At 40.7% G+C, this 288358-nt stretch overlaps 2 protein-coding genes and 2 pseudogenes across 7 annotated transcripts; 2 read left to right on the top strand and 2 right to left on the bottom strand.

Annotated features, from left to right (window-relative positions):
* Nucleotides 1–35488: 35488 nt before the first annotated feature.
* LOC123802688 (THO complex subunit 7 homolog pseudogene) lies at nucleotides 35489–36423 on the bottom strand (annotated as a pseudogene).
* A 64689-nt stretch (nucleotides 36424–101112) lies between these two features.
* STRIT1 (small transmembrane regulator of ion transport 1) lies at nucleotides 101113–104861 on the top strand. Its single transcript, XM_045812185.2, has 3 exons — nucleotides 101113–101272; nucleotides 104531–104629; nucleotides 104729–104861. Exons 1-2 carry the CDS (start codon nucleotides 101260–101262, stop codon nucleotides 104623–104625), a joined length of 108 nt encoding a protein of 35 aa, XP_045668141.1. The 5' UTR covers nucleotides 101113–101259; the 3' UTR covers nucleotides 104626–104629; nucleotides 104729–104861.
* Nucleotides 104862–170647: 65786 nt separating this feature from the next.
* MME (membrane metalloendopeptidase) lies at nucleotides 170648–267163 on the bottom strand. 6 transcript variants are annotated; one of them, XM_045812206.2, is made up of 23 exons: nucleotides 267030–267163; nucleotides 262304–262470; nucleotides 261556–261591; nucleotides 233661–233822; nucleotides 232613–232693; nucleotides 232431–232526; nucleotides 232180–232298; nucleotides 230453–230518; nucleotides 219899–220033; nucleotides 217573–217674; nucleotides 215616–215752; nucleotides 215413–215506; nucleotides 214128–214256; nucleotides 213241–213339; nucleotides 210662–210742; nucleotides 209279–209382; nucleotides 191027–191085; nucleotides 185150–185269; nucleotides 183689–183822; nucleotides 182576–182641; nucleotides 179656–179751; nucleotides 179268–179344; nucleotides 170648–171836 (listed from the first exon to the last, which is right to left on the bottom strand). In XM_045812206.2, exons 2-23 carry the CDS (start codon nucleotides 262458–262460, stop codon nucleotides 171737–171739), a joined length of 2250 nt encoding a protein of 749 aa, XP_045668162.2. In that variant the 5' UTR covers nucleotides 262461–262470; nucleotides 267030–267163; the 3' UTR covers nucleotides 170648–171736. The 6 variants fall into 6 exon arrangements, with proteins under 6 accessions (XP_045668162.2, XP_045668189.2, XP_045668179.2 ...); XM_045812233.2 differs by lacking the exon at nucleotides 267030–267163 and adding an exon at nucleotides 266763–266892; XM_045812223.2 differs by lacking the exon at nucleotides 267030–267163 and adding an exon at nucleotides 266514–266723.
* Nucleotides 204804–205555, top strand: LOC148108425 (divergent paired-related homeobox pseudogene; annotated as a pseudogene).
* Nucleotides 267164–288358: the final 21195 nt, after the last annotated feature.

The following is a 288358-nucleotide window of genomic DNA, read 5'->3' as shown; positions in this document are numbered from 1 at the left end:
AACCAGACTGAAATGATTATATTAAAAAGAAAGGAAGAAACAAACAAACCAACCCTCTAAGTTTCCATGTAGTCAATTTGTAAGTCTGTAAGGATTTTAAGTGTCACTCTTGATTTTAGCATCTGATGAGTTTCTTTCTTCCCCCAGACAATGTACAGCAGTTCAAGTTCATCTGGGGTTTGGGTCCTGTAGAGAGTCTGTATGAAATGACCCTGGGGCTGAGCAGGTGAGAATGGAGGTGAGGGGAAGATAAAGACAATGGGAATTTTTCCACTTGTGCACAGAAGAGAAAATCTAAACAACTGTTTCAAAATCCTTATGTATTAAACGCAAGGATGATTAGTTAGCTCTGGTGATGGAAAGGGCTCAAGGCTATGAATGAGATGACTTGAGATTCAGCCAAATCTTTCCATTAAAGGGATAGGTCATGGACAGGGAATATCAGTTAGGAAGCTCTTAGAGAGATTCTAGAAAAAGATTATAAGCATTGAACCAAGGAATTGCTATACAGCAAGGTCTTTTTTTTTTTTTTTTAAGATTTATTTATTTGAAAGAGAGAGAATGTGCAAGTATGGTGGGGGAGGAACAGTGGGAGAGGGAGAGAGAAACTCAAGCAGACCCCCCGCTGAGTGCAGCGCCTGTCAGAGGGCTTGATCCCACAACCCTGAGATCACAACCTGAGCCAAAATCAAGATTTGGATGCTTAACCTACTGCACCACCCAGGCACCCAGCAGCAAAGGCTCTCTGGTGGCTTTGAGGACTCATGACAGACACTTTGGGTTGGCTACGTAATGGCCATTCCAATGTACTTCCATTAACTGCCTCCCATTGGGGCAGCTGGGAAATGTCAAATGCTGACTTTTCCAGCCTTCCTTGCAGCTACAGTTGTCCATATAACCTGGTTCTGTCCAGCGAGACTAGAGAAAGTCAACTGGGGGTATTATAAGAAGAACTTTACTCTCTGATCAAAAGAGAGACCATCATGATGGTTCTTTTTCATGTCTTTCCTCATGTTTTGCAGCTGTCCACTCCTCCTGGTTTTGGACATGTTCGTGTAGGCCTGTTGCCTGCATCTGTGATGACCATCTCATGATCAAATGAGGAAACTCATGAAAAGTGCAGAGACGCTGACTCACCTCCTGACCCTGTGTTGCTTCTGAGCCAGTTTTGGAATATCCATTTCCAGATTTAATTTTTTTATAGTTTAAGATACTCTTAGTTTTATTGTTGTGGTTGTTATTTATAGCCAAAAATCATTCTCAATTGGTACAGAACATAATATAGTTTTCACTGGTCTAGGGAAGCAATGTGAACTGATGAGGAAAAGCCTGGGTTTTATTTGGAATCAGACAGACCTTGCTCCATCATTTATTAGCTATGTGAACTTGAGCAAGGTAATATATACCACGTGTTAAATGAGAGAATTGGAAAAATGGATGCTAAGATCCATGAGAAAAAAAAAATAGTGCCGTAATATGATAATGGTAAAAGAAACTGGGGGGCGGGGGGAGGGGCAGGTACAGAATGATAGCAGGGACAACCAAAGGAGATAGATAGTCTCAGCGTTCCATAGATTGGGTTCAGTTGCCCCAGATATGACCTAGCATTGTGCACTTTTAAAGGGCAAACAAGGATTCTTTTTTTTTTTTAATGTTTTTTTATTACATTATGTTAGTCACCATACAGTACATCCCTGGTTTCTGATGCAAGGTTCGACGATTCATTAGTTGCGTGTAACACCCAGTGCACCATGCAATACGTGCCCTCCTTACTACCCATCACCAGTCTATCCCATTCCCCCACCCCCCTCCCCTCTGAAGCCCTCAGTTCAAACAAGGATTCTATCTATGATAGCTCTGTTCTTACTAAGAGCTTACCTCAGAACCTGACACCATCTGCAGCATATCAGGGGAGGGGTTTCTTGCTGCCTTAATATATAATTAGCAACTGCATCTTACTGCTGCTGTCAGCTCTGAAGACCTGGTCTCTGTGGAGCCTCTGCAGCATCTAAAGTTTGGGCTGGATGCGTGCCATGTTGCCATGGCAACAGCTACACTCCTAGCATCAGGAATGTGCTTGTTTTTCTAAGAGCCAGGCATTGGCCTTCCACTTGGGGGGTGGGGGGGTGGGAATGCTTTCTCCTTCCAGAATTCTGTCACGGAAGTCTCTGGCTTCCCTTTTAGCCAGTGGTTATCCCACAACAAGACTTCCTTCACTTGGCTGGCCCAGAAATGCTGTGGTTTTAGGTTACATGTAGGGTAGAACTTTCTCGGTTGGAACTTGTCGAAGTAGACACTCATTTGGGGAGAATGCCCTGGATCTAGCAAAGTGCTACTTCTGAAGGGAAAGAAAAGAATTTGATGGTATATGTCCCATTCTTTAAAAAGCAGATTTCTTGAGAGGCTACTGGCCAAATTCTCATCTGTCTTTTCTAGGAGACCAAATCAGCTCTGCCAAGAAATAAGAATTCTAAGTAAAATGCTGGATTCAGGGGGATGCTTACTGCTTGAGTGTGCTTCGAAACTTGAAAGTATGTATTCAACTTTTTTCCCAGAGAGGTTTAACCACAGCCTGACCACAGTAGTGGCTCACTGTGTCCAGACCTGACTCCATCAGTCCATCTATCATCCTTCCCTCTGCAGGCCAGGCTGGCAGGGCTGACAGAAGCAAGAAAATGGATGAAAGCCAAGGCCAGAACCCACATTCACATAAATTCTTGAACAACAAGAGTGTCTTGAGTTTTCTCTCTTATCAAAGAGGGGGATCTGGAAGGTGTGCATTTTTTCTTTCAGTGAAGGATTTAATTATAATAGTATCTTCAATTTAAAGAAATGACAGCCATGTTCTCTTTAATTGTTTATATCTAAACAATGTTCTCAGGTGAGAGAGGAGTAGAGATACTGGTTTGAGTCTAAATTGAGTTTGTTTCTGGGATTTGGAACTTTCTGGGCCAGTCTAGGATGCAGGATGAGGGATGCGGGGCAGGAGCACCAGGAATCTATTTGCATGTGGAAATAAGAAACCTACTGGAGGAGAACTCCTGAGGGATAAAGAATCAGGACAAACTTTGTCCAAATTTATGGTCTCAGTCATTAAAGTGGAAGGGTGGCTTTGAGAATAGAATGGTGCCTGAATCTCATTTATTCTCTGGACACCGAACCTTTGGTACAGAGCTGTAAGTGAAAAACAAAGTAAAACAGAAAGAACTGTTTTCACACAAAAATCTCTGACAGGAACAAGATACTCAGTCTGCTTTGTCACAGTGTGGATTCAGCCATCCTCGAGGAAGGGCATGGAGGGTTCAACGGTACCAGCAGGCTCAGCAGCAGCAATAAGTGATAGAAAGAAAAGCAGTCCAACAGGGGCCACTGTCTGGAAATGGAGACTGGAAGTAATCTCTAGCAGAACCTCAGTATCTGGTGTAGACGGAGCGACTGATAAATGAATGTGAAAATTCTCACAAGGACTCCCACGAATGCAGGAGGTGATTTCAAGGGTGCAGGAGATCTAGCCATAGTGGGTCAGCACCAGAAAACCACAGCGCCTTTAGTTAGTGATCCTGGGCTGACATGCCCTGAGGCAAAGCACTCGTGCAAGTATCCGATTCTAATATACCATGATGAGTGCATGATGGAAGTAATACCAAGACACTGGGACACACCAGAGACACACTCAAATCAGATTGTGCAGGTTAAGGGAAGCTTCTGAAAACATGTGATTCCAACTTGGAAGGGCAAATAAGAACTAGTTAAATAAAAAGGGTCAGGAAGGGCATTCTGGGCAGAAGGAAGAATGTGTGTCAGGGCGGAGAGGCATGATGTGAGCTGGGATTGTAAGTGGCTTGGGAAGGGCGGGACATGGGCTGCCTGCAGGAGGACAGTGCGGTGGGAGGTATAAGGCGCGTTGACCATGGAGGCAGATGACATATTGGGAAGGGCCCTCGTGGTATGTCAAAGAGTTTGGGCTTAATCTTGAAGGCGGAGATGAGACTTGTTAGTTGGGGGAGCAACATGATTAAATTTCCTTTTCAGAGAACTACTATCAGACATACATGGCAAACAAGGTAGAGAGTCAGACTTGTCAAGAGGTTCTTATAGCAGGTGTAGCAAAAGTTGTGAAAGCCTGAATGAAGAAGCTGTTGTATTGCAGGTGTCTCTCCAGAGAAGGTCAGACTGTAAGGATGTAATGCAGTTTCCACAAGTGTCAGTGGTGTTGTGATATTCTGAGAATAAAGAAGTTTTCCTTGGAAGCAGACAGCCGTGGATTCAAATCCCATAGCGTCCGTTGACTGACCGCAGATGCATATGGCAGCTATCGGAGTCTACATTTTGTTCATTTATAAAATGAGGATAATGCCACCAACCTCAAGATGGTGTGTTGGTTGAATGAAACATGAGGTATGTAAATAGTCACTCATAAGTAGATTAAGACATATGACATATGACTTCCTGCTCTTCTCATGGGGTACATACAAAAACTTGCCATGTTGTGGTTACCTAAATCCAAGCACTAATTATTGTTTTTATACCAAATCCCTACCCCATTTAAACATTACTGTGGAGACATGACTCTCCCAAGAAGCGCGGGAAAGAGGTTGAAGCAATAAGTAGTTGTCATAACCCCTTGTGATTAATGCCTACATGAATACAAATTTGATAAAACAAAGAGAAGTCCCTCTAAAATGTGCTTTTTAGTGATGCTTTTCCAGGCCTTATCATCGCCATAATTTTAAAGAAGATAAAAATATGAAAAAAAATTTCCTTTGAAACAAAAGGATGTATCTTAAAATTCTTGGGAAGAGAGTATATTAACTGACTTTTTGGTTATATTTAACTAGGTACAACAATTTAACACAGGTTATTATCAGCAGTCTTTTTTTGTATTCATGAAAATGGGGAATGGAGATCCTGCTGATAATGGAATGAGGGTCGCTTTCAGTTCTGAGCAGTCCAAAGCTGAATTCTCATAAAAAACGATGTCCACGGTATTCCTGATGGAGGAATAGAAAAGAATAAAAACTGTACCTTGAGCAGCGAAGCAAGCATCAGCATCCCCTGGAGGGCTTGTTAAAACGCAGACTGCTGGGGCCCAGCCCTGAAGTTTCTAATTCAGTAGGTCTGGGGTGGGGCCCAGGGGTTTGCATTTCCAACAAGCCCTGAGGTAAGCCTATATATTAATTGGCTTGGGCTGCCATACAAAATACCATAGCCTGGGTAGCTTAAACATCAGGAATTTATTTTCTCACAGTTCTTGAGGCTGGGAAGTCTAATAAGAATCAAGGAGCTGGCTGATAGAGTTGTTGGTGAGGACTCTGTGGCTTGTAGATAGCTTCCTTCCTGCTGTGTCCTCCACGGAGGAGAGATGGAGTACAGATTAGCAAACTCTTTGGTATCTCTTCTTGTAAGGGCACTAATCCCATTACGAGAGCCTGTCCTTACAACCTCATTTAGCCCCCATTACCTCCCTTCAAAGGTCTTCTCTCCAAAAATCATCACCTTCGGGGATACTGCTTCAACATATGAATTTTGGGAGGGACACACATTCAGTCCATAATGTTCCATCTCTGGCTCCCCAAAACTCATGCACTTCTCACAAGCAATATATATTGCTCACATCCCAATAGCCCCCAAAAGTTTTAACTCATTCCAGCATCAACTCTAAAGTCCAAGATCCAAAGTTTTATTTAAATATCATCTAAACAGAGGCCTTCAGAGGGGAGAGGAGTGGGGGAATGGGATAGGCCGGTGATGGGTATTAAGGAGGGCACTTATTGCATGGTGCACTGGGTGTTATACGCAAGTAATGAATCATGGAACTTTACATCAAAAACTAGGGATGTACTGTGTAGTGACTAACATAATAAAAAAATATTATTATAAAAAATATATTAAAAAATATCATCTAAATCAGGTGAGATTTAAGGTATGATTTAACCTGAAGCAAAATTCCTCTCTAACTGTGAACCTGTGAAACCAGACAAGCTGTGTGTTTCCCAAATGCAATGGTGGGACAGACATAGGACAGACATGCTCCTTCCAAAAAGGGAGAAATCTGAAGGAAAGAGGGAATGATGGGTTCCAGGCCAAGTCCAAATGTTGGCAAGACAAATTCCATGAGATCTTAGGGCTTGAGAATAATCCTTTTTGGTTTGATGCTCTGCCTCCAGGCACACTTGGGTGGCAGTGTCAGCCGCATGGTTTGGCAGGGTGGGTGCCCCTTCTGCTCCACAGAGCACCACCGTGACAGCTCTCCGAGAGGACTCCACCCTCCAAACTTAAGGAGGAAGCAGCCTCGAGCCTGTGAGAGTGGTAGCCTGGATGATGTCTGAATTTCTTCCCTTCTCTTTCCCTTCCTTGAAGAATAAAGCATGTTTGCAGCTGGATAGCTGTGTTCATTCCTACTGTTTGGTCCGGTAGAATCCCAGAAGTCTGACAGTCTTCTTTCATTCTATCCCGTTTTTTTTTTTTTTTTTCTGTCTTCTTTATTCTCAGCTGATAGTGTTTTTGCTGGTATAATCCTATCTATGATCCTGACTTCCGGGGAGAGGAGTGGTTAAATCCATCAGTCACACCATAATCTCTTTATCAAATGATTGGTGGGCCACACCCTTAGTGTCCTCTCTGTTCCCAATCCCCAAGTTCTGGTTCCTTTTTGCTCGCAATTCCTTCCTTAATTCATGTCTCCCCTTACCTTTTACTAAAAGCGGGCTGGAGATATCTAAGCCACTTCTTTAACATTCTGCTGAGAAATCTCCTCGGCTAAATACCCAAGTGCACCCTTCACAAGTTCTGCCTTCTGCAAAAACCTAGAGCACGGTTCATCGAAGCCAAGTTGTTTCCCACTTCATAGCGAGGATCACATTTCCTCCACATTCCAATCATCTGTTCTTCATGTCTGTCTGCGATCTCATCAGAATGGCCCTTTAACCATCCATAGTTCTACCAACCATTCTGTTCACAGCAATTTAACAGATGAATTTTGGAGAGACACAAACATTTAGTCCACAACAATGCTGCTGGTCTGCAGATCACACTGAGAGCCAGAGAACTTAGGTCAACTGTTGCACTTTATCTTCCTAGGAGACAAACTAGTTTTATGACTCAAAGTATATTATCATAAAGCCACAGCCTGCCCATGCCTCTGAATCTGTATCACTCTTAGACTTGACCATGTTGAGTCCTGCTCTGTGTCCCTTGGTTTAAATGGCCCCATTCTGGCCTCTCTGTAGCCTCACCCCTCCCCATGGGTAAAGTGTCCATGAAGTCAAGTGATTCGCCACCGTGGAGCCGGTCTCTTCCTTCTGGACCATTCCTCTGGGTTCCTGGAGCACTGGAATTCTCTGTCCAAAAGGCCTTGAGCCCATACTTTTCCCAGGGTGTGGGGAGTAGGAAGATAAAGGGGCAGGTCTGTCCAGGGGCAGACATGGAATTCTGAGAATTGTACCCTTGAACCTGGTCTTCCACGTCATCATGAAAGCACATTTGTCAAGATAGAAGACAGAACATTTTTAAACCCCTTTTCTTTCAGCCTGATTTATAACTTTTAAATATTTATACAGATGGTATATGGAAGTCCTGATGTACTATTGCCCTGGGCTCCACAAATGTTATGACAGGCCTGTTTCAACTAATAATAAAATAGCAGGAAGTGTTACCCAGGGTCTCTTAACTTATGAAACATTAATGCATCTTTAGATGCTCCATACTAGTTCTACTCAAACTCTGGTCCCCAGACTGGCAGCATCACCTTCACCTGGGTGATTATTAGCAATGTAAATCCTTGGGACCCACCCCAGACCTACCGATCAGAGAGTCTGGGAGTGCAGCCAAGGCCTGGGTGCTTCTTCAAGTCCTCCAGAGGATTACGATGCCGGCTAAAGTTGGAGAATCCTTGCGCTAGACCACTGCTTCTCAGATTTTAGTGTGTATAAAAAAAAAAGAAATCACCTAGGATTTGGTTAAAACGCAGTTTCTGACTCTAGGTCAGGATTTGAGATTCTGTAATTCTAACAGGCTCCCACGTGATGCCAGTGTTACTGGTTTGTTGTCCTTATTTTAAGTAGCAAGGCTAAAGCCCTCCTGCCTGTCGCTATAATTAGGAAAGATGGTAGCCTTTGCAGTGGGTCAGGCTTATCTGCTGATGTGAACCTGCCCAGTGCAGTGTGTGGTGTAGACTGAGGGTTGTGACCAGAAGCTGGCTGGGAAACTGAGCTGCCCGCTCTATGAGAGACAACATCTGCCACACCCTGTGTAAGCCACAGGCCTTGCTTCTTGGCGGTGGGAAGCGGAGGTGGTGTGATCTCAGAAAAGAGAAACCATGTCAGGGTGCATATAGGCCGAGGGACCATTGCAGCCTCCCAGAAATTCCAACCTGAAGGACCAACATGGACAAAGGATGCCACAAGGCCCAAGGGCCACATGAGGTCCTTGCCTGCCTTCCCCATGCTGTGGCTGTGGTTCAGTTGTACACTGCTTGAGGCGGGGTTTCAGATTCCGAAATTACTTGTAAATTGAGCTATAGAAAAATAAAGTGTTAATATTTCTTGAATGCCTAGGGTTTTGTTTTGTTTTTCTAGTTTTTACTTCTGTTTTTGGATTGAGACTAGTTCCCAACTATATATTTATTTGTCTGCTAGGCCTGCCATAACTAGATGGTTTTAACAACAGAAATTTATTTCTCACAGTTCTGGAGGCTACACGTCCAAGATCAAGGTGTTGCAGGTTTGGTTTCTCCAGTGGCCTCTCTCCTTGGCTTGCAGATGGCTATCTCCTCGCTGTGTCCTTACATGGTCTTAACCCCGTGTGCATGCGTCTCTGATGTCTTATTCTTTTCTTACAAGGACACTTGTCCTATTGGATTACAGCCTCACTGCCATGACTTCATTTAACCTTAATGACTTCTTTAAAGGCTCTATCTCCAACTACAGCCATATTCTAAGCTTCTAGAGGTCAGGACTTCAACATGAATTTTGAGGACACAAGTCCACTCATGAACGACATTGTGTGGTGTGCAGGGAGCCCCTGATCTGGCTGGAGACCAAATCTGGACTCCTGGGATGACTTGGCTGTTTGTGGAACCTATCTCTGGAGCTTTAAATGGCTTGATCACTATCTAAGACCTTATGACTTACTTGTGTTTTTTTTTTTTGACAGATGCTCTGTCTACCCAGAGTGGGGGAGGAGCTGCTCTTCTCCTTCTCACATCCTGAGGTTCCCCGCACACTCTCCTGCAGCCCCCTCTTATTCCCTGCCAGGCAGCCCACTTACTTGTGAGTCAGGCAAATTGCGGGTTTGGCTGACATCGTAGGGTCATTTCAAAGCTTTGCTATCTCGTATGTGCACGGAGTATACCTCCTACTTCAGCTAACTTTTCTAAACCAGTGTTATCTGCCTACCTGCTAAAGAGCAACTTTCAATTTGGGGGGTACTGACTGCTTAGGTACCTCCAGTTAAGAGACAAGGCAGCTAGAGTCAGAAGAAGGGAAAAGGTTTCCTTAAGTCGATTTTCTTTTCCTCTCTTTGGACCGATCAAGTACCCTCACCTTTTAGAAAACAAAGCTTTGGGGCGCCTGGGTAGCGCAGTCGTTAAAGCATCTGCCTTCGGCTAGGGCGTGATCCCGGCGTTGTGGGATCGAGCCCCACATCAGGCTCCTCCGCTATGAGCCTGCTTCTTCCTCTCCCACTCCCCCTGCTGTGTTCCCTCTCTCGCTGGCTGTCTCTCTGTTAAATAAATAAATAAAATCTTAAAAAAAAAAAAAACAAAGCTTATTTTGCTACCATTAAAGAGTGAGCCCTGTAAGTATCTGTGTTTTGAAGAGAAAAAGGCTAAATGAAGTTTTCCTGATATCAGAGTCTCCTAAGTGACATTTGAGACAAGTGACTGAGTGGGGAGGAGTGCTCTGTTTTTAGGGACACACTTTTGCCCTGGTCATCAGAGTTAGGGCCTTGAAGAAGTGCTGGGAGCTACTGCCTTCACCAAGCAAACGGAAAAGACTGATTCTGCTACAGACCGACTCTGGAACGGTGATCTTTACAGTACCCCTGGGAACCAAGGCCTTGAGCTGTTTCTAGAGGGTGAGTTTCCGGTATGATCATCACAGTATCACTGTCTTAAATTGCAGCACGGGTCTGGGCCCTGTTTGGTATGCTGGTCAGATACTCAGGGGATGCTTTATCATCCTTGTTTTAAAATCAAGACACAGACTCGGGAGAGTAACGTGACTTGCCGAAGTCCCACGGCGAACCCGTTGCAGGAGCCGGGCTAGAACTCAGGTGCGGCCACTGGTACCGCATCGGAGGCGGGCAGGAGCGCGAGAGCTGCCCTACCTCACCACGTTGTGACAATGACATCTACAGACTCAATTCTGACATCCACATCATTATTTGAGAAGTGCGACACAGCACCACTTATGAGAAACCTAAATTTCTCCCAGAGATTACATGTACCTCTCGGCTTACAGACGACTCAAATCTCAGCCGTACAGAAGAGGGTAAATTAGCCTCCTCCAGATCTCTGACATTTCTCCCGTCTCTGAACTGATTTGAGTTGCTATGAAATCCTTTCTTTTCCTGACCTAGCAGGGCCTCACTTACAGCCAAAGTCATGCTGAGTATCAGAAATGTTGAAATAAACAAGAATCACCGAACAGGAGAATTTGACAAAGGGCAGGTTTGAAGCTCTCCAAGCGTGTAGCATCGCCCGGTGCAAGGGGCCAAGTTGTGTCTCCGCCCCAAATTCCTAAGTTGAAGTCCTCAACCCCCAGCTGACAGTGTTTCGGGAGGGCCTGTGGGAAGTAATCAGGGTTAGATAAGGTCACGGGAGTGGGGTCTTTATAAAGGGCTTAGTGGCTTTACAAGAAGAGGAAGAGAGACCTTGAGAAGGGACCACCTACAAGCCAGGAAGCAGGCTCCCGCTGAGAACAGGATCAGCCAGCACCTTGACCTTGGACTTCCCAGCCTCCAGAACTGTGAGAGATAAACGTCCTCGGTTTAAGCCGTTCAATCAATAGCAGACGGAGCCGACTAATGTACTTGGTCTTAAACCCAAGGAATTCCCTGGGAAAGTGACCCTCCAGGACCAGTATTTCAGACTCATTTAAAAAGCACAATGAAAGGAGCAGAGCCCAAACGTTAGAATATTTCTCACAATCATAAAGCAACCTCTTACAGTGATAATCTTTATTATATTCAGAAAGGAAAGACTATTCCCGCATTGGATGCCGCGGTGGTGTCTCAGCCTTCCATCAGGAGCGGGAAGGTGGACGTGGTGCAGGAAGACAAGAAAAGACAGGCAGTGCAGCGGGAAGGGTGGGGCTCAGGAGTCAGTCGTGAAGTTGAGTCTGGCCTCGGCCACCGGTTGACTGTGTGAGTTAGACTAAGCCACTCATCTGCACTGATAACAGCACTTGCCTTGTAAGATGGTTCTGTGGGTGGGTGGTTACCTGACAGAAGTTCCTAACTGGCTTCTGTGTCTCCATGGGCCCCACATGGACCAGGCCTCCATCGTCTCTTGGCTGGCCAACAACAGCCACCCGACTGCTCTCCCTGCTTTGCTTTTTTCCCCTCCCGACCATTCTCCACACAGAAGCCAGTAGATCTTCACACACAAATCAGGTCACGTTCCTCCCGCCTAAAACCTTCCAATCCCATGGATATATAATCAAATCCAAACTGCCAACCACAGTTTATCAGGTTCTGCCAAATCCAGAGCATGCCTAGAGTTTTGAAACTTACCATCTTACTGTGTTCTGTTTTGGTTTCTTCTCAGTTCTTCAAACATGCTCAAAACTTTTCTGCATCAGGGCCTTTGCATATTTCATACCCTCTGCCTAGAATGTTCTTACCTCTTCTGTTTCCTTACCTAATTTCCTTCTCATCTTTCAATTCGCAGACAGGCCTTCCTGAATTGTCTTTCTACCTTCTTCATAGCACTTAACACAAGCTGCAATTGTTTTGTTTTCCTTTGTTTTCTAGATCTATTTTCTCTGATAGAATGGAATCTCCATTGAGGATAAGGACCATGTCAATCTTGTTTATCATTGATTCTCAGTGCCCAGCACAGTGCCTGGCAAAAACAGGCATTGTATAAGTACATACAACTTGTATGAGTAAATTTTTTTTTTAAAAAATGAATTTTTTAACACTTAAGTTGCAGATTTAACCCTAAAAAATAGAAATTTATCCCATTGTTTTTGCAACTTTTTCCACTTGGCATTGAATTGAGAGTGCCATTGCCACATGATCGTTCACCTACACATTGCTTTTTGTTTTTCACCTCTAGCCATGAAGGCTAGAAAAAAAATCTTTATACAGTTAAATCCTAAAAACTACACACCTACACATGTATGTGTGTATATACATATAAATATGACACCATTGTTTATTTCTGATACATCATTGTTTAAGGAGGTTGCATATATATACACACACAACATACACATACACATGTGTGTGTCATGTAACCTCTTTAATGGTGTAGTCTAATGCTAGTACATAAAACAGAGGACATCCTCTTTTAAATATAAATAAATGATCCCAACACATAAAGCTTTCGAAACCACAGAGTTCAAATTTATTAAAGGATAACGAGTCTATTATATTCACAATTATTATATTAAAGGCATGAAAATCATTTTGTTATTTATATTGTATAAAAATATTGCTTTTAAAAATATTAAAGACTTAATTCAAACCATATGGAAGCAGGCATTAATGAAGGTAATTGTGTGGAATGCATGTTAATATTCACAGAAAAATGCTTCTGGGATCACATTTTGGGAGAGGCTATTGATAAGGGTTCGTTGATGACATTGAGAATGAAGTTGTAGATTCATAGGGTCTAAGCATTTGCTAAAAACCAAGTCTTAAAGGGTGATAAGGGTCTTTGCCATCTGGGTGTTGGTGGTGGCAGTGGAGGTGATACTGGTGGCGGTGATGGCGGCGGTGATGGTGATGACTGCGTTGATGGATTGAAATGTGATGACAGAACTCATAGTGGTGGAGTTGTTAGGACTAGTGTTGGTGGTGATGCTTGGGCTTATTTAATCAGTGTGTGGAAGTATGAAGAAAAGAGTGTGGTAGAGAACTATAGATTTTCAACATAACTGGTACCAAAGAGCAGGGGTCTTTGGAAAACATGAAGATAAAGAGGAAGGCAGGAGTAGCACAGTGGGCTAAAAAGTTAGTATTTTATCCTATGAGGATACTGTGATCTTAGTAGATCTCTTATTAGAAGCCTTGTTAGGGTTTATTCAGTAGACGGAAAAATGAGATTTGGGTTAGAAAGTTCATTTTAGCAGCAGTGGCATAATGGATTGCTGTGGAAACAGTGCCTTAATTGGTCATAGGGCAATTTCTTCTCAAGTTTGACTTAATCTCAGGCCCTAATTCTTTTTCTTTTGTTTTTCAAACCAGTTTATTGAGGCATGATTGCCATGTTAAGAAGCTACACATATTGAATGTAAACAGCTTGATGAGTTTGGAGATAATATACACTTACGGTGAAACCATTACCACCATCAAGGCCATAGATAGATTCATTACCTTCCAAAGTTTCCTTCCAACCCCTTTTTTTGTTGTTATTGTCATTATTATTATTATTTTTGGTGGCAGGTGCTCTTAACACAAGATCTATCCTTTTAGAAAATTTAAGTATACAATACAATATTGTTAGCTACAGGCAGTCTGTTGTATAGCGGGTCTCCAGAACTTATGTGTCTTAAATAGCTGAAGTTTTGTATTGTTTCACCTTCATCTCCCCATTGCCCCTTTCCCCTCAGCCACTGGCAGTCACCATTATTCTGCTTCTATGACTTTATTTCAGATTCCACATATAAGTGGTAACATACAGTATTTGTCTTTCTGTATTTGTTTTATTTCATTTAGCATAATGTCCTCCAGGTCAGTGTTGTCACAAATGGCAGGATTGCCTCTTTTTCAGGCTAAATAGTATTCTGATGCATGTATCTACCACATCTTCTGTATCCATTAATCTGTCCATGGATATTTAGGTTGTTTTCATATTTTGGTTTTTGTGAATACTGCTGTAATGAATATGGGAGTGCAGGTATCTCTTAAAGATCCTGAACTCAATTCTCTTAGAACTATCCAGCAATGGGATTGCTGGATCATGTGGTAGTCCTATATTTAATTTTTTGAGGAACCTCTGTATTTTTTCCATAGTAGCTTCTCCAATTTACATTCCTGCCAACAGTGTACCAGGGTTCCCTTTCCTTCACATCCTTAGCAGCACTGATATCTTTTGTTTTTGTTTTTAATAATAGCCATCCTAACAGGTAAGGGCAATCTCTTGTGGTTTTGACTTGCATTTCCCTCATGATTAGTGATGTCGCGCACATTTCCATATACCTGTTGGCCATTTGTATGTCTTCTATGGAGAAATGTCTATTCAAGACTTTCACCCAAATTTTAATTGGGTTATTTGGGGTTTTTTGCTACCAAGTTGTTGGAGTTCCTTATGTATTTTGCAAATTAACCCCTTATCACATATATGGTTTACAAATGTTTTCTCCCATTTTGTAGTTTTCCTTTTCATTTTGTTGATGGTTCCCTTTGCTGTGCAGAAGCTGTTTAGTTTGATGTAGTCCTACTTCTTTATTTTTGGTTTTGGTACCTGTGCATTTGGTGTCAAATCCAAAAAATCATTATCAAAACTGATGTCAAGGAGTTTACGCTCTATGTTATCTTCTAGGAGTTTTACAGTTTCAGGTCTTACATTTAAGTCTTTAATCTATTTTTAGTTGGTTTTTGTGTGTGGTGTAAGATAGGGGTCCAATTTCATTCTTTTGTATGTGGCTGTTCAGTTTTCCCAATACCATTTATTAAACAGTTTATCCTTTCTTCATTTGTATTCTTGGCATCCTATCACAGATTAGCAAACTATACATGTGTAGGTTTATTTCTGGGTTCTTTATTCTGTATTGTTGGTCTGTGTTTGGTTTTATGCCAGTACCATACTGTTTGATTACTATAGCTTTGTAATATAATTTGAAATAAGCAAGTATGATGCCTCTAGCTTTGCCTTCTTTCTCAAGATTGCTTGAGCTGCTTGGATCTTTTGTGGCTCCATAGGAATTTTAGGATTATTTGTTCTTTTCTGTGAAAAATGCCATTGGATTTTGATAGGGATTGCACTGAATCTGTAGATCACTTTGGGTAGTACGAATATTTTAACAATATTAATTCTTCTAATCCATGAACATGGGATATCTTTCCATTTATTTGTGTCTTCTTCAATTTCTTTCATTAATGCTTTATAGTTTTTAGTGTACAGATCTTTCACCTCCTTGGGTAAATTTTTTTCTAAGTATTTTATTCTTTTTGATGCTAGTAAAAATGGGATTATTTTTCTTAATTTCTTTTTCAGATAGTTCATTGTTAGTGTATAGAAAGGCAACTGATTTTTTATGCTTATTTTTATATCCTGCAACTTAACTAAATTTGATTATTAGTCCTAATAGGTTTTGGGTGAAGTCTTTTGAGTTTTCTATGTATATGATCATGTCATCTGCAAACAGATAATTTTACTTCTTCCTTTTCATCAGGCAATTTTTATCCTAAGAAAGCATAGGCAAAACAAGTTAATTTAAAATTGGAGGAAACAAAATACATTTCCCAGCTTGGTCAATACTTCCTATTTACTTCTTATCTACTTAGTCCAGGGACATCTATTTTCTGCTGTGTGCCTGGGCTGAACACTGATATTTCTCTTTTTTTTTTTCCCCGTTTTCCCATTCAGAATGTTTCAGGCCTAACAGATATGTCTTTCTGTAACTCCTTAATTCCTTTACTAATGCATCATTGTGTATAGTCATGATATTTGAAAACCATGGATGAGGGTATAATTTTACCCCGGATGATTAATACGTGTCTTCCACTCTCATGTCACCTGATTAAGCTGAAACTTAATCTTGTATCATTCAAAGATGGTCACTGCTGGATTTTCTCAGATAAATTCAAGATGTCTCCCTTTCTCCCTAGGATCTCATCTAAATTCTGAGAGTGTGAATGGTGGGGTGTTTATATGGGGCACTATATAGATGGAAATGGGGTATCGTGCCCTTGACTGGCATCCACTGTTGATGTAAGCCATCTGTTTTCTAATCAGCATTTATCTTCAGCGTTTATCCTCATGTATCTACTAAGAGGGCCAAATCTCTCAAATGGCTTCCAGTCAAAACCAATAGATATATTGTTTAATATGGACATGAGACTCTTGTAGACCTGCCTCCTCTACATAACATAGCGTCACATGGGAAAAAACTGAGCACCAGGTGGGGACATGTAGGAAGTATCCATCTGGTTGACCTAGCCCATTGCCTCTATCCCACATTCATAGACCCGTGTTGCTTCTCCTTGCCATGAAGTTTGTTATAGAGACCCTGAGTGCTTACCCATATCCTGAAAGATATGGAAGAATACAGGCTTCCAGTTAGGAAATGAATAAGTCATAGGAATACAAGGTACAACATAAGAAATATAGTCAGGGACATTGTAATATGGTAACAGATGGTAGCTACACTTGCGGTGAGCATAGTATAATGTACAAACTTGTATCACTATGTTGTACACATGAAACTGTTGTAATATCTGTCAACTATACTCAAATGAAAAAAAAAAGTTAGGACGAAACAATACAAGTAATGGAGGCCCAGGTGTTGTATAATCTTAGGTCCTCCATTAGTAGTATTACTTCTTCCTAACTTTTTTCACTGCCTTCTTCCTGATTATTTTAATATTTAGATTAATTGAGATTTTCCTGTTCTCATGAATTAGCTATTCATGTGCTATTCTAAATAGACCAGAAGAGAGAATTACTATGCCATGTTCACTCTTATCAGCACATGATATGTGGTTAAATAAGAATTAACCAGCTTTTGAAAGTTATAAAGGAATTGTAGGAGTCATGTGAGTGATTTTTAAAGAAAAACACCCACTAGAAGGGAGGAAATTGAAAAATAAAGAAGGAAACCAACACTGTGTCATGCTTTCTGCCTGGTTGGTGTGCTTGGCCTATTCATATGTGGTGACTTTTAATATGTAAAACAGCCTTGTGAGATAGGCATGCTCTTATCCTACTTTTTTAGAGATGAAGTAATTAAGGCTCAGAAAGGCCAAGTAACTTGCCTAAAGTGAACATTTTATAAGTAGCAGAATCAGAATCTAAACCCAAGCCCCACCATCTCCAAAGGCCAAGCTATAAACAACAGGTAACTGAAGAGTCAAATTAGAAAGCTCTTTTGAGGGGCCTGGGTGGCTCAGTCCTTAAGCGTCTGCCTTTGTTTCAGGATCACACCCTGAGCCCCAGATCAGCCTCCTCTGCTGCGAGCCTGCTTCTTTCTCTCCCACTCCCCCTGCCTGTGTTCCCTCTCTCGCTTGCTGGCTGTCTCTCTCTCTCTGTTAAATAAATAAATAAATAAAATCTTAAAAAAAAAAAAAAGAAAGCTCTTTTGAAATCACAGGCACATAAAGAATTGCAGTAGGGTCAAAACCAAATGAGTGATAAGATATACTTTATGTTATCCTGATATCTATAAAGGAAATCATTTAAACTGAGACAATAAACAAATACAAGTTGGCTTTTGGTACTTTAGCCATCATTTCTGGCTAAAAGCCATAATGCTATGCCTGCATCACTGAGGTTTCTTGGAGAATTTATTCTAATCAAATTGCATATTGATTAATATTGGAATAAAGAAAACAAAATCATCCTAGCACATAATGATTTCAACAAATACCTATTGATTTAAGTGAAAGAGTTCTGATAATAAGAGGTTTGGGGAAAAAGACACTAAAATATAGATACAATAGATTTAAAAATATATTTGATAGAAAAATCTTACTTGAATGAAGAATAACCAATAGTAACTAGAATAAAAGTTCTGTAATATATCCAAAAATATTATGTATCTTTAGATCATTTGAAAATAGAGCCAAGTTAGCCCTTAGTATCAGTTTGAGAGTCAACTGTGGAGAGAATGAGCAGAGGAAGAGATGCATGTTACTGTTTTGAATAGGGATTTATTGTAGCGGATTATTTATATTAATAAACAGTCTCAATCCTGCAAACTAATCCTCATAGGATGTTCTCCTTTTACTTTGATTTTATTCAGTGCCTTTTACAGTAAAACAAATGAACAAAATGAATGCTTTTATTCTTTTTTTTTTTTTTTTAAAGATTTCATTTATTTATTTGACAGAGGGAGAGAGTACAAGCAGAGGGAGTGGCAGAGAGAGGGAGAAGCAGACTCCCGCTGAGCGGAGAGCCCGACGTGGGGCTCGATCCCAGGACCCTGGGAATCATGACCTGAGCCAAAGGCAGCCACTTAACCGACTGAGCCACCCAGGTGCCCCTGAATGCTTTTATTCTTAATGCCACTCCAAACTATCGAATTATTGATATAGTATAGAAATCACACTGTTTCCGTGGCACCAACCATTTGGGTCAATGAAAAATGGGACAAGTCTGTTATTGTAATTCAATATTTTATTTTTTTGCAATGTGTATAGAATTTCTGAGCCCATGACTTAGGTTATAGTAATATTCCTTGCCCTATAAATTAATAACAGTTTTCTTTCTTTTTTTTTTAATAGCAGTTTTCTTATTTGGTGAGTTAATAATCCTCAGCGGATAACTTCTGAAAAATACACATGAATTTATGGTACTTAAGTGTCTTCCTATTTTAGAGAAAATAATTCTTATTTATGTAAATGTTCAAGCTGATGAAAGTACCCCAGGAACTGTTAGGATGAATCTTTTCATCTTGCCATCTTAGGTGAGAATTAAAATGCTGTCACCATTGAGATGCTTGTTTTAAGACATGATCCTTCCTCTTTGCCCCTCAACCACTGTCTCGATTCATTACCAAAATTTATAGAAACTAATTTGAAAAAATGACTCCACTTTAGCTTACAAACAAACCATTTGAAACCCCAAACTTTCTCCACATGGAACAAAGCATACTAACTACTGAGTAAGAATATCATTCTGCTAGGTTGACACAAAAATTTAACAGGAGTATAGCTACTATTCTCCGTAAGTCAGCAAAGAATGCTAGCACTCTTACAGTCAAGGTCAGGACTGAGCAGACCAAAGGATACTTTTTCAAGGGCACTAGAGTCACATCAGAAACAGCTACAATCCTCTTGTCTGCCTAATTAGGTTGCCTTTGGACATTCAATTTAGCATATTGAATCCCTATTCTAAGCAAATGGCTGTTTGATGAGTGCCTGCTTTAGCAGGAGAGGGCAATTAGGGTCAACAAAAACTCTTTGGGTTTATAAATACTTTGGGTGTCATCTAGTCCCAAACTCTTGAGGAAGCTGATAACCGCAGGGGTTAACTGACCTCCCTGAAGGTCACACTGCTGCTGCCATGGGTAAAGCTAGGGCTATCACACAAGCCTCCTGAATTTCAGTTTGACTATATTTCCACTTCATCACCTGTCTCCCCAGATGTCTGTTTTTTGCTTACTTTGCATAGTAAGCAGATGGTTTCTCTCCACTTCTCATGTAACTGAATGGCCATAGCATCTTGGACCTTAGCCATGCTGTATTCCTTGCAAGAATGAACTTGCCTCTCTTTGATCTTCCCCTAAATGCTGAAGCATTTTGATCCTCAGCTACCAAGAAGAGTTCATGAGAGCACAATGGCTACACTTCATTGGTCTTAGGCCTTAAGTGTCACTTCCCTCCTGGGCAAGGAGTAGACCCAGGGCATTGGACACAGCTGGTTTCCAGGCACTAAGATGAAGTATGGGAATGGAATGGGTTTGGCTGAGCCCAGGTAGCAAGCAGGGAGCTAAGAGTAAAAAGAGGGTCTGGAACCAAAACCATCTGGATAAAGCAACAAATCCCACAGGGGCTGGGCAGGCACCCAGTGCGGGATCTGGGCCCGTCTGTTCCTTCTCACCCCCTGCCTTCACGGCTTTCCTAGCATCAGAGGGCCTGGCTAGAGTTGTGCCACAGTGGACAGTGCTCCTCTCCCTCCAGCTCTTTGTGGTGAGTAAACAGGGGCTGTCACAGAGTACAGTAGGGCCCCTGCTGGAGGAATTAGAGTTTTAGGGAAAAAAGGCCTCCAAATTTTTCCTGAGAATAAAATAAAACAAAAAAACCCCAAAAGCTAAAAAAGCAACTCTTATGATTGCTTCTTGTATTTCAGTGCCAAAGAAAACCCACCCCAGAAAAAAATGCCAATTCCACAGAGTTCGATAATGAAATTACTACTTGAGTTATGATACCTCTGGCTGAACCCCATACAAATCTAAACATGCCAATGATATATTTTTAGAAATAAGTGTTATTCTCTGATTTGGATGAAAAATATCTCCTAATCCACCAAAACCTTTTCAAAGAGAGCAAAGAAGCAATTCAAAATTAAAGGAATACAACGATCGTTAACTACCATAACAACAATATTCCTCACAAAACATATGCTTAAGAAGTTCTTCCAGGGGCACCTGGGTGGCACAGCGGTTAAGCCTCTGACTTCGGCTCAGGGCGTGATCCCGGCGTTATGGGATCGAGCCCCACATCAGGCTCCTCTGCTATGAGCCTGCTTCTTCCTCTCCCACTCCCCCTGCTTGTGTTCCCTCTCTCGCTGGCTGTCTCTATCTCTGTCGAATAAATAAATAAAATCTTTAAAAAAAAAAAAAAAGAAGAAGTTCTTCCAAGGGGCGCCTGGGTGGCACAGCAGTTAAGCGTCTGCCTTCTGCTCAGGGCATGATCCCGGAGTTATGGGATCGAGCCCCACATCAGGCTCCTCCGCTATGAGCCTGCTTCTTCCTCTCCCACTCCCCCTGCTTGTGTTCCCTCTCTCGCTGGCTGTCACTATCTCTGTCGAATAAATAAATAAAATCTTAAAAAAAAAAAAAGAAGAAGTTCTTCCAAAAGCTCAGCTAGGTGGGAGAGAAACTATTTCCAATGTGCTGGTTCAAGAATGTTCTTCAGATATATGTGTTAGGTTCTAGTTGAAGAAGTGCTAATGGAATAGATTATAGGTGAAAGATGTTTATTGTAGGTTCATGTCAATACATATCCAAAAAGAAACAGTTGGCAAAAGCACTGCTATACGTGCAGAGCTCTTAGAATCTAAAGATGGAAATATTTTTGATATATTTTATATTTAAGAATATAGAAAAAAAGACTGTGATGCACCCTGGGTTTACCTGGTCCCAACTCGGTTTCACTAAAAGGTATGCAATCTCATCTGTAAAGAAGGCTTCAAATGAAAGCTAGAGGTGAAAATGACGACCTTGGCAAACCAGGTACTAAATGGAAACAAACAAACAAACAATAAACCCCAAACAGCTAGAGGGTTGTGATTTGAGTGAGTTTAGTAAGTGAAAACATTCCATACTGAAAATAATTGTATTTATAGATAGCATCGGGATAAAACAATTAAAAAGTTTACCAGTGAGTGACCTCAAATATTGATAGAGGTTGAGCCAAAAATAAGAAAAACTTGCCTTTGGCCCTATCGAAATGGTAAGCCAGATCCTTTCCTTTGTATAATTGAAACCATTCACTACTTTCCTTCTGGTTTATTAATAGAGTAATATAAAGGACAACGTGAGAAACCTTTGTTTTCCTATTCTTTTGTTCTTTTATATACTAGTATATACCAGTTGATAAAGAATGCCAAATGTTCTGGAAAAAGGGAAACAAGGGAGTGAATGCATTAATTTATAATAAGACACTTGTGTCCTTTCATTTTATGAAGATGAATATATTTATAATTGTTCTTTTTTATTCTTTATTGATTAAACAAACTCCAAAAATAATCATGTATAATATATGCTGGCCTGTTCACTTCAGTTTTTTTAAACAAGGTAATTGTGTAAGGTACAATGTCTAATGGAATTTTTCAAAGGTTAAGTTGATTGAGAAAACTCATTCCAAACACTATGTTCTGAAGTTTGCCATATTCTGATTTCCACACTACATTTTAATACAATGTGTTATCCCAAAACAGACTGAAGGGTCTGGGACATTGAGCATGTGGTTCCTGATCAGATGACCATGGGATACAATCTCGGCTCTGAGAATGACATGGAGCTAAGAGGGGGGCAAGGTCAAATATCAGAATAAAGATTGTGAGAACCACCCGAGGAGGTGGAAGATGATTGAGTCTCTGTGTTATGGAGGTGGGGGTGGGAGTAATGGGGATTGGGTGAAAGAGCAACCTGGAACAGAGATGTACGTACCATTACTCGAAGTAGCAGGGGGAGTGCTTTCGTTGAGCTCCACATCTCCCTGAGTGGAGCGTCACCTTCCTAAAGCCACGTGAGGAGGGACAATGGTAGGGCCAGCCCCTTAGCTGGAGGCCGCAGGACATCAAGCATCACAGTCTGGTTGTCAGTAGATGTCGATGAAAGCAGGTGCGGCCTTGAACCCGAGACAAGTTTTCCTCCTTTCCCGGCTCTCCCCTTAAGAGCTGGGTTATCACTGAGGCAACCGTTGAGAAAGAGCAGTGCCTGGGGAGGAAGCACAGGGATTCCTTGAGAAACAGCATGGCTTGATGAGTGTGTTGGGAGGAGGTGTATGAAGTGGGTAATAATTGAGCCTAGACTGACAAAGAGGAGGGCATAATTAAGAAAAAAAAAAAAATCAAAGATGACGAAAACTGGCCTAATGACTCCAGAAAAGGAGTGTTTTAAGAGCAACATTCAGCACAAAGTAACAAAGGGAGGGAACTTTGAAAAATTAAATATGGGTATAAAATAAAGATATTCTTGATCACGCAAGGCCTCAAAAGTATCCACTTTGACAGCACTGTTGAAAGAATTATATATCCTGGAAAAGATAAGTAAACCCAATACTCCAGGAAATACATAATATATAAAATGGATTGCCTAAAAAAGCAATATAATGTCCCTGTATTTATTCACACGGAAAATAATGAACTACACCTTCAGAACTAAAGCAGATGGTATTACATTGCACACACATATTGTACGCACACACACACACACGTATGTACATGCATACAAATGCCTAGTATTCTCTTCATACAGACCCTTTACTGAGCCTGGGCTGGTCTGTGTAACCAGGTGGCAGAAGAGACACTGTGTGACCGTTGGGGCGAGGTCAGAAGAAGCATGGCAGCTTCTGCTTTGGTCTCTTGGCATCCTTACTCTGGTGAAAATGAGCAGCCATGTAAAAAGTTTGAATACCTTGAGAATGCTATGCTGGGACTGTCCAAGCGAGCGACATGGAGAGGCCACATGGAAGCGAGTCCCAGCTATTTCAGTATCTCAGCCGAGGCCCCAGATCTGTGACTAAAGGACCATCTTGCATGTTTGGCCCAGGTGAGGTTTCAGTCCAGTTGTATTTGAATGTAACTGCATTAGAGACCCTTGTAGGTACTGTTTATATAAATCTGGGCATTGTATAGAATCGTAAGTGATCATACTGAGTTGTTGTTGTAAGCCACAACATTTTGGGGTGCTTTGTTTTAAAATAATAGAAAGCTGGAACAATGGAGTGTTAGCTTGATTGCAAAAGTTACCCTGATTATCCCTCCTTCCCTGTGTCTTTGCCCTTTGCAATGTGCATTGGTAGCTTATTGAAGCAAGAAGTGGAGTCTGTTTCCCCATCTTTCGAGTCTGCATTGGCTTTGTGACTTGCTTTGGCCATTAGAATGTGGTAAAAAATGGTAGTGAGCCAGTTCTGAGCCAAAGCTTCGGGATGCTCTGTATCCTTCTGTGTTCTTTCTCTTGCAGCTCTGCTACCACCATGGAAACAAGTCCAGGCTAATGTGTTGGAAGATTATAGAGCATGCCAAGCAGAGATGTCAACTCAGTCATTCCAGACAAGGCCCCAGACATACAAACCGGCCAAGAGATTTAAAGACATTTAACTGACCTGCAGTTGACCTCAAATGCCTGAGTGAACCCTACCAAGCCCAGCTAACCCCTAGACTTGTGAGCAAAACTAAATGTTTATTGTTGTATGCCATTGAGATTTTGTGTTTATTACACAGCATTATTATGATAACAGGTAACTAATACATTTAGAAAGAAAAAAATCCATTACAAATTTATTATAAATTTAGAACTAAAGCTACGATGATGCTAATACACTTCCAAGGTAGTAATAAAGTTGTCACATGGATGTAAAAACATGTTAATGTACTTGTTCAGGATCTTGATCAGACGGGTCCGACAAGATTCATCAAAGATACAGCCGAATGTGCAAATAAACAAAATATGCTGCGAAAAGAGGAAATAATTCCATACAAAAGAGATGTTAAGACAATAAAATTATAAGCTGCTATCACTTTTAATGTAAACATAGAAATCTCACATGAACCAATAATCATTAAAGGAGTTAAAATAAAAATTATCTTCCTCACCAAGAAAAAGTCTTGGTTGCAGCTGACAGAATCCATTCAAGGAAGTTTAAGTAAAAAGGGACTTCAAAAGGGTATAGATTTCTCAGATTATTTTTGGAAAGCCTGATGAAACAGTCTCTAGGCTGAACTTCAGAAAACACTCCCAAAACTTCACTGCAGAATTGAGTCAGCTAGGGACCTGCTTCTCCTGCTGTAGTCAGGAGAAGGCTGAATTAAGGAGCCACCAGTAAGACTGTTAGCTCCTGAATCATGCTGTATTTGCACAATCTAAGCCAGAATTGTCTGCTTCTCTTACCATGTGACTCGGTTCTGAATCGAAATTTAGCGTGCATGCACTAGATTGAAGGAAACTAGGTCGTATCTGGCACTCTAGCAGCAAAGAAATCTTAGAAATACGGTTTTGAACTTTCTAGTCTCTGAATGCTGCTATAAGGCTCAAGCATCTGTTGAGTGGGTAAATCTAGAGTATCTCTCACCCTTGACCTCTTTGAGCAGAATATAAAATATTAATATTAAGAAATTAATAAGAACCCCCCCCAAAGTATAGATCTTAAAAGTTAGGGATAATCAACCAAAGTCCAAACTACCAGAAAAATATATTGATTTATCCAATGGAAGTTGGGAATGAAGGGGAAAAAAACCCAAATATAAGATAAATTAAAAACATGATGATAATGGAAAACAAGAAATAAAATTGCAAAATTTTATTTTGATGTAAAAGTAGTTACAATAAATGTAAATAGACTAAACCAACCAACCACACACACACAAAAAAGACACTGAGATTGGAAGAAATGTGTTTTCTACAAGAGAATATTTAAAATTTTTTAAAAGATTTTATTTATTTATTCGACAGGATAGAGACAGCCAGCTAGAGAGGGAACACAAGCAGGGGGAGTGGGAGAGGAAGAAGCAGGCTCATAGCGGAGGAGCCTGATGTGGGGCTCGATCCCATAACGCTGGGATCACGCCCTGAGCCGAAGGCAGACGCTTAACCGCTGTGCCACCCAGGCGCCCCATACAAGAGAATATTTAAAACAAAACTCTGCTGACAGAAAATTGAAAATTGATGAAAGCTTGATGATAAGGCCAAGATTTGTTGGATGAGCTAAATCACTTTGTGTAGGAAAAGTTATAGCTTTGATCTATATAATAGAAAATATTTTATTTAGGGGCGCCTGGGTGGCTCAGTTGTTAAGTGTCTGCCTTCGGCTCAGGGCGTGATCCCGGCGTTATGGGATCGAGCCCCACATCAGGCTCCTCCACTGGGAGCCCGCTTCTTCCTCTCCCACTCCCCCTGCTTGCGTTCCCTCTCTCGCTGGCTGTCTCTGTCTCTGTCGAATAAATAAATAAAAATCTTTAAAAAAATTTTTTTATTTAACAAGATAGAAGTACACCGAACAAAAACTGAGGAAAAATGAAGAAAAGAAATAATACATATTAGAGCAAAAATATTAAAGAGCGATGAAAAATAGAGAATAACGAATTGAAAACTTCCAGAATAATAGTTTTTAAAATAACTAAGAAGTTAGACAAATCTTTGATTAATTGAGGACAAAAGAGGATACGCAAATAAAACAAAGGGAAAAATTGCAAGTAAAAGAGATTTTTAAATAATAAAATTCTAAGCAACCATCACTCTCAGATTTAGACTTAGAAATTCCAAATGGACCAAAGGCTACTAACAGAATTGAAATGGAAATTATCCTACCTTCAAAGAAAAAGTCTCAACCTCATTATTTTAATGGATGGGTTCTAATAGAATTTCAAGGAACAAATAATTCTCATCTAAGTAAATTGTTCCAGAAAATTGAAAAGATTAAAAATACTACTAGTTATTTTTGAGGGTAGCATAACCTTGATTCTTAAAGCAGTCAGTGAAACAAAAGAAAATTTTAAGACCATTACATTCATGGCAGAGATAGAAAATTCCAGTGTAAAATTTTAGATAATGAGAGCCAATCATGTATTACAGAAATATAATATGATCTAGTAAAATTTATTCCAGGAATACAAAAAACTAACTTAAACGAGAAAATCTATCATTAAAATGAACCACATTAATAGAAAGAACTTGATAAATTTTAATATCTCTTGATTGGAAAAAAATACTTTAAGGTAAATTAAGACATGAAGGAAACTCCTTTGACCTGATTAATATTATGTACAAAAACTCTACAGAAAATCTCTAATAGAGAGGCACCTGGGTGGCTCAGCTGGTTAAGCATCTGCCTTTGGTTCAGGTCATGATCCCAGGGTCCTGGGATTGAGTCCTGCATTGGGCTCCCTGCTCAGGGGGGAGCCTCCTTCTCCCTCTCCTGCTCCCCCTGCTTGTGCTCTTTCTCTCTCTGTCAAATAAGTAAGTAAAATCTTAAAAAGAAAGGAAGAAAGAAAGAAGAAAGAAAGAAAGAAAGAAAGAAAGAAAGAAGAGAAAAAAATAGTAGAGAAACTTATTTATTTGTTTGTTTTTTAACGGAGGAACTTTAAATTCACTCCCTTTTAGATTAGGAATAGCGGAAGGACAGGGCATATCAGCACCGGCTATCATTAACACAATGAAAAGTCCTGGCTAATGCAGAAAGACAAATAGAAATGAGAGAGGGGCGCCTGGGTGGCACAGCGGTTAAGCGTCTGCCTTCGGTTCAGGGCATGATCCCGGCGTTATGGGATCGAGCCCCACATCAGGCTCTTCCGCTATGAGCCTGCTTCTTCCTCTCCCACTCCCCCTGCTTGTGTTCCCTCTCTCGCTGGCTGTCTCTATCTCTGTCAAAGAAATAAATAAAATCTTAAAAAAAAAAAAAAAAGAAAGAAATGAGAGAGACAAAGATTGAAAAGAGCAAACTTGTCATTATTTGCATACAATGTAATCATCTACATAAAAAACACAGCAGGATAAAGAGACAAACTCAGTATAAAAAGAGAGTTCAGAAGCTTGATAGTTCAAGATAAATTTAGGAAAAGTCTACCAAAGCAATAATTTACTCGAAAATGCTATAGCAGAACAGGCATTATAACAACAAAATTAGATACAAAGTAGTTAGGAATCACCTACAAAGAATGCAGAAAATTGTTATAATAAAAAAACATTTAAACCCCGTAGGAGACATAAAATAAGTCCTGAATGATTAGAGAGCTGTAGCATGTTAATGACGGGGTGACGACGCTGTAAAGATATAAACTGTTCTCAAGTTAATACACAAACTCAACACAATTCTAATAAGTCCTTGGGGTGTTAGAGTGGTGGATATTTTCTTAAACAGAATGGGAAAATTGCAAAAATAAGGGAAAAAATAGATTTAATTATATCCAAATTAAGAGTTTCTGTTTAACAAAAAAGACTATAGGCAAATTTAACAGAACGTAGATGACCTTGGAGAAGGTATATACTGTATATTAATAAGGGATTAATATCTAAGATACTCAATGAACAAATTCACAAACAAAAATGCTCAAAAGAAATAAATAAACAATCCACAGAAGGAGAAATCTATATGGGGAACAAGTATGTGAAGAGACGTCCAGTGTCCGTAGCAATCAGAAATGTAAATGAGAACAGTATTGCAACCACTTTACAACCATCCGATTGGCACAAGTGAGAAAGTTGGCAAATAGCAAGTGTGGGCAGACAGGAGTTCTCATGCATCCCTCCTGGGAATGTGAAGGAGCAACCTCTGAGGAGGAATCGGGCTGTAGTACTTCACAATGAGCAGTGGTGCAAATCATGAAATACTACACAGCAGTCAGGGGGAGCGATACTGTACCCATGTGGATGCAGTGATATATATGTGTGTGTGTATATGTATATATATATATATATATATATATATATATATATAACATATAATTAATATTATATTAATGTATGTATATATTTATATTAATAGCATATAATATAAAGAGGAAAGTGAATGACTTACATAATTCAATACTATTTGTATAGATGGAAATCACATTCACATATTTTTCCTAGACACCTGTAGACGCAATGATAGTTAAACACAATGAATGCCTATGGGGCGGGGAAGGGAAGTACGTGTGTGGATGGTGATGGAGGAAAAACACAGAACCACAGAAGGGCTTTGTGTGGATTGGCGATGAGAGCCTGAAACGGAAGAATACTGTAGGCAGCACCACCCATCCTAAGTCCCCAAGGAGAACAACAAAACGAAGTAAGCAGCGGGCAGCACAAGTCTGTGGGGCTGAGTGAGCGGTCCGAGGGCGGTAGAAGGAGCCCTCCAGAGACAGTTGAGTCCCGACGGTGTTGAAGCCGGCGTCCCGCCCCTTCAGCGCCCTGCGCAGGGCGGCGGGTTGAGAGGGAGCTCAGAGGGGCCGAGCCTGTCCCACCTGACATCAGTATACTCAAACCCGGGGTCCAAGTTGCTTTCTGCAAGCCCTGCACCCTAGTGAATTCTTTATGAAATGGGAATAATTTGATACTAAATCTTCGAAGTGCTAGGTTAGCGCCCACTGCCGTGGTGGCCACACGTGGTGTTTCGGTTCAGGGGGCTAGGACAAAGTGCCATAGACTGGGTACTTTGATAAACCACGGAAATGTATTTCTCACAGTTCTAGAAGCTGGAAGTTCAAGGTTGGGGTGCCAGCATGGCCAGGTCCCGGCGAGGCCGCCTTCTGGGTTGGTCGCCGACGGCTGTCTCCTCTTTGCATCCTCACAGGACAGACAGGGGTGCAAGAGCTCTCGTGACTCAGGAGGGCGCTGGTCCCAATCGTGGGGGCTCCACTCTCATGACCTCTTCTAATCCTAATCCTCTCCTGAAGGCCCCACCAACTAATACCTTCACACTGTGGGGGAGGGTTTCACTACGTGAACGCAGGGGAGCACCGTGACGTTGAGTCCGTTCACATGGTACACAGACTCACTAGCAGTGTATCGCCGGCAACGTGCAGAGAGCGCGCTAAGCCTCTCTGTCCACAAAAGGGCTCTTTGAAGAGAAGGCGCAAATGCACACCTCCCTCTAGGACCCTGGCAGTCTTTTATCTGGCCACCCTCTCGTTCGTTCCACCACTTTAGAGGGGTTCCTCTCCACATCAGAGCGGCATGTCCAGACTTTGCATGCAGGAGTAAGGCGGACATCAGCCCTGGCCCGTAGCTTTGCACAGGACTTGGTCTCCAATCATAAATTAGTCCCTAAGGGGCATGAGAACATCCCAGTAATTTGTTCTGACAAAAGCTGGATTAAACATTTCCAGGTCATTTGGTGCTCAGTGTGGCTTAATTAGGCACACCCGAACCCACAGGCATCTGGCTTTTTGTATTTTTGGAGAGCAGACCAGTGTGAGAGAAAGTCACCCGGGCAACTCCATGCTGCTGGGAGACAGGAAGCCATAAACACTAGATTCCTCCCCAGCCCAGCCCTGGGACAGACCCCATTTATGTGCCATTTGATGCAGTCAGCGTATTAGGTTCTCTTAGGTGGGTATATGCATTCTGCAAGAACATGAATGTGCTTTTTTTTTTTTTAATTAGACTTCAAAGTGCCATTATTAATACAAGCCTTTCTATCAAGGATGTCACATCTCATCTTCTTTTAAATTTCAAATCTCAAATTTGTGTTCTCTGCTATTTTATATCCAGAAGTATTGTGTGATTCATCACACAGCATGTGTCACTGGATTCCTTAGGCTTTCATATGTTCTAGCAACTTCTAATGGTTTGCAAAAACATCATACCTGGCTTGCATTAAATAGTTCAGTCATTTTAAATGCGGGGTAGTCTCCACTGCACTTCTATCTTTTAAATTTTTCTTCAAAGCTAGTGGTTTAATTATTTTTCTTTTAAAACTGAATGTATTTAGCATTTAGGACCATTTTCCCCTGCGGTATTAGTCACATTGGTATTTTGTCTTGTATTATTTTCCTGATGAATTTTTGGTCATAGCGTTGGCTGAATAAAGCCAATGAGTTAAATATATGTCCCTACATTTCATCCATTTGAACAGCTTTATATCTGCTTAATTCGCCATACTCTACAAACAGCTGAAATATGTTCCCAATTGTTTTCAGGTTTGATTACCTAAAAAAGTTTTATAAATATTCTTAAAGGGGGATTAATACCAACAACAGTAGTGATCCTTAATCATCGATTTAGGATTCTTGCTGAAAAGTTAACGAGTGGAAAAAAATCAGTCCGGTGTCTGATTTCACATCAAATAATAAAGATCAACTTCTCCTTTGTGGAAACGTTAAAGCTGTTCTCATTGCATTTCCCTTCCTATCTTTTGAACATTTGAATGAATACTACTTCAGGGGCTAGACATAAAGCTCTCTATATAAGGACTCGTGTAATGCTCCAGAGTCGCAAGGAAACTTACTAATTGCTTGTCCAGCTGACCACTGAATAAAGTGTCATAGAACTTTTCCAAAATTAGAGGGTGTCTCTGAAGACACAGTTTGAAGTTATTGATATGCAAGGAGATGGCTATTTTAGGGCTCTAAGTCAAAGGGTTTTGTCATCTCTTTCTCCACTATCAAATGCAGTGCTAAAAAATGTTCTTATATTGTCTATCTGGCTTCCAGCTTTCTGTCAAAAGTGAGATTTAAAGATCTGAGTAGCTCTGGAACTGATGGTGGCAGATAGGATATAGTAGGAAGGTTTTGTTCACCATTCTCAAGTCTTTGGCATAGACTGTTGGTGCACCTGGGTGGCGCAGTCGGTTAAGTATCTGACTCTTGGTTTCTGCTCAGGTTGTGATCTCAGGGTCATGATCTCAGCGTTGTGAGATCAAGCCCCGTGTCCAGCTCTGTGCAGAGTCTGCTTGAGATTCTTTCCCCTTCTCTCCCTACCCCTTTACTCCTCCCCCAGCTCATGCTCCCCCTACCCAAAATAAATAAATAAATAAAATCTAAAAAAAGAAGAAGAAGAAGAAGTGCATTGGCTGTTCTAATATCACAGTAGTAACAGGGAGGTAGCCTGACTGTTTTTCAGACCTTTCTCAGAACAAAAATTTGGGTCCCCTGTGTCTGTCAATAATAATTGTCTTAACTCATCTGGGACAATGGGAAATGAGATTCTTTCTCTCTTCTAGAAGACTTATAGAGAGCAAATCAGCACAATCTTCTAACAAAGAACTTTGAGCAAGGTATTAGGCAGATGTTACATTTTCTCCTCCCTAAGTGTATTTATCTTCTGGAGAACAGTACATAGATCTTCTTGTAACTTGCTTGCAAGTGGTTACAGTCTATTAACTTCCTTTTGTTCCCTGGGGAAGAGAAAATAATTACATAGGTATATTAGATTGTCCTAAGATTTTTGAGGCTCTCTTCTAACATTCTACCCCTTGATTGTATCCGTTGGTAGCCAATGTCTGTGACAATCTTTGGTGCATAAAATATTCCCTTATTTGACCTGTTAAAGTTAAATAAAGATGGGTGGTTGTGATTGCCTGCCTTGATAACATACTCCCAAGTCCAATAAATGTAGGATTTCTATGCAAGAGTATTTTCATCTCAGCTGTCTAGAGATTATCATTACAGATTTCAGATTGGTTACACGTTTGTTCAATATATTTGGCTTGTTGTGACTTTCACTTAATTTTCAACTTTAGGATTGGTTTTCTTGTATCATCCATTCTTATTACAACAAATAAGATTCTTCTAATGAGTCGCATCTAAATCAAGTCTGAAAAGTGAGGCAAGTTCTAAGTTACCGCAGCATATTAGATTTGAAGCTGATGTGATGGTCCTCATAAGTCTTTTTTTTCCTCCCTAGTGAGTCTTAACCTAAACACTATGTATTATTTTTGAGCAGTACTATTTCCTTCTATAAACTGGGTATTACATTAATTATAGTCTCTTCTATGTCATCGTATGTCTTGCATTTTCAAGGCAACGGCTGTAACATTATTCAGCTTATTTAAATTGACACACAGTGCTATAGTTTTTCAGTATTTACCACTTTAATTATCCCGTGATGATTTAGTGCCCAGTTTGGAACCTTGGTCATTTAAAGACAAAATAGTTACTGGAGGGTTAGTCTCCTGTAGCTTCTAGAATCAAGCATTTATTTTTTTATTTTTTTAAAGATTTTTTAATTTATTTACTTGACAGAGAGAGAGACACAGCCAGCGAGAGAGGGAACCCAAGCAGGGGGAGTGGGAGAGGAAGAAGCAGGCTCCCAGTGGAAGAACCCGATGTGGGGCTCGATCCCAGGACTCTGGGATCACGCCCTGAGCCGAAGGCAGACGCTTAACGACTGAGCCACCCAGGCACCCCTAGAATCAAGCATTTAAATCACAGCTGCAATATGTCTTTGAACTTCATATCCCTCCAACTATTAGGGCAATGTAACTTTCTCAAAAGGCCAGGGGAGCCCTGACTTGTATCCCTGAGAAACGATCCTTTTTCTTCTGAACATCTATAGAGACAAGAAGCTCATTATTTCCCCAGGCAGGCATTAAGGGGCTGGATGCCACAAACATGTGGTAAAGTGGGCAGAGGGATTAATGGAATGAGTGTGCCATAAGAACAGAAAATCATGCTTGAAGACTGAGATCTTGGAGTTTAAGCTTGAGCAATTGAATTATTCTTCTCACAGGATTTGAGTCACACACATATGGGTGATTGAAGAGGATGGAGCTTAAGGAGGTAACTGAAGTTCAGAAAGTCCTGGAAATGGGAGGCTCCCTGCTAAATAAGTCTCCCTTATGGATTCAGGTTGTCGAGATGGTGGCAGAAGTCATTAGGGGAGAAAGGTATTGAAAAGAAACCTGGAGGTCAGTAATTGCCATTAAAAAACAAAACAAAACAAAAGGAGAGCACAAGGGTCAGTCAGTCAAGTTGCCACTCTCAGTGCTATTAGGATGATTTCGTATTTCTCAGTCACGTACCTTTCCTAAATCAGGATTACTACCGTGGTTCTATTTCCTGAATGCCTTTCTTCTACATGTACTCTGAGAACAGAAGGCTTTTCCAAGGACAACCAGGTGTAACACGACTAGAAAAAAAGTCACGATGTTCTTTTTCCACATAGACTTGGCGGTAAAACAGCTGCACAGTGAGGGCGATCTGCTCAAGTTCTATGCACTTAGCCCCAGGTAAAAGAGCACAAAAAACACTTCTCCTACAGAGAGACAGATGCTCCCAAAGCGGTGAACATTTTTAAAGACTACGTTATTGGGGGGGAACCCCAAAACTCATGGAATGATGGAAAGGCTCCATGTTTTGTAATGGATATAGTTTGGAACCCCCCCCCTTTTTTGGTCAATTACATGATCTATACCCAATGACAGGCTTATATACATGGTGTCTAATGCACGGTGCTCGATATTCTCCAAATCTTGGGCCAAGACTGACGAGCAGAGTGTTGATTTTGCTGCCATCTTTAAAGTTCCATCTTCTGCAAAAACTGGGGGTTGGTTGGCTTTCTATTAACACTTTATGCATGTACCAGGGTGCTCTTCTTATAAGGCAGTCTTACATGGGTTGTAAACACAGACAAGTAGAAATTCTTAAACTGTGGAAGGTCGAGGCTGGGGTGCCTGCATCTGACTGAGGTTGAATTTCCAACGTATGGGAATCAGCAAAAATTTGACTTTGATGAGAACCGCAATATGCCAAAAGAGGAGAAATTGCTCCCCAAATATTGCATCCTCTCCTACTTTTTCTAGCCTCTTTGCCTCTTGTCACTCTCTCTTGCTCTGCTCCACGCATGCTAGAAACCACGATGGAGGGAACCTGCTTTTCTAAATTACCATGTGAAGGAAAATTTACCTCAGGGAATTGTTTGTCCTCAGGGGACCTTCCTTGAGCAAAGAAATAAATTACTGCCCTGTTAAGCCACTGAGATCTGGAGGTTTGTAATACTTTTTTAGAGTAGCCCAGCTTAACCTGATTAATAAACTGCCCAACCAGAATTCTCTATTATGTGGGAGCTGAAGGCCCAAGAGGAGTATGATTTGGACCTCTTTACGTCTCCTTTAATTTCCGATTTCCTTTTAGTCCAGCCCATCAGAAGATACGCTGGCTACTACAAAATTGTTGTGGAAATTGGATATTTTTGACTTAAATGAAATTTTTGGTTTCTGTATTAGTTTTAGTTATCAATGTGATCTTATTACTCGGAAGCAAAATTGACCATCAGAAAAGTGAGAAATTTAATTTTTGAGGAGGCTACAGAGGAATGGAATAGATAATTAAATTGAGACTACACGACTAAATCATTGCGAAGGCTCGCCTTGCCTGCAAAAATGCCCGTCCGTTTTTATTTTGAGTAGAAAAGCTGGGGCACTGAACAGAGACTCTTGCCCATATTCAATTCTCCTTTTCGTGGTAACAAGGATTTGCTTCAGTTGTCCACATCTTCCCCTAGTGGGATAAGGACCCTGTCGGTTCCCGAGGACTCAGGCCGGACGAAGACATCCCACCCTCACTTGCTGCCCTGACGTCCTCACACTGTCCCGCGTACTCCCTGCACCCATCTGTTTTGCTCTTGCTTGCTTACTCCTCTCCCTAATGGAAGTGAGCTCCTGGAGAGCAAGGCAGTTATTTGGTTGTGCTTGTTGTGTTTCATACACCACTGAGCATAGGGTAGGCACCCCCAAAATACTTCCTGAACCAATGGTGGAATACAATTAGGATGAACCCTGGGTAGGCACCCCCAAAATACTTCCTGAACCAATGGTGGAATACAATTAGGATGAACCCTGGGCTGCTTTTCTTTGTTCTTTCTGGCATCCATGACTTTCTAAAGGAGGGACTATCCCAAAACCTAGAGCCATTTTCTCACCGTTCATTTGCTAACTTAATGACACAGAAACGAAATAGGTCTAAAGTTTGTTTCCTTCAACGCTGACCAGATATTCCATGCACAGTTAGACTGAGTTTGACCACGATCCCGGTGAAGTGAGTCCCGGAGAACAAGTTTTTTTTTTTTTTTTTAAGATTTTATTTATTTATTTGACAGAGATAGACAGCCAGCGAGAGAGGGAACACAAGCAGGGGGAGTGGGAGAGGAAGAAGCAGGCTCCCAGCGGAGGAGCCTGATGTGGGGCTCGATCCCATAACGCCAGGATCACGCCCTGAGCTGAAGGCAGACACTTAACGACTGCGCCACCCAGGCGCCCCCCCCCCAGAACAAGTTTGTTTTTTTGTTTTTTTTTTGGCTTGAAAACATTTTATTAAACATTTTTGGATGTGGCTTCCTACCTTTTAAGTTTAAGAATAAAAAAGACATTTCAATACAAACAAATCTATACTGAAGTTTTTTTCCTTTGTGTAAAGAAATACGAATGAACTGTGCGTTAATATTTAAAAGCAAAGTAGTTTACTGCCAAAACTTTAAATATCTCAAGAGCAGAACAAATTCTAAACGCACTAGGAGCATGTTGTTACTTCCACATTCTTGGCAAGGGTAAACCAGTAGCTTGTCTATGGCTTAGGCTCTGTTTCCATGGTGCTTTCTTGAGTTTCTTCTACCTCTGAGAGCTTTTCATCATTTTCTAGCGTCTGCTGAAGTTCGTGGATGGTACTAAGTAGAACGTGAAACTGTTTCCGTCTCAATTCCAGCTTATCTTCAACACTTTCTTTAATATGTGAAAGATGCTCTAGTTCCTTTCCCAGAGACTCTAGTTCCTTTAATGTCTCATGCCGGTCTGGATGGTGCTGGATCACTTTCGCCAAAGCATCATATTCTTGGCGATTTTTTCGTATTCGCTTTGCTTGAAGAATTTGCTTTTTGCACTCAGCAATTTTTTCATGTGCTCCAGCAATGCTACATTCTATTTCTTTGTAAATTTTTTCATAGTTTTCCATTTCTCTGAGATTCATATCATATACCAGAAAAGTTTTGCCCATTGAAAATTCACATTGGGACAGTGTGCTCAGCATACGTTGGTACTGGCTGTATCCCTCTTCCTGGGACCCGGAGTTGCACCATTTAATGAAACTTTTCATGAGCAGATTGATTCTCCGATCATCTCCAGCGCCGTCTCCATCAATTAGGAGACGCTTCCGTATGACTTCGTCGTCAGTCACGGCTCCCATGGCGTGCGCGGCGGCGGCGGCGGCGCAAGCTGAGGCGGCGGTTGGCGGCGGCGGAGGTCCGAGAACAAGTTTTTAACAGCAACAACTGACGTGTGTGTCTAGTGCTTCTCAGGTGCCAGGCATTGTTCGAAACCCTTTACTTGAACAGTCTTGTTTAATTTCCACGACCTCTTGCTGCTGTCGGTGCTACTGTTTTCTCAATTTCTAGAGTGGGACCTGTGCGTGGAAAAGCAAGTAACTTGCTTAGGGTCACCCAGGATACAAACCTGGGTAGCCAGGCTCTAGAATCTGTCCTTCCACCCAGGAAAGGTCATGGATGGAAGGGGGCTCTCAATTCTTGGAATTGAGATGGTCCTTAAATATCTCTGTAAAAACACCACTGCCCTGGGCACCTGGATGTCTCAGTCGGTTAAGCATCCGACCCTTGGTTTTGGCTCAAGCTGTGATCTCAGGGGTTGTGAAATCGGACACCGTACTCAGGGCAGAGTTGGCTTAAGACTCTCTTTCCCTCTCCCTCTGCCTCTCCACACCCCCCACCCCTGCTCTCTAAAATAAACAAATCTTTAAAAAATAAAAATAAAAACATCACTGCCCAAGCACTTCCTGTTTCTCCTTGAACACTTTCAATGATAACTCACAACCTTGTAAAGTAGAACACCCCATCTTCTGACAGAATTCAAATGTTTGAAGAGATTTTCTTAATATTGAATCAAAGCCTTTATTCTCCACATTCCTATTTGTTCCCTTTGGTGTATGAAACGATTCCAACACTTCCACCTGACAGTCCCTCTGACACAGGACACAATCTTCCAAAAGCCTCCTGAGTTTTTCTCCTCATCGTGTTGTACATCCCCAGCTTCCTGATTGTTGCCCATTGAAGACATGGTTTCGCATGTATTCAGCCTGGCCTCTGTTTGCTGAATGCATTCCACGTTATGCAAGGTTTGTCTTTCAACTTAAAGCTGTTCTTTAATTAAACCTCGTACTTGAACCACATGAATCGTGATCTCCTTTTAAAGTTCTTTTACCTTCGGCTTTGGTAATAATATCTGAATATTTTTTCTTTTATTTGCTAGTACGATGCCTAAGTTAGGCTCCTTTAGGTTTCAAGAAGCAAAGAGAGACTCAAGCTCAGGAGATAGGGATTTGCAGCCAGACTACATGGGGGAAATAAGGGAGCCTACTTCTGGCTTCTATTGTTTCTTCTTCCTGCTCCTTCTGTATATATTTTTTTCAGAGTCTCATCAATAATGAATCATGAAGCACTACATCAAAAACTAATGAAGTACTGTGTGGTGACGAAGATAGCATACAAAAAAAAAAAAAGACATTTAGACTAGAAAACGTGTAGGCTTCTCTCCCCCCTCCTCACCTATCCTGAATTTCAGAGTAAATGCCATTTGAAGTTTTATGATAAATATAAATAAGTCCAGAAAAAGTTCTGATATTTTCCCCCTGTAATGATCATTTTAATGCTATTTGCAAAATAAAACAAGTATCAATTCTTTCCATAATACTTTTTTTGGCACTCTGGTGATTAGATATAAATTCTGTCTGCCTATTCAGTAATCAGAATGTTTTCATTCCCCCTACGAACTGCCAATTCTTTTTTTTTTATTCTGGGTTCTCAAACAGTCTAAGCGATGAGAGCTAATCAGCTCAATTAGGTCACAATTGTGCCTGTTTGGCGGGGTCCCTGAGCCAGGCTGTTCTTCTAGGACCAACCTGCTGTAAGCAGGATTTCAGGGTTTTGTGGGACCAACTAGCCACCTGGGTGGGTGTGGCTGAAATCCTAGAGTTGATGATGAGTCTGGCAGGCACGAGGAGGAGTCTGCAGGGCCATTCGTACAAACAGGTGTCTGTACAAACCACTGGAAGGCTTGCTTACGGTCACACGCTATACCATGATTAATTTCTTCACCTTGAAGTGCGATGAAGTTGTCAGTGAAGTCTAAACTAACTCACGTTGCCAACCTTTCCAGGGGACACTGGTTTTCACAAGCCAGGGCTCCAGTGAGACATGTGGCCTTGGCCAGACCACTCTAGGGTCTGCAGGTGGCAATGGAGAGGGAAAAGCCATCTGGCCCTCCACCTACAGGAGACCCGTATCCTCCCCTTGGCTCAACTTGAGTGCGGGAAACATCCCAGCTGGGAACATTTGGAGGGTGCTGGGGTTTCTTTCTTTCTTTCTTTCTTTCTTTCTTTCTTTCTTTCTTTCTTTCTTTCTTTCTTTCTTTCTTTCCCTTTCTTTCTTTCTTTCTTTCTTTCTTTCTTTCTTTCTTTCTCTTTCTTCTTTCTTTCTTTCTTTCTTTTCTTCTTTTTTCTTTTTTTTTTTTTTAGATTTTATTTATTTATTTGACAGAGAGAGAGAGAGACAGCCAGCAAGAGAGGGAACACAAGCGGGGGAGTGGGAGAGAAATAAGCAGGCTCCCAGCGGGGCAGGGAGCCCGATGAGGGGCTGGATCCCAGGACCCTGGGATCACGCCCTGAGCCGAAGGCAGACGCTTAATGACTGAGCCACCCAGGCACCCCGGTGCTGGGGTTTCTATCACTTTATTAAGGATTTCAGTGGTACCAGTTTAGATGTGTCCATTTTTGCTCTAAACTTATCGTTGTTTTTCCAAGGAGGTGAGATTTGTGTATAGAAATAGCCCGTGAATTCTCCATGTGAAGGCAGCCAGACTCACAGGCAGACCCCAGAGAGCCATCTGCTGGACTCTAATCTACCCTGAAGCTCTCTCAAGCTTATCAGCAGGGTCCCTTTGGTGGCCACAGTTGAACTGTCCTGAAGCCTTCTGCTGGGCCCTGGAGTCTTCCCTTCTCCTTGCAGTGTGCCTGTGACAGCTGATGTTTGTTCCAGAGCAAGCCTGTCAAGTTGCCCAATGGCGGGGAGCTTGTTTCTAGACATGCGAAGAGGCTGGCAGATTGGGGAGAAAATGTGGGTTGTTTTTATTTTCATGCCCAGGAGTAATTGCACAGAAAGGCGAAGCCCTGGGCCTTCCCCCCCTCCCCCCAGCAGCAGATGTCACTGCTTGCAGGGAAGAAGTGCAGCCTCCCCTCCCCTCCCCACTTCCCTTTTCCTGGTAAAGCCCAGGGCAATAAAATTAAATCAAGCATTATTACTTTTTACATTGAAAATGCTCTTGAGTTTGAATTATGGATTCAAATGGTTCTTAAAGAGAGCACCCGAGGGGCTCTGAATGCTGCCAGATGGCAGGGGAGCCATGCAGGGGAGCCAGCGCCGATTGCCTCTGACAGCGAGATCACCGCGGGAGGGTCCTGTCTCTTTCCTATACAGCAACATACCAGCCACACAGATCTCCAATTCAAGGTTTTCCTCGCCTTCCTAAAATTGGGTTTTGTGTTTCGTGAGATGCCTTGCCCAGGATTGACTCAGAAATCTCATTAGGCGTTCTGGACAGCTGGACCCCATTTGTGAGGCATGGACAAGGCTGCTGGTGTCCAGCCAGGTTATTCAGGTCTGTGGCTTGTATCCTGCAATGGCCCCTGGGGCCTTGGAGACACCTGATCTGGCACCTGGGGAAGACTGGAGAAGCTGCTGGTTTATAAAAGCCTGTGGAGAAGACAGGGAGGAAATACACAGAGGGAGAAGAGAGAATCTGCCAGAAATCAAAGGCGGACAGTCTGCTCCTTGGAGTGGCCAAGGCTCTTTGGAGATGGGGATGGGGCTTCGTTCTGTTGCCCATGCCCAGAGGATCTGAACTAAACTGACATCTTGTTCAGGCTCCTCACAGTCTTACAGTTGTTCAGAATGTCTCATTCTCCCCCAGCATCCGCTGGACATCTGTCCGTCCGCTCACCCATGCTCGCATCCACCAAAGACGGATCTTGCCCTCCGGCTAATGCTATGTCCTGTGCTGGAATGCAAAGCTCCACAACACACAGGGGCTTTATGTTGGACGGCGCTCCCTGTGTGGCTGCCCTCAGAACCCCCCAGTGCCTCCTAGAAACTCAGCACCCCTGCTTCCACCCCAGACCTATGGCGTCTCTACCCCGGGTGTGAAGAGGCCTGGGAATCTCGTTTTACAAGCTCTCCCGGTGATTTTGATGTTCACTTGAGTTTGAGAACTCCCTGGCGGTAAGCAGTCACAGCCAGGAGGTGAGAGATAAGCTACTGCCTCAGTTACAAGTGCTAGTTGAACCCCTGCGCAAAGTTCTCTAGAAGCTCACTCCATTCCGGAGGAGTGGGGAAAGGTCAGCAAAGAAGGGGACATGGAGTCGGTGCTTGAAGGATGAGCAGTTTTCCAAGCAAGATATTGGTGCAAGAAGATTCTAGCCACCAGATACAGCACTCACAAAAACATGGAGGTATTCAAAGAATTATGGGGAGTTCAGTGCTGAGGGAGGACAGAGTACCCCTGGGGTACGCACAAGCCTGGCACTGGGGCGCACAAGAAGCAGTGCATGTTTCAGGGGGAAGCCGATGGCTCGAGTTTGGAGTTCCTATAAACGTCCACAGGTGATGTTCAGGAGAAAATGGGAAATGCATTTAAATGCCGGGAAAGCTGTCTGACTGGAGACATAATTTTGGAAACCAAAGCATATGGTGAGATAGGAAGGTGCCAGAGATCTGTGTAGCAACCTCTGGAAGGGGCTGTGAGAGCTGCAGGGTGGGCCCAGGCTCCAGCCGAGACTCTAGAGCTAGTCTGGGAAACCCAGGCCTCTGAAACTCTAGAGGGGACCTGGAAACTTCTTTGGAGATAGTTTTTAGAGGACTCTCATGTCCAGGCAGAGTCCTCTCAAGGCTGACTCTACAGTGGGTATAGGTTGCAGGGTGAAGTGCCTTTTCAGTGCCTCAGCTGCAGGGCCATGAGTGTGCAGAGCCCCCCACCGAGCTCCTCTCCGCAGCCGTTCTTCCACAGACAGCTGGTCGTGGGCTGCAGGATCCGCTCACCCCCTTGACAAACCTGCCCCGAGCATCTGCTGTGTGCCAGGTATTGTGCTTGGGGGATATGAGGTTGAATGAGACACAGCTCCCAAGGTGTGTGTTGACTTCTGCCACTGATTTTATTTTTAAAGCTCTACGTCCCCCTCCTATATTTTTCTTTCTTTCTGAGTGAAAGAGGGTAAATAGGCTGCCACTTCTTACTGAAAAAATATGCCACGGGTTGAATAAACTCGAGTGAACAAAGAAAACCAGAAGAATCCATCTTTGCTTACTCTATTCTTCAACCAGGCGGTTTAATGTTGTGTTTGGTGTATAAGTCATTCCCCAGGAGAGCTCCATTTGAGAAGAATCATTTGAATAAAGTCTCTAGTTCAGAATTATCCTTTGGGATAACAAAAACTTTGGGTGAATAATGATAATGATAGTAATAACAATAATAATAAAAGATGCACTGGAAAAGGCCTTTTGTTAAGAGGGAAAAAAAGCTCAGACATTTTCTTAATGCTATGTCTGGTCTCTATACAAAAACCTGTCAGTGTCACGCTGTTTTTAGTCAATTTCACAGCGGGGGAAGAGAAATGCCGATGGCTTAGGAGAAACAAGTTCAAAGTAGGTAACACAATTGCTGAAAGCATTTCCTCAAAAGGAGAGCTTTATAGCTGTTGCTAAACATATGGAAATAAAAAGCAAATAGAAATCTAGGTGCATATACGGAGAAGGGGTTTTCAGGTGATGGTTGCGGGAAGTGCAGACCCAGGGAGGGTTGTGAGGCTGCTGGTTTGAAAACACGGAACTTCGTGACCCACATTGACGCTAAGTGTGCAGAGTGCCGATGTCGCCATCCTTCTGTTTCAAAGAGTGCCTTCCCCAGAGTCCTCACCTTGGGGTTAAAGGTGGGATGTGTTGAGCCAAAGCACCTGGATCCTCAACGCCAGCTCTGTTTCTTCTTGGTCTCCATGGCACGTCTCAGCGAATGTTAACTGAACAAATACTTTCCATGTATTTTATTTATATGAATGCTAACAAATGCTCAGAGGCGGTGATGGTCCTGGCAGTATGACCATTCTCCCAGAGGTCAGACTACTAGCATAGAACCCAGGAGAACTTAACTGAATTACTCCTCCTCATTTCTGTGTCAAGATGCTTTGAAGGGGAGAGGTGGGGACTATTTAAGTTGGTAAGGTGACCCTTATGACCATTAGGGATGCCTTGGACTTCACCAAAGGAATGTCTCTAAAGGAACGGAGGGAACTTGCCACCACACAATTTGGCCTAAACGCTGGGGTAGGGGTGGCTGTTGGGATTTGACACATTAAGATCTGAGACTGGTGGGGCAGGGCGGTGGCAGTGGAAGATGATCCAATGTCTGTGGGAGAGTCATTTTCCCTGACTCCTGTGCCCTAGAACGGGAAGGAGGCGGGAGATGGTAAAAGTGGGAATAAGTGAAAACAGGACCGTTTCCCGGCCACTGAACATTTGGAACATTTGGAACATTTGGAACATTGCTGCTTCTGGGAGTCCCTTTCTGATCCACACCATAAATATGATGCATGGTGTTTCTGTCAACCAATGCATGCCGCTCTCTGAAGTCTGTTGCACTAACGAACCAAGGGCTTTAGTTTACTGTGTCTTTTCCCAGCTCTTCTCCTTATACGCATGTCCAAAGACAGCTCCCGATCGGTCCGGCTGGCCATTTGGGTCATAGGGGGCCCAGCTGGCACAGCAACTGTCCTGCGTGCCTTCCTTCACGGTTTATTAGGATGCCTCACATTCCCGGTGTTCTTCCCAGAGGCCAAAATGTTTGTGGCCGCCATATGGTACCCACTTTACTTATTTTATGGGATCCTGGCAACCTACCGTCTCCAGCCTTTTCCAGGTCCTGCTTTTATCTGACAAAGCGGTTCATTCACGTACGAAAGTTAGTGTTTTGTCTGGCTAAGTGTGGGGTGAAGTGTAGTAGCTCCTTCTCCGTAGCCTGTGCGTGCGGAACTCTATCAAATCTTCCTATATTTTGATTTATTCCAGGCAATAGCTATTATATTTGATCTGTATGGTTCCGGAAATCAGTCTGTAACATCGTAAATTAGTGCAAATATCTTGTTCTAATCATTTTCCTATTTTTTGATAATTGTATCACCATGCCAAATAATGCTGAGATTAGCATTTGTAATCTACTATCCTTTCTTTTGGATTATTTTTCTTAATTAATTAACCTTAATTTTTAAGGTTAAATCCCATGAATGGGATCATGAATCAAGGAATTTAAATTTGTTTTGGCTTTTATGAAGATAATGGTAGTTGCTTTGACATGTCTATAGCTTCCTGGACTGGGGCAAACCATCATGCTGGATCTCTTGAAATATTTCCATTTTGTCAGATAGGGAATGCTGTTTCCCATGTGTCAGGGCAAAGAGGTGACAACCCTTGACGTGGGTCCTGCTTTGTGGGCCTTTTCAATGAGGTTTTGTGAAAACAGAGGTGAGCATGGAGAATATCGTGTGACAGAGAAATACTGCTCCCTGTGATTTTTCTTAGCACATTTGAGTCTTTACGTGTGATATTTACTATAGTCTCTGTGGACTGGCTGGACGACCTTCCTGCTATTGTTTTAAAGAAATTTGAGGGGAAAAAATTTCTACTTTCCCTCCAGCTATAGTACCGGGTGAAGTAATTTACTTGAACATAATGTGAAATTAACTGGGCAAAGCCCAGGTAGAGAAATCTCCTTGTCAAGTCCCTGAGTGGACAGTGTGAGCTCACCTCAAGTGATGTCAAGTGGGTCCTGTGGGGCCATGGGGAGTCATGGCGGCAGCAGGCGCTCCATAGCCGAGAACAGCAGTGTAGACACTCGGCGTCCGAGAAAACCCTAGAGAAGGAAGTGTTGGCAAAGCTGGGAAGTCATTGCCCAGGAAGCTAGACACCTCCGTAATAGAGCCTCATCTGTGGTGACAGAATCGCCAGTCAGACCCTGCCTTTTGTTTTACTTGGAAAGAAGCTGGTCATGAGAAAGCCCCGAGCAAAAGGCAGTGTCATTCTGGAAGCACTCTACACACTAAGGATTCACCTTCTGCCTCTTTCCCTCTGGCTTTCTGAAACAAGTATAATGAAAGCTAAAACCAAGGCCCATCTAGTTAACAAATTATATTTATTATAAGTATTCAAATAAACATTATAGGCAAATGTCTGAGGTTCAGGCATAAGAATTTTGAAGTTGGGAACATTTTCTTTACACTGAAGAAAGAGCCAACAGATGAGACTTCCCACTTTGATAGTTTATCTTAATCACAAATTGCAAAATCTCTCACTACTTCTCCATCAAATTAATGAGAGAGAAAGCCTCCTGGATTAGTTTGTGAGGACTGCCAGAACAAAGTACCAGAGGCTGGGGAGTTTAAATAACAGAAATTTATTTTCTCATGGTTCTGGAGACTAGAAGTTCAAGGTCAAGGTGTCATCAGGGGTGGTTGCTTTGGAGGCCTCTCTTCTTGGCTTGTAGACTGCTCTCTTCTCGCTGTGTTTACACATGGTGTTTCCGTGTGTGTGTGTGTGTGTGTGTGTGTGTGTGTGTGTGTGTGTGTCTGGGTCCTGATCTCTTCCTCTAAGGACACCAGTCAGGTTGGAGTAGGGCCTGCTTTAATGACCTTTTTCAATCTTAATTACCTCCTTAAAGACCCTATCCCCAGATACAGTTACATTCTGAGGTACTGGGGTTAGCATGGATTTTGTTAGTATGAATTTTGAGGGAACACAATTTAGCCCACCCCTCTTTCTTCATGAGATTTTTGGGGAACATTCTAAAAGTGTGCAGGTTTTCTGTGATTAAAAAGTATATTTTAAACATTTTAAGTTCCTACCACCTATGTGCCCAAAACTTTGTGAGGTCCAATATGGGGCTTCGGGGGAGAAATTGGAGTCCTTTTCAAAGGAAGATAAAAATGAGTTGGCTGATAGAATTAACTTTAGGGGCGCCTGGGTGGCACAGCGGTTAAGCGTCTGCCTTCGGCTCAGGGCGTGATCCCGGTGTTATGGGATCGAGCCCCACATCAGGCTCCTCCGCTGGGAGCCTGCTTCTTCCTCTCCCACTCCCCCTGCTTGTGTTCCCTCTCTCGCTGGCTGTCTCTATCTCTGTCAAATAAATAAATAAAATCTTTAAAAAAAAACTTTAAAAATGTGAAAATTAAAAGGATCATTTATAACAATCTGCTAAAATGAATATTAGTTCTAAAAGAGGAAACAGTCATGGGAGTTGGAATTTTCAGGGCGAGTTTTGTGGAAGGGGTAGATTTTTAGCAAGAACACAGATAATCAGCTGTCTTTCCCTCACCCACCTTCTTTGAGCAGCTCTGCCAGTTGCACACCTGTGTCTCCATGTTCTGATGGCTTCTTTAGAACACAAAGTCGAAGATCTGGAGCTCCTGTTCCTCCAGCAAAATGGGAGGAAAGTTTGGGTCTCCTTTTCCTTCCTCCACTTCCTCTTCTTGTTACTTATATTGTCCTTATTTTCTCTTTCTTTCTATAAAAAAAAATAGCAGGGGCGTCTGGGTGGCTCAGTCAGTTGATCGTCTCCCTTCAGCTCAGGTCATGATCCCAGGGTCCTGGGATGGAGCCCCGCATCAGGCTCCCTGCTCAACAGGGAGTCTGCTTCTCCCTCTCCCTCTGTTCATGCGCTCTCTCTCAAATAAATAAATAAATAAATCTTTTTAAAAAATAGCACAGTACCCACTATCAGAAAACTCTTACACCCAGGATTATATACATGCGTCTCTCTTGGTGGAACTGAAAATTATCCACATACCGAAGTTTATGGAAAGAGGTAGTGCGTCTGTCTTATGTAAAAGTGGTTATTTTTCCCCGTGGGAGAACACTCCGCCTGAACGCCTAACAAGCGAATTTAGGAATCAGTTATAAAGACCATTCACATTTAAGTCAGAAATAATTATTTTCTAAACGTTGGCCTCTAATACTGGCTGTAAAATTGCACTAGGCTTGGGATGACAGTGTGCAAACTATGAAGAGGACTTTGACCCAGAGCCCTTGGTGAGCAAGAGGGGAACATCATGAAGGTCAGGGTGTCGGCAGGCTTTTCTTGTACTGACGTTAAAACACCGTATCTGTGTTTCTAGTAGTTTCCAAGGTCTAAGAAGAGTTTTACAGATCTTCCAGTTTGTCTGGTGAAACCTGATTCGCCTCTACCCAAGAAGCAGTTATCAGTATTAATTTTGGTTACTGGTTTGGTGCTGTTGTCACACACTAGATTCCGTTCCCTGAAATACAGTGATTTTCCTTCCCCCTATCTATCACATTATTCCTACCAACCGGGCCTCTGGCACAGATGGACAAAAGAATGAAAGGACAAAATTCCTGAATGCCACAATGGAAGAATTCTGGAAAAAACACTCCCAGGCAAATATTTGTTGAGCCCCTACTATGCGCTAGGGCATTGTGCTTGGTGATACAGTAAGAAAGATGAAAAATGCATGACTCTTTACTCAGGAAGCTCCCCTTCTGGTGGAAGAGACACTCACACATCTGAATAGTACACAATGTCAGCAGTACTGTACTAGAAATACCTACATGGTGATGTAGAAACTCAGACTAGGGAGGAACTGACCGTGAGGAGCTCCTTACAGAGTAAGTGACTATGCAGAACAGGCGAGGCTCGAGACTTGGGGCTTGAAGAGTAAGTGGGAGTTTACCAGGGGGAGAACAGACGGAAGGCTGTGACAGGCAGGTGACAACATAATGACAACAGAGAGGCATGAAGTGCGTATGATCGCTACACGTTGTCGTTGAGCAAAATGGAAGCAGTTTAAATGCCCCACACCACAGGGGAATGCCTAAGTACATTGCTAAATATTCATACGGTAGACTATTCTGTAACCCTTCTAAATGCTGTTTACAGAGAGATTTTAATGTTGTGGGGGAAGTGCTTATGCTATCACGTTAAGAGAAAAAGAAGGGAATGTAATTGTCTATATGGAATCAGCCCCTCTTTTATGTATATAAAAGTTGAGAAGAAAATGTATATTGCTTTTTGCTACGTTACAGTGTTTGAATTCAGCTTTAATGAGTTTATATTGTTTTAATAGAAAAGTCAGAACATGGAAGAGAGTGGACGGCAGGTTGCAGACTGAAGACTGGAGTAGCTGGCGTGGCGGCCCCAGGGACAGGAGACGAGGCCGGCCGGCCACACTCCCGCGGTCTCTAACTTAGCCTGTAGCTGATGGGGAATTACAGAACCCCAGTTGTGCACCGAACACGAAGAGCCCTGTTGAAACAGAAGATTGAGTCATAAGGGGTAAAAGAGCGAGCTTTCCTCACTTGTAAATGTTTTGCCTTGAGTTGCATGGCATTGCCTGCTGTGGGCTCCGTAAATACTGTGGACCTGGTTTTCTGGGGGGTCCTGTTGCCTCTTGATAAGCCCCACACAGCGGTTTTCCCCACTAGACTTGGAACAGATGACGGCCACTTCCGCTGAACACTAGGAGAGCTACTTGGCTTGTGTTTACACAAACATAGATTCTCTACTGTCTTTTTCTACTTGTGTATAATTAAATTTGTACAAGTTGGGTTTGCATACACCCAGGCTTTTCTGGCAAAGGGCTGTGTGCTAATGGGTAGGTTTTGGAAGAGACGAAAGGGCAAAGGCTTACGATGTTTTTTGCCATTAAGAGTGTTTTTGTAGGACACTCGGGAAATCTGGGGATCAGTGAGGGGAACCTTCAGTGTTGGGACTGGAAGTCCAAGGAGTAAAGGTCGGAGGACCTTCAGCTCACATCCATGTCACCTACTTCTCAGATTTTTCTAGGGTTGGAATGAAAACGGCAACAGAACCATATTGTTATTTGACATCGGTGCATCTAATTGGTGAGATTTTTATTCAAGCCAGTGCAGATCTGTCTATGTATCTATCTCAAGGATGACAAATTCTGATATAGATAAATAAGAGTGTGCCTTCTTTGTCCACACAAAGCGTTTGTTACCCAGGGCCAGGCTTGACACAGTCAGCCTGAGAGGACAGATCCGGCCACAGCGCTTTCTCCCTTCCGCGCAGGGGAAAGCAGGAAAGCGGCCACTGCAGAGACGCTGGACCACATTTCCGCGCTTCTGCCCTCTGTCCTCAGCGTGTGGCATAAACCTCCCTGAGATAAGTGTGCTTGCCGAGCAGACAGAGGGGCCTGAATTGGTGCTGATGGTTTAAGGAGCATGTCAGGGGCTTGAAAAATGAATTTCCCTGGAACCGGTGTGTAGCTACCTAGAAAACGCAATTGCCAGGAGCCGGTTAAGGTCAGGCTCTGCAAAGAGAGATGACCTACCTCTCTATTACCCAATTACATCTGGGAAAGCTGAATCTGCAAAGGGCTTCTGTTATCAGTGAATGAAAAAACCTGGCTCAAAAAGTTCAAGGGAGGGGCGCCTGGGTAGCGCAGTCGTTAAAGCGTCTGCCTTCCGCTCAGGGCGTGATCCCGGCGTTCCGGGATCTAGTCCCACGTCGGGCTCCTCTGCTGGGAGCCTGCTTCTTCCTCTCTCACTCGCCTGCTCTGTACCCTCTCTCGCTGGCTGTCTCTCTGTCACATAAATAAATAAAATCTTAAAAAAAAAAAAAGTTCAAGGGACTTCAGGGAAGAGTCTTAGCTGATCAGTGGCAGAGCTGGGGCTAAAAGCTCATTTCCCCCCAGGCATCCGGACCATACCTGAGAAGCCGGCACATCTCATTTCACTGTGGGTCCATTATTTCTATTGGTAACATGATATTATCCTCACCTTTTCCTCCTTTAATATAATAGTATAAATACAGGTTTGAAATTTTTTCCCGAATTTCGAGTCTAGGAAAGCTGGTGATGCTCTTTCTTTGAGAGATTCTAGCGATCACAACCTAAGCAGGCTGAAGTGGAAATGTGAGCAGTGCCTTTCTTTCCCTGGACAGTTAGATAGATACTGAAGATGGAAATTTCCAAGATCTGAATCCCCAAACCCAGAAACCCAGACTGATCTCCCCTTTGTCCTCGGCATATAGAAATAAACTAGCAAGCTGTAAAACATTGAACCCTAATAAATATTCCTCGTTTTCCTTCTTCCATTCTGGATCCCGCAGAATAACAAAGTGGTTCTCTTTGCATTGGTTCTCACGTATTGTTTATTTAAAAAAATTTTTTTAAAAATTTTTAAAAGATTTTATTCATTCATTTTTTTGACACAGAGAGAGAGCACAACAGGGGGAGGGGCAGAGGGAAAAGGAGAAGCAGGCTCCTCGCTGAGCGGGAAGCCCCATGCGATGCTGGACTCCATCCCAGAACCCTGGGGTCATGACCTAAGCCAAAGGCAGATACTTAACCACCTAAGCCACCCAGGTGCCCTGGCTCTCGTGTTTTAAAGTGTCTGTATGTCTATGAGTGAATGCGAACACCCATGTGCAAGTGTGTATTATGACAGTGTGACAATGAGTGATTGTGCATGTCGCATATGTGAAGGCATGAGTCTGTGTGTATGTGTGTGATTATGAGTGTGTGAGAACATGTAAGTGCATGAGTATGGGTGTGAGTGTGAGAGTATGTGTGCATGTATGTGCACTTAGGTACAAATAGGAGTTGAGATGTTAATTTCTTTTGCTAACCAGTCAAACTCCTGCAGCTCTGGTTATGACATGCACTTGTTTGCAACGCTCTTCGGACAGGAAATTGTATTCATGTTGACAGTACGGTATTCAGAACAGTGGTTCTAATAGGTTGAAGGGACATCAATGATATTTAGAGATGTTTGACAATGTCAGGAAAATATTTGCTTTCGTTTCTTAAGTGCTCCAAGTTTTGATATAAGTACCAAGGCACATATTAAAGACCGAGAGATTCCTTTCAAATATAGCAAAGGCTTTATTTATAGGAAAGATACCCGTTCTAGTCCTGTCTTCCTCCATTTCAAATTTCACACTGCAGCCAAAATGACTTCAAATTCATGATTGGATTTGTCACTCTCTACTTAAATATTCTTAATTGCTTCTGTAGAAAACAAATATTAGTTGCCTACCCAGTTCACTCCCTGCTTCCAGTGAATATTCATTCACTAGAGAGGGACACTGGCCAGTGTGGGTCTCAACAATCCCACCTCCTCAGCAGCTTTCCTGCCCACCAGTCACTGGCTCAAGGCCGGACTGTGCCCTCAGCTGGGAGATTGGGCTGCCTCTCAGGATCCTTTCTTGAAATGCGGGGACAGAGACATACTCTTTTTCAGGATTTAGCTAAGGCAGACACCGCCCTAGGAAATGTCGGCATCTTGAAATCAGGAAGGGAGCCTGTCTTGAGAAGCCTCTTTGCTTTGATGACTTCCTTCTGGATTTCTATTACTTTCCTTACATTGGACACAGAGGTGAATGAAGGCCTGGGGGATGACCTGTGTATGTTTCAGAAAGTCTCACAGAATGTTTCCAGTAGCTCTTTTTAAGGATTTGAGGACATTACCACTAATTGCCCTCAGCACTGGGACTTAAATTCTGAGACAAGAAGAAAAATGGCCATTCGATGTCCTATTATATGTCTCAAGACTAAAGGTATGCATTAAAGACACTAATTGTGAACGTATTTTTAACTGACAAATTATAGATGCACTATGTTTCATAAATGAATAGCAAGTACACCTAAAGGGAACACTTTCAAAAGTACTTTTATTGAGAGAAAAACAGGAGTTGCAAATTCAAGTGGCTTTGGCAAATAATCTGAATGAAGTATAATGGATTGCATGAAAGACGATAGAGAGTAGTGGGGATTGTGGCAAACCAGAGCACAGTGCTGCTCTAAGATCAGCTGCTACTCAATTCCAGAGATTTTGTCTCATGAAGAAACATGGGCCTAAAATTAGATCTTACTATTTCTTAAGAGAAGCTGGAGAAATAATTTTTTTTAAATGTAAAGTGCCCCAAATTTTAAATGATGGCAACTAATTCAATCACAAAACATACTGAATGGACTCAACGAAAGTCTGACAACTAGCCAAATTTGTTATTTAGACCAACAGTTCACCACCTCTGAGAAAGTGCTATGTAAATAAATATTAAATGTTCTGATGCTGGACGGGATAAAAGCTATTCAACATTTTCGAAACAATGCTCTACAATGATAACTGGCATTTCAGGAATTTAAAATATGGCCATCTCATCCCACTGTCCTGAAGCTCAGCATCTCTACCAGCTGGGCTTTGCTGGAAGGCAGACTCTGTGGGTCTGAGGTGGTGACATTTAATTCCCAGAGCAGTTGTCCACGGAGCTCCCAGTGACAGGCCCAGCATCCCCTGCACCAGAGGGAGGCAAGAGTTCAGCTGTTCAATTCACTTGCACATCACCGTCCTTCTACCCAGCTGGTGGGATGGGTTGGGGGGCAGGGGGCAGAAAAGGACACGAAATAAATGACCCAGTATCAAATAGAATCTTACTAAAGAAATGAATGAATTGGGTGTAACACCATGGTTATATTCAAATCCATTTATTTTTATCAAACGATTTTAAAATTCGGTCTGATTCATTCATTCAGTTCAGTGAGCCCCATTCTATGGAAATGATTTTTGTAAACATCTCTCGGGCCAAGAGGCTTTTGTTTAGGCTTCATGAAGAATCAGCGGTGCGATGCTCTGAGAAGGTTTGCCCTCCAAATCAATTTATGTGACAACGCTAGAATAATTGCTTGTGTGACACGCAGAGAAAGACACTGAGGCAGTGGTTCCGGATGAGAGCTCTTTGTCAAACGCAAGCATCCAGCCTGCCGACCAGTGGCAGTTGTTCTACTTCCTGACGTTCTTCCTTGTCATCGTGCAATCCGTCCCACAGGTGGCAGAGGCTGACTTCTCCAGAACGCATTTGCTTTAGTGTCAACTTCTTTAAGTGGCAAAGAGGTGGAAAGCTGACTCTCACTTTACCTCCGCGCTGGTGCTGGAGAGCATCCTCTTGGGTAATGTGGGCAATGGCTTGGGGAAGGGGGGAAAAGGGAAGAAAGGAAAACGCTTTCTTAATAAAAAATGACAATTCTCATCAGGTTTGAAGTTAATCTTTTAGACTCCTTCTATTTTACTTAAAAATACCTTTTCACAAGGAGGAATGCCTTTGGCTGTGTTTCTAACTCTAAAAGAGTCTAGACTGGCTTTTTATACTGGTTGGCTTGTTCACTCATTCAATTAATATTTCCCGATGCTCTTCTGATCATCAGGCACTGCTCGAGTCAGCGGGAACAGAACAATAAAAAAGAACAAAAACACACACTTTTTTGGTGGATGTAGGTGAATTAGAGCAGAGCAGTGTGAGGCTGTCATCGGAGGGCAAATTATCAGTAGGGGTACATAAGGTCAAACAGCCCTGATGAACCATGACTTGCATGTTAAGTGCACAAGCACTTTTCTCTAACTAAGCGTAGTTGCTTATTTAAAAAATAAATCACAATTTTCAAGAATGGGGAAGAACAGAGATGGGTGGGCAAAGGCCGGGACTGCATCCTCACAACTACCATTTACTAGCGTTAGAAGAACTTTGGGCACAGGAAAAATGTTAAGTTTATGTGAGCGAAATCGATTTAAAGCAGGCAACATCCCATCTGGCAGACAGAAAAGAGTTCTGAGGAGCTGTTCAAAATAAAGGACTTTTATAGGGCGAAGGGAGCAGGAACCAGGACGTTATAGCAGGCAACAGAGTGGGTTGATCATTGCGAGGTCATGTTCCTTCAGGGTATGGCAGGGGTCTATCCGGCAAATCGCCTAGGGCCGATCAGATTTCTGATAGCCTGGTTTGGCCTTCCATTTAGGGGAGAGTCAAAACTGTAATTACGTCTCCGCTTGGTGATGTGGCGTTCAGCACATGTGGCTCCATCTGGGGTCTGTTGTCTTGTTTTTCACCAGCCTTGCCACCTTGGGAGGGTCTCCTCTTTCCCCCTCTCAGTACCCTCATTTGTGAAATGGGGTTAATCCCTAATACAAGCTAGAACTGTGGCAGCATTTAGACAACGCGCTCTCAGGCAGAAGCATTCTGTCCAGTGTGCAGTACGACAGACGATATTATTATTAAGTTTGGGAGGAAGTGAGGACAGCTGGGAGGGAGGGGAGGCAGGAGGAGACTAGGACCCAAGGGCAGACAAACGCAACAAAAGAGATGGTCCCGGCAGGGGTCGTGGCAACCCCCGATCTCCCAGCGCCTGGATGAGATTATGGCAGAGAGAGCGTCTCTGGAGGCAAGGTCCTCACTACTCTGTGTCCTAGTGAGTGACCATGGCTAGTGTCAGTTCTGGGCAGACACTTAGGAGAACCGGTCTGTTGTCCAAGCCCATTAACGAGCCACGCAACCCCGTTAAGTCTCTGTTCTCTTCCAGGGCTCCAAGGTCCATGCAGTTCCCTGGGCAACAGCCTCAGGAGCCGGGCTATTGGCCAGTTGGAGGCAGAGGCAGGGGGGCACCCATCTGTCCGGGGAGGAGGCTTCCCTTCTCTCTGGACACTGGCAACCGCCCCACACAAGTCTGCTTTGCCTTTCCTCAGGATTTGAAAGTTTCAGCGTGGTGCCGTTTTATATGCTTTAAAAAGGAAATGAGAACTAGAGAACCTTCATGAAGCTGTCTGTGTCAGATTATAAAGTCAGAGTGGCAAGGGACCCTGGACCCCCTAATCCGAGGTCCACATTTTGTAGGTAAGGAAGCAGGCCGGTACTGATACGTCCACCTGGCCTTCCCCCATAAGGGTGCGCACGGCCTTCACCTTTCTCCACGCCCCTGTGACTGCCTCCATGGCTTATGTTAGGGTGTATCTTTTATCTGTAAAGTTGGCTTCATATCTAAGTCTACTTATCAAACAGGATTATGAGTTTTCTCATGATATTGAAGGTTTGTTGTACTAGTTGCAGGAACTGTTGAGGTCTATGTGCATCAGCTTGGACGTGAGTGTGTGTGAGAGTGTGTGTGAATGTGTGTGCGCGCCCGCCCGCTGCTTGGGGCAGGGGGTGTGGTTATTTATTTATTTATTGAGGTCTGTCCCTACTTGTCTTCCCAAGCCAAGCCCTTCTGGTGCTGTGGGACAGAGAGAAGGAGAGGCCCAGGGCAGAGATGTCACTCCCCACCCCCATCCCGGGCAGGTTATTGCTTCTCTGGCTAATACAGGCTGCCTGGCCTCATGCCCTCCCTGCAGCGGCCTGCCCTCTCCTGGGGCACTGCTGCTGCGGGTCTCCCCCTGCTCCCCCTGCCGGAGCTCCCTGCGCTGCCCTAGGACAGCCAGCTCTGCTGGGCCTCCTCCACCACATCTCAGCCTCTCCGAAGACTACCTACACCACGGGCCCTCTGCTGGGTTCCGCAGCAGGCAGAGACTAGGGTGAGGAATGGGCAAGATATAGCTCAGCTACTGTCTGAAATGACCATCCCATCTGTGGGGAGACCTGGCATCCTGGCCATGGCCATTCCAGGAGTGAGGGCCACAACTGCCGCTGTGCCCTCCCCAGCCCTGATCTCACTCCTCTTGTCCTCTCCTGAGAGCAGATCGGCGAGTCAGAGACTAAGCAGACATGGGTCAGGGAATGAACTGCCCTCCTCTCTTTCTTGCAGACACCACATCTTCATGAGAGACTCTCTTGGGGACCTCCACACTCAACTTCGGAGAGAGTCAGCACTGCCTGTCTCCCCACAAGGAAGGCCTAGCTTCTCTCCATCACTGCACTCCCCCAAATGACAGACTCCCTCCTTCGTGTTTAATCTAAGTGGGGGGTGGGATGTCCTTGGAGGGCTGGTTGGTCCCAGGGAGGAGGGTGAGCCTGCAGGCCCCCACTCCGCACTCCAGCTACAGGCATATGTCAGCTCTCTGAACTAGGAAAGGGCTTTCGTGCCTTTGTTCTTGGCTTTGGGCCTTTGCCACAATTCTGAGACACCAGGAAAAATCCCTCTTGACATTCCGTATCACAGCCAGCATGCTCTGTTCTCTGCCAAAGTGTTCGAATCAAGACCCCTGGTGTTTCAAGGTGAGAAGACCAATTCAGAGTCCCACTGATTGCTAGCATAGTTCAGAGGTAGATTTTAGTTTTTAATGAGCAAATATGTCCAATTTTCTCTAAAGTTTCTACTACTATATAAAGAGCTAAATTTTTATTTAATAACTTGCTTTTGTATTTTTAATCCCAAAGAGGAATTTCTGAAAAATAAGGTTTTCACATAAGTTTAACTAGTTTGTAAGTAGTTGTATGTAGTAAACTGATAATATTTGTTTGATTATTTTACATTATTTTAAAAAGATTTTATTTATCTATTTATTTGACAAGGAGAGAGAGATTGAGAATACAAGCAGGGGGAGCAGCAGAGGGAGAGGGAGAAGCAGGCTCCCCGCTGAACAGGGAGCTCGATGCAGGGCTCGATCCCAGGACCCTGAGATCATGACCTGAGACGAAGGCAGGTGCTTGACTGACTGAGCCACCCAGGGGTCCTTGTTTGATTATTTTAATTAATTACTCAAAAACTCTGTAGCGGGGAAACAGACTTGCCCAAGGTCATCCAGCCGGATTAGTCAGCGGTGGGTGAGGGCCAAGGTCTAAGGCTCCTGACACAGGGACTTCCCACACTGGGCCTCGCAGATCCCCTATTGTACACCCTACAGTCTGGACAAATCATCTTGACCCTCAACACCTGAATTTGATGGTTTAACTGCATGGTAAGTGTACCCCACACCGTGCTTGAGAGTAACAGACCTTCACGTTAAGTGTTAAGTCACAAGGTGGCATTCTTTAAAGTTTATGTAATGGTGGGTTAATTTGAAATAATTAACTGAAATGTGCAAGTGTCCCCCTGGGACACCTAAGCCAATTGTCAAAATACTCCTTTTCCAATGATGCAAAATTCCTATAACAATGCAGGAATGCAGAAATGATGTATCCAGTGGGTTTTAACAGAAAATATGTTTGCTTTTAGTACTGATTAAAAAGCAAAGCTCTGGGGGCGCCTGGGTGGCTCAGTCGTTAAGCGTCTGCCTTCGGCTCAGGACGTGATCCCAGGGTCCTGGGATCGAGCCCCACATCAGGCTCTTCTGCTGGGAGGCTGCTTCTTCCTCTTCCACTCCCCCTGCCTGTGTTCCCTCTCTCGCTGGCTGTCTCTCTCTCCGTCAAATAAATAAATAAAATCTTAAAAAAAAAAAAAAGCAAAGCTCTGGGGCACCTGGGTGGCTCAGTCAGTTAAGTGGCTGCCTTTGGCTCAGGTCATGATCCCAGGTCCTGTTATCGAGCCCTGCACCGGGCTCCCTGCTCAGCGGGAAGCCTGCTTCTCCCTCTGCCTGCTGCTCCCCCTGCTTGTGCTCTCTCTCTGTAAAATAAATAAAATCTTTCATAAAAATAAAATAAAAAATAAAAAGCCAAGCCCTATCACTACTCACAGACACAGAGGAGAGCATTTCCAATCTTCTGCACACAGGGGGCTTAACTACAGCATCCTTTCATATGCGTACATTGTTGGGGAACTTGTAGGGACAAACACCAACTTGTTTATGTAATGGCTGGTTTTTAAAAATGTTTTAATAACAAGTTAATGGTTTTATTAACTTTTAGCAGACATATAAGTAAATTCTTTTTGGATTGCAGGGGAAAAATAGTCAAAAAGATGGATCGGAGGAAACGGTTTTCCTAATTGCATCTTCACGGAGTAGAAGCAATAATTTTGTTAAAGGACTTTTTCCGCAGAAAGAAAAAGATGGAAGGAGTTTATCCATTTATTAGACCTACCAGAGATCTAGAGATGTCTGGTTTCACTGTGGCTATAATTTCCCAAATCTTCAAAGTGAAGCATACAGAGAGCCTCTCGGCCATGGAGGTAAGACAGTTGACCTTGAAATAGGAGCTGTCTGGTCCAGGTCAGCCAGCAAATGGGAGAAGAACAAGAAAGAACCTAGACAGACACTTTGAAGCCAATCATTTAGGGACAGTGTGACTGGCCATCCTGATGTTTCTGAGTTCCAAAACTACTTGAATCCCTGCTTCAATGCCCTGCTTTGTGAGGTCCCTAAATAATTCTTCCTCAGAAAAAGATCTGGAAGGATGAACTGCTTACACTTCCTTTCAGGATATCCTCCTTTGCTTTGCTTCGTGGATACTGAGGAGCATAGTCACACATTCGTCCTTTTACCTAGTGTAGGTCTGTCTGTAGGGGCCGTCTTCCGCAGCCCCCACACTGTGCGTCCTCTACGGGCGGACTGGGGTGCTACTTACCTGGGGGCGGGGACAGGTCCTTCAAGATATCTGTCCTCGTCTTCTCAGCTGCCCCCACAAAATACCACAGATTGGGGTGGCTTAAACAACAGACGTGTATTTTCTCATGGTTCAGGAGGTTAGAAGTCTGCCCCATACTGAATCTTTGTGTCCTCCCTAAATTCATATGTTGAAACCCTAATCCCAGTGTAATGACGTTTGAGGCGGAGACTTTGGAGGTTATTAGGTCATCAGGGTGCAGCCGTGGTGTATGGGATTGGTGGCTTTATAAGAAGACACCAGAGAGCAAGCTAGCTCTCTGCCCACCATGCGAGGATGTCAGGAGCAGTCAGCAGTGTGCAACTGGCCCAGAGAAGGGCCCTCACCCGACCTGGCTGGCACTCTCAGCTCAGACTTCCGGCCTCCGCAGATGAGTTTCGGTTATTTACAAGCCACCTAGCCCGTGGTACTTTGTCCTAACAGGGCAGACTGACTGCGATGAAGTCCAGGATCAAGGTGCCAGCAAATCTCGCTCCCGCTGAGAGCTCTCTTTCTGGCTGCACAGAGATGCCTTCTTGCTGTGTCCCCCTCAGGTAGCCCACCCTCTGTGCGCACAAGCAGGGAGAGCGAGAGAAGAGAGAGCGCGAGCGAGCTCTGGGGTCCCTTTCTCTTTTTACAAGGACAGTGCTTTTACTGGATTAGGGCTCTACCCTTACGGCCTCGTTTAACCTTCATTACTTCCCTAAAAGTCTGATCGCCAAATTCCACCACACTGGGGGTTAGGGCTGCACCATACGAATTTTAGGGATCCACGCTGCAGTCCACAGGAAGACCCGTGTGGAGTGTCCCTGTGAATCGAGCCCTTGCGAGCTCCAGCACGGATGTCTTCATATCTCACCTGGCTTACCCCGCTCTGGCTTCATCTCCTGGACTTTTACAATAGGTTCTACCCACAAACCAACCTCAGCCCCTCCCCTGCGTCCGTCCCACACGCGTTGCTTCAGGCCCCCTCCTCGCTCCTGCCCCTGTGTTAGAGTTGCCTGCCACGGGCGTCCTTGGCAGAAGAAGGGCCATCCATCCGCACCCGTCATTCTGCTGCTACCATGTACAAGGCGGATGATCAGGGTCGATGCCTAAGACTCAGCCTTGGAAGGAACCCCATAGTGAACCCCAGGGCCTGGAAATGAACCTCGCCGTTGGATCGATATCAGTGTGGGAGGTTCTCTGCTAGGACTGAGGAAGACGCAGTCTCTAGTCTCACCGTGGACAGGGACCCTCTATATATATGATGAACTCTCAATTAAACAAGAAAACCCCAGAGTGATTTATTAAAAGGTAGACTTTGACCGCAAAATATTTGTGGACAAATGTCACCCCTTTGGAGATGACAAAGCTGTTTGTGCTTGTGGTGATGCATTTATTCATCCCTATGTTCATTCAGCAGTCACGTGTGTCCATCACAGAGGGACTGTGAGGAGCCATGGAGGGGAGGGGAGGCGAGACTAGACAGGTACCTGGAATTCACATTGCGAAGGCCTCGCATTCTATGCTGAAGGCTTTGTTCTGCAGGTAGTAGGAGAGGCAGAGGGGGCGGGTTCATGTGACTCTGAAGTTGTTGAGCCCAAAGGAACGGACCATGAGGGCAAGGGAGGATTCCAGAATGATCCCCGGCTTCTGGCTGGTGAGCCCGGGGAGGCTTCTTGGAGAAAGGGAATGCAGACGTCAGGGCGGGCTTCCGGTCGGGGGGATGTTTGTGGACCATGGGGGCATCTAGGTGGGGGTTCTGAGAGTCTGTGTTTCCACTGAGCCTGGCTGCTCCGGAAAGAGACCTTTTCTTTTCACTCTCGCTTCTCTGGGACCAGCTTCTGTCTGGAAGCCATTCTTCCGACTGGCTCATTCTCGGGTCATCTCCAAACCCCTTCCCTTGCATGCCTTGGAGGGCTCGTCCCCTGGAGTATCACTTTCATCCACCAGGCCCACGTCTGGCGTTAGCCTCTGACCATGATTATTTTGTCACAACTGCTGTCCTGCCCAAACCCAGCCTGGCCTTCCCTTTCCGTGTGTCTAGGCAGGACTTAGCTAGCCTGTCCCCAGCTGGTTCGTCAGGGTGGACAACTGGCTGCACCTCGTCACTCCCTAATTACCCCTTTACTAAAACGCTGCGTCGTCCTTAGCTCTCCCAGGGACGGACCCTTCGTGGGTACACTGAGAACTCCAGGAAGCAGGCAGACAACACCAGGACATTGCCATCACAGAGCCTTTTTGGACAGCAGACCCAGTAATACAAACAAATGCATAATTAAAAAAAAAAAAAAAAAAACCCAAAACATAGGAGCTCCAGGGCCCTTTCCCTGAGGGGAGACAGTAGGAAACAAGGCCGGGTCTTTGAGGAAGTGCATTTCATCCCTTCCTCATTTTGTCAAACTCAGACCCGAAAACCTCTTATTTCAGGTTCTGATGGAAACGTGTTTCTGAATTGCAAAAATAACAATGATGGTGGTAGTAACGGCTAGTATTTAGGGTGTGATTACTACGTGCCAGGCATGGAGTGCATCGCATGTTATTACCTCATTCAGTCCTCACAGCGATGCCGAGACGTACACTGTTATGGCCCCCCCCTTTTTTTTTTTTTTACAAGACGAAGACATGGAGCTTAAACAGGTTACAGGACTTGTCCATGGGTCTCGCAGCTTGGCTGGGGTGAACCCGAGCTCAAGCCTGGCCGCCCAGCATGGGTGTTGCTGTGTGCACACTGGGCTGAATAGCGTCTCCCCAGAATTCAAGTCCACTACAAGCCTCAGAAGGTGACTTTATTTGGAAACAGGCTCTTTGCAGATATGATTAGTTAAGATGAGGTCAACACTAGATTAGGGTGGGCCCTACACTCCTTCTGAGAAGGCCGTGTGAGGACGAGACATGGAGGAGAAGGCCAGGGGAAGGCTGAGATGGCGACCAGAAGGATGTGTTCTCAAGCCAAGTGACACCAAGGATGGCTGGCGACCACCCGATGCTAGGACAAGATCTGGGGACAGATTCTCCCTCAGAGCCCCAATGAAGGAGCCAACCCTGATGACATGTTGGTTTCAGAGATCTGGCCTCCATGACTGTGAATTCATGCATCTTTGTTGTTTTAAGTCATTCCTTCGTAGTACATTGTTACCTCTAGGAAACGGATACACCGAACTGTGGGAGAATTAATTTTTCAAACCATTTTTTCATAGTCCGAAGGATAATGGTTTTCCAAGTACTCTCCATTTTCTCCATTTCAAATGTCACAAATGTGTGGATTTGCCAAGGCTTATTTTAACCAGATTCATTCCTCCTTTACACACATTTCCTGGTTTATTTATGTATAGGTTTGCCATCTAGTGGCGTGAAGTGAGAAGTGCATGTTATTTTTAGAAACGGCTAACCATGATTTGAGTAGTCTTTTCTAAAAAATAATTTCAATATTTTATTCAGAATTTTAAATCTATATGCTAGATAACTGTATTTTTTGCATATTTTTTCAGGATTAAATATCAAAGTTTTTTTTTTGGGGGTGTCTGACTTTCTTTTTAATTTAAATTCAGTTAATGAACACATAATGTATTACTGGTTTCAGAGATAGAGGTCAGTGATTCATCAGTCTTATATAACACCCAGTGCTCATTACATCACGTGCCCTCCTTAATGCTCATCACCCAATTACCCCATCCCCCAACCCCCTCCCCTCCAGCAACGCTGTTTGTTTCCTATGAGTCTCTTATGGTTTGTCTCCCTCTCTGATATGAGTAGTGTTATCTGCTTGCTCCCTGAAGAATATAAGAAAGAAAATCCTGCAGTAGAATCTTCCCTAAATATCTGTCTGAGTGATATGAGATCATTCGGATAACTTACCAAAATCATATCTAGGTTTTAAAAGACAGGTAAAATAAAACATTAATTTTAAGTCCGACTTAGGGCAAAGCTGAACTTTTTGGGGGCGTTAGCTATACATTTCAGAGATTATGAGGAAGTTATGTTAAAAACACATGAATCTTGTGGGAGTATTTTTTAGTCTTACTGTGAATTGAACTAATTTCAGTAATTTAATCAGCTTTATCTCTATCTCTACAGATCTATCTACTTACCTATATATATGCATGTTTTATAAGATTTTATTTTATTTATTTATTTATTTATTTATTTAAGATTTTATTTATTTATTTGACAGAGAGAGAGACAGCTAGAGAGAGAGGGACCACAAGCTGGGGGAGTAGGAGAGGAAGAAGCAGGCTCCCAGCAGAGGAGCCCAATGCGGGGCTGGATCCTAGAACGCCGGGATCACGCCCTGAGCCGAAGGCAGACGCTTAACGACTGAGCCACCCAGGCGCCCCAGATTTGATGTTATTATAGGGAGATTATTACACAAACAGTATTAACAGATTGAGCTGCATTTAACCTACATAAATAGGATAATTTTGCCATCCAAAAAATAGAATGGAAAGTGGATTATGCTATTTTCAATGCTGCCTTTTTGTCATGATAAATGGAGTAGTTTTCAAAATTATCTGCGGGCTAGTCCCCCTGCCAGCTCCCAGATCACCTCACACCTAGACCGCTGCAATTCTCACTGTGGTCTCCTCTACCTCGTAGAGCACCACTCAATCAAGCCTTGCAAGACTTAGCTTGCTTTCTCCCGCGGCGCCAGTGGATTTTTCTCTATTACTTTTCCAGTTTTCTCAAGGGCGCTGGACTAAGGGGATGATGGTGACACTGTCCCCCCTCACTCATCTTACGCCATTCAAGATAAAGCACCCCTTATCCATCAAAAACACAGGTTACATCTACGTTAAAATGTAGATAGCCCCTTCTGAGAATTTTGGTTTGCAAAACTCTAGGTAAACTTGGCAAAGTTTAATATGTCCCCTTTAGTGGGCCTCTGCTTTTGCTCAAGCCCTACACAAGAACTCAGTTTGCTTCTTAGATCACACACCTTAGCTGCCAAGTTGATTCTCTTCGGTACCTCATTTATAACCCTTCTCCCTCCCTGCTCTTCCTCCCTCAGCCTCACTCTCACCCTGACAATGTTCCTTCTGGTCTTCACGACAAACTTGTGTTGGGCCTTCACCTGAAATGGTACCGCCTCTCTCCCATGAGCAGAAAACCAGCAATTCTCTAACGCCCAGACCAAATCATGCCTCCCCCAAGGGGAGGAACATTGTTTTAACCCCCACCAGGATCAACATGTGTTGATCTTCTTCATAAGAATAGAAAATTTGGAAAAAAACAGGTGGCTTTCCATAACACACTTCAACATCTCTTTTTAAATAATTCATTTTAGACATCTTGTGATCTGAAAGACACAATCATTGGAAATACTGCTTGCCAAAACCCAATAAAAAAAATCAAGAAAGATTTTCTTTTACAACTCTCCCTAGACAATGCTCGGTTTGATAGAGCAGTATTTTTTAGATAGATAGCACTTGGCAGAGCCTTCTGTGGGGAATATTGTTGACTCATGTACAATGAATAATTTTTATATTGAAATTCACTTCTAACTTACCTGATGTTTCTATTTGCTCCTGACGTTAGCAAACATAAAAATGAAAAAATATTGGCATATAACAAGGGAATATTTTTAATCAAGCATTTTACTAGAAACACATTATTGCTTTTTTAAATGGAAAGGCCAATTATTTTACATTCAAACCATAAAGCATCAAAAAAAAACATTTAAAAGAATAAAAATGATTGACACATAGGACTTGGATTGCCCTGACACTCTATATTCTAGTTCAGAATTTTATGATTTTGTAGAAAGGCCATTTTTCTTTCAGCACTTCTTTCCACAGACCTAAGAAGTTTTTGGTGGGGGGAGGGCCGTTCCTTATGCTTAGGAAATTTTGATGTGACATTCCCGCCCTTTGGTTCTTTCTTTATGACTGGATTTTCAATTTCTGCCACAGGCATGTTACGTGATGCCAGGAATTAATCATTGGTTGTGTCTGTGAAAAGGAAAACAAGGAAACAATAACTATAATAAATGCATAATAGATCTGTTATATGTAATAACTAATAAATATACAGTACATAAAAATACAATAAACTATAACAAACACTCTGTCTTGGTGCTTTGTCAGGGTGCAAATGGTAGGCACTGAGCTATTTGGTACTGAAGGTGCCAGTTAACATTGCCATGTGCAACAGAATCTCTAATCTACTGTAGCTTCTGCGGGTCACATGAAATTAGTATGTCCTAGTTCTTTCAAGCTTTGAATCTAGGGACAGAGATTTACCTGAAAGGAGAGCCCACAGCACGGGGGTAATCAGCTACTGGGAAGAGAAGCGCATACACAGCATGGCCACCATAGGCTTTGTTACTAGTATCTTGATCAAATCAAAGCTGTGCTAATTAGACATTCAGAATTAAATATCAGAGTTGTGTTACTGTTAAAATGGGGCATCAGTGGAATACATAACGCATGTTAGAAATGGGCTCTCCTTGGGGCGCCTGGGTGGCTCAGTTGGTTAAGCGTCTGTCTGGGGCTCAGGTCATGATCCCAGTGTCCTGGGATGGAACCCCACATCGGGGCTCCCTGCTCAGAGGGGAGACTGCTTCTCCCTCTCCCTCTGCTACTCCTCCTGCTTGTGCTCTCACTCTCTGTCTAATAAATGGATAAAATGTTTAAAAAAAAAGAAAAGAAAACTTAAAAAAAAAAACCCACAAAAAAATGGGCTCTCCTTTGTAAGCAATGCGAGGTAGTCACCATATAAGGATTGGTTGAACCTATTGCATGAACAAGATGTAAAAACTGGAGGATGCCTGCCGTCTATGTCCTTAGGGGAGGCACCACACTCTCAGTTCCTAACACTCCTGTGTCCCATTGGTGAGAGAGAATTCTGGTTACTTGATGATGCCTCAGGGTCTAACATAACGTTGCCTCTTTCATGCTGTTGTGCCTGCCTCAGGTGAACTGGTCAGGAGACATGGGATCCAGGGAGCTGGACTTCTCGGAGTTTACATGTAGTTCATAAGAGCTGTTTGTGCTGCTTGCTAACGAATGTTCGGTCAACACGTACCTACATGCATGTTACCCTTGCTTTACAACCTGAACAGCAGGAGTGTGGGGCTGCAGCTCCCACTCCCTCATCTACAGGGTGCTCCTTGGGCTACTGCTGTGATCACATCAGCTAAGGTTAATTAGTAACAGTATGTAAACTTGTCCTTGTCAAATGCCTTAGTTGAGGGAATACATGTCAACATCTTATCAATCAATACGGTTTGGCATAACTGAATTCTATTGCATGCTAGACGATGAAAGTCTTATGGCAAAAAAAGAAAAATAGAGCAAGCCAAGAAGAAGCAGTGTGGGGGCAGGGTAGTTGGGTCCTCTGGGGTCTTAGCCATTTTAAGTGCTTTGAGTTTTCCTCTGGGACAAATAGGGAGCAGGGGACTGACAAAATCTGATTTGTATTAGGATCATTCTGATTGTTGGATTGAGAATAGTCTTGGGGAACTGGGTTGGAAGCTGATTTACTAGTTAGGATGCTTTTTTGGGAATCCAGGAGATGACAGTCCCTCTGGAATCAAGGGTACTGAGGAGTGATTACAGCTACATCTAGTTTATAGTTAAGCTTCCTAGATTCACTGATGGGCTGGGTAGAAGATATGTGAGCAGGAAGAGCGAACAATGACTCCTACGGCTTTTGGCCTCAGCATCTGGAAAATGGAATAGCCATTAGCTGAAAAATTGAAGACGGTGGATGGAGTAGGTTTGAAGGAAACAAATAAATACGGGAATGTCTTGTAATCCGTTAACTGCTAAAAAAAAAAAAAAAAAAAGTCAGCCTACAGAATTTGGTGTGTTTATAAAGTCTATATAATTTAACATGTGTTTAGTAAAGAGTGTTGTTTTTGCCCAGCTTATTCTTACATGAATTTCCTGGTTTCTGATGATCACACCACACACCACACAAGAAATCTGCTTTCATTTGCCATCTGAATGCTTCCTGTCTCCCTCGCAGGCTCCCACCCTGTCCTGGTCCAGTAGAGTGCTGAAGCAAAGACGGTTTCAATGGAGGGGATCAGAAAATTTGTACGTTGGTTAGTGAGAAAATTTGCCATCTGCTTGGCTTACAAAATCACTCAAAAAGCAAAACATAGTTTCTGTCCCCAGTATGCCTCCAACAGACATTGGTTACACAAGATGTTTATTGAGTTTGGGGTTCCTTGGGGTTCCTGATCTGTCAGGCTCTGATGCAATTTTTAGATTTCTTTTTCTTGGAGACATCACGGCAAAACCTACTGATGCCAAAAAGATACACAATATGTCACACATTAGCGTAAAGTAGTGAGGTCAGGAGTGCCTTCTGGATCCTAAGGAGGAAAAAATAAAACTTCAAAACACCGTGTTCTTGTTTACTTAAACAAGACCTAACATACTTTCCTTCTAGCCGTGATGATGTAATAGAGGTCTGCCTGAGTTGAAGAGATGGAGATTGGAATTCTGGGGGCTAGGTGCCTAGAGTTTGTGGGACAGAAGACCAAAGAAGAGAGAATTACACAGAGAGTTTCTGAGATTGTCAGATGGGTCCTCTCTAGTCTCTGGCTGAGTTCTGAGCTGCACGTATGTGAGAAGACACTCAGCCAGCAATAGGTCAAACATATCTCAGAGTTCACGCTGGGCTGGAGATAGATCATACCCCCACCAGCCGCAGTGGGGAGGCCTTGTAAGGCCTGGGCAATGAGTAGGGTTAGAAGAAGGGAGTTAGCATGGGACCACCAGTTTCTCCCGACCCATCCTGGTGAACTTAATTTTATTTTTTTTTTAAGATTTTATTTATTATTTATTTGAGAAGAGTGTGAGAGAGAGAGAGCGTGAGCAGGGAGAGGGAGAGGGAGAAGAAGACTCCCCACTAAACAGGGAGCCTCAAATGCAGGGCTCAATCCCAGAACCCTGAGATCATGACCTAAGCTGAAGGCAGATGCTTAACTGACTGAGCCACCAAGGTGCCCCCATCCTGGTGAACTTTAAAGCGAGTTTCAAAATGAAACTGTTTTTAAGTAACTTAACTGCATGCAAAAATAAGGTCCAGTACTCCTTAAAGTGATACACCAAAATCCAGTACCCCCCCACAATGTAAAATTTCCAATATCCAGCATCCAATCCAAATTCCCAGGGTTATCAGTTTCCTGGGGCTGCCATAACAAAGGCACACAAACCAGCTAGTTTAGAACAACAGAAATGGACTCTGTCATAGTTCTGGAAGCCAGATCTATGAAATTAAGGTGTCACTTCCTCTGAGACTCTGGGGGGGATCTCTCCCTGCCTCTTCCTAGCTTCCGGTGGTGGCCATCAGTCCCCCGTGGTCCTTGGCCGTAGCTGTGTCACTCTGGTCTCTGCCTCCGCTATTACGTGGTGCTCTCCTGTGTGTCTCTGTCCTTCCCTCATCTTATAAGGACGCCAGTCATACTGGATGAAGGGTCTACCCTGCTCCAGTGTGACCTTACCTACTGCAACAACTGTAATTCCATCTAATTCCATCCACAACAACCCTATTTCTAAATAAGTTCACATTCTGAGGCAGCAAGGGTGAGGACTTTGACATGTTTTTTGGAGTGACGAAATTCAACTCATGACACCAGGCATGCAAAGAAGCAAGAAAATAAAATCTATAATCAGGCAAAAAAATCAATCAGTAGAAACTGGGGAGAAACTAGTGAGGTCATGGAACTAGCTGCCACAACTATAATACAAATTCTCCATATGCTCCATTTGGGACAGTTTTGTTACTATGTGTTCTTTTGGATTAATTATTTTTATATAATTCCATTTAATCCCTATAATAGCATAGAGATTAATATATATATTATAACTATAATAGTATTGTAACTCATAAAGGAACCCCTAAAAAAACGTCGTGAATGTGAGTCATGGACATTTTCAGAAGTCCTTCCTCACCTCTCAAATGGGACTAATAACACCTCACAGACAAGTTGTGATGATCGAATGACATTTTTACAAATTACCTGGTGTATAATGGACTCTAAAGAAAGAATAGCGAGTATTCTTGTTGATAAAAGCTGAGGCAGTGACCAAAGCAATTACAGGTCTATGACGGATGGGGCTGACCACAATTAGAGTAACTGATGGTCTTGATTTATTGCTCTTGGTAAGAACATTACTAATTCAGACAAGTTGGGATAGGGAGAAAGTCAAATTTGAGTGAGCAGTTTTAATTACAGAGTATTTTTGAAGAAATGTTTTTTGATTACTGTCAACTACATGCAGTAATTAGAACCAGGCTACGAAGTTCTGCCTAGTATATATCCCTAAGGGACTGGCTTTAACGATTACATAAAACGATCCCTCATTAGCATAACAAGGCTTTCAGATGCTGTAAAACGGTTTCTTTTCATAGGAGGTTTGTTTTCTTTCTTTCCTTTTTTTTGGGGGGGGGGAAATCTTTTTAAAAAAATATCTTATTTATTTGAGAGAGACAGAAATAGAGCACAAGCAGGAAGGAGGGGGAGAAGAAGGCTCCCCGCTGAGCAGGGAGCCCAACGCAGAGCTTGATCCCAAGACCCTGGGACCTGAGCCGAAGGCAGACGCTTAACCGCCTGAGCCATCCAGGCGCCCCTGCAGCTTGTTTTTTTTAGCAATAGTGTAACTCCTAGAGCCCGGCACCAGGCACAAGGCGCCAGCTGAGGGCTATAGCCTGGCCGTTGAAACACCTGCGCCGCGGGGAGCCCTCCTGTGGATGCCTAGCCTCTGGTGAGGCCGTGTCTTTCTTGTTGTTCCACCACCTGTGCTGGTAGCGGCTTCCTGCACTTAGTAATAACCAGATGATTTTAGCCCGCATTTTTGTTTTTTTTTGTGGTTTTTTTTTTTTTTGCCCTTTCAGTGTTCCAACAACCATATAACCGAGTCCCAAATTAAATCTCCTCTGTTTTAGATACCTAGGATAACTATTCTCCTGACTAGACCCCAGCTCATAGCATGTACCAGGAGAAGCAGCTGGAACCAACCAGAGAGATGACAGAGATAGAGCAGAGGGTCAGTAACCAGAAGAAGATGAGTCCAGGTGGATTCTGTGCTTCTTTTCAGCTGTAGGTTTCTCTTGAAGAGTTGACAGTTTTGCCCAGGGCCAGTTCAGGGAAGCCGTCATGTTTCTTCCCCTATGCTAAGTGAATACAAGATTAAGAAGGCAGAATGATTTTGCTCCGTGGCACGCACTGCCTCCCGGACAGGACCGGGAAGGCTGGGTACAGTCCCGGTCAGGTTCACGTCAAGACGAACGGGCGGGGAAGCAACACCTGTCAGACGTGGCAAACAGCGCCCCCACAGGGCAACGACGGTGTCACAGCTCAGCCGCTGCGTGTCCCTCTGTGTTTGAATGGTGGTCACTCCAAAAGCGTGGCAGCAAAATGAAGCTAAATCCAGAAAGCTAAAGAAGTTACTGCGCTGGTATAAAAGTAGGAGCCGGGCTGGATTCCTGAATGTGGTGTAATGAACATGACGACCCGTGTCTTCCCATACATAAAATGTACTGCTTCTTCTGGATAAACTTTACAAGAAGGAGTAAAGTCTAATTGTTTACCACTTTTTAGAGAACCAGACTTCCTTTTATTTTTAGTCTATTGTTGTAAGCGGCAGCTAGGGCTCCTTGATCTTAATGTAATTAATACGGGAAGAAGCTTTGCTTTTGTTTCTGTGACATTCCCAGGGAAGGTTATGCGTCCTAGGCTACCAGTGGGCTTCTGGCAAACCTGTTTTTATTGTGATGTAAAGTGACTCAATATCAAAGCCTTGTACCCTCAGCAGGTGACGACCATGATACCGGAAACTGAAGAGATCTGCGACTCTGGAAAACATCATTTGCAATTCGTTTGAGGGTAGCTCAGCGGCGGGGCTTTCAGGCTGTCAGTTAACATGAGAAAGGATCTGTTGGATATTGAACACCTATGCCCGTGATCGTATCCTGGGTATGATCAATTGCAAAACAAACCGTTTCTATGTGGGTCAGATGCTGCTGTTGTTTCACCCCCACGGGCCGGATTATTTCTGGTCCTGATGTAAGCCTTCGCAGGACTTGAAACCCTTCTATTGTGGCCACACGAGGGAGGCAGATAGAGCTGCCATCCACTTTCAGCTGTATGGCGTATGGAGCCGACCCACCCCCAAACTGTGGTCAGCTGCCTGGAAGGGGTTCCCTATGTGGCTGTGGGTGAGCTGAGGGAATGACCACGGGGCTGCCGGAGGGTCTGAGCTACCTGCTCCTGCAGCTTGCTTGTGCCTTTTGAGCTTGCTCAGCTTTGGTCCCAGGCATACTGTTTCCATCTTGTGATGAACTGCGGCTGGGCCCACTGGTCACTAGGACCCGGTGGGTCTGATAGGCTGATGCTCATGCTGAGCGATTCTGGCTGCACGATGGCTTGGTGCCCCATGGCCCAGCTCTCGATCTCGCACAGAGCTCAAGAGCAAATGAGAAGGTGTTTTTCTAAAGGTGTTTAATTCTTTCCTGCGTAGGGCGCGGTCCTGCTCCAGCCCCCCAGGGCCTGTGGTGTCATTGTCCACTGGGGCTTTACTGTGCACCCCACACAGCATCTTTCCCGTCACCAACGTCTCTAACACTATGGCGTCTGCCGGCTCAGAGGCCCGGGTGGCAGGGTTGCTGGACCTGCCGTAGAGCTCTTTTCCTCCCTGGGCCCCACTCAAGGCTGGCAGTCTTTGTGTCACCTGCCACGGAGACTGGCGCATATGCCCAGGTGTGGCGTATGCTGCCTTTAGGACCTCAAAGCACTGAGCGAATTTTTTCAAGGTAGAAGGTGTAAGAGACCATAATCTGTCTTTTTCTATGGACAGGATTTACTGGCATGCCTCTTGCCATTGGACTCCAGAATTTTTTTTATGTGGTCCCTTGAATCTTTGTAAGGCTTATCTTCTACCTTCTGGAGTACGTGGGTCTTACCAAGGCGTCCAGACCTCTCACTTGCCCAGAGCAGTTAGTGTCGTGTTATAGGTAATGAATCCATGTGATTCTCTGTGCGATATCCATTATAATCCACATATCTTTGGAATATATTATTACCAGTGGGAGGAGAGTTGGTGTGGCTCGGGGCGAATTGTGATTGTATATTCCAGCCTGTTCCACGTGAATGCAAACTGTTTCTGATCTTCTTTTCTGGTTAGAAAGGAACATATGCCAAATCAATGACCACATACTATGTCCCTGAGGCTGTGGTAATGTGCTCTAGAAAAACACCACACCCGACATAGTGGCTGCAACTGGGGCTACTACCTAGTTGAGTTTTCAATAGTCCACTGTAGAACCCATTTGGCTTCTCCATGGGCCAGACTGGAGAATGAAATGAAATGAAATGAAGCTATGAAGGGGACCACCCCCCTGCATCCTTTACATCCGTGAGGGTAGCCTTGATTCCTGCCACCTCCCCACCCCCGGGACCTGATATTTTTTAAAATTTGAGGCTGGGCAGTTTTAGACGCTTCAGTATGACTTTCCCCACCATGATATCCCTTATTTTACAAGTTGAGGCCCCAACTGGTGTTAGAACCACTGTCGAAGGGATTGACTAAGCATGCAAGTGCCAATTGTGAATTCAGGAACAAGGTAAATGCTTACTTGGTGGGTCCACAGACCTAGTGGTCTCCATCTATCGCATCATAACCCCCTCTTGCAAGAGGAGAACCAGAAAAACACATTGTCACAAATCCGGAATAGACCGTTAATTGTCCAAAGAATGGTACTGATGACAGTGATGGTTACAGAAATTGGAAGGAGAACACTGGCGCTGAATACCCTTATTCTAAGATCTCTATAAACACAGCATATTCCTGGAGTGGATGCTTTGGAGATATATATGTAAATTGAGATTTATGTAAATGTAAGTTTAAATGTATCTGTGTATGTACGCCTGCTAACAATTAATAAGAATGCATTATTTTTATTTCAGGAATAGAAATCTCTACCCCTCCAAAAAAAGGATCTCAGACATTTCCATCAAAACAAAACAAATGACTCATTGGAACTTAATAATTTTGAATTGACAACTACGGATCCAAGGGAAATGTGGATGTGAGCAAATAACAAGAAGGCGTCAGCTACAGTTTACTTTCATTCTTAAGTGTGTTGCCCTTGACAGTTTTAATAACTATTTCTGTCTAAGTTACAGAGCTTTGTGCTGTCTGTTTGGATCTTAGTTCAATTGGCTCCCTGAAAAAGAACGATATGCTAATGCTTATGCTCCGATTGCTTTCAAGTAAAGCAGATTACCAGTATCATGCATCAAGTCAGTTTCTGTTCAATAATCGTAAATGTTGATGTGTTTCTTCAAAAATGTGTTCACCACATATGTTGCTTTCTGAGAGACTCAAACAGTGGCTCTTTTTTGGGGAAATGGCATTGATAGCGTGTTCTAACCCTCGTACTGATAACCACCTTTTGTTGTTACATATTCCTGGTGTTTCCATACATATGTATACACGATACACATTGCAAAGTCCATATGCAGAATCAAAGGTTCGTCTCTAGTTCCAAACAGACTGCTTTTAAAACTCTCAGAACGCTCAGCTCCGGTTCCGCTGAGCAAGCAAGTGGCCCAGCATAGCTGGTTCTGTTGCCTTGGCTGTCTTTCACGGTAATGAGGTCCTTTGGTCTTGGAAGGGACATCGAAGGTCATCTAGTGGCAAGAAGACCCCCAATCTGACATCGGGTTTCCCAGATTCGCCCGAAGAGTTTAAAAATACACACAACACAGTCCTTACGTAGGCCTAGCAAATCAGAGTATCTGCAAGAAGAACTTGAAAAACATCAGCCAGATCTGGGGATGGCTGACCTGCTCCAGCGGCTTTCATGATTTCCTTAAGTCTTCGTATTTAGAGTCAGAAGTGAGTAGGTCTTGTCAAACTCATCTTGAACCTCTGGCTGTTGGGCTATTTGTGAACGTCCTTGCACAGACAGACCAAACCCCCCGTTTTTCTCTGATGGGCCATCATGTCCGGTTCAGCTCAGTATCCTCCCTCAGAGCCTCCGCTGTGCCTCATTCGGAGCCATATACGGGTTAACATATGTATTACATATATATTAACATATATTCGGATAACATATATGGGTCAGAAGAATTAATAGACTTAGATTTTAGACTTTTTTCAGACAAAAAGGGAAGAAAATACGTGTCATTCTTCTTTTCTTTTTGTCCCTGAACATTGGTTATATCAGAACAAACCCGTTGTAATTATTTAAGAGCCTAAACTGGATTCCTCGCCCATCTGGAGGAATTAGGAAGTTCTTCATTGCCATCTGCTGGAGTCAGTGCTGCACTAAATCCCAACTGCTCTAATTTACCGAAGCTTCTCCCTTCGAACAGTTTATACGGCTAATAACGCTAGAACTTCTATTCTTCTGAGACCCCAGGCTAGAAGCCAGATGCCGCCAGGAGACATGTGGATGCAGGGTGGTGGGAACGAGGAGGCACGGATTCCAGCCGGGTCCGCGTCCCTCCAGACTTGGGGTCATGATCAGCTGCCTCCCCTCTCTGGCCTTCCCTTCTGAGTGTGAAGTGGAAGCTTCTATAGTGAACGATTCTGATCGTGAGACTCAGGGAGAATGCTCCTTTCCCAGTTGTCTGGTGGGGGAGCGAAGCTGGGAGGGAAGCAGGCTGGGCCTCCTGGGCCCGAAGTGTGTGCGCTGTCACAGGCATCCTGTGTGGGGTGGAGGTCTGAGGGGACCTGAGCTCCTCCAAGACGAATACATGCGTCCTACTCTTATGACAAACGGTCTGGAAGCATCTGTCTGTGCTAATCTTTAACAGTGTATGCAATCACTAACTTTCCTCATGCATATCCTTCTGCAGGGATATAAGGTGGGGCTGTGTCCCTGAAGGATGGTTTCCCAGGTCTCTTCCATCCTATCTTCTACTTACGGCAGGAGATTATTAAGGACATTGAAGAAAAAGTCCATCCTATTCTCTATTTTAAGAAGGATGGGTCTTTTCCTGCTTCTTCAGCATATATGAAACACAGTGATCCAAACCAAGGGAACCTGAGCTCAAAGCTTCGAATTTGCGAGGATAACGCAGGAAGAGTGTTCCTTCTCTGGGCTAGGTGACCCTTAGCAATCCTGGGAGCGGAAGAAACTCTTCTTTCCTGTGCTATGGCTATGGCCTGGCAGATGGAAGGGAACTGGAGACCTAAGCACTTAGGTGACTCGGTATAGGTATGTTTTACTTTCTTGATTCCCTTGCCTGGGGCCTGAGCCCCGGCTGCACATTAAATAGGGGCCCCCATGCCACAGGTTTTTGTTACCCTGTCTGCGTCCTGAAGTGTGAGCCCTTCACCTGCCTCTGTGGGACACATTCTGTTTTTCTCTTTGTTCTCCTGGCTCCTGACCTTTTTGTTCTTTTTCCCTTTTCCCAGGTCTGCCTTCCCCTTGGCATCTGACCAATCCCTAGCCGTGACTTAGCTCCAACAGGTGATAGGCAAGAAAATTAGCATACACTGGAAGAGGAGGAATTGGTGCAGATGAGAGTGGGGCAGGAATGGGCAGCAGAAAGATTTTAAGCTGGGTCATCATTTCAGTTCAAGTGCCACCTCCTCCCTGAAGTCCTCCGTGATGACAGCACCACTCCCTCCTCACAACCCTCCTTCATTTGCACCTTTCACAGGGGCCACTGTCATGTTCTGCCTTACTTATAGGTGTTATATATAGATAAGGACTCCTCCTCTCATCATCTAGGCAGGGGAATTTGCGCTTTTCAAAAAAAAAAAAGAATTAATCTTTGTACCCCACACATCACAAAAAGCACCATGTGACTTACTTCTAATAGGATCATAATAAATGCTTGTTGAACCAACAAGAGCAGGAAATGTGAGCTGGGTTTCAGCCTGAGGCTTGCATCTCACAAAGAACAAACCCCAGATTGAGGGGAATTGAGGCTGTGTAGACGTGCTAGTTGGGACCTTCCTGGGGGAAGAAGAGAGTTATCCTGTAGATGTGTCAAAAAAGTCTCCATCGGAAGTAATTCAACCTCAGGAAGCAATAGGTAATAAATTTCGGAAGTGAGTTAAGTACAAATTATAAATGAGTACATATATTTGGATGTTCATTTATTTATTTGATGCATCAAATGAAAGTTTTCACAATAAATCTGAACCCACCATATAAGTGCAACAGAAGGCAAATTGAAATTGTATAAATGACTAACATTTATCTAATTTCTGAATAAATACCAACTATTGAAAGCCATGTTTGGCTCAGGGACACAGCTCCATCATGTGGCATTTAATAATCCCCGCCAGCCCCCCTGTACTGGCTACAAATGTGGTTCTTCCTGTCGATCACGTGGCCGTTATCCCTCTGGCGGTCGCACAGGTGACAGAGGCAGGCTGCACTGAAGTTGGAAAGGTCATGGATTATAGAGCTAACACTGATTTCCCTAACGTTGTGATACCGTTCTTTACTCGGAGTCTGCGATTTCAATTGAACGGAAGGTAAGAGCTGGACCCATTAAAAATGGACATATTGGACTCAGATGGAAAAAATAAAAATCAAGCTCATTTAGTAAGCCATGCTTGCAATGTTCTGCATTTAAAAACCGTTAGTAACAATGCTGGCGTCAACGGTAGGGACCCTCCGTTTTCAAGTGCAATTCCAAGAATGAACCGAGGGTTTGCGATCTGCTCACTAGAGGGTGTTAGACGCTAAAAGCTGCCTTCTCAAGGAGCGCTGAGCGGCGTCTAAGGCAGCAAGACTCAGGAGGCTAGATGCCAGACTTCTGGGACAGAGCCGTCTTCTCACAGATTTTAAAAAAGAATTCGTTACTATATAGCGAATAAATCAGAACAATTTTTAAATTGTTCTTCTCATTTTAACAAAAATGTTCACTGGAGGAAAATAGAAAAATAATAGAAATATCCTAAAATATGAAGAACATTTTAATTCGCTTTTAAGGTCCACATCGAGAACCAAACCTGATTAATAACAGGTTTAAGCACAGACTTGCTGGAAGCTGAACATTCCTAAGCAACACAAGCCACAGTTTCATATGGTTTAACTTAGCGTTTTGGCGTCTACGTTCATTTTTTTTCTGTTGGGCATATAAAGTGTTAATCATTTGTTTTTTCACTTGATGTCATCCAGAGACTGTGTATTAACATTCGTGAATGAATAGGGTCCTTACCAGTTTGTGCGGAGGCTTTGCATATTATGTGCATCAAGGATTATTCTCTAAGTCTTGAAAGATCATTTTCAAGGAACTGAATTATCAGTCCAAATTATCAGTGCAAACTGAATTATCAGTGAAATCACTCAGTTTTCCTTCACCGTAATTTTTTTTTAAAGTGGCTTAAAAGCAGTAAAAAAGGCAACAGCTAATTGGTGTCAATAGCGTGACCACTCTTGTGTTAAGTAAGACAGAGAATCAAGATCAACGGTTCTTGCTGTCAAGGGGTGTGTATGTAGTTGGGGAAATGACATGGAGTGGTGTCGCAGGAACGAATGACGAGACAAGCAGAATGCCAGTGTCAGTCCAATATTCCTAGAGTGTTGAGCTGTAGACCCAGACCGCTAAAGAAGCTCAGAGAAGGAATCAGGGTTAGGTGATGTTTTCCAAGAGGCCTCCTGGAAGGAGCAGAATTTAGAATACAGCTCTGAGAAGGCAGGGACTGTGCGTAACTTCCCATGACTGCCTGGGGAGGGGGGCGGGTCTGGGCAAGGCCTGGAATGCAGTTGGTTTTTTTTTTTTTTAATGTCAGCACCTCTTCTCTTTTTATGTAAAAATGGTAATACTGGCCTCCAGGGGCGGACGTGTCATTGAAGGTATTTTCCAGGAGTGTGAGGAGGCCATCCACTCACGTTTCAGGGTTTCCTAATGTCTTGTATGAGAGAAGTCGTTAGGTTCTGAACACTGTCTAAGAGCATAAGTCAGAGTGTGGGTCGTTAGCTCCGCTCGCACGTGAACGTTTAACCCGGGCTTCGTAAGCACGGAATGAGGTAATCTGCCACAGATGATACACTAAATAAGCTCAGCAAAAGTATCTCATTTTTTTCTTTTCTGGAAAGATCCAGAATAAAAGTGAAAAACAGTCAGAGAAGTTTTAGGGTGTGGGAAGATGGGTGGTTATGAGTTTTTCTTCCCCCTCTGTAATCTCTTTAAAACTTCTAACACGAAATCCTGTTCTGAATAAAATACGAAGGCTACAATGAAAATTGCAATGCAGGGTTAGCCAGGCGTTCGAAATGCCTTACAGATTTCGAAACCATATTCTGGTTTTAATTTTTGCTTGCTATATGATTGGTGCTGGCTTCAGGCCACACGTCCTCTTCACTTGGAAACCTCTTGCCAGGCAGAACGAGGCTGGAAGCTATTAGAGACGCCAGTTCCATCCACACATACGTCTCGTGGACTCAGCTCTTTTGCATGGGCCTAGGGCCCAGGTAAAGAACTTATACTGGATGCGTTGGAATTTTATCACTCCGGAGCTGCATTTCCCAGCTTTAAGGGCCATACAAAAGCCATAACCAGGTCTATCCGAGATACAAAATCTGGCTACAGTTTCCTCTATTATACACAAAAGACTAAAGCAGCTTAAACCTTTAAACGTTAGTGTTACCCAGTACATTGGGAACCACAATCTCCTACCTAGATTAAATGGGAATTAACTGCAGTGATGGTAGAAAACAAGGACACGTAGAAACTTCCTGAAATGTTAATGAAGCTACTACTGCGGGAGGGACCGGCTTTGAGATTTGGGTTCCCTTACGTCAGTATGTCCTTTGGTGTCTTTCCATTTCTGGCCTCGCTTTCCCTTATCTGTAAAATGGATAGGTTGAACGAGGTGATCTAAGATCCTTTCTCGCTCTGCAACTGTATGCTTCACATAGCAGAGCTTATTCAATATATTTTAGGTGTAGAAATGATTCTGAAACTATTTGTGTATATGAGCCTTGAAGAAAGGATAGGTTTCTGGTTGAGGAAAATGCAGGACAGACTTCATCAACACTTCCAACCCAAAATTATGCCACTGTAATCAAGGCAATTTCTAATATTCTATACATTAGACATAAAAATAATGAATGATTTTCTGCTTTTCAGGTTGGTTTTAGTGAATGTAACTGAAAGCCTCATGTACTTGTCCATATTATATTTTGTTAATTGGAAAAGAATTTCAGTGAATTTGGTCGGGTGGCTGGTATGAACCATTTTAGTTTTGAGATACAGTGAAGACTGAGAAATGGAAAATTGGGAATTTACATTTTACATTTTATTGGGATTAGGTGTTTGGAAACAGGACTTTCTCGGTCTCTGAAGCACCGTCGTGGGGGAAATAAAATGTTCCTGCTAAGTCAATGTCTCCATGCACTCCTATTACCTAGGTGCGAGCACATGTTTTGAGTTTTGGCCTGGGTAACTGACGGCATGCCGGTTCTTCCCTTGAAAGCTGCTCATCAGATTGATGTCTCATTAGGAGCGAATGCTAGACGAAATTTTCTTGACTCAAGGAGCATGGCATGTATGGTATGTGCTTGTGTTGGGGGGGAGAATCTAAAACACAGGATCAAACTTTAGCAGATGTCCGTTATCGCAGAAGTGCCTTATATCTATTTCTGTTCTTACCAAACTTATACTCTAGCTTTATTTTATTTATTTATTTTTTTGTCCTGGTGCTTTTTCTTCTTTGGATTTTACCTGAATAGACAAGCATGAAATGAATTTCTCATTGCGTTTTACTAATGTCAGGAACTCTTGCAGCTCAGTATCGCCCATTGGTAATGGTCCACACCTGCTTTGCGCGAGGCCAGACACTCCATCATCCCACCAGCTGCCCCCAGGCTTGAGGGCTGCCAGCTCGCAGCTGGGTCCTTCCCCAGGCATTGCCGTTGGCTGAGGGGGCTCACCTTGCCCCAGGTTCTGTCTCCTCCCTAGGGCGGCACACATTCAAAACCGGTCAGTGTAGAGGTACAAAGGCCTGGCCCCCTTGTCTCCAGTTTGCGAGGTACGAAGAGCCATCCCAGCTCCATGGCTTCCTATGGGATTCGCTGGAGCTGACTGAGACCTTGGTCCCAGCTGCATCAGTTCAACCTTACCCTCTGCCCAGCCCCATAGCTCTTCCTACCTCATAAAGTCGTTCCTCAGAGCCCCCCAGTGAGCCTCCTGCATGCTAACCTCAGCCTCACAGTCTGTTTCCCTGCAAACAGACTAAATGGGAACTGTTCTCCCATTTAATAGTGGGAACTTCCTCAGCATCCATATTCAATCCTAGTGAGAGAAACTCTTCTGGAAAAACTAGTATGGACTGTCTGGAATCTTAGCACATTAAATTTAGTACTTGTGTTTTTCACTCTAGCATCTAGTAGAAAATTTAAATTAAATAAAATAAATGGATGCACTTTTATGAATCAGGAGTAAGAATGACTCCTTTTACTTATTACAAATATTCTTAAAACCTCATTCCCTCTTTGGATATATTGGAGAAGTCTTTAAAAAATTACAAGATACTGTTCAGTATGGTAATCATTGCCTCTCTTAACGTGTCTTTATATGATTTATCTGGTAGCGTTTTTCATCTTCATTAGAATGAAAAATTTAAATGCTTGATATTGTTCATAAGAAATAATTAATGGAGTTGAACACATGTATAAATGGATTTTTTTCCTTATGATTAATTATTTATTTCTTCACTGTTGTGACTCAAATCACAAACATAAATAACAATGAAAATTTCAAAAAAATAGCCTAAGCTATTTTGTACCAGTTTATAGGTCCATGCCCTATACTTTGTATGCAACATCCATTTTTATAAATATTTGGGTTTTTTTGGGGGGGGTCATAATTGAACTTAGTAACCTTTTAACCAAGCCACATGAGATATTCAACTGAAATTGTTGATATTTGCCTACTAAAGAAATGTTGGTTTTTATCATGATGCTCTGTCACTAGATTTAGAAATTAACAAATGAAACAAAGTTGACTCTGTATTAAAATGGCACCTAGAAATCTCAATTGATATATGTATCAAATACATAAATAAATAACATATAGAAATTCTTTTTCCTTTTATTTTATTATGTTCAATTAGCCAACATATTGTACATCATTAGTTTTTGATGTAGTGTTCAACAATTTATTAGTTGCATAGAAATTCTATTTCTCTAGTAAATAGAGGAATTCATAACTTTTTAATATCTGCTGTGAAACAGAATCTGGCTCTTTAGCACTAAAATCAAGGTGCATTTAAAAATTTATTTTAGGCTGAAGCTCCCCAATTTTTTGTGCAATAGTTGACATTTTTCAGTTTGGTTTACTCCAAGCCCAAGGTGTACATAAGCTAATACAATTTGCATAATGGATGCTTGCCGTTATCAAATGACAGCTATCTGTATGGACTGATATTATGAAAGTCATAGAGTTGTTCAGGCTGGGGCAGGCAAGCACTGTATCATTAGCATCCCCTGTGCAGGCAGTATATAAAGCATTTCCCCTTAAAGCCTGACGCTGTCATCATGGGGCTAGCAGAGAGACATCATGGCTATGGGCATGGTGAAACAGCCTAATGTTCAAATAGCGAGTGAAAACACATGCTATTTATAGAGTTGAGAGAGCAGTCTGGTAAAAGAATTACACTGGGCTTCCATAACCTGTCTTGGAAGCCTGTTCTATTCCATCCATGTCTCTACTTGGGTGTCAGAAAGAACTCTGGTAGAAGTTTCAGAAAATAACTTGCTTCTTACGCTCTCTAACTTTTCTCTGGGGCTATTTCTGGCTCTTCCAAATTTCACTTACATCTCTCAAAGCCAATGGGGGAAAAAAACAAATATAAAAACAAATTGCACAGATGCTGATATTTAAGGGAATGAAATGCCCTTTGAAAGATCTGAATAGGAATTAAATATGTAAACGTGTAAATGGAGAATCATGTATTTGTCAGACGAGGCATAACAAATTCATTATTAATATTTGGGGCAAGGGCTGTGGCGAACGTCTCCTGTCCTGATGAAATCTGTTGTGTTTCCAAATCGCGTGGGTCATCATCGTTTTGGCATCTTTTATGTTCTTTGCTTTGGGAAAGGCTTTGGGTGGCAAAAAAGGTAGTGATTGCTTACGGCCAAATCAATTCGGGAAATTCTTGGTTAAATTGATTCTTCACTTCTTGGAGCCTTTTACATGCAAACATACTATGAGTCTTCAAGAAAGGGGTATCATAGTAGCACTTAGCTATTATTTGATTGCAAAATCTCTTTTGTGTGTGCATGATTCATTATTTTGTGTTAGAAAGAGGGATTTCTGGATCAGTTTTGGAAATGCTGACCTTTTGGTTTTGATCATAATATTTTAGAAAGTTTTTCTTTGTAAAATGAATTGGGAACCTTAGATTTTCTTCCCCAATGCTTTGAAAGTCGCTACAAAAAATGCAATGATTTGTACCTCTTTTAATTTCTTCTCGTGTAAGATGAGCCAGACACCAAAGTCGTCCCACATGGGAGGATCCATGAGAATTAGTTTTTGAGCAATACAACCTTCTCAAGCAACATAACTTTTTCCGTGTTGGACTTCCTAACCAGCAAATGAGCAATCCAAGGGATGTGAGGAGATCAAAGATTAATGATGGTGTGAGTAAATTGGGCTTTCAGGAACCACCCTTGTTCCTCATGGAGGCATGCTGAACTTTAGTGGCCCTAGCAGTGCATGTGAAGTCTGGGAGGTTGGAGAAACCATGCCTGGCAGCTGACTGTCTGATATCACCTCTTATGCTGGGGGAGTGTAGGTGGGTGTCTATCAGTTCTCAGGGGCCTATACTTTAAAAAAATGCATTTTATTTAATTTAAACTATGTTACTCAAACCCATCTTCTGGGTTCCAGATTAAAAAAAAAATTTTTTTAGTACCACTTTGCACCACTGAGCTACCTAATATTTACAAAGCATTTTATACATAACCTAGTTTTTAATTTCTTACTGTGCTATTATACCTTTTCAAGGTTTTAACAAAACAGGTCAGGCCATGGTTTACTACAAGATGGTTATTGTTCTATATTTATGTTTTTCTACTCACTTTTGGGTAAGTTTTGAAAATCCATGTAGTTGAATTACATATTGGGCTCAAGATGGAGTCACTCTTGCTCAGGGTGCTTGGTCCACAAACCTAACTCTCGTATCTCTGTATATGTCCCACTTCACCAGAAACACAATGTATCCAGTTGGCCAATCCTCAACTACTCATTTCCTCATTCCTTGATCTTTCTAAATGACGTCAGAGATGCAGGGCCAGCCAATCATGCCCTGTCGTGCCATCGCCACTTCTGATGCTCTGTGAAGTTCCCTCTTGCCCAAAAATCCCCCAGGAAGACCCTTCCACTGCTGGTGAGACATTGCACCCCCCCCCATTCAAGGATTCTTTTCCTTTGCAAAGAGGTCATCAAACTTGTTACTAAGTTGTTTTAGTTTTGTCATTTGACCTTGCTTTGCAAAAATTATGTATTTCACCATCTTTTTAAAAATCCTACTCGACAGACTCTGAGCAACAGAAGTCATCTGTTTTCCATCTGTCCGAATCCCAGTCACCAGCACAGTGTTGCACAAGGTAGACATTCACACAGTGTGGTGACATCATGTCTGCTGACCAGTGTTGTCTCTCTTTAAAGCAGCGTCCCACACGTGTTTGTGTGATATTGTGATAGGATGAGAAACGTACATTTGGTCTTCTCTGGTTCCCGGCCCAGGGCTCCTAAAATCCTTGGAATTTCCTGAATGATAGGGACGAGGGGAGCATCTTTTGTTACTTATAACAAGCCTCTTTCGATTCTGCCAGAGTTCATGCTAATGAGGTGACCACTGGAGGAAGGAGGCTGGAGGAACCAGAGGCTGTTGGCCAGAGGAACCAACAGTGTGATTAGAGGTTTGGAAATTTCAGTTCCACCCTCTGATCTCGGGGAGGGGAGAGGGGCTGAAGATTGAGTTAATCACCAATGGCCAATGCTTTAATCAACCATTCCTGCATAATGAAGTAATGAAGCCTTTGTAAAAATTCTAAATGATGGAGTTCAGACTGCTTCTGGGATGGTAAATTCATCAATATGCTGAGAGAATGGGGTCTCCAGAGAGGCACCGAAGCTCTGTGCCCCCACCCCACCTTGTCCCGTGCATTTCCCACATTTGGCTGTTCCTGAATTACATGCTTTAGAAGATACCAGTCACAGTATTCTGTGAGTTGAAGCAGATCATAGCGTTACCTAATAACAGCTATCATTTTTTGAGTGTCAGATATTTTGCCAATACTCACCATATAGTGTTTCTGATTCCAATGATCTTTTAAGATAATATTCTTGGCACCACTTTACCAGTGAGAAAACTAAGACAATTACTCAGCAGAGTTTATATTTTGAATAAACTGAGTTTTCATTTCTTCCTAACTCTCATGTCCTACCTACCCTACCCCATTCGAGGCTACTAATACATGCCTCTATAACCATATAAGTTCTACTCAGGACAATTTATTTAATGAATATATATTGAGTGCCTCCTGTGGTCCTGATATTCTGCAAGACGCTATGTGCGAGAACATACAGAAGGAAAATGATAATAGGAGGAGAAAACACTTATTTAATTCTCAAAAAATAGATATTTTTATTGTCTTCCTCTCTGAGACACAGCGAGGCACAGGATTGCTATGTAATTTGACCACGGTCACACAGCTAAGTGTCAGAGCCATTCCTGAAACATGGGACATCTGACCCCAAAGCTGAGCTCCTTCTTCTAAATACACCAATGCTTATATGAACACGTTTTTAGTCTAATTTGAAAACAAAACATATATACATGGTACAGCTATAGAACTCTGATTTCATAGTGTCCATACAAATTTGAAAGAACATGCTATAACCTTCCTATTCAAGATAGAAAAATATTTTCATGGATTTCCCATGCAATTTTCATGATCTGCAACATGATTCAATAGCTAATAAAGATCAGTTCAGTTACTTGGTTTAACTACAAATTTTTGTTCAGTGAATTTTTTTATGTCATCTTTTGATTGAAATTCTCTAAAAGAAACTCCTACCATGACAATTTCTGCCATTACTATTCTGAAAAAGACAAGGACCAAGAAGATCACATATGAGCCTCTGAAGAGAATATAATATCTTTGGTGAAATGCAGTTGGCTCATTTAGACATAGTTCTGCTCAAAATAACCTAGATGGGCTGGATGGAATTTATTGCATTACTAATGTTCTAAAGCCAGATTTCCCAGCAATAACTCACCCATAAAATTCTACTTTAACAAAAGGCTGCTTGATAGCATAGAATAAACTGGAATGCTTTTTAAAGCCAGGGATTTCCAAACCATAAATACTCCCATCTCTGTAAGCAAATGGGTCAGAAATATTTATGAGACACCTTGCATTTTTATCACCTCTGCAATGGAATACAGCAAAATTTCATCATGACCACATTCTATTTACCCTTACTCTATTCTGGTGATGGACTCCTTGGCATATCATAAGCAATCCATTAGTGAAAGGAACTTTGGCACTCAAAAAAGAATGAAGGGAAAAATAGAGAAGTTGTTGAAACTGGTTACTTTCGAGCAATGTGCTATCAATCGCTAAACTAAGTCTAACAGTTAATTTCACAACAATGTCACTGTAGGCAGTAGGGAAGATAGCTGTCTGGTAATTTAATTGACCTGCTGATGGTATTAACCATTTATTTTTCTTTCTTATAGAAACAAACCCCTCTGGTAAGCATTAACTTGTTCACTATAATGAACTTGTTTTGCCTCTCTCTTATTGTTTTCCTTTGTTCGTTTGCTTTCTACATATGAGTGAAATCACATGGTATTTGTCTTTCTCTGACTGACTCATTTACTTAACATTATACTTTCTAGCTCCATCCATGTCATTGCAAATGGCAAGATTTCATTCTTTTTTTATGGCTGAATAATATTCCATAATATGTAATGTATGTATCTATATATCTCACCTCTTGTTTATCCATTCATCAGTTGATGGACACTTGGGTTGCTTCCATATCCTTCTATTGTAAGTAAACATAGGGGTGTATATATCCTTTTGAATGAGTGTTTTTGTATTCTTTGAGTAAACACCCAATAGTGCAATTGCTGGATCACAGGGTAGTTCTATTTTTAACTTTTTGAGGAACTTCCATACTGTTTTCCACAGTGGCCGCACCAGTTTGCAGTCCCACCAACAGTGCATGAGAGTTCCTTTTTCTCCACATCCTTGCCAACACCTGTTGTTTATTGTTTTTGATTTTAGGCATTCTGACAGGTGTGAGGTGAAGGTCATTGTAGTTTTGATTTGCATTTCCCTGATGATGAGTGGTGATGAGCATCTTTCTTGTGTCCGTTCGCCACCTGTTTGTCTTCTTTGGAGAAATGTCTGTTCATGTCTTTTGCCCATTTTTAATTGGATTATTTGTTTTTGGGGTATCGAGTTTTATAAACTCTATATATTTTGGATACTAACCCTTTATTAGATATGTCATTTGCAATAGTGTTTATTGTTGAAGGAAATATTGCTTTGTATTAATGCAAATTTCTTTGTATTAATTAGTGTTATTAATGTATTGTTATTAAGCACCCATGAGCAAAGTATGTTATTAGTCACAAAGATAAATAAGATATGGTGGTAGAGATTAGGTAGGCGCTTGGACACACAGCTAGACCACATTTCTTAGCCTGCCTTCATATTAGACTTGTGACTGAATTCTGACCAGTGGAATGTGGGTAGATTGACACACACCTTTAAGGAGAGCTTAGAAGATCTCCCATACATTCCTGTAAAGCCTGTTATTTCTTTTCCTCCCATAAGGATGTACTGGAAGATTTTGAAGCCCTAGGGGTTAGAGGGCCACTACCTCCCTGAAAGTCTGTAAGGAGCAGAGCCCTCTACCTCCAACTCACATTGGATTAGGACAGGGGCAGTAAACTTTGGTGTGTTAAGTCACAGAGGCAGTAGGGTTGTTGGTTTTTGGTTTTTTTTTTACATTTAAAAAAAAGATTTTATTTAATTATTTGACAGAAAGAGAGCGAGCACACAAGCAGGGGGAATGGCAGAGGGAGAGAGAAGGGAGCCCCACGTGGGGCTCAATGCCAGGACCTGGGTTTCACGGTGTGAGCAGAAGGCAGATGCTTAACTGACTGAGCCACCCAGGTGCCTGGGTTGTTGGTTTTTTGCAGCTCTTTTCTTACCATAATCCACGGTTTCTCAACTTTGCAGTCCTGATTTACTGGGCCAGATAAACCTTTGTCGTGGAGGCCCTGTCTTGTATTAGGTTTCGCAGCACCCCGGCCTCTACTCACTGCAGGCCAACAGCACCCCTCTCCCAATCATGACAATCGAAAATGTCTTCAGACATAACAAATGTTCCCTTGGAGGCACACGGGCCCCTGATTGAGGTCACTGGCTTAATGTAGTAATATTTCTTGTTTTATTTAAAAGTTTTACACAGAGTCCCTTCCTTTTTTATATAATGAGTTTCTGAACAATTTGTTTGAAGTCAAAAGTCTGAAAGGTGAACAACACATTTACGTGTTATAAAGGGCTTTGTTATACAAGACAACTAAAAAGGAGATTAGATTCTTTAATTACCACTGCATTTAGGGGCACATTATGAAGATATTGTTGCAGCAATTTTCGCATGTTTTTGAACTTCGTATTTTTCCTTTACAATCAAGCCCACCCTAGACCAGCTTAAATCCTGTGAACTGTAAATTGAAGCTAAAGTTATCACTTAAGGCACATGGGATGATGCCTTGCCTCCGTGTAACAATTTCTTAAGACCCAGGCTTTTTGTTTCTATAATAAGGTACATTGCAGTTTTCCATTTTCCCCTCATTTTTATGAACTAGGAAAAATTATTAAAATAATTGAAAAATGCTTCTGTGTAGACAAAGATAGCATTGTAATCGAAATGCAACTGGTGACACTTTAAAGGCTTCACAATGGGAATTGAATGAGATATACGTTGTGTGTGGATGTACAAAAGTCTGATTTTACTTTGACACTCTTCAGTCTTAACCCACTTTCCCTATACCTAGGTTCTCTCCCACTCTATTCATTCCCACTTCTCCGTCTCCACCTCCGGGCTGGACAGTATGGGGTTTGGACTCTTTATCTGGCTTCCACATTGGCGTCTTCAGCTCTCTGCACCCAGCATCTGATCTTTCACACCAGACAGCCCAGATGACTAAGGCGTTTGCTCTCACTCTCCGTCCCAGGAGAACACGTGCCCAGTCCACCCTCCATTGGCCCCTGCTTGTGAGGGAGGAACATTACAGACAGCTTGGATGCTTGGTAATACAAGGATAAAGACGGCAGAGTCCTTGCTCTCTGAGGAGCTTAGAATCTGGCAGTGGAGGCAGAGGCAGACACCAACAATACTTAGAAGGATTCCGTGAAAAGAAGGAGTCACTGGAGTGACTCTAAGTTCAAAGGTGGAACACTGGGGTTGGAGTGTTCCAATCCAGGTGCGTTCCAGTGGAAATAGTTAAAAGAATATCTTGATCTGGGCCAGCAGCACATACCCGATGGAGGTCCTCTTTTAAAATCCAACTATAGGTGTGGTCCCCTTAATCATTCCTGCAACTGGAGCACAAGAGAATGTTGCAATTAAAATCCATTTGAACTGCTGGGAGTGGTTAGTTTTGCTGAATTGATGGATGCAATAACTGGTCGGTTAAGTCATCTTCTGGTATTAGTAGAGCAGAGCGATTAAAAACCAAAGACTCTTGGGTCAGAACACTTGTGTTAAGATTCCAACTCTGCCACATACCCAGAATGACCTTCACCATCTAATTTAACCTCCTTCGTCTCAGTTTTCTTATCTGTAAAACTGGGGTAAGAAACTCTGTTTGATAGTGTGTTGTGAGAATTAAACGAGTTAGTACATGTATCTATATCAATGCCTGGCACTTAGTAAAGCTCTCGATAGTTGTTATTTTTTATTAATATTTATTTGTGATACCTTACAGAATTAATTTATTCTTTTGAGTAATGTATTATAGGCATTGATGATTTTATCTTTATAAAAATCACTTTCCTAATTATGATACTTTCTTTTGCACAGTAACGCAATCCCAATAAATCCCTCCACTTTTTTTTTAATTTTATTTATTTATTTGACAGAGAGAGAGAGACAGCCAGCGAGAGAGGGAACACAAGCAGGGGGAGTGGGAGAGGAAGAAGCAGGCTCCCAGCGGAGCAGGGAGCCCGATGCGGGGCTCGATCCCAGGACCCTGGGATCACACCCTGAGCCGAAGGCAGACACTTAACGACTGAGCCACCCAGCTCCCCAATCCCTCCACTTTTTGTTCTGTAATTAACATGTGACTAGATTTCTGCGATTATCATATGACTTCTAGAGATGCCCAATATCATTCTGGAGTTCTGAAAAGGCAAAAGAGTTGGTCAGATTATCTTTGTTTTTCTTTACTAAAAAAAATTCACTCTGTTATTATAGACCTTAGGGGTTTATTTTTCTTCCTTTCCATGCTATCAAATAAGTTTTCCTGATTTTTAAAAATAAGAATAAATGCATGTCACACAAATTACTATAAAACTCAAATTTTTCTGCCTTTTCCATGCTTTTTTCATGTTTTCCTTAGTCAATTGCAATTTTGATTCTCCTCAGCACCTCTCAAGTGTGGAAGATGGATGACAACTGCCTTGCATCTTATGACCTGGGTTAAAAGGCCTCAGGAGGCATGAACAGACTTGTAGACCGTAAAACAACTGCATAACAATGACCCTCACCACTTCACTATGACGTAGCTCCCAAATGGTCAACACAACTTAACAACTTTATGTGGCCACATAAAAATTGTCCTTCTTCTCTGGCAAAAATAAATAAATAAATAAAAATAACCACTTTTTAAGAAAACATTTTTGCAAAAAAGTAGGATTTAGAGATTAGGATTATTTATCCCGCAGATAATTACTATGGGAGGCCTCAAATTCATGCGGAGTTATTATGCAGAGAACAGGGACCAGCTGTTCTCCATCTCTAAAGAATCCCAAAGAGAGAGCTACCCCTCAGCATGAGGTAGTTAGGTTGGGTATGAGAAAGGATTCCTCATAGTGAGGGTGAAACATTGAAAGGAACCTCTTCGAGGAATACCTTAAAATCTGGAAGAACTCCAAAAGTAGAATAATCTTCCTGGAGCCTTCCCAACATTTGAAATCTATAAAAGCCTTGTACTTTCATAAAATGTGCAATCACATGTCTCAGTGGGCATCCCTAACACCCCCATGACTGCATGTTGCTGGTCATGTGTTTTGTATGTATTGCCTGTCAATGGTGAGTAATTTGTTTTTTGTTTCCTCACATGGTTCTAGAGATGCAGTCTGGAGAGGCAGAATTGTGTTGGCTGTGGAATCAGCCATCCCTGGGCAGCATCCTGACTATTATTCTGATTCCGAGATCTACTGGATGGTGTTTGACAAACTGCTTAACTGCTCTGAGGCTTGGTTTTCTATAATAAAAGCAGAAAATTAAGGAATAAATCAGTCAGCGTATTTGGGTCACAAATACAGTGCTAGCACTTAGTTAAAGATGCAGAGTAGTTAAAGATATATTTAAGAACACATACTTTATATACATATGCATACCTTAAATATTGGTATTTTGCAGAAAAACATCTAACATAGAAGAAACAAAACTCCCTGAACAGGTGCGTAAGTATCTAATATCTTATATTAAAATCTTTCTCCTACAAAAAGTGTCATTCCATGAGTCATTTAAAAAACAAAATACTGTTTGGAAATTTAAAAATTCTCTCAAACAGGGGTGCCTGGATGGCTCAGTGGGTTAAGCGTCTGCCTTCGGCTCAGGTCATGATCCTAGGGTCCTGGGATTGAGCCCGGTGGTGGGCTCCTTGCTCACCGGGGAGTCTGCTTCTTCCTCTCCCTTTGCCCCTGCTCGTGCTCTTATGTAGGTGTTCTCTCTCTCTCTCTCTCAAGTAAGTAAAAAAAAAAAATCTTAAAAAAATTCTCTCAATTCCTTGGTTAAAGAGAAAATCAAAAGTAATGCATTAGAATATCTAGGAAATATTATTAATTAAAACATGACATGTCAGAACCCATAGGATACAGCTAAAACTCTGCTCAGAGGAAAAATACAACCTTAAATGTTTTTATAGGTGAACAAGAATAAACGAATTAAGCATCACATTTTTAAAATTAGACAAAAACCAAGGAGATAAACTTAAGAAAAGTTGAAGGAAATAACTCATAAACTAAGAGCAAAAATTAATGAATATAAAACAGGGAAACCGTAAACCTGAAAAATAAATTGAAAAGCTGGTTCTTTGAAAAACTAGTGAAAAAGAGAAAATCATAATTATACAAAATAAGAAATGAGATGGGAAAGAGGAGTCAAATTATTGTTTGTAGAATGTGATTTATATATCAAAACCTAAGAAAATCAACTGAAAATTCCTACTGACCATAGGCAAATTTGGTATGTTGTTTGTATACAAAATTCATATAAAAAAGTGTAATGTGAAAAATGCGTTTACAATAACAACCATAAGTAAACTCAAGAAATGTGCAAGAATTTTATGAAAAGAATTCTAACACATGAAAGAAGCCTTGACTAAATAGAAAAGCATCTCGTGTTCTTGCAAGGGTAGCTGGAATATTACAAAGTTTCATATATCCCCAAATTAATCCTAAACTTAACGCAAGTCAATTAAAAATGACATCAGGAATTTTTGCTTTCATTTTCTTTTTTTTTCCTCTCTCTTTTTTTCTTTTTTTTGGGGGGAAACTAAGTAAAGTGATTTGAAAATTCAAGAGAAAAATTAAATCTGCCAGAATAGTAAAAATAATTCTGAAAATATGAGCAACGTAGGGAGACAAGACATGCAGATTTCAAGACATGCTTTAAAGCTAGGATATTTAAAACATATTGTTACTCATATGTGAATACACAGATCATTGATAAAAGCTAGCAGGTCAAGAAATAGATTCAGTTATCTCTCTTGGTAAGAGTTTGGGTTACCAAAAGTGTATGCATTTATCAAAATTTAGTGAATGTACAGTTCAGATTAGTACATTTCATTGTACGTAAAGTTTATTTTGAAAGAAAAATCTATGAAAATGTATTGGACTCTTGTCCAGTGACTGCATACTAAAGTATTCTGAGAGAAGTGTGTTGCTATCTGCAATTTATTTTGAAAAAAAAATCAGAAAATCAGATGGCTTGATGACAGAGGGCTGAATATATGGGAAATTTTGTAATTATGTAAAACTATCTCAAGCAATTGCCATATGCTTGAAAATGTCATAATAATGTGTTAGAAAATAGGTTTAAATGGGGGTGCCTGGGTGGCGCAGTCGTTAAGCATCTGACTTCGGCTCAGGGCGTGATCCTGGCGTTCTGGGATCGAGCCCCACTTCAGGCTCCTCGGCTGGGAGCCTGCTTCTTCCTCTCCCTCTCCCCTGCTGTGTTCCCTCTCTCGCTGGTTGTCTCTCTGTCACATAAATAAATAAAATCTTTTTAAAAAATAGGTTTAAATGTATAGAGATTTAGAATACAATAAAGATGGAAGTGCAAATCTTTTGGTTATAACTTTAATTGTAAAATGAAAGATTTTGTCTCCTTTTATAATAGTTTTAGGAACCAGAATGCTGGTTGGTGAGAAGGGCTGGGTCTAGGGAACAGATTTACTCCTGGGGTGACTCTCACAGATTCTGTAGTGTTCCCTGGTGTTCTGCCTTGGGAGGCTGTGTGGAAGTTGGCCCCACTTCCTGTTAGGGCTGTCGTGGGGCAAAGGCTTTCCCGTTGGGAGCCATGTTGGCTCGTGAGGGGAGAACGGTCCTCAGGGACAGCACACATTCAAAGAGCTGGGAGGAAAATGCAGTCACTGTACTAGAGCGAATGTGCAGGCCTAGGGCGGCTCTGTCCTTCAAGCATGGTGATTATTCACTCCTTTGAGTTTTGTGTTAAGTTGCTCTTTTATAGCTAAAAGCCTTAGGATTTAGAACAGTTTATTCAGGAGTCCGGAGTAGTTCATAAAGTGCAGTTATTTGTCTCCTGTGGTTTTGTGCTACTTACAGTTCTTGAACATGGTGTGGGATGAGTGTTGGGACAGGAGCATTATTCTGCTGTTTTGTAAACAGCCCAGCCCCCAGCAGGAGTAACCTTACCACCACGTGGAGAGAACCAGCCAGGCTTCTTCAACCTTAAAGGTGCCCTTTGACTCTGATGGCTACATTTGGGCTCCTTTTATTTCGGGTGTGGGGGTGGGAGAGGGAGTATACATTTTGGTGGTAAAAGGGAAATATCAGAAATTTGATTCCATATTTCTGAGAGTCCTCAGGGAGGGGGAAAGTGTTAAAGAAACAGTTTACAGAATATGTTTACAACTGAATGTTGCCTCAGCATATCCTTTTTTTTCTTTTTTAAAAGATTTTATTTATTCATTTGAGACAGAGAGATACAGAGAGAGAGAGAGCACAAGCAGGGGGAGCAGCAGGCAGAGGGAGAAGCAGGCTCCCTGCTGAGCAGGGAGAACGATGTGGGGCTGGAGCCCAGGACCCTGGGATCATGACCTGAGCCCAAGGCAGAAGCTTAACCATCTGAGCCACCCAGGCGCCCCTCCTCAGCATATCCTTCAATGAAAATACCATCTTCGATATCATTCTTTTTTGCCTTGGAAAATTACCATTTGAAATATGGAAATGCCAATGCACGGTTTCTGAGAAAAACCTTCTTTGTCTTTTGGTTTAAACTGACTTTATTGATAATATTTGCGCTTTTAAAACCCCACACCTGCCGGAGCGCTGCTGGAAACGAGCACTGGAAAGCTTTCAGTGATGAAGGTCACCCAGCCCTCACACATAGTTCCCACTGGACAGTATTTCCATGAGGTATGAAGTATATAATTAGCAAAGGGTCAGCAAATAAGACTTTCAAGAATGTGATTGTAGAAGCAGAAAATCATTTCAGGCAAGAATGTAAATTGTGGGTGTTTGGGAAAGGAGCAGGAGCCGACCAGAGACGAGCTGGGCCACTTCCCCAAGTGCGGCTGCTTTCGAGTCTCCGCACAAACTCACAGTCAAAGCTCCAGTCTGTGCCGAGTGCCTACGTACCCTGCTACTTAATTCTCACAGCAACCCCAGAAAGTAGGTCTTATTATCTTTGTTTTGCAGATAAAGAAACCGAGGCCAAGAGAGTAAAGTCGAGTGAAAGCATAATTTTCAAGAAGATAAAAACCTGGACTCTCAGACAAATATAAAAAGGACCCGTATCAAATATGTTATTGAATTTATTCACTAAGGAGGGGAAAAGATGTTTTGATCATTTCAAAGAGTATTAAGAGTGTATTTATCGGTAACTTAACAAAGAAATGCTAGGATGAGATCGCTCACCTAGGACCAGTTAATGTGCAGCACATAGCCGAGACTTGGGGTTATCTGCTCCTTTCGACAGAAATCGTCTGCATCTCTACTGGACAAAACTTTGCAAGTTGGCAAGTAAATGCCCTAAGTATGGGAGCTTTAACCCATAGGAAAAACAAGATGAACAAAGCACGGGTCTTGACAACCTCCGAATGACCTTTGTCCCTCTATGATACTGAAAGGGTCTGCCCCCACCTGTCTGCCTTACTTCCAAGTCTGGAAAGTCACGTGCTCCCAGGTCCCACAAATATTCGCGGAGGGGAGATTCAACCCCCTATCACTGCGACTACACCGTCCGTGTATTCAACCCTTTGTAATGACTTGGCAATGAGTTCTTTTTATTTTTTAAGAATATTACACGCCATCAGATCTGTGCAGATAATTCCCTCTTACAGTCAATGGATCCTTGAAACACAAAGGTTCTCTGGGTGGTGAAACCATCCAACTTGGCCAGTAACATCTATCCGAAGTCATAGCGCCTTTTTGTTTCTGTGTTAGTGGAGCTTGCTGAGGCTACCGACTCCAAGAACAGGAGTACCATACTAAGAATGACCCTGACATGGCATTTTATTTTTACCTCTGTCTTTATCTGTATTAAAACATTCAAGAAATAGAAAGATTAAGGCTGAAAGCATATTGCGTAGACTGCTTTGCAAGGTCGGGGTACTGGTGGCAGTGGCTTAAAGTTTAGGGACTATGTCTTGGGATAAGACATGGATCCATAAATGTTCACATTTGGGTGTCCTTCTATCTTTTTCCTTAACTTCTTTCACACTTTAAAGTAGGTTAATAAATAGGCTTTCACATATGATCATCATGTTATGAATCATATAAAATCATTGAACATGTCAGGTCACCATGATGAGGTCATGGAGACCAAGAAAGCAACGGGGAGGTGAGAGGTTGGGAGTCAAGAGGCTGACTGTGAAGTTAGAAAAGGCCCTTCACTTTTTCATGCCTGCCAGCTGCTGTCACTGCCTCCATTCTGCCCAGGTCCCGGCCTGGCCCCGCTACCTGGTTCCCGGAGGCTCTGACTGTCCCAGGCTCCTGCCTGCCCGCAGAGTCCCCTGCAATGCGGATGCTGTTGCAGTGCGAGAAGCCGGGACCACTACAGCGGGCACACACTGTCTCCTGAGTCTCGCCTCTGCTCGTGCACAGGCTCCGTTCGACTCTGACGAAACCCAAGGTCAAAGATGACATTATTAAAAATTTCAAGGTGCTGACACCAGAGCATTAAACCAAGCAGGGGGGCCTTCTTAGCATGGAGTCCTAAATGACTGTACAGGTTGGGTGGCAAGAAGCTGGCCCTGGAAGGAACCCCCAGGGCTCTGGAAATGCACATGACTTAGTGATAATCATCTTCTCATATCATGAAAGCTCTGTTCTGATATATTTACCAAGGAACAAATATTTAGTATTTAGGTAGTTGAGGATAAACCTCCAAGACTAAGAATAAACAGTTAAAAATGGAAAAAGTCAGGGACGCCTGGATGGCTCAGTGGATTAAGCGACCCACTCTTGATCTCAGCTTAGGTCTTGATCTCAGGGTGGGGAGTTCAAGCTCCAGGCTGGGTGTGGAGCCTATTTAAAAAATTTTTTTTTAAAAATTAAAAATGGGAGAAGTCTGAAGGCTCTGATGCCACAGAAGCCAAGAGAAGAAAGAATTTCAAGAAGGATAAAGTCACCAATTGGAGTCAAGTGACATCAAGAGGTCATCAGTAAGTAAGATCAGGATTGAAAAATTTCTATTGACTTTAGCAGCATGGAATTCACATGATACTAGATCTTAGGAACAGGCTGTTTTAATGGAAAAATGCAGGCAGAAGCTAAATCAGAAATGCACTGTGGAATGAGTGGGAGTTGAAAAATGGTCTCCTTGCAACCTGCCCCCGCCCCCCTCCCCCCCCCCCCCCCCCCGCCCTGTCCGATGCTGCAGCCTGAGGATTAAGAGATTCGTTTCCTCTAAGACAACCCTCAGGAAGGATTGTGGCTACATGTGGGTGCATGTACCAGAGGACATCTAGTTCTTGGTACATGTTGCTTCTCACTCCTCTTTATCTCTGCTTATCATGGTTTTGTGAAAACAAATCCCATGTACTGGGAACCTACTATGTTAGGCTGGTGCTGAGCACACAATATCCATTTACCTCTAATTCTGCAACAATCTTGCATGCTATTTCTCTCATCTTCCACATGAAGAAATAGACTCAGAGTACATGTGACTTGTTGAAGTCCACACAGCGATTACCAGAGCCGGCATTCAAACCAGATCCCAGCCCCTCCTTCTCCACCCACTATCATTGTAGCTTTTCTATTACATGCCAGGAGTCCCAGGGAAGAAGATCAAGTAGTGTATAATCCTTTGTTGCCTCTTATTCATTAATCTCCATTACATTTCATATTTTGGACACCTCAGATTGGATAAATCTTGCTTAATACATTCCATTGCAATTTGCTGAACCTTTTGATTGGACTTTGAACACACAAATTTCTCCACACAGCAATCCAGTCCACAAAAGTTCATGATATGGGAAAGTCCCACCCAACCTATCAAAACCATTTTAGTCAGACCCATTGTAAATTCATCCACTACTCTCTGCTGTCATTGATAGTCCCCTTTCTTGATCAGTAATTAACAACCACCCTAGTCTGAGTGTCCATCATTTCTTATCTGTATCATTACAATAGCCCCTAATAAGTCTCTCTGCTTCTACCCTTGCTCCCAATCACAGCAGCCAGAATGACACCTCAAAAATGTAAGTCAGATCATGTTATTACTCTCTTCAAAATCTTCCATTGGCTCAGAGGAAAAAAACAACATTCTAACGATAGCCGATAAAGCCTCCTTACTACCTGTCTGAACTGTTCCCTTACTGTTGTCCCCCTTGCTCACTGTGCTGAAGCCACTCTAATTCCTTGCGGTCCTTCAGTCCTGCCAGGAAAAGCCAGTCTTAGGATCGACCTAATTACCAACCTTAGTCAGCCTTACTTTTTCTTTCTTCATAGCACTTACCGCCTTTCTGAATGTAACTCTGCTAGGGCAGGGATCTTTGTTCATTGACGTATCCCAAGTGCCTAGAATGATGTCTAGCACATAACAGGTGCTCAGTAAACACTTCTTTTAAAAACGAAAAATTTTCAACTTTGTTACTATTTTGCCAGGCATCTCTCCCAATCCTGTTTCACTTCTCTCCCCTTTTTTGTCTTGGGAGTCTGGAGTTCTTTTCTAAGATTTTCTTGTTTCAAGAACTAATTTGAACTTTGAAAAAACAGAGATATACTTGGCATATCATAAAATTCACTCTTTTAAAGTGTATGATTCAGTGGTTTGAACATATTCACAAAATTGTGCAACCAGTACTACCATCTAATTCCAGGACAAGAAATTCTATACGGTTTAGCAGCCACTCCCCATTCCCATCCCCGCCCCCCCAGCCCTGAGCAACCACTGATTTACTTTCTGTCTCTATGTTTTTGCCTGTTGTGAACATTTCATATAAATAGAATCTTACAATATGACTTTGTTTACATAGCATAATATTTTCAAGGTTCAACCACGTTGTAGGATGTACCACAACATTTTTTAAATGGTTGAATAATTTTACATTGTGTGGCTATACCACATTCAATTGATCCCTTCATCAGTTTATGGGCATCTGGTTTGTTTCTACTTTTTGACTTTTACTAATAATGCTATGAATATTTGTGTACAGTTTTTGTTTTCACACCTGTTTTCATTTCTCTTGGGTGTACACCTAAGAATGGAGTTGCTGGGTCATAAGGTAGTTCCATATTTAACATTTTGAGGAATTACAAGACTATTTTTCAAAGTGGCTGAGCCATTTTGTATTCCTACCAGCACTGTATGAGGGTTCTAATTTCTCCATATCTTTGGCAACACTTGTTATTTTCTATTTTTTTTATTTTAGTCATCTTAGTCGGGGTGAGGTGGTATCTTATTGTGGTTTTGATTTGCATTTCCCTAATGACTAATGATCTGAATATATTTTCATGTACTTATTGGCCACTTGTACATCTCCTTTGGATGAAGATCTATTCAAATCCTTTGTCCATTTTTTAATTGGGTTATTTGTCCTTTTATTGTTGAGTTGTAAGAGGTTTTTAAAAAAATATATTGTGGATCCTAAACAATTCATTTTGACTTAATTTTTGTATATGGTATGAGGTAGGGGTTCACTTCCATTCTTTTGCATGTGGAAAAGCAGTTGTCCCAGCACCATTTGTTGAAAAGACTATTCTTTGGAACCCCTGTTGAAAAATCAATTGACCATAAGTGTATGCATTTATTTCTGGATGCTCAATTCTATTACTTTCATCTGTATGCTTGTTCTTATGCTTGTACCACACAATCTTAATTACTGTAGTTTGTAGTATATTTTGAAATCAGTAAGTGTAAGTCCCTTGTATTTCCTCTTCAAGATTGTTCTGATTATTCAGGGTCCCTTGCAATTCCATATGAATTTTAAGGTTAGATTTTCCATTTCTACAGAGAGGCCATTAGTATTTTGATAGGAATACACTGAATCTGTAGATTGTTTTGAGTAGTACTTACCTCTTTAACTGTATTAAGTGTTTCAGTCTGTGAACACAGAGTGTCTTTCCAATTATTTAGATAGTCTTTAATTTCCTTCAGCAATGTTTTGTTAGTCTTTAGTTACAAGGCTTGAACATCTTTGATTAAATTTATTCCAAAGTATTTTCTTCTTTTTGATGCTACTGCAAATCTCATTTTTTCTTAATTTATTTTTCTAACTGTTCATTGCTACTGTGTAAAAATAAAATTGATTTTTGCATGTTGATCGTGTATCTTGCAATGTGGCTAAATTTGATTATTTGTTCTAGCAGGGGTTTTTTGTGTGTGAGAGGGCTCTCTCTCTATCTATATATATAGATAGAGAGAGAGACATTGCAAATAAAGGTAGTTTAATTCTTCTTTTCGAATGTGGATGACTTTTATGTCATCTTCTTCCTCGATTCTCCCGGCTACAACATCCACTACAATATTGAGTCAACATATAAGAGTAAACATTCTTGTTTTGTTCATGATGTTAGGGGGGGAAGCATCCACTCTTTGCCACTAAGTATGATGCTAGCTGTGGGTTTTCTGTAGATTCCCTTTATGAGGTTAAGGAAGTTCCCTTTTATTCCCAATTTGTTGAGTGTTTTTTCTGGAATCAATGTTGAATTTTGTCAAATGGTTTTTCTGCATTTACTGAGATGATCATGTGGTTTTTGGTTTTTTAAAATTTTATCAATATGGTGTGTTACATTAATTGGCATTTGAATGTTGTGCTGACTTTTCATCCCTGAGTTAAATCCCACTTGGTCAGGACATATAATTCTTTTTGATGTTACTGGATTTGGTTTGTTAGTTTATTGTTGAGAATTTTTGGACCTATATTCATTAGAGAGCTTAGTCTGTAGTTTCTTTTCTTTTCTTTCTTTTTTTTTTTTAAATGATGATTTTTTTTTTTAAAGATTTTATTTATTTATTTCACAGAGATAGAGACAGTCAGCGAGAGAGGGAACACAAGCAGGGGGAGTGGGAGAGGAAGAAGCAGGCCTATGGTGGAAGAGCCTGATGTGGGGCTCGATCCCACAACGCTGGGATCACGCCCTGAGCCAAAGGCAGACTTAACCACTGTGCCACCCAGGCGCCCCTGTAGTTTCTTTTCTTATACTATCTTTGGTTTTGGTTTTTGAGGTAATACTGGCCTCATAGAATGAGTTGGGAAGTCTTCCCTCCTCTTCTCTATTTTTGGAAAGTGTTTTTGAAGTACTGGTGTTAACTCAAAATGTTTGGGAGAATTTACCAGTGAAGCTTCTTGTTGCAAAGCTTTCCTTTGTGAATCATTTTTTGATTATGACTTCAACTGTTTCACTTGTTATAAGTCTATTCACATTTTCTATTTCTTTTTGAGTCAGTTTGGGTAAGTTTATGTCTTAAGAGGAATTTGTCCATTTAATCTATCACGTACAGATTTATCTACTATAATTCCAGACAGTAACAATTAAAAAACATGAGAAAAATGAAGAATTCTGATTTATCTTGAATAAAGAGCAAAATATTTTTTAGCTTAAGTACCCTAGAAGAATCTAATGTCACTTTGATAATAAGGGATTTGAGAACTAACTCTTGATGAACGTATAAAATGTTCCTAAATGGTATGCCCTAGGAGAAAGATTGGAAAATGTTCAAATATAGGCCCCTGCATTTGTGAGTTCAAAGTGAATCCAGTCTATTAATGAATAAAACATTTTTCCTGAATAAATATTATAGTTGTTTTGTTTTGTTTTTCAATTTACTAAAGGGGTACCCAAGGAGATGAAATTTTAGATTGAACTGTTTTCTGAGATCTGGGCAATTCGTGTTCTTCACTTTTGGTAGAAAACAAAGAAAAATAAATTAGTTATAAAGCAATTCCTCCTCAAAATTCAAATTGGTAACCATAATGTTAATAATAGTCAATTTTCTAGCAAAAAAGAAAGCTTAAGATAATTGTAATGTAGAAACATTTTCATACATTCTATTTTCAGCCACTTTAGGCAAATTGTTTTATTTTACACTAATATAGATATATATTTGTTTGTTCTTTGGAGGTAACTCAGTGCTCCTTTTTAATATCTTTTGTGTGTGTATCTTAAGATAGAGTATTCATTTGAATCTATTTAGTTAAAAAATTCAGTATTTGAGATCAATTAATCACCATTTTTTCCCACTCTGTTTATCTTGTCCCAATTAAACTTTTTTAAATGTATAATTATTTAGTATTGAAAAAAATACTGGACTTTAGTAGGGATTTTGTTACATAGAACATAGTCTCTCTTCCTTATCTGGCATAGCCAGGCATTTGTAAAAAATATTAAATTGTATATAGAGAAAGAGAGAAAATGGCAACTTGGTTTAAATGACATAACAGGGGCACCTGGGTGGCTCAGTCAGTTAAGCATCTGCCTTTGGCTCAGGTCATGATCCCAGGGTCCTGGGATTGAGGCCCACGCCAGTCTCCCCGCTTGGTGGGAAGCCTGTTTCTCCCTCTCCCTCTGCCTGCTGCTCCCTCTCCTTGTACGCACATGCTCTCTCTCTCTTTCTCAAAATCTTTTAAAAAAGTAAATGACATAACATAAACATAGTGTGTAATCATGCAGTAAACTCACCAGATTGTTGGCTGCACAGTCTAATCTATAGGTATATGACTTGAGGTCGAAAATCAAATGTTCCCCTTGCCTATGTGGGTAGTAGCACCCTGAATTCATACACCACGAGGGATTCTGTGTGGCTGAAGCATCACTACAAATGGGCAAGTAGAAAGATGAGGTGCTTTAGGCATCTTAATAAGTTCAGATTTTTATTTTCTAGGAGATGGAGAACCATTCATGGATTGTGATCGGGGGAGGAGACGCGGTCACGTGCAGGGAAACATCCCTCTTGGAGTTCTGTGGCAATGGATCTGATCAGGACAGTCTTGGCTGTTACAAGAGGACACCCTTCATCTCGTGGTGGACTTTTTAGGCAGTTGGTCACAGGGTCATTTTGCAAAACTTTTCCATCCAGACCCAAAAATTAAAGTTATTCCAGGGAGAATCTAGACCACAGTCTAGGTCATGTTATATAAATCAGGTTGGACTTTGAAAAATGGAATGTCCTATTTTTATACATTGCTAATAAAAACAAGCTTATGACTGCTCTCTGAAAATTCTAGGCAATACCCCAGCCTTTTGTTGTTTTAGTTTCTAGTACATTTGTATTAAAATGTTCTGTTTTTAGAACGGTTCAGAGCAAGGGGCACCACTTAATTTATTTCTTCTTTTGCATCCTGTAATGTAATAAACATCTATATTTCACACAGCTTTTTCATTTCATCTTTACGACATCTCTACTGGAGATAGATATCACTATACTCATTTTAAAATTAAAGAGGCTGATGCCCAGGTTAAGCAACTTGGCCTTCATTACAGAAATTTGAAGCCAGGTCTCTCCAACTCCAAAGTGTTTTTCCCCCAATAGGTCATCCTCACTCTTGGATAGAACTTGTCTAATTGCAATGCCATTTTTCCTCTGTGCACCCCCTTCCTTAAACATTTTCTCCATGTTGTCTGAAGGCATTGCGTGAATTAAAAATCTGCCCATCTCTGGTTTAGGATAGTTCAGCTTATTGAATTGTTTAGCTTATGTAGCCCCTAGTTTCTTCCGTAATAGCAGGATAAAGAGCCAGAGGAGCTCTGTTCTCCAACGCCTTACATCACTCTGCAGACAATTGGCAGTCAGGAGACGGGCAGCTGCCACACTCTTCAGATATCTCTCTATTTAAAGTTCAAAAGAGACGCTGGATGACAACAACGAAGAGGTGAGCGTGGCCCTGACCAACCCACCCAGCAACAGGAAGAATGGCTGAAAAAGGTAAGATTTAAGGCATCAGACCCTCTTGGCAAAAGAAGGTCCAAGCTCCCTGGTTTATTTTACGTTCCCCAGGATTTCGTATTTCTCCGTCATTCTGAAGAATGTGGTATCACAGCTAAGGGGACATTAACCATGTATGTTAGCATGGCTACAGGAAACACATCGGATGGACAATTTATGGACCACGTCTGTACGTTATGTATGCTTTTTAAAAGGATCAAACAAAAGAGCTTAATTTGTTCATGCTTTTTTCAAAAGATGAGTTAGAAGCCAATTATTCTCCAGGGTTGTACTGGATTGGAGCTATTGTGGTATGCTGGACCAGAATTAAGGACATTTGATTTCTTTGTCGGATCTGCTACTAAATGGCCCTGTGAGTTAGGGGAAGTCCCTCTACCTCTCTGGACCTGGTTTTCTGCCTCTAAAATGAAATGAATTAAATGGGCTTAGTCATCCATAATATGCTTCATGTCTGAATTTCTTTTTTTCTGCTTTTAAAATGTGTATTATATTTAAGAAAATGATTGAGTCTAATATGACAAAAGGGACTGAATATATATTGTATTCAAGAAACACTCTTTAAATACCTCCAGGAAGCGTTTCTTTCAAGTCAGACAATAATCCCAGGAGATATGCAGTATTATCATCATTTCCGTTTTAGAGGTAAGGACACTGAGGCATAGCCAAGTATAGTCACTTGCCTGTGACCACATACTAGAAAGTGGTGGTGCCAGGTTCTGAACACAGACAGTCTTGTCTCAGAGCACAGTGCCCTTAAGGATACTTCCAGGTATAACCATTTGGGCATACTCAGGATTGGACAGAGAGAAGCATTTTGAAATCACTCTTCATATTTAAAAAGAGGGTTTGTCATGAGAGACTATGGACTCTGAGAAACAAACTGAGGGCCTCAGAGGGGAGGGGGGTGGGGGAAAGGGATAGACCGGTGATGGGTAGTAAGGAGGGCACGTATTGCATGGTGCACTGGGTGTTATACGCAACTAATGAATCATCGAACTTTACATCGGAAACCAGGGATGTACTGTATGGTGACTAACACAATATAATAAAAAATCATTTAAAAAAATTAAAAAAAAAGAGGGTTTGTGTTTGATTGCACTGTAATGTCAGTGACCTACGCAAAGTATGTTGTGTTCTTACATATTCCTGTTTCTTTTTTTTTTTAAAGATTTTATTTATTTATTTATTCATTTATTTGAGAGAGAGAGAGAAAGTGAGAGAGAGAAAACGGTAGGGGAGATAGAAGGGTCAGGAGAGGGTGGGGAAAGACTCTCAAGCAGACTCCACACTGGGCGTGGAGCCCAAAGTGGGGCTCAATCTCACGACTCTGAGATCATGACCTGAGCAGACACCAAGAGTTGGACGCTTAACCAACTGAGCCACCCAGGCTCCCCATATATTCCTATTTAAAAATGATGCTAGAGATTATGATAAAACTTAAAATATTTGTGTTAAAAACACAAATGCAGGTATACTTTGAGTGTTAAAATGCACAGTCAGTTGGGGTGCCTGGGTGGTTCAGTTGGTTAAACGTCAGATTCTTGATTTCAGCTCAGGTCGTGATCTCAGGGTCGTGATCTCAGGGTCGTGATAATGAGCGCCAGGTGGAGCCCCAGGTGGAGCCCCACGTGGAGCCCCTAGTTGAGCCCTGCCTCTGGCTCTGCACTGGGCTTGGACTCTGCTTAGGATTCTTTGTCTCCCTTTCCCTCTGCCCTACACCCTGCTCTCTCTCTCTCTCTCTAAAAGAAAGAAAAGAAAAAAAAAGCAGAGTCAACTGTATTGTTTTACAAGGAGTAATAAATAATGAGATATATGCTTTAAGGGCTTTATTTTATGTAAATTTTAGAGTTCTATTAAAATATTCTTGTGTAAGATATTTATAAATGCTCCATTAAAATATTGGTATTAATTTTTAAGTTCTTCGAAATTGGGAAAAATACTAAATCATATGTATGAACTGTTCAAAAAAATTACTGCTATATACTTCCACTATAATGGCACCTTAATTCATAAAAAGTCTTTCATCGAAATGAGAGTAAAGGGCATATCATAATGTTCATTTTATCCTTAAAGCAATATCGCATGGCAGGTAAAGAGAAAGATTTTTCCATTTAGTGGTTAATGCTTTGTTCAAGGTCACAGCGAGATGGAGAAACAAGGAACGCCCGTTGAATTTGCAAGAGTTAAGAGAGATTCCACCATTTTTGGAAACAGATTTAGACTATTAAAATTCATTTTAACTGCACAAAGTTTGCTTTTGTAAGAGTGCCTCCTAATTTTAGAAGTGTCTCTTTTCCTGGTGGTTTTGTTTTAATAGCACTTAACAAAAACTTCACATTTTAAAGTGATGGAAATTGTAATAGGCACACAATTGTAAGAATATGCGTTCTCTTTGTTAGCTGATGGCATACAACCTAATTGTGCTTTTCAATTAAGAATATATCCAAGTCCTTAACACGGAGACATTAATTCTATATGATGTCTTTCTGTGCTCTTCTTTAATTTTTTGTGGGTGATGTGTGTGTGCAATGAATATTAAAAAATGGTAATTTTATAAATTGCTTTTTTTCAGATAGGGGTACGAATAGAAGACACAGAAGGGATCGTTGTCCTAATGTCTTCTGTGTGTGTCGGATCAGTGTTAGTTGCCCTATTGAACATGTTAACAAAACAGAATCTCTTTTCTCTAATCGAGATGATCATACAAGATATAATGCTTTTCTTTTCCTGCGATACTGACGATTAAAGTCAGCTATCAAAACTGGGAACAATTTTCAACACCTTTCCCTATGTTATGATTGTTTAGTTTAGGAGAAATTGCCTGAAGAGTCCGTTTTGATTGTTTCTATATAAACAGCTGCTCTCTACGTTGTTGAACAAATGCCCGGATGTGTTTTGTATACTCTAAACACACACACACAATCATATTTGATCCTCGTAACAACTCAGGGAGGTAGATATCACAAGTTCCATTATTTCTACAAATAAGGAAGTCCAAGCTCAGACTGGCCCAAGGTCACATAACTGTAAAAGGAAGACCTGTGGTTTGAACACAGGTCTTCTGTTTCAAATAGCCAGCTGACTCCCACATACCCTTCGTAGAACAGAAGATAATAAATCATGTCTGGGAATGACGTGAGGGTGTATTTTTTTCTCTTGATATCAGCAGGTTCCTTTTAGTCTCTGGATTCAGAAGAAAACGACCTACCTGATCTGTTTTCTTTTGTTATTTTTAAGGAGAGTCTACATCCCCGCGCCTTCTGGTCCCTATTCTTCTCTTGATTGGCTGGATTGTGGGCTGTATCGTAATGGTTTACGTCGTCTTCTCTTAGAAAGGTGAACTTTTCAATAATTGAATATGTTTATTCAGAAAGGCCATACATTACTCCAGAAATAATCTCTTCTGTTTTACTAATGGAATATTTTATCATGCAGGCAAGAAGACTTCAGAGCGACAGCACTGAGAAGAATGAAGAAAAGCATGAACATGACAGATTATTAAACGTTTCTCATGTAAATAACTGCAATGTTTGACATCACTTCATAAACTTGGATTTGTAAACTGGTATTTTGGTGTGCATAAGAATCTCTTCCAGAACTTTTAAAGATTCCATCTACAAATAACAACTATAAGAAACCTGGGGGTAGGAAAAAGTTCCAAACTGTGACTAAAAATGCGTAACCAATAGGGAGAAGTTCGGTAAATTAAATTACATTAAATTTTTTTTAGGCTATTCCTCTTCCTCCCCAAAAAAACAGTAGAAAAAAAAAATGAGCTAGAGATAAGAAGAGATAGTTCACAGAAAACAAGAGGTAAATATAAACTTGCCCTTCACCTCTTGCTCATAATAAAAGAACTGTAACTAAAGCTGTGCTGGAGAACCATTGCTCACCTCTCAGCTGGGAAAAAAAAAAGATGTTTGATAATATGTATGTTGGTAAGGCTGTGGGGAATAAAGCATGCTCAGATACTGTCTTTAGAAATTAAAAATGGTGCAGCATTTTTAGGGGTGTTTGACAGTCAGTATCTCTCAGAATTAAATATGTATTTAACTTCTGACCCAGCTTTCTCTCTTCTAAAATTATTGCAATTTCCACAGATACACACTGGTAAAAGTGCAAAATGGCACATGCACAGGCCTATTCATTAAGGCATAATGTATTATAGCAAAAGCCTGGAAACAAGCCAAGAGCCCATTAACAGGAGACTGACGGAATAAGCTGAGTTCCCCCTACATAACGTGCTACTTGGGCCGCTGTGAAAAGGAATGAAGGGGTCTCTATATACTGATGTGATGTCATCTCCAGGTCAGAGTGTTGTGTGAAAAAAGCCAGGTACAGAACGATGCATGCTGCCTTTGTGTAAAATGGAGGGACTAGATCAATATGCGCTTTCTAATTTCAAGGGCGCCATATTCTTTTCCCCAGCACTTTACCACAGAAGGTAATGTTTTTAAGCAGCAACAGGAATGAGTTTTTCTATAGTAAGTATTTCATTTCCATGTTTTCACATCCAACCTGGATCGTTTTCTCAGAGAACAAAGAAAGCTTAGTGCAGTAAAGAGAACAAAAGTTTTGGAAGTCAGATGGTTTTATCCTAACTTGGGAGTCCTTTGAATAGTTAATTAATCTCTCTAACCTTAGTTTTCCCAACTATAAAAGAGGGATAATAATATCCTCATGGGATTGTTGTGAGGACTGCTGTGTTTTCTGAAGCTGCCCGATCTGAATCGATGGAGTCATTTGTTAAAAATATGGATTCTTTAAGCTCCTTCTCTAAGAGCTCATTTCGGTAGTTCTGGAGAAAGCCTATAAAAAAATCAATTCTCCAGGTAATTTTTATTATCACGTAATTTTGGAAAACACACTTATAACATATGTGTGTATGTAGGCATTACTCCCTGATATCTATAGACACTGATCCATGATAGCTTATATTGGTAAGTTCCAACCACTTTTGTGTTGATTGCTACAGCAAAAAATTAGCACTTTATTATGTAATATTAAATTATATTTTTAAGTTACATGAATTATAATGATACATAATATTATTTGTCCACTAATATTTTATATGAATTTTATTTTCTGTATTAAATTTAAGCCCTTTACGGGTGAATCCATTTCTTATCTTTCTGACTTATAGACTATAGTTCAAAATAGACAACTAATATATATGCATCGAATCGGTAATTATTTCCCCCTACAATATTCATGAATACACAGTGTTGATGTTCTAACTTTGAACTTTAAAGATGTTGTTGAGGGGCTCCTGGTGGCTCAGCCGTCAAGTGTCTGCCTTCAGCTCAGGTCATGTTCCCAGGGTCCTGGAATCGAGTCCCGCATCGGGCTCCCTGTTCCGTGGGAAGCCTGATTCTCCCTCTCACACTCCCCTTGCTTGTGTTCCCTCTCTTGCTGTCTCTTTCTGTCAAATAAATAAATAAAATCTTTAAAAAAAAATAAAGATGTTGTTGAAGCAATTTAAGCTGGATTGGAATTCTCGAAGAAGTGACTAGTAACCTATAATAGGTTCAAGCGGGTGATTGCGTATAAATTTTACAAGGCATGGAATCTTATATGTGTTTGAATTTCCCAAGTCTTCGGTTTACAGTCTATCAAAGTACAGATATTTACTCAAATACAGTAATTATTTGAGAAGAAGAGCATAATGAGTTAAGTGCTCCTTAACATTGCTGATGGCGTGAATGCTAAGCGTTACATCATCACCACTCCCATACTCTATGCCTCCCCCCACCCCGCCCCCCCGCCCCCTGGCCCCAAGACCTATACTGATGTCAAAGCTGAGAAATATTGCTTTTCCAATACCTGTTAGGAAATAAAATAGAAAAACCTTTAAAGAAAGCTGTTTATTACACTCTGTGTCTGGGAAAAGTGATAAATTCCATTGAGTTTTAAAATGTCTAAGAAAACTCCTCATGACCTACCAAGCCTGGTAGAGGGGAGAATATTCCAAGAATAAATCCTGGAAGAGAGATCCCTGTGCACAGGTAGAACAGTTTTCAAGTAATATTCATCTATCGATCTTGTAATAAAATAAACCTCAATCTCTTTTTTTCCTGAGGAAATTATTTCCTAGTTTTATTATTTATTATATTTATTTCTTGTTTGTTTTATTTACTATCCTTCATTTTTGCCAGTTACAGTTTCTCAGACATCTCCTTCCCCTTTTTCTTTCTTTTCTCTTCTTTATTGGACAAGCAGAGCAGGTCCACTTAAAACATAAATATACATTAGCCTAAGATTCCTTTAGTGGAAAGAAAAGAACACCAAAAGCAGAAGAATAATATTTTGAGTTGGTAATTTCCCAGAGAATGAGATGGATGAATGTTTTACTTTTATTCCATTCTTTGAAAGTGATTTCTTGTTTTGCAAAGTGAGATGGGTAAGCAATTTCTTATAAATCATCTGAACGAGTCATGAGTGGGTACAGAGTGATGGCTTTTTGGGAAGGACAGAAATATTCCAGGGCTTCCGAGTCTGGCCATTATCTGAGATTTAAGGCCATTTTCAGTAATTTCCTTGGGCTGGGCATACATGCCCTTATAAATTCAAAATCCCAAATGACACAAATATATATCTGATAAAGTTATTTTTAGAGCTTATGCCTATGAATGTGAAAGGAAATAGGATATTGATTAGAATCTTGATGCCGAATGAAACAGGGTCATGGAGAAATTGTTTTGAGTTATAGGTTACCTGCTCTGCAAAATTGGTCCAGAGGTGGGAAGTAAATGGAAACAGGCTTTTAAGTGGTTTGCATATTGATGCGCTCAAAGCCTCCAACTGGCGCCTTCTTTGTTTTCTCCCATCTCTACCGTGAGAAGGTATCCTCAGGATAGGATGCGTTCGGATTTAGAAAATGCAATCCTCGGTCTAACACACGTGGTGATCTCGTCAGGATGTTACAGACATTGGGCAGAGTCTTCGTCTTACTAACGCTAGAAACTTGCTTTGGAGCCTGGTGACAATAGACGGAGAGATTGCTTTGGAGTCAGACAGAGTACGATCCCCTCCTCAAGCATCTGGCCTGATTCATCCAATTTTGTTTTTCCCTTTGCTTTCTGCTCTTCTCTTTTCATTTAATTCTCTCCTTCTCTTCCTACTTTCCTGCTGTATGTAACCAGCACTTCTTTGCGGTCTCAGTGGCCTGTGTGGAGGAATGAGATCACCTTACCATCAGTAATTCCAACTTCTTTGGCTCTTGCACCCTCCCGGTGAGGAAGTGAGGAGGGTCTCACGTGGGCTGAAACATATGTCTGCTGCTCTAGCCACCACTTCTCCTCTGCAGGACCCAGCAGTTTCTCGCAGGCAGTATGGGCTTCCCATCTCCCCCATCTCTCCCATGGCAGCCCTCACTGGACCTGAATGTGCTGGTCTGTGGGCAAGTTGCCATGTGTGGAGTTCTAAAGCAGTGCTGCCTATGTCACAACATGTCTCAGGGCTTAATTAAATAGTTCTTTTAGTTTTTATTTTCAGCCTATCCTCGCGCTCCCTAGGACCCAGGCATAGACCCAGGGCAGGGCCAGACAGACTCAGGTGGCACCTGCCATCCTGAATTCACAATCACTGTGTCGAGTTCCTCAAGCCTGACTTCTCCTTCAACAGTGAGGAGTTCGCCCAGGGGTCCCCTCAGGGTTATGCAAGCAGGCTCTAGTTCCTTTGTCACATCAGAATGCCAAGCGTGCTGAGAGCCTTTTGGATCTCACTGCCACTCTAGCAACATCTCTGGATCCTCAGAGTCTTCTGACACAAATAAGTAGGGTCGGTGATCATTTAAAACAAAACACTGGTCTCAACCCACCAAAATGATTTTAAAACCAGTGGATTTGATCAACAGTTTGAAGAGAACTACTTTAGAATTCAGTGTTTTGAGACATTACCATCTTGGTAAGAGTTTATCTGACCACCCATACCTCCAAACACACACACACACACACACACACACACACAAGCAAATAGGGTTCTTTGTTCTTCCCAAGTGAGACCTTTTCCCCTTTGGATCCCCCACTGGTAAGTGGTAAGCTCTCTTTTTAAAATTGATGTATAATTGTCATATAATATTATATTAGGTTCGGGTGTATAACATACTGATTCAACATTTATATTGATTACAAAATGTTCACCATGATAAGTGTAATAAATTCTTTCAGCGTAGGATGTATGACAATGTAGGATTCACTAGACAGGACAGGAGGATGTCTAACGGATGTATATCAAGAAAATAAATGAATAAATGAAGAATGCCTACATGTTACCTTTAACCAAACAGCCTCATGAGACATATCTCTTAGCACGGTGTCTAGCACTTTCTACATGCTCAGCTAATGTAAGAGATTATTTTGTCATTATTAATAGCACAATTTTCCTCATTACATCTTACCTACGTTCTTATTTATTCCACTCAACAACTCCGTGAAGTAGAAATTATCATCAGTTCCACGCTGAAGATGAGCAAACTGGAGTACAGAGATGTTGAGACTCATTCATGATTATATAGCTAGCGACCGCTACAACCAAAACTTGAACCCATATCTTCTGATTTCAAATTACAAATTATTTTCAGCTATTTGTATGATCACCAAATTACAAGATCCTTTTTGAACTATAAGATACACCAAATTTCAGGGTAAGGAAATCTCCAACCTGCATTTGAATTGACAACTACATTCGTTTCTTCTAGGCAACAGTTTGTTTTCATGCCTCTTGGTCTCCACATTTAGGTCCCATGGCCCGACATCTGTCATCTGCTTCAGTTTTCTATTAGCGCAGCCCCTTTCTATGTAATGTTGTCAAGTTCTTAGATTTCTGTTGTCAGTCCCTTGACATAAAGGGATCTTTGTACCATAGAACTTAAGGTCCTTAACCAGATATATCTGAACTGCCTACTTTTCATTTCTAGCTCTAAGCCAACTTTGCACATTCTGTTCTGGAAAAGAACTACTCTTGGCCCCGGCGTACGCCACCCCCTTTCCCAACACCTAAATTTATATAACTGCCTCCTTCTAGACTTTAAATTTTGGTTCAATGTGAGCCTCCTCCAAGAAGCAAAGGGACAGGGAATTTTCAAGCTTTCTCTATAACTGCAGAGGAGAGAGTGAGTTGAGGGTTTTCATGTTATACCACTGTAACAACAATCACACAGGTGCTTGCAAATCCAGCTGTAATCCCTGGATGTCAAGGGCGTTTAGATGCTTGCATAGTTCTAATAACAGTAACGCATGAAGAAGACTATCATTAAAAGAGACGTCTGTGATAAATGACCTCTTCTCCCTGAAAACCTCATACAATACAGAAGAAAGTAAAAAGCTCAGATTCCTTTTACCTATTTTCAGGGCTGCTCACTTCCTCAGAGGGAACCACTATCAGCAATTTAGCGGATATCAATCCAAAATCATTTCAATGTGTTTACAAAATAGTTTACAGGATATGGTTGTAAAAGTGCTTTCTTATACATTATTTCACTTGATTCTCATGAAAGGCAGGTGTATCCAGATGTGTGAAATGGGCTTTATGAAGGCAAATTTGCTCAAAGTCTCACAGCTGGTCACCAGCTCAAGCAGAACTTGACCCAGGGCTGTTGTATAGTCTTTCTGCTGTAACAGATGCCAACTCCCAATGTGTGTATTTAAGACTGACAGAAATGGAGAGAGCATTGGCCTCCTACAGTAAATGACTTGGTCTTATTTATGGTGTGACATGTATTGCTTATATTGCTTATATTTTTCTATCCCATTAGCCTATGTCTTCATGTAGTTAAAGCACTGAACAGCTGGGCTTGTTGTGAGATGCTCAAAAGTCTCCCCATCTCCCCCTTCTTCTTCGCTAAGGCTGAAGCTGATGTATTCATTTCCCTACCAGCCTTGATAGTGGTGGACAGTGAAGATGATGTGGGAGCTCGGAAAGTCCGATTGTCTGGTTGTCTGGTGCATGTCTCTAGAATGTGAGGATTTTAAAAATTTCAAGTTTAGAGACTTCACTTCACAATCCTGGGACTTACGTATGATGCAGAACACCCACAAAAGTAATCCTTTATGCACCCAAAAATAATAAAATACCTAGGAATAAACTAAAGGGATGAAGGAAGTGGACTCTGAAACAATGATGAAAGAGATGGGTGCAGCCGCTCTGGAAAACAGTGTGGCGTTTCCTCAAAAAATAAAACTAACAGATGATCCAGCAATCACACTACTGGATATTTACGCAAAGAATACAAAAACTCTAATTCAGAGGGATACATGCACCTGTGTGTTTACTGCAACATTATAATATCGAAGATATGGAAGTAGCCTGTGTCCATTAATAGATGAATGGTTGAAGAAGAGATTGTATATGTATATAGAATGTAATATTATTCAGCCATAAAAAACCATGAAATCTTGCCATTTGCAATGACGTGGATGGAACTAGAGAGTATTATGCTAAGCAAAATAAGTCAGAGAAAGATAAATACCATATGATTTCACTCATGTGGAATTTAAGAAACAAAACAAATGAGCAAAAGGAAAAAGAGATAAACCAATAAACAGACTCTTAACTATAGAGAACAAACAGATGGTTGCCAGAGGGGAGCGGGGAGAGGGATGGGTGAAATAGGTGAAGGGAATTAAGGAGGGCACTTGCTGTGATGAGCACAGGGTGGTCATGGAAGTGCTGAATCACTACACTGCACACCTGAAACTAATATAACTCTGTTAATTATGCGGAATTAAAATTTTAAAAAACTGAATAAAAAAGTAATCCTTTAGAAGACTTTTAAAAAAATCTACATCTACATAAATTCAATTTAGAGGAAGGACAAAAAATAAATCAGTGGCATTTTAGTGATGACTCCCATCCAGGAATCCAAGGAGGTTTAAAGACAATAGCAGCAGCAACAGCTCATTGCTCTTACTAACTTATCTACAGATGGTGACAAGGAAAACTTCTGAAAAGAAAAGTGGTGGGGTGTGTAAGCATGTCAGGTAAGAGAAGCCAAGTAGGGTCCAAGCAGAGAGTGAGGTTTTGTGATGCATTATCTCGAAGAAAGCAGACCAAGGTCAAGTGTAGGACAGAGCATAGTGTTACATTTTCAAACCATATCTGACTTCTCTTTGATGTCATGTTAAGAAATTTAGCTACCAAGAAGCATTGGAAATTCATTGCCTGAAATCATTTTGCCTAACAGCTATCAACAAGAATTTTCTTCTTTTAGGAGAAGTCTCTGATTACTCACCTTAGTGTAAGAAAACAGTGAAGGGAAAGTCCAACTCAATACTCAGCCCTGGAAAGACTGTTGGAATTCCTTTGCCCTTGAGATCGACGCTGCACACATTGGTGACTACCTGTAGAAGGACTTGAAGAACGACAAAAACTTAAAGGCTCAGTAATCACCAATCATGTTGCAGTTAAGCAGACTAATTTCTTTCTTTTTTTTAAAGATTTTATTTATTTGACAGAGAAAGACAGCCAGCGAGAGAGGGAACACAAGCAGGGGGAGTGAGAGAGGAAGAAGCAGGCTCCTAATGGAGGAGCCAGATGTGGGGCTCGATCCCAGAACACCGGGATCACGCCCTGAGCCGAAGGCAGACGCTTAACGACTGTGCCACCCCGGCGCCCCAAATTAGACCAATTTCTGACAAGACTACTTGATATGTTGTGCTTTTTAAATTTTTTTATTTATATGTCTGACCCATCCATTGTTTGATAAAAGATCACAACAGAGATTTGATTTATTTTCTAGCGGATTGATTAAGATTTTTTTTAACAACCAGACCAAAGACCTGTGTGGTATGAGTCATCTTTGCAAATAAATCTCCAAAACTACATTGTCCTTCGGTGTTGTGGAGATAGAGATTGGCTTCTTTCAAGTCAATGTACTCTCTATTTATAAAGCCCACCCCCTCTAACTAGCTTTCCAACTTGTCTTCTTACATCCTTCCCAATCTTATTTATTGCTTTCCAGTAATTATTCAGTACTATCATTATTGTTCCCACTAAGTTCTATCTGAAGGAATTTTAACCATTTAGTAGAAAGTAAAGTCCATGTGGATATAGGCGTGTGTGTAACCTGAAAAATAAATTTGATAAAGAAGTTTCCTTCCTCTTAAAACTATTTCAAATCTCTGGGTATTTCTTACTCCAGTAATTCTCAAAATTTGGTCTCTGGACAAGTAGCATCACCTGGAAACCTGTTAGAAACGCACATACTTGAACTCCAGGACTATTCAGTCAGAAACGTTGGGGATGGGGCCCAGCCATGGTGTTTTGACAGGTCCTCTAGGTGATTCTGACACACACCTGCTTATGCTGGGAACTCTGTCTCCAGCCATCTCTCTAACTTCTCCTAAAACATCATCTCAGCATGGGCGTGGATCAGTAACAACCTGACAGTCTTTTTCTTGAGATCCATGAATTTCTTTGTAAAGGTTACAGGGGCACCTGGCTGGCTCAGGTGGTAGAGCATGTGACTTTCTTTCAATCTCAGGGTCATGAGTTTAAGCCTCACGTTGGGCATGGAGACTTCTTTAAAACAGTAAGTAAAGGTTATAGAACAGTCTTTGCTCTCTTTCTGGATCCAGCTCTAGTTTACTTGTGGTGAACATTACGTTGGTCCATTCATTGATAATTCAGGGGTCAGAAACTCACATGCTTTTGGGGACAGCAAGGTAGCATAGGTGCAGACACAAAACCGATGCAAAATAGAGAATAGTGACAACTGTGTGAACAAATGGAGCATTCACTCCTGCTTACATCATTGAAATTCATATTTAAAAGAATAGTATCTGGTAAAACAGACAATGTTGTAGTCAGTAAGACTTAAATCTATTTTAAGTATGTTGTGAAGAAAAGATTTATAAATAGTGGCTTTCATTCCAATTACCAGTGGAATTACATATATTTAGATCTATATGAACCCCAGAGTAAATAAGAAAATAAACATGTATAGTACAGTAAGATTCTCTGCTTTGTGTCAGACTTCAGGAAATCAAAGTAGGGTCTACAACTAGGTTTAAGGACTTGTGCAGACTTGGAGATCTTTTTACAATAACTCGATTTTATTTGCTCATCTGATTTCACTTAGCATTAAGTTAAGAAATATATGCAAGAGCAAATTCAAGACAGCTGCCACTTGGGAAAAAAAAGCATGGAGAGGCAGAGAAACTAACATAAAATCTACTTTTTTGATCTAAGATCACTACTATACAGGACTCTCAGGCTTTTGGATAAAAAGTTACTGTAAGTAAAGCGAGTGTTACTGATTTCCTTTCATCTAATGAAGGTTTAGAAACGGAAATGACATTTCTGGTTCTTTCCCCTTCCAAGAGGAGACATTAGTTTTCTAGTTAGCATATACTTCACCTCAAAACTTGAAAAATAGATATTTATTTTGTTTTAGCATAATGAACATGTTTGTTTTGTTAGGCTTCTGGAAACTATACTATAAAATGAAATAAAATTTCAATATAGGCTTTCTTTTATTGTCTTCCTCCAAACAAGATCATCTCTGTGTTTTAAAACTCATGTTTATGTTCCTTTTTTAAAAACTCATGTTTATGTTTTCTCACGACAGTGAAATTCTTTATATGCTGGCATTTCAAATAGGAAGTAGATAAAGTTCTGGAAGTTTACCTAAGAAATTGGCCATTGTAGAGCTGAAATCCGAATCATTCATTTCTGAAGCATGTCTTCCTTCTGCTGTTTCCCCCTTTCAGCTAAAGCATGGGCCATAAACTGGAACGCCTGCCAGGACCAGGTGAAGGAAAGAGTCAGGTGGACCCTATGCTGATCTGGAAACAAACGTCCCGTCGGAAGCGCAAAGCTGCCGCTCAGCTGGAACAGGTTTTTGGCACGTAAGAAAGAAATTACCAGATCTTCCCATTTTTTTCGTGAGAAGCTAAAAATATTGACTTTTAAAATGTGAAATCTCTGTATTTAAGATACTATTTATTAGTTTTGGGTCAGACACAACGCTCTGTGGTTATGTCCTTAGAGCCAGCCCTTAATCACTCCTTTCCCTGGTGGCTACAAAGACGGTGGGTGCAGGATGGGGCCTTTCTCTGAAGTATTGGTCCATGACACAGAGTTCCCAGAGACATCTGGGAACTGGAGTTCTGGAGTCTAGATGCCCACTGGCAAATGGCTCTTGCACAGAAGACCTGGCTGGTGTGGTATCCCTTGCAGAGACTGAACTCTTACAGTTTTAAATCTTCAATACATTTTCATATGGGCATTAGAAAAGTGACCAACTATCCCAGTTTGGGTATCTGTGGAATGGGAGAAAATATTGGCAAACCATTTACCTGATTAAGGGTTGATATTCAGAATATATAGGGAACTCCCATAACTCTAGCAAAGAACCCAAATAACCCAATTTTTAAAAGGGCAAAGGAACTAAATAGACATTTCTCCAAAGAAGATATGCAAATGCCCAAGAGGAATATGGAAAGTGCTCAACATCACTAATCATCAGGGAAATGCAAATCAAAACCACCATAAGATATCACCTTACATCTGTTAGGATGACTTTTATTTTAAAAAGAAAGAAAAAGATAAGTGTTGGCAAGGATGTAGAGAAATAGGAACGCTTGTATGCTATTAATGGAAATATAAACTAGCACAGCTACTATAGAAAACGGTATGGAGCTCCCTCAAAAACTTAGAAATAGAACAACCATATGATCCGGCAATCCCACTTGTGGGTATATATCCAAAGGAAATGAAATCACTATCTCCAAGGTGTATCTGCACTCCCATGGCTATTACCACAATAGCCAAGACATAGAAGTAACATCTATATCCAAGGACAGATGAATGGATAAAGGAGATGTGGTATACACATACAATGGAGTACTCTTCAGTCTTAAAAAAGAAGGAAATCCGGCCACTCATGACAGCATGGATGAACTGAAGGATATTATGTTGAGAGAAATAAATCAGGCATAGGACAAATGCTACATATAACACTTAGAAGAGGAATCTAACATAAATAAACTCAGAAGCAGAGAGTAGGATGATTGTTGCCAGGGAAGAAGGAAGGGGAAACAGGGAGGTATTAATTAGTCAAAGGATACAAAGTTTCAGTTATGAAAGATGAACAAGTCTTAGAGATCTACTGTACCAAATAGGTACTCAGTTAACAAAACTGTATTGTATATTTAAAAATTTGCTAAGAGGGTAGATCTTATGTTAAATGTTTTAATCACCCAATAATAATAATAAATAAAGAGGGCAAAAGAAGTGATGGATATGTTTATGCTATAGATTATGGTAAAGGTTTTATGGACGTGTACTTATCACCAAACTCATCAAATTGCATATGTTAAATATACATAGCTTTTTGTATGTCAACCATACCTCAATCAAGTCATTTAAAAATCATTGGAATTGAGTTAAAATTATTAGTAATAAGCAACTGATAAAAATCATAGAATATTAACTTGAATTACATGAAGTTGAAATGTTCACCTATTTTGACCTACAAAAATTTTTAATGTGGTAATATATCACAAAAATGGTAATTTAATATGGTAATATATCATGAATTTTGAAAACAATTATTAAACCTAAATCATAAAGCTTTATTTAATATATATACATTGACTTGAACAGAAAGAATTTATATGAAAGCTTCTAGGGATTCTGATACCATTTGGAGATTCATCCATACTCTAGGGATCTGGATGTGTCAGGTTAAATTCAATTTAACAGCCATTTATTGTACCTCCACTAAGTGCCAAATACTGTTCTAGATGCTTGGGATATATCAATGGATAAAATATCTTCTTTTACTTTAGGATTCCTACTGTCATGGAAGGCCATTTACATTGTGATAGGGAGAAACGGACTGGATTTTATGGGCTTTTCTACTAGTATCTCTCTTCTGCTCCAGGATCCAATCCAGGACACCACATTGAAACCAGCTGTCATGTCTCCTTAGTCTTCTCCAATCTGTGCTTTGTCTTTCGTGATATTACCACTTTTGAGGAGGAATGTTTAGGTATTTTGTAGACTTTGTCTCAATTTGAGTTTATCAATTTTCCTGTAACTGTGCTAAGATTCTAGATTTGGGAGATGACCGTCACAGAGATGATGGGCCTTTCTTGTTTCATCGTACCAGGGGGTACGTGATCTCAACATGCCTTATTACCTGTGATGTGACTGTGATCACTTGGTCAAGGGGGGTATCTTCCAGGTTTCTTAGAAGTGAGTCACTAGGTCTAGCCTACACTCAAGGGGTGGGAATTAAGCTTCCCCTCCTAGAGGGAGGAATTTTAAAGAATTTGTGGACACATGATAAAATCACTATAGTAATTAATAAATATTTGGGGGGAGGTACTTTGAGGCTATGCAAATATTCTATTTTTTTAAGCTTAGCATTAATCAGTGAATTTTGCCTGCAGAAATTATTGCTGTGGCGTTTTAATGGTGATTTTCTGTTTCCCTCATTCCTTCTGCATTTATTAATTGGAATTTTTGTGAGGAGGACTTGTCTCTTCTCACCAATGTATTTATATATTTTATTATGTATTTATAATATAATACAAGTCTTTCAGTCTTACTCCTGTTTGAAGTATCCTCATTTTCTACAGTGCTTCCTTACTTTCTGGTGCTATAAATTGCCCCAAATTTATCTTGCATTTTCGCTACCTCAGCCCTAGGATCAGCCATTTCCCCAAGGAGCCCTGCTACCTCATTTTGGAGAATGATATTTAGAAACCAGGATCTGGGCACTAGATGGACCCATTACTACTGGAATGCCACTGCTTCTTGACCCTCCTTGCAGGCAGTTAGGAAATAATTGTATATTACTAACCTAAGTTTCCTATGCTGTTGTAATAAATTATTGCAAAGTTAGTGACTTGAACAACACCAATTCATCTTACAGTTCTGGAGGTCAGAAGTCTAAAATCAATTTCAGTAGGCTAAAATCAAGATGTCGGCAGGCTCATGTTGCTTCTGGAGGCTATGGGAGAGAATTTGTTCCCTCTCCTTTGCCATCTTCTACAGGCTTCCTGCATTCCTTGGCTCACGGCCCTTTCTTCCATCTTCAAAGTCAGCCTCATAGCATTCTCAAATCCACACTGCATCACTGTGACACTCTACTTTTGTTGTCACATCTCCTCCTCTGATTCTTTTAAGGACTGTTGTGATTGCACTGGACCCACCCAGGTAATTCAAGGTTACTCCCCCCATCTCAGGCTTCTAAATGTAACACATCTGCGAAGTCCCTTTCGCCATGGAGAGTAACATATTCACAGGTTCCAGGGATCAGGATGGGGGTATCTTTGCAGAGGGGTCATTCTTCTACCTACTATTTCACATATGAACAGCTACTAGATTTATGTATGTATTTACCTGTCTGTATATATACTAAAATAAACATGAGTTCTACTGATCTCTGAGTCTATTTTGATAATAGAACCAACTTGATTTCTAGTTAGCTTGGATGTGAGGTCTGAAAGAAAGAGAGGAGTCCAGGATGACTTAAACTTTTGACCTGAGCAGTGGGAAGAACAAAGCTGCTATCAACCCTGAAAAGGAAGGCTATGGGCAGAGCAGCTTTTTCAGGAAAGAGCAAGAGTTTAGTTTTGTGGAATGGTGAGTTTTAGATTTTATTAAAAATGCAAGTGGAGGTTTGGACATAAGATTTAGAATTTTGGAGGAAGGTTTGAGCTGGAGATACAAATTTTGGAGCAATCAGCATATAGATTGCATTTCATGCAGAGATGAGATCACCAAAGAAGTGAGAGTAGATAGAGAAAAGGACTGAGCCCTGGTATTTTCCAACAGTAAACGATTGTAAAGAAGACTAAAATGAAGGAAAGGGTAAGTTTAAAAAGGTAGATTTTAGCTGCCTTGGTAATAGGATAAACCAGAATAGCTCTGACTTGGAAAGATGGTTTTATGATGGATATGTAATTTTAAAATGGATACTGAACACCAGTAGGAAGAACACTGGGTATTAAAAAATATAGCGATATCATCTTAAAATTATTACATCAAATAAAATATTTTTCTCAATCTCAATGGAAACCACTACTTCTGAACTTGCCTCTTACGGAAGAAAACAGTGAAAACGTCTCCAAACTTGTATTCATTATTTATCCAAATAGCTAAACGCTGGTTCTACTGAGATTTATTCTAATCCATTAGCACCAAAAGCATGAGTTATTGCGGAAGCACTAGACTTTGACCTGGTCTTAGCATCACACATCATCTCCCCGTTTTGTTCAACTATCTGGGTTGCACGCAGTCTTAGAAGAACTAAAATACGAGGCAGCCAGTTCCTCAATTTATTAGACCTACAAAGCAATCAAAGTTGATTTCGGCTATTATATGAGGCAGGTAGTCAGGGAGAAACCACTCTTCAAAAACAATTGCTTCCAGTTCTAGAAATTCTTTGAAACTCAGCACATTTTCTACAGAACAGTAGAGATATTAGTCCTTATTAACGATCTTATTATCCTCTAATTCTCACAGTGCCAATTATGTGTATGGAAACACACACACAACAGTATTAAGGATGAGATTACAACAAGTAATCCTTTCCACTTCAGTCTAAAAATATCCATTCCAGGATGGAGATCAGCAAAGTCAAAAGAATTGCTGATTACAAAGTGAGTCCTAACATCAGTCCATTGATTGGAGATGCAAATGTAATTTCCTCTTAAATTACCTGTGGGTTGCAATTTAGGGGTATTAGATTATGACAATTGCGTGAGTTTATGGAGGCACTTTTCTATTTAGTTTAGCAGCTATCTCAAGAGGCATGGACTATGGAGAATCAACATAAATACAGATTGCTAACAGATGAAGCTTGGGCAGAATCTTGCCTCGACTGGCGTTTAAGGCTCCTAAAATTACTAATTCAGATACTGGTTGCTGGGTATATTTTAAGCCCAAGGCGATGTCAAATGCCTTCCAAGCATTGGTGAGTTTGGGGTGTGTGTATGCATGCGTGTGTGCGTGTGTGCGTGCGTGCACACGCGCGTGAGTGTGAAATATGCTCATCCTAAGAGAACTCAGATGACTCCTTAATACTGGCTGCTGTATACATGATTCTACTAGAAATTATTTCTGCCACGAGGGATGAAACGAATAGTGTCGGTGAGCCTAACAGAAGTGCTGCATTTGGCAACAGTGAGTGCTGCCTCTCCAGGTTTTTTTTTTCCCCTTGAGCCAGAAGATTATACAAACACTTAAAAATATAAGACTTTCATACCCTCCGACAACCTAATACTTCCAGTTCACAACAGTGAAATGACAATGCCACAGGAATGATGAGGAGGTTTTAAAACGAAGCTTTCTATTGGGTGTTAAGCTGCCTCTCCTTTTGTTTAATTTAAAAACGAAGATTCGGGGCGCCTGGGTGGCACAGCGGTTAAGCGTCTGCCTTCGGCTCAGGGCGTGATCCCGGTGTTATGGGATTGAGCCCCACATCAGGTTCCTCTGCTATGAGCCTGCTTCTTCCTCTCCCACTCCCCCTGCTTGTGTTCCCTCTCTCGCTGGCTGTCTCTATCTCTGTCAAATAAATAAATAAAATCTTAAAAAATAAAAATAAAAAAATAAAATAAATAAAAACGAAGATTCATGGCTCAAGCTAAATGTACTCTTAATGATACATTCATAAGGTCTACAGACGGAGATTTGTTGTGTGGGATACTCACTTTTTGTTTTATATCAAAAAATGTCTATAAGTAAATGCTGAAAACAAATGCTCTTCAAATAAGTTTGCATAGAGGTCACCTTGGGATTTCACTGTTACTTTAATGAGCTGTGGTTGAGGGAGTGAAACTCTGGTGGTGGTGGGGGGGGTGGTTATTTAGGCACCTATTTTTATTTGTTGCCTATGTGTCTAGCTTGAATTAACTAGAATAAAAAAATGAACTAGTAGACAAAATAGAATAATTACAGATCCAAACGAGGCTCTTATGCAGAATTTTCATGATTTAGTTTCACGGATGTTAGTAATTGTTGCATGGCAAAAGAAAAAAAAAGCTTCATGGTCATATACGCTTGGGAAAAGTGAGCTTAGTAAAGTGGGATAGATTTCTTTACTGAAAGACTACTCAGAATTTTTTATATGATAATGTACATTTTGAATCTCTATGAAAGGGATATATAAAGTATACATCTTTACATACATAGATATAGATATATGTGCATGTTTTTAATATATACTTTTTATAGATTAAATATATATATACATACAAATTAATATATGCAATACACAGAAATACATACATTTTATATATAGTATATATTATATATAATATAGTATGCTTTTTAAAAAAAATAGCCCCTGAAGAAAGTTGTGTACCCCACACCTGGCACGTAGTTGAATCATTAGCTGGCTGATTTTATTTGAGTCGTTTAACCTCTCTGGACCTTATTTTCTTCTCTGTTAAATTAAGAGAGTGAACTAGATGACCTTTCAGGTCTTTTGAAGCTCTAGGAACTAAGTTTCCATTTTATGGAAAGATATCATTAACCTTGTAGATGTCAACCGCAAAATGTATCCTAAATATCATTAGCTTTTCTTAATGATACTTCATGGATCTACAAACCACGTATTTATCTAAACTCTTCTTTAAGCTGTGAATCAGCATTTTAAAATAACAAATGCTTACTGAGCTGACTCCTTTCACTACTTGGCTCAGAACAGTTCAAATACTTAACTGGTATTTCCTAGTTCTTATTTCCAGCGATTAGGGTAAGCCTGTGTCTAGGAGTCCACACTGTTTTCGGCTATGGCTTCACCACAAAGCAGCTCTCTTCTGAATTCCGACACCTGAGGCCCCGGGGGCCTTCCCTTTGTTAACTCGAAATCAGTTCTCTTGGCTCCCTGGAGCACTCATTAGCACACACAGAGGCATTTCCCAAAGTAGACTAATATCCTTGGTGGGTGAGTCCAAATAATTTGCCTTCCCAGGAATACCTGGTTCTAAGGTACAGACCAAACAAAGTCATTCTCTGTGGGGTGCAAGGATAGGATGGAATCTGGATTCATGTAGGTTTAGGCAGTGTGGACCACTATCTCCCTGTTTGGACACCATAGCAGTACTGTAGAGAGGAATATGGAGTCTCTCATGTCAAGCAAGAGCCTGTGTCAAGTGAAAGGTACTGCAGCTATGAGATCTCCCCGGGCTGACACCCCAGAACAGATAACAAGCAGAACCAGAGGAGGTGTGCGGGGACCCAAGACCTATTAAATCCCTTCAAAAGGGAAGGATTTTTACAGCAAACTGTCAGACTCTTCAGATATGACGCCTCTCTGACCACTTGAAATAGGCAACTGCCATCCAAGGTTCTGCCTGATTGATCTCCGAACAAAACCGAGATCCGCCACTACTTGAACGCAATGTGTTGCAGGAATTCTCCGCCTTTAGTGCCCGGGGTTCTTGGTCACATCGCTTGGAAGAACGAAGAGGTGGACCAGATGAAGAGTGGTGGGCAGCAAAGCAAAGTTTATTGAGCAATAGTATAATGCTCCTGGGGGTGGGGGGCCCGAGAGGGTTGCCCCTGGAATTTCTAAGTGTAGGGGGTTTTACGAGCTCTTTTGTGGAACTATCTTAAGCAATCAGGGTGTGCTGAGTTGTGCCAATCAGAGCTTTGGTCACGTATCTGTCTACCTATTAGGTTAATGTCAATGTGCTGATGGCTTTTTTTGCTGACATCTGGCGGCTTAGGTCTTAACTGCCCCTTGCTCGTGATATTGACAAATGCTTGGTGGTTAATTGCCTTATTTTAGGTTGTTTTGCGGAAGTCATTTCTGCAAAAGCTGCAGAGGATAATGCTAGTGCGGTTCTGTCTAAGCTCAAAACAGGATGTCAGTGCTGTTTTGTCTTGGCTGTCCTGACTCCATATTTCCTCGTTGGGGACCCTGGCTGCGACTACCTAACCGTCCAACTAACTCCTAACAATGAGCTGTAAGAGCCCAGAACTGACCAGGACCAGACCGAGGCCTTATCTCAACTGCGCGCCCACAGACTGACTTCACATTTGGTTTGTTAACTTTCTACACCCTTCTGTTATCTTGTTTGCTGTGTGGTTTGTCTTCTGTCCTGCTCCGTGTGCTGTGGGAGAAGCCAAGTTCGATCACATGGTGAAATATCATTGGGTTGGGAATCCCGAACCTGCTTTAGAGTTGTGATTGGCTTTGCTTTAGAATTGAATACAGCTGACATTGTGGAAGGACACAACTTGTGTGCGCGCCTTCGTAGCATGACCATTACCTTCCGGGGTGTGTTTGTTTTGTTGTTATTCCATTTGTGCAGCCACAAGATGGCATTCTTTTTGTACGTTTCCCCTTTTTGCTTAACCATTTCCTGGGACATAAGTATCTTTGAGGTACTCTCGGGTCTTCATAGTTTATGGAAATAACTAATCTAGATGAAACAGATGGATATGGTCTTGCCAGTATCAACCAAAGTGGATGAGCTGTTTTAGTCGAGAGGAAATTTATCCGCAAATCATACTGTTTTCGTTTATTTACAGAAATTGCCTCAAAAATAAAGCTCAGAAGAAGTTCACAACAAAAACCTCAACTTTTTAAAGAAGAAAGAATAGGCAAGAGTTGGAAATGATTCTCCAAAATATTGCATGTCTGGTGAAACTTAACATTTTTAAGGAAAATGGCATGAATGAAACGATGGTATTGATTCACCTCTTTTGGAAAAACATGTATATATTTATGATTTGGAGAGTACCAGTTTGTGGTAGACCAAGGAGCATGGATGTTTAGCAGATGACTGTGATATTGATCCAAACATTCTTCCTCCTTCTAAGGGAGAGCCAAGAATATGGTCTAGTTTATAGTTCTGGTTCCACTTTTTTTTTTTTTTAAATATTCACCCCCACCCATCCCCTAAGGAAAACAACAATACATATAATCAAAAGGAAAAATTTCTTCTTCTGTTCTTTGTTGGGTCAACTCATGATAATTAGAAGAGAATTGCCAGTTGTATTTTAAAAAAATGAAAATTATATTAATAAAATGCTTTCTTCCTGCATTGCCCACACACTGTTTAAATTGTCTGGGCCAATTTGTGGGGTAATCGTGACTTTCTAACGTTCTCAGAATAGCCTACGTGTTTTCCCCTTTGTCCCAGAACAATATCCCAATCTGCTGGCATGCTGGCTTGCTATTTCATCAGGAAGGCATGCTCTGCTTTTCATAGGATTAAATACAATGATTCCCTTCCTGGGAGTAATGACCCCCAAGCGTGTCCTGATCTGAGTGGCATGGTGTTTCTTGGAACCAATCCATTATTTTTTGTCCCTATGTAATGTTCAGCCATTTGTAGTTTCCTTGTTTACTCTCTTAACAGATCTTCTTGATTTGTGTGAGAAACAGCTATCTTGGGCCTTCATCTGAGTTTTTAAATTGAATAGGAAGGAGTAAGGTAGACGTGGAAACAAGCTGCAAGAGAGCCTGGAGGCAACGCTAATTTGTGGCGAAGTAGTTGAATGGGGGAAAAGGGGGGGGGGTTTAAAATTCTTTTCTAGAATTTCCTCCTGCCACTTCCTCCCAATTTTAAGACACACACACACACACACACACACGTGCACAAACACTCCATTCCTTGCTCTTTTTTTTTCTCCATGGTCTCTCCTGAATCCTCTTTTTATCTACAATTTATCTACAATCAATCCTTTCCAAGGTTTTATTTTTTTCTCTGTGATATCTGCTGATAATAACACGAGGTCTGCTTCCTCTCAGTATTATTTGCATCTGCCACAGAGCTGAAAATCAAAAGCCTTAAGAACTCTGCAGAAGCAGAGGAAAAGGGGTATAGTAGAAATATTAGTGTGGTGTCAGTATTTGTGCTAAGAGGCCCAGGTTTGATGAGGTAATAGATGGCTATTTAAAAATAAATCATTGCATATTGAAGTGACAATCACACAAATCTGCTGCAATAAATTTTATCTAGAACTATCTGTCAATACTGCTTTCTGATTTGGAAAGAGCGGGCAAATAATTTTACTAGGTAATGACCTAAATAAAAATTTCCACTTTCCTATTTTCTGATACTACATACACACAAACACTTTTTGCTTTGAAAATTCCCTTTGTTAATATCAGACTGCCTTCAAAATAAGCATCTTATTTTGAGGGCATTTAAAGATTTTATTTATTTATTTATTTATTTGAGAGAGAGAGAGCATGAGCAGGAGGGGGGAGAGTAGGTGGTGGTGAGGAGCAGAGGGAGAGGGAGAAGCAGACTCCCTGCTGAGCAGGGAGCTGGACTCAGGGCTGGACCCCAGGACCCTGAGATCATGACCGGAGTGAAAGGCAGACGCTTAACCAGCTGAGTCACCCAGGCACCAATTGAGGGCATTTAAATGAGAGTTTTGAGGAGTTCTGAATTAGTGGTATCGATAGACCTGTTGTGATTTTTCAGACTCTTAACTGTCTTCCAAGACTTACTTATGGCTCCGACCTTTGCCGCGTTGGCTAAGTGTGTCTGATAAGATTCTGTGTTACATCTGACCAAGTGAGCCGTTTCGTTATCCCTAACATGTTAACACAGGTTCCCCCAAGATGGGGGATGCAGCCCCCCATGGGCTCCCTCTGTCATTGCTCTGTGCTGTTGCAGGGAACAGGCGCTGCCTGTGTTCATCACATCATCAGCGTTTCTCACGTGGCCGCAGTCCAAAGGACACTGTGCCTTTCTCCACAGAGAGGCTGGAAACAGTCCAGGGAGAGGCAAATGCAAGATCAGCGATGAGGGAGACTTTCATAGAAGGTGGGTTAAATATGAAGTCTAGAAAGACCAGGGCTACAAGGGGATAGGAAAGAACCTGTAACGGTTGCCAGGTAGAGAGAATTAAATATACTAAATTCCTGAATGGGGAAAAGGGCAGCTGTACCTTGAAAACATAAGAAAGTCATTTTAAGATGAGTTAGAGAGAATGAGCCATCATCTCCCTGTCTTTGCTGACGATCTTCTCTGAGTTACGATAGCATCTGAGAAGATGTTGTAGCTGTTCTCTTTAGGAGTTAGTCACTTTGGGGATCCCTGGGTGGCTCAGTCGGTTAAGCGGCTGCTTTCGCCTAAGGTCATGATCCCAGGGTCCTGGGATCGAGTCCCACATCGGGCTCCTTGCTCAGCGGGGAGCCTGCTTCTCCCTCTGCAGCTGCTCCCCCTGCTTGTGCTCTCTCTCTCTCTGTCAAATAAATAAGTAAAACCTTAAAAAAAAATTAAAAGTAGAGACTATGAGAGCAATTTAAGACTATGTGGCATAAGATAAGAATTTTGACCCCAACATTTAAGACCCCACACTGGTTCCAGAGAGGAAGCTTATTTTTCTAGTTGAGAAACATGGCCTTTTGGCAGGCAAAGCCGGTGCTCATGGGCTGGTAAAAATGATCCCAGTGCATGCTCAGTTGCCTCCCCAGGTGACATGAGCAGCTGTTGCAAAATCCCAGACCTTGATTCCTGCCAGACCACAGGCTACTGAGCCCAGAAAACAAAACTATGACTCATGGTGAACATTCACGGCCCCTGAGGTGGATATGGTCACTCACACGCACACACGCACACGCACACGCACACAGACACAGTGCCACGGAAACTGGGACTCAGTTACCTGGCTGCCCACGCCCTGGTCAGGACGCCACCCCCAACTGTTCTTGACAGGATCCAAAAACATTTGGGGAACTCCTCCCTCCTTCCCGACGCCGTGAAAAGGAGTGTGTGTCTGGGAAGGAAAGCACGTGCTCTAAAAGGACCTGTTTGAACTTCCTTTTATCTCCTCTTTGCTCAGTTCTCCGGGGACTCTACGTTTGGGGAAGATACACACCTTGAGTCTGATTCTTCTCTTGAGAGTGAGTCAGGCAATCTTGGGCTCTTTCTGATCCCCAGGGGTTGTGCCTCAGCCTTCAGCATGCTACGGTCATCATCAGAGCAGTGGGTCCATTCCAGCTCTGTGATTCTCTGATTCAGGGCTTAGGCAGATAAAGACCCAGTGTCTGGATCTAAGACTAGTAACCTGAACACGTAACCAATTTGGAAGTCAGTGTCGTCTATTGGAAAATGACACAAATGATTCGATGTCGATGTTATGTAAATCATTGAGATTATAGACTCTTTGAAGCCAGAGTAAAAATGGTAATACCTCCTGGAGCATCCATTAGCTCAAACACTTCAGAAGAACAAATAATTTAATTCACAGGACTTTTAAAATATCAGGTTTTTTTAAAAGATTTTATTTATTTATTTGAGACAGAGAGAGCACACTGAGGGAGAGTGAGAGGGAGAAGCAGACTCCCCGTGGAGCAGGGAGCCTGATGCGGGACTCAATCCCAGGACCCTGAGACCATGATCTGAGCCGAAGGCAGACACTTAACCGACTGAGCCACCCAGGTGTCCTAAAATATCAGTTTTATATTAAAGCCGATAACCTGAATTTTAAATAATGAAAACAGTACTCAAGGAAATGTTCACTTGCGTGGGGTCCCTTGTGACTTTCTCAGTGTGCACGTTTGGTGTCCTCTTCTGTGACATTTGGCATTCATTCTGGAAGAGTTGTGGAAGCACGAGCCCTCTCACGTTACTGTGGGAAATCAAGATGAGAGTGTCTGCCGTTAGCAGAGGATTTGAGCTTAGGTCTTACTGATTGTAAGACATGCTTTATTCTTCATCGTTCTCTGTCTTTCAGGACATTGGGGCAGGAAAACCTTAACTGTTGCTGCTGTGGAGTCTTGATTATCCAGGCCCGACATTGAGTCCTACACATCCTGGCCTCCCTGCCTCTCAGCATTTCTACTTTTGGGTAGTACTAGATGTGGTAGCTACTGTTCGTGGTGTTGTTTGCTTGTTGGCTATATTTATCAAGCCTTCTTTTCTATCTATGTCCTCCTATAGCAAAGGAATTTTCCTCTTGGGGCGGTTCTGCCTGATTTTATGTGGTCTTGGCTCTAACCATCAGGCATGCGCTCTAACCCTGCCACTCTCTCTCAACTCCAGCCCCCTTCCTTGACCACAGATCAAAACATATGAAGTAAACGGAGCCAAATCGGGAAACCACTTGATGTTCATTTCTTTCGCTGCTGTGACAAATTAGCATAATCCTAGTGGCTTAAAACAACAAAAATTTATTCTCTCGCAGTTCTAGAGGCCAGAGTCCAAAATTGGCATTGGCACAGCTGGTTCCATCTGGAGGCGCTCAGAGAGAATCTGCTTCTTGAGTGTTCCAGCTTCTGTAGACCACCTGTATTCCTCGTCTTGTGGCTGCTTCCATCTTCAAAGCCCCACACTGATCCAATCTCTGCTTCTAGAATCACAGCATCTTCTCTCTGACTCTGGTTCTTTCTGCCTCCTTTTTCTGAAGATCCTTGTGATGACATTGGGCCCACCTGGATAATCCAGGATAACCTTCCCATGGCAGGGTCCTTAATTTAATCACCTTTGCAACGTCCCTTTTGCCTCATAAAGTAACATATTCACAGACTACAGATTAGGATGTGGACACCTTGGGGGGGGGCATTTTTTTGTATACCACACCACGCTTCTGGGAAAGTCATCTATCCAAAGGTGGACATGTAACCTAAACAGGACAATTAGATCTTTCCCTGGGATTATTATTAGGACGGGAGGAGAAGTTATTTTTCCTGGGAGTGGCTAATCTTGAAGAAAATTATGGTGGGGCTGGTGGAAACTGTCTTTGCCGTTACTGGATGAAGCTCATCTGCAGGAGGGAATGAAGCCAAGTGATGGAGAATTGTAGCCAAGAACATGGAAGCAGAGGGCAGTGATGGTGATATTGGAGCACCTGTATCCAGCTACACTTGAAACCAGACCTACCCATGATTTCTCAGGCTTGGGAACCAATAAGTCCTCTTTTTGCTTTGAGCTGAATTTCTATACTAATGACTCTATATTTCTCTTAAACCCTGAGAAGGAAAAGGAGGTGAGAGCCAAGTCAATTATTTTTCTGTTCTTTTTCAGGGGTATGATAACCGTGTTTGAATACAAATGAGGTTAAAGCTGTCGAAGGAAGTCTTTATAAACATCATTAGGTTTTGTTTTCTTATGTCTATACCAAGCTACAATAGAGAATTAGAAGCTAATTATATTAAAAAATATGAGTGTGACTGCAACTGGTAAGTTACTGAAATAATAAATTTCTTGACTTTTTGCCATGGTTTTCTCATTTCCAAAAGGAGAGAAAAGAACGTTTCTCTTTCACACGAAGGCAGTTCTTATAGGCTCCCTTGTCTAGAGGGAGGCAGGTGGATTGTGTTAGCAACTTGTTGTCTTTCAGGGCTGGAAATGTTTGCTCTGAGAGGTTAGGTACGTTAAGAAATTATCATTGGCTTGTCCTGAGAGGATGTAGTTATAGGAGCTGATGTTTAGAGAAAGCGTGGTTCAACCTCAAAGGGAGGGCGTAGGACGGTGGATTATAGTGGCCACATTCCTTCAGGAGGTGAAGGTTCTTTCCCTCCCCTTGAATTGGGGCTGTCTTTATGGCTTGTTTTGACCAACAGAATGTGGAGGAAGTGACGCCTTGTTAGTGTCCGTGCCAGCTCCCTAGAGGACAGCTTCTCCTTACTCCTTCCTGAAATGCTGTCTCTTAGGATCCAGACACCATGGGATAAGCATGGACTAGACCACTAAGTGATGAGAGGCCACGTAGAAAGGCTGTGGAGCAAGAGAGAAGACCAATTTGGACTTTCTAGTGCCAGTAGTGCTCACAGATGAAAGCAATTGCGTGGGACGCTTGGGTGGCTCAGTCGGTTAAGCACCTGCCTTCAGTTCAGGTCATGATTCCAGGGTTCTGGGATGAGCCCCACGTCAGGCTCCCTGCTCAGTGGGGAGTTTGCTTCTCCCTCTCCCTCTGCTCCTCCCCCACTCATGCTCTCTCTCTCTCTCTCTCAAATAAATAAATAAAATCTTAAAAAAAAAAAAAAAGAAAGCAATTGCATGAATGTTCCCAGCCGATACCGCCTGGAACAAAGTGAGACTTTCCCATCAAGGTCTGCTCAAATTGAAGAATCATGGGCAATATCTGGTTGTGTTTTAAGCTATTAAGCTTGGGGACATTTGTTAGGCTCAGAAGACCACTGAAACAGGTAGACTACGTAAGATTGGGAATAAGTGATCAACGGTGGGTAGCATGGTAGCTGAGACGTTTATCTTGTTCTGCCTGCATGATGCACTTTTCTTGAATGCATCCTGTAAGTTGTAAAACCTGGGGCTGGAGAACACCATGTGGTTATTAGGAAACAGAGAACCAAGTGCCAGTCAGCGGGAGCCATGGAGGGTTCCATGGCCACATTTGGCACAGAGAGTAGAGGATGCCAACAGGTTGGACCTTTAGGAAAGTTTTTTAACAGGACATGTTTTTTCACCTTTGCTCCGTCCTGCCTGTCTGGCAGATGTCAGGAGTAGAACTCTAGCAGTCAGTTAGGACCATGAGACAATCTGTGTATGAAATTCATGGACTAAAAATGGCACAGCAGAAACCTGGAAGGATCCTAAGAATTAGACGGTTTTGTGAGGCTGCCATGCCTGGAATCCTTACTTCCAGATTTCTTTCCCTTGATGGAATAACTGTCGTTTCTTTAAGCCACTTTCAGTCTCAGTTATACTTGGCTGAAGGCATTTCCTGACTGACACGTTTAACAAAATGACCGAAGCTATGGTTCATGACGGGGATATGAAATGAGCCATATTTAACACGATTTACAAAAGTCGAGAAATATGTTTCCCCTACCTTTGTTTCATGAAGCAGATCTTTTAGTAACAGGTCTTTGGAAAATAGTAGCATAAGAACCCGTGGAGACATTACAGCCAACCAGGTTTCCCTCACACACTGAAGACATTGTGAGGAAAGCTTGAGATTTAAGTAGATGTAAATCTGGGTTTGAATAGCTCCTTCTCCTCAGACAAGGGACTTAATCTCCTCGAACTTCATATTCCTTATGTAAAAAATGGGGGTAAGACACCTCATTGAGTTTCTGGGATGATTTAATGAAGTACCTCATAAAACACAAATTATACTGTCTGACACATAGGGAGCCGTCAATAAATGACAGCGGTATAGGTTATGCATAGAGGAGGAAAAGGGGAATTATATGGAAAAGAAAAAAGTAAGAGCAGAGGGACCCTAGTTGGCATAGAGAAGAGAAGCCTCTGATGTAATAATGATTTTCAAAGCTCTGTTTTCTGCAGACCTTCATCTTCCCGAGGAGCAGAGATACTGTGGATAGCAAGAAGATACTATGGTTAGTGGGTTATTAAACCAGCTACTAAACCAAACACCCAGCTCTCTGCTCAGAATTGGAAAACAAAACAAAACCTCAAACCTGGGCACTTATAGAGAAAAGAAGCCAGTATGAATGAAGAATTCACTTTTGGTTATTTCTTCAGCAAATATTGACTACTTCCAGTGTTCCTCACACTGAGGATATAGTGGAGACCAAGACAGACCCAGTCCGTGCCCTGGGGAAGCTTTTGTTCTGGAGGTACGGGGCAGGCAATACACATGTAAATGGGAGTGTATACCGTCAGGTCCTGAGGAAGTCATTGAGGAAAGACCAAGCAGGTGAAGAGACAGAGAGGGATGAGGTAGGAGGAATGCTTTTTAAAATAGGCTTCTTGGGTCCAACATAATAGCTAAAGAATGTAAATTAAATACATAAAGATTAAAATTTGCTTGGTTACTCTATCTTCAAATCCTCATGGGTTTTGTTGGAGGGTCATAGGAAGAGATGCTGATCAATCATTTTCTTCTCTCCAGATTTCACAAGTCCTGAGGACCCTTAAACTAGTTATATAAAATCTCCAAGCCTCCGTTTTCTTAACAGTAAACATTCAACCCATAATATCCACTTCACAGGGTTTGTGGGAAGCCAAGTGAAAGGTTAAGTTTTGTGAAGTTCCACCCTTTCAAAGCTCCAGGAATATTCATTCCTTTCTCTTTTCTTGGAGTAGGATTTAACAAAGAGAAAGTGATCCAAACGAAAGCCAGATAGATCCTTTGTGGAAAGACAAGAATTCTTGATCGGTGGGGTGAGGACTTCGAAATTGAGCTTCTGATGGGGTTTCTGGATTACAGAGACATTTGGAGAGATGAAACACATGTGTACCCTTTCATTAGAATGAAGACAATGGGTTGGATCCAATCATTCCTTCACATTTTTTCTAGCTCTGTGGTTCTTTTTTTTTTTTTTTTTTTTTTTTTAAGATTTTATTTATTTATTTGACAGAGAGAGAGGCAGCCAGCGAGAGAGGAAACACAAGCAGGGGGAGTGGGAGAAGAAGAAGCAGGCTCCTAGCAGAGGAGCCTGATGTAGGGCTCGATCCCAGAACGCCGGGACCACGCCCCAAGCCGAAGGCAGACGCCCAACCGCTGTGCCACCCAGGCGCCCCATCTAGCTCTGTGGTTCTGACCTTGGTTCTCCCCTTCCTTTTTCAGGCTAGAAGTCAAAGTTTCCTAGATGCCAGTTCATGGACTTGTGCAGGCCTGCATGCATCACAGTCATTTGAGAACTTGTTATAAAAACAGATCCCCTCATCCCAGCTCTAAACTTTCTTTTTTTTACCCCCAGCTCTAGAGATGTTGATTCAGTACTTCAGGAGTGGGGCCTGGAAATGTCACGGAGACAGAGTTGTATCGAATTCCATTTCAGGTTGTTCATTCAATTATAATAAAAATGGTTGTTCTCCTTTGAGTCTCATGTGTAATCTTTGCTAATCATTTGCCTTAAATTTGTAAAATATGTACATAAATAAATAAAAAGCTACAGCACTGTTTCCTTAACATAACCTAGTATTTTCCTTACCTAACTTTCTACATCCATTTCAATCTAGTTACTAGTGATTCAAAGACAGACTTTCAAGAACAAATTTAAATTTTCACTTCCATCTTCAGGTGGGTCGTGTACAAACCAGTGGGTACTTTCCTAAACCTCTTTCTCTTACGAATTTTAGCTTAGAAAATAATGAGACCACTGCATTTAGCCAGATATCTAAAATTCATATTAAAAGATCCTTAGGGGGGCGCCTGGGTGGCACAGCGGTTAAGCGTCTGCCTTCGGCTCAGGGCGTGATCCTGGCGTTGTGGGATCGAGCCCCGCATCAGGCTCCTCTGCCATGAGCCTGCTTCTTCCTCTCCCACTCCCCCTGCTTGTGTTCCCTCTCTCGCTGGCTGTCTCTCTCTCTGTCAAATAAATAAAAAAAAAAATCTTTAAAATAAAAAAAAAAAAAAAAAAAAGATCCTTAGGGGCGCCTGGGTGGCACAGCGGTTAAGCGTCTGCCTTCGGCTCAGGGCGTGATCCTGGGGTCCTGGGATCGAGCCCCACATCAGGCTCCTCCACTAGGAGCCTGCTTCTTCCTCTCCCACTCCCCCTGCTTGTGTTCCCTCTCTCGCTGGCTGTCTCTATCTGTGTCAAATAAATAAATAAAACCTTAAAAAAAAAAAAAGAATATGATGGTCCCCACTATGCTGCACTAAATTTTGTAGTTATTTTGTTAAGGAATGCGAATTATTTTAAGTGGACATATAAGGCTCTCATTTTGACAATAGCTTTATCAGATATACATGGATGGATGGAATGATGAGTCAATAAAATACTTGAATTTAGAAATCCTCCCTATTACTCTTTAAAATATTCCGTCATGTAGGGGTGCCTGGGTGGCTCAGTCATTAAGCGTCTGCCTTCGGTCAGGGCGTGAACCTGGTGTTCTGGGATCAAGCCCCACGTCTCCTCCGCTATGAGCCTGCTTCTTCCTCTCCTACTCCCCCTGCTTGTGTTCCCTCTCTTGCTGGCTGTCTCTCTCTCTGTCAAATAAATAAATAAAATCTTTAAAAAAATAAAATAAAATATCCTTAAAAAAATGAACTTTCCAGTAACTGCTGTTGGTACAATTGGGTAAATCCCTGAAAAAGAAGTTGGATTTCTACCTCACACTGTACACTGGTATAAATTCCAACTAGATCAAATATTTAAATGTGAAAAATAAAACCACGCAATTACTAAAAGAACACATGGATAAATTTCTTTATAAGATTCGAGTAAGGAAGGTCTTTCTATGACTCAAATTTCAGATGCCATAAAAGATTAGGTAAAAACCGAAAAATCTGCATGGCAAAAAAAAAAAAAGGCCCCACTAGAAATATGTTAAAAGACAAACAAGAAACTGGGAAAAAAGTGTCAGCTCGTGTTATAAATGAGAATTAATATCCCTCGTATATAAAGAACTCCTTTAAATGAAAAGTATATATAATTTTTAAAAATTGGCAAGGCATAGGAACAGATACAGAAAAGAGAAATGTAAATGGTCCCTAAAATTTATGAAGCGATGTTCAAAATTCCTCATAATAAAAAGTTAAAGCTATACTGAGATACCATTTCTCACCTAGGGGATTGGTGAGATCAGGCACCCTCATCTCTCGCGGGGGGAATGGGAATTGGTACAGGTCCTATAGCGAGCAATCTGACACCAACTATCAAAGTTACAACTGCACTTACCCATGGAGGGGGCAAGCCCCCTGCTGGGTATTTCTCCTACAGATATCCCTTTCCTTGTGCAGGATAAGGTGTGTTTGAGGGTGTTTTTGTTCCAGCTTTGTTAGTCAAAGTCCAAGAGTCCAACGAGGGAGGCTCAGCTAAATATCTCATGTACATTTAAACCGTGAAATACTTTGCCACTGTAAACACGTGGGTACCATTCACAGATATGGGAAACCTCCAAGATACATGCTTCCACTAAGAAAGCAAGGCCTAGAGCAACCTGTTAGGCTAACTTTTGTGTAGGAAGGGCAGGAGAAGAGTGCATACCTACATTATTTTGTATTTAAATTAAAAATCTTTGTTATAAATAAACTAATAAGATGGTTGAAGATGAGGGAAGCAAGTTGGAGGATTCAAGGACACATGGGCACTTTTTAAAAAAAGTTTTGCAATCACCATGTGGCTAATAATTTTATTTGAAAGAAAAATGTCTAACAATAGTTTTTAACATAGGTTTTACCAATGAGGCAGGAGACTTTTCATTGTATTCCTTTTTTTGCTGTTTTATTTTACACACCGAAGACTGTATCACCTATCTAAGATACAAAATTTAAAGGCTTCTGTGGTTGAGGTGTTTGGGTGGAATGGTCGGTTAAGTGCCTGACTCTTGGTTTTGGCTCAGGTCATGATCTCAGGGTCAGAGATTGAGAGAAAAAGCCCGTGTACAAGCAGGGGGAGTGGCAGGCAGAGGGAGAAGGAGAAGCAGACCCCCTCCTGAGCCTGATGCGGGAATCATGATCTGAGCCGAAAGCAGCTGCTTAACTGACTGAGCCACCCAGGCGTCCCGATAATCAGTGTTTTAAATAAAAATAACATTTTGGTTAGAAGAAAGCGAAGGAAACTATAGACCATCCCACACCAACCACAAGAGGAAAACTCCCTAAGAACATGGTGTAAAAAAACAGACTGCAGGGGCCTTTGGATAATTTTTCCAGAGCGAGAGCAGACTTGCCATGAACCATGTGTGTTTAAGGATTTTTTTTCCCATGGAAGAGAGAAATCCATCCAGTAAAATGTTATTTTAAGTAAACTGAAAACCACGAAGAAAAGGTGTTATGAGTCCTCAACTGTATATTTTGGCTGCAAGTAACAAAAAACCCTTTTCACAGTGCCATAATCAGGAGGAAGGGGGCCTCCGACGTGGGTTCAGAGACTTAATAATGTCACAAAATTATTTACACTAATTATTTGATTGGGCTGCAAGGTCACATGTAAATCTTTAATAGTTAAGTGATGAGAACTGCCTGCTAAGCTCCCAAAAGGTGCTGACGTCAGTCAAGCCAGACAGGCTTACGGTCAGGGGCTTGAGAAAGTGCCACTCTGACCATTAGAATATCCAGTGAATTGATTTTCTCCAAGGTTATTGAAGTGCTTGCTAATAGCCATTTTTAAAGTTAAAAATATCATCATAACAATTAATATGAGCATAGGGGTTGAATAGTGTTATTTTAAAGGGCACTACACTTCCACAGCTGCAGAAAACAGGTGGTCAGTTCCTAAAGGGTAATTCAGAGAAACCTCTTACTCCATCCTCCTTTAATCCTTGGGAAATCAGCCTCGAATAAGCCTCCAGCTGAGGGTCTAATAACCCACCCTGGGAGCATATTGATCAGGGCATTTGCAGAGGCGGTGGGTGGATGTGCCCATCGCCCCCTAAATATGTACTCCACGATGCTCAATATTTCTTCAAGAGGGGACAGATTCTTTTCACGTCATCATTAGAGAATCCCTGCAATGTAGATTCCCCTGGAGGAGGTAATACCTAACCTTGCTGGGAAATAGCCTTGCTCGCATTATCGACAATAGCCAAAATATGGAAAGAGCCGAAATGTCCGTTGACTGAAGAACAGATAAAGAAGATGTGGTATATAGACACAATGGCATATTACTCAGTCATCAAAAAGAATAAAAACTTGCCATTTGCAGTGAATGACATGAATGGAGCTAAAGTGTATTATGCTAAATGAAATAAGTCACTCAGGAAAGACAAATATCGTGTGAGTTCACTCATATGTGGAATTTAAGAAATGAAACAGATGAACATATGGGAAGGGGGAAAAAGAGAGAAGGAAACAAACCATAAGGAGCTCTTAATGGCAGAAAACAAACAGGGGTGATGGAGAGCGGTGGGTGGGGGATGAGCTGGGTGGGGGATGGGCATTAAGGAGGGCGCTTGTGATGAGCACTGGGTGTTATATGTAAATGATGAATCACCGAATTCTACTCCTGAAACCAATATTGCATTATATGTTAACTAACTAGAATTTAAATAGAAATTTTAAAAATAATACTAATAATATATATAAAAAAAAAAAAGAAAAAACAGCCTCCCTTATCCTGGTGACAGAGGAGTAGAAGTTAGATCAGTAACAGAGATTAACAAAAGGGTGGAAAGTGGTCTTGCTTGAGGTGGGTGTTCCTCACGCACTCAAACATACACTTCTAATGGGAAGGACAATTATCTGTCCTAGAATTCACACAGTCTGTCTATTCATTTACTCATTTGACAAAAGTTTATTGAGCAATTGCTATTTAAAAGACAATGATACAAAAAAGAAGGTCTGTGCTGGGGATGAGAATTTGGGGGTTGAGAAGCAATGTTTTTAGAGCCCAAGAAGCCCATAATTTAACAACGTTTACAGAGATGTCTCATACCTAAAGCAGATACGGGGAGAACTGAGTGTGTACGGTGAACTCACACCCACCAGCCCCGCTGCTCTCCTCTCCCCCTGAAGTCTCTCCAGGGCGCAACGTGAGCATTTTTTACAAAATGATTTATTTATTTTTGAGAGCGAGAGAGAGAGACTGAGAGACTGAGAGCGTGCATGGGGGTGGGGGGAAGGCTAGAGAGAGAGGGAGAGAGAGAATCCCAAGCCAACTCCTCGGTGAGTGCAGAGGCAACGTGAACAGTTTTGCCCAGGGGATGAAATGAGCACCCTCGTGAATGGAACCCTCTGAAGAGCTGCCCCTCGTACAGCTTGGCTGTTTCGCAGCAAGACCCCTAACGTTCACTTAGTGGCCTGGTCATGGATGTTGACATCCAGCCTCCAGGATTCTTGCAATGGCCATGATGTTGCACAGAGGCCAACGGGGTAGGGGTGGGAGACATCCTGCCTGGCACCGGGGTTGCCAACTGAAATGGTTACTAGAGCAGATGCCGGCAAAGTGCTTCAATGAACTGCCACAGTGGGGGCAAGGTGAACTGCGCTGCGCATGCTCCATCGGAAGGAGACCGCGGCGCTTCAGCTCCGGCTCACTGCTGCCCAGCTGTTTACATTTTTATTTTTTTTATTTTTATTATTTTTTTTTTTAAAGATTTTTATTTATTTATTCGACAGAGATAGAGACAGCCAGCGAGAGAGGGAACACAAGCAGGGGAGTGGGAGAGGAAGGAGCAGGCTCATAGCAGAGGAACCTGATGTGGGGCTCGATCCCGTCACACCGGGATCATGCCCTGAGCCGAAGGCAGACGCTTTAACCGCTGTGCCACCCAGGCGCCCCTGTTTACATTTTTAAAGAAAAACCAGATATCTATATTTTTATGAGATTCACTAATTTAATTCTTTAATACTTCGGGAGCCAAACAAAACAGGTCTGTGGGATGGCTGTCCGTTTGAAATTTCCTGTTTAGTACTCCGATTTTAGACCTTCCCTAGTAGCTCAATCGTTGATCAAGGTTATAGGTTTTTTTAAAAATTCATTCCATATAACCGATATTGGCCTTACAGATTAATATGTGCAACAGAGGAGGAGTTGAGAGATAAATAATAAGGGGATCCGAACAACACCCTATAAGATGCGCTCTTTATAGTAATAGTAACTTTAAAAATATGCATGATATTACTTTCATTTATGATGACATCAGTCACTCACTGTATCACTTCTGGTAAGTAACTTAACTTCTAAATCAATTTCCTCACATGTCAAATGGGGATATATTAGTATTGACCTCAAAAAGTTGTTGTGAGGACTAAATGAGATAATGCATATAAAATAACTTGTAGAATTAATGATATAAGAGGTTATGAGGGGGACCCAAAATAATACCCCTCTTCATTGCCTGAGATCTGAGCCAGTTGAAATATAATAAAGTGACTCCATGGAGAACTAAATATCACCATTACCAATGGTAAGGGCTAGGTTGCAAGTCACATTAACTTGACCAATGAGATGGGCTTGCTAACTACCTACCTCCTGTCGTTGGTCTTGATATAGTCTACCAGAGAGAGAGTTTGCTTTCAGAGGAACAGACACTTAACCCAGGGTATTAACTGCCCTTGGTCCAGATGCAGAGGAAAAAGAGGCTTAATGTCTTTGTTGCCTCCCACCTCAGGTCCAGTAGGTCTATCTAACTGAGAAACATTGACCAATGGCTGTCAGCTAATGAGAGGGCTCCACCTCCAAGAAGAGTCGCGGGTGGGACAAGAAGCCTGATGTATTGAAGGGAAATCCTCTTCAAGGAAAAAAGGTAAGGAATAGGGAAGAAGGGCTTTCCCTAAGATTTAGTAAGTGCTCAGTAATTGGCACCTATTATAATTATCATTAATAATCTGTGTGTTAGCCTTCAGATGAATTGCAAGACGAGCCCTGCTCAAATGTAATCAGCGTATCCCCAAATTGGAATTCTACAAACTGTGTTCTGTAGGATCCAAAAGAAAAGCTGGGAAAAATGGATTCCAGGCTCAAATAATTTGGGGGAAAATGCAAATTACAGAAAAAATAGATTTCTCCACCACAGGACATCCTAGAGTTTTTTATACGCTAATTTGCACTTGACATGGTGATAAATATGTATAATGAATGCCTCTATTTCAAACTTATTTGTACCAGGACACTTTTCTCCTAGCATGTTTATCAGCATTCCAGGAATGACGTTCTGTGCATGATGGTTAGGGAAATGCTAATTTAGATTAATTTTAAATCAGGCAATTTATCCAAATACTTAGGAAACACATTAGCTACTGCATATTGTATGTCAGCTTACTATAGACTTATGCCAGAAAAAAAAAAAATGAACACACGGAAAGCAAAGCAAAGTATGTTTTATTAAATGCTCCTGCCTCTAAAAACATTGTGGGTTTTTTGGTGTATTTTGACTCAGAAAGGCAAATAAAAGTGGTTAAGCTAATTCTGTCTTAGGCAAAGATTTATTCTTTTGTTCAATTTAGGTTGCCAGTGGCTTTGTCATTACCAGCTAGGCCCTCCTTACTGCAAGTGAGCTGGTTTCTGCGTGTGGAGCATGAGAAACTGCTAGGAAAGAGGGAGAGTTTGAATTTGGGGCCCATCAAATGTAGGTTTCTAATTAAAGCAAAAGATTCTTAAACAAACAATCAATCAAACAAACAAAAAACTAGTTTTGACCTGGCAGTTGATTGCTTTCCTTCTAAAGTTTTCTTTAAAATAATTTTTAAAAATAATTAAAAAATAATTTGAAATTATTTATAATTAAAAATCATTATAATTTTAAAATTCTTTAAAATAATTTTTAAAAGCCATATGCTTCCAATTCCTTTATAATTCTTGTTCCAAATGCTATATTAAAAATGATTCGTTCAAACATTAACTTCTGAATGTTTTTGGCTTTATTCAGCCAGTTTATACCAGCTTTGTCCTTGGCAGATAGAGAGGTCTAACCAGTATCTAAAACTGTGGATAACTCTTCTTGCAATTTCTTTCTATGACACCGTGGTTTAGCCTTGGTGTTCTTGCTAATAAGAAATATAGCAATGAATATTTGCAGAGTGTGTGCCAAGGACATTATTTCATTTGATGTGCACAAACAGCTTCTGAAATAGATGCAATTATTTTGCCCATTTCACAGATGGGGATTGGGGTTTAGAGAGAGGGTAAGTAGTTCCTGGGGCCACCTAGTTTGTACAAAGCAGTGTTTTGATGGGAACTCAGGCCATCTGCACGACATTCTGTCCCTTAACCACATGTCCAGTCTAAGAGTACTTGGAGATTCTGTTCTTAAAACCCATCTGGTTCTTCAAGATCTTTGCAGAGTCATAAATTTGTATGAATCCAAACATACTTTGTTTACTGTTCACATGAATGAATCTATATTTGGTAACCCCCGGGGCGCTCTCAATAATTTAAAAACCACAATGTTCAAACTGTCCTGGGAGGAATAGATTAATAGGAACAAAGAGTTAGCTGATGCTGTTTAATTGGGCAAGCATGAGAGGCTGAATAAAAAAAAAGACTAGTTCAATTATGGATGGGGTGTTACATGGATGGGAATGCGTATTTTATTCTTGAAGCTTTAAGTGGAAATGGATGGGACCCATGGCAAAAGTCCGTGCTGTGTAGGAACATCAAGGATACTTTACAACTGAAGCAGCAGAAACGCTAAAGCCTTGGATATCTGAAAACTGTTTTCAAAGTATTTTCCAAAACTAAAACTTACTGTACACAGGGAATTTTGCAGATGTCCCAGGATTTACGCTTTATCTGATTTGAATTCTGTAAGGGCACATGATCACCAATGAGGATAAATTACTCCTTCAAGTGCAGAGAGGTTCCTTCTTTCATTTGGATATGTTGGGGTTTTGTTTTTCCTTCTTTCTGTTGTTACAGCTTGAGAAATGTTCTGTCATGTGAAACAGATTATGCTCTGTGAAATCATCTGAAAGAATATTAAAGCCACATTGCAGCTTTGCGTGGCATGTTCCTTACTTTGGGGGTGTGAGAGGCAATTATAGTTCATGATCTTAATAATCAAATACTCAGGAATGAGTATCAAATTTGATCTTTCAGGCGGAAGATCAAATTATGTTCTCCTGTCCTCCCTTCCCTTCCACCCCTGCCCCATTGAGAAAAAAGGTTTTCAAGTAACCTTTCCTTGAACCTGTACCAAAGCGACTAGATGAAATAACAACGTGCCTGAAATGGAGTTCCTACCTCCACAGACGTACAGTAACATGGGGTATCCTGCACACGCATCACATATCTATCATATGAAAGAGGACTGTGGCAAAAGCTCCAGTGGAGAAATGAAACTTGGTAGAAGCCAGAGTAGGCAAAGCTTAAGTTGGCCTAAGGTTCTTAGAGATGCCACAGAGGAAGAGACAACTGAATTGGTGTTAAAGGATAAGCAAGATTTTGACTTGTAGGGAGAAGTAGTAGGTAGGAATTTCATGCTTAAAAGTAGCTTCACTCAACAAGGAGTAGTGCGATTTGCACGTAGTTAAAGGTTGCATCTCCAGTTGAAGGATGCAAGTCGAACTGAAAGACAAAACAAAACCCAGGCACATTGGTTTCAGATTCAGCGTGTGGATTGCTAGTTTTCAATCTTTGGGTTAAAGATCAAAGGGCGTGAGCCCACAGTCAACAAATCCCATCCACCACTCAGAGCTTCAACTCAGCTTTTTTATTGCCTTTTTCTTAAAAGGGGAACACTTAGGGGCGCCTGGGTGGCACAGCGGTTAAGCGTCTGCCTTCGGCTCAGGGCGTGATCCTGGCGTTATGGGATCGAGCCCCACATCAGGCTCCTCCGCTATGAGCCTGCTTCTTCCTCTCCTACCCCCCCTGCTTGTGTTCCCTCTCTCGCTGGCTGTCTCTATCTCTGTCAAATAAATAAATAAAATCTTTAAAAAAAAAAAAAAAAAGATTCTGATTTCAAAAAAAAAAAAAAAAAAGGGGAACAGTTAATGAGGTACCTGAGGAAACTCAGCATGAAGGACAAAGGCTAGAAAACACATAAAAAATAGACAACTTGAGGAAACAAAAATCACGCATAAACATGAGAACAGAGAAAGGAAGACTACCATTACTAGCCTCCGAGAAAAGAAAAGATACCGCATCTTTGAAGCATGAGCAAGATGTTATTATACATGGAACATTAAAAACCCAATTCTTAGAAATTAAAAAATACTGGGACACCTGGGTGGCTCAGTTGGTTAAGCGTCTGCCTTTGGCTCAGGTCACGATCCCTGCTCAGCGGAGACCCTGCTTCTCCCTCTGCCTGCCACTCCCCCTGCTTGTGCTCTCTCTCTGACAAATACATAAGTAAAACCTTAATAAAAAAAAGAAAGAAATTAAAAAATACTATAGCAGATATAAGAAAATTTTAAGATTAATGCTATAGAGTAGAGAAAATCTCCTATAAAGGGGACTATTAGTTTCCTAGGGCCGGCGTAACAAAGTACCAGTCTGGGTGGCTTCAACAACAGGAATTTATTTTCTCACACTTCTGGAGTCCAGAGGGTGAAGATCAAGGTATAAGCGGGATTCGTTTCTTCTGCGTCTTCTTTCCTCAGCTTATAGAGGCATTGTTCACATGGCATTCTTCCTCTAGGTGTGCCTGTGTCCAAATTTCCTTTTCTTATAAGTACCAGTCATGTTGGATTAAAGCCCACCCTAATGACCTCATTTTAGCTTAATTATCTCTTTACAGACCCTATCTCCAAATAAGGTCACATTCTGAGGTATTGGCCAGGAGGACTGCAACATACGAATATTTGGGGAACACAATCCAGCCCATAACACAGACCAAAAAGACTTAGAAATGGAAAACTAGAGAGAAGAATAAAGAATGGTAGAGAACTGGGAGAGAAGATCCAATATTTGAAAAATATGAGCTCCAGAATGAAAGAACAGAAGAGAAAGAGAAGCAAATAAGTCACTAATGAAGAAATTGAAGAAAAATTTAAGACCCAAGTTGCAAGATTAAAAGTTGCATTATAGCAAGAAAATGGATGAAAATAAACCCACACCAAAACAATTATCAACAAATTTTAGAATACCAAAGGCAAAAGGAAGACCCCATAAAAAAAGTACAGATCATATATGAAAGACTAGGAATCAGCACACTTTCAGACTTCTCAAAAGCAATACCGAGAACTAGATGGTAGTGGAGAAGTGCCTTCAAAAATTTGGAGAAAAAAAAATATTTCCTAATAGGAGTTCTACATTAGGCAAGTTATAAGTCAAATGGACAGCAGAATATAAGCATGTTCAGCTAAGTAAAGTCTTAAAATTTTATCTTTTAAGTACTATTTCCCAAGGTTTCTGAGGACGTGTGCTACCAAAAGTAGACAGCAGACAAAGAAAACTACAGATAGAGTAGTTGTTCTCATTCTTGGCTACCCATTGGCATCAACTGAATGTTTAAAAAAACCTGATTTTTGGGGGTGCCTGGGTGGTTCAGTCAGTAAGTGTCTTCCTTTGCCTCAGGTCATGAGGCCAGGGCCCCATGTGGGGCGCCCTGATGAGTAGGGAGTCTGCCTCTCCCTCTGCCCCTCCCCCCCACTCGTGCTCTCTCTCTCACTCACTCTCTCTTTGTCTGAAATAAAAAAATAAAATATTCAGAAAGAAGGAAAGAAAGAAAGAAAGAAAGAAAGAAAGAAAGAAAGAAAGAAAGAAAGAAAGAAAGAAAGAAAGAAAGACACACTGATTTTTGGGTCCCACCTCCAAAAGTTCTGAGCTAATTAGTCTTAGACAAGACCCAGGCATCAGAATTTCTTAAAGTTCCGCAGATGACTTTTATGTAGACTCAAGGTAAACATAGAAGAAACAAGAGACAGGAAGGGAATCCCCATGGTGATAGAGAAGGGATTCTGAATCAAAAGTTCTACACTGAGAATAGAGTACAACCCATCTATGATGGAGCAAGTAGGAAACTCCAAGAGAAATTTCTTCAAATAGACAAAATTGACATAGTATCTACTGCAAGGTATAGAAAGGACATTTGGATAACTGAAGGAGAGTTTGGTGTTGAACTAGTGACATACAAGAAACCAAACAAATATAAAAACTAGAAAACTATTAATTCCACCAACACACACACACACAAATTCAGGAAAGGAAAATTTATCAGAGCCTACTACATGACTCAGTCATGGAAAGAACTTATGTAAACTTTGAGTCTTGGGAAGGAGAGGGAGAGTGTACACAGGTGTACACAGAACTGCAGTGGTGTGTGTGTGCAAGAGTTGTGCTTACCTTTTCGATGGTAAGAGATCAATATTTACTTGTTAAAAATAAAATATCAAAAAACAGCCATGCAAGTGTGCTCTTTAGAAAGCCACAATTTTGAAAGTGTTTGCTCCTGGAGAGTGGGAAGTAGGTTGGGAGGCTAGGGAATTATTGTTTCTCATAACAAGTTTTGTAAAACTATTTCACTACTGAAACCTCATACATTTTAAGCTTTTATTAATGTAAAAATTAAAATACACAAACACCAGGAAGATGAAAGAAAAAAAAAAAGATGGGATAAACTATTGACAGATGACAAAGACAGAAATGAGAACAGACAGAAGCTAGATCATGCCTTGAGTCAAACATTGGTATCAGGGAAATCAACCAGATCGTTCTACAGAGAGCTTTTTGAGTTGAGATACCAATATGGAAGACTTAATTTTAGGATGAAAGAACTGTAACTTCTTTCAGGGAATAGGTCTGTTCTAGATTTCCTTTAAGGTCCGAGGATTTTATCAGAGAGAAGAACCATCTATGAATTTTTATTTAGATCCCACATATAAGTGAAACCAGAAAGTATTTTTCTTTCCTGTCTGGCTTATGTCACTTAGCATAATGCCCTCAAGGTCCATCCACATTGTCGGAAGCTACAGGATTTCCTTCTTTCTCATGGCTAAATAATGTTCAATTGTATATGTATACCACATCTTCATTCATTCATTGATGGACACTTAGGATGTTTTCATATCTTCTGTATTTTATCCAAAGAGAAACAGGGAGATATTAAGAATTATACACAGAACTGCCATGTATGGAATAGATTAGAAAGGACAAGGATGATTAAAGAAAGGCTCTTGCAACAACCGCATAACAAAGGCTTAAACTAAAAAAGAGGGAGAGCAATGGTGAGTTGTAGATGATACAGGACATATTGGAAAGCAAAACCCATGGAACTTAGGACTTTATGAATGATTGAATGTGGGCAATAAGGGAAAAAGAGGGCAGGTACAACATGGTACAATGTGGATGCAGCAACCTGAATGGCAGCACCATTCTCAAAGATACAAAGAGGGGCAGATTACAAGGGGAAAATCTTTAGCTCCATTTTGGGCATATTGGGTTTCATATGAGAGTATAACAGCCAAGTGAAAATGTATGCTCAAATTTATGTGATTAGACCTCTAGAGAGAGAACTGTACAGGTGACATGAAACTGAGAGTCTTAGTTAATAGTTGGAAGCATACACGTAGAAAGGTTGTGAAAGGAGGGTATAGAGTGTAAGAAGAAAGGACACTCTTAGAACCATGAGAATCACCACTATTTAAGAATAGAAAATTAGGTGGCTGAAAAAAGAAATGGAAAGAAGTAGCCTAATAGGCAGGAAGAAAACTAGAAGGCAAAGTATTAATAAGGAAGGATCCAACTAAGAGGGACAGAGAAAATATAGAAGAGTGGGAATAATTAATAGAACAATGCACTTGAGGAAATGAGAAGTGAGCTTCAGATAGAGGAGGAAGCATGTTACCTCCTCCAATTCAATAGGAGAGAAGAAAAGGATAGATGCTAATACATGTAAGCTCTCATTTAAGATGGCGGTAAGTAGACTGGAGCCCAAATCTGCTTGGTCCTTTCTTGTCTTCGGGTTTGTTTGTTTTTTAAAGATTTTATTTATTTATTTGACAGAGAGAGACAGCCAGCAAGAGAGGGAACATAAGCAGGGGGAGTGGGAGAGGAAGAAGCAGGCTCCCAGTACAGCAGGGAGCCAGATGCGGGGCTCCATCCCAGGACTCTGGGATCTTGCCCGGAGCCAAAGGCAGATGCTTAATGACTGAGCCACCCAGGCACCCCTCTTTTTTGTCTTTGAAGTAGGAACCAGGTCATCTGCTGAGAGTGAAAGGGAAGAGTACGTTTGGAGGTCTGAGGAAAATAGAGAATCCTTGAAATTCCCTTGGTGGAAAATGAGAAATAAAGCTTATTAAGAAAATGTCAGAGGATTCCAGGTACCTTTGAGGGCTCTGGTGCTGTTGGGAACTTTGCAGTCTATGTTACATGATTTTCTCCAGCAGTCTAAATCTAGCATTTAAATCTACCGGGCGTCACAACATGCTGCCTTTAACTTCCTTGGCATTCTCAAACCACACTGTCACATCCAAAGCATTCATCATTTCTATCCATTGCCTTGCTGCAAAAATTCCTGTTCCCTTCCACAAGCAGGGCTGGGGTAGAGGTGGGTGTGGTTACTCAGGATTTGCCTGAGGGATTTCTTGTTGTAGATGGATAGGGAGGCTCTGGTAATTCCAGAAAAGTCAATGGCTAAATTTCATTCTATTGACACCTACATGTAAAAGAAAGTTTAGAAAGTTGGAAATGATAACTCAGACCATCTATGACAATAAGACTATAGACAACCTAAGTCAACAGGATCTTATAGTTTGTTCCAGAAAAACTTTGTCTTGCGAAGAAAAACTATAAACCAATATGTAACTTTACTATTTCCTTCAGAAAATTCCTACAAATTAATTAATTGGAGACAGCCCTGTCTGCTCAGCTGGGCAAACTCTTACTTACAAGCAACCGTTTATGTATCAAGGTTTACTTTAAGACCTTTGCTGCATAGGGCTCACCGACGCTAAACTACTGTGCCACAAACTTTGCTGAATTCCAGTCTGTTCTGTATCTTGAAAGATCTGCCTTAAACCACTTGACTTCAGACGCCAAAGCCCTATAAGTATCCCACCTCTGACTTCCCCATTGCTAAGATTCTGTTCATACTTGCGGGTATTCGACTAGGGAAAATTTAGAGATATAGCAGCAAACAAATCATTGACATTTAGTACTTCTCAGCATTTCTTAGTTACAAAATCTCTCCCCTAAGGACCAGGTTAAACTATTGGCCATTCTCCAAGCTCGTTTCCACTCCTCTTTGATGGATGGCTCGTTAGAAGTTCCTCCCGTCTAAACAGTCTTCCTGCAGAATTCATTGTTCTCCATCTTCACCTCCCACAAAAACTTGATTACCAACATCTGTTAATTCTACCTCATAAGTAGCTCCCAAGTTCATGTGCTCTTTACTACCACAGCCACACTCTCATCCAGCTCTCCTGGGCCTCTGCAACAGTAACATAATCTTCTGCCAACGCTTCCCACCATTGCCACAGAATAGGACCCACAGGACACTGATATCAAGGGAGAAGGTTGCTTACGGCTGGTGACAATTGGACAGATATTCTGGCTATCCCAGTCTCCTCCTAGCTGCTCTCAAGACTGAAGAGATCAATGTTTTGATTTGAACAGAGTAATTATGAGCAATGAAATCGAATCAGTAATCAAAAAACTCCCAAAAAACAAAAATCCAGGATGAGATGGCTTCACATGTGAATTCCACCAACATTTAAAGAAGAGGTAATACCTATTCTTCTCAAGCTATTCCAAAAAATAGAATAGGAAGGAAAACTTCCAAATTTATTCTGTGAGGCCAGCATTACCCTGATACCAAACCCAGAGAGGGACACTACAAAAAAGAGAACTGTAAGTCAATATCTCTGATGAACATATGTAAAAATCCTCAACAAAATATTAGCAAACTGAATCCACCAACACATTAAAAAAATCATTCAACCACAATTCAACCAAATTCAACCTCACCCCACTCATTCTCTCTCTCTTGCTCTCCCTTTCTCTCTCAAATAAATAAATAAAATCTTAAAAAAAACTATATAATAATTTCAATAGATGCAGAAAAATCATTTGACAAAGTACAACATCCATTCATGATAACAACCTTCAACAAAGGAGATTTAGAGGGAACATGCCTCAACATAGTAAGGCCATATATGAAAAACCCACAGCTAACATCATCCTCAATGGGGGAAAACTGAGAACTTTCCCTCTAAATTCAGGAATCAGACAAGAATGTCTACTCTCACCACTTTTATTCAGCATAGTACTAGAAGTCCTAGCCACAGCAATCAGACAAAAGAAAGGAATAAAATGGATCCACATTGGTAAGGAAAAAGTAAAACTTTCACTATTTGCAGATGACATGATACTATATATAGAAAACCCTAAAGACTCCACAAAAAAACTACTAGAAATGATAAATGAATTCAGTAAGGTCACAGGATAAAAAACCAATATACAGAAATCTGTAACATTTATATACACTAATAATGAAATAATAGAAAGAGAAATTAAGACAACAATCCCATTTACAATTGCACCAAAAATAATAAAATACTTAGGAATAAACAACAAAGGAGGTGTATAACCTGTATTCTAAAAAATATAAAACACTGCTGAAGAAATTGAAAATGACACAAATGGAAAGATACTCCATGCTCATGGATTGGAAGAATTAATATTGTTAAAAATATCCATACTACCCAGAGCCATCTACAGTTTTAATGCAATCCCTATCCAAATACCAATAGTATTTTTCACAGAACTAGAATGAATAATACTAAAATTTGTATGGAACCACAAAAGACCCTAAAGAGCCAAAGCAATCTTGAAAAAGAACAAAATTGGAGGTACCACAATCAGATTTCAAGATACCCTACAAAGCTGTAGTAATCAAAACAGTATGGTACTGGCACAAAAACAGACACATAGATCAGAATAGAGAGCCCAGAGATAAACCCACAATTATACGGTTAATTAACCTTTGCAAAAGAGGAAAGAATATGTAATGGGAAAGGACAGTCTCTTCAACAGATGGTGTTGGCAAAACAGGACAGCTACGTGCAAAAGAAAGAAACGGGGCGACTTTCTTACACCATACACAAAAAATAAACTCAAAATGGATTAAGGACCTAAATGTGAGACCTGAAACTATAAAACTCCTAGAAGAGAGCACAGGCAGTAATTTCTCTCACATTGACTGGAGCAATATTTTCCTAGATAGGTCTCCTAAGGCAAAGGAAATAAAAGCAAAAATAAACTATTGGGACTACATCGAAATAAAAAGCTTCCACACAGCAAAGCGAACAATCAACAAAAGTAAAAGACAACCTACTGAATGGGAGAAGATATTGGCAAACAACATATCCAACAAAGGGTTAGTGTCAAAATATTTAAAGAACTTATACAACTCAAGACCAAAAAAACCAAATAACCCAATTGAAAAATGGGTGGAAGATATGAACAGATATTTCTCCAAAGAAGACATACAGATGACTAACAGACACGTGAAAAGATGCTCAATGTCGCTCATCAGCAGGGAAATGCAAATCAAAACTACAATGAGCTGTCACCTCACACCTGTCAGAATGGCTAAAATCAACAACACAGAAAACGGGGCACCTGGGTGGCTCAGTTGTTAAGCGTCTGTCTTCGGCTCAGGTCATGATCCCAGGATCCTGGGATCGAGCCCCGTATCGGGCTCACTGCTCAGTGGGAAGCTTGCTTCTCCCTCTCCCACTCCCCCTACTTGTGTTCCTTCTTTTGCTGTCTCTCTCTCTGTCAAATAAATAAATAAAATCTTAAAACACACACACACACACACACACACACAGAAAACAACAAATGTTGGCAAGGATGTGGAAAATAAAGGAACCTTCATGTACTATTGGCGGGAATGCAAACTGAAGCAGCCAATGTATTAAACAGTATGGATGTTCCTCAAAATATTAAAAACAGAACTACCATATGATCCAGTAATTATACTATTGGGTGTTAATCCAAAGAATACAAAAATACGAATTCAGAAGGATACATGCACCCCTATATTTACTGCAGCTGTATTTACAATAGCCGAATTATGGAAGTGGTGCAAATGTCCATCGACGGATGAATGGATAAGGAGGATGTGGTATATATATGCAATGGAATATTCCTCAGCCATAAAAAAGAATGAAATGTTGCCATTGGCAACAATATGGATGGAGATGGAGAGGATAATGCAAAGCGAAATAAGCCAGTCAGAAAAAGATGACTACCATATGATTTCACTCATATGTGGAATTTAAGAAACGAAAACAATGGGAAATAGACAAACCAAAAAAACAGACTCTTAACCATAGAGAACAAACTGATGATTACCAGAGGGGAGGTGGGTGGGGGGATGGGCAAAATAGGTGAACTCATCATGCTGAGCACTGAGTGATGTATGGACGTGTTGAATCACTATACTGTACCCCTGACACTACTATAACACTGTATGTTAACTGTACTTGGATTAAAATTTACAAAAAGTGTCTTGATGCACTGCAGAGGCAGACGGCGCGTCTGTCCTCACACACCACATAGGACGCTCTGCACGCAATACTTAGTATGTCAGCATTTTAAGCATTTAGTCATCTTGTATCACCAACTCTTAGCCGTGTGTCTATGACACACTGAGTACCTAAGAACTGTTGCTGAATTGGTGCAAACTCATTTCTAGAGCTGGTATCTTCAAACACAGATTACTCGCGTCATGAAGAGCAAAAGCTTTTGGGGAGCCATAATAAAGTCTTACTTCCACAGACCATCTTTCGAGTTCCTCTCTCTCCCTCACAAGGCGCCTTTTCAATCTGACCTGGAATTTTACTTGTGAGATACCAGGGATATCACATAAGACTCCTGGAACCTACTCTTCGTTCTTACATACGTCTATCCTTTCTTGTGTGATACGCTGAACACAGGATGTCCTTCAACTCATTTATGGCCTGAGGAAACTTGCTGATCCTTTAAAACCCAACTAAATGTCACCTCCCCACTTAAGTCTTCTCCAAATGACTGTCTCCTTTTTATGTTTTTCCAAAGTACTTCGTTAATAGTCCGTAGTGCAGATTTTAAAAAATCCTGTTAACAGGATTTAAGATCACATTAAGATGCAAGTTTACAAACTCAAGGGCAGGTTTTACGAGGGCAGACATGGTATCTGTTCTGTTTAGCACTGTAACCAAGGACAGGGCCTGGCCTGCTCTATAAATAAGATAAATATTTGTTAAAGTAATAAAAAAACTTGACAGTTGCTCAGTAAATTTTTAACTAGTTTCTTGAACAATGCATTCTAATGATCTGAAACTAGAAGAAATGTGATTGGCCGCTGATGAGAAATGAAGACATAGGAAAATACAGAATGTGCTGACCTATATTACCTATTTTTAAAGTTGCTCTTTCTTTTCTTGGTGCCAACTAACCTCACTTGATACACAATGAAAGCATGGTTATCTTAAATCTGTATTTGATGATTTTCCAATTAATTCACAAACGAATTTCAATATTGTTAACAGATTGAATCGGGTCCGCTAAGACACAACCTTGTCTCCTGTGCTGTTTGAATTCCATTCCCTTTGTGCTTTGAAGCAAACTAGAAATTCATATGAAAGTATGGTCTGAGTTGGGTTGTTAGAGCCTACTCCTAAAGGTTTGATGGAAAGGTATCTATGAATTGTATCCTTGCCTGTTGCTTTTCATTCCCTAGGTTTCAAAATCATAACCTGCCTGCACTTAGCTGAAACTTATGACTGAGTTTCGATAGTTAAATATCTTCCACCTTCTGGGCGGTATCAATTTCCTCTGCGACTTGAAAACACCTTTGTCAATTTCACATGCATGAATCTTGGAGAATAGTTTTAGGAGGCATTAAAATTATTTACCAGACTAAAAGCTTTTATTTTTATGAGCAATTAATGTAATTAAAATACTTGGTTACATCTGATGGCCTCATTTTCTGAATACTTTCATGATCAGAGTAGAATAAATACATATTGATCAAATATTGCATTACTTTTGCCCTCTGAATTTTTATTTAAGTTTTCCGAAGAATTTTGTGTTATATAATTTGCAGCTGTTCTCCTGCTGCCCTATATACTATTAGTGTTTAGGGTCTTAGTTTTCAGGGACATCCAGAACAAAGGACCACGAACTAAGGTTAGTTCCTAGTGAGGGCAGTGCAGGAGAATCTGCTCCATGCCTCTCCCCGGGCTTCTGCTGACAAATGCTAGTGTTCCCGGCTCATCGATGCATCACCCCAATCTCCGCCTGCGTCTTCATGTGTCATTCTTCCTATGTGCGTGTTTGTCTTAGTGTCTAAATTTCCTGTTCTTCTAAGGGCACCAGTCACATTGGATTAGGGCCCACCCTAATGAACTCGTCTTAACTTGATCATCAGCAAAGACCCCTATTTCCAAATAAGGTCACGCCCACAGGAGTGTGGGTCAGGACTTCCAGATCTTTTGGGCGGACACAATCCAACCCATCACAGTAGCATAGCATTGTCAGGGACTGGTGTAAGGCAAGATGAGTAAGAAATAGAAATTTCTTCGAAGCTTTGAGCTGGGCCCTGAAGGGGCAAAGTACAAGGCCTGGGGGAGAGAGACAGAATACTTCACAAGCTGTGGGAATAGAGATTTACTGTGATGCCTTTGACTGCTACCTAACACCTGAACCGAACACAAATCGAAAGGTTTTTCTGAAAGAGATAAGTAGTAAAAAGGAGCTGGATTTCAGTCCTTGCTCTGCTGCTTTTCCAGCTAAGTAACCTAGTATAAGCAAACCAACTTCTTCAAGCCTCTCTCTTCTTGTCTGTAAATGGAAGATCTAATAGCTGGAAGCTTAAATGAGACAGTCTATGTAAAGTACCCAGAATTGCACCTATAATATAGCAGAGCTCAACAATAGGTCCTCCCAGGGTGCCTGGGCGGCTCGGTAGGTTAAGCGTCCAGTTCTTGATTTTGGCTCAGGTCATGATCTCAGGGTTGTGAGATCTAGCCCTGCGGAGGGCTGGGCTTGAGCATGGAGAGAGATCTCTCTGTGCTTCCCCCCCTCTCCCCCCCGCTGCCATGTGCTCTCTCTCTAACCTAAAAAAAAAAAAAAAAAAAAAAAAAAGATAGGTCTTCCCTATCCTTTTCCTGCCATGGGAAGCCTGTGCTGCTGTGCCCAGGACATGTCTGCCAGGCACAGTTCTGTGTGTTGGGGGCTGGCTGAGGCCAGAGGGAGGGTACTGAGGAAAGTTATGGGTGACAAGGGTAGGGCTCCAAGAACTTTACTTATGCCTTAGAACATTCCTGATGAAACGGAAAGATATAAGAAGCTAGGCACAAGACTAGACACAAGAAACACTGTCTTATCAAGGAAGTGAAGAGAGAACTTTGAATCTAGGTACAATGAGCCTCATTCAATGAGAAGGAATAAAGCAAGCATGGGCTTCCCTTGTGCTCTGTTTCTTACTGTTCACAGTAACATACCATTCCCCTTATTTAGTCACGTTGAGACTTCTCAAGTTTTAGTGAAATGCAGTGTTAGACTTTAGACATCATCTATCCAGCTCCCTCAATTTAGAAGAGAAATTGAAGCATGTAAAGACTAGGTAGCTTGTCCAAGATCACAGCCTCCTTCCCTTACCTCTCGTCCTATTTTCTTTCCTTCTGGAATTGTCAGTAAGCAACAGCAATAAGATCATTTTAATTTTCTGATTGTCAATTTCTCTCTCTATACATATAAGTGGGGTTTGATTTTCTGCTTTCTTTTCCCCGCTTCTATAAAAATTGAGTTGTTTGTTGGTGCTGAGGCGCTCTGTGGTTTAAGCTTGGATTATTTGAAATAGAATTCATTACCTTGGGAAGCTTGAATTTTTTCCTTCTCCTTGCGGTGATTCTTCTTTTTTCTGTCTTGACATGGTTTATTACTATGTATTCCAACCATTTCTCTCGTTATTCTTACCATTTGATTTTGATCTTCATTAACCACCAGGTGTTAGGCAGCTGCTCTGCTCATTTTGGGTTCATCCTAATTTTCGAGTTCCTTCTTTATTAGCCTGGACTGTTTCGTATAGGCTATCTTTAATGGTTTGGCCCACTTCCAAATTACAAAATAGGTTTTAATTAGTTAGATGCTTGCCAAATCCTGTTGATTTCAGAATGAACCATGGTTTTAAAATATTTTTCACTATTTTTCATCACTGGCCTTATATGTTGACTTTATTTGTAATCTTGGATTTAAAAAGAAGTTATCTCATAATGATCAAGGCTGGGAGAGCCAAATAATTCTAAATTTGTTTTTCATGGTACATAAGACACAGGCATTCAAACAAAGGAATTACTATGTTAGTTTTATATTTCCTAATGAAGCTGGTATCTTACAGGAATTTATTGCATACATACCCAGTTTTATTAGTTTCCAGAAAGCAATAGTCTCTATCTTCCCTCAGTAGTACCAAGTAATAAATAACCTTATTAGCCACCAGGTCAACTTGTGGTGATAGACTGTGGGCTGTGGGAGCCATTCAGGGGCAAAACCAAGGCATTTTAAAAGTTTCCTAGATAGGTGGAAGCCTATGTTCCTAGATAGGTGGAAGCCTATGTTGCCACAAATGTTGTTTTATTTTGACTGTTGCATAGCGTATTGGTAAGTCTATTAAAAATTTCTTGGATTGACGAAGCCTTCACCAGCCCACTTTATCTGCACTGACTTCTCTACAGGACTTATCAAGGAAGATGTGGAATCCTAAGAAGTGAACAGTGTGAGGTTGGTAGCTGCCTGGCTGGACTGAGTCTGGGTTAAGGGGCCATACATTTTCCTGCTCTCTACTCAGAGTCAAAGGATCCCTGGGCATAAAGTCCTTTGGAAGAAGAGCTATTCTTTTCACAAATCTCTCAGTAGTGTCTACAACTGGATCGCCCTTCTGGATAACAGAGCAGATATATATATACTTTAACAACAATTCTCTGTGGGGAGCTCATGAAAAATAGTGTGAAATATTGATTGAGCAAACTCCCTAACCTTTTGAAGGAAGGGTTCAACCCACTGAATTTCTTTGGATCAGAGACCAATTAGTCTGATAACCCAAGTCATTTTTAAGGTATCTACTTCCCATTTTCTTGTACCTACCTCAACTAGTGTAAATAATGTTTCCACATAAAATTAAATCCCCTTTCAAATCTCTAGACCCATTTAAATATGCCTAACCTGCTCCTACGATCACATTCTGAGAACACTCAAGAACCATCAAGGTTGCTGACCCACGTTGCTTGACTAGCTCTTGGCCTCCTCATCATGTTAGGCTACCCTTTCTACCAAAACTATTCTAGCCTCCTTGATCTCCCAAGTGAGTGTAGTGACTTGTATGATCCCTATTTTTAAGGAATAGAGTGTTTTAATATATGTTCCATTCCCTAGGAGCTCTGCATGATGGAACCCACAGAGCCATACTGACATTTCTTTTGTGAGAATCTGCAGAATGATTCTTTGGAGGACCAATACTCTATCAACATAGTGTTAAGGCCAATAGAGTATTTTAGGCTTGAAAATGGTTTTGGCTCCAAAATATAAAACTCATGCAAACTCACGTAAATTATATTTCATGTAGAATCTAAGTATATCTCAATATGTTTGATATAAAGTAAGGTGGAGTTTCCGAAAGTAAGAATATCCAAAGTCTAGGAAACTTTTAAAATGCCTTGGTTTTGCCCCTGAATGGCTCCCACAGCCCACAGCTAACATCACACTCAACAGTAAAAAGCTGAAAGCTTTCCCTTTATGATCAGGAGCAAGACAAGAATGCCCACTTTTCCCATGTCTATTCAACATAGTATGGAAGTCCTGGCCACAGAAATTAAGAAGGAGAAAGAAATAAAAGCCATCCAAATTGGAAAGGAAGAAATAAAACTGTCACTATTTGCAGATGACATGATTTTATATTTAGAAAACTCAGAGGATCTGAATAGACATTTTTTTCAGAAAAGATATACAGATGGCCAAGAAGCACATGAGAAAATACTCAACACCATTAATCATCAGGGAAACGCAAATTAAAACCATAATGAGGTATCACCTCACACCTGTCAGAATGGCTATTAACAACAACAACAAAAAAGAAATAACAAGCGTTGATGAAGATGTGGAAAGAAGGGAGCCTTCACGCATTGTTGGTGAGAATGTAAATTGATGCAGCCACTATAGAAAATGTGGAGGTTCCTCAAAATCATTAAAAGGAGAACTATCATATGCTCCAACAATTCCACTTCCAGGTATTTATTCCCGCCCAAATGAAAACAGTAATCCAAAAAAAAAAAAAAAAAAAGGCACCCCTATAGCTATTGCAGCATTATTTACAATAGCTCAGATATGGAAACAACCAAAGTGCCCATCAACGGATGAATGGATAAAGAAGATGTGGTGTATGTGTATACAACAGAATACTATTCAGCCGTACGAAGAATGAAATTTTGTTCTTTGAGACAACATGGAGAGAACCTGATGGTATTATGCTAAGGGAAATAAGTTAAACAGAGAAAGACATATGATTTCACTTAAATGTGGAATCTAAAACACAAATTTAAACATTAAACAAAACAAAACTCATAGATCTGGAGAACTGGTGGTTGCCAGAGGCGAGTGGAGTAGAGGGGTGGGCAAAATAGGTGAAGGGGATCAAGAGAAAAGAAATTTTAACCTCTTAACTTTCATAAAATTAGGGCCGGTATTGTAGAATGGGGGTTATTCTGAGTCCTTCGTATCCGGCATATGTTACAGTTTCTACTTCATGGCATATTTCACAGAGTTGCAGGGGATTGGGAGTTTCAGGGGACAACAGATTATAACTGATATACTTAGGGCTGTTGCCTTCCAAAGCACTCAAAATGACTGCTGTGGAAGAGCCTGTGAATACTGATGAATATCAATGAGCTCTCTACATTTCTCAGTCTTGTGACTAGTTCTGGTCAATCAAATGTGAGTGAAAATTTTGGCTCTCACTCTAGCCTTGGGCGTTCTGTGTGATTTCCCCAGGATCTCTCTCTATGCAACACCCCCTCCAAGTCCAGCTGGTAGGAAGCAAAAAGAATTCCAAGATGATAGGTAAAAATGCTAGAAAGAGCCAGATAACAGTCATGAGTCCGAGAAGAACACCCAGGGAAAATGCCCAGCTGCATGGGATATCAGGTGAAGGAGAACAAAACTGATTGTGCTTTCCAGTTTAGGGGAATCTTTGTTAGAGTAGCGATCATTGAATACCAGGACATATCCAATTGTCCTTTAAATTTTATTTATTTATTCATTTAAGTATGAGGGCCTGGAAGATAATATGAGAGAAATGGCTGCAAAAGACACTAGAAAATGTCTTTATTTTACTAGAGTTCTCTTTGTCATATTGAATCCTGGATAGGATTGATTTCCATACTGTCGTAAGGTTTGTAGCATAGAACATCTGAGGTCTAAGCCCACAGTTTTCTTCTCAACAGGTATTAGTCTCACAGTGGCTGCACGATCCCTGAGATCGTATCATATAGTTTCTCTGGGCATTCATATACAAATATTTAAACTTCTGTTTCTTCCTTCCAGAGACTGATGACTTTATAATGACTCCTTGTATTTGTTAGCACACAGGCTGAGCTGCTGTAACAAGCAGACTCCTGTCCCCCTAAGAAAACACACTCAGACGCAAACCAGATAGAAGTTTCCTTCTCATTTTATAGTCCAGAGTAGGCCCAGAGTGAGCTTTCCCAGGGACCCAGAGTCTATCTTGTGACTTTACCTGCCCGGACTGAAAATAGCTCATCAACACCACATCCGTATGTTCCGGAATGTACTACGGAGTGCAAGCAATCTCCTTAAATAATATGATCCAGAGGTTGTATATTCCACTTCTGTTCTCATTCTACTTGCTGAAACATAATGACATATGTCCAATCACCCCTAACTAGAAAATATAGTCTCTAGCTGAGTAGCCATGTGCTCACAAAACTCAGAGACTCTGTTATAAAAAGGAAAAAAAAAAAAAAAAAAAAAAGGAGAACCTGGGTGGCTCTGCCTTCAGCTCAGGTTATGATCCCAGAGTCCTGGGATCGAGCCCTGGTCAGGCTCCCTGCTCAGCGGGGAGCCAGCTTCACCCTCTTCTCCCCACTCAAGATCTCTCTCTCTCTCTCAAATAAATAAATAAAATCTTTTAAAAAAGGGGGGGGAGGAAGAAGAATGGGCCCTGGGACACAGCAATTTTTACCTGACAAATCACATGGGGACATTAGGCCACATTTCAGTAGCCAGAAGGGCTCTGTTTGTCATATTCTGTGCTACTGTATAGTAAATATCTTTGCAAAGGAAAAGCATTGACATTCCTCAAAATAATAATCAATACACTTATTATCATACAGCAACCTTATATCTTTCTCATTTATATTACGGAACTAATGCATAGAAAATGCACTTTCGTGCAATATGCTTAAAGTGCCATTTTGTGAGCCTCCACTATATTTACCCTAGGATTTGGGGAGCCTAAAATAATTTCTACCAGCCCATCAGAATGGGTGCCAGCTGGAAACATGGCATACTCATAGAGACATCTACCAGCTGATTATCAGCCCTGTCTAGGAGTGGGGCATGTTTATCAGGAATTTGGTTAAAGTGAAATGAGGAACTGAATGAAAGATAATTATTGTAAGGGAAGTGAGAGTTGGGATTTTAAAGTTTGGTTTAGCAAGAACAAAACAAAACAAACAAAAGACAAAGGGAAGAAAAGAGAGAGAGAGAAAGAGAGAGACACAAACCAATAAACAGACTCTTAACTCTAGGGAACAAACAGATGGTTACCAGAGGGGTGGTGAGTGGGGGGTTGGGAGAAATAGGTGATGGGGATTGAGGAGGGCACTTGTGACGAGCACCGGGTATTGCATGGAACTGTTGAATCACTATATCGTACACCTGAAATTAATGTAACACTGTATGTTAACTACACTGGAATTTAAAATAAAATAAAATTTTAAAAAAGTTTGGTTTAGGAGAAAGGCGATTATGAGCTCAGTACATTATCGCTGAGAATGTTGCCACTATTTCTAATTTGCGTCCTATGTCAAGAGGTCTGCAATAACAAGGCAAATAAACACTAATAGATATAGATATAGATATAGATATCTATATATCTATTATATATCTATCTGTATATATTATATATATTCTATAATTAAAGCATGTACTATATATATATATATTCTGTCCCCCCCAATAAAAATCTTTGTGGGCTGTGGGAATATAAGGCGTCAATCACATGGTAGTTGCTGCAATGGAAAGATTCTACACTGGAATCTCTGGCAGTCATAAGAGACAGAGCCCGCAGGTCAGATGACAATGCCCTCGGTGTCTGGCTTCAGCTCTCCGGGAGCTGTATCATGGGAACGGGTAGTGCCGTCTGTCCCTTTCATGGGCACTAGCAGCAGTAGCCCCCTTTGTGGGCGCTGGAGCACAGCTACGGCATTAGGAACTGGCATCAGAAAACTTTTTGCAGAAAACTGGGGCCAGAGAGGAGGGAATTCTCGAGTGGTCAAGCGTGCTGGACTTGGTTTGACATGGAACATGAGTGTGGTCCTCATAGGACTCTCAGAAATATTTGGGAGGAAGTTGAGAAGATCAGGAATGTGTTCCTCCATAATGAATGGAAATTAAGACAAAGGGAAACTGGAGACGTTGGCCGTGACACTTTCTCTCCCGTCTCTCCCTGCTTTATACAAATAGTTCCTGTTCTTGATTTATTGCATCTAGTGCTCGCGGCCCTATCTAACAGAGCTCCAAGCCCTGCTGCCTCAGTGCCCTCGGACTTGTCACTGATTTGCCCTGATTCCCAGAAGAGGGAGGGGCTCCAGCCCGGCTCACTTTCTCTTCAGGGCACAGGTGATCCTGAGGCTGAAATTAAATGGGCCACTTCACTAAAATACCCTTCCCCCATTCTTTTTTCTTTTTTTAATCTTTCAGCTTTTTATTTTTATTATTTTTTTAAGATTTTATTTATTTGACACAGAGAGAGAGAGAGAGAGAGAGCACAAGCAGGCAGAGCAGCAGGCAGAGGGAGAAGGAGAAAGAGAGTAACTGAGCAGGGAGCCAGATGTGGGGCTCAATCCCAGGACCCTCAGATCATGACCTGAGCTGAAAGGCAGATGCTTAACGACTGAGCCACCCAGGCGCCCCCCTCCCCCCTATTCTATTCAACTCTGTTTCTTTTGTATTGCCTTGACCTCCCTTTGACTACCATTGGCTACTTCTGATTCAAGGTTCCAAAACAGAATGAGAACCACACTAATAAGCAAGTCTCCCTTGTTCTAGTCTTCTGTCACAATTTTTTATTCTAATTACGTCTGCTTAGCACTAGTCTTACCTCTTAATTTTAACCTGTTAATTTTATTTTCATTTATTTTCATTTTTTTAATTTAAATTCAATTAGCCAACATATAGCACATGATGTAGTGTTCAATGAGTCATTAGTTGCATATAACACTCACTGCTCATCACATCACGTGACCTAGTAATTTTAATCTAGCAAAATGTCTTACCAAAGGAAAGGATATATAAGTCACTTTTTTAAATGACTCCAAAAATGGTTTGAGGTTGGCTTAGTTGGAATATACTGAAAATATTTTGACAGGGGTGTTTGGTGGTGGAAGGATTAAGTACAATGACATAAACTCCGCTCATGGTCTTCAAACAGAAAAGAATTTGAGCGCTACAATGTGCTGGATGCTGTACCAAGCCCAAAAGGTACAGTGGTGAAGGAAACAGACACGAATTCTCATGTTGTTTACTAGGTGTCTGGTGTCACATGAGCACAATCCCCTTTTTCTTGATAGAGAACCAGGCTTTAAATTTCAAATGCACTTAGAACATGTAAACTTTTTAGTCTGGAATTCTAGATCCCCACAGTTTGGCCCCAAACTACTTTGAGAAGTGAATTTTCCTCTGGTTAATTTTAGACAACCCCATTGCCTCTTTGAAGAACTGTCCCGTTTATCAGCTTTGACCCAAGTTGTTCTCTTCTCTTGGAATTCTTGCCTTGCTAATTTCCCTTTAAAAATATGTCCATCTTGGGATGTCTGGGTGGCTCAGATGGTTAAGCATCTGCCTTCAGCTCAGGTGGAGATCTCCAGGTCCTGGGATCCAGCCCCGCAAGGGGCTTTCTGCTAAGAGGGGAGTCTGCTTCTCCCTCTCCCTCTGCTGTTCTCCTGCCCCCCACACCCCTCTCATGCTCTTTTTCTCTCTCTCAAATGAATAAATAAAATCTTTTGAAAAATATGTCCATCTTTAAAACCTACCTTAACGATGCATCTTACTGAAGCCTTTGCTAATGATTACAAGTGGATGTAGTTTCGTCATTTGAACTCCTTTATCATTTCCACCATGACTAAATCCTATATCATAGTTATTCTGACTTCATTTAACCTCCCCAAGTTAGCATTAGCCCACATGCTGCCATTGCGTGAATCAGAATATTCATGTTTACCCCTTTCTCAAAACACCTTACATTCATCGACTGGAAAACTGTGACATGTTAGCATGAGAAAATTAGAACCGTCTGTGAGAAAAGTTACAAATACACAAATCTGTTATATCTAAGACATATAAGAAGTCCCCCAGATTGTGTTACTTCAGAAGGCCACCTTGGTTTCACTTACTAGATTTCAAGTTGCCTTTGGTCATGACCAGTAGAGTGCTGGTAAATGATGAACAGCTGGATATCTGGGAAAAATCAATCAACCAACCAGCAAAGCCTGATTTGCAACGTTGGCTGATCTCAAGCTTCCAAAATGATATTGACTGGCTCGCAAAATTCAAAAACGTTAAAAATCAGCTCTCATCAGCTGGTCATAGCTGGCTCTCACATACCACAGGCTGGGCTTTGTTCATTCATTTTTCTATCTACAGAACTCAGCAAGAATGAGGAAGCCCCAACAATGTACATATGGAACTTATAGGTGTTGTACGTTGAGAAATCAGGAACATTCTCGGTGTTGCTACCAAGGACAGCCTGCACTTGCCAGTGTGACTATCTCTTTATTTTAAATGTTTGAGCACTGGGGCAATGTGTCTTTTTTATGACATACATACTCCCGAGGCTTAAGTGCAGAAGTTCCTGAGAACACAGCAATTCATTAGCTTGCCCTAAGGTAAAAATAATACCTATAAATAACCTTTCAGGAAAATGCAATATGCCAGCTGCAGTAAAATCTCAAGGCTGCTTTATGATTAGTATTTCCATGGTTCTAGGTTTCTGTTTTCTCAAAGCTTTGCCTAAACAATTTCTATTTTAGCTACTTTAGTGGATAAAACCATAAATATTTTCCTGACATATTAGTGCTTATACAGGGAAGGTCCTGTTGGTAGTTAATTAGTTTGCATGCTGAGATGAAAGGTGGGTGATAGGCAAGGCTTGTTAAGTGTCAAATACCTAATCTCTGTAAGATGAATTATGTTTATTTTGTAAAGACCAGTGTTTTAGTCTTTGCGTGAGTGAATCACTTATGACTTCGTAGTAGTTGAGAATAATGAAAATTCATATCTAGTTATTTCAGATTGATGTCATACCATATACTTCACTACCTAATAACAGATAATAGTAAGTATTCTTTGATTTTCTATAGTTGCATATATTTTGCCATTAGAAGATAATATCTGAGCTTAGCATAATTTTCAAAACATTTAAATAATTCTGAAGTATTGTATAATGAATATTTATTTATATCATGTATTTTCTATAGCTGCTGTAACGAATTACCACAATTTGTTTGTGGTTGAAAATGACACAAATCTATTATTTTACAGTTCTGAAGGGCAGAAATCTGACGGGGTCTCCTTGGGCCAAAAGAAAGGTGTCAACAGGGTTGTGTTCCTTCTGAAGGCTCTAGAGGGGAGTCTGTTCCCTTGCTCTTTCCACCTTCTAGAAGCTGACTGCATCTTTTCACTTATGACCCTCTTCCTCCACCTTCAAAGTCAGCCACAGCTGGGTGGAACTCATATGGCTTCACTCTGGCCTTTGTTGCCTGTTTTCATTTTTTAAGGACCCTTGTGATCTCATTGGGCCTCCCCGGAGAACCCAGGATAATCTTACCCTCGGAAGGCAGGTGAGCAACAACCTTCATTCCTCTTGCAAACTTAACTCCCCTTTGCCCCGTACCCTCACATATTCACAGGTTCTAGGAATTAGGATGTGGACATCTTTGGGGACAAAAATGCATTTACACTTTTTCACTTAACTTCGGAGCAAACAAAGTTTCAAAGGAGTTAAATAGCTTCCCCAAGGTCTCTGGGCCAATGCCACTTTCTGAGCAAAGTGAAGATGACTTGCCTAAATTGTTTTCCCCCAAATTATCGTCTCACTCAAATCTTCAATTCTGTTTTGAGTGTGTTCTTGCTTTTGCTCTTTACTTTTGAAGAAATCCTCTGCTACTTAACGTTTGCACGTTTTGTGACTTTTCTGTTTCAAGAATGTCCAGCGAAGGAAAGGATTTAAAAGGACCAAGTAAACGACTCACCTACAGCAACATGAAAAACAACACGGCCAAAAGAAAAAACAAAATTCTACTCTTTTAGCTAAAAGCCCTCATGTTTTTAAAGACCCACAGAATTCATTAGTGTCAAGAAGTCAGAGGTAACCTTCAAGGTATTAAGTTTCAATGCCGCATTTGCTGGCGACCCGTATAGTATCCTTCCCGGAGAGGTGCGTGTGATTATGACCATTTTGAAGAGGAGGAAATTGAGGCGTAGAGGAGCCAAATGCTTGCCGTGTAGCCATTTGGCTGATCTTTGCTTTGACCTTGTGCGTCCCTGGGTCTATCTGGCTCTCTCTGGATTCAGATTTTTCCGTAACATTGCGCCCTAGTTCCTCTGCATGATGATATCTTTCATCATCTCCAAGGAGTTTGGTTTGCAAAATATTCCATCTGCCTGCCTTCTGGTTTTGAAAAGGCTTTGATCTTAACTCTGATTTTAACTCTTAGACAATGGAAATGCAGAGAAATAGTTATTTGCTAAATGTAGTGATTTAGCAACAGGACTGGAATAAGAATAGGATTCCAAGTTTCCAGGAATGGGGATAATATCCTCATCTCCCAGCTTCTAGCAAATGCAAGAAATGCACACGACTTCTTTCCAAGTGGAGTGATGACGAATAACCTTTGAAAATAGCATAAGATATCCGAATAAATAAGGGAAGCTTTTCTTTCAAGAAATGCTTACCAACATGTCAAAAAGCCAACGGTGAACGATGGATAGCTGTGTCAACAGTCCCACAGCACGTATTCCCCTTAGCAGTGTCTGTCTTTGCTAGTGTTAGTGTGGACTTCTTACTCTTTTGTTGGCCAATTTTCTATATGAAATACACTTAGCCAATGTATTTCCTTGCCTCCTTCTCCAATTGCCAAAATTCCACCCATATTATCAAGTGCAACGTAAGTGTTACTTCTTCCAGAATGCCTGGCATGCTAGGAAAGAAAATTTTTCTGAATTCTCAATGTTTGTTTTCTTGTATCTCTTGGCACATCACACATTCAGCTGCATTAATCTGTGTACATTTTTGATGTCTCTACTATATTAAAAGGCCAGCTGTTTTCATTTATTTTTATCTTCTAGTGGGCCCAGTAAAAGATAATCTAATAGGCCTTATCTTCTAGTGGGCCCAGTAAAAATAATCTAATAGGCCTTTTTATGTGTGAAAATGTGCCTATTACTTCGTCTTGTTCTTCTTTTCTAGTTATTTTTATTTTTGTTTCTAATACGGTACCTCGAACACAGCAGACGTTCTTGAAGTATCTACTGATTTAACTTCAAAATACTTCATGGTTTTTTAAAAATCACAATGGCTTCTGTAAAGCCATAGAGGTACTTGGAAATTACATTATTTTCATTAATTTTTCTTAAAGGGTGTGTTTGGGAATGATTAGCTACAAATGAGTTTATTCTGATGGGCTGGAATGCATTTTATAGTGATACAGAGAGCTTGGAGAGTAAATTTATGTAGATTTTGGACTTCCACAGACCCTGGTTTGGTCCCTGGCCTAATCATTTACTACCTGTGTGACTTTGGGCAAAACAGTTAACCTCTGTGAAACTCAAAGTTACCATCTGTAAAACAGGGTACCGACATTACCTCACAGGTTAGTTACATTAAGTGGAAACTATACAAACAAGCTATATGATGTACCTTGCTCCCAATATATAATAAGGATTATTTCTCTACTTTTCTACCCTTTTATTGACTTTCAGTCTGCTTAAATATTAAATCTAACTAAAATGCAGGTCTCTATTTTGATTACACAAAATTAAAGTTGACACTTATTCAAAATTTAATATGCACAATGTAATCCAAACTGAGATGTCTTGTAAAGCATTTAAGAGGCATCTAGTGTGGGGCGCCTGGGTGGCACAGCGGTTAAGCGTCTGCCTTCGGCTCAGGGCGTGGTCCTGGCGTTCTGGGATCGAGCCCCACATCGGGCTCCTCTTCTGGGAGCCTGCTTCTTCCTCTCCCACTCCCCCTGCCTGTGTTCCTTATCTGGCTGGCTGTCTCTCTGTCAATAAATAAATAAAATCTTAAAAAAAAAAAAAAAGAGGCATCTAGTGTTAGCAGTGTTTCAGACATCTGTTTCTTTTGCTTTCTCTCTTAGGAATGGTGATTTCTTTTCTTTTGGAAAGCTACCCTTCTCTGAGGATAGGGTAAGGGGATCAGTGGTCATAATTTCTACAAACTCACCACTTCCCCATGCCCTTTCCACTGGGGCAGACATGTTTCCAAAATGGGCTTTTTCTCTAGGATTTTCACTGGGTTTTTCTCTGGGATATTAAACGTGGACTGTAGTTAGATCCTGTCCTTCCCCTGTGAAGGAAGCAGAGAATCTTTGAGCCTGGACATGACAGACCATCATGGCTTTCTTTTGGAGAAAGGCAGTCTGCAACGGTAAGGAAGGCACAGGGAAAGAAGGCCTGATTACTCAGACATGCCCCACGTTTGGTATTTTGGATCAACAAAATCTCTAGTTTTGGCTAACCTGGCATGAGTGTGATCTTCATTTATGACCAAAGTTAAAACGGAACACATGTAAGCAGGGAGTTATCTGGGATTCACTGTATCCTGTTGCCTCCTCCTTGTTCAACCTCTAAATTTTAGTATTTGACCCCCAGGTAAATCATGGTGCCTATCGGGTAGAGCATTGAGGTCCAATCACTGTATAATTTACTGGCTATTGTTTCAGTCATGGGCTGTAACCTTAACCTTGGCCAGGATTTGGTAAATGCTAGCGTGTTGTATGGGGGGGGGGGGAGACCTGGTGGGAGAGAATGGCAAGGTTAGCATTTTCAGGGGGAATAAAGGACAAAAGAGCTCTGAAACACATGGTTTGTTCTCAGTGAGCCACTTTGAGCACAGTCAGTGGAAGGTCTGAAAAGTCCCCTGCTCTGTGTCAAGCAGCGTGTGTCAATGCCACCTTGGGAAACAGATCTGGCCTGTTGTGGGGGGAGGGGGTTCCTGACCAAAATCTACTTCATTGGATTCCTTGGGTCTAAGTTGCCTGAGCTTACCAAACTGAATAGCTTCTTAAATAAATGAACACATCTTAAATTCAAAGGAATTCAGTTTCTTTTTGGGGAGCAATTCCCCCTCACTCCTCTCCCTTCCATCTTCTCTCCCTTATTTCCTCCTTTCTTCCAAGTAACATTTTTTTAGATGACTTTTAAGGTATAATGTTTTCACCTTATAAAAATATTTAAAATGTAGAGGAAAAAAGGAAATAAGAATCACCTCCAATACTACCACTCAGAGATGTTCCCTATTAATTTCTGGCATATATTCTTCCAACTCTTTTTCTTATGCAGCAATATTTTAATATAATTGAAATCATAATGCATATCTAACATTGCATCCTCTTCATATTTTCTTTGAACAAATCTAAACATTTTCTCCTATTTCGTTTTTTCCTTCCTATTGCTTTGATATTAAAGGTAGAGCTGCAATGAACATCTTGGCATCTTTGATGCCATATTTCAGGAGACATAGAGCATTGACAGCATGTGTGTTGAAAGATTTACACAAAAGTAAAAAGATAATCCAGATACTATACTTGACCCCATTTTTGTCTTCCTGCATATAGACTGAACTTTTCGGATGCATTATAATTTGATATGATCAGATCAGAGATGACACCAAGTGCATTTATAGGAGTAGAATCAGATGTTAACATGCCTGATACCTGAAAAAATTATCGTTAGTTTCTGGGTGGAAAGGAAATTCAGAAATATAAAACTTAGTCACAATTGCTAGACTTCCGGTCTTCCCGCACTGTTCAAGCTGCGAGCCCATCATTATTTCTGGCAAGAGTCTATGTTCACTTTTCTGCCAACCTTTTCTTGCACAACCTAGAGGATTTGTTTTGTCGAACAACGAAATAGAAGCACAGAAGTTTGGCTACAAAGTAGAAAGTAACAGTAGTATTTCTCACTGTTTTAGAGGAAATACAAAATACAAAGGAGTTAAAATTAAGACAATATCATTAGAGAAGAGATTAGAATGCAATATACATGTACCACTTTGACAAAAGTCACAGGCGGCTCCTCTCCTCACCTGATTAATCGAGTCAAATCCTTCAGCTCAGGGCTGGTGCACAAAGACAACTTTCACCTCTGCCTAAGCCTTCATCTGCTTGTGCCTGTGACTCTCCGTAACACTTGGCAACCTCTGCACTGAACTTTTGCAAAGAAATCAGATCAGAAAACCATGGTATCTTTGGAAGAAGGGGGTGGTATAAGCAAGAAAACATTGGTGAAATAGTTTCTATCGTTCATTTTTTAAAGACCCAATTTGAAGCCCGCAGGAAGTGTAAGACTGCAGGGACAAAAGCTCCACTTGGTGAAAACACTTTTCAAGACATAGGGGAGGCGGGAATAGGCATAAAAGCAATACTATGAAAAATGTTTGTTTTTATTTTCCATTTTTGAGACTTGAACTGATAAAACTCTGATTTTCCATTTTTAATACGGTGAGTCTCATTTCCAAACTAACCGTTATCTTCTACTTTGAGAATAACCTCTGTGACAACAGGAGTAATAAAGGCTTTAGAGAAAACTCGTAAGAGCAGCATGGACCCTAACGAGATCAAACTTTAGTCCTTGTCTTTGAACTACAATGTGGTCTAACTGGACTCAGGCATTTACATGAGAGTTCTGAAATTATCTTATGCAATGGTTCTCCACTGGGAGATAGAATACAAGCAAAGAAGTACTGGACACATACTCCTTCTCTTGGTGAGAACTACTGATACAATCTAATTTTCTTTTATTTCAGGTGGGAAAAGCAAAGGCCCAAGAGAATGGATCGAATGCCCAAGGTCACCTTGTCATTAATGGCAGAATAGGACTAGAATAGAAGACTCTTCTCCCAGGATAGCATCCTTTCCACCTCATGCCCACATGGATTCCTTACCAATGAGAACTTTCTCTCCTCATCCCTGAGTTATATTGGCTCCCAACCCTTAGTGTCTCAGCTTCTAAACTCTTTCCTTGACCAGGATTCAGCCATAGTGAAATTGGATTTATGTGTGAGACGACAGATAGGCCTTACCTGATGGAACAACTCCAAAAGATTGGGAGTGGTTGAGAGAGACCCAGACAACTCAGCAATGATGCCATATACAGTTAGTAATATCCTCACGTGTGAGGGAGGGGAGGCATTGGTCTTCTCACCTGGGTGTATCCCTTAGTCCCAGGAAATCTGATATTTTTAGACACAAGAGATCCAGGCATTAGAAAGGTTTCTCTCCCCCCGCCCCAGAACATTTCACTCAAGTCCTTCCATAAGGATGGGAGTCTGACATTTTAAAGAGTGGGGAATCTAGTGTCTTTTTGTAATCTGTACTAGTTGCTTTTCAGCTGCTCTGACAGGATAGAAATTAAATGATTCAAAGATAGTTTTTCTCTTCAGAACTGGACGCTCCTAACGCTCCAACCACCAATATGACTGATAAGTGTTTTCAGTGTATTTAAGGAAATACATCCATCAGTGTACTCTGAATTATCCATAATAATGGTGGTAGTGATATAAGAAGAAAAAGATAAAAGATATCCATGGCTAGTTTAAAACTATATTTTCAATATTTATAATAACGTGACGAGATATTTGTGGAAATGAGCTCATTAAAATCTCAAGTTAAAAAAGATGGTAATAGGGGCGCCTGGGTGGCACAGCGGTTAAGCGTCTGCCTTCGGCTCAGGGCGTGATCCCGGCGTTCTGGGATCGAGCCCCGCATCAGGCTCCTCCGCTATGAGCCTGCTTCTTCCTCTTCCACTCCCCCTGCTTGTGTTCCCTCTCTCGCTGGCTGTCTCTATCTCTGTCGAATAAATAAATAAAATCTTAAAAAAAAAAAAAGACGGTAATATGCAAGTATGTATGCTCATAATTGCACCATTTGTAACCGCCCCAAACTGGAAGTTTCTCACGTGCCTATCCAATGGGGTGGATGAATTGTACTATCATCACACATAGGATATTATTGAGTAATGACAATGAAAGATCCACAATCGAATGCAACAATATAGATGAATCTCAAAATGTAACACTGAGCGAAAGAAGCCGGACACAAAAGAATATGTGCAAACTGATGAAGCCTAACGTGTGACATTAGCAGTCAGGACAGTAGTCTCCTTGCAGGAGGGAAGTGGTGGTTGGAAGAAGGGTAGAGCTTCTAAGGCACAGCAATGTTTTGTTTCTTAAAGGTGCTGGTTACAGGGCTGTGTTTAGTTGGAGAAAGTTCACTGAGCTGTGCACTTACGTTTAATGAAACTTTTGTGTAGATATTTTCATAACTTTTTTTTAAAAAAGGTAAATGGGCATTTTTCAAGCAGCAAGAAAACCAACACTCATATTTTGAATAGAAATTCCCTAGTTTTCATTTTTGTTAGGAAAAAAATGCCCTCATTTTCATTTTGTTAGGAAAAATAAGGAAAAGACCCCTTTTGTAAAATATTAATCAAGTAACGAAATTAACCAAACTAGCCAAAAGGACAGGGAAAGAGAAGAAGATAAAAGCCTCAAGAGATGAGTTCCTACGAGGGACTGCAGTCCCCTCCCAGAACCCTATGCGAGTTCAGATTTCAGAAGCAGGTCTGTCGGAGGTGGGGAAGCCTCTCATTTATGCTCAGAAATGCACTTTCCAAAGCTAGACAGCCGGCACAAGAGGCTTAGTGAGGAATGGGCTCACAATTCCAATTTATTACAAAATATTTCCATCAGATGACAAACCTGAAAAGATAAGGAGACGCAGAGCTACATAGACGCCGTTTGTGCTTTTACCATAGCCACCTCGGGGACAGAGCTTATTTTGAAAACCCTGCTTTAGACGACTGTCCAATGGCAATTTTTAACCCAGAGTTTGTGCTTAAAGCTTTTTATCAATATGATTGATAAGTTTAAAAAGTCTCAAATCTTCATCTGTACATCACTTTACAGATCTTGGTCCGTAACTATTTATCTCTGTCTGAAACATCAATACTCAATGATTATCTATAATAATAATTACTCAGTCATAAATGTAGTTAATAATTAAATATAAAAATTATTATTTTTACATTACTACAAATCTCTTAAAAAGATCAAGTTTTGAGAGAGAGAAAGAACAAGAAATTGCTTAAAAATTGCAGGGAACCTTAAGAATTTCAGTATCCGTGAAAGCGGGTACAATGAAAAACAGTTTCAGACATTCATTTTAGCCCTAAGAGTAGCTTAACATAAAATGATCTCAGAGTGAATGACTGATGATTGGCAAAATCGGTTTAAAATTACATTAAGTCCCAAGGCCCCAATATGTATAAGAATTCTTGGAAGAGTTTTGGAGGTGCGAAAATGTTGCAAATAAAAGTAAAAATAAGGAGTTAGGCAGTGTGTTTTTAACCCTCATGCCACTATTGTGTTTCTGGAGCCAACTGTATGCTCAATCTCTTTAATCTCCCTTTGATTAGAAATCCCAGTCTACATCAAGTGGTTAACACAGTCTTCAAGAGACGACATCAAACTGGCAGATCATATGAGAAACAGAAATGAATGGTAATATCTTTAGAGATCAAGCATTATTTACACAGTGAGAAGTGATTGATGTGATAGACACCAGAGCCCCCTCCTCTCTCCACACCTTTTCCAGAAGAACCTAACTTCATTTCTAATATGATGTTCTGTCATCTCTGCGGACTGCCCCCATATAATTACAGTGACCTCTGTGAACAGAGTTCCCCATTTCTGTGGTGTTGGCGAGTCTAGCTGAGGGCCACAGCGCTTTTTCTGAAGATCACCAAACTCGGCATTTCTTTTCTGGATTCATGTATGAATTCTTGCGGCAGTGAAAGGCCTCTGAAAACTCAGGGGAGTTCTGCAAAGTCCCAATAATCCTGTGAAACAAACAAAAGTCACCGTCAGCATTTGATACTTAGGCCCATGCCATGTAGGAGCTCTATAGAATTTCTCGATGTAGGCCTGTAGAGGGAATTTGGAATTTACAGCTTGAGAGGGAAAAAAAAAAGTTCTACTCATTAACAGAATCTTTAAATGGACAGGTAACAAAGTACAGGCACGCAGATTTTGAAGACTGTATGGCTTGAATCCTGGTTATGAGTTGTATTTCTTTAGTGTCTCTGTGCTTCAGTTTCCTTTTCTGTAAAATGCATATAATAGTTCCTGCATCTTAAGGTTGTCACAGGGAGTTAATTTATCAACACCCTATGCATGTTGTAAAATAAATGAATAGTTCATATTCCGAACTGCAGTTATTATAAGAAGAGTTTGGTCAAAAATAAAACACGATTTTTCATTACATCTTGGAAGGGTTTACACAATAACTTAAATATAATAGACTTTAAATAGATACTTGTTGATTTGATCTAATAAGGAAGATCATTATTTTCTTTTTTTTCCAAAAGAACTTCATAGATGTTAGAAACTGGATTCAGCCTGAGTAACTGGAAAGGGTTGGCAAAAAGTCAATGTCTTCTTATCTCTGACCCCAATGGGCAAGAACAACACTGTCCAACCCACTGTCGGCACCGAGCAGCATTTGAGGGGAGAGATAGGTCAGTACATTGATGCAGAGCTGATATTTTCACATCAACTGCAAACCAGCTTCTTCCCTTCTCCTCCCACCAGGACCATCCCACCACACCCACCTTGAGCTGGCAGGAAGGTCAGGGAGGCAAACAGACGAGCGTGGTGGGAAGACCCCAGGCAAGTGAGAGGAGAATACGTTCTAATTACTGAGATTTCCCTACATGGCAGGTGTGCTAAGTATAAATCTTTGCAGTCTTATCTCCTGTGACCCATTCTCCACACAGCAGAATGATCCTTAAAGTTTAAATCAAATCCCCTAACTCCCTTACTTAAAACCTTCCAGGGGTTGAATGAAATTCAGCTCCTCTCCATGGCCTCCAATGTTCCAATGGCTCCGGCCCCCCTTCCCAGCCTCCTCATAGTATGTTTCTCTTCCTGCTTCTCAGGAGACTCATCTACACACCTACTTTCCATTCATCAAACCAGCCAATTTCTTTCCCTCTTCAGGGCATTCTGCTCCTGTAGGACCCCACTCCCTGGAAAGTTACTGCCCAGCGACTCCAGGATTTACTCCTTCTCAGCCTTCATGCCCCTACTTAAATATCCCTCCTCAGAGGCTTACTTCAAAGAATGTCCAAATTAGTTTCTCTCACCTGTAGTAGCCCTATCAGTTCACAATGATTTGTTCTCCTTTACTTCATGATATCGCCACTACACTGTAATCTGAGGGCAAAATACTGTTATCTCTTGCTCCCTGCCGCCCTCCCTACAAAGCCTAGCACAGTGCTTTGTATGCTGTAGGAGTCAGTACATACATACTGAATAAATGAGTCTGTCAGCTGGTCATGGTGATTACACGTATAGGAGGGATAGGACCTGGTCATGGTGATTACACGTATAGGAGGGATAGGACCTTATAAAGAAAAACACCGCTTAGCATTTTTGTGTTTGCTACTGTGGACCAACTATGAGAAAAAGCAAGCATTTCTTTTCCTTGTCGCCATGCCAGGAAAGACAGATCCATACCTCATTTCTAAAAGCCTGACTTCTTAATGTGGCAACCATTACGAGTCAACTATCTCCCAATCCCCAACATCACAACTCCCCTATCCTTCAGGGAGAATGTAAACCTTTTTTTGTGTGTATTTTTTTAGTACTCCTAGAGAAGTCCTAAAGATAACAGGAATCTTCCTGGGATGGGGGTGTTGAGGTGGGGTGGGGGCCAGAGCTGGGGAATTTATATCTATTAGTCCACTTAAGATGGAGAAGACAGGCCTCCCCAATGCTGAGGAGGGGCCCAGTAATGGGGGGTTGTGTGAATGACAAAGACATGCCTCACACTGTGAGCAGGGCCCTGGGGGACCTCTGACAGGATAGTGTGTCATGTGGGGGAGCCTGAACATCAAGAGCAGTGGTTCCTGAGGCCCTTGCCCATGACCACCAGAAGGAAATGGAGCTACCTGATTTCAGATGGAGCCCCTGAACTGCAGAGATATCAGCAGTGACCACGGCAGGCTGCAGATGGGGGCTAATTCCCTAATTTCTGGGTCTTTGGATTCCCATACAACCCTAAAAAGGAGGACACTGAAAACTACTGAAATTAAATTTCTAACCTCCCTGCTTAGGGTGGCAGCTTGGAGATTGAATTAATTTGCTAAAATAATAATAATAATAATAATAATAATAATAATGTGTCATTTCTTACATCTTCAAGTCCAAGAACAAATTCACTTGATACTTGGTCAAAAGTGGTCATATATGTAGGAATAAAAAGATTTTATTTTATTTTTAGTAATCTCTGTACCCAACGTGGGGCTCAAACTCACAACCCCAAGATCAGGAGTCCTATGTACTACTGAGTTAGCCAGGTGCCCCAAGGAATAAAAAGATTTGAGACAACAGGAATTTGTATTGGTCTTTAGTCTTTTAAGTTTCTAGGCTCATGGACTCTGAGACAGAGAGAAACTTTGATTCATTTAATCCAATCCCCTTTCCACGTCAGGAAGCCCTATATGCTGGCTGAGTGACAGTCACCACAGTGGCCTGACTGTTCCTCAGACTGACCAGCAAGTTCCCTGATGAGTGGGGAGAGCATCTGAGATCCACTGACTGGAAGAGCTGCTCTTTTTTTGTTTTCATTTTATTAAACTTTTTTTTTTTAAAGGATTGTATCTTAGATATTATCATATGGGGACAAGTACTTCAGTAAAATCTCCAAACCCATGAGTTAATACTACATTTGTCATAAAAACATGAGGGAAATGAAAAGACCTTCACACCTCAAAGAAGGGGCGTCTTCGCAAAGCACCAGTGGCAGTTCGCCATGTGGCAACACTCAAGCTGACGTGTGCTCAGCTCTCCATCTCCATTCCAGCTCTTCTCTTGCCATCCAAAGGCTTCACTTAGCTCATTTGGTTCTGAATAATTAGGTCAACCATGTGCCAGGACTTCACTTACCTTCCTTGGACTCTGATTAATGTCTTATTGTTTACATTAATTCTTTGGATGGATGACATAAATAATCTATTTCAGAAAGTGGATACATTATTAACATATGAATTCCTTCTCTTAGGAATGGGGTCATATTTCATTAATATTGCATAAAAGACTTAACATGAATTTCATGCTACATGAAAACTGTGCAGTGTTTGTGTTTAGGAGAACAGAAGATAAATGGCTTTTATGGATTATTTCTTAAAGTGATTTACTTGAAATTTTGACTTTATTATATAAAATGTTTCGTTGTACTGTTGTTGTTTAGTCCCTTGGCAAATAATCACTTGTTTTAAAAACATGTAAGGGAGATGAAATTGAACATCAGGTGACCAAGAAGACTACTCCTGCCTGTACTTAACTGGATTTTTTAATTACCGAATGAGCTTTTTGCAGTTAATTGGTCTTCTGACAACCTTCTGTTACTTCTTTTAAATGAATGACTTGGTTACAAGGTTAACTAGCTTCATTCATAAATAAACTATCCAATCTTTATTGTTAACTGTTGCTCATGATTTTGTTAAAGGAAGGTCACATTGATCAGCATGTGTTCCATTACAAATTCACAAAGAAATAAATGCCTGAATAGATTCCCAGATGTATGGTCTGAAGATTAACAAGTGCTATAAGGTTCACCAAAATCCAAACTGACATTTACAAAATATCAGAAACCAATGCTAATATTTAAGGCAAATAGAGGATTTCGTATTTCAGAGAGGATTTAGCATACACATACTAACTCTTGGAATAATAGGGAACAAAATCACCGTATTACCTGAAAATGTCTACATAAAACACTAGAAAGAATATCTTACAAATATTCCTAGAAATTAAGCTGTGGAAAAAAGGTCTTGCTTTATTAGTGGTGTTAGTTCTATAAAGTGCCCTTTTATTCTGACTGGAAGAGAATATCGAGCAATTTAAGCACCTAAATGAGCACCTTTACTATTTGGGTAGCAAATACATTGGTACCACTCTGTCCCTTTGGACTTGCTTTAAAAAAATTATCAGACCCTTATGTATTAGTCTAGAAGTATTACACCTGAATAACTTTAGAGACACATCTGTAGATTATATGGTAAATATTAGCATAACAACCATTCCAAGTGACTGGGGTGGCTAACAGAAACTGAATTTCCAAAAAGAAGTCATTTAAATTGTGAGTTCAATTTCTAGAACATCAAGGGGAAATGTTTTTATTTTAAATACTAAAGTTTTAGGGGCGCCTGGGTGACTGAGTCGGTTAAGCGTCTGCCTTCGGCTTAGGTCATGATCCCAGGACCCGCATTGGGTTCCCTGTTCAGTGGGGAGTCTGCTTCTCCTTCCGAGTCTGCTTCTCCTTCCGCCTCTGCCCCTTCTCCTGCTCATGCGCTCTCTCTCTCTCAAATGAATAACTTTAAAAAAATTTCTCTCTAAATACTAACGTTTTAGAAGTTTATCTAAAGTATGTAAGACTTTAGTTAGGAAGCATAAAACAATTACAGCTCAGACCTAACAAGTGGTTTAATATCAAGTATATGTTGCCTCCTGTCTTAATATTGTGGTATTTAAGCATAAGGTTACAAAATCTCCCTCTATTTCAGAAATGTTTCTACAGAAACCACTATGCACAATTTCTCAATAGCAATTCAATGTCTATTAGTTTTTAAGGTTCTTTAAAAAATATGTTTTACTTTGTACAGCCAGGAAGCAGCCTGTTTCCAAAACTAAATGTAACCTCAACCTTTTGCCAAGGAAATCCCTTTACCTCCAGAGAAAATAATAATTTCCTTGACAAAAGGTTGGCATTCCATTTACCCTTTTTAAAAAACAACACACACTTTTCTTACTATAAATGAAAAACAGTCAAAGAGGCATCTTTTACACCAGAACAAAGAAAGTTACAAATAAAGTTGTGACTAATTTGACGTATTTTATAATAAAATAATATGTATTTTTATAGATAGGAAATTTTACATATTTATAATAAAATTGTTTTCAGTTTAAAACTGAGGGTAGAACACAGTTACATCATTTAATCGGTGATCAGGGACTGACATTCTGAACTATCCAGACATAAGAAGTGAGCAACAGGGGCGCCTGGGTGGCACAGCGGTTAAGCGTCTGCCTTTGGCTCAGGGCGTGATCCCGGCGTTATGGGATCGAGCCCCACATCAGGCTCCTCCGCTGTGAGCCTGCTTCTTCCTCTCCCACTCCCCCTGCTTGTGTTCCCTCTCTCGCTGGCTGTCTCTATCTCTGTCAAATAAATAAACAAAATCTTTAAAAAAAAAAAAAAAGAAAGAAAGAAATGAGCAACAAAAAGCCCTTGACTCTCAGGTAATAAAAACTGTTGCAAAGTCCATATATTTACTCCTGGGGATTCTTATTCTGTTCATACCTTTCTTATCTAAAAATAATCCTACCACTAATTTTCAAACACATACATGTAAGAGACACTTCTTCTATATTAACATTAATCCTCTTAACAACTCTCAGGATAATTTAATCCTAATTTAAAATATCTAGAAACTGAGACACAGAGGTTAAGTAACAGCTTACAAATGGCAAAGCCACGGGTAGAACTCAAGTGTTTCTTACTTCAAAGCTGGCATTCATATTTTTCACCATTCAAGTATAAGGATCTGCTTTCTGAGCTAATCAGAATGAAGGAATGAGATGCCAAAAGGCAGGCAATGTAGTAACAGAAAAGAGAACTAGGGAAGAAACAAACAGGAAAACCCCAATAAAAAGCCAAAATAAAAAGCATCACCATATCCCCATTGGTGGCTCTTTAGTGTAGGAATGAATGGCTCTCTATACTCCAGCTTTTGAGGATTTCACTAAACTATAATAAATACTAAAATGCCAACATAGTCATAACAACAGTCTGTGTCATTAAAAAAAAAAAAAGGCCGGGTTTTGTTCAGGATACCGTGTTAATAAGGCAATACGGTAGAAGATGTATTTTAAACAGAGAAATTTTAATCCAGTGGTTAAGATAAAACTGTTAATACTCAAATTTTAGCTATCAAAAACTTGCAATTTGCAAGCCCCATTCTCTGAGGATATGCCAGGTGTACCAGGTATTACAATAATATTACTTAAATTCATTAGGTTTAAGCCCATATGTGGTAGTTCACGGGGATATGGAGGGAAGAGCTTTGACCAATTAGAATGTTATCATGGTTTATGTGCACTTATCGTAATTGCCCTCTGCTGTCTTCAGAATTAGATTCCTGTATTTTTACTTCCGAAGACTTCAGTAAGGAAAAAAACAACTTCTAAAAATGAAAACAAAAAATTACTTGGATAAACTACAATGGGAACTGATCGAGTGACTTTTGCAGCTTATTATCTAATTTGACTATTCTAGCGAGACTCATTTGACCTGGGATTGCACACTGAATGGGCATATAATAAACAGTTGTTGAGTGAATGAATTTTACAAGAACAGATACGGCAAATACTAAATGATGCTGATTACCATGCTGATACTAGAAGCTGAGTAAACTCTCTAATTCGTAAATGTGCTATTTTATTGTTTCATAATTGAATGTGGTTTTTCCCCAGGAGTGAATGATCCAGGCACTATGTTTCCATCTATTTTAGGAAGGGCTTTTAAAACGCAGCTCACTAATTCTCTTTTGTTCCCAAACTGTTTTCCAAGCACTCTACGAAATTTTAAGTTGTTTTTCAGAGTGTAACATTGAAACGCTGATTAGAATGATTCTCTTTCAATACAATGCTCTCTCAGATTTTCTGATCTCAGAAGGACTTGAGATTTCCTCTAACTCAACCTTCCACTCTACAGAGCATTTTTCTCCAGCATCCTTGATGGGCTGTCTTCTGACCTCTGCTTCGAGGTACTCTCTCCCGGAGCTCTGGAGATAACTATTTTATGTTGGACGGCCTCTAATTAAACCACGTTTCTGTTTTGTTGAATGGCAATCGTTCCTTGGAATGGCTACTCACTAGTGCCAAGCCTAAACTTTTCTTAGCCTCTTAAAAATGTCTTTGTGCTAGCTTTAAATAGGGCCACTATTCTCAGGCCACCTCTTTGCTGGAATCCATCAAGCACTAAGCATAAGTCATGTACATTCCGAGGGCAAGGGCAGTCAAGGCTATGCTCGTGTAAACATGACATTTATCCTGCTGTGTTCTGTTGATCCTATCTGTGACCCTCAAAAGAAAAAAAACAACCACCGGATTTCCAAATTTATAGTCAGAGTTAGAAAAAGCCAATTTCCAAATGTGGAAGTAATGGAGTCAATATTGGAGCGCCTTGGCTGATGTTCAAACCCACGCACCTGAAATTCCCTGGACTGTGAACGTCTGTTTTAATGGAGTTGACAGCATACTCCGGCCTGTAGGTGCCACACCACACCTAGGGTAGGAACAGAAAAAGGGAAACAGTGGGCTTAGGTTCAATCAAAGATTATTTGTACGCGAAAATTAAATGGGAACTCTGCATTTCTCAACCATTTACTCTTCAAATAGTGTTCAGTGATTGGCAGCCAGGAGCATAATTACCATTAACATGAGCTGATAGTCTGTTATAAATAGTGAAAGTCAGCCAAGTCAAATGCTCTGCCACAACCGATTAAAACAAGAAAACGCAGCATGCAATATCTAACCAACTATGAAATTACAACTCAACATGATTTTCGTATCTATCCATCAAGAAAGATACAATACCTGGGCAAAGTTCAAGAAGAATAGTTGTTTGTGATTCAGGTCAAGTCCAGGAAGTAATTTTTCTTCACCGTTCTTTTTAACATAATTTTGATAGGCCTAGGCAGTTGATGAAATAGAAACATGATGTTTATAATTACTACATTTCTGTATAAACCTGTGCAAAAGACCATGTAACCCAGTAATTAACCTCTTATACCAGGATCACCATAATCATCTATTTACGTATGGCAACCTACAACTATTTCATGGATTAGAAAGAAAACCAGATTTATTTACAAATGCTCTGAAAATGTCAATGATCAATAAATGTCAGTTGAATGAATGGATGACTTATATAAATGATAAAAAAAAAACTTATCTAAATGTTGTTCTATAGATAGATGGATAAGTCTTGCCAGTTGGAAGAACGGATTGCCAGGGGAGTCAGTCTGTAATTGCCATATTTAGCTCAGTTACTATGCTTAGCAAAAAAGATTTACACCAGACTTTGAATGATTCACACCAAATATCAAGGGATTCCTTAAGATCTCTTAAAAATTAGTATCCTATGATTCTAAGAATAAAGATGAGCAATTGTTGTGGCACCCCAGAAGACAGGGCAAAATAGACTGAATCTCAGTTACATTAGGAAGAAGGAATTTAGGTTACTTGAATGTCAGAAAATATCCTTAATTCTTAAGGCTCTAGGAATACTATTGAAAAATGTAGTTTTCCTCTGCTAAACATATTTAAGGAATTTACAACAAACTTCCTGAGATGTGTTACTTCCAACTTAATACAAAGGAAAGTGATCAATTCGATAAGCAGAAGATATACTCCATTTCCTCCTCCTTGCCATTAACATAGATTTATTGAGTCTCTACTATGTAAAGATGCTAGGAACATGGGGAAGACTTGAGCATACTCCCTCCTAGGGAGCTCACAATCTAGCAAGGGGACAGGGTAGTAGACGCTATGATTTCATGTATAAAAAAATATTTACACACTTGTAATTTGCTTCATTATAGTAAGTCTATACCTGGTTTAGGTAAAGATCTTCCTGGAAGTGCCATCAACCCAGATTTTGGTTGCCTTTTTACAGCAATGATTTTTAATCTGCCTGCATATTAGAATAACTGTGGGAGTATTAAGAGTGCCAATGCCTTCCACTTCCAGGCAAGATGGAGTGAGAGGGGCTGGATTTACCTTCTTGCTGAAACCACCAAATGATGGACGAAATATATGAAACAATGGTGTGCATGACACTGGACATCAGGCAAAAAAGAGAGTGAGCTCTCTGACATGGTAACCAAATAGGGTAAGCCCTGTAATTGCCCCAGCTTATTGCCTTAAGCATTTCCAGGCTACAACATAAAGAAGAGAAACTCCATTGGAGCCCAAGGGACTGCCTGAGTTGAGGAGAAGGAGCTGAGAGTTCAAGGACACCAAAGACAGGGTCCTAAAGAGGAGAAAGCTATACGGGAGAGGACCTCTAGCGATCAGACGGGCCTCTCAAGATTCACACAGTAGGGTCTTGCCTCAGCAGTGGAGAATAACTTTCCCTAGGCTGAGCACGACCCTAGTGCCACCTAACAAGTTCTAAAAGCAAGGTTCAGAAGGATCAAACCATTTCTGAGGAAGTTAATTGTGCCCAAGTATAAAGCTCAAGAAATTTGTAGGAAAACAAAAATCTCTAGCACCCATAGAGGTAAAATGTACATTGCCTGGCATCTGGTCAAAAGAGTACCAAGCATTCAAGGAAGCAGCACTCTACCAGCCCCCAGGACTCTGCTGGGACTCATTCTTTTGGAAACTTTGCAGGCAGCTTAATCTCCCAAACTTTCTACTTGATCATCTACAGTCACTGCCATGTCAGAGGTGCTCCCAGTCATCTCTCCCCCAGCGCTCTGAAGCCTCCCCTTTCCTGCCCCACCACTGAGGCCCTCCTCCCCCTGCTAACCCGTACATTTCTATGCGGGACAAGTAATCCTACATCCTCATCCGTTGCATAGAATATTCCATCCATCTTCGTCTGGAGAAGCCTGGTGTGTCCTGGGGCACTCGGTCCCCTGCACCTTCTCAAGCAGACGCTGCTCGCTACCCCACATGTGAGTTACCTCAGGGTTGGAAGAAACACTCAAGCTACCCTCACTCCTTGTTGCTTCCAAGACAGTACTCCTCTACTCTTTGGTGAAAATCCCTACCTTTTCCTGGGCACATGGCATCCACTAGACCATCCTTTCATTCTGCTCTAATCATCAAATAACGACTTACTTTATGGAGGGTTCACACTGTGTCTCCAGCACTGAGAATAGTGCCAAACACACAGTGAAGTCCTCGACAAGTGTTTGCTGAATGCAAGAAGGAATGGAAATCTAAGTGAGATTCTAAGGGATGTTCCATCAACATACTGCTCTGGGTGTAACGGTTTGGATGACTACAAGGCCATGTGTTGGAGCTGTATCACGTCAGTCCCTCACTGGGTCACTGTAACTGGACTGGGGTTTATGCTGATTATAGCTCCCAATATTGCCTCACCTGCTGTGAAACTGAGGGTCCCCTTCAGTACATTGATCAATGACCGAAATAATCCTTTTGATGAGGCACCTCTTCTAAAAAAATTATATTTCAGAGCATATTTCTTAGAAAAATGTTGTTTCCGCTGTGGAACTTGCATATCTCCTCATTTCTGCTGATGTAACATTCCAGGGTTCCCGGTCTCAGCTTCTCAGAAATCTAGACTATTCGGGTCACTCGTAACCACACTGCCCTTTCTGGTTAGCATACTTACAATCTCCTTTTCCCCCGTGTCTTTTCTACTTTCTATTCATTGTTTACTGCCTACATTATATGTGCCTTTTGCAAAAGGCCTTAAATGAATGATTGAATATGATAAATATACACTCCGACCACTAAAATGGGAAAAAATATTATTACTCACTCTGTATGCTTGGCCAATACCTCCATTATCAGCAATATTTTCTCCCAGTGTATTAATCCCATTGAGCTGTTAAAAAAAAAAAAAAAGATGCTTAAAGATGTTTAGCTGTATTTGGATTGTTAAGAAGGCATCAATAATGCACTTAAGATTGGATATATCTATTCTTCAAAAAGTTAAAAACAGAAATATCGGGGCGCCTGGGTGGCACAGCGGTTAAGCGTCTGCCTTCGGCTCAGGGCGTGATCCCGGCGTTATGGGATCGAGCCCCACATCAGGCTCTTCCGCTATGAGCCTGCTTCTTCCTCTCCCACTCCCCCTGCTTGTGTTCCCTCTCTCGCTGGCTGTCTCTGTCTCTGTCGAATAAATAAATAAATAAAATCTTAAAAAAAAAAAAAAAAAGAAATACCATATGATCCAATAATGTCACTGCTGGGTATTTACCCAGGGGAAATGAAAACACTAACTTGAGAAGATATATTTATTTACTGCAGCATTACATTAGCCAAGACATGGAAGCAACCTAAGTGTCTATGGATAGGCGACTGGACGAGGAAGAAGTGAAACATGCACACGCATGCTGGACTGTTACACAGCCATAAAAAGGATGAGATCATGCCATTTGAGACAACATAGATGGACCTAGAGGGTATTATGCTAAGTGAAGTAAGTCAGACTGAGAAAGACAAATACCATACAGCTCCACTCATAAATGGAATCTAAAAAAAAAAAAAAAAAAGAATAAACAAACGAAAAGCAGAATCAGAACTATAAATATAGAAAACTGATGGTTGCTGGAGGGGAAGGGGCTAGGGGGATGGGCTAAATGGGTGAAGAGGAGGAGGAGATACTGGCCTCCAGGTATGGAAAGTGTAGGTCACAGGAATAAAAAAGCAGAGCATAAGGAATACAGCCAATGATACAGTAATGGCGATGCAGTGGGACAGATGGGAGCTATACTTGTGAACATATCACAATGTGTTAACTTGTCAAATTAGTAAGTTGGACACCTGAAACTAATGTAACATTATGTGTCATCTATACTCAAAATAAAGCAACAACAACAACAGCAAAGATTGAATACATCTAAAACTTTTCAAGAGAACGCTAACATACATGCTGTCCACCTGCTAGATCCCAGGAGAAGTTTCCATACTGGTACACCATGCATTGGGACTGGTCTTTAAAATTATTTGCCGACTGTTGAGTCCACCAGTCAACAAGGTCTCCATCCTTGTTAAAATTTCTGCCTGTAATATAATGATTTAAGTAAAAGGGGAACTCATTACATCAAGAATTATGATTAAGATATCTTTAATTCAAAAGGCAAGGACTGAAATACCACTGTGTGAGACAAGTGGACAGGTAATGAGAGGAACTGCTCCCCTTTCTCATCCTACGTGGATGAAACGTGGACTGTGAGGGCCTGCTTTGCTGATGGGCCTTCGTATTGATCCAGGCTTTGTATCCACATGGTTCTTGATATCTCAGCCAAGGCCACCAGCTAAGCCGCTACTGAAACCGTGACTTGTTTCTCTTGGATGGTTTTCATATGGGCCAAGTCTGTTTAATTTGATATTTTGAGATTGAAAAACACTATTTTTATTCTACATTCATTTCATATCTCAAACCCCTCACAAGACACTGTGGACTCCGAGTTTCCCTCTACTTCAAGCACAAAGAAAGAGTCACCCTTCCTCCTGGAGCTCTCCTGCTAACCCTAAGTACCTCCATCTTCCCTTTTTTTGAACTACAGTGGCATTATTCGCCATGTTTTAACACTTCATTTTATCCTCCTTTTAAATAGTTGCATAGTGAATGAGAAGAGGGCTACAAAGAAAAACTACTTGAATTCACATCCTGATTCCACTAATTCCTAGCTTTGTAACTTTGAGCAAGCCTTTCGTGTGCCTCTGCTTTTTTCCATTAAAAAAAAAAAATGGAAGTGGTATTAGTACTCAACCTGTGAAAATTATTACATACTTGAATTGAGTAATTTGTCATAGCTTCAACTATCACTTCTCTATGTATCTCATGTCTCATGTCTTTACTTCTATGCCTCTCGAATTTCATCGAAACCCTAAATCTATTTTTTCTGTTTGAGGCAGCGTATAAACATTTAAGTGACCATTATTTGCAAAGTCCTGAACTAGGTAAAGGCTGGAAAAAAAAAAAAAGTTCTTGTCCTTTAGGAGTTGAAAAGTCTTACAGGCACATTACTTTTTGATTTTATATCTGATTTTAAGACATGAACCCTGTCCTCTAGAAGTCCAGATAGATAATATGTAAACAATCATGAAATAAGACCAAACATTATCATTGGTGTTGACAAACACCGCAGTGTTTTCTCAATGTGAATATTTGTGTTATTCTGTCAGAGTGCAAAGCACACATAGCTTATCTCACTACTAGACATTTCTGATCTTCCTAAACAACAATTTAAAAGGAACACTAAAAGTATGATCATTAGCCAACGATACCCTGATGATTAAATGTGTTCTTGCATTGATCAAGTATAATAACTCTATTCAGGTTTTTTAGGATGTGTCTCAAAGGAAAGTGTCCATTGCACTTTACCATTGTCATCGAAGCCGTGGGTGATTTCATGTCCTATGACCATGCCGATACCCCCGTAGTTCAACGAGTTAGACTGCTGGGCACTGAAGAAGGGGGGCTGCAGAATGCCAGCTGGGAAGACTACAAGGAAAGAAGATGGTTAAAGATGATTTGTGTCATTCTTCTGTGATGGCAGGCCTGGGCTGGGCTCTCTGCCTGCTAAGCTACTTTCCAGTATGTCAGTTTCACTTAATTGTATACAAAAATCTTCTGTGATGAAACAAAGGTAGGTCTTTTATGATCGATGACAAAGAGTTCATCCCAAAGCGGCACCATGATCTATGATTTATAATCACCATTCACTTTACAAACTCTGCTAAGATTGCTTTTGGCTATAAGGAGTTTAGAGCAAGGGGAAATTATCATCTTCATTCAGAAGGACTTTTCCCCCCTACTGCAAATATTTGGGAAAAACACTTACTTAATAACACAAATACTAAAAAATAACACAAGTATTACTTTTAGTCTCGTCTCTAACATTTTGTCCTTCTACAATAGTGTGTTAAATAAACAGATCCTCAATCGGAGACATTCCCCAACAACATTGCCCTATGTTATTTTCAACAAGGCATCTGTGGCTATTTATGCCCTTATTTTTGGCTGTTGTCTTTCTTTTTCTTGTCATCCTCACCTGCTCCAGCACCTCAAATATCAGTCCTTCGAGAGCAGAGTTTTGTGTGTCTATCGGTACATTTGTTTATTTATTTGTTGAGTCCATTTGTTTTTTTTAATTCATTACCTCCAGCACCTAAAATTAGAATGGCCCCTGGAACATAATAGGTGCTTAGGAAATATGTTGAATAGGTGAATAATCAATGACAAATGAGAGAGCAAATGAACTTACCATGGTGTCCCAGAGACTTCACGACATAAATAAATCACATATTTTTTATGTGTACCCTGACATCTGAGTTAACTTGTCTAGCTTTCTGCATGTAGACGTCTTACAATCTTTAAATTTCATGTGTCAAATATCAAATTCATCATTTTCTCTTCTAAGCCGTCACTCTTTTGACTTTATTTCTGCTAGTGGCATTTAAAGGGTCTCAATCACCCAACATGAACATTTTCTATTTATCTTGGATAACTATTTTTTTATTTTTTAAATATTTATTAATTTATTTGTTCATTTGTTTTTTACAAAGTCTTACACAGTCTACTTAGGAGAAAAACAGGTCATGTACCTTCCTTCCAGGAGCGTTTCTTCTGTTTATCTCCTCCTATCAGTCTTAATTGCCACCATCCTACTTCATATTATCATTCCTGAAGAATTACTTAATTTCCTACATGATTTTTCCACTTCCTGTCTCACCCAACTACAACCTATCCTAAATCTAATCCATTCTGCAGCCAGATTAAAGTGTAACTCTGGTCATTATCCTCCCCCACTAAAAAGCCTTCCAAAGGATGGCTTTGATGCTTTCTAACTAAATACAGCCTCTTCTTCCTGGCCTTGGACTCCGTGGTCCTCTCCTATTTCATCTCCCTCATACCCTCTCCTCCCCTCATAATGCCCATAACTTAGCAATTTCATCTTTCATGTTTTCAAATTCTAGTATCTTCTGAATTATGTTCTGTAGTTAAAAAAAAAAAAAAGAATCTTTAGCATCGACACCTATTGCATGTAAAGCCCTACGCAATCACTATGTGGGATTCCAAAAACAGAAGGGAAGAGCCCTGACCTTAAGAAATCTAAGATCTAGTTCACATAGTAGCTAATGTTGTTTCTTTGTCTTTCGGGTGGGGAGAAGATGGCAGAGCCTTGCATGGATTTCAAAGATAAATAGTAGATGTTTACAGAAGAGACTTAAAAAATATGCTGGACAATTTAAGTGTTCTCCAGAACTTAAAAAAAAAATCTGGAAAGATGCCATAACATCCAAAATGACAAAATAATTAGAAAATAAATACTGCTGTCCTTGGAGAATTTCGATGAAAGTTATACCTCACATGTAGCTGCCTGAGTTATCAACAGTGCCGAGAAATTATTTTTAGCTTAAAGTATTAAAATGATGTGCAGTACTTTATTAACTTAAAGTGAATGCTATCTCCCACACTATGTACTTTGATTAAAATCCACCCTTCATATAAAATGTTCTTATGAAACGTGCTATCAAGACTAAACATTAACTGTAAAGATCCTGCTGCTTTAATTAGATCCTGATATGTCACTCTTCAGGCAAGTGATAAGATTTTTATGGCTCATATTAAATACTAGTGTTCAAGTTCAGCTTTGCAAATTCTGATTTCTCCTTTTACACTGTCAGTTACATCTCAGCGAGGAGGATTTTCCCCATTCGCCTACTGCTGTTACTAGCAGACTTCACAACTGTTGACAACACCCAACTGCTTACTTGTACATTTTTTATGTTCATGATTGTCAACAAGTTAGTTAATTAAATATGTCACTGGTCCATGAAACAAAAAATTATGTTTCTCCCTACCTCCCATGCCCTCGGTTCCCTGGTTCAGTTTTTTAAGGCTGCAAGCAATTCAATTTCAGAATCTTTGATATAAAGTTTGATGACATCAGGTAAAATCAATTTGGGGTGGAAAAAGTGAAATATTATTTTTTATGTTAAATGGAATATCAATATGTTTGGAAACATTTGCTCTTGATTTTCAAGTCTGAAAATAAGATTCCTAAGAATAAGTAAGGTAACTTTAGAAAATTATTTCAAGGTAGTCATACCTTGACATACCATACCTCCAGGTGGTATACACTAAATAATCCACGCAAGGTTTCTGGGGCTCTACGGAGCCAATGTGTGGGGAGTAAGAGACAGTGAATTAAACACTTTCAGTGTGCCTTCCTGTCTGGGAAGTTGATTTTTTTTTTTTTAATTGACGTGAAGTGGCAGGGGTGCATAAAACTTAGAATACAGTCCACCTGTGTGAGTTATAACAAAAAAGTGGTGGAAATTGAATTAAAAAGAAGAAGTTATTAATATGAATAATTCCCTATATGAGTCCAATCCCATAAGAAATTGTATGTGATCTAATTTAAGGTACTTGTGTGAGGATGGGAGGGTCATTTACAAGACATATGCTATTCTTTTTCTTTTTTAAATTTTATTCATTTAATTTGAGAGAGAGAGAGAGAGAGTGTGTGTGTTAGCACAAACTGGGGGAGAGGTGGAGAAAGAAGCAGAGTCCCCACCGAGCAGGGAGCCTGATGCAAGACTCCATCCCCAGACTCCAGGATCATGACCCAAGCCAAAGGCAGACGTTTAACCGACTGAGCCACCCAGCTGCCCCAAGCCATATGCTATTCTATGCCAATTCTAATTCTGTAATGCATGATATCAAAATTAAAAGCTGTATATCTATGAATGTAAACAGACAGAGAAACACACACACACACGGCCACAAACTCACTTCCATCAAGGAGAACGATGGAGGTCTGGATCTTCAATTATTTTTAGTTAAGACAATCCCCACTTTGAAGATTTAAATGAATTGTCAAAGAGAAAACGTACATATGTCAAAGATTTCTCCTCTCGCATGACACTTTCCCTTCTTCTGAACTGCTGTTATTAGCAGACGAGCATATGAAAAGACATTAACAATTTTTCAGATTTCAAATTTCTATCTGATAAATTTATCTTGAGAGTCTTTAAAGGTCTTTCTTATTAAGAATGCTTATTGTAGCCAATTCTTGATTATTCAGAGGATAACTATTTTGTGAAATGTTAGGCCACTTTTACCTTCTTTTTTCTTTTGCTGGGTGCTTCTTTGGTTTGAGGGTATTAAGTTCAAGTTGAGATCATTCCCCGGTCTTCTCTGATCAGGGAATCTCTGAGGTGAACCAAATTTGAGCTCGCTCCAGGGATATGGGGTAATTCGGAGCCAAACAAGGTACTGTCTTGACTTAAACTGTGTGAATCTGCCCTAGAGAGGGGCTGAAGGGATGAATATGCCAGGGTGGTCCTACAGACGGTCCTTCTTGTTGGAATGAATCAGCATCAGGTCTGATAGGATCCAGGGTCCTTCCTGAACTGGATTAAAATAAAGCTATATCCCTTAATACAGAACAAAGCCCAGGTTGTCTCACTTTGCCTTGGAATTTCATTAGAAGGTCATTATCCTGTTTAAGTTCAAGTCCAGAATGAACTAGATCTTACACCAATAAAACGACTTGAATATCAAAAAGAAGTCTTCACGTTGGGGCGCCTGGGTGGCTCAGTCGGTTAAGCATCAGACTCTTTGATTTTGGCTCGGGTCATGATCTCGGAGTTGTGAGATAGAGCCCCGCCATGGTGGGTGTGCAGCCTGCTTAAGATTCTCTCTGTCTGCAAATGCCCCCCCATACATGTATGTGAACATGCATGCATGCTCTCTCTCTCTCAAAAAACAAAACAAAACAGAAAAACAAAGTGAAGGCTCTCCAAAGAGAAAGGTGCTTCTAAGAAAGCGTGTGAACAGTTTCTAGGAATACATTGCAAAGAACAGACTGCATGGGTTCTGAGTTGATCATTAAACAAATTCTGGTCTGAGTTTAGGTAATCATTGCACTAGCTGGGAGATGTCTTAGCCTAGACTTTGAGCTAATTGATTTTAACAGGTGCACATGCCTTACTTATTATTTATATGTTAGTTAAAGAAACTTTTCTGATTATTTTATATAATTCATTTTCATGTCATGTACCAAAATAAATTCCAGATGGATTAAAGATTTACTCCAAAAATAAAGACCAAAGAAATACTAGAAGAAAATGTAGATAGTTTCTTACTTTAACTCTTCCTAGGTTTAAAAGCAATGGGGAAAGCTATAATCAAACTTTAAAATAAAATAAGAGTCATAATTTCTTTAAAGTATGTTTTTTAGTGAATGGTAAAAATCTTGCAGGATTTTTCATCATTTCTAATCTAATTAGTAACAGAATTCAAGAAAAATGAGGTAAAGGACAGCCTCTGAAATATTTATTTTAGAATAGCGCTGAAATTATTTTCCCTTTTGATTCTTGACCACACTTAGAAATGAAGGGCTGGACTACGTGCACCTGGAGAAGTTGACTGTACTGTTTGCTTGGTATACCTTCAGTAGTACTGAATCTGTTGGGTGCCTTTCTACATATTTAAAATCCTTAGGGGGAAAAATGGGTTTATTTATGTAATACTTAAGAAAGAATTTAAAGATCTCAAGGTCTTCCCAGGAAGAGAATCAATATATGTTGTTATATTAAGCCATTTAGTTATTCATTATATCATTCACTCATGTATTAATTTCTACACAGATTCCTGTAATATTACTATTACTGAACATACTTTTTTTCTTTTTTGATTAAAAGTAGTTAAGTAAATGCAATTTCACATGGTTCAACCTAATATAACCGACTTTTCAACTTTCTGAGACCTTTGGAGTTGTCTAGAAAAATAGGCGGTACAAATCAGGACCATCCCCACCAGGGCCAGGGTACAGAATTGCCAGGAGAACTGGATCTCTGCAAAGCTGGTTCTTGGAACCTTAAACCCCTTCAACATTCTGATGCTTAGAGAGTCTTAAAGTCAATATAACTTTATGGAGCTAAAAGAGATGTTTAAAAAGTATTTAGAAATAAAATAAAAGCACTTAGACATAAGATAAACCACTTAGCCACAAATGAGAACATTGCAAAAGAAAGAAAACCACTTAATGTAATTTGTACTAACTTAAAATTTGCTATTACAGTGAAAAGAGGTACAGGGATGCATTTACTTTCAAGGAGTATATTCAATAAATCAATAACTCAGCCTCAGCTGTGCTTTTATGAGGAGTACTATAAATTGGGCATGCAATGCACTACAAGTTGGTAGCAACAGAGAAATATTAAACAATTATTTAGGAATAGGCCTTACCTATCTGATTTCTGCCTGAAGAATAAAATGCATTGACTACAGCTGCTCCGCTTATCCACCTAGGAAAAACATAAGAACTTGTTACAATTATACTATTATTATCTGATTCAATCTGCTCACCACAATAAAAGCATTATTACTATTCCAAGATGAATCTCAACTTTCTGTTTGAAATAGGATCCACAAATTAATATTAGCTCACTAGGTGAGACTTCTCATTTGAAAGTATTTCTACTTCCGGAAAAATCAGAATGTATCAGGTGTGTAAACCGTTAGCTCACTTGTATGAATTTTTGTGGAGGCATCTCATAGTATAAAACCCGTTCAGATGTATCTTTTTGGAAATTGCAAATGGACTGACATATTGAAATATGTTTACCTTCATATTCCTAATACAAGGTAACTATACCAACAATTCTGGAGCAGTTGACAGAATATTGAAGTATCAATTGTGAAAACTTCAGATTCAAGCATAAATTTTTTTAATTTCCTGGCTTATTTTGACACTGAGATTCCCCCTTGTCAGGTAGTTTCAGGTAATCTGCCTCTGATTACTGCCATCTTAAATTATTATCTTTTTAATGCAGCATTCCAGCTACATTCCATCATACATTTGTATGATGACTGCAAAATGAAATCCAGGTGCTTCTTAAATAGATTTGTCTGTTTGTCTGTGTAGGTGCCAATGTTCCCATGTCTTTCTGCTCAGATGTTATGATGACTGCATAACAATAATCATTGTTGGAATATCACTCAGCCTTAAAAAGGAGTGAGATCGTGCCATTTGTGGCAACATGGGTGAATCTAGAGAGCATTATGCTAAGTGAAAGATGTCAGGCAGAGAAAGGTAAATAGCACATGATTTCACTTCTATGTGGAATCTCTAAAAAACAAAACAAATGAACAAAAGCAGAAACAAACTCATAAATACAGAGAGCGAACACGATTTCCTGCATGAGGAAAATGGGTGAAGGACAGTGGGAGGTACAGACTTCCAGTTATGGAATAAGTCACAGGGATGAGAGGTACAGCATGGGGAATACAGTCAGTGGCATTGGAATAGGGTTGTATGACGACAGGTGGCGGCTACACTTGTGAGCACAGCATAATGTATAGAGTTGCGGAATCATTATGTTGTACACCTGAAACTAATGTAACATTGTATGTCAACTGTACTTCAATAAAATAAAAAACAAAATCATCGTTAAGCACTTTTTTGCAACAGGAGTAATATCCCCATCTTAACAGACCATTACGTATATCTCTATACAGTCATTGAAAAATGGACAATTCTGGACTTCAGATAACCTCTTAAATGCCAGCACACAGGCATACACTTAAGACAATCCTATATTATTAGCTAATGGCTTCACTGAAGTTATACCACTTTCAGGACAACAATTAATGGGCAATCATTATCCTACTCACGGAAGGAGTTTATAGTAATTAGTACAATGAGATTAAACCAGAACTGTTTCCAGACCCTGCTTTGCAAGGTAAGCAGTACACAGTCAGCTGCCCAAATCCGCATTTTAGCTACAATTTCAGTAACTATTGTGGGATGTCAGATGTGAGTCCTATTTTGATCTCTTAAAAAGAACTGAGAGAGGGCCATATGTAACAACTCTCTGATAAATTCTAACTAAATATGGGTTTTATCTCCAGTAACATGCCTAAGACATTCATATAAAAAATTGGGGAATTAAAAAAAAATCCAAATAACATTTCTGTGAATTTTTCTTTAGAAAGAAAATAAGTTTGAAGACAGAGAGGAGACGCTTGACCAATGTGTTTCTTTAGTTTGATGTCATTTTAAATAGAGAAAAACATTTTCAGACAGGATGGTGTGACTGATATGTCAGTTTGTCCTAATTTCATCACAGCTGAGTCATCAGTATTTTAATTTCTTGCACGTTGAGGATTACAAGCATATAATTGTATTTACTTTCCTTCAACTCTACTCGATTTTCACATGATTTGTGACAACTCACAACAAAAGCATGCAAACCCAGGAGTGTTAAGACGACAATCGAGAGATCAGGAACTCTACAGAACAAGGAGATTTTGTTTGTGTGACCAAAAAGTATTACAAAAGGAAATACTTGTATAAGTAAAAATCATGATCAGGAAAATTGATTTATCGGGACTATGTTTATCCATATTCACACAGTTGTTATGACTTAGGTTCAAGGATGGCTCAAAGTTGTCTGGCAGGAGGGACAAGATGGAAACCGTGCTCACGCTTCCCCTGAGGAGAACCAGCATTCCTTACAGGGACTCTTCAGAAACGTATTTCTGATGTGTCCTCAACATGTGGATAGCAAATACGGCAGTAAATTTTATGCATAAACAGCTTAAAATCATTAATTTTAATTGTTATAAAACTGACTGAACATGTGTCCAGGTCTCAGTTGTTTCAAGGTTCAGTTTCTCAATTAACTGATTTAGTAACAGTATACTCTGCGTGGACTTTCATGGGTAATCACAAATAATAGGCAAATTGTTTCATTCTGAACTCAGGCACATGCTAAAAAGGAAAGGCAAAATGTGCCAATCCAAAATGTTTTCTTAAAGGAAGTAGAGTACAGAGGGAAGGAGTTAGGGATATGAAACGAATGTTTCAGACAGCAGCAGAGCTCAAAAGCAGGGCATAGATGAAGTTTATACACCCTTCTCATGTTTATTCCTTTTGTAAAAATAAATGTCATACCTTTGTTTTAGTGCTTTTCTGCTCTTCTGATATATTACTGTGAGGGGTTTAAGATTGCATTTTGATTCATGTTTATAACTTTCCAGGAGGGAGCGTTTTACATATTAAAATGTCCACGGTGAATTATACTTGCAAGAAAAAAACGTAGCTATTTATGACCACAGAACTCTCAAATAAAATTAGAATTATGGTGGTTAGTTTCACGGAGCACTAGTGTGTAGTGTTTGCCTTTTCTTCCTTGAAAACTTTCATAATGCATCGTCAGACCACTCCTGGGTGATTACCCAGGGCATACTGTTCCTGGGAATGATAGGAACCTGAAGTACTGTGATCAGATCATTACATCTTTTTTTTTTTTTTAAGAATTATGTATTTATTTGAGAGAGAGTGCACATGCGTGTGAGTGAGGGGAGGGGCAGAGGGAGAAAGAAAATCCTTAAGCAGACTTCCTGCTGAGCAAGGAGCCAGGACACCGGGCTCCATCCCAGGACCCTGAGATCACGACCTGAGCCAAAACCAAAAGTCAGCCGCTTAACTGACTGAGCCACCCAGGCGCCCCTGGACCATCACATTACCTTTTAAATAAAAGGATGATAACAGCTAGAGGTTCGGTGTCTAAACGTCTGGTCGTCATGAATATCTCACTATGTTAAAGTAAAAGCTAAATTAGGGCAAAGAAAATATTTTTCGAGTTAAATGACGATGTAACAAAAACTCTAAGTGGTTTTGATTTGGATGCAACCTCAAAGTTTCAGGAAAAGCTTCCACTTACGGGACACATAAACTTGATGCTGAAAAGCAGCACAGAAAAGAGAAAATGCACAACAGAAGAGAAAATCAAGCGGTGGCGATTCTTGCCCTAAAATACTGGAGGGTGCAGGGTACCTGAAAATACCTTTCAAGTCCAGACCGGAGGCCAGACACTAGCAGCCTTCTGGAGCAGGTACCAGGCCCGAGAGATGAAGTCGGACCCTGTTCTTTGATTTTTCTTCCAACCTCCCATGGTCTCTGTGTGCAGGGGTTTGGGTGTGTGTGGTATTCCGTGAAGAGTAGGAAAGCTAGAAAGAGGAAAACTTTATGTTTCATTTTGGAGCCATAATTTGATCAGGTGAACTTATTCTTGTTTGGGGGCGTTCAACAGAACAAAGAAGGGCCACTATAAGCAGCATGGCCCTCAAAGCTGAGCTAACAGTGTGGATGGGAAATACGACTGAAATACCCTTGAGAGGGGGACCAGGTGTTTCTCTTCTCTCTCTTATTACCCTGAAGAAGCCAGGCGGTGAGGAAATGAAAGCACAAAGACATCATTTTTATAGCAAGGAAGAAAGGCAGACGTCGAGAGCCTGATCCTGCAGCCTTTTGGATGTAATAAACCCACTGGATTGCAAAAGCACCTGGAGTGAAACTCCTCTTTCACCCACTCAGGTGTAACTTACAAACTTAAAACAACAGAATTGTTAAGGCCCCTTTCCCTGAAAGTGTTCGGTTTCCCAGCATCTAGTGGTCCCAGAGCAACTCCTTTGAAATCAGCAGTACCAAAGAGTGGTTTTCTCTATTTTCCTCAAGTACTGGTGGAAAGGAGAATTCTCATTTTGCAACTGCGATAACCACTGTAACCCTTTACATCTATTCATATTCTCTCACCAAGCCTTCAGAGTTTCGATACCGTCATTCATCTTTCAAACCAGTCATAGAAGATCGATGACACTTGCGTTTCCAGGTGTAGAAAACAAGGCACAGCATGCTTTTCTGATCTCCTCACACACTTACAAACCAAGTGATACAACTCAGAAAGGAATATGTAAAGTAAGGGGGAAGGGGAGCCTCTCATCTCCCATTCCAGCGCCCTACTTCTGAGCTGTTCATCTGCATGCCATATAAAATTTCAGTACGATGATGAATGCCAATTCCTTGCCAAACTCTTTAAAAATGGAAGTGCTTTTTATTTACTTATCTTCAATATACAAAACTCACTTTTATTTATATACACTAGCAATGAACAATCCAAAAAGGAATTAAGAAAACAATTCCATCTGCAATACTACCAAGAAGAATAAAACATTTAGGCATAAATGTAACAAAAGAAGTGGAAGATGTGTACGCCGAAAACTACAAAACACCATTGAAAGAAATTAAGACTTAGAAACGTGGAAAAGGTATACCACTTTCACGGATCAGAAAACGTAATTTTTTTAAATTAAGGTATAATTAACATTTAATATTACATTAGTTTCAGGTATATAATATAATGCTCTGATATTCGGATACACGACAAAATGACCATCGCAATAAATCCAGTTGCCAGTCACCATACAAAGTTATGAAATTTTTTTTCCCTTTTACTTGTGATGACTTTTACTCTCGGCAACATTCAAATATGCACTACACATTATTGACTATAATCGGCATGCTGTACGTTACATCCTCATGACTAATTTTTTTTTTTTAAAGATTTTATTTATTTATTCGACAGAGATAGAGACAGCCAGTGAGAGAGGGAACACAAGCAGGGGGAGTGGGAGAGGAAGAAGCAGGCTCACAGCGGAGGAGCCTGATGTGGGGCTTGATCCCATAACGCCGGGATCACGCCCTGAGCTGAAGGCAGACGCTTAACCGCTGTGCCACCCAGGCGCCCCCTCATGACTAATTATTTTGTAACTAGAAGTTGGTTCCTCTTGACCCACTTTACCTCTATTACCCACCCTCAAACCACCCTCTGCCCTGACAAGCACCATTCTTTTCTATGTATCTATGAGCTCTGTTTGTTCATTTGTTTTTTAGATTTGATAAGGGAAATCACACAGTGTTTGTTTTTCTCTGTCTGCCTCATTTCCCTAGCATACCATCAAATTCCATCCATGTTTTCAGAAATGGCAAGATTTCACTCTTTTTTATGGTTGAGTAGTATTCCATTGTGTGTGTGCAAGTGTGTATGTGTGTGTGTGTATATATATATATATATATATATATATATATATATATATATATATATATACGTATACAGATATATACACCACATCTTCTGCATCCATTCATCCACCAATGAACACTTAGGTTGTTTCCATATCTTAGCTATTATAAATAATGCTGCAATAGAAATAAGTATCTTTCTAAATATATCTTTCTAAATTAGTGTTATTATTTTCTTTGAATAAATGCCAAGAATTGGAATTGCTGGGTCATGTGGTAGAGTTCCATTTGTATTTTTAGGAAACTCCATACTGTTTTCCATAGTGGCTGCCCCAATTTATATTTCCAATAATAGTGTATGAGAGTGCCCCTGCCAACACTTCTTATTTCTACTTTTTGGTAGTCATCATTCTAATAGGTGTGAGGTAATATCTCATTGTGATTGATTTGCATTCCCCTAACTAGTAACATTGAGCATCATTTCATGTGCCTGTTAGCCATCTTGTATGTCTTCTTTGGAAAAATGTTTATTCAGATCCTCTGCCCATTTTTTAATTGGATTGTGTGTGTGTGTGTGTGTGTATACATGTATATATGTATACCATATATATACATATGTATTTTGGATATTAACCTCTTATTGGATATATGATTTGCAAATATATTCTCCCATTCAATAGGTGACTTTTTATTGTGTTAATGGTTTCCTTTGCAAATGCTTTGATGTAGTCCCACTATTTATTTTTGCTTTTGTTGTCTTTGCTTTGGACTCAGATCCAAGAAAATCATTTCTAAGACCAATGTCAAGGAGCTTACTGCCTAGGTTTTCTTCTAGGAATTTTATGGTTTCAGGTCTTACATTCAAGTCTTTAATCTATTTTGACATAATTTTTGTGTATGGTGTATTTCTCTAGTTTTATTCTTTTGTTTGTAGCCATTCAATCTTCCCAACACAATTTATTGAAGATACTGTCCTTCCCAGTATATTCTTCCCTCTCCTGTCATAAATTAACTACCATATATGTGTGGATTTATTTCTGGACTCCCTGTTGCTCCACTGATCTATGTATCTGTTCTTGGGCTAATACCATACTTTTAAAAAAATTATTATTACTATACCTTTGTAATATAGTTAGATATTAGGGAGCATGATGCCTCCAGCTTTTACCTTCTCTCTCAAGATTGCTTTGGCTATTTGGGATCTCTTGTGTTTTCCTTGCAAATTTTAGGATTGTTTGTTCTTTTCTGTGAAAAATATCTTTGGAATTTTGATAAGGATTGCATTGAACCTGTAGATTGCTTTGGTAATACGGACATCTTAACACTATTAATTCTTCCAATCCAGGAGCATGGAATATCTTTCCATTTATTTTTCTCTTCAATTTCTGTCATCCATGTCTTTTCAGTGTACAGGTCTTTCACCTCCATTTCTCTCTTGAGTTCGGTGAACATCTTTATGACCATTACTTTTAACTCTTTATTAGATAAATTACTTACCTCCATTTCACTAAGATTTTTTTCCTAAGGTTTTAACTTGTTCTTTCATTTGGAACATATTCCTCTGATTTTTCATTTTGTTTGACTCTTTTTATTTGTTCCTCTGTATTAGGCAAAAAACTGTTAAAGGAGTGGCCTTATGTAGGAGAGGAATCTTATCTTTCAACTTTGCCCTAGGTCTTTGCTGTCTCTCAACCTTTGTAATTATCAAAGCAACCTGATTTATTCTTCATAGGTCCCAGTTGTCGAGGGTGTGCCAAGACTTGTCAGTGCTCCAAGGGGAGGGATCTCATTTAGGACCTAGTTTCAGGTTGATTGGATGACCCTCAGGCAGCAATTTCTAAAATGTGCAAGTCTACACAGTTTCGAGGGATTACCATTGTAAACCCTGCTGGCCTCCAGACCAAGTGACCTGCAGGTGTCTCTGGGCTATAGTTATAAAAATTGGGACTTCAGAAGAGTGTATAAGCTCCTTTTTGGGAGGTACTGGGGAGCAGTAGCGAGGCCAAGGGAGAGCACGAAGATGGTGTCCCCCAGCCTACATTCTCTGAGAGCACGTCCATAGCCTCTAGAACTGTGGCAAACTTAAAGTCTGCCCCTCAGACTGAAGCTCCAGGACAAGTAAATAGGTCTTTTTCAGAGAAATACTGGAGGTGTGTTTCAATCTGCTGTCTGTATAGTGCCCTGGGGGTGGTTGCTTTCCAAAAACCATCTCTCAAATTGTTACAGTCCTATGGAATCCAGGAACACAAGCCCCTTGGCCACCGGGGCCAGTTAATTAAGGAACTACCCCTGTGTATACTGCATGTGCTCACTGGTTTCAGCAAGGCAGCAGAATAGCACAGAGCTGAGGCACTCTTGCATATGCTATCAAGATAGAGAGAGAAAGAGAGAGAGCAAAACTGGCACCCACCCACACCTCCGTCCCCATAGAGTCCCAACAGGCCCATTCCCTCTGACAGATGCATTGAGATTAGCAAATGAATGTCCTTCACATACGGTCTAGGTCCTTTTCAAACTGCTACTTTTGTGCTGGTCCCTGGAGTGAACTGGGTCTGCAGGTGAGCCCTTTAAGAGAGTTATCTCCATTCCCTCCAGCCCTTTGAACCTCTTGGATTTGAATCCCATTAGTTTTTCACAGCCAACATCTCTCCATTGCAGGTCCCATGGGTTGGGGTGCCTGATGTGGGGAACAAACTCCTCACTCCTCAGGAAGAAGCTCTGGATTTATGAAATCCCTCCTGATTGTGGGTCACCATAACAAGGCAAGACCACCTATCTGCCTCTCCCACCCATCTCAATTTGGCCCTTTTACTATTTGGCATGAAGAAACTGTCCAGCTAGTTTCCAGGTCTTTATCAGAAGGAATTGTTCCATGTGTAGCTGTGAATTCAGTGTGTCCATGGGAGGAGGTGAGTTCAGGATCTTCCTATGCCACCATCTTGGACTGCCCCTTTGAAAGTGCTCCTTTTAAAATCGCTTCACACTTAGGTTTCCTCCTTACCCTAATACACTTCAGAATGCTCACCTCTACACTACATGAAGTCATTCTAGAAGACCCACCATGATGAAACTATAACAATGGCTACTATTTAATGAGCACCTGAGTTATATGACAGACACATTATATGATATATAATACAACCACCCCATAAGGTGAAAATAGATGTTATTTTCCTCAGTTTATAAAGGAATCACTGATGCTCAGAGATATTATGCAGATTGTTTAAATTTACACAGTAAGTGGCAGAGCAAGAATCTTAACCCAGGGCTGCCCACTCTAATCCCCACTTTCCACATCCCCCCATCCCTCACCTGACTGCAAAGCACAAGCTCTTTCAACTGTTCCATAAAGGGCAATGTTTTTTACCCAAAGGTAAAAGCACAGTAGGACCAAAGAGCCCCATTAAACTATTCATTATTTTTGCATAAGAGTTGTTAACATAACTGAAGTACTCTGAGTGACTCATCTGATTATCTGAGCGTGAGAACCAGGAATCCACTTCTCTTTCAACCAAAGGCAATAGAGATCACTAACCTGATTTTTCCCTAGAAGTCAACTAGTTGCCTGTGGTTCTAAGTTTGGCAACAAGGCACCATCTTTTTAGTCTTCGATAACTGTGTATGTGTAGGTGCACAGGTGTGTGACACCCTCACTTGTGTGACATACCACATTCAGAGAAATTCCCAAATTGGGAAACACAGGGGTGGGTGGATCATTTCTGTCAGAATTTTCTTTTGGTGACTTCTTTCCTGATTAAGAATAATCTCAGGGTTTTTCAGGAAAGAATTGAAACTTCTTCCATCCCCTATAACCCTCACCAATGATATAACTTGACATTATTGTCTGTCTAGCTCATTAGACAGTAACTCCATGAAGGCAGTGATTTTTTTTTTAATTATAGTAAGAACGCTTACCAGAAGATCTATCTTTTTAAAACATTTTACCACATGAAGTATACAATAATTGTCGTAAACTATAGATACAATGCCGTACAGAAGGTCTCCAGAGGTTATTGATCTGCTTCATTTAAACTTTATACCTGTGGATTCATGACTGCCCATTTACCCCTCTCCTCCAGTCCGTGGTAATCACAATTCCATTCTTTGATTTTTATGAATCTATTTTAGGTACCTCATAGAAGTGGAATCATGCACTATTTGTTTTTCTCTGTCTAGCTTATTTCACTTAGCATAAAATCCTCACATTCATCCATGTTGTTGTATAGTGCAGAATCTCCTTCTCATTAAAGGCTAAATGGTATTCCATTGTTCGTATATACCACCTTTTCTCTATTCATTCATCTGTCAATGGAAACAGGTTGTTTCCATATTTTAGCTGTTGTGAATGGCGCTGCAATGAACATAGGAGTGCAAAAATCCCTTCGAGATCCTGATTTCAATTCTTTTGGATATGCATTTAGAAATGGGCTTGCTGGGTCATACAGTAGTCCTATTTCTAATTTTTTGAGGAACCGCCATACTGTTTTCCATAACAGCTGCACCATTTTGCATTCCTACCAATGGTGTGCAAGGGCTCCAATTTCTCCACATTTTACCAATACTTGTTGGGGTTTTTTTGTTTGTTTTACCATAATCATCCTGACAGCAGTGATGTGTTAGCTCACTGTGGTTTTGACCTGCATTTCCCTGATGAGTAGCGATGTTGAGAATCTTTTCATGTGTCTGTTGGCCATTTGTATGTCTTCTTTGGAGAAATGTCTATTTAAGCCCTCAGCCCATTTTTAAATTGGCTTATTACTCTTTTCATTATTGAGTTTTAGAAGTTCTTTATATGTTTTGGAGACTAACATCTTATCAGAAATATAATTGGCCCATATTTTCTCCCACTTCACAGGTTGCTTTTTCGTTCTGTTGATTATTTCCTTTGCTATGCAGAAACTCTTTAGTTTGATAGAGTCTCACTTGTTTTTCATGCTGTATTCTCAACTGTATCTCTAGGGCTTAGAACAGTGTTGGGAACATGATAGGCACTCAGTGGGTAATCCAAGAGAGGTGACCCTCTCATCCTGGGACTCTGGGAGGGGGGAAGGCACTAGGCCCAGGCGAGGCAATGCTACTATGCAGGCTGTAGAAAGCCATGGCCACCAAGAACCAGGCACCAACTGAACATCACCCCCTCCAGATGGTACACTAGTGTAAAAGTTCTAGAATTCTCTTGCAAAATTCTCCTAGTTTAAAACTTCAACCTTTAAATTATTTAATTCCCCTATTTCTCCTTCCCCTCTAAAAACAAAACAAAACCTTCCTTGGATGCTTATTAAAAAGCAGCATGTTTTACCCCTATCATGATGAGCACTGAGTAATGTACAGAATTATTGAATTACCATATTGTACAACCTGAAAAGAATATAACACTGTATGTTAACGATCCTGGAATTAAAATTAAAACACTTAATTTAAAAAAAGCAGAAATGTTTTTACGGATAAAATGTGTTTTGCTTATGGTCCCAAAACACACTGGAAAAGCACAAAGCCTGTCGGTTTAATGGGAGCATAAAAGATGGAAATCTAAAATTTTTTTCTATTACAACATGTATAGAACATGAACATTCCAAGGCAAATGCTGTCATGGGGAACTAGAATGATTTGTCCAGGTTTGGTCTAGCTGTTACTCTGTCTTTCTGGCTCAGGAATACTTGATGAGCCAAATCATCTTTTTTGTAAATCTTCCCACATATCTACGCTCATGGAAATTCAATTGAGTCTCAAGTCTCCGGCACTCCGCGCACTCAACCCTGGGCAGTTCCTATCAACCCCACCTCTGCACCACCTCATTTACCCATATACAATTTACATAATATATATAATACCCACATATATAATATAAAAGCCCTGCATACTATTTTTCTTTGGATAGCCAAGCTCACTGATATAGGACTTCATGAGAAAGAAGACTGGCTCTAGAAATATCAGTGAAGGGGAAACATGAGAAGGGATATTTTAGAAAGAAGTGAGGTACTTTCCTACCTCTGGCGAGTATGTTCCTTTTCTCTTGAGTCACTTGACGTGTAGAAGCCAAGAAGGAAAACTTCTTGGCTTTTACCAAAATTTCACAGTTAGGGCCATAGAATTTTAATGCTGGAAAGAACCTTAGAGATGTTATACAGTCTAAATCAACCGGCTCATTTTATAAATAAGGAAACCTCATGCCTTTTAAAAGGCCACAGGTAGGAAATGGCAGCACTGGGACCCTGAGTTCATGACTCACTGCAGTGGCAAAGCTACGGTGTCACTTCACAGGGTGCCAACCTGCCTGCCGTTTTTGGTGGTGTTGGCCTTTCAGGAAAAACCGCAGAGAGCCACAGCTGTCGGGCTGCCAGCCTCAGGAGGACTGGCTTGCTTGTTTCGGGGACTGCCGCCACCCAAATAGCCCAGATCGGAAAAAACAGCAGGCTTGAAGAAATAAAGGGAAGACAAACCAACCAACCATTTTTTTTTTTTTTTATTCTAGTGACCCCTCTGTTCTCATCCACATTAATTTAAATGCGGACATGTTGGGGCGCCTGGGTGGCTCAGTCGGTTAACCTTCTGCCTTCGGCTCAGGTCATGATCTCGAGGTCCTGGGACCAAGCCCTGAGTGTGCCCCTCCCCCTCCGCTCATGCTCTGTCTCTCACTTTCTCTCTCAGATAAATAGATAAAATCTTTTAAAATATAAATAAATAAATGCTGGCATGTCGCTTCCAGAGAATGTTTCACTAATAAATAAAGGTTTCATTTTCATTTTAAAAAAGGTGCTATCCTGGCACTTTGTTTCTTTGTGAACAGCACCAACCAAACTCTGCCTATTATCAGATTTAACTGTTACTCGCTTGCTTCTTTCCCTAGATGGTGAGCTCCTAGATGCGCGGCCACATTTTATTCCTCTGTATCCTTTACGGTACTTAGCACAGTGCTTTGCACGCGGCTGCTGCTCGATAGAATGCTTATTGAACTGGTTCCTGCCAACGTCTCTGGGTTTTTATTTTGATGCACACAGCGGAAAAGATACAGCAATGAAATAAGTCTTTGTAGTGTATGGTAAGTAACTCCGTGGCTCAGTGGTCATGATTTACAAACACTGCCACATCACAATTGTATCACAGAACGTTCTGTCCTAGGAAACAAACAAAATAACAGCGAGTCTAAAACAAAAGAAAAGGAATTCTTTTTGTTGTTGTTGTTCTTGTGCATTTTTTTTTTCTTTTCAGAGTTTTGTTTGTTCTATTGACTCTAAGTGTATAATCATGTTACTGGAAGTAAATCATTATAGATCATATCTAAGTAATTTTGCCAATGGATATTATATTCTCAATTTAGCACTATCACTATCTGATAATATGACATATTTGAAATTCTTTACCAACTGGCACCAAAAACCCAGAGAACATACTGTTTGAGATAATTTTGGAAATGCTAGGCACTCAGAAACCGCATGAACCAAGCTTTTTATATTTAAATCCCTGCCCTTTGCAGTTGTCAGCTGCTCAAATGGGCAGAAGGCCGTTTTAGCAAAATGATTAAATCAGGTATATCACATACAGACTTCCCGACTTTCTCAATTTTTTGCATCTGTAAAACAGGGAGAACCGCAGAGAGCTGTTGCGTCACTTCACCAACCATGATGGCGAAATGGTGGCACGTGATGATCTTGACCTTAGCAGCTGAGTCAACTTCACCGGCACCATCACAAACTGGCTATTGTATCATTTATGAACCCCATCAACACTGAGGGAGGGTCTACCTTCCATTCATCAGTGTTCAAGCTCTAGGGACACAAAGGCATGGTTTCTGCTTTCAAGAAGGGTTCGTGCAGGCACAAGAGGAAGAGAAAAATGCAATGGGGTGCTATGAGTAAGGAAGTAACATTCCAGTTGCGTCCAACAGTGTGTAGGTTTCTATTAGATGAACAAGGGAAGAAAAGGTGGTCCAAGGTAAGGGACAAGGAGGAAGAAAAGATGGAGCGGTGACTTAAAGTAATTCCTATGACTGGAGCTTTGGGCAACGCTGGGGGGCAGGGTGAATCTAAAGGAATTCTGGAGAGCTAGTGGGAGGAATGCAGAGCCTCATACCTGTTTCATGAGACAGGCAACAGGGATATGCTGAAAGGTTTTTATTAGGAAATAACAGGACTCAATCTGTGTCTTTAAAACAAATCTCTAGGCTTGACACAGGACCAGAGCATGGGAACACATCTCGATCTCAGGTTGTCAGGCACAGGGGAGCTTCCCAAAGGAAAGCGCCAGAAGCATTCCCAAAGAAAATGAACAATGTTCACTGAGTAATAACTGGCACATTTGAATTCTTGTTCAGCAAGAACCCATACCCCACTCCCAGCCTTCAGAAAGAAATGGCGTCACAATTGGAGATACATCCCATGGTCCCGCAGGTTTGGTTCAAGACCCATAGAGCAAAACTCAAAGCCAAACAACAGCAATGAGCTGGAGTGGAAGTCAAGACTGGCTCTTCCAAGAGAAACATGGATGCACCTCCAGCATCACTCAATGGTGCCTACCCTGTTCCCCTGCTTTATACAGATCATCCCCTACCTTCCTTCCAACTCAGCGTATGCTCCAATTTTAAGGCTCTCCCTGACCATTCTGTCGGCCACAAAATAGTCCATTTTGGCTGCTGCCAAGATCCTAACATCTACTCTCTTTGTCCCATTACGGAACCTCAAATTCTTTCCACAAGCTTCACTGCTAATTCTTTTGGTTCTTCCATCTCCACAGAGAACTTAATGAGAGAAGCCAGACACAAAAGGTCACATATTGTAATGATTTGCAATGGTTCCCATACAAGAGACAGATACGAGATCTACACAACATGGATGCATTTCAAAAACATCTCCGTGAAAGAAAAAAGACACAAAAGTGCCCATGTGGTGGAATTGAGCGGAAAGAGGTGCTAAACAAACTTATTGGGATGGGGATGTTTCATGTCATAATTAGGATGGCAGTAACCTGGATGTGTAAACTTATCCAAAGACACAGAACCGTAGCGTTATTATTATGTACACCACAAAAACAATCACGTGACAGAATGGAGGTGTCACCTGATGCCATGGCAGTAATCATTTGCAATTTATAAATGTAACAAATCAACACATTTTACACCTTACACTTGCACAATATTGTGTGACAACTGTATCTCAGTAAAGCTGGAGAAAAAAATATTTTAATTATATCTCAATAAGTATATACAACGGGACAACTAAAAAAAAATAAAAATTAAAAAAATATCTCTAGGGCCATAGTATGGAGAATAAGCTGAAGGAAAGTAAGTCGACTGGTGATAAGATTAGGAAAAAATTTGTAATAACTCTGGTGAACAATGAGACATGTTTGAATTTAGTGACCATGGAGATGGTAAGATGCAGATCCCCTCACAATACCTATATAGTATTTAATTAGCAACTGGTGGATATAAACTGTTTTTTTTTGAATGCGGATTTAAAGTAGATATCACTGTTGATGTCAGAGATGAGAGAAAGGGATTAGTCTGGGATGATGAGTTCCTGATTTCTGTCTTCATAGCAATAAGATGAAAGTTGCTGAAAATATGCAGAAATATGAGGATATGGGGAGAAAAATGATCAATTTTTGCCCAAAATGGTAAATGCTGTGTTTGTAGGGTCAATGGAAAACCTTCATAGAGGTGTTTCTTAAGTAGCTAGACATTTGGGTTTGAAGATCAGCAAACAAATCTGGGCCAGGTACAAATATTCAGTGGTCATAATGATGGTAGAAGATGCCAAGAAGCATACAAGTCAGCCCAGTGGGGGAAAAAAAAAAGGTCCAGAAGTTTACTATTTGGTTAATTGAATTAATTTAAATTAATTGCTGTCTTGAAAATTTAATGCATCATTTCTCTACAATACCTTACACTGCAAACCCTACATAATCAATAGCTTTTCTCACCTCTGTCCCATTGGTTGTGGGTGTGGAAACCTATTTCTCCTCAAGACCATGGGAGTGAGGACCTGAGTATCTGAAAATGTAATTCTCTGAGAGGTAACACGAACTACAAGCAAAGTAGTGGTAGTAGATGTTATCTGTCTGGACAGACGCAGTGAGGATTTGAACTTGGTGCTACATAAAAAGTAAGGAAAACATAGTGACTTTATTACTATTAACCAGGTACAAAACAGGTCCGAAACTGTCACTACAAGAAACCTTAAAAAATTCAAACTGTACAGTCCTAATGATTTGATGCGATCACTGTCAAAAGTGCTTCCAACATTTGGGAAAACAAAAAATAAATTTTAAACCTAAATTGCCAAATTAAAGCATCACCCTGTAAAATAAAAATTTCCCCAAATTAACAATGAACAGTATCATTAACAAAAAAGAGCTAACACTAACTCAGGGGTTCTCACTTGAAGTTGGGGGTTCCCCACCAGTATCTGGGTCCCCACCTACAGGCAAGTACATCACAAGGGAAAGTGGTAAAGCTGAGGGCTCAGTACTATTTCTAGTGCTCCTCAGGTGACTGTAATGTACAGTCTGAGTTTAGAACCCTCGTACTCAGTACACAGGCAGAAGGAGAAGGAAAAGAAACTAGCCTGGCATGGCACAGAGACCTTAGAAGCCATATTGCACTTGTGATTGACTATCCAGAAGCTCATGGGAAGGACCCAAAAAGCTCTACCGAGCTATGCACGCTACTGATGAAACATTTATTAAAATATTGTAAGGGCACTGGGGGTGGCTCACTCGGTTAAGCATCTGCCTTCGGCTCAGGTCATGATCTCCGGGTCCCACGATCAAGCCCCACATCGGGCTCCCCGCTCAGCAGGGTGTCTGCTTCTCTCCCTCTCCCTCTCCCTCTGCTGTTCCCGCTGCTCATGCTCTCTCTCTCTCAAATAAATAAATAAAATATTTAAAAAAATACTGTACACAGCTTTCACTTGTGATTATTGTAAGGGAGAGGCCTCAGGAGAAAATCAACACGTATGATGAAAGGGAATGAAAAATGCAAACTGTATTACAAAATGATTACAGAACTTTGGACTGCATTAACTTCAAAAGAAAACATCAAGTAATAATTCAACAACTATTTTTAAAATTATAAAACATTCCTCTGGTGTCTTATGGGCGCAGGTTATATTAGCTATTTTCGGAAACACTATCTGGCACTCTTTCTCTGTAGATATTTTACACGGTACTGACAATGATTAATTGTAAGCATATGTATTTTTAAAGAATGAAAATTTTTAGACTGGTAAGAAACTTTTCAGATTATAAATTTACCCACTGAATATTTTTTCTGGTGACTCTCTGTGGGTTTCTAGAAATAGGCTTTCACAACTGATTATAACACAAACCACACGCACCCATTCTCCTTCCTTCTTTGCTGGCTGGGACACGACATTCTCCAGCCTTTGCAGCCCTGTCTTTAGCAGCAGACAATACAACATTTGCCACAGTAGAAACCCTGAGGTCAGCAAATGAAATCAGTCTCTCTTTCAGGGTACCTGACGGATTCAAAATGCTCTGTAGGGAATAGAATGTATTGGCATTGGCACTGAGGAATTTTGTCCAACCTGTACTTGGTTTAACTGGGGACAGAACAGCCTACCATCGAACAGTCCCCTATCACTTTGTACCTTTCCCGGCACAACATTTCCTTTCTGGTAGTAGAGTTTATTATATCATGTCTTCCTTACCCTCTGCTGTGGTAATGTAATATAATTGAAGTTCACTTCGGTTTTCCTAGTTCCCAGTGATACCTGGATTTAGTCAGTGTTCTAAAATATTAGTTTACTAAATGAACAAATGAAAGAATAAATGAACACATGAATAAACCAAGCACCTCACTGGCACGTTATTCTGTCTGTTACCACACACATGAAGTTAGTATATTTATTTTTCATTTGCTCATTCACTCATTAATTCGGTTTTGACTGAAAACCTTCTATGTGTTCAGCACTGAGCTGAACACTGAAAAGGAATGGTAGCCCCTGTTCTCCAGGAGCTGAGAGCCCAGCAAGAAAAGGTCAGCATAAGCAGCTCTAGGGATTTAAGCGCCCAAATACACGTTGGTAAATACGTTAGCCACACCCGTTTAGTTGAAAACTAAAGATTAAACTAATATTAATGTTAATATGAAGTACGAATGCCACTAATAAGCAGAGATTAAGAACATTTGAAGGAGACTCCCATGATCTCGTATTTGGCTGCCACAAGGTTGAGGGTGTTACACGGAGCAGTCTAGGAACGGGCTGGGGCTGTGGGATGATGGCGCATAGAAAACAGGGGGGCTGCGGGTGCAAGACCATTCTCAGCACACCAGTGCGGCCTCACAGGAGGCTTGCAGGAGCCCTGGGCCATTTAGGTTAAGGCGTTCTTGAGAACCTTGTCCACAAACAGAGTGGAGAAAATAGGCAGTAAATGAGAGGAAACCAAGGAAATGGGGTAGCCTGAGGACACCTTAATAAAAAAATTTTAAATTTTCTTAAATCTTGGACCCATCTCGAATATGATAGCCTCAGACGCTCTTGGATGTACTCACTCTGTTGACGGACACTGTATGTTCTTAACAGTATTTGAAGTCGACTTCTTTCTCTTAACCCAACAACGAGAGGCACAAAGCCCCTTTCCTGAATGAACATCTAAGAAACGAATATACATACTCATCCTTGTCCACCTTTTCTCGGAGCTTCTTCAGCTGTTTATTTTGGCTGAACTGCAAGTTCTGAATTATGTTCTCAAAGTATTCATCTTCCTTGTAGTTCAACTATATTACATAAAAGATTTGGGGAAAATTAGTCAACATTTGTGCTAGCAGCATAGGAGATATGTTCTTAAACTGTATCAGTTAATAAAGTTAACAGAGAGCATTAAAACTTACCAAAGAAGGACTTAATTCTAATTAGCCTAGTTCTACACTACAGGTCACTGCCGCTCTAACTGAATCACTACTTTGGCCTCTTCCTCTGTAACTCATCAAATGAAGCCAAGTGTCGGACAAGCTTTCCTATATTGACATGAAGCCTTACAGGGCAGATGAGACAAGTATCCATTCTTAATTTAGCACCTCCTACGTATCAGGCACTGTTCTCAGCACTTTGTATATTACATGTTTTTAATCCTTATAATATTACGATGGGCCCTTATCACCATTTTAAAGCTGAAGAAACCAAGGCAGACAATTAAGTCACTTGCCCAAGTTAGTGAGTGGTGGAGCTGGGATGTGAACCCAAATAGTTGTCTGTGAGTCTTTGCTCTTAGCCACTAGACTCCTGAGACAAAGGCCCCCAAGACTCACATGCTGCAGCCTGTTCATTTACAAGAAACAGTCAAGCTTTTCTACAAATGGGAAGAGAGCAGAGGACACTGTGGTTTGCAAACCCCCATGGGAGGCCAGTAATCAACAGATTAGGAATCACTGCCATCCCCAGGTCTGGGCAAGGATCACCTTATTGTCACCAGGGTTTCAAAGCAGTTGCGGGGACCACAAGGTTAGCAACAGGACCCTCAGCTGGGTCTGAAATCAATAGTGTAGTGACTTGAATCGATTCTGTTCTCTTTTCATTGTTACATTACCAGAGGGGAATAAAATTGCTTCTGGTTTTGAAACAGTAGGTTTTTGTTTTGTTGTATTTCTTAAATACAGAGGCATGACCTGGTTTTTGTCCAGTGGAGGACTAACTGGAAACTGGAGGAAAACTGAAGACTTGACTTTTCAGGCCTGTACAAGATGAGATAAGGAGCCTGGGTGCCACCTGTTGCTCACCACTCTGACGTCTACCCCTTGATGCACTTCAAAGAACACCAGATTTCCCCACTACTCTTCAACAGAATATACGGAAACCAAAATAACAAAAACCAAATATGAACCAGGCTGATGAAACAAAAGGCTAAAACTAAAACATAGGTTTGGCTTCAGTGAAAAAGCTTTATGTAACAAGACCTTTGGCTTTAGGCTACTTCAGATAATTTCTGGCACCCCATAGCTAGAAATGATATTACCACCAGCCCCAGATATCATTTGCACAGTCTTTATAGAGACTTACCTCGAGGTATTCATTATTCAGTTTATTATCATTTGAAATAATGTCATCAGGATACCCAATTCTTTCTTTAATGGCTAAGGCCTACGAAAATTAAAACACTGAATGTAAGGGTGATGATATTATAACTTCCAAATGCAAACATTATAATTTGCCATATATAATAACAATTTAATAACTTGATCCATATTGCTTACAAAAATAGTATTTGACAATACTTAAATAGAGATCTTTGAAATGGCTTCTCCCTGGGGCTCAAAATAAACAAAAAACAGTTCTGAAATTTCGCTTCTAATACCCTATTCTCTTGGGGTGCCTGGGTGGCTCAGTTGTTAAGCGTCTGCCTTCGGCTCAGGGCGTGATCCCAGGGTCCTGGGATCAAGCCCCGCATCGGGGTCCCTGCACTGCTGGGAAGCCTGCTTCTTCCTCTCCCACTCCCCTGCTTGTGTTCCCTCTCTCGCTGGCTGTCTCTCTCTCTGTCAAATAAATAAATAAAATCTAAAATAATAATAATAATAATACCCTATTCTCATAGGCTCCAGCTTTTCCAAGAAAACCAAAATGAAAACTGACAAGTCACTGTTCCACATGTATTGTACTTCTATGAACTTTTTCTCTGAAAGGCTTTTTTCTTCAGTCCTATAGGAGGGGTAATATTTAGAGCTTCCATTCTAGCAGCTTATAATTATCTTTCCACTTCACTGAGTTGGCTGAGAAAACAGATATGGGCTTATAGGTTTCGTGTTAATATTCTTTCTGAATATTGAGTCCTGGAGTTTGTATGTTCTCTTTTGGTCTCCAAAGCCAGTGTACCTACCTTCCCACAGTTAAATGAATGGCATTACTTAAACAAGTAGAGAACAGGATTTTCCTTGTTATACCAGCTCATATTGACCACTTGCTTACCATCATTTCTAATTTTTATTTTCATTATTTTAGAATTGCTTACTTTTATTACTTCATTATTGCTACTTGTTTCCTATTATGATTTCTATTTCTATTTTTTAATTTCTCTCATTTTTCTCAAAGATATTTAACTTTTGATTCTATCATATTACATTGTTCTTAAATAATTTAATTACATTACAAATCTGTTTCATAAGCACAGGATTTCCGCAGCGGATCAGACAGGATATGTGTCAGTAAGCCAGTTTGGCCAAGTCCGTTTTCTTGTAGATTTCCACACCATTGCCCATTACAATCAGCCTCCTCTCGAAGGTTTTTTTATTTTCTAGAAGACGCTTCCCCAAAGAGTGTTCTAAGAGGCACAAACTCTATAGAAATAGGTCTACATAAAAAGGATTTATTGTCAAATACTTTGGGTAAATACTGTGAGGAAAACATTATGCAGGCATCTCTACTACAGTCTAAAATGTAATGAGTATTAGATATGATGCCTTAAAATCATACCTAGGAGCGTGTAACCTAGACTAAGGTGGGAGCAGGGAAGCCTTCCTACAGGAAGTAATTTCCTAAATTCTTTGAGCAAGGGACTCTTTTTTTTACGGAACTACTTATGTGTCCATTGGCTTGTGATACTACGTTGGGAAGTGACGATCGAGCACAATCCAGTTGGCTACATCAAACAGAGCCCGTCACGGAGAGCTAGAACATGAAGGGAGTAAATCCAGCCTGAACCTTTGAGGACCTAGTCAGTGATGGAAAGATAGGTATATTGGGGTGCCTAAATTCTAGACCTAACCCAACCACAGCTTTGGGATAGCTGAAAAACCTAGTCCTTTCACATGATTTAATCCTGGAAAAGAACTAGGCAGTGGAATTATCAGACTGTATGTGAATACTACTCCCAAAACATATACAGTTTCCACTGGACATGCTCCTTCTAGTTTTATATAGTTGTCAAGACAAAGGATCATAGTGAGTCCTAAGATTTCCTTAGACATCTGACACCTTTGCTCTTATGCAAGATATCAGAAGTCCCAATAACAGGTGTACAATGGGGGTAGATAGGAATAGTTATAAAAAAGGCTCCCTCAACATCTCTTTAACGGTAGATCACCATGTAAAACTCAAGTAATGCATCACCTTACCTTTGCTTGACAGAAATTTAGTATTTTTCTTCCTAGGTCATATAAAAATCTAAATAAGGCATGTTTTAAAAAATTGGGCTGGAAATCTGTGGTAAAAATTGAAAGGATATTTTTAGGCTTTGGTAGAGTCCTTTTGGATATGCTTTATAAAAAGAGGAAAAATATGAACCACTGATAGTATCTTTCAGATCTTTATTGCTAATACAACATTTTCCTCTTGTTTTCTGAAGAGTCCTTTAAAAAAAAAAAAGGAAAATTGGAGATCCTTTCAAAATTTTGAATTGAACATGGAGAGTAGGAGTTTCTGTTATCTCTTTGTAAAGAGATTAATAAAAGGTGAAAAATCATAGAAACAAATCTTTATCCATGAAAACTGCTCCTGGAAACACGACATCTTGAAGGAGATTGCTTTCATTTTATGCAATCTCTGAATTTTTTTTTCTGAACTTCCTTAAAAGTTCATCTTTTCTTGTAAAGAAATTGTTTAATAGTTAGCTCTGCCTCTTTAATGAATTAATTAATCGATTTCACCTTTTCCTCAGCTTTCTTTTTCGTTTCAGCGTCCATCCAAGTGAGGTCATCTAAAGTCTGAATAAAAACCTCGCGGATCTGTGCAATCAAGTCCTCAACCTAAAACCAAAGGAGCAGAAGACACATTTAGGACATGAATTAATTTTTTGTAACACAGATTTTTAAAAATAGGGCTATAAGCTGTCTTTATAGGACTCAATAATATGTTAATACATGCACACTGATAGATAAACTGTGACCTAAACAAATAGTATATGACCTAAACAAATGATATACGTGGATAATTATATTTTTAAAGGAACTTGCTACTACCACACTAGTGATTAAATAGGTCTTATATATACATTCATTAAAAAGTCATCTTTAGACTGTGATGGTTTCCATGATCATAAAAGAATTCACATAAAATAGTAACTGTCATCACTGTTAGTAATTCAATTAAGCAAGAAGTAGTATTTTGATAGTTTCTTTCACTTTAAGTTCCATTGTCTTCATTTCAATAACAATGAAAAATGGAGTACATTTTTTTTTTTTATATTTCAAATAACCCCTGATTTACTTTCAAAGTTTTTCAGAAAACACTAATTCTTGGTCAATCTTGCTAATAGGAGACTTTCCAAATGTCTCTATCATCAGAACACGTGCGTGGGTACTCGGAAAACACTGCTTCTGGAAAATGGACAATTGGTTTTGGACTTGACAATATTAAGATTAGAAACATAACCAGACCCTTGGGGGAGGAAGGGGGAGATTCACTGAGAAATAACAACAAATTATGATTCTGAGATTTTCTGCCAATTAATAAAACTTTAGCCAAATTATGAACTATCGTAATTGCGCTTCGATGCAAACAACTAACTGATAGAGTATCGTGCAGAAAACATTACCACGTGTTTACTCTCTCCAGCAAATGCTGCTTCCACGTACAGCCTTCCCACAGCATTTTCCATATTCCCATTGACATAGTTTGCACAACGTCTCCACGTTGCTGTTTCTGATGTTGTGCCATAAAGGGCCTGTGAGTAAGAGAAAGGAAATGGCATCTGACCACAAGTAGATGGCCACAGCAAAGGAGAACACACATTCCACAGGACTCTGTTCTTTATGTCCCCTAAGTTCTTGCAAATATTCATTGCTTCTCCTCACAAGGCATGTTGTCCTTGCCCATAACAAAATGTACTCCAACTGGACTGTTTACTTGTAAATAATTCGAAAACAAGGTATATTTTCGGTAGCATGTCCCAGCAGAACTTTTGGCTATTACGGGTGAATATCCTTCTAGACAGCTTTAGAAAACAACAACAGCAAAATGCTCCCCCCCCCCCAAAACCAAACAAAAAAATAGTAGTTCCAACTGCATAAGCAAAAACATGAAGTGATGTTCAATTTATGTAATGGGAGAAATCTGGTATACGAGAAAACACATTCCTGTTTTTTAATGTTTAAGCTGAACTTGCAGTACTTAGAACTGTATCTATATAAATTGAAGTACTAACGAGGGGGTTAACTGAAGTAAGGGAAATTGAGTGAGACACCATTTTTACATCCTTTAATTTTAAAAATCTGTCTACATTTTCTTTCAAAGGGTAAAAGCTAAAAATTTCAAATAAACAGTTATTTCCTTTCCATAACACCAACCAGTACATTTGCCAAAATGTCTCCTCCTTCTATCCCTCCTGCTCTCCTCCCTCACCATAGGACTACGAGGATGATTGTTTAAATAGTGAAGGTACAGCCTAACAAAAGGCCTACGGTTGTCCCCAGGCAGGTGTGCTCTCAAGGGATTGTCTGCATCAAGGTAGTCCTTCTGTCTGTATGGCTAGTGTGCTACAAGCACCTGCAAGTCAAATTAATTGAGATATATACCCTCGCAATTACTTTCAACACAACAAAAAACCAAGCCAGTTTTCTCTCACGAACTGCTCCAATAACCAAACGCATCTGCTTCCAGAGCAATTCAATCATGGTGCCAGACTAGACAATCATAGGATGGCAAAGCCCACGAAAGCTGGCTTTCCGAGGCAACACAGCCTAAATACGGGCGAAATAACCAACGCCTGGCATGTTGACTCTTGGCAAAGTTCACCACATTCTAGCAGTGTACATGGCAAGCCTTCATAACCGTGCATCTCTTTACGCTTTAAGTCTTAAGAAAAGAGATTTTTTCTTCACCTTGCGGAAAGCATTTCTGGACTCCTTGTAGGTTCGGCTGAGGCTGCTTACAAGATCCATTATGAACCGCCAGGACATTAAATTTTGAAGATCTCTGTATAAAAAAACCCACCACCCAGCAACAGAAAAGATGAGGCTGCAAAGCTTCTAAAGAGTGCTAGTAAATGTAAATTTTGAGGACAGAGGCACTCTGACATACCTACCTGGCAGAATATTTGGTAAGAATGAGCTTAAGTTTGGTTAAATATTCTGGAGCATAAACAACGACATCTTCCTCATTTGGAATATTAATATTCACAGTTGACATGATTTCATTTGTGAAATTTGACCAGCTGAATGGCTAGAAAAAAGCAGGCATAGAACATTCAGTAATTTTGGATTTCTCTTCTTGGTTCTAAGACTCAGTTACGGTTATGGAGTCAGACATGGTTAGGGTGTCAGTTGCGTCACTATGCAATTATCACAATGGTCAGTCTGATATTTGTTTGGAATTTTTCCTCCATTGTTTCAATCAGTTGTTGAATAAAAATTAGTTCTGTAGCACGATTATTTAAATAGCAACATTAAACCAACCATTTAAGAGCAAAAGCAAAGCTTCTAAGCATAGAGAATATACAGCTAGAAGTTTAGCTCAATGTCGTCCATCTTGGTCTAACTCACATAAAAAAAAAGGAATTTAGCTTTAAAAATAAGCTTCCCTGGGGCACCTGGGTGGCACAGCGGTTAAGCGTCTGCCTTCGGCTCAGGGCGTGATCCCAGCGTTCTGGGTTCGAGCCCCACATCAGGCTCCTCTGCTATGAGCCTGCTTCTTCCTCTCCCACTCCCCCTGCTTGTGTTCCCTCTCTCGCTGGCTGTCTCTATCTCTGTTAAATAAATAAATAAAATCTCTTTAAAAAAAAAAATAAGCTTCCTTGGTTTATGCAAAAGTTTAAATGGGTATAAAGTGTTTATCTTTTAAAAGTGGCTATAACAATCCATTCAAACACCGTAATACATCTCAGTGGAGACCCTGCTATAAACGAAAGCATACTATTGTCATAGGACAGGTACAGTAATGTTAGAGATACGACGCAAATGGTCCAATGGAGCCAAACGACACATTTGAAACTATCAATATTGGGTCTACAGGTGAGCAATTTTTACACTTTGGAGCTGCTAAAAGATGAAATCTTATCTTTTATTCTCTAAATGGGAATCGTGGTTATTCAACCAACAGTAGATATAAGGAAAAAACCACAGACATGGAGATTAGGCAAATCTTGCTGAAATGCCACATTTCAGTGTTCGAAAAGTTTATATATTTGTAAGTATATAAATATACTGATCACTTATTAAATATTAAGTGCTATATGCTTTTCTTGATTTTCTTTGGTGGTTTGGACCATTGCTTCAAAATGGATTTATGAAGCCCTTATCACATTAAACAGTTCTATGTGACAAATCCCTAACGATATGTCACGCCTTTACACAGTCTTTTTTTTTTTTTTAACTGTAATTAGAGCCAAAGAGAATTCTATCACTGAATGTGATAGTTTGTAGATTTTCCCATGGATCTTGCTTCATTTCCCAACCGTGTGCATCAACTAATCCACAAGGATACGTACATAGTCCCCAAAAGAGATGACTACATCCTCGCTACTGAATTACTACTATTTATAATGGAATTTATGAGACAGATTTTTCTTCTTATTTCTTTCTCTTTCTCCACCATTGCTCTGAACATCTCAATAGATGGCCTTGATGAGAATATAGCAAGTTTTATAAATAAATTATCCTTTTCAGGAGTTAAAAAGAAATCTAGTGATTTGATTATTTGACTGTCCAAGTCCAATGGCTATATAATCGTGTCTCAGAAGGATTTTCCATTTTAATATTTTCCAAACCCTTTGCTACGACGGTTTCTAGTATCATTGCACAGCTGCCTTGAAAGGAATTTTACCTCTGAAATTCACTCTAACTAAATATAATACAATGATTTCACAGAGGTCTGTTTTTTTTTCCGTTCTTGTCATGAAGTCAAATGGTTGGTGTCATCTAAATTCAATTTGAAGTTCCATTTATTTCAATAAATAAATAATCACTGAATTTTAACAAACTGTATTTCATTGTTATCATTTTAGAAATGGCACAATAACAGAGAACGTGAAACTTGCTACTTACCTTCCCATCGATCTCCAGTGAAAAGTTATTCTGGATCTGGGCTAACGTCATTTTGTTATAAAGAAGCATGGGGTCATTTCGATCTTCAGCCTTAGTCGTAGCCTATGGATTTAATTTTTGATCATTATTTTAGAACTAAGAATACATCAGAAAAACATAACTCTATATGAGGGAAAAAGAAATATGGAATAGGTACAATATAATTTAAGTTCTATTCTGTACAGTTGTTTTATGGTTAAGATAAATTCATATCAAAAAAGTGAAATTTAGGAGATTTTAAGTACATTCAGTAACAATCACCAAGATTTGGCACCATGTCAAGTATAAGATTCTTCAAAAATCTTTTTATACTTTGGCAATCGCTGAACCACACAGGCAGTGTCCAAGGGGCTCCTTCCTTCTAGGGTTCATGGTCAGCTCAGGTGTCTCTGTGATTGTTTTATATGGTAACTTTCTCAAATGCACTCATCTGCAATATACCTCTCAAATACTCTCTCCCACTTCCTCATTGCCACCATTCAGTAGCCCCGTTAAAATCCAGACGAGAAAAACAAAACAAAAAAACAAAAAAGCCACAATGATTTCTGCAAGAATTTAAAGCGAGTAAGAGCAAAAATTCCCAGTACACAGCTCAGTTATCTGAGGAGAGTGCTGACACCTTCTAGTTTTGCGACCGTCCTCCTATCCCGCCTAGCCAGTTTAGCATACTCTCTGCTCAACAGCATCCACTTTTATTTACTTATTTAATTATTTTTCCCTGAATCAAAAAAGAAATGCAATAACAACTCCCCAACTGGTGGCTGAAATAGGAAAAAGCAATTTTAAAGTCAGGAGAGACCAAAGGTAGAAGCTTAACATGGGAATTATTTCTTGATGACAATGGCTCCAGTTTCCCCTTTAGGTCACTTATTTATTCCCTAGTTAAACAATTATTTATTGAACATCTGAGTGGAATAATGAGCTGGATAATGCCAGAGATACATAGGTGATTCAAAGAAGACTAAGACCTCACCCCAACATGAGTCTAAGAGAGGAGAAAAAACACAGACACAAATCACTTTGAGGTAAGATACGCCTCGCAGAGAGCCAAGGCTAATCAAAGGAGAACATGGTCTGGGAAAGTGCGAGTGGTAGAAACCCAGGGCAAAAAAGTGTTCTCCTCTAACGCTTCCGTTTCCAGCAGCGAACCACATGTCACCCATCCAACCGCCATTCATCCAGTGGCGGCTCCAAGCACAGTCTGGTTCTGCTGGGAGATTGTCGGTTTCACGTAAGCTCCAGGGAAGCTAAAATTGCCCTCAAAGATCTTTAGTCTTCAAGATTCTGATGGCAGTGCCCAGCACCTGAGGACTCAGGAGCACAGACCGTCATCTGCAATGTCAGAGAGAGCTCTGTAGATTCCAGACTGAAACTGACCGTGGGTTTAATCAGTAACCTTGATGCCGCTGAGGCAGAGTTCACTCCTTGAGACTGTAGTCTCACTCTGTCAGAGGAACAGCAGACAAGAAAGTGCCAATTCAGACTCCATGGGTTCATCTGAAACTAGAGGACACTCAGGAAAACACCCCATGGCTTTGCTCTTCCTGTCAGATCCTCTGAGCCAGCCTGACAGTCACAACTCAGCCACGTTGTGAGGTCACATGGCGATGTTCAGGGACTAATATTAAGCAAAGGGATACTCAATCTCTGTGATCACCTTAAACTCTAAAATCAAACAAGGTAAAACCATGCACATCAAAACTAAAACAGCTTTGCTGAATAGTTAGCAACCACATGAGCCCTGAGTCGCAAGGGCATCTCAACAAGTCTTTGACTGCAAATAGTTAGGCTTTTGGTATAATCCACTTATAATAGGTAATTAAGTGTGTCTAGTTTAATATTTGTCAAACTTAGTAATGTCTCCTGGATGTCGGGAACCCAGTTTACTACAAAATTCTACAGTTTCAAAGGTCCTCTTAAAGTCAATGATTCATTCCTGAGCTATGCATTTTTACCAGTTGTTTAAAAAGTTGCACCTTTTACTTTACAATATGATAGGAGAAAAAAAGAAAAGAGTGGTAACATTGAGGCGCCTGGGTGGTTCAGTCGGTTGAGCATCTGCCTTCTGCTCGGGTCATGATCCCAGGGCCCGGAGATCCAGCCCCACGTGTCTCATATCTGGGGTTCCTGGCTCAGCAGGGAGTTTGCTTCTCCCTGCCTCTCCATCCCCCGCCCCCTGCCAAGCTTGTGCACGCTCTCACTCGCTCACTCTCTCAAATAAATAAAATCTTTAAAAAAAAAAAAGAGTGGTAACATTATTCAGTGTATTAGAGAAAATGTGTTTTACATTGGCAATTTCTTTTTCCAGTGCCATGACTATCTTCATTTCCAAAGAAAGCTGGTTTTCATCGATGGGCAGTCCTCTCTCCTTACGAATCAGTCTGGCCACAGAGATCATAAAATCCACATATGCCGTACAAGCCTGCGGGAAATAAAGAGCAATGAATTGCTGGAGAACACTCTAAATATTTATCACGGTAATTTAACTTAAAATTTATTTATTAATTTTTGGTAAAACTTAAAGCACAATAAAATAGAAGTCGTCTTCTAAATCCTAAAAGAAACGACCTGCACAACTTCTTAGAAAGTCATCATGTGTTTGGGTTAGAGCAGAACAAAAAAGTATTACCTTGAAAGTACTAAGTAATTTATCACCACTTGGTTTGGGAATTCTGTAATTTTCAATTTTAAATCGTTATTTTAAATTGTCTTACTAAGAATACAGTTGCAAAAACCTTTGATAAGCAATAGTATTTTTTCTTAAATAATAATAGATTCCTTTCCCGAATTCCATTTCTCGAGTTTTCACTGCTTATGTATATTTTATACATCTTTTTAAACTGTTCATGAAGAGATAACCACAAACTCACAGAATAGTATCAGAACATCTTTATATTTCTTCTGGCCAAGCAGTTGTTTTTGGTTTTTTTGTGTTTTGGAGTTGTTGTGGGGTTTTTTTCTTGTTGTTTTTTGTAAATGAGACTGTGTTCTCATGAGGTCCACAAACCTGGGAGTTTTTGTTAATTCTACAGCTGGCTCACATTAACATGTTAATGTAAAATTTCTAGATTTGGATATCAGCTCTTTTCTAAGGACCTAAATTCTTTCCGTTTTATCTTCCGTGCATTTTAACTTTGTGAGGGAAGCCATAAACTAGTTATATTACCAACCTTTTACAGAATATATAAGTGCCTTATTCAAATTCAAAAGAGTGGCATCAAACACCAGGAAATTGAATATCACTTCCATAAATTTCAACCATCGCTATTTAGCCATTATTATCCATCAGCAATTAAAATAAATTATGATCTCACCTTGTTATAATTTACTCAAAATTCAAGTTCCCAGCACCAGCGTAATGACAGACAACCACGACTGGGGAAGTCATGTCACACAAGGGCGGGATTAATGGGCACTTCTATGCCTCTAATACTCATTCCCGAGGCAAATACAAAGGAAGGTTAGACAGCGCTTAACACTGTAGTTTCAAGAGGGTTTTATACCCCTTACTCATTGATTATCAGTGAAAGGGGTCCACTTATATTCACTGTGAGTACGAAAGGAACAGCTGAGTTTACAGCAATTCATCAAGAGGCTCAAACATAAAACTTATAGGGAAATAAATATTTTAACAAGCAAGATGTGCAGGCATTATCAGTTTGAAAATCAAGAGGACAGCTTAAGGTAAGGTTTAGATACTGGCATTCCATGACCTTCAGTAAATGCTAGGTAAACAGTTCCCCCGGGGAGAGGGTTTCCCTTTTCACAGACACCCTGTAATGCTGCTGTTCCCAGCCAGCATCTCTATCCACGGATCTGCAACTCAATTGAACAAACTATTTTGAGCCTTGAGCCTGTATTAAAAAGCTAATCACTAAGGTGATAGGGATAAAAGGATGTTTTTATGTATACTCTCACCAAGACCATTCTCTTCCTATTAGAAGGGAATCATCATTCTTGTTTCACTTGGAAGTAAACAAGTATGTCTGAGTTCGTATCTCATGGGACCAACTATTCCAAACTACAAGCATGCAGTGTTTTGAATTAACTATATTTCAAATAATAGGAATTCATCTGCATTCAGTAGGGAATTACTACTATGAAGGAAACGGTAATTTGCATTTTCCAATATTGGTCCGCTGAGATTTTTGTTTTTTATTCTGTGGGATGCTTTTTTGTTAATGAGGTAAGAAAGCAATAACGAGAATGCTCTCCTGCACTTCCTCGACTCTGCAAACTGGTTCTACTCCAGTATCTTTACCTTTACAGATACATTTAAAGACTACAGAACTTGGCAAAAGGCAAGCTCAAGAACTTTGGATGGTGCTTCTAGTCTGCTGAGCAGGTAAAGTTTCTGAGAAAACTGGAAGCACAGGATATCAGCAGCTTCTGGGATGCTAGAATCTTTAATACAGCTACACGGAATACACTGCTTCCTCTAATGAGCTCCATTACCTGGCAACTATTCCAATGCGACTTATTAAAACATGGGTCTGAATATCTTGATTATCTTTCCTGGCTTCCAAATTTATGTAGTAGCTGTCAGAACCCAGGCTTACTCCTGCTGTTATATCCTTCTTACAAGATATGATTCTCTACCCTCAGGTTTTAATTTTCTTCCTTGAGATACTTTGTAGATATGAAATATGCCAAATGATAGTAATTGTCGTGATTTGGGGAGAAAGTAATCAACATATATTTTAACATTTAAATAGTAGGTTGGCTAGGATATTTTTAAAATTGAAATTCGATTTTTCTATTTTGTCACGGAGAGAGCAATTAGTTACTAGGACAAGGGACAGAGCCAACTATCTTGATAGTCCAAAGGTAGCCTTTGTTGAAGCCTTCATATGGTGAATCCTTTATGTGAAAAAGAACCCACCTAAATACCTATGTAGCCCTTCTTTTAAAAACAAAACATTGTAAATCCCAACTCCTATGAAAGCAGGTTCAAAGATGATCATTGGTTTACGTGGTTTTATGGTAAAATCTGTAGTAGCAGTTTTGTGAGGTTTAAATTACACGCCATCAATGAGATGATATTTACTAACACCCAAGACCATGAATTGTCACTCTAAATAGAACTATCTTCATTTTGCAGGACCAAGCAATGGTATTTATAAATTAGCTCTGTTCAGAAATTGGGCTTCTCCTGCTTGGAAAAAAAGCTGGTATTTGTTGGTTGCCCAAGAGAAAGATAGCAATGACATTTGACTATTGTCCTTTAAACCTTAGTATCTTTGTTTATGAATAACAGCAAGACCCAGAGATGAACAGATAGCTTTCCAGTTAGATTGGCTGACATTTGGGTATGGCAACCCCCTAAAGGTCAGGAGTTTCACTTCCAAAGATTCTGTTCCGGGACACCCAGCTCTTACCAATTTCCTGCATTCCCTTTCTAGGTAAGGCCTGTGGAGCATGAAGTGACTGAGAAGTCACAGAACTGTGCTATTCTTAGCCACTGATGCCCAGGGATTTTTAATAATGTCGCACAGAAAGTTTCCTGAAGGAACACACAGGGGACACCAAGCAGAAGATAGGTTTCCCATCAAAAAGGTCTGTTATTGGGCGCCTGGGTGGCTTAGTCGTTAAGCGTCTGCCTTCGGCTCAGGGCGTGATCCCAGGGTCCTGAGATCGAGCCCCATATTGGGCTCCCTGCCCCGCTGGGAGCCTGCTTCTTCCTCTCCCACTCCCCCTGCTTGTGTTCCCTCTCTCGCCGGCTGTCTCCCTCTCTGTCAAATAAAAAAATAAAATCTTTAAAATAAAAAAAAAAGTCTGTTTTTCCCCCCCAGTTTTAAACATCATTGTCAGGGAGCATGCAGCTGCCAGTACGTAGAGACTTGCTCCCCAAAGAGGGACTGCCGAAATACAGCATCACACAGCCATTCCTGGGGACCAGAACGCAGAAGGAGCCCCTGATCTGAGCAGGAGAAACACAGGAACAAGAGGATCCACTGTGGCCCAGCGTGGGGACTCTTTGGAGCTTTCATCAGATTATTAATGAGGAGAACCTTATTGTGTAACTTCTAAGGCTTATTGCACATGTTTGGGAAAGATGCATGTAGTTCTTTTTATAAACCAGATTCAATCCATCTCAAAAAATGCTCTTGTCAACACCATATAGCCAAGATGAGTCTTGTCATATTCACTAAGTCTCAAGTTTAAAAGCTCCTTTATGTTTTGTTAAATACAGATACCTGGGCCGGGTAAAACCTCCTGACTGTTAGTCACCTGGGGCAGAGAGGGGACAAAATGAGGTCAGTAGTTTCCCTCGTAGGATCTGTTTTATCAAGTCAGCCAAGCAGCAGCCAGAGTGATCTTTTTAAAAACCAAATCAAATTACATCTAAATTATCCACCCACCACTATCCCTAGTCACTCACCTTGTATCATATCACTTTGTTTTGTTTCCTGTATAACACTACTGTCTGCATTCGTCTTATTTCCCTATTTACTTGTTTCTTTGTTTTCTATCTCCTCCCATTAGAACATGAGTTCCAGGTGAACAAGGACCTTTTCTGCCTTGTTTCCTTGGTATTTCCACTGCCTAGAGAAGTATTTGTCCCATAGCAGAAGTTCAATAAATATCTACTGATTAAAAAATGAAGTTAAATTTTAAGTATACTAAGTTAAGTTTCCCTCACTTCCTGTGTCATCAGACTTTGAGTCTCAGCCCAAGTCTGGAACCGTTTCTCCCAGCTTGTATTTTGGATAAGTGGGCAAACAAAATCCTCTCTAGGTTTAACTGGGTTCCAGCTTGTCCCTGGCTCATCTAAAGGACTGCAGACCTCAGCCTGTGCTCCTTCCTTCTCTCCTGCTCTGCATTTTCTCTTATTCAGACACACAGACCCTGGATCATCTCTTTCTGGCTTCCAACCATCCTGGCCATGTTCCAAGTCCTCTATCCTTAACCCTCAAACACCTCCATTTTTTATAAACCCCCAGTTTTTCTAAGAGGATTCAATTTCTTCATGACTCTGAACTCTTTCTTCCCTGCCACGCTTCATAGCGCTCACTCTCTCCTGTAGTTCTCATTTCCAATTCCTGCCCCACCTCCTCCGGCTCTCATTTGCTAGACCAGTGGTCCCCTCACCTTTCTTTTAGCCCTAAAATGGTCTGTTTAAATAAACATCCTGTTGATGTACAAGCAAGTACAATAAATGGTTTGTCCTGAAGTATGTACATGCGAAGGGGTGGTTCCACAGAGCCCTGCCGTGACATACGCGAAGGGGTCTTAGGTTTGGAACCTGCTACTCTGGCTGATTCTACCTTCTCAGACGAACAGCATAAACATATCTATAGCCCAGTTATGCTCAAACATTTAAGGTTACTAACCTACGGATTTCTTTACAAAAGAGGACAAGGTAACAATTAGCCTTGATAATCAAAAGAGGCTAAGAAAGGGAAGCTTTGAAAACAATTCCAATTTATCCCCAAACAGAGAGTTCACAGACTCTTCTGAAAGTGAGTGATTGCTTAAGAAAATTTAGGCCATCATTCCTTTCAGTGAATCAATCCATATACAAGAGCTTTCTCACATAAGGCTGGTTCCATTGAAAAATTCCATGGATGGGATGATTATTTTTATGGGTACTGTGTATCTTTCCTATTGTTTTCCTTGCATGAAATTTATACCCTTGGAAGGGATAGAATTGTTTCAAAGCTCACTACTTCTGTCCTTTGACGTAGTAGTGTGTCATTCAAGTTAATCAGAGTGGGTTTCTACTGCTTACAATTAATGCTCTTAACTGACACATGGACCATTTAATCTCTGAGTTTAAGCAAGTCATTTTACTTCTTTGGGTCTCTATTTCCTCATTTGTAAGATAAGGGTTTGGACCAAATCCTCTAATGTCCCATTTAGCTGTTCAGGTCTATGCATGAGTAACCTTAATTATTAAGAAAATATATGATCCTGGGGCACCTGGGTGGCACAGTCCGTTAAGCATCTGACTCTTGGTTTCAGCTCAGGTCATGATCTCAGGGTCATGAGATCGAGCCCCATGTCAGGCTCTGTGCTCAGTGTGAGTCTGTTTGAGTTTCTCTCTCCTTCTGCTCCCCCCCCCCGCTCTCTCTTTCATACTCTCTCTCAAGTAAACAAACAAATCTTAAAAAAAAAAAAAAGAAAGAAAGAAAGAAAACATACGATCCTGTCATGTAAAAAATGTAAGAATATATATCACTGGCTTCTACTGCCTTAGTGCATGTTTCCTCTTTAAGAGAGAGGGAAAGTACAGAAAACAAAAAGGAACAGAGGTGTTTAAGTTTAGAACAATAACCAGAGAAATACAATATGCATTTCTCAAAAAATAAACTTAAAACTGCCCGAATAAAAGCACATAATAATTTTGAAAGGCAGGAAGGTCTTTCGACAAGCGAAAAATAGGTTTTGTCTTTGAGGAAGAAGGTGAGAAGTAGTTCTTGAAAAAAAAATGCGTCATCTATTTTCATTACTTAGTGGTGGAACAACACAAGGCACTCTACTGTTTTGAATGCCATACAATGATGACAACACAAAAATTCCATTCGGAGGGTATCAAAAGCAAAAAAACAAAAACAAACAAAAAACCAACACCAAAATCCAAAACACAACAAACAAACAAACAAACAAAACCCACGCTTCCAGGAAGCAGAATGGGCTTTCTTAGTAAGTGTACTGTTTCCATTGTTCATAAGAAGTTTGGCTTAGGGGGCGCCTGGGTGGCACAGCGGTTAGGCGTCTGCCTTCGGCTCAGGGCGTGATCCCGGCGTTGTGGGATCGAGCCCCACATCAGGCTCCTCCGCTGTGAGCCTGCTTCTTCCTCTCCCACTCCCCCTGCTTGTGTTCCCTCTCTCGCTGGCTGTCCTATCTCTGTCGAATAAATAAATAAAATCTTTTTAAAAAAAAAAGAAGAAGTTTGGCTTAGGGTTATGGAGGCAGACTCCCTGAATGAGCTGGATATACCTGAAAGAGGGGTCAAGGAGGACCTGGGGAAACGGGCTTAGGCAATGATTTGATCAAGATCTATGATTAGGGTCCTTTTGATCAGAGGGGGTGTGACCCTCCCTCGTCCCAGCCCCTAAAATATCTGCAGAACCAGACTCCACAGTAGAGTTTGAAAATCACTAGCTAGAGTGACAGGCAAAGAAGCCGGGCTTCTGTAGTCAAAGATGGAACGCCTTTCTTGGTGAAAAGTTGGTGACCTCACGTTATTCCTCAAAACTTCTCTTGGTTATTTCCAATAAAATAATGTGGAGTGCAAAAGTACAGAACCCACTGAACGTGTGAATACATCTCAGGCAAACTGAATGTAGCAGAGAAAGAACTGGAGATTAAAATGAAGAAAAGGGATACGCGGTTTGTAAGATGTGTGGGAGATGCGTAGGAAATACAGCCCATCAGCTACTGGTGGTCTAGAGCTCACCCTTACCCCCAAATCAAGGTGAGGAACTAGGAGGGACCTCAAAGAGATTGGGTGCTTCTGCCTTCCTTTTCTTTCCTCTCTTCCCTGTCATCTTCCCTTTCAACTATTCATCTCCTAATTCATTTAGTATTCATTTGATAATTCATAAGGGTCAGAATCCCACCTGGATACCAGAAATCAAGCAAAGAATAACTGAAACCTGCCACTGTTCCCACTAATTTTACAGTTTCCTAAGGGAGAAAAAATGACCTTAAATAAAAAGTATCCAGAAACCCATGCAATATGGGAACATAAAGGTATCTTCATCTAGTTAAAAGTTCCAGGGAAGGCCTTCATGAGGAAATATAATTTAAATGTCAATTTAAAAGGTGAGGAGAAAGGAAGGGGGCTGGGCAGGTGGTAGCTGGTGTGGAATGTTCCAGACAAAGGGAACAGCACATATAAAAGCCTGTAAGGGAGAACATCAATGCGGACCAGTGATACACTGATATTAAGACGTCTTCCAGCTTTCTGACTTTTCCACTAGTTGTCATTTTGTTAGCCTATCCTTTTCGCCATTTTTTTTTTTCATGAAGCAATACAACACTGAGGAAAAAGTATTGAAGGGGGTTAACCTTTTTCAGAGATAGCGAGGAAGTGGGAAACTAGAATTAACTTTTTACCTGATAGCTGGTTAGGGATGCAGAACAGAAACCAAGTGAGGGATTACAGGTGAAAGTGACTGGGAGAGAGGAGCAAATATCACGGGGGCAATAAGAAAAAACTGGAATTTCTTCCGTGGCCACACATAGTCTCCCTCTTCCCCCTGCCACTTTCCTCTCCCCAAATAACAGATTTTAAAAGAGGGGAAGGGTCCAGAAATAGTGTAGTAATTAACTATTTCCAGGAGGACTGTTAGAATTTATCCCCTATGCCAAGTCCCTTCAGCTGGTTGCCTGGAGCTGGAGCACTGAGCTGAGAAGTATTCCAGGGACTGAAGTCAGCAGGAAAGGGCACAGTGACCAATAGCCCTATTTCTGGAAGCGGGGTGAGGCAGCAAGCATGCTGTGTGTTTGCGAGCCTAATCCAGATCCCCGAAGGGCACCTAACTTGAACTGAGGACTTCCAGGCTGTACATGCCAGTGCTGCTGGGTTTTCTCTATCACTTGCTCATGTAAAGAACCCCACTAGTTTAAAGTACTGTTCTTACGAAGTTGGGATGATGTAATGGAAGGAGCGATAGATAGGGACGAAAGTTCTAGCTCTGGTTCTACTATTGCTTATCTGAGTGTCCTAGGGCAAACCTCAGAACCTCAGATTTCTCTCCCGTGAACTTTGTAAATATATTACTCATTCCAGATTTGATCACCAATGTGTTGTTTGACTATAAATATAGTATTTCCCAGAGCAGCAGATGCAAACTGTGGCAGGACTGCTAACCGCCTTTGGTGTCCAAGATCCCCTTCTTCCTTTCCTCCCCCTCAGCGAAATTTTAAAGAGGCACATACACGGCCACCCAGCTGAAGGCTGCATTTCCCAGTCCCCTTGATCTTTAGTTGTAACCACCTGACGATGTGCTAAGCAATGGAACGTATGCAAATTCTGCATCCCTTACGTAGAGAGAAATCTCCGCTTTTTCCTTTGGCGTGAATAGTGAACAGAGCATTGGTGAACCAACTCTACCCAACTAGACCAGTATCAAACACGAGAAGAGGTGGATGTTCGAGCAGTAAAGTGGTCAAAGAGCTTCCTTCCTCGCCTGGGCTGCCTGCCTCCTCCTGTACTTTCACGGGAGGTAGAAATAAGCTTCTCTCTGGTGGAGCGTCGCTATTTTTAGGTCTCTCTGTTACTGTAGCTTAGCCAGGACCCGACTAACTTACAAACTCAAGGGCATACAGGGACCAGGAAGCCAACATAAGTTAAGCAAACAATCAGCAGCGTCCAACTGCTACCACAGGGGAATGCAGGCCGACGGCTTCTAATCCTCATTTATCAAGGAATCTGGATTCTCAAGTAAAATCTACAATTAAAAAAAAATTGGCTACTAATCCAGAATTTAAAAACACAACAAAACCGCAGGTTAAACAAAAATGCCTCTATGTAGACTCGAACCTATGACGGCCAGTGTGCGACCTGTTCTAGATGATGAGACAGAGCTGAATATAAAATGCACGAAGACACCCTCATCTTAACACAGCTTTTTTGGGGGGGGGATATAAACTTTATCACATTAAATGTATGCACTGCCTGCCAGGTCGTCCTTGATATCAGAGATGTTAAAGTACAAAAAACCACATATTTTTAGGATTGGAAAAATCTGATGCTTTTAGGGCACAATCTTAAACATGAAAAACATTCCAGTTGATGATGACAATGTAATATAATGAGTCAAAAATGCCTCAATCACCCTCAACTCTGCAATAGGAAGTAGCTTGAAAAGCCTATAATAGCTGCAACCCACACAGTAACTAGATTATCATGAACTCAAATACCCCACCTCCGTTTGACTGTCTGTGCTACTAATTGGGGTCTTTTACAATCTATCTTTTCCTTCATTTCAATGTTGGGTAGCCACTCAAAAAGATACTTTACAGTGAATTTAGTCCATGTCATTTGAACTTAATAATTAGGCAAAATAAATTTTGGCATAAACATACCTAGCTAATCATTTTGGTGAAGCGGTAAGTTCAGCCACACCAGTACATTGTAACCCATCAGGATCATCAGAAGGAAACTTAACTTACTTCTGAGTTACGAAACAATCACGAGGAAAACATTTATAGAACTAGCATCTTTCACAAGCATCTGATAATCCATCACATGGCTGAGTTCATCCTGTGTTGTTTGTTACATCACTCAGCACAGGCACACGGACACAGTGTTAGCGCAGGAAGGCTGTGACACATTATGGAACACCCCAGGACGTCCAGCAGTTCTGTGGCTAGGATGCCCCTGGGCTCACGGACCCGTGTTAGAGTCAGAAGGTGGCCGCAAAGGTTGGTCTGAACCCGAAGCTCCTACCTAGGTAGTTCCCTAAAAGTCCCATGCCAAAGCTCTGAAAGGGTACTGTGCGGAGTAGGAAGCCTCACCGCGGACCACTCCCGGATCCTTGTTGGCATCGCCCTAGACCATGATTCATCTGTTCAGTTTCTAAATGACTCAATTTATAGAGGAAATGAAACACTTAAAATTCACTTTTCAAAATGGGTCATCTGACTTCACGAGTAAGAATCGAGACACACATCAGGAACTTCAAGTTTCCTTATTTCTCAAAGACTTTCATTCATTGCGCTGAGAATATTCATTCAAAGGAAGCTCACTGTCATGTGTAATAGTAAGTATCTGCTCTGAGTGAAGAATACAGAGGGTTAAGTTTAAATCTGGCCTTAAGTCTTTTTCATTATTTATAAGTTTACACCAATTGTTTCTGCAGTTTTATGTTCCTGTTTGGTCGTTTACCTCTTCATATACTCCAGTGCAGTCATAGTAGTCTCTGGAAGGGAGGCCAAGTCGAGGCTGGTCAATCTATAAAAGATATAGAAAGAAGAAAATAAACCGTTCAGTTGATCTGGGACAGGTGGACAACATCTCAGCATGTCTATCTACGTACGAACAAGATCCTAGTGTTCTTGCTGTTTATAAGGGTAACAATCAGACAATGAGTGAATACAAATTAGGCAATGGTTTCCACACCACTTGGAAGTATTACACTGATGGTAGTTAGGTAATCTGGAAGATTATGCTGCAGGTATTAGAGAAAAACCAAAGAAAACTTGAATGAAAATACACCGGGAAGGACTTTTTAATGCAAAACGGAAGAGGCAGGTGGACAAAAACATGTTAGAATCTAGGACTTGGAAGTTTCTAAATTACAGTTTGGCTTCCTGAGATCCTAATATGGTCTCCTGGGGGACATTCTCTTCTACGCTCACCCTTTATGGAGATAGAAAAAACAGAAAAGTGGAAACCCCTATGGTAACTAGAACTGTTTGGCTAGGGGAAATCTTGCCGGAGATTTTATTCTTGACATTCCCTACCCTAGGGGGCTAGAGGAGGCTCCTCCTCGGTTCTCTCCTGCTCTGCTCGGATCCTGGCAGCTGGGTGTGTGAAAGAGGAAACGAGGCTCTGCTCTGGTGTGTCTGGTCCACTGTCTTCCAGTGAAAGCCACCTGGACGCACTCGCAGCTCTGTGAGATTGCTTCCTACGAACTGCATGATTAGATGGGTACGGGGCAAACGAGAGCGTGGACTGGTTAGAGTGAGAAAGCCAGCTGCTGTAAAGAGCCCAGGACTATACGGAAGAAACAGAACCCAGAGGATTGGTATGGAAAGAGCCAGAAGGTGTCACCACAGGTAGGGCTCAGCCCCTTTTCCAACCTCCAAACTCCCCCTAGGAAATCTCTTCATTGTGATCATGAGGCATGCTGGCACTTAAGAGCCAGATGAGTGAATTCTGGAAAGAGAAAGGGGTCCACTGTAGAAGAGAGCTGGGTTCAATCCCTTTCATGATTTTGATAAAAATGGCCATAAAGATCTATGCAATAGTGACATAAATATGAATCTGTGACTTGCAAATTTTGGGGTACTTTCTTTTACAGGAGACCAAATAGAAGCTCTGTAAGTGTTTTAGTCCATTCCAAACATAACTCATTAAGTATTAATCTCATCCTGGTGGCACCTTAAGTCAACCTAAATGAATAGCTTACATGAGAAAAAAATCTAACAAATCCATTTAAAAAAAAATACTTTATTTACTTTCATTGAAAAAAGAGTTCAGATATTCTTTAGTAACCACCAAAATTGTATTCAAAAACCCTTTCCATGTTCTTTTTGGGAGCAATTAGAAATTTTTGGTTTCTAGATTTGCAATACCTATGTAAACCAAACCATGCTCCTTTCATAAACACACAAAGAAATCCGGTGCTTTTTCTAAATAAGAGGACCTTTCATTTCTTGGTATGTATACCTACGGTAGCAGAAGGGAGAGATGAATGTCTAAAACACCGCATTAAGAAAATACTTTCAAAATTGGGAATCCAGGTATCAGGGACAGAGCACGAATTTATTACTATCCTGCTCATGCAATTCAAATGAGAATATGCATTATTTCTAAATATCAATAACAACGTGTGTAGACGTTTTCTTACAATTTAAAGATAACTTTGGCTGTCGGCCACACAAACTTACATGAATTATATGGTTCATAGAGTTCTTATCGTCAGTGCCAACAAAAAAATTAAGAATGACTTTTTTCCCATATTTAGAATTCAGTTGTGCAATAGATTTCTCAGCTGTCCAAGAAATACCTAAAGCAACGAAAGGTGAAGTATACTTTTAGAAGCTTTAGTGCATTAATATGATATGATAATAACACAGATTTTATGTGGAAATTATTTTTTTAAAAAAGTAAAACATTAAAAAAAAACATATTTTTTTACCATATGTTTGCTCCCAGTTTTCTGTTGCTACTGGCCAATCGTATATATCTGGTAACAGACTGAGAAGAGGTTTTCCATCTCTACTATCAATGGCAGCTTTTGGAAACAATGAAAAGAAATTCATTACGAAGCCTTTGCATATTGTGGCACACTGTTAATGAAATAAAATGGAGAGCACTTACTTTCATTTATACAAGATCTGTACAATGTTTTTGCTTTCTGCACTGCTACTATATCTTCAGTTTTGGGTTCCTGAAGAACATCTGAAATAGAGCATTTAATAAAACACATCAATATAACTGCTCATTTGCAGCTGTAATTAACATTTGCAATGCAGGTTCAGGGAAAAGGCTTGTTTTTGTGTATGTATGTTCACTCCCTCCCCGTTCTAAACCCTATAGGAAAAGCTAAACCCCTTGCAAGATCATTATTCCTAGTGCAGAACTGGGAGCTGATGTCGTTAGCCGAGGTAGATGAAAGTCTTTCTGCCGAGATTATCTTTTTTGTGAACAGTGATGTGTACTGCTCCGCCATACATAAGTTACTTTTTTTGAAATTGAGATTAAAAAGAAATAATAATGCAGAGGAATATGGAATTTAATATGATAGTCTTCTTGACGGCTGGAAATGATTACCTTGTGTGATTGTACTGTTCAGGCTCCAAATAACTTGACTGACTTATTCTACTTGTTTGGATGTCTGAAAATAGCAAAAATTGTGTTTCTACAAAGTAACTTCTAGATGAGGGGAACAGAAGACGGAGGATAGCAGAAGACTAGACAAGACTTCCTCAACTTCCCGGGGAGAGTGTCTTATCTGGGTTACAATAAATATACCTACTCTGGGATGCAAATGTCAGTAACATCTTCAACACAGTAATGAAGTCAATCTTGGCTTCAGTCCAGCGCCAGAGGGAAAAACAATGGAGGTGGTGCTTAGTGGCAATCAGTTAATTTCTTACTATGTGAAATGACATAAAGATGCCACCTCTAGGGACGACAGAGCTTTATCGTACGTGTACCCACACATGGAAGCAGGAATGCTGAGATGCCAACATATGCATTTCAGTGCTACCGCCCTCAGAGTGACTTAGTGGTGAGCGGCAAAACTTGGAGGGATTATCGCCTTTAATCTTCTGTGACATTCTCCGTAATGGCTAAGAGTTGTATCTTTTAAAAATGGATATATTAAGAGAGAAATCTTTGATGCATAGACACAAACTCCACTAACCTTTCAAAACGACTTCTAGTTCATCTCTTAAAATGTCAAAGTTACTGTAACGGGAGCTGGTCTCAGGAATGACGTTGCGTTTCAACCAGCCTCCACAGGCATATTTAAAAAAGTCTGTACAAGGCTCAGCAGTAGCATCCATGTTCTGGATCAGTCGAGCGGCTGAAAGACCAGAGAAAGAACGGGATAAAATGAAGGGTGTTATTTCTTAAGTAGTTTGGAAGGAGGAACAAGAGCCTTGTTGTTTCTCCTTTATGATCAAGTCAACTGATGCTCCTTTTTCTTACTTATGTAACTGTCAGTTGAAGAGGAATGATGACTCTCTGTGCATAGTCCTCCTCTCCTTTATTATAGTTGGGTGGGTTTATTTCTGAGAGGTCTCGGTCCTCCCATCCTACAACTCACCCCCACCTCCAAATAACTGAGGTTCTTGCTAGTTCCTATCAAAGATGAAAAAAGAACACCAGTCTGCCTTAGCCAGCCTGAGCCTGGGGCTGACCCAAGGTGGCTCTTCCCTCTAATCACTTTAGCTGCTGACTCTACTCTTCAAGGTGCTGTGACTTTTGAATGTCTCTGAGACTCTAAGGGATGTGGGATTGTTTTTTTGTTTTTAACTAATCCCTACATCCAACGTGGGGCTCAAACTCACAACCCCAACATCAAGAGTCGAATGCTCCACGGACTTCCAGCCAGGCGCCCCTGTGGGACTGTTCATGGATTTTCCCATTTCAGTAAAGATCTAAAGCTGCCGTTATTACTTCTTGGACCTTGCTTACAATATTTTTGCAATTCAAATTTGACATCTGATTTGCATTTGTTTATGTAGAGTCTGTCATTATAAAATTGGCTGTAAGCTTGTTAGCTTTTCTTATGTCCACTCTTTTATCTTTGGGAACCGGGATGAAAATGCAAATGAACCAACCCGGAGTATTTACAGTGTGCAGAACACTGACTGTGCCGGGTGCCGCAGCTGATGGAAGGATGCATAAAGCAGGAATTGCTGCCACTGCGGCTATCACGTACAGGTGGCCCCACGCCCACAGTTCCTGCATCTGGAATAGTGAGAAAACCTTCCCACTGTCCTCCCTACGTTCCTTCTCCCACAAGTTGAACTGTTCTGCAGTGAAAACAAAAGAGCAATCGAGAATTCAGCTCTATTGAGAGAGTGTAAGTTCTCAAATGAGCTTTTGAAAATACTTCACTTTCTGAATTAATTAATTAATGAAAAACTTCAAACAATGGCTGAGATGTGTGGATTTTTTTCAACTGGGAATGGTTCAGTCTATTTTCCAGCTGAACATCAAGTCCCCCCTTCTCACCACCTTCTGGGTGTGTTTGCTTGGCTGCCCCACCAGGCTCCACGTCTCTGACGCTAAACTATGGGTCGTCTCCAGACCAGTCCTCTCTGGACTTGTGCACACGTCTGTACAAAACGACTCCTCGCACGGCCTCCCAGGTTTGAGCCTTGGGTAAAACTCTGTATTTCCCCCAGCCCTTTAGGCTTCTTGGTAACTCCTTTGCCTCTTTTCTGTACTCTTGCCATGATCAGTTTCTATTTTCACTCCCTTTTAACTAGAAGTCCCCCAACTACTCATCATACTAGTACCCTCTTCCCTCCTTGGATATATTCCCCACATCTTTCACAAACGAAACGTCCCCAAATACACTTTTGCTAGTCATTCTCACTGGAAAATGTCAGTGGCTTGACATTGCCCAGGTTAAATTACGAAACTCTTTAAGTTGGCCTCTAAATCTTTCTGAGGCTAATGAAAGGTCTCTCTCTGCCTTCTCCCCCGCCACCTCCCCCCCCCGCCGTGTTCTTACACAAACTCTCTGCTCCAACCACATAGCCTTGCTCCTTGTGCCACAAACACTCCTGGGTTTCTCTACCCAGTGCTATTGCTTCTCTCCCCCTCACCCCATCCTTCTAACTTCTCTTCCCTTTCTTAGCAAATGCTGCCCACTATTCAGGCTTCAGCGTATGTCCTGTCTTTTCCCTGAAGTTCCCATGACTCCACACTCCAGGGACTGTTTCTTTCTCTGAACTCCTGAGAGCTCATGGCCTCACTCAGTCCTGACTGCTTAGATGAGGTTTCTCATTGTGGACACCCACTCTGTCTTCCTGACCATTCTGTTGATGAACTTAGCCTCTTTGTATTCCCATCATCTAGCACCTCATAAAAGACATGCACAAATGGTTATGTGTGACCACCATACTGAGTCATCTGTGAGTCCTACTCCCTCGTCCTACACACCCCTTCCCCCTCCACGCAGGTCAGACCAGTTCTCATGTCACGGCCTCCGGTCCATCCCATCCTTGCAATGCCCACTGCTTCTGCTCTGTTTCGGGTCCTCCTTCTCTTAGACTCTGTCCAAGCCCTTTCACCCAAGTTATGGCCCCAGGCTTCTCCCCATTCCAATCCATCCTGTGTGCCAGTCCAATTATTGCTGTAACATTTTCCCATGCCATTTTCACTCTGATGTTTTCAATATGCTCTGTCTGCATTTATAATAAAATCCACAAAAATATATAAATAATATGAATATATAATAAAATCCACACCTGAAACTAATATAACACTTTATGTTAATTATACATGAATAAAAAGAAAACAAGTCAAGTCATGGATGGAATAAATGACTCTGGGAGAAATTGAAAAAAAGAGAAAAAATCCAGATCCCACAGCATATTCTCACCCTGATATATCTAGTGAAGCTTCTCTTTCCCCACTTCCTCACATGCGCCATCGGCCCCAATTTAAAGGACCATGTTCAGTTTCTGCTGTGAATACCTATAGTTTTCTGCTTTTGTATCTCTGACCATGGTGCATCAACCCCTATTAAAATATCCTTTTTAATTTTTTCATGTTCAGAGATTTCAGAGATTTCCAAGGCTCAGTGCAAATCCTCCTTCCCGAAGGGCTGTCCTTACAAAATCCGTATCAGCTGCCATCATAATCATTTTTGGTGTTGTTTGGTAAAAACCATGATCCCCTCACCTAGACTGTGTGGTTCCGGTAAAGAAGGGAATGTGCGTTCCAGGTCTCTTACAGAGCCTAATGTTGAACTCAATCAAGATTTGTCAGGAAAAAACTCTAACTCGAAACGTCAGGTAGAGATGAGGAAATTGATTTTAAAAAGGTAGAAAAAGTAACTCCCTTCAACGTTGAAGGAAATGAAGAGATGATGACAGGGGAAGTGAAAATAAAGACCCTAAACACTTGGGGAATTATCATGTAAAAAATGAAAAACCGGAAAATTAGAGCCTGAAAGAAGTGCTAACCAAAGATGTTCTAAGCATACATTTTTAGCAATTTTATGTAACTCTTGTCTTTTAAAATACTTTTAAGTATTTAAACTGAATGTTGTAGAGGCAACTGCCATTTTGGGAGCACTTCCATTTTCTTCCTCTCTCTGGGGAAATGGATGGTTTATGTCCTAACCCCACAAGAGGCAATAAACTCCAAGGGGGGAAGAGCAGCGAACGAGTAATGAGTGAGTAGAATGAACAAGGACAGTAACGAACAAGTCTTACTGCCTATTTGGAACCATCTCATGCTCTTTTAAACACCTTGAACAGAAAAGAGGAGCAGTGGAGCAGCTCTGCTCGTGAGCACAAACCCACTGCCATGTGAAATGCCCCAACACTTCTCACATCACCCACAAAGGAAACAAACGATCCTTCTCCTCTTAGGCTGAATTCCTACTTGACACCCAGTTAAACTACTTATATCTGGAAAACAAACCAAAACAGCAGTGGTCAAACAATTTGTGAGGGCTATGCAGGCCAGAGATAGGAAGACGCAACTCTCCAACTCCTTCCTGTGGCGCTTTTTAAATTTCCCTTTGACCAGAGAGCTCATCTGAGCATGGGCGCTTCCAATCACTTCAAAGGGCGCTCTCTGTTCTGGTGAATATTTTGGGGCCATGGGCCAAGGCAAGTCATGGGCTAGCACTGTTATGCCGGGTCTTTGATCAAGCTTCCTTTAATCTCTTATCGTGGGTTTGATTCTCGTTTTGCACCTTATCCTCCGGACCTCCTCTGTGCTGACTTTTCTTTGAAGTCAGCGGTAGACTTGTGGGTAGAAGGGCTGTAGGAAACAGACACACAACTGTCAAACAGGTTGTAATTGTTTTTATATTTTGCACTTTGTTTTGAATTACTCAACCTCTCCACAGAGCCACACCTGGGCTCTTCAGACGTTTCCTTATCTGTGTGTTTCTGACTTCTGAGTAAACAAATGTGGTTTAAAAACAAATAAACTGATTCACCTTCATCAGTAGACATAAAAAATGGTGTAGTGAAGGCAAATGTATTGACATGGAATGTTACTGACCAGATGTTCACGAAGCGAAAGAAACAGTATTTATGCTTTTAAAAAATCTACATAAAAGCACAGAAAGTCTAAAAGACATTTACAGCCGTTAAATCTGGGTTGGTGGATTATGAGTGTGTTTAATTTTGTATTAGTTGCTTATCTTTATTTTCCAATTTGTATTAGATGAACATGCACTGCTTTTGCAATAAGAAAAAAAAGCATTTTTAATTTAAGAAAATAGTCACATAAAGACAAGAAAAGTAATCTTCTATTAATAATGAGCTTATTTCTTATGAATGGCAATTCCAAATGTTCTAGGCTGATAATATATGACACACCATTTTTTTCCTAACCAATCTTCTTGTAACAGTCTCCCAACTTCCTTCACTATAGGAATTTTAAAACAAGCTCAACTACCATCTGGGAAGTTATTAATTACTGTATTCATTACCAAGGGTCCGTTGTGTAGGTATGGATTAGAAGATGCTGTATAAACTGAGAAAATGTCTGGGGTCCTTAAATTAGGCAGACCTGTTTTGAATCCCTGAGCTTCACCACTTTTCAGTTGTATAAGATTAAGTAATTTCCCCCAAGATCAAGCAGCTAGTAAATGATGGAGCCCCAAGGCTTGCACTTAGGCTCCCCTGGCTCCGAGTTCACCACCCACCTCCCTCCAAATTTTGGGTAGACCAGATGGGTCTGTGTCAGAAGCAGTGATCTGCATTCTCTCCCTTCCTTTCCACTCCTTCTCAGTTGTCCTTTATTTTCCCCTTGCCCTCTACTTCCTTTCCTCCCTGCCACTCCGTAAGCATGGCTTCCCTCCTTCCCTAATGTCAACCTTATCACCAGCAACCAGCCCTGGGTCAAAGTAGGAGAAAGCATCAGGACTTGGAGGGTCTGTAGAACCCAGAAAGAAGAGGTTAAAACAACAACAACAGCAATCACAACAACAGATGAATTTTTCACAGCACGGCAAGCAGATAGGCAAGAGGCATGGAACCCAAAGGCACTTCCAGATGTGCATCTTCTTGAAGGGGGCATGTAGCAGGATTCCTGCCTAACTGATCTTTGGATATAATCCACTGGGTTCTGGAGAGTGAAAATTCTCAAGGATATGGTTCAGAGCAGTACTTTTCAACCCTGGCTAACCAAATGAATCACCTTACAAGCCTTTTAAGCAACCAGATGCCCAGGATTCATCCCTGATCAATTACATCAGAATCTGAGAGGTGGTCCAGTCATTTTTTTATGGCTTCCCGAGTGGTTCTAATAAGCAGCCAGGAGAAAACCATCAGATTAGAGAACAGAGAAACATGGAAAATGAGGACAAGAGAATCCAATATCAGAAAGTAAAGACGGTCTCGTCCTTAGATGAATTGGGCATATTTCTTCTTGCTTTTCCAGTCTGTATGAATGGGCTCCCATCATGACAACCTGTATTTCTAAGTGCACTTCAGTCCCTTACAAATCTCTGGCACAGTATTGTAGGAAACCACACATGTGTCTCCTGCGTACAAGCCCACTCCCCCCCACCAGGCCTCCACTCTACTCTACTGCCTTTGGCCTCCACAACCTCTCGCCCTAGACCCCATCCATTACCCAGCTCCTGGTGTAGAAGCTGTGTGAAACAGCCTTTCTTTCTTCTGTCACTGCCCTGGAGAAGTCCCAAAGAGACTCCTGGTGCCTCCAGGTAAATAGCTAACTTATATTTTACCTCCACACCCCCCTCTCCCAAGAACCACAAGGACCAAATAGGCCTGGTTTGGGGGAGACTATAATAGCAAAACCTGCATTCTATTCAGAATTATGTCTCTTCTCTGATGGGCAAGGCTTTGTTCAAGGGACATGTTTGCTGAGCTCGACTTTGTATTCCTCTAAGATGTGCTCTCTCTAATCTCAGGAGGCTCCAGGGCCTCTCAGGCGACAGACCTGAGGCACAACCACCAGACATGATTAGACATGATGAAACGCCAGTTACACTAGAATTCCTCTATCTATCACCTCAAGAAGAGGAGATCCTTGGTCTGCCTTTGAATGCCAATGACTTCCATGCCACGCTATCCCCCTTTCCTATCTATATGTCTTGCTTTTTTAATTTAAAGATTTTATTTATTTATTATTTATAAAGATTTATTTATTTGAGAGAAAGCATGCATGCGTGTGCACATGAGTGGGGGCAAGGAAGAGGCAGAGGGAGACGGAGAAGCAGGCTCCCCCCTGAGCAGGGAGCCCGATGTGGGGCTTGATCCCAGGACCCGGAGATCATGACCGGAGATGAAGGCAGACACTTAACTGAGTCACCTAGGTGCACCTATACCCTGCTTTCCAACAACATCAATAGTTTGCTAACTGAAAACAGGAATTTTGGCACTATGCACAAGAAATATTTCAATGTTTATACATGTACATTCCCTAGGGGCTAGTTTTCTGGTTGTGTGTGCGTTTTAAAGAAATTTCTGCATGTGTCAAGTGCTCCTGGGGAAACTGTCAGTAAAATAAGGGAAATCTGAAATAAATATGAATGCCACAGTAGCAAATAGATAAACTGGGTAACATAGAGCTTTGTGCTGTGGCACTTTATTGGGGACTTACCATCATTTAATGTTGGTTCCTACTTAGTAGATCACTGATGCTTTTCCATGAGAATGAATTCATGGGAATTATGAACATGGTCAATTCTTTTTATTTGATGAATAACACTGAATTAGCAAGTACAGAGTCACTGACCCTTGGGGAAATACAGGGTTAGGTTCTTATAAGCCTCCGATTACACAGCATTTTCATCAACAGATCAATACGTAATCTTGTTTTATGTGTGTTTTTATTTAATTGAAAGACGTTTTGTTTAATATACATCATTGACTCATTCATACTGAACTCATGGCCAATAACGCCACAGCTCATGACGGAACAAAGCTTACTTAGCACTGGTTTTTTCCTTTGTAAGGCGCAACACAGCATTCTGGTGCTTAGAAATACTAACGGCACTCAGCACTATGTCTGGGAGCCATTTTAAACCAGAAAATTACCAACAAAAAGCTCAAAAAGTTCGGAAAATATGGCACTGAACAGACCGAGAGAAGGGCCCTTGCTTACAGTCCTTGCTGGACCTCAGCTGGGACACTCGTGGAGGGCGACTCACATCTTTCACCAATCTGCTCAGGTCTGCAAATGACCTGAAAAGCACCACAAGTATTGATTCTGGGGTTACAAATAAATTCTAGCCAGTAGGTGAGTTAGTAAATAGGGAATTCACAAATAATTCTGATCGACTATACTTTTGCCCGTTTTTTCTTTGAGGCTTTTGAACTATCCAGGAAATGTACAAAACAGGCAACGATATTAAGTGGGAATGGATTCAAAGAATTTCATCCTCAATTACTAAAATTATATTTTAGTGTCAAACATTTTAAATAGGTTAGGCATCTATTTATAACATAAGTGCCACATATCTGATTCTACAAAATATTTCTTTTCTGGCCCTCTTACTCTGCATAGAGCTAAGGTTTAGGGAATGGTACATGAGCAAAACTGTTTTCAGCTTATTCTCTCCTAATCAGCCCAAGCCCTTGGCTTTTTGACTCCAACCACACAACATTTTCATTTCATTACCTTAAAATCACTATAATCAGCCTGGCTTATGACTGTTCTGGAAGTGTCCAGAAGAGGTTAGAGAAATGTTGGAGTACCCAGGAACAAATGCTCTTGTAAAGACCTTAGGACACCCATTTCTGACCCAACCTTCTGTCCTAAATGCTTGCTTTATTAATAGACACTGAGCCTGATATTACTTACCAGGCAAATTTGACAAGTTAAAAATCTTTTTTGACAACATTCTGAAAGTATTGCTGACCTCATTCCCCTGCTGCTACCCTCCTCCCACCATCCCCCAGCCAAAATTAAGGCAGTCAGAACGTTTTGAAAGAACACAAGGAAAATGCAATGTAATCACAACGGGTCACAAAGGACTCCATTCAAAAGGCAGTAGTGTGGAAACTAGAATCAAGGGGACCATTCCTGAAGGGAAAATGACTGAAAATTAGCAAGCGCACAGACTAATGCTAATAAAAACCAAATGGTTTTCGTTACAAACATTCGGATTCTTCCACGGTCCACTCCTCACTTTTAAATGAAATCCTTGTCCCCAAACTGCTTTTGTGTTACCTTGGTTAAAGAAGGTTGGCGGTGGGGTGGGGGGAAATACCTGATGCTGAATATAATCTAGACTGAAAGTTTATCATTTAATCAGCCACTCCCTGTCAACCACTAGTGAAGTTCCAGCTAAGCCAAGGTCAAGTCTTACACTAGTCTAATTCATCAGCACAAAGAAAATCCATCACTATACATTTGTTCAGAAACTGTCTGTGGATTTATACAAGTAGATCTGAGGGAAGGATAGTGAATTATTCTGTAGAGCTGCAACTCTCAAGAAAGGAGACAAACTGGGGCCCCTGGCTGGCTCAGTGGGTAGAGCACGCAACTCTTGATCTCAGGGTTGTGAGTTCAAGCCCCATGTTGGGGGTAGAGATCACTTAAAAAAAAAATTTTTTTTTTAAAGAAAGGAGACCTATTATTTTGTGTTTTTAGCTTGAGGGATACTTAGTTTATTTTCTATATGCATATGACCAATTTACCTTAAATGTATAGACAAAAATACACACGTGGGCATATACACTTCTAAACGGTTAACCTGGAATCCATTTGTTATTAGATTTACAGATAAACTCACTATCAGATTCACATATAGAGTATAAACTACAGGATCCTCACTTGGGTTCAGCCAAAGACGCTCATGTACTACTACTACTACTACTACTACTACTACTACTACTACTACTAGTCAAGGGTTGACATGTGTTAGGTACCAAGAACTTACTGCATGAGAGGCACTTTTCTAAATTCTTTAACATTTGTTTTCATTAAACTATATAGGGTAACTCTATTTTTGTCCCCATTTTAGAGCTGTGGAAGATGAGGACGGTTGTTGAGCAACAAAACCAAAGTTTGACCTCAAGCAGTGGCGGCCAGAGTCTGAGCTCTTCTGTGATGTTAAGTTGCCTTTCTGGCTTTAATTTTTTTCCTTATTAATTGCTCTGCACAGTAAGACGTATTACCTGTATTTTAAGGAAATCTAGGCCCAGAGTGGTTACACGTCCAAGATCACCAATAAGACTTTAGATAGAGTGTAGGTCTAATTTTAAGTTGATGTTTTTAATACAGTATCATTCTGCCGTAACCAAATAACATTAAAGAAATTTCTGAAGCTACATAGAGAGGGGACGAGAATCCAAATTAAATTACATGGCAACAAGTTTTTTTGGGGGGGTGGGGTTTGATACCCAATTAAGGTTTTAATTGTTCTAGAACATGAGTATAGCTACAGAATTCTTTTCACCTCACTTGGCCCTGAATTTTAGAATTTGTCAAGATAATCACAGAAATCTCAAGTCTCATGGACCCACAATAATAATCCTTTTTTGGCTCTCCCCAAAGTAGTGAAACTCTTCGGCCTTATCTTACAGCCCATTTAAATGAATGGCTCAGAGCCAAGAGAGGACAGTCAATAATTTTCCAATAGGGATTCCTCCAAAATTCACAACCCAAAATATATTCTGTGAGTAATGGAAAGCTCTGAAAGTGTTACAGTTAAGTTAAGGTGCCGTATGTCTAAAAATAATTTTTTTTCCAGGTCCAATTTGCATTTTGAATCCTAAAAGATTCTTTGCTAGCAAAAAGCTATTAGACATTCTACTGCAATTTAAATACAATATATCACTTAAAATAAGTTATCAGGGCTGCATGTTGATTATAATGTGAATGAATAAAAACGCTCCTTTTTGAGGCAAGATATTGAAGGTGATGAAAAAGGCTATGTTGTTCCCTCAGTAAGTCCCGTAAGGTAGACCCCAAGCTCCCTGGACACAGGCAGACGAGTTTGAAGAGGAAGCAGGGAGCTTACCTACCCATGTTTCTCCCATTTAAGCATTTTGTTATTTCAGGTCATGTTACGGAACAAGAAAGAGCGGAGCAACTTTACTAATAGGCAATTACTGAGAATAACTCAAAACACTCTGCCTTTGCATCAGTTTTGGTTAGAGGGTGGTGCAAAAAGATCACAGCAGGAGAAGCAGCTGGGTCATCGGTGCTTTTAGAACACTGAAGTCAAAACCGGTCAAGAAGGCTCTTCTCTAGTGAGCGCTATTCAATTCCATACATATAGCAAACTAAGTGCTTAGTTGACATAAGGTTGTGTTTGGCTCCACATGTTTATATTTTTTAATGAATAAACAGCTCATTTATATTACCGAAGACACAGAGGATTACGCTAAATCATTTGCCTTCTCCAAAAAAATTTCCTCCTTGTGGAGCATGAAAAGACTCCGAAACTTTTCATTTCACCCTTGACAAATATTTTTGAGCCCCCCCTATATTTCGGACGCTATTCAAAACTAAACGCACCGTGGTGAATAAACAGGTATAATCCCTGCCCTCAGCGCTTGCAGGTTTTCCGCCGAAACAAGACTGTTTCTTTCATAATGTACGTGAACTCCTCTAACGTAACTGTGTCTAGATGTGCGCTGTTCTCATTTTCAAATCGCTAAGCTAAGCCAGTACTCCGTGGACGAGTAAAGCTCCTATCTTATATGTAAGACAAGGAGTCACGTGCGGTGTGTCTGCGTGCCTGCGGTCGCACGTGTGAGCTGACCACGAATCTGAGCGAGCGTGCTGTGAATGAAGCAACCAGGGACACGGAAAAACTGTAACGTAGCTACTTCGGGCACCCAAGAGAAGGAATGCACAGGGGCTTCCTGAAACGAGGGTGGAAGTGGGTTATGGAGAAGGGCAGGAGCTCGGAGAGAACTAGAGCCGGACTAGTGGTAATGTGGGTCCGAGAGAGCTGGAAATACTTACCTGAGTGGGAAATGAGTTGAAAATTCTCCCTGAAACAGGACAATAGCAGGAAAGAGAAATACCTCCAGAAACTGTTTCCTTGCTGGCCTGATTGGAGCTTAGGACGGTAGAATTAGCAAGGTAAATGGAATGACTGGGAAGAGAGTGGCAGTCTTTGCTGCCAGCAGAGGAGACAGTTGAGACAGAGAAGGCAGGAACTCAGGACCCTTGACAGAGAAACACAGAGCCGAGAAATCTGCCTTCTGTACGCAGGACAAAGGCTGAATGAGGACACTTCTTTGTGGCCATATTTGTATATCAGGTACCCTGACAAATCACTTTGCCTAGACAGCAGTGGTTTTGTGACCTCACGATAAGGAACCTGAGAATAAATATAAGAAAATAAACAAATTATTTATTTATTCAACCAATATGTATTGACAACTTACTATGTGCCCTGTACCATGCTATGTGCTGTAAACAGAATAATAAGTAAGATAGGGGCGCCTGAGTGGCTCAGTCGTTAAGCGTCTGCCTTCGGCTCAGGTCATGATCCTAGGGTCCTAGGATCGAGCCCCGCATCAGGCTCCCTGCTCGGCGGGAAGCCTGCTTCTCCCTCCCCCACTCCCCCTGCTGGTGTTTCCTCTCTCCCTGTGTCTCTCTCTGTCCAATAAATAAAATCTTTAAAAAAAAAAAAAGAAGAAGTAAGATAGAGTCGAAGCCTTTATCACAGTGGGCAAAACTAGACATTGGACAACTAACTACAAGTGAGATGTGAGTCAAGGGTGTGTATAGGGAGTGCTAGGACTGAAGGAAGAATTAGCTGGGCAGAGGTGGAGAGAAGAGCATTTCGATCATTCAATCAGTCATTCAACAAATATTTGAGTCAGATACCAAGCTCTTTTCCAGGTTGAGAAGGTGGGTGATGGCCTTGACATATGAAGACTGGAGTGTAAGGGGTTAAGGGTGTGGAAAGGTTGGCCAACCTCTAAAGGCGGGTTGCAGGATGGATAAAGGATAAAGAGCTACATCCCCAAAGCTGCAGTACCCGGGAGGAGCCCTACTTGTCTTTGACTAGTGGAAACAGGCAGGTGGGAACTAATAAGCAGGGGCATGGCCGTTGTCACCTTGCCCAGTGTAGGGGAAGGTTCTGATCACGGGAAAGAGCATTTACTCTGGAGGAGGCTGCAGGCAACAGCCAGCCTCGTCCTGTAAGTCCTCATCATGGGCATGTCATGGAGACAGCTTTGCTTTTATTTTCCATCTCCATGGCTGGACACAAAGTTCCAAAGCATCTCTTGGACACGTGTGCTGACTAATCGGCTTATGCTTTCCTGAGCCCTCTGGATGGATCTTCTCCAGGAATCCACAGATCTTGTGGACCACAGACATTAAGCTGCCGGCTGACCTCCTCTATGTTTTATACATCGTGGCATCATTTGTATGGCCGTATGGCGAGGTGAGAGATGGAGTCTGGGATCATCAACGATGACGAGAGTTATCAGTACGAGACGTGCAATTCCTGAGAAATAGCTCAAAGTACATTCCATAGAATATAAAAGCAATAATAATTGTAGGTACCCTCCCCACCCAGAGCAAGGGATCTAATCCTAATACTTTGCACAATGAGTCGATAATGGACATTCCAAAAGAATCCTTCCTTCTCAGTTAAGTAAGTCTTCTCATAGTAAATTATCGCCATCTGTTATTTAAAAGCTTTGAAGAGCACACACGTACTCTATCAGCATCTTAAAACATTTTGATATGGCTTCTTTTCTCTGTTACTAAGCTTGAAGTAAAAATGACTTTTATTGTTCATTTAAAGTCAGGTAGGCAATATCTGAAGAAATTTTTAACTTTTCACACATAAATTAGATTTTCGTGTATTAAATAAAACAAGAAAGGGGCGCCTGGGTGGCTCAGTCGTTAAGCGTCTGCCTTCGGCTCAGGGCGTGATCCCAGCGTTCTGGGATCGAGCCCCACATCAGGCTCCTCCGCTGGAAGCCTGCTTCTTCCTCTCCCACTCCCCCTGCTTGTGTTCCCTCTCTCGCTGGCTGTCTCTATTTCTGTCAAATGAATAAATAAAATCTTTAATAAAGAAAGAAAGAAATGAAGAAATAAAACAAGACAAAAACCTAATTCCTTTTAAAATTAATATGTGGGTAGCTGATGGCTGAGGGAAAAGCAGGATCCTTGGCTTTCTGTGTGGACGTACAAGACTAGTGAGCTGTTCCTCCCTGGGTAAATGAGACATTTTTCTTCCATGTAAAATGTTTGTAATACATAACCTGGGTTCAGTAGAAGTAGTCTGAGCTAGTCCAGTGAGACCGAATCCTATTTTAGATAGACTACGGGGGTCAGCAACAGAGGAAGTTCCCAGCTAAGAGCAATGGAGGGATGACACCCACAGCCAGTGGTGACAAAGGAGCTGTAACCAGCAGTGTGCTGATCCAAAAAGTTCTGCAAGTTCTCGCAAAAGGTAATGAGGTTAAGAGCCAAGCTACATTTCAGTCCCAGAAGACAGGGAAAGAAAAGCAGAAACTCAGTTTTCAGAGGTGAGGAATGAACCAGAAGTGAGGTCCCAAGGGACAAGTAAGAACCCACATAACTGGAGCTGGGGTCAGAGGCAGCTCAGGAGGCATGAGACTGAGCAAATATGGAGTCAGAGCCAGTGAGCATGGCCTTAGTGAGTGCCTGGAACTGCCACGGGGGCCCTGCGTGGAACCCAACCAGTTTGTAAACTTTGTAAATCTTCTCACTTCTTTTCTTGGTTTTAATTTTACTACTGTAGTTAAAATATATCATGTCAAGTTTCATAGTGTCTATTTCTACTATCTTATAGTCCCTTTTAAGAGATTCATACTTGCATGGATATGAGTTTATGGGGGCTTTCAAGGTATCACTGGTGCCATTTCTTCTCGACGCATTGTTATAGCCTTGCTACGGCATAGTATAGATAGTGCTTTGAGACATTTTCTGTTCAGTTAATGACTTTTTATATATTGCTTCCTTTACTTGATCCACTCAAATATAATTAAATTATTTCTCTGAACAAATACAACTATTAATATTTTGCTCCTTGGCTTCTAAGTTAGTGAAATCATTAATTGCTATATACATATGTTCGGGGATAATGAATTCATCTGGCTTCAGACTAGCAGAGGTATCAAAACATCCTAATTTCACTCAGGTAATTTCATTACACCAGAAAATTAACCCCATGGATTTAACAAAAGCTTTCTTTTCTGGAAGTATTTTTAAGTAACGACTGGATCCTCAAGCACATCTTATTATAAGTCTTTAATGATTTGGGAGTTCTTTAAATAAGAATTTCTTTGAAGTTCAGGAAAGCCTTGATGAACCAAAGAAACTATTTAACGATATGGCTTGGGCCATATCCATTGTTTTATAGTTGACTTGCTTGTTTCTGCTTTAAGCCTCAAGCACAGAGAAACAGATATACTGCTAGCTATTGGTTGCCTGCTAACTGATTCCAATTTGACTGCCCAATGATCTAGTCTGTGCTGTGGACTGAACCCCTTTTCTTAGCTTCACAGCTAAGGTCCTACTACCGTTAGACTCCTCTGGACTAAAGTTTTTTAAAAAGATATTTTGGGGTGCCTGGCTGGTTCATTTGGCAGAGAATGTGACTCTTGATCTTGGGGTTCTAAGTTTGAGCCCCACATTGGGTGTAGAAATTACTTAAATATAAAATCTTTAAATAAATAAATAAGTAAGGGGCGCCTGGGTGGCTAAGCAGGTTAAGCGTCTGCCTTTGGCTCAGGTCATGATCCCAGGGCCATGGGACCAAGCCCTGTGTGGGGCTCCCTGCTCCCAGGGAGGAGTCTTCTTCTCCCTCTGCCTGCTGTTCCCCCTGCTTGGGCTCTCTCTCTCTCAAATAAATAAATAAAATTTTTTAAAATAAAATAAAAATTTAAAAAGATATTTTGATTTCTAAAATGTGACAAATCTGTTTTGTTTTTTTGGTTTTTTTTTTAAATTTTGAAGGAAGATTATGCTCTGAGAAATGTTTAAACAGACATTCTGTTTTAAGATAGGAACACACTGAGTCACTTTGAGTGAAAAGATAAGTAAAAATGAATTCATTAGTAATTCTATCAAGTGGAGCTCAACAACAATATGCCAGGCAGGTGGCCCTCCACCATTTTCTCTCGCTGGTTGCTAGTTACCCACTTGAATTATATAATTACATATGACAACACGTGAGCCAAAAGCCCTAACCTGTGTGAAGTAATTTCTAGATCAGATGGCACATGCTAAGACTCTAGAATCTTACTCTTGTCAGCAAACATTTACCTCCATTCAGAAGGAAACCTCCTGCAAAGTTTTCTCTGGAGTAGGAAAGATATGGGTCTGGGAGGTGAGAGGAAACAGGATTAAAAGAGCATTTTAAGTATTTAAGTAATAAATAAGTATTAAATTAAGTATGTAAGTATTACACTCTAAGCCTGCTCACTGAGTGCTGCCACTAGCTCTCTGCTTTAACCAGAACCCCTCCTCCTGAAGCTCCGCGGCTCTAGCATTTCAAGACACCGAAAGGCACAACTCGCCTTCCATTATCACTCCAAGTAGCATCCAAATCATCACTCACCACGGTGCTTATTTAGGCTTCTGCCGGTTGACCATTCCAGCCTCAACTACCTTATTTCTTTAACTTTCTAGACATTCATTGCTGTTTATTAGAGACAGACACCTCGCTCAGCCTTCCCCTCCATGAAAGTTCCGCCATCTTCCCGGGTATCATCAGGGACTATGGAGACCACCTCTGCTCCTCTTCAGCTATAGAGTTTCTTAACCTTCTGAACGGTCATGACCTTCCTCTCTACTCCACATCAGTACATGCATTTTTATGGGAACACCCTGATGTTGCCATCACCCAGAATAGTTCTACCTTTGAAATCTTCAACGTAAGTAACCTATGCTCTGACCTTCTGATCCTTAGAAGTTTTTCCCTTTCTTTATTCCCTCTATACCTGCCCTTGAACTTCACTGAGAACTCTCACCCCACGCCCACTCTATTTTCCCTTTGCCTTTATCTTCTATCCAGGCTACATCCTGTAGTGCCATCATTTAAACCATCATCTCATCAAAGTATTTCATTCCCTTGCTCCCTGTAAGTAAGCCTACCCCGAATCTGTCCAGCTGCCTTCCTTTCCCCTCCAACTCTAGGCTGAGATATTTAATAATGCATTTTAGATATTGATTGACTGACTGTCTCCTTTTTTATTGTGAGCTTCTTGTGAGCAGGGACTTTATGTTACTCATGTCTACATCCTCAGCAACTAGAGTAGTGTTCAATAAATATCTGCCAAAGATATTATCAGTGATGCCGGGAAAATCCCATAACTGCCTGGTTTAATGCCATTTCAAATAACGGGCCTCAGTTCCAACAGTGTCATCAATCCTGTGCACAGCCTTGCTACGTAGCTGGCCCTGGTTAGCCTTCCCTTCCCCTCTATGCAGTGCCCCTTTCCAGCCTTTGACGCGCTCGCTTTCTCTGCCAGGTTTTGCTTACTTCAGTCAAAAGCGAAGGAACTGAGTGATGACCTTCCTATCCTTCCCAGCGTCCAGACGTATTTGCATTCAGACCACCATTGCCTCTTCCCCCCTGATAAGAGAGGGAGAGGGGGCCCTCCTCTGTCTAAGAGGAGTCCTGCCATCTTTCCCCTGAATATATTCTCTCTTATGTCCCCAGGAACAAGATTTAACAATTTTCCCACCTTCCACCTGAAACTTCAACTTCTTCCTCTCTGCTTTCATTTCTCATCTCATCAACCTCTCAGCGGCCCTTAACTCCAGCGATCTAATTTTTAACATACTCTTTTCCTTTTGCTTCGGTGATTTTACACTTCACTGCTTTCCCTTTTACCTCCCCGACTCCTCCTCCTCCTCCATCGTTTTTGGAAATCTTCATTTCCTTCCTGGTAAATCTCAACCACATCATGCATATGCTGATGGTTCCCGAATCCTTATATTCAACCCTAACTTTGCCACATGGAAGGCTTAGGAGTACCTCAAGTCTACACTGTCTCAAAGGGGACTTCTTACTGCTTGTTAAAATCTGTCCATTCTCTCCACCTTGTTAACATTCAAACCCGGGCAACCATTAGTTCTCATCCAGATAAGTGGGCAGTGGCCTAATTTCCTGCCCGCAGACATTCTTCAGTTATAGACAGTGATCCTTTCCAACAGTTTTGATCAAGTCATGCTTCATTTAAAACCCTTCCTTCTGTAACTTCTCGGTGCTGTTAGTAGAAGGTCCAAATGCTTTCACATGCACTACAAGACCCAACACCTGCTTATCTCCGTGCCAACGCTCAACACCGTCCCTTCCCATCCCCACTTTCACATCCTCATACACACTCTCTATGACTTAACCCTCCAGCGATCCCTTCAGTTCCTCAGTCTTGCCAGGCTCGCCCTCACACCTGGGACACAGAAATGTTATTCCCTTGTATAGGTAAGTCTTTGCCTCCACTTTCCCGGGTGTGAGCTAGATACCAGGCAAGTTTGAGAATGCTATACGTCTGCTTAAAATCCTTCAGACTCTCCCTGTGAGATATTTCCTTGTTTTCTATAGACTTTAGGGGGAATTACAACGCGTGCAATACATGACCAAGTCCCCATTAACTTTTCCAGTATCATGACTTGCTGACCTGGTGCACCCTTCCAGCCATCACGAACCACGCGCAGGTCCTAAGCTCACCAAGCCCTCACTGGCATGTTGCATCTAGCCTGTGCGCATGCTGCTGTCTGCTCCACCGGTCTGGCAATCTCTGACTATCCTTCAGAGCTTAGTGGGTGACGTTTCTTCTTGAGAATGCTTTCCTGGCCCACTACAATCACTCTAGCTGCCCACTCCCATGACTGATCTGGTTCAGGTGCTCCTTTCTCAGAGGGCCTAGAGCACGTTCTGCTTGTCTCTGTCATAGCGCTTATCCAAACCATATGGTCATTTTGTTTCTTGGTCTGTCATGCTGACTGGACTACCACTTTCCTACGGACAAGCGGGCAACTGAGTTCATGTTCCTTGGTGTTTAGTAAAGTGTGCAACATTTAGAAGGTGCTCACTTAATGTTTTTGGAAAAAAACCAATAAATAAATGGAGAGATGAACGAGTAAATGAATGAATGGTTGAAAAAATGAAGTGGTCCTGAAGTCTCTATGAAAACATTCCTGCCCACATTATTCCTGGGACATTCAGGAGGACATGCCAGGTTCAACCTCTCCATTACTAGCAGACAAACAGGCCTAGTGCCTCATTCACTCTAAGTTTTCACAGGGTAGCACAGCCTGAAATTGCACCTGTTAAAGCAATTCGCTAGTTAACCTACACCTTTTAAAAATGCAAACATCCAAATAATTCTTATGTACCTTAATGTCAATTGATTTAGTTACAATGTTTTTCTTCCTGACACCTAACAGAGACCATTCCATTGAAGGAACAGAAACTTTGTGTTCAGAGATGGTTTGGCATGGGTATATTTTAAAAGCTTCCCAGATTATCCTACTAAGCACCCAGAGTTGAGAATCACTATTCTTCGGCACTTTCCAGACTTTATTGTGCACACTACTCTCCAGGGGACTTTACTAAAATGGCAGCTGCACATTCAGTAGGTCTGAGATGGGGTCTGAGAATTTGCACTTTTGCAAGTTTCCCAGCTGATGCCGACGCTGATGCTGTCGGTCTATGGACCAGACTTTGAACAGCAAGGATCTGGTTATTCTCCTATTGCGGCAGGTGTCAGGCTTATTTACTTTTAGGGGGTCAATCAGTGGTGAGAGAAGGGCTAACGGTGAGAGTGTGCAAAGGTAAGCAGAGAGTAACTACGTATGCAAATCAGTGTGCTTGTGGTAGGTTTTGCTCTACAGGAAACAAGAATCTGAGCACCCATTTCCGATTGCGCTCATTTTAACTTCTTCACAGGCTGACCTGTCATCCTCTGTGCTAAGATAGAGCACAGAAGTCAAGGAAAATGTTAATAAGAGATGACAAATTTTACCTGAGAATATATAGAATGTACTACTCTCTCTCCATCTCCCTCCCCTTGCCTCTCTCTTTTGACCACGCTTTCATCTTTAAAAATATATTGACTGCTTTTTGATTTTCAATAAGTAGCTTTAAACAGCACATCTGTAACTTGCATGAAAAAAACACAGTAAATGGAATACATCTGTGCATTATAGCTACGGGACATCTCCCCGAAGGATGTGCAATGTGAAACGGGCTGTCATTAGTCTTTGCTGTTTCTCTGCAAAATGAGACACTATAATTCCAATTTTGTAGATAAGGAAAATAAAACGCAGAAAGCTAAACTGACTTAATTAAGATCACATGCTAACAACACAGGATGTGGCCAAAACTTGCATCCTAGTTCCCCCATGCTACGTTGGCTTGGTGAAGAAAGAAGTAGTAATCTTTCAAGATTGTGCCTTAATTATTCATAACACTTGTATCCCTTTGAAATAAGGCTGACTATTTAACAGCCTTTCTTCTACACCTGTCTACTGCTGGAATAGGTCTATATTCTATTCATCCAATTATTAACCTATTGAAATGAATCCAAAGTGGCCTTACAAGGCCGCATAAATTAGCTCCTATACAATGGAAGAGAAAGAAAAAGGAGGATAAGAATAATGCTAATGGCATGTATTCAAATGACATACAAAGAGGTTCTCTAATTCAGGGTAAAAACAAATTTGACTCTCGACTTACTAGCAGTCCGGGTGAAAATGGAAACATTTCACTGAACCCATATATGAAACCAACACATTTTTCCAAAAGCAGGACTATCCATGGTAACTGCTCTGTGATAGATGCCGTATTCTGACCTTGTTTCAGAAACGGCTGGTGCGCCTAGCCTCGGATACCAGTGCGTCTCCGACTCCCTCTGAAAGTGAAGCCCCAGCCCATGCAAACGCTTCCAATGTCCGATTCGGAAGTCATTTTCACTTCCTACTTGATTTTCTGTTTCCAAAGACTTTCACCAATATGACCCTCATGAAATCTAAGAATAAATACTCGCTCAAACGGAGAAGCTTGAGTTAAGTTATTTAGCGAAGCTTTGGTAGGCACTGAAAACAACACATCATCATTTTTTGAATTGCAGAAATGGGACTCAACATTTAACAGCAATCAGAAGATCTAAATATAATTACTTATAGATGGACACTGGGGAGATGAAAAAAAGGGATGAGGGTGGTTTGGTTTTGTTTCTTAATGGTTGTGTTGAGTTATAATTTGCATTCCATGAAATTCAACCAAGACTTTTTAATAAATTCATACAACTGTACAAAACCATCACCACAGTCCAACTTTAGAACACTACCACCACCCAGAAGGCTCCCTTGTACCCATTTGCAGCAATCTCTGCCCCACTCCCAGCCCCAGGCAATAGCTATCTTGCCTTGTGCCTCTTGTAATTTTGTCTTCTCTGGAAATTTCATATAAATGGGGTTGTATAATATGCCGGCTTCGATGTCTGACTTATTTCACTTAACATAATCTTCGAGGTTCACACATACTATTGTATGTGTCAACTTTTTATCTTTGTGTGGCATTCCCATTTATGGCCATACCATATTTTGTTTATTCACCTGTTGATAGACATTTGGATTGTTGCCATGTTTGGGCTATTATGAATAATGCCATAATGAACAATCACATAAAAGTTCTTGTGAGGACATGTGTTTTCATTTCTCTTAAGTAAACACCTAGGTGTGGAATTGCTGGGTCGTATGCAAAGAGTGTGTTTAACTTTTTATGAAAATTGCCAGGTGTTTTCCAAAATGATTTTTATATATTCAGCTGGGATGTACTGAAGTGTTTTCCATTCACACCAACAATGTATGATGGCTCCAGTCTCCACATCCTCACTAACACTCAGTTCTTTTCTTTTTCTTTTCTTTCTTTCTTTTTTTAATTACAGCCTTTCTAGTGGGTATGAGGAGAGGTTGTGTTGAATAGAGAAATATATTCCGGTTTTCAGTGAGTCAGAAATAGGATCCAAAGTAGTCTCCCCCACTCCACCACTACACTCTACTCCTTTCCTAAATGATCAGAGGGGAAGAAATCTTTCAGGATTCAAGGGTTTGGGAATTTTCCCCTTATGATTTTTTAATTCTCTATTTTTAAATTTCCCTTAAATAACCTATGAATATTATCAACTCAATCTTCATATCAAAGGGTTATTGGAAAGCACCTTGCTAGCCCACGTATTTGGTGATGAACAGAACTAAGCAAGACCCTTGACCTACAGAGGGGTCTTCCCATACCTCTTACTCTACAATGTTAAGTGTAAAACTAGGGTCCTCATCCCAGTCTAAGCTACGGTTTATAGCCACTCTCCTTCCCATATAGGTAATTTTCACAGCTGTAAAACAAACCTTAGGATTCCAAATAAGCTTACCAGGCATTGCTAATTTTCTTCCCCTTTAGCCATTTCATTCAACTTATCTATGTTTTCCATGCCTTGGCCATGCATTAAGGGGCAAAAAAATGACAGCGCACTACTGCTTAAATTCTACCCAGCAGGTAAGAAAAAATATGTTACATATGTTTGTATTTATCATATAATTGATTTCCTTCTTGGAAAGGATTTGATTGACAGATGCTAATTTTAACTGGAGAATTTTTAAAGCAAGTATCCCGCTGCACAATTGTCAGGGGAATGGTGTCAGGAAAGCTGCCCAAAGCAAACTGTCACATGCCACATTTAAATTAACAAAGGTGCGCTTCAGCTGGTTTTCCACTAAGATACCTGCTGTGTTCTTATTGCCTGCAGAATTTTCTCCATCTTAATTACATAGTGAAATAGCTTCATCTCCTACTCCGAAAGGCTGCTATGCGCCTGGTAGCCCTCCAGAGTCCGTCCGCAGTCTTTCCTGGACTGATCTAGTTGGGCCATTTTTCTTCATGGAGACTTCTGGGCTGTTAATAGGCAAGAAAGGAGAGACTATGGCCAATAGTGAGCCAGAGAGTCCCTGTTGCTTCCAGGGAAAGGCCAGCTGCTGCCAAGATACCTCACCTAGGCCCTTACCAGAATCTGACCCTTGCAAAATGATCAGGAATTTGAAGGTTCGTATTCAGAATATGAATATATTATCTCACCATGCTGAATATATCTTTCAAGTGAACAGAATGCCTCTTTTCTTTCTATTAATAATTAAATACTCATCAAAAGTTTGCTTGGTAGAAAAAAAAAAGTTTGCCTGGTGAGTAGAGAATTAAAGAGGAAAGGAAATGAACTGTCCTGAGAGGTTTCATACAGGTCTCGACGTCTCTCGGGGCTACCCTAATTACGCAGTATACAACCTGCACAATTGTACAGACGGTCTTTCTCTCTCCCTTGTGCACTGTATTGCTCATGTATCCTAACTTGGCTTCTCTATCCCCTGGAGAGTCTAAGACAACACTGTTAATATTTGCTGCGTTAGACCCCTTAATTTCAGGTTGTATTTGATGTACTAAAATCACTGATGAAGAGGCTCAATGTTCTCAGGAAAATAGCTGGTTTCTGGATTGAAGAGGGATGTATTCTCCTCCTTCTCAGTGTGGATGTAATTATTCAACCTCAGAGAGTCCTCTCGTGCCTCTGCGCATTAGGTCCTAGCAGGAGGGGAGGCGAGCTGCTTTCGTATGTACAGACATAGGGTACTAAAAGTCTGATGGTCTCCTGGTCTGCTTGGAGGCAACATGGAGAAGTGGTCGTGAGTATGAGTTCTGGAACCAGGCTGCCTGGGTTGGCATCCTAGCCCAAGTTTGTTCATCTGTAAAAATAAGATATAATGGTACCTACATCACAGGGTCATTATGAGAAGCAAATGTGTTAATACATATAAACTGCTTATGATAGAGCTAGCCACATAAATATTCAGTGTTAGCTATTATTCTATTGTATTCTATTCTATTCTTATTCACCCGTATTCTATTATTACACTCCTCTACAGATCTGTTTAATGTTCCTTCCCTATACTTCTATATTACACACCTCAATTTACTAATGAAGCGACAGCTTGGTGGGGAACGCCCGCGTGTGTATGTGTGTGCGTGTTTGAATTCTTCAGAGATAGCCTTAAAATAAGCAGCTATGGGGGATGTCTTCGTTCCCTCTGACTGCTAGAGCAAATGACCACAAACCCAGTGGCTTAAAACAGCACACATTTACTATCGTACAGTTCTAAAAAGGGTTATCAGCGCTGCGTTCGTTCTCGATGATGTACGGGAGATCCATTCCCTCCCCTTTCCAGCGGCTCGAGGCTGCACACGTTCCTTGGCTTGTGGCTGCTTCACTCCAACCTCTGCTTTCCTGCGCTTCTGTGGCTACATTTCCTTCTGTTTCTAACCCTCCTGCTTCCTTCCCCTTAAAAGAATGCTTGTGATTACATAAGGCCACCCAAATGATCGAGGATAATCTCCCCATTTCAAGATCCTAAGTCAAATTTGCGAAGTCTGGGGGGTTTGTTTTGTTTTGTTTTTTTCCAAACAAGGTAACCTATTCCCAGGATCCGGGGATAGGAAGTGGATCTCTGTAGGGAGGCATTATTCCACCTACCACAAAGGGGAAAGCACTGGATGATCTCTTGAGATCATTCCAGCCAATCCCCTATGGAGGGGATTCTACTGTCCGAAGGGGACCATGGAAATGTCTGCAGACAGTTTTTGGTTGTTTCAAGTTGGGAGGGGAATGGTTTTAGACATCTAGTGGATAAAAGGCCAGGGACGCTGCTAAATGTCCTATCATGCACGGGACAGCCCCCTCCCCCAACAAAGAATTATCCGGGCCAAAATGTCAACAGTTACGAAGCTGAGAAGCTCTGATTTAAAGCGTGTGATTCCTTGAAATCTTCTGAGTTAGTAAGGTTGCAGTGCAACAGAAGCCAGTTTCAGGATTTAGATTTACATGGAGAAGTTTGCGGAATCACAAGCAAGCTTTATAACTCCGTGTTTTTGACAATCTTATAGGGTAAATAAGAGTTGAATAATATTACTCATGCTTTAATAGTAGGGTTTTGAACACTGCCTTAACTTGTTATTTGTTAAGTAGTGTTTATTTTATTTTAGGTTTGGTATAATCTTTCATACTGATACATTTCATACACATGCAAATTATCTTTAGGTATGTATTATAAACATCATTTGTGTATATTCTAAATATTTAAATTTACAGATGCTCAGATTTAAAGTACCTACTACCAAATACATTTCAAGATGATCCACGGCCTTCGACAGTATTTCATTTTTGCCTTAGTATGACTGGACTTCTAGTCCTTGACTTCAAAGGATCAAAGAGTTTTTGTTTTTGTTTTCCCCTGGCTTGTAATTTATTTATTTATTTTTTTAAGTTAACTCTACCTCCCGTGTGGAGCTTGGACTCACAACCCCAAGGTCAAGAGTCCCATGCCCTACCGACTGAGCCAGCCAGGCACTCCCCGGTTTGTAATTTAAATGTGTCCAGTGATCTTTCTGAGTGGCCCAGAGAGCAATAGGCACATAGACTGTCTATATGTGAACTATTGTGGTGATTTCCCATCAGGTCTTCATATTCAGTTTACAGGGCTGGTTAGGGTACTAGGAATCTTGTAAGCAAGGTATTAGGCTATTTTTCCAAGAGCTTTATTGGCTCCATAAAGTCAGCCTTAGCTCCTTAAAGATATCTGGTCATATCTGAGTCTATGTATGTTTCTCTTAAATGTGACATTCCAGTCAAAGCCTGGGTGTCATAACCAATGTTTCCAATTATGTCCATGTCAGCCCTGTGAGGGCAGCTGGGGCTCTGGGAGCCTGTGCAGCTTACTGATCACTTGCCGTGACAAACTCATCCACCCAGAGAAAATCTAAGTTAGAACCGACTTTCACTACAAGTAAGCACCTTGTCTATCGATACCTACTTTCTCAATTCTCAAGAATTTCTGTGCTTGGGTTTGAATTCTCCCAGTCTTTCGAAGTCATCTAGAATTGTCAGTAGGAGACTTTATATTCTTTTCATCATCTTTTTCCCCATCTTTCTCTTCCTTTCCATCCACTGGACTCTGCTCATTCCCTTTCCTTAACACTGTCTTCTGCCCAAGAATTCCCCTAGAACTTTGTTAATTTGCAGCAACTTCTAAAAACAGTAGTTGTATCTTCTATAGTAGAAAAGCTTTACTAACCAGCAGGGGACCGTGGCTGTGTGAACAGGCATGAGTGTGAATACTGTATCCATGAGAGTGAGTTTCATCTTTATTTTTTTCTCCCAGGAAGAATAGTAACTATAAACATGAAAGTATTCTAACAGCTTGTAAACAAACAGAGCTGATTAAAAACAGAGTCATTCAGCAACTCTGTTTACTACTGACACTATTTCCATTGTATACATTTCTCTGCCAAGAAACAGTTTTGGAGGTGTTTTACATTTGCTATGATTTCTAACCTACAAAGGATACGTGTCAAATAGGTCTTAACGAATTGAGATTTGCCAAGCACTATTACAAAAAAAAAAAAAAAAAAAAAAAGCCAAAGCCCCAACCCTAAGCAGGAAGTCACATCTAAGATTCCAGATTCCAGATATCACATTGCTAATTGGGGTAGTGCCACTAGAGCGACCTGCCCAGATCTCTATGCCTACCTAGTGAAAGGATTCAGTTTCTTCGAAAACAAAATAAGAAAGAAAAACAGAGAAAGAGAGAAAGTGCAAGAGAGAATCTACAAATTAAGAGACTTTAAAGACATGTCAGGTGTATTAAGGACAGAGAAACTTGGAGATAATTAGAGGTTAATATGTAAGCAGGAGTTTCTCAAAACAGGTAATGAGCATATAATAAGAGCAGCTGGTAGAGAGAAGAGTGCGGGAGGGTTCGGGGGAGGAGTAAATGGTAACTTTGACAACCTGGGCACACACCAGTTCTGGCACAGTGACCCTGGACATCTCCCAGCCTGGGTATCTGTGCAGCCATTTCCTGGGGAATAAAGAAACTTCTTTGGTTTCTGGGAAAGCCCTCAGATGGGAAAGTCCCTATAGTATGTTGAGCAGCCAATGGCTGATGTCCCAATCGGGCCTCCCGCCAGTCACCCACATCATGTCTTAGGTGTCTTGCCAGTGCACAGGTGATCCAGAACGACTACAGCAGTGAAAATATCAAAAAGCAATAGAGAAAAGCAGAGGGCAAACAGTTGGAACATTAGACTGCCACCTAAAATCCTGAGTTGTTTTCTCACCATTATTTTGCAAAGGTCAAAGAATAGCAAAAACCCAGATAAAACCATCTATAGCAAATGGTTCAAAATCATTTGGGACAGGTTATTTCTTGGAAGAAATGTAAACATTAGAAAGGAGGTTTAGAATCTCCTGCCAAAGGAGACAAAAGGTAAATACTGTGCTCATATCCCAGGGTGTGGTGCTCAGCTGTGACCTTTCTTTTCCTTGTCAAAATGTTCTTCTTTTTTGCACCACACTCTAATTGATGTGACATCTTGCAACTCCACACACCTTCCCCGTTCCCTTCTCTGACTTTTCTTTTCCTTCCACTCTAATTCTCAAAGTCTTCTTAAGTTTGGCCCTTACAGCTCATCTCTGTTTTGGGAACTCAAATACTCCCAAGGCCTCACCTAGCACCCCTGGACAGATCCTAAATGCACCACAGATCTTCTTATACTCCGTCTCTACCTTCCTTCTGTCTCTCCTCACTTGCGTGAAACCCCTGGCTCAGACCCCACATGTCCAAATCCATATTCATCACATCTCTCTCTCCCTAAAACAAACTTAACTCCCAACTTCTCTATTTCTGTGCACATTGCCACCATTCTCCTGAATCCCTAGGTTTTAAAATTTGGCCTCATTTTTAAAGCCTTACGTCCTTCATTGAGCAGGTCCGTTCCCCTGAGCCATCCAATTCTCCCTTCATACTGTCACACAGCTGTCCCATCTCACCGCGGGGGGCTCCCCAACGCACACCTTCATTGCAACAGCAGCCCCCACCTGCCCACCCTCTTTGGCTCGTTGCTTCTCACACCACCCACCCAACCCGGCATTCCTAGAATCACCTTTCAGCTTTTGCCTTATTAAATGATCTGTTTTGCAAAATACCCATTTCTCCTTCATCAAGGCTAACACATGGACTTTCAAAGCTCTCCATAATGTGTCCCTATTTATCAAGCCTACATCTTCACTGCTTCTCAACAATATGATTTATTTCTGTTGTTCTTTCTCCCTGTATTGCATTCCCTCTTCTGTACCTCCACTTCCAAACCCTAGCCCTGTTTCAAGTCCCCTCCCAAATTTCTACTTCTCCACCTAGCTTTACAGACAGCATTTCACTCCCTTCTTAGTTCTTACCCGTCTCATGACCTGCATCGAGAAATTAACACAATGATAGGAGGCTCACCATTTCAATGTGTTGATTTTCTTGCTCCAGCTACATGACAAGCTCCATAAAGCTAGAGATATAGTTCTCTATCACCCTACCAAACACTCCAGGTATGAAAAGAGTGCATTCTTTTTTAGAATAAACTAGCAAATTAATCTACTACTTAAATGCGTTTAGATTTTCCTTGACTATAAATCAATGAGGTATAAGGAATAAAAGTATAAACAAAGAAAATGTAGGGATGGTTGCTTATTAGCATTTGATTTTTTAATGTTATACATTACTTATAAAACTATTAAATTTAAAAACCATCTTCTTACCTGATTTTATGCAGTCTGATGACTTACAAATACCGTCTGGAAAAAGAAGAGTACATGCATAAATATTTGCAATACGGTCTTCTAATTTCTCCCTATCAAAAACTGCCAACTAAATAACCAGTTCCTTAAAGCAAGAGCTGAAACCTGAGTATTATATATCATTGTCAATAGCTAGAAAAATATACACAGAAATAAAATAGGCAAATCTTAATTTAAAACTTTTATTATGAGGAAAACAATGCATTCATTGTATCACCTCTACCCACTAAGACCTAGGTCTATTAAATTGAAATCATCAGTCGTTTTAGTCTGGTAATCTTCTTCTTTTCCTATTAAGGGACCAATCTTTTCTATTCCTTAGTGTGAAAAACTTCTAAGACTCAAATTAGACCGCTTAGATTCCTGTGAAACCCTTTAGAATTTCAACGACACAACAAATTTCACTAATTAAAGTTGGCCATAAAATTGTGCACACTTTAATTAAATAAAACCATACGCTAGACTCTATAAAATAAGCATGTGTGCACTAAATATACTTGGCAATTAATAACTTAGCTCAAACACACAAGACATTATACTTCAGTCAGAGTTCATTGTTTTGACACGTTCCATTTGTTTTGATGTTACATTTCGTGAAGGAATCTTTATACCACCCTTAATACATTTGTTTGGCAGATGAAAAAAGCATTAAGATGAAGACTGCACTCTCTTGTGCATGTATGTGTGCACAGGCGGGGGAACAACTCACCATCATAGGTTGCATAGAGTGCAATCATCGTCACAGCGATGATGGTAAGGAGCAGGACAAGGACGGAGAGGCTGATCTCCAGTGGGGTCCATCGTTGTTTCTTTGGCCTTGGAGTGCTGCTATCAGTTATATCCATCTGACTTTCTGATCTGCCCATCACCTAAAATCTGTTAAAAATAAATAAATAAATAAATGTCTTTTAAATACTATTAATAACAAACTGTAATAACAAACCGATAAAGAGAAAAAGAAGAGGAAATGTGTACAATTTTCCAAATGCTTAATGCAGCTAAATAAAAAGTAAAAGGTTAATTCGTTTTAAATAGAAATAAATTGTTGTTGAAAGTCAGGATTTCGATTCTGAAAACAAAGAGTATAGAGACAATGAATCTGAAATGACAGGTCATAATCTTCCTTCCTTCTATCCTCCCTCCCTCCCTCCCTCTCTCTCTCTTTCTTTTCTTCTTTCTTTTATATATACATATATCACTGAAAATCTAAACAAAATTAGGCAAGAAGACTCGGCTAATGGCTAAATACTTACCCAGGCTTCCTTCGGCAGTTCATAAGCAAATAATTGCTGCACCATCATAAAGCCAAGTTTTAAACTCACCCTTCTGAACTTTGGACAACATCAAAGGTGAGTTTTATATCTTGCGCCAGGGGCCTCCTTTATAAGCATGGAAATCAATGACTAATACTTAGAGGTTTTGACTAAGCAATAATTTGAAACACGACTACAGATAAAAACAAAAAGGAACAAACACTTGTGACAGTTAATTTTTAGTCTTAAAAACAACTTTTATTTTTACAGTTCAAAATTACAGCTACTGCTGATGTGGGTATCTATTAACTGGTTAGACAACATTCTGAAAATGGTCACTCACTAAGGCAAAAGTCAGTGGTTTATACCCAGGGATGAAAGATATTAAGCCTTAATCAATGTTTCTTTGTGCAGCTGAAGAAGAAAAAATATATGATTAAAAAAATTCTACCCTGCAGGCCAGGGTAACGACTGTTAAGATACTTATTTAATTTGTATTTAAATTAATATTAATACTTCTACTAATAATAGCTGACATTTATTGAGTACATCCCATGTGTCAGTCACTAGTACTTTACACGTACTAATTGATTTAATCTTTGTAAGGTGGGCATTAATATTCCAATTCTGTACTTTAGGAAACTGGGGCACAGAAAATTCGGGTAATTTGCCCAACTACACAACTAGTAAATGTCCTTTAGAAAGAACACATTTGGCCACTGCTAGAAATAAAAATATATCATCACACAATAAAAGTTATTTTTGATCTTATTGCAGAAGTTTTGGGGAGGGGAAGGGAAATCGAGGGGATGTAAGCCTAAATATTAAATTTCATTATGTTCCTTTTAGAGGCCTCGTGATTTTTTATCGACCATCCACCAAAGCTCAGACTTCAATTTTTCTGCATGACTGTAGAAAAAGAGCATCGTAAACTAACAGACTAGCTGTTTATAGCTTGGTACAAATTAAGCGTATAATTTAGTTCCTAGATGAAGTGACTGCTCAGAAATACTCTTAAGAGTTAAAGATCTTTGTCGAATACCCACAATTCCCTGAGAGTGTGCTTTGTGGAAACTGAGGCACGGGATAAAGTCGAAATAGAGTCTATATCTGAAGTGTGGCCTGGGAGATCCCACTGATAACTAGGAATTTAATCTCCCCAGTGAGTTATTAATAAGTGAACGACAACTGGACTTTAGAGTTCTGGATACAAAGTCTTAAGCATGCTGTTCTCTTGATTACACGAGGCTATAACCAAGGACAGACTATCAAATAAAAATATTTTATTAGACCATGAAAACTGTGTCTGCTCAATAAAAGTGGAATGTAATGTACCCGAATGTTAAAATGTCTTACTTAATGGTTATGTAACTCATGTAGGCTTAGTCTCACAGCCCCTGGGGTTATGATATGGAATTGCATTGATCGTGGTCCTTGGAGTTTTAATAGGGATGTGATTGGGGAAAGAAAAGATGGGACCGAATTTAGTACTTGGACACCGTACAGAGAGATTAATAATAAAAAGAATAATTTTTCCAGTTTCCCCAGAAGAATTCAAGAACGACCTAAAGAGCGTCTGAATATTAATCACATTTCCCTTTCTGGCGTATTTGTCCTCCTGCTCTAATATTTCAGAAGATAACCTAGAGAAAGGTATTTCTGAGATAATACGATCCACTTCTCTTTTTAGTTCTTAGAAGCAGCAATCAGTTTCTCCAGAGCTAGGAACCAGCGCAGTCACAGGGTTAAATTAAAGGTGCTCTTTGGCACCACCAGGCTTCCAACTAGCAAGAAAACTAGTAGGGAGGCATGTCGTTCTTTCTCCCTGCCGGGTGACTGTTTTCTCACTTCTCCTCCTTACCCTTGAGATTGGGGTACAGAGCAGCTGGGCTCTCAATGGTTGTGCACCTCAGCCTGCAGAAACCGTTACAGGGAAATAAAGGCAGTGACTAAAGCTGTTAGTCCTTTTACTGGCATCAAAAGGATATCATCTTTGAATCACCTGCAAACTCCCCATCTGCCCCTCTTGTCAACACTCTGCAAAATTTCAGTCTTTTGCTCCTAAGTAGCACTTTCAAACAGCACTGAGCAAAAGCAGAAATGATGCCAGTGTAACTTCCCAGTTAACTTTGTCATTCATGTCCAGATACCTGTGGTGGGTTCACTGTTTTCCTTTATGAAACAGGGCTCAGAATCTTGAACATCAGGATGGAATATATCACCAACTCCCAGACACTGGAAAATCCACCTCAACCACACCCAACCGGTTTTAGGGAAAGGAGGGAAGGGGGCAGTTACACAAAAGAATACAAAAAAACTATAAAGTTGATACTTACAGTGCCATATAAAGTAGGATATGCCAAAAAAACAAAAACAAAAAACCTAACACGTTTAAAATACTGCATCTCAATTTAGAGATGTGGTCAGAAAAGCTTACACCAAAAAGTAGACACTTCCACAGGAGAGGACAGAGATCTAGGAGATCTCAGCCACCAAGAAATCTGTGAACTTCAGCTTAATACCGTCACCGAAAGAATAAATGATTATTTTGCTTTGTTGTTTCAAAGCAACATAATGCAGCAATTCTTCCACCAGTCGAGAGAAGGCATCACTTCATGGTAGAGTCAAATCAAAGCCCCTACAGGGTCACTGTTTTGTTATAGGGAAGTCTAGAAACCAAAGCGATTTTCACCTTCACAACACTTTACCACCTTAGCATTTCTGCCAGCCCCTGAGGGTACACTACGGAAACAGCCTGTATTATGGAAACTGAGGCACAGGAAGCAGGAGAAACAGGTTCCATATGTAGGCTGTGGCTGCAGAAGCTGAAGAGGGAGGCACTCAAGAGACTTTAATTTGTAGGTGTTCCCCGGGGCCTGGGATACAGAGCTCTGACAAAGTACCAAGCACATCACTCCCATATGCAGTGTAGCTATTCAGCAGAAGTCACAGCATTGAGTTCAAGAAAGTATCGGACAAATCTCTGTATGTGCTGGAACCAGAAATAACGCAAGAGAGTGAAGACACTGCGAGCCTTCAAAGCCGATTGCCGATCAGCAGGTTCTAAATGCTGACACTGCAAGTCAGGTACTACTTTCCAGTTGGATAAAATTACCATTTGCATCACCCCTGGGGGAGGAACAGACTCGATCAAGTGGCGAAAAGAGGAACGTTTGGTTGCAATTACCCCTGTTTTCAAATAATACAAACAGAATGAGACCGATTAGGTAAGGAAACTTTCATCTACGTAAGAACGCCCCTCTACTCGCGCCAACCCCTCCGTGATTTAAGCACGCTATCGGCATAAATTATATAATAGGAAACTAAGGTTAAGGCAAGATGAAGAGGTAGGATAATGAAAGGATCTTCAGGTTGAGAAAAGTAAAAATAGGAAAGTGAGTTACAAATGAGGAGAGAATCCGATTGAAACCAAAATGATAACAAACCTTGCTTTAAAGGGGGGGGAAAAAATCAGTGTCTGTGCAGCGGAATGGCAAATTCCCAGCCCCCAAATCGGTCCCCCTGCAATTCGGTAGCGCTGATCTCGGCAACCAAGCAGAACTCCCAGAGGCTGCAGGGAGCTATGGCAATGAACCTGAGGAGTCGACCCGACATCACTCGCAGAGCCCTCCTCCCAGGTCACCCTCTTTGCCCCTTTTCCCTCACTCTTCAGGTCCTAGTTGCGGCTCCTTCCCAGGGCACGCCTCCCTCGCCCACGGCCGCAGGGTCCCGGGCGCTCCGTCGCGCCGGACCCGAGCCGCTGACCCTGCTCCGTGCGCCTCCCGGGCAGCCGCTCCCCTCGGTCGGCTGTGCCCGCCCGGTGCACGTCCCACCGGCTCCCACCGCCCGCGCTCTCGCGCCCTTCGGCCCCTTCTCCCCAGCTCCCAGGTGGGGGCTCGCTCTCCCGGGACTCACCAGTGGGAGTCGGGAGAAGTTGGAGGCTGCTGAGCACACACATCCCGACCAATGAGCGCGCGGGGCCGGGCGTGGGGAGCCCCGCCGAGCGCCGGTCGGTCCGTGCGTCCGCCCCAGCGCGCCCCGAGCGGCGCGGGCTCCGGGCTGCGGGCGGCGGCGCCGAGCCAAGGCCGGACTCCGGGGAGGTTCCGGGCCCCGCGGCGGCCGGGGCCCGGGGGAGCGAGGGGGAACAGGGCATCCCTCGGACCCGCACCGGGAGAGACTCACCGTGGCCTCTCAGCAGATCCCGCGCCGGGAGTTGGGCGGCTGCTCCCGCCTGCGCTCGGTCAAGCTTCGCCACTTGCACATCTCCGCGCCCCGCGCGTCTCGGCGCTCCCCCCCCACCCCCCCCCGCCTCACCGCCGCAGGACGAGCGAGAGGAGCAGTTCCCTGGGTGACCTGAAGGTTTCCGCTAGGTCTCCCGAACCCTGGCACATCTCGTGTGGGGGCCGGGTGTGCGAGTGTGCGAGAAAGCACCCCCTCACCTCACCCTTCCCAAAAGGGCTTTGCCAAATATTCTTGGGATTGCTTAGCTTCGGGGCTTTCAAGAAAACAATACATTGCCTCTACGAGATTGTGTAGTGCTGATGAAGGTTCTGTTGCTCTCCCTAGTCAACCTGAGACAAAAATGATTCTCTTCTCACATTCTTCTTTCGCTCTTTCTCGCTCCTTTTCCTCCCTCCATCCAAGCTTCCTTCCTTTCTCATTATTTATGTTCTCTTGTTCTTTGTTTTCTTTTTCTTTTCTTTCTTTCATGACCCCCTTCTCCCTTTTCGTTCTTCCTGCCTCTCTCCTCCTCTGTTTGCTTTCCTTCTCTTCCTTCCTTTCTTTCTTTTTCTTGGTCAGACCAAAATGATGTCAAGAGCTATATTCTGTACTGAAACTCCCCACTCCCACCTCCTGACTCTTGGGAATCTAGTGATGTGTGTATCTGAAGGCTTGGGGATGGGGAGTGAGAGAGTCACAGAAAAAATAGGCTAAGGTGTGTCTCTGCTCTACCTACTAAAATTAGTTATGTGTCCGGACCCTTGTCATTTTAATGGAGCCAAGCAGTACACCATTTTCATGTAAGACGTGCGATTCCTTCTCAAGGAAGTTTTAAGAAAAAGAAAATACTTTTTGCACAGAGGTGATTCCTTTATACAAACTGCCTTTAGCAGCTGTAAATGTCAAGGAGCTCAGAAGAACTAGACCTCCCCTATTGGTTTTGTTGTTGTTTTGCTTACATGATTTTTTGTTCAGTTATTCAATGCCAAACACATATGAGTAGCTTTAGCAGCGGTCCCTTTCCTTTTTCCAATCATGTCTAATTGCAAACACAGAGACGCACACACCCTGTGGAAGTTATACTGAAATACAGGTGACTTTTCCTGAACTAGCAATTATCTGTTTTTAACATCAAGCGACTGACAGATTTTACATTCTTTACATGGTAGAGCTGAAAGGCGAGGAGAAAAAGTGATACTTGCTAATGAAATAGTAAACGGAATACAACGGAGAGACTTTTTTCTTTAAGTTAAAGCAATTATTAAATATTAATATAGATAAATCTAATACAAAGGCTTCAAGAGTACTCTCTCCATATCCCCACGCTTTACTCTTTCTTGGTGCATGTGTTAGTCGCCACTTAATCCTAACGCAACCCTAAAATATGAATGTAATTGCCCTACAAATGAGCATAAGGAGCTTGGCTAAGTTAAAAACATCCAGAATTGTTTCAACTAGAATGTGAACCCAGTTCATTCTTTTTCTTTTTTTTTTTTTTTAAGATTTTATTTTTAAGTAATCTCTACACCCAAAGTGGGGCTCGAACTTACAAACCCCAAGATCAAGAGTGGTGTGTTCTACCTACTGAGCCAGCCAGGTGCCCCTGAACCTTGTTTATTTTGATTCAAATGCCGAGTTACTGGTATCCTCATTTTACTGAAAGGACTGAAGCATAGATCGGTGATATACTAAAATTCATTGTGTGAGAAATCTAGATCTTCTAACACTCCAGTGCTTCAGCTAAATTACCAAAATGTTATTTCAACTTCACATAATCAACAGTGAACTAAAAGGAGTTAGAAAAGTCCTTTCTTTTTTTACCCCACGTAGCCAGTCCTCCATTTCTTCATAGGGAGCCCCATGTATTAAAACTGTAATATATTTCTTCTGATTAACATAATAATGAATGTTGGGGGGGTGCCATGGCCAGAATAATCCCCAAATTTGCATATCAACAGGAAATGCAAGTCAAACTCACACCTGATCTTAACATTTCTATTTAAACTTTTCAAGCTACATTTTGTTTTCCAATTTGCACAAAAATTTTAAACAGGAAAAGTTCTTTTGGAAGGTAATAGAATATCCTTGCAGTTCATGAATATCTTATTACCAGCAGAAAATAAGGCAGGCTGGTTTGTGTATAGTGCCTCTAAACTTACAGCTGAGTGTTGAAAATAAAGGTGATTCATTTAAATTCTTTTAAAAATTAAAGATTTGTTAATGAGAACTTTTCAGGCTATTCTGTTATAAGCATATATCATAGTTTTAGTCCTGTCTCGTTGCTAGAAGAAAAACCTTGAAGGAAGTCAATTCAAAGATCCACTCCTGGTAAGGGTATTTTAAAGGAAAAAAGAGTGGATATAGCGTATACAGCAAAGGAAAAATGGCATGGTTAGTTATCTTTAGACTGTCTTTCACCTGATAGTCCAGTGTGTTTCCCACAAGAAATCTTGATCTCATTAAAGTTTACCAGAAATTCAAGGGTTTTATCAAATATGCTAAATCCCTTCCCCAAAGGAGGTTATGCAAGTCTGAGAAATTTTCCCTTTTAAGGGATCTAAGAAGAGCCCCCAGGTGATGAAGCTCAGAAAACTGAGATTTACAGAGGTTGTCCAAGGTCATGCAATTTGGGGAGTTATAGAAATGGAGGAGAAAGTAGTCCTCCTGGCTACCATGCGTAAGTTATTAAGAATGGAATGCATTGGTTCTGGCGAGTTGCAGAATAGACCCTTCAAAGCTGTCCTTATATGCAACACGTATAAATGCTTGATAAAAGTCTTTTTTTAAAGGCCTTTTAAATGCACCACTGAGCCAGCAAGAAAGTGAAGGAAAAGCCAAAATCATAGCCAGGAACTCAGGAAGGCTTGTAAGTACTAAAGATGGCGCTGCCCCAGGGGTATATACCTATCCGTGCGGGCCTCACCAAACCTAGAACTGCAGTTTAACAGGACTCAGAAGTACCAGGGACTTCTTAGAGAGCAATGTGAAAAGTGAAGTCAGCTCCTACAAAAAGCTGAGGGCACTGAAAAGAAGCATCTGTAATGCAAACGTGAACTAGAAAACAGAAAAAACAAAACTCAACCTCTATTCCCACTCCCTCCCTCGCCTCCCCACCTCAAACATAAATATGTTTGCTTTTTTCAGCTTGACTCAGGTAGGTATATTTACGCCAAACAGCTTCTGGTGAAAATTTATAATCAGGCCAGACTTCAGATGGACAGTAGGGCTAGGATTTATACTATTTATGTGGCATGAAAATTCCCAAGGTAAAAATCTGTAATAAAGTGGTTCCAGCTAGACTATGCCAAATAAAAATTGAGAGAATTATATTACTTAACTCTCACTAAAGGAACTTACTGAGAATGAATTTGTAAAACAAAACGATACTGAAGTAGGAAAGCTGAAGGGACTCCATTTTAGAAAGGCTCTGGCTCTGTTTGTCTGCTAGGCCCCACTTACTCATGTTCCATATTTTGCCTCTGAATAAGCCAAAGAAGCTGTGTTCCCACTTCAAGGGGGAAGCAAGAAAGTGAATCACTCTCTGAATTTTGTCCTAAGCCCCAAACACTTGATAACACCTAAGACGAGCCAGATCCCAAACATTTTCCAGGACATTAGCTTTAAACAAAATCTCAGCTGACACTGGCATCAACACCCCTACCCTCAGGAATTTATGGAGTAACACTGTTGTTCACCTGATACTCACCTTTGATTGGACCCTCCCAATCAAACGCGTACCCTAGACCTTTTTCCAAAATAAACCCCTAGCCCTAAGCAATAAGACTCATTTTCCTTTCCTTTCCGAGTGTCCCAGATGTTCCATCTGCTATTCTCTGTCAGTCACCCTATTCAATAGACTGTTTCACTTTCTCCGGCTCCCATTTGATTTCTGTCCTTCGTGAGGCCAAAGACCCTCTTGATAGGTCCTGTGGGACCCTCCCCTGGGTTCATGGACTCAGCTTGCCGGAGTTAATACTAGATAGATCAGATACTAAAGAAGGAGTGGTAAGCAAAGACTATAGTAACAACATAGGTAAATCTAAGAAAACACTAAGAAAAAGTCTGGGCATCGAGATGGCCAACAGACACATGAAAAGATGCTCAACATCACTCATCATCAGGGAAACACAAAGCAAAACTACAATGAGATACCACCTCAGACCTGTCAGAATGGCTGCATAAGCAACACAAGAAACAACAGGTATTGGCAAGGATGTGGAGAAAAAGGAACACTAGTGCACTGCTGGGGGAATGCAAACTGGTGCAGAGCCACACTCTGGAAAAAAAATATGGAGTTTCCTCAAAAAGTTAAAAATAGAACTACCCTATAATCCAGCAATTGCACTACTAGGTATTTACTCAAAGACTACAAAAATACTAAATCAAAGGGATTTATGCACCCCAATGTTTATAGCAGCATTATCACAATATGGAAAGAGCCCAAATGTCCATCAACTGATGAATGGATAAAGAAGATGTGATATATGTACAAGTGGAAGCCATCAAAAAGAAAGAAATCTTGCCATTTGCAATGACCTGGATGGAGCTAGAGTATAATCCTAATCGAAAAAAGTCAGAGAAAGACAAATACCATATGATTTCACTCATGTGGTATTTAAAAAATATAACAAACAAGTAGAGGGGGGAACAAAGAGAGAGGCAAACCAAAAAGTAGACTCTTAACTGTAGAGAACAAATTGAAGGTGACCAGAAGGAAGGTGGGTGGGGAGCGGAGTGAAATAGGTGATGGGGATTAAGGAGAGCACTTGTGATGAGTACCAGGTATATGGAAATGTTGAAACACTACATTGTATATCTGAAACTAATATTACGCTGCACGTTAATTGGAATTTAAATAAAAACTAATAAAAGGGGGGGATAAAAAAGGTCACCTAAAATACTAGACAATAACGGTGTATGACTTGAGAGTTTAATTCGAATTAAGGCACTCTACAATGCTTATGTCGTTGGAAAGGAGGATAATGATGTTGATTAATTTTAGACTTTATTAAATTAATTATACAGGCAAAAATTACTAGTGTAACCACTCAATGAGGAGAAATAGAGTGCATAAGTTCAAATGTTCCAGAGAGAAAAAAAAACTAGAATTAATGAAAGGCAATCTAAAGGAAAATAAGGAAAGAGAAAAAAATGAAATATTAGAAAAGAATACAGAAAGCACAAAAATAAGATGGTGGAAACAAATCCAAATATATCAATTACAATAAAGATAATTGGACTTAATTCTCCAGTTATAGGACATAACTGTAACACAATAACTAAACAAAATACAGCTAGCTATCTTCTATTTAAGAAACAAACCTAAAACATAAGAATGGTTGAAAGCAAAATGATGGATAAAGATATATCAAACAAATATTAACCAAAAGAGAATTGGGGTAGAAATATTGTAATCAGACAAAATAGACTTAAATTTTACCAAAAAAAGAGAGAGAGAGAGAGTAATCAGTTCAGCGGGGTAATACAGTTCTAAACTTGATTACATCTGGGAGCATACATTTTAAATATGACAAAAAATGACGGAAGAACTACCAAAGAAAATTAATAATTCGCCATGATAAGGATGATTCTAATATGCTTTTCTCAATATTTGATAAATCACGTGCACAAATCGGTAAAGACATAGAAGATCTGAAAAATGATACTAACAACGTGTCTAATAGAAGTGTATTGGACACTTCACCCAAGAACTGGAGAATACACACTCGTCCTTGATGAGTATGGAAGCCGTGGGCTAGATTTCGGGCAAGGGACCTTCCATAACAGTTTGTATCTTAAAGCCTCTTTCCCTTTTTTTTTTTTTCCCCTTTCTGTTGAGAATTACCTTCCTGAAGTTGCCTTTCAAGGAGATGGCCTAGCTGGAAAGATAAGAGTTAGTTTAGCTTAGGGGAGAAGAAAAAAAAAATCCTGTCAGGTTCTGAATATCAACTTCTTGTTTGACCAACAATTTAAAAAAATCCTTTTAAATATCTTTCAGTTTCAGCTGGGAAACAGTAAATATTTCTGGCAGCACTAAACAGCACCTTGGACTTAAGAGGCATCCACAAATTGAGAACAAAAGCTATTACGTTTTTCTCTCTTTATCAGGTACTGCAGACTGAGATCTGGAAGAGCTAACTGGTTAGAATCCTCACCCTTAGCGGGCTTCTGCCAGTTTCCTAGGATTTCATCCACAGGCTACATGTGGGGTTTAACGCAGAGGGTGCAGTTCTGGTATCTACCAGAATTTGGCAAGATTTTTTATTAATTTTAATTTTAGTTTCCCTTAGCTGTTTAAGGGGATAACATAGCAGTTTACCAGATAATTCTCAAGAGTCTTAACAACTCTGGGAGGGGGCCATCTGGAGGTCCTCCTTTGACAGTAGATACAGGGGTGTCTGTGAGACCTCTGACTTGGTGAACATTCGCGTACAGTCTTAATAGTCTCTTCAGAGTGGAAGGACAATTGAGACAGAGGAAAAATGAGAGAATGAGCGCTATAAAGAAGGAAGGAGGGGAACAGTAGGAGTTAGGTCCATCTTTCATTTTAGGTACTTCTTGTGTCATTTTTGTGTGGGTGATTTTTTTTCAACAAAGCTATTTTGGAATCTTGAAGCCTTTTGAAGCCTTCTGCATACCAATTAAAATAGGTATCTCATTCTGTTTGCTTAATTTGGGAACACTATTTTTAAGTGCACTTCTTAAATGATCTTATCTAATTGGAACATTCCTCATAATGGCCATTGTAATTTCCCTCCCTGAGGGCTGGCTGCAATTTTGTAGGACCCTAACCACAAATGGAATTCAACCCACATTTCTGTTCAGCCATATTTTGGAAACTCCAACCTGAGAGTTACTAAATTCTCAGGAGACAAAGGTTTTTTTGGCAAGATTTTTCATTATTGTAGATATTTATAAGTTCCAGGACCATAGCAATTAGATATCAAATAAACAGGTATGCTAGAAGGTGAAACACTTACCTCCTTAGAATATAAGGATCCCATTCTTCTTCAGCTAAGCCTTGGGTCTCTTGGAGCCAAACTAATACTAATGAAGATGTGCCACTGGGATGCAGATTGTGTGGTGTTTTAGAGTGAACCTCATTGCCCAGAGATTTTCTTAAGGTTGGCAGGTGGCCTAGTGTCAATCTAACCTCTTCTGGAACCAACTTATCCTAACCTGGGAATCTTTAGAGTTAGGTGGCAAACACTCTAACGGCTTTTAAGTGCTCAACCCATGCCCATCAAGTTTTGTGGCTTTTTATCTTCCAAGATTCCCATGAACAATAGCCTTTACTTAGTGGACCCAGTCAGCTTAAGCGGGACCCAGTCTGAACCTAGATCCAGTCCAGTTCTTAAGTTGATCTAGTCTGATCTTGAACCCAATCCAGTTTTTATGTTGAACCCAGTCCAGCTACCAGCATTTCCCCATGTGGAATCTAGGGGTTGGGAAGAGACTGAACCAATGGACCCCAAAGAATGGGGATTGCAGACTGATATCAAACAAATGGGGAAATATAGCTGCCACTAGCAGTTCCCAACATGGAATCTGGGGAAGGATTCCAAACAAGTGTGGAACTGCCAACTAAACCACCAGCAGTTCTCAGTGTAGAATCTGGGTACAGAACCAAGGGCTGGGGTTTCTAATCAAATAGGGAACTGACTGGAAAGACAATCAGATCGGGGGAGCTTGACATAAAGAGAGGGGAGCCCAGAACTGAGAGGAACTTACCCACAGTCTGCAGAAATGGCGGAAATGGCGAGGAAGACTGAACTCAAAGGGTTCTCAGGTTACCACTCCTGTTTTTCTTGTCTCTGAAGCTATCAGGAGTTTGCTTCTAATGTTTGCCACTGCTGCCACCAAATCTGTTTTAAAAAATTCAACTGTGTAAAGTTGAAGATCTAATTGGCTTTATTCAATGACTCATGAATCAGGCAGCATCCCAGCTAGCAAATAGAGAGGAGCTTCAAAGAGCTGTACAAAATGGGAGATTTTTATAAGCAAAGGGGGCAGGGACAATGGAAGAGTGGGTTATGTCATCTTCCTTTGGGGACTGAAAGGGGTCTACCAGGTGGATTACTTCACTACTGCTTAAACCAGATTGACTGGTTTAAGATTACATTCCTGGGAGAGGTTGAAATTGCAGTTACATTAGGTAGTAAGTCTTGGTTTGCTGATGTGGGGCTTAGCACAAGTGACTCGATTTGGGACCTGTTTCTTCTTTTTTTAGCAGTATACATAAGAGAATGTCTTTATGACCTTGCAATAAGAAATGATTTCAAAGCCCAAAAGTTTCAAAACATAAAGAGTGGGATAAATTTAATTACAAATTAAATTCTATTTGTTTGCCAAAAAACTCGTAAAGAAAATAAAAAGCAGTGCACTAAGGAAAGATAGGCAACATACTGCAGTGGAAAATTATTGGAATATATAAAGGTCTGCAAATTAAAGCCAGACAATTCCTCCAAATGGATAAAACACAGATATTAAAACAAAGGCTAAGTAGAAAGGACCATAGCACGTAAGAATGTACACAATCTCATTAACAGGTAAATGCCAATTAAAACTCCAACGTAAACCCAAGTTTCATTCAACCTGACTTCTTACACATCACTAGGAAGAGTATTAATTTATATAATCTGCCAGAAGAAAAAAAAAAAAAAGTTGTCCTTGGGGCATCTAGGTGGCACAGTTGGTTAAGCATCTGACTCTTGGTTTCAGCTCAGGTCGTGATCTCAGGGTCCTGGGATCCAGTCCCACATTGGGCTCCATGCTGAGCGTGGAGTCTACTTAAGATTCTCTTTCTCCCTCTGCCCCTCCCTCTTGTGCTCTTTCTCTCTCTCTCTCTAAAATAAATAAATACAATCTTAAGAAAAAAAAAAAAAAGTTGCCCTTAAAAAGGGCAAACAATATTATCGGCTGTCTTTCCAATGGAATTTTGGGCATTGACTAGCGCAGAAATAGGAAAACTTGCTCTGTAAAGGGCCAGATAGTTAATGTTTTAGACTTTGTCCACATATATTTCTGTTGCTTATCCTTTTTTTTCTTTTAAAACTCCTTAAAAATGTAAAAAAAAGTATCTTAGTTTGTGGGCTCTATGAAAGCAGGCTACTGACCACTACTAGGTTTCGCCAGCCAGCTACAGTTTGCAGATCCCTGGCCAACAGATCCTCCAGGATAATCTGATTTATTGGGGTGTATACCTTGGGTGGCTTTCTACTGACCATGCTATTTTGCAACTGTAAAAAGGTAGTCTTTAGTGGAAACCCATAGTAATGCAAATGTATTTGTTTGGGAATTTGTAGGAAAATGATAATAATGGAAATGATTCCTGTTTAAAATAATGCCAATAAATCTTTTCTGGCAAAGACATTAATGATTTCCATTGAAAAGATAACCCCAAACATTACATTTTATTGGCCTAGGCCAATAAAAGTTTGACAGGCCAATATAGATTTGGAAAAAACTACACTTTAGCAAACTGTTTTGGAAAACATTTGCATTATCTGGAAAGTTGAAAAAGCACCTGATTTACAATCCAGCAATTCTACTTGCAGATACATATTCTAGAAAAAAGCCTGCACATGTGCACCTAGAGATAGGAGCAAGACTTCATCACAGCATCATCTATAATAATAATAATAATAGTAATAAAAACTAGAAACAACACAAAAGTCCATTGATGGGAAAGAGGGTAAAATATTGTAATACATTCATAAAATAGAATACTAGAATATTACACAGAATGTGAAATAAGCAACTGCAGACAAACAAATCAGTATGGATGGTTCAGAAAAATAACGTTGAGTGAAAAAGCAAGCAAATCTTGTGCAGGATTGTATAGATACAAAGAAAACAAAAGATATGATGATTTTGTAATCAAGAAAGCCATAGATTAGTGGGTAAGAGAAATGCAAACAGGCATTTACAATAGAACATGGTAATTTTCATAATTGAGTTATATACAAAGTTCATTTGATATGCGATAGGCAACCTTTTACCACTGGGCATATCAGAATACTTCATCACTTAACACATTTTTTATTCGATTTGAGGAACTTGCTAGATAGAGGAGAGGACAAAAACATTCAAGACAGAGAGGACATAGAGAACATTCTCTCTGTCTTGAATATTATATGAGATACATTGTAATATTTTGATGACTTGAAATGGTTTAGTATTGCTGAAACACAAAAGGCATGAGGAGGGAGAACAGATGGGGAACAGTGTCTTGAGAGAAGATTGCAGAGGTAGGGACCAGATAATGAAGGAATTTGTACGTGCTGCACACTGTGTACGCTTGGTTGCAGGCGATAGAAAATCATGGTGGAATTTGCGCGAGGGAGCAGGGAGGTCAGAGCTGTACATGAGAACGCCCAGGCTGCACTGCTGGTCGTGGAAAGCAGGGACAGAGGAAGCAAAAATGTAGGCTGAGATGTCTGTTAAAAAGCTAGTGCAGTGAGTCTTTCAAGAAATGTTTTTGAGGGCGCCTGGCTGGCTCAGTCGGTGAAGCTCTGCCTTTGGCTAAGGTCATGATCCCAGAGTCTCGCGTCCAGCTTCCTGCTCAGCGCGGAGTCTGCTTCTCCCTCTACCCCCCGCCCCCTCTCCTGGTGATGTCTCACTCTCTCTGATAAATAGATAAAATCTTTAAAAAAAATGTTTTTGAAATAACTGATCTAACGCGATTAAAGATTTTCAAGGTGGAATCCACAGGATTCGTGGTTTTTTAATATTGATGGTAAAGCAGCCCCAGGAATCTAGAGTGACTCCTGCTGTTGGAGGCTTCCAGGTGGATCTGCCACTTCACCGAGAGAGGGAACATTTAGTGGCGAGCAGTGGTAGGATGTTGGACATCTTGCTGAAATTGTAGCATTTCTGTCACGTGATAGAATATAACCATGGGATGTTTGCTGCTTCCGGGAGGTCAGCAAAACATCTAAATATTTGTCGTGGGCCAAACGCAATAATTACCTGTGATGATGGGACAAGTAAGACTCAGAAACGTTGTAACTTCAGTTTCAATCACCAAGCAGTTTTTTGATTGACCATAACTGACGGACTGAAAATTAAATTCAAAACATGCAATTGAGCCTATTCTCTGGCTAAACTGTTCCACGTGCTCTGATATTGCAGGGCAGGAAAGTCCCTACGGGGACACGCTGCGCTTTCCCTCACATGAGGACGTGACTAAGCTCAACTACAGAGCGGTGTTCATCCCCCCGCGTTCCCAAGCAGCTCTGAAATTCCTTTATTGACAACGTATTGAGAAAGGGGAAGAGCGGGGATCCTACAGCACGACGACTTGTGTGGACACTCGGCATTCACAAGCCTGGAACCAATTGCAGCTTGGAGGGAGGGCTGTCTGTGGCAGGCACTCCGAGGATGCCCCCCGCCACATACTAAAGAACATGTGCATCTCATTCCCTCCCGTTAGACCTCTCTGATGCATTTCCTGTGGACATCTGTGGCAAGAGCAGGGAGTTGAGTACCACACAACGGCAGCGACAGGAAGAACCCAGATTGGGGACAGCTGTTCAGCCTTGGCACAGTTTACCTTTAAATCTCTGGTTCTTTCTCTGACCTTGAACGGGGGTGCTGATTACAAATAGTCGGAACTAGGACAAGCAAGATAAAGAAAAGAAATGTGGCTTCTAAGCAACCTCTGAGCGGGAAAGGTTGCATCTTACCTTGGTATAATCACATTGTAAATGCAATCAATTCCCAACTTCTCTTGGATCTGTAATTTCCAGGAAAAGTGCCAAATGAAATAGAAGTATCTTGACTTTAGACTCTGATGGTTTCTACTTTATGCCGTAGCAATTCATTTGCAAAGATAAAGTTTATCTTTAACCCCGTCATTCTTAATCCTTTCCACCGGAGAGTCATTCTTACCAGTTCAGATTGTTGCATTTACCTACATTCTTTAAGTCCAAATGAGAGGTCTTTAAAATTCACCCTCATCTATACATGCAGATGTATGTACATGGTGGCTTTTAGTGTATATTTTTTGTATAATGTTTAAAATATCTGAATGCCAAATCCTAAGGAAAACTCACTGCTGTAACCAATTGTTGTGACACTTTTTAATGTAAAAAAAAAAAAAAAAATCTTTTCCAGTATAGTGATTTGGGAATACTACTTCACAAGTTTGTTCAGTATGCATTAACACACTATAACTTTGAAAATTAGGCCAGAAAAATTAAAGAAATGAAAGTATTAATAGGATCCATTTGACTAGGGCAAAATTTATGTAATTGAAAGCTCCAAAAATATTAAACAATGTGCTCTGTCTTGTTTTTACTCCTATCAAACTAATTGTATTATTATGGAAGAGTTACCGTCTGTTCCCCTAGCCCACCTGTGATATCTATGGTTATTGGTGGAGGCGGCAGTTACATTCCCGAGGGAAACTAATCTCTTCCTGTTCCCTGTGGTTATGCCCATTTCCTGCTGCTTCTGGAACCGGGGAGGGAGGCAGATCCCAATAAGGTATTTCTGCTGGGATTGTCTGACATCACAAAGATAAGGGATAGGTTTAGTCACATTCTTGCGAAATTGAGCCAGTATCAGGGTATTAAAACAGCTAAAGGTAATGGAGCCTATCCCAAGTCTGTTAAACTGAAAGTATTGCTTTTTACTCATTTGAAACTCAATGAGTTTCTTTCTGCTAAGGAATTCAGGGTCAGATTAATTTCTCCAGTAACTCTTTGAAGTAGGTGTTAATAAAATTAAAAAAAGGTTTCTCCATAAAGTACAAATTTTCTCCCCCTCTAATATCTCCGATAAATTGCTAAGGCACAATTTCACATTCTAGCAGGTAGTGATTAATATTACACTAAGTCTCAAAGAAAAAGGGTCAGGTGAGCACTCCTCAATGACAAAGGGTGCTCATCAGCGGTCTGAATCCATCACTTGCTGGCTTGACCTTATCCTGGGCCTGGACAACCCTCTCAACTCTGAGTTGTCCCCCTCTCACTAATCCTTTCACCTTGTTATGGAAAACCTTCTTGAATTTTCTCCATTATTTCTAGCCCTGTGACTTCTTAAAGTCTTTAGTACATACGCTTGGTGAACTTTCACTTCTCAGTTCCACAGCACGGTGCTAACACTGGTCTCGCCCATCCTATTCTTCTCCACGTGTCTACTGAACGAAGCATCTTTTCTTCTCCTTTCATCTCCCTACCATTTCTTCCTTGATTGGGCTTACCTAACATCCTTCTTTATAATTTCATGAGGCTTCTGGTCTCATGGGACACAACTAACAAACCTTCATCAGTTAGTCCAGCGCATTTCCTGAGTGGCAGACCCACTTTCCCTCCGTTTGCAGGACACTTCACACACTCATGCTCCGGGGACCCAGCAAATTTCACGGAATCAGCATTGCCCAAGTTCATCTAGGTTTGCCACATCCAAGTGGTCGTTAATGGCTTCTTTATTACTGTCCATATAGCAAATTCCCAAGTCCTAACATTTTTATCTCTACGGGATCTCTTGACTTCTTTCCCTGCACTCCATTCCCAAAGCCAACATTAGCCAGCATGAATTTTTTTCTTATTTTTCCTGGATTATTATATCAATATTTTAACTATTATCCTTACAAAAAAAACCCCAAAGCTTCATCTTTTCTTTATCCCAATTCATTGTTTACTGTAGTCCCTGGTTGATTGCTAGATGAAACCAGGAAGAATTCTCCCCTACAAGTTTCAGAAGAAGCATGACCTTACCGCCACCTTGCTTTTGGACTTTTAGCCTGGAGCTGTGAGACAATAAATTTCTGTTGTTTTAAGGCACCAGTGGTGGTATTTTGTTAAAACAGCCACAGAAAACTAATACTGACATCTAGGAGCTCATTAAGTAGTTAACGGGAAAAATCTTCCAGGTATATTTAACAGTATGTTCAAAGGCATAGAGAAGTGGAGAAGTACCCAGAGGAATCCTATCAAAGCAATTGAGTTGCTTAAATTCAACACGATCTGTGTAGCTCAATGAATAATAACTACATGAACAAACAGTGTGTGCTCTTCCTTATTAGTCCACACAATGAGTATGTGCCTCAGAATGAACAAAAGAAATGAGACACAAAGATTAGCCTCTTTTTTCCTTTTCCTGAGCCTGTCTCTTGTGCCTCTCCTCACTGAGTACTTTGCCAATTGGAGGATTAATACAGTTGTGAAATATACTTTTTAAAAAAAACAGCATGGCCTCTAAACATGAGCCAAACACTGAATTTGGTTCTCAACTAAAGAAACAGGTTATCTATTCCAATATGGACAAACATTGGATATATTTTCATTAATTTAATTTATTAATTAAACTATTATTAATTAAAGTAAGCTAATTTAATTAATATATAATGAGAGGTCTTTTATAGGTTTCCAAGTTGACACCTTCCTAATGTGTTTTCAAGGGTACTTTTGGCTCTACATAATTTTTGTCTACCTGCTGATTTGAGGATCTAACTCCTTGGTAAGATTCAACTTTATTGTAAAAGGTTGTGTGATGCCCAGTTGTCTGTTTCTAAAAGACCTCAAAGTTGGTCACTCATCATCAGGGAACTGCAAATCAAAACTACAATGACATATCACCCCACACCTGTCAGAGTGGCTAGAATCAAAAACACAAGAAACAGCAAGTGTTGACAACAACATGGAGAAAAAGGAACTCTCCCTGCACTGTTGGTGGGAATGCAGACTGGTGCAGCCACTGTGGAAAACAATATGGAAGTGTCTCAAAAAATTAAAAATAGAACTACCCTATGATCCATCAATCACACTTTTGGGTATTTACCCCCAAAATACAAAAACACTAATTCAAAGGGATACAGGCACCCCTATATTTATTGCAGCATTATTTACAATAGCCAAATTATGGAAGCAGCCCAGGTGTCCATCAATAGATGAATGGATAAAGAAGATGTGGTGTATATACACAATGGAATATTATTCAGCCATAAAACATAATGAAATCTTGCCATTTGCAATGACATGGATGGAGCTAGAGCGTATAAAGCTAAACTAAATAAAGTTAGTCAGAGAAAGACAAATACTATATGATTTGACTCGTATGTGGAATTTAAGAAACAAAACAAATGAGCAAAGGGGAACAAAGAGATAGAGGGAGAGAGAGACAAACTAGACTCTTAACTGAAGAGAATAAACTGCTGGTTACCAGAGGTGAGGTGGGCGGGGGATTGGGTGAAATAGGTGATGGGGATTCAAGAGTGCACTTGCTGTGATGAGGACTGGGTGATGTATGGAATTTAAAAAAAAAAAAAAAAAAAAGACCTCAAAGTTGGAGGGTAGGGTGTAGGTCATCAACAGACCAGCAATTTTTTTTTTTTAACCAGACCAGTGAAATTCTGAGACAGTTTCACAAAGCTTCTCTCTTCCTTCCTTCCTTCCTTCCTTCCTTCCTTCCTTCCTTTCTTTCTTTCTTTCTTTCTTTCTTTCTTTCTTTCTTTCTTTCTTTCTTTCTTTTTACAGTTTATTCATGTGTGGTACTTTTAAGTACAAAAAGAACTGCCACTTATATTAAATAGCTACCTATATTCATCCATATCGTATAACATGTATGCGTGTGTGTGCCTGCAGTGGGGAAACTAAGATGAGGAGAAATCAAGGAATTTTCTGAAGTCCTAGAACTAATGAAGGGAAACCCCAGGATATGAATTCATATATTCTAACTTCAAATTTAGCATTTTTCCAACTTGAGTATGATGACTGTTCTATATATATGTGATTTCCCAGCACAGAGTTTCTCCACAGGAAAAATTTTATTTTCCCGGCAACATTTGACAAAGTCTAAAGACATTTTATTTGAGGGGTGCTGGTGGCATCTGGCGGACAGAGGCCAAGATCTGAACATCTTACAATATGTAGGCCATCCCCTCAGAAAAATAGCTATCTAGTCCAAAATGTCAGTAGAACCAGGGTTAAAAAATTGTGATCAAGCATAATGACTAATAATGAATATGATTACTACCATATGCTAAGAAATCATTACTCCTAAGCAATGTCGTCTTTACCCTCGGAATATCCTTGATTAAGTACATAGTATCCTCATTTTACAAATGAGGAAACTAAAATGGAGAGATTAATTTGCCTCAGCCAGTGATGGGGCTAAAACTCAAACACAGGTATTTTCGTTGCTAAAGGCTTTTCTTTTAACAGTACATTCTAACTACCTCACTGACAGGAAGGTCATCCTATGATAAAATGTGATTCTAAATAACTTTCTGTTATGGATTATTTTATGCTTTGGTTGCCTTTGCCTGACAATAACTATCGTATCCTTTGTAAGACAATGATGTGGTGTAAAATTTGCTGAGATCAATTTGAGTTGGCAGAACAAAATCAATCATATAATGAGCACAGGATCATGTTATCCTGCCCAAAAAATAAATGTTTCTGCCTGATTTATACCTGGGAGAAGTAGAAATGTAATTTTAAAATCCTTTTAGCTCTTTTAAGATAAAATTTATAAGGTACTTCTGTGATCACTCAGCAGCTTTTATTCACCTATATCATTGTCAAGAAATTTTTTTTTTTTAATGACCGAGAGACCTTAGGCATTTGAATTAAAAAGTGGCCATCAATAAGAGCAGACTGTGTAATTCAGAACAAAATTTCCACTGTGAACAAAAGAAAAACAAAGAAAGAGGATATGATAAAATAGTGAAGAACTATGGGTTCAAGATCCAGGAGAAAGAGGTAACGTAGAAAGTGAGCCCGCAATTTGGGGCACTTTTCCTCTAGGATCATGTATCAGTCCTTGATGAGGTCTGAGAGCCTGGGATGGGCAGTGCTTGGACCATTTTGTGCAGGAAGAAAGAAACAGTGGAGGTTAGAGCCTACCAAAGGAAGGAGACTAGTAAATCCCTCAGTGTGTCAGGTTAAAACCCCAAAAGGTATACTGAAGACAATCTGTCCCTTCTAGGATAGTTTTTATTTATATAGCTGTTTTCCACCTTGGCTCATCTTTTTCACATGTTATATACAAAGCTATCCTTTTATAAGGCATCTCTCAGACAAAGTTGTGAAAGAGTTGCAGTTTGTCTTTAGCCCTCCCTGCGTCAGGCCTCCTCCCCAACCCACCACCATTTTGCTCCTTACTGTCATCAGGACCTTAGGACTTCCCCTCCAGTACAGCCATTGGTGCTCGCTCTCTGAGAAGGATCTGAGGGCTCCAAAATCATAGAACGTTAGAGCTGGAAAAAAAAGTCTCCGATTATCTTGTTCAAATCCCCTCATTTTATGAGCCAGTAAACTAAGGACCAGAGAGGCCAACATATTTGCCCTAAATTACCTGCACTAAGGTAGAAATGCCTGTGGAAATCAGTAAATCGTCATAATCATAAGTATTTCACTTAACACATTAAGGAACCTTCTAGCAAAAGGAAAGGACCTTTAATAGTGGGATTCAGCTTTCAGCCAGCCCAAAGGGACATTTGCAGATGAAATTGTATAATTTTGCTGCAGATTCTCAGACATCATTTTTGTCCCCAGCTTCCCAAAGGGCAGGTATAAAGGTCTGTTCTTGGAGTCAGTAACCTATGATCTCATGGCCCAATGTAATTTTAGGTGGCACATAAAGTATCTGTGGCCACGTTCTTCCCTTACCCTCATCACTCAAGAGAGCAATCAACAGATTAACGATTCCTGGTTTGAGACTCTGGATCTCCTCTCCCCGGGGGCCCAGATCTATTCAATGACCTTTTTACTGAACTATGATATTATTACTTTTCTTCATTTTATTTTCTTGTGTTTCCTATACTAGCTGTGAAGTAATGAGAATTTTTGCTTCTTTCCTGCGTATCTATACGTATGATTTATTTTTGTTCTTTTTTATTGAATTTACTGCATATAAATTTTCATTTGCCTAGAATTTAAGAATTGTATAGTTTTTACACTATTCATCTATCTTTGACTTTTTTGAACAAATCCTACATTTTATCATTTAACATACTAGTCACTTATCTCAGATGATGGCATCTTCATTCATAAATGAGGTAAGGCCTGTAGTTTCTGTTCTCTACGGGAGGCAGGCAAGGTAATAGTCAATAGCTTGTCTTCAAGAACCAAGTCACTTGGGTTCCATCTCAGTTCCAGCATTTACTAATTGTGGGATCTTGGGGAAGCTACTTAACCTCTCCATGGGTAAGTTTTCTTATCTGTAAAGGGTAATAATACATAGTATCTATTTCTAGCATTTTGTGAGAATTCAATGAATGCACATTCTTAGAATACTTGCAATCGTGCTTGCTGTACAAAAAGCTCTTTATAAGCTTTAGCTATCGTAATGTCATTCTGGCCAAGGTTTGGTATCAATATGCTAACCTCATAAAATACCCTTGGAAGTGATCCTTCTTTTTCTATGATCTGGAAACACTTAAAAGGCAGAATAATTATTTATTCCTTGAGGATTTGAAATAACTCAGTAATGAAATCACCTGAAACCTGTATCCTTTGGTGGGGGGTGGGGATAGTTCTTTGAAAGTTCACATTTTCTTTATCCTCTTGGAGTAGTTTTGGATATGGGTGGTTTACTGGAAAATTACCCTAATATTTGCAAAATATTAAGATTTTTCAAATGTCTCAATATAGGGTTGTTCTTAATCTTCTCCTAATGAGCCTTAACATGTATTTGTTCATTTGTGGCATTTTCAAAGAGTCACATTATGGTTTTGTTCGTCAACTTATTCTTTTTTTTTTTTTTTTAAGATTTTATTTATTTATTCGACAGAAATAGAGACAGCCAGCGAGAGAGGGAACACAAGCAGGGGGAGTGGGAGAGGAAGAATCAGGCTCAGAGCAGAAGAGCCTGATGTGGGGCTCGATCCCATAACGCCGGGATCACGCCCTGAGCTGAAGGCAGACGCTTAACCGCTGTGCCACCTAGGCGCCCCTGTCAACTTATTCTTTGTCCTTTTTTCCCACTTAATTCTGGTGTCATCCTTTAAAATCATTTTCTCTTCTTGGGTTTCTCTAACTTATATTAAATGTTTTAGTTCGCTCTTTGGTACAATGCTGGCAAACTGCTTTAAAAGTGTGAAGAAATAGTTAAGAGTTGTTTCTTCTCTTTTTGTCTAACATGAGCATACTATATTTATATGTTATTTGTTATGATTACATTATCACTAATTAACTAATTTATTCATTCACAAATGTTTATTTAGAACTAGACATTGTCCAGGGTGCTGGCAGTGGGTATAGGGCAGTTAAGAGTAAAGAAAAAGGGCATTGCCTTCAAGAAGAAAAAAATGCAGTGGTTAAACGTGCTTTGAGGAGAGGGAGATGCTCTTCCTTTTTCTTTCTTTTTTTTTTTTTTTAAAGATTTTATTTATTTATTCGACAGAGATAGAGACAGACAGCGAGAGAGGGAACACAAGCAGGGGGAATGGGAGAGGAAGAAGCAGGCTCAGAGCAGAAGAGCCTGATGTGGGGCTCGATCTCATAACGCCGGGATCACGCCCTGAGCCGAAGGCAGACGCTTAACCGCTGTGCCACCCCGGCGCCCCCTCTTCCTTTTTCTTGAATCTGAACTGATAGAATCCTACTGCCCAACCCTTGGGGTCAATTCTGATCAGGAGTCTTTATTAAAAATTCTGACAATTTTAACTTAACTGTACCCATGTATTATTATCACTCTTATTATTAATAGAGATTTATACAAGTTTGTTTTATCAACTGCCTACTGATGAATCTTAGAATATATGATAGCTAAGTAAGCCGATATCCTCACTTGTTAAGCAAAGTTGGCCTAGGCTTTCTGGAGCAAGATGGTTTAAAAAAAAAAGAAAAAAAAAGTTATATCCTAGACCTTACCTTCTCTAAAAATTAAAAAACAAGTTTAAAACAGCAACTGCAAACATGCATGAAAGGTTTTAGTAGGGCAGCAGGAGTCAAACAAATAGATCTATAACCAAGCCAGAGAAAGAGAGGGAGAATATAGCAGGCGTTGTGAGGATTCCTTCCTCCATCCATCCTGTAAACCGCAAGGGAAAAGAAGATGAATTATATCCTAAAAAATATCACTGATCTTCACCTCTTCACCCCTCCCTTCCCCTCCCACACAGTCATTACAGTTTGAAGAAAAATGAACAAATGAAGATGTCAGCTTGGGGAAACCTCTCAAATCCTTTGAGAGTCTGAAATATAAGCCGCTATCTCCCAGCACACCAGAGGCAGGCAAGTCCACTAGGGCTCACCCCCTGGGAGGTGAGCTGAGTAGAGAAGTCCAAAAAATTACAATAATCCTCCAAACTAATTGGTCTCTCAAAGGTGTTTAGGGACCTAGTATAAAGGATGCCAAATGAGAAAATAAGATAAAATCATCTGAGGAAAGAGGCATTTGGAGAACTGTGGGTGAAAGCCAATCAATTTTCTTTTCTATGAACCAATGTCTTACAGTCAAAAAAAACCAAAGCAAAAACAAAAACAAACAAACAAACAAAAAACCTGAGTGGAAGGAGATTGTGAATTACAGCTAGTGAAATACAGTAAGGGAATTGAAGATCTGGAATTCTCTATTGAAGTTGCTGAATGGGGAAGAATGAGCTCTATCTATGAGTAGTTCCATGTGAAAAAAGAAAAACAAACCCCTCCAACTCTATGGCCTGACTAGGAGGAGTGAACTAAGGCCCTGAACTCAAAAAAAAAAAAAAAAAAAAAAAAAGGCGAAGCAACTTTTTCTTATATTTTTGTATAACATACATTTAGAAAAATGCCTAAGTCATAAGTGTGCATATCAATGAAATTCACTAAATTAAGACATCTGCACAATTACATCAAGAAATGGAATGTTGCTAGTGCCTCTGAGGTCCCCCAGGGGCCCCCTTCTCGTCATGTCCTACTGGTCCCAGAAGTACCCATTATTCTAACTTCGAATCCTGTAGATTAGTTTTGCCTGTTTTTGGACTTTATATAAACGGAGAATTTGTGCAATAGATTCTGTATTAGTCTGTTTGGTTGCCAGGAAAAAAAAAATACAGTAGACTTGCTGGTTTAAACAACAGAAATGTTTAACTTTCTCACAGTCCTGGAGGCTGGGAGTCCTAGATAAGGGTACAGCCAATTCAGTTTCCGGGGGAAGCTCTCTTCCTGCCTTGCAGATGGCAGTCTTCTTGCTGTGCCCTCACATGGCAGAGAGAAAGCAAGTTCTCAGGTGTGTCCTCTTACAAGGACACTGATCCTATCAGGTTATGGCCTCACGCTTATAACCTCTTCTAATGTTAATTGACTCCTAAGGCCCAAGTACAATCACAATGTGGGTTATGACTTCAACATATGGAT

This window comes from Ursus americanus, chromosome 20, assembly GCF_024610735.1.
Source record: "Ursus americanus isolate L20-20 chromosome 20, mUrsAme1.1.p, whole genome shotgun sequence".
Classification (NCBI taxonomy): Eukaryota; Metazoa; Chordata; class Mammalia; order Carnivora; family Ursidae; genus Ursus; species Ursus americanus.
This window is presented reverse-complemented; position numbering and strand designations above follow the sequence as displayed.

What these genes read in the sequence shown, in the direction of transcription:
- MME (XM_045812206.2), bottom strand. Translation starts at nt 262,460, where the DNA reads ATGGGCAGATCAGAAAGTCAGATGGATATAACTGATAGCAGCACTCCA. An exon ending in CAGATCTTGTATAAATGAAA is followed by an intron (nt 232,527 to 232,612) that starts GTAAGTGCTCTC and finishes TGTTTCCAAAAG; the next exon opens with CTGCCATTGATAGTAGAGAT. An exon ending in AAAAGAAAGCTGAGGAAAAG is followed by an intron (nt 210,743 to 213,240) that starts GTGAAATCGATT and finishes TAATTTTCGTAG; the next exon opens with GCCTTAGCCATTAAAGAAAG.